The sequence below is a fragment of the Ornithorhynchus anatinus genome, chromosome 3, assembly GCF_004115215.2.
Source record: "Ornithorhynchus anatinus isolate Pmale09 chromosome 3, mOrnAna1.pri.v4, whole genome shotgun sequence".
NCBI classification, from domain to species: Eukaryota; Metazoa; Chordata; class Mammalia; order Monotremata; family Ornithorhynchidae; genus Ornithorhynchus; species Ornithorhynchus anatinus.
In genome coordinates this window covers 3,985,961-4,213,986 of record NC_041730.1, presented here as the reverse complement: position 1 = coordinate 4,213,986, position 228,026 = coordinate 3,985,961, and the positions used below count along the sequence as shown (strand labels likewise).

Genomic DNA, 228,026 nt, shown 5'->3' with positions numbered 1-228,026 from the left:
ACTCACAGTCTTCATCCCCATTTGGCAGATGAGGTCACTGAGGCCCAGAGAAGTGAAATAATAATAGTAACGTTGGTATTTGTTAAGCGCTTACTCTGTGCCGAGCACCGTTCTAAGCGCTGGGGGAGATCCAGGGTGATCGGGTCGTCCCACGGGAGGCTCGCGGTTAATCCCCATTTGACAGATGAGGTCACTGAGGCATAGAGAAGTGAAGTGACTCGCCCACAGTCACACAGCGGACAAGTGGCAGAGCCGGGATTGGAACGCATGACCTCCGACTCCCAAGCCCGGGCTCTTGCCACTGAGCCACGCTGCTTCTCATGACTTGCCCAAAGTCACACAGCTGACAATAATAATAATAATGTAATAATGTTGGTATTTGTTAAGCGCTTACCCTGTCCCGAGCACCGTCCTAAGCGCTGGGGGAGATCCAGGGTCATCGGGTGGTCCCACGTGAGGCTCCCAGTTAATCCCCATTTTCCAGATGAGGGAACTGAGGCCCAGAGAAGTGAAGTGACTCGCCCACAGTCACCCAGCTGCCCAGGGGCAGAGTGGGGATTAGAACCCGTGACCTCTGACTCCCAAGCCCGGGCTCTTGCCACTGAGCCTGCTTCTCGTGGCCTCCAGACCGTTGGCCTCGGCCTTCCTATCCCCCCACAACACACGCCCCCCCCCGCCCTCTTGGCCCCTGGCCCCGGCTCCCCCGGCCCGTGGCCTTCGGCCTTCAGGCCCCAACCTCCCGGCTTCCGGCCTCCCGTCCCCCAGCCTCCTCTATCCCTTCTCCGTGTGCCCCCCGGGGCCCGGCGTCCCCTAGCTCGACGTCTCCTGGCTCCCGTCCTCTGGCCTCGCCCGTGTCTCCCCGCCTCCTGTCCCCTAGGTCCGGGGCCTCGGGCCTCCGGTCCTCGGGCCTCCGGTCCTCGGGCCCCGTCTGCCGTCCTCGGGCCCGAGTGTCCCGTCCTTGTGTCCGCGGGCCCTGCGTCCCCTTGGCCGGTGTCCCCCAGACCCGACCGCGGGTCCCGGCCGGGCTCGGGGGACGGGGAAGGTGGGGTGGGCCCGGAGGCGCCAAGTGGACGGAGGCCCGGAGGCCCCTTCTACCCACCACGAGGGTGGCCCCTGCCGGGCAGGACGCGACCGGACCGGACCGGGGGCGGCCGTGACTGGAGCTCTCCATCCCCCCGACCCCCCTCCTACCTCACCTCCCTTCTCTCATTCATTCAATGGTATTTACTGAGCACTTACTGTGTGCAGAGCACTGGACTAAGCGTTTGGAACGGACAATTGGGCAACAGATAGAGACCATCCCTGCCCGACGACGGGCTCACGGTCTAATCGGGAGAGACAGATGGACAAAAACAAGACAACTCAATCACGATAAATAGAGTCTCCTTCTCCATCCCAACCCACCCGCTCCGCTCCTCTGCCGCCATTAACCTCCTCGCTGGGCCGCGTTCTGGCCCGTCCGGCCGTCGACCCCCGGCCCACGTCCCCCCGCGGTCCCGGAACGCCCTCCCTCCTCACATCCTTCGAACTCCCTCTCTTCCCCTCTTCCAAGCCCTCCTGAGAGCTCCCCTCCTCCGGGAAGCCTTCCCAGACTGAGCCCCCCTTTCCCTCCGCTCCTCCTCCCCTCCTCATTCCCCTTCGCCCACCCTTTGCTCTCCCCCCTTCCCTTCCCCTCAGCACTGTGCATATTTGTATATATTATTTATTACTCTTAGTAATGATGTGTGTATATCCATGCATTCAATAGTATTTATTGAGCGCTTACTATGTGCAGAACACTGGACTAAGCGCTTGGAAGGGACAATTCGGCAACGCATATAGAGACGATCCCTGCCCGATGACGGGCTCGCGGACTAATCGGGGGAGATGATTCTAACTATCTTGACGGTAGCGATGCCTGACGGCTTGTTTTGTTTTGTTATGAGCCCGTCGTCGGGTAGAGATGATAATAATAATAATAATAATAACAACGTCGGTATTCGTTAAGCGCTTACCATGTGCCGAGCACTGTTCTAAGCGCTGGGGGAGACACCAGGGGAATGAGGTTGTCCCGCGTGAGGCTCACAGTCTTCACCCCCATTTTACAGATGAGGGAACCGAGGCACAGAGACGCGATCTGTTGCCGAATCGCACTTTCCAAGCGCTTAGTCCAGTGCTCTGCACACAGTAAGCGCTGAATAAATACGATTGAATGAATGAATGGATATCTACACATCATTACTAAGATAGAGTAATGAATAATATATACGAACTCCCGCCCCAACCCGGCGGAGATCTCTGCTGCTTGCACCGCTGCACTCCCCGCCCCTTCCTCAGCTGGGGCCCTCAGAGGAGCCCGGCCGGCTTGCGGGTGGGGGGGGGGGGTTCATTCAATAGTATCTCATTCAAAAGTATCTATTGAGCGCTTACTCTGTGCAGAGCACTGTACTAAACACTTGGAATGAACAAGTCGGCAACAGATAGAGACGGTCCCTGCCATTTTACGGGCTTACGGTCTAATCGGGGGAGACGGACGGACGAGAACGATGGCGATAGATAGAGTCAAGGGTTGGAGGTGGGCAGTCCCACGGGTGGGACGGAAAGCGTCAGGGAGGACCCCAGTGTCCCCTTGGCCACCCTGAAAAGCGACCATTTGTTGTTTGTACCTATTGAGCGCTTCCCGCGTGCAGAACGTTGGACTGAGCGCTAAGGAGGGGACGACCGAGCGGTAAACGGTCACATTCCCTGCCCGCACGGAGCTTACAGGCTGGAGGGGGAGGCTGTTTGTTTGTCTGCTTTATTTATTTACCTTTTGAATGGTATTTGTGTAGCGCTTACTCTGCGTTAAACACTGTTCTAAGCGCCGGTCACTGTTTCGGGAAATGGACTCGCAGGCCAGGCAGATGGGGCTAGCCGCCGGACCTGAGGACCCCCCACCTCTGCTTCCCTTTTAATAATAATAATGATGTTGGTATTTGTTAAGCGCTTACTATGTGCCGAGCACCGTTCCAAGCGCTGGGGGGAGATCCAGGGTCATCAGGTCGTCCCACGGGGGGCTCACCGTCTTCATCCCCATTTTCCAGATGAGGTCACTGAGGCCCAGAGAAGTGAAGTGACTCGCCCACAGTCGCCCGGCTGACAAGCGGCAGAGCCGGGATTCGAACCCATGACCCCCGACTCCCAAGCCCGGGCTCTTGCCACTGAGCCGCGCTGCTCCTAATAATTATATTCATGGCATTTGTTGAACGCTTACCGTGTGCCGGGCACCGTTCTAAGCGCCGGGGCGGACACAAGCAAAGAAGGTTGGACACAGTCCCCGTCCCGCGTGGGGTTCACAGTCTTCATCCCCATTTTCCAGATGAGGGAACTGAGGCCCAGAGAAGTGAAAGGGACTGGCCCACCACCGTCCCGCCGCAGACAAGTGGCGGAGGCGGGATTAGAACCCGTGACTTCCCTTAACGTCTCTGCGCCTCAGTGACCTCAGCGTGGCTCAGCGGCAAGAGCCCGGGCTGGGGAGTCAGAGGTCGGTCGTGGCTTCTAATCCCGACTCCGCCGCTTGTCGGCTGGGTGACTTTGGGCCAGTCGCTTCGCTTCTCCGGGCCTCGGTGGCCTCATCTGGAAAATGGGAACGAAGCCTGGGAGCCCCACGGGGGCCAACCCGATGACCCCGTATCTCCCCCAGCGCTCAGAAGGGTGCTCGGCACATAGTGAGCGCTCACCAAATACCGTCATCATCATTACTGTTATTATTATGACCTTTTGAGTCCTAGGCCCCGCCTCCGGCCGCTACATCACTTCACTTCTCTGGGCCTCATCTGGAAGAGGGGGATTGAGGCTGTGAGTCCCCTTGTTCATTCATTCATTCATTCATTCATTCATAATAACAGTAATAATAATAACAATGTTGGTATTCGCTAAGCGCTTACTATGTGCAGAGCACCGTTCTAAGCGCTGGGGTAGACACAGGGGAGTCAGGTTGCCCCACGTGGGGCTCCCGGTCTTCATCCCCATTTGACAGACGAGGGAACCGAGGCGCCGAGAAGTGAAGTGACTTGCCCACGGTCACCCAGCTGACCGGTGGCCGAGCCGGGATTCGAACCCATGACCTCGGACTCCCAAGCCCGGGCTCTTTCCACTGAGCCACAATCGTTCATTCAGTAGCATTTACTGAGCGTTTACTCTGTGCAGAGCACTGCACTAAGCGCTCGGAATGGACAAATCGGCAAACAGATAGGGACGGTCCCTGCCCTTCGACGACCTTACGGTCGACTCGGGGGAGACGGACAGGCAAGAACGATGGCAATAAATAGAATCATTCAGTGGTATTTATTGAGCGCCTACCATGCGCAGAGCACTAAGCGCTGGGAAGGTACGACCGGGCAACAGAGAGAGACCATCCCTGCCCGACGACGGGCCGACGGTCTAAGCGACCCTTGCGGGACGGGGCCTGGGATCGGCTTGTTATCGACCCCAGCGCTTAGTACGGCGCCTGGCTCAACAAATACCATCCTCATCAGGAGCCCCGAGAGGCCTTTCCCTGCTTTTCGTCGGGCCGGTCCCTGGGAAGCTGGGCGGGGGGGCAAGCCCGGGCAGGTCTGGGGAGGGGCGGAGGCGGCGGGCGGGCGGAGAAGAGGAGACCAAAGAGCTCCTTCGAGTTCGTCTCTTTGGGAAGAGCCCACGGGCCCCAGCCCGTCTCCGGTGATGACGACGGCTTCGAGAACCCCGGTCTCGCTGGCCGCTTCTGACTCCATCCGTCGGGCCCAATCCCCTCTAGATTGCGAACCCATGGCCGGCAGGGAGAGCGTCTCTCCGTTGTTGTATTCTCCTAAGCGCTTGGCACGGTGCTCGGCACACAGTAAGCGCTCAGTACTCTTAGAACCCAAGACCTTCCGACTCCCAGGCCGGGGCTCTTTCCACTGAGCCACGCCGCTTCTCTTCTTACCCACCGCCGCCGCCCGACCCCACAGCACTTAAACGTGCGGCGTGGGAAGCAGCGTGGCCTAGTCGCTACAGCCCGGGGTTCTAAGCACTGGGGTTGGAATAATAAATAATAATAATAGTGTTGGTATTTGTTAAGCGCTTACTATGTCCCGAGCACCGCTCTAAGCGCCGGGGGAGATACGGGGTCGTCAGGTTGGCCCACGTGAGGCTCACGGGCTTCATCTCCGTTTTCCAGATGAGGTCGCCGAGGCCCAGAGAAGTGAAGCGACTGGCCCGCGGTCACCCAGCTGCCAAGTGGCAGAGCCGGCATTCGAACCCATGACCTCTGACTCCCAAGCCCGGGCCTCGGCGACTGCTTCTCTACGGTCCCCGTTCCATGTGGGGCTCCCGGTGCTTCAAGAGAAGCAGCGTGGCTCGCTCCCTTTGCCCTTCCCCTCAACCCCAGCCCCGCACCACTCGCGTCCTCGTCTGTCGTATTATTAATTTGAATCGAAGTCCGTCTATCCCCCCAGACTGTCAGCTCCTTCTGGGCAGGGAACGTCACGGTTTAATGTTGTGTTATCCTCTCCCAAGCGCTTAGTCCAGTGCTCTGCACACAGTAAGTGCTCAGTAAATACGACCGAATGAATGAAATACGACTGAATGACTAGTCGATCAATCAGTGGCGTTTATCGAGTCCCTTACTATGTGCGGAACCCTGGGCTAAGCGCTGGAGGGAGAGGACAGTTCAACAGAGCTAGCAGAAGTGCCCCCTGCCCGTAACGAAGCAGCGCGGCTCAGTGGAAAGAGCCCGGGCCTGGGAGTCAGAGGTCACGGGTTCTAATCCCGGCTCTGCCAGTCACCAGCTGTGTGACTTGGGGCAAGTCACGTCACTTCTCCGGGCCTCGGTTCCCTCGTCCGTCAAATGGGGATGAAGACTGTGAGCCTCACGGGGGACGACCCGATGACCCTGGATCTCCCAGCGCTTAGAACAGGGCTCGGCACAGAGTGAGCGCTGAACAACTACCAACATTATTATTATAATGGATTATTTTAATCTATCTAACAGTAATAACGACAATGGCATTTATTAAGCACCTACTACGTGTCAAGCCCTGTTCTAAGCGCTGGGGTAGATGCAGGTTGGACACAGTCCCCCGTTCCATATGGGGCTCCCAGTCTCCATCCCCAATCTCCAGATGAGGTCACTGAGGCCCAGGGAAGTGACGTGACTTGCCCAAGGGCACCCAGCAGACAAGGGGTGGAGCGGGGATTAGAACCCAGATCCTTCTGACTCCCAGGCCCGGGCTGTAGCGACTAGGCCACGCTGCTTCCCACGCCGCACATTTAAGTGATGTGGGGGTCGGGCGGCGGGGGTGGGTAAGAAGAGAAGCGGCGTGGCTCAGTGGAAAGAGCCCGGGCCTGGGAGTCAGAAGGCCTTGGGTTCTAATCCCACCTCCGCCCCTTGTCTGCTGGGTGACCTTGGGCAAATCACTTCACTTCTCTGGGCCTCGGTGACCTCATCTGGAAAATGGGGATTAAAAGTGAGAGCCCCACGGGGGACAACCTGATGACCCTGTATCTACCAGCGCTTAGAACAGTGCTCTGCACATAGTAAGCGCTTAACAAATACCAACATCATTATTATTATTATTATTATTAAAATGGGGATCGAGACACCCACCCCACCTGGGACAGGGACTGCGACCAACCTGATTTGCTTCTCTCCACCCCAGCACTTAGTACAGTCCCTGGCACCCGGTAAGCACTTACGGTGTGGCTCAGGGGAAAGAGCCCGGGCTTGGGAGTCAGAGGTCACGGGTTCTAATCCCGGCTCTGCCAGTCACCAGCTGTGTGACTTGGGGCAAGTCACTTCACTTCTCCGGGCCTCGGTTCCCTCGTCCGTCAAATGGGGATGAAGACTGTGCGCCTCACGGGGGACGACCCGATGACCCTGGATCTCCCAGCGCTTAGAACAGGGCTCGGCACAGAGTGAGCGCTTAACGAATACCGACGTTATGATTATTATTCTCCGTGCCTCGGTGACCTCATCTGGAAAATGGGGTTTAAGACTGTGAGCCCCACGTGGGACAACCTGATGACCTTGTATCTTCACATAGTAAGCGCTTAACAATTGCCATCAGTATTAGCAAGTGCCACAATGATTATTATTAGTCTCAAGACGGGGGAAAGGGGTGTCCACAGGTGAGGCGCTTCTCGACGAAGCAGCGCGGCTCAGTGGAAAGAGCCCGGGCTTGGGAGTCAGGGGTCGTGGGTTCGAATCCCGGCTCCGCCACTTGTCGGCTGTGCGACTGTGGGCGAGTCACTTCGCTTCTCTGGGCCCCAGTTCCCTCATCTGTAAAATAGGGATTAAGACCGTGAGCCCCACGTGGGACGACCTGATTCCCTTGTGTCTCCCCCAGCGCTCGGAACAGTGCTCGGCACGTAGTGAGCGCTTAACAAATACCAACATTATTATCATTATTATTGACGAGGGGCTGAAGACCCTCCCCGCCCCTCCCCACTTCCTCGGGTCTGGGTTCGGGACCGTCCCCGCAGAGGCAGGTCGGACGGAGCGTCTTTCCCGGTGACGTTTCCCGCCCGTCCCGGCCGTTGGGGGCCCCCGGGCCCATGTGGGGCTCGGGCCGGGAAAGAGGGCCGGGCCCGGGTTTGCGTTTTCCCCACCACCCCCGGCCTGCTTCCCGTTTCCCTCCGCCGCCTCCATCGCGGCAGGAATTCGCCATGGCAACCCGCCCCTCAGACCGGGAAAACCGGAGCCGCGCTGAGCCGGGAGAGGCCGACCCGTTGCCCTGGCCCGGGCGGAGGCTGCGCCCAGAAGCGGCCCGGCCCTAGCGGGTAGAGGCCGGGCCTGGGAGTCAGAAGGTCCTGGGTTCTACTTCCGCCTCCGCCGCTTCGTAATGATGGCGTTTGTTAAGGGCTCGCTCCCGGGCTTGGGAGTCAGAGGTCATGGGTTCGAATCCCGGCTCCGCCGCTTGTCTGCTGTGGGACTGTGGGCGAGTCACTTCACTTCTCTGGGCCTCAGTGACCTCGTCTGTAAAATGGGGATTGACTGTGAGCCTCACGTGGGACCACCCGCTGACCCTGGATCTACCCCAGTGCTTAGGACAGTGCTCTGCACCTAGGAAGCGCTTAACAATTACCACCATTATTCTTATGACGTGCCAAGCACTGTTCTAAGCGCTAGGGAGGATACAAGGTGATCAGTTGTCCCCCGTGGGGCTCTCAGTCTTCATCCCCATTTGACAGAGGAGGGAACCGAGGCCTGGAGAAGTGAAGTGACTCGCCCAATGTCACCCGGCTGACAAGTGGCGGAACCGGGATTTGAACCCATGACCTCTGACTCCCAAGCCCGGGCTCTTTCCACTGAGCCACGCTGCTTCGCTTCAGTCGTATTTATTGAGCGCTTACGGTGTGCAGAGGACTGTACTAAGTGCTTGGAAGATTCATTCATTCAGTAGTATTTATTGAGCGCTTACTACGCGCAGAGCACCGTACTAAGCGCCTGGAATGGACAATTCGGCAACAGGTAGAGACCGTCCCTGCCCAGCGACGGGCTCGCTGTTTAAACTGCTGCGTGACCTTGGGCAAACCGCGGCACCCCTCTGGGCCTCCGTTCCCTCCCTGTAAAACGGGGATGGAGACCGGGAGCCCCACGTGGGACGGGGGACTGGGTCCAACCCGATTTGCTCGGACCCACCCCAGCGTTTAGCACGGTGCCTGGCAACATAGCAACGCTTAACGAAGACCATGATTATTAGTTATCATTATTGGTGTAGATCCAACCTAATGAGGTTGGACCCAGTCCCCGTCCCACACGGGGCTCACGCTCCTAATTCTCATTTTACGGGTGAGGGAAACTGAGGCCCAGAGAAGTGAAGTGACTTGCCCCAGGTCACGCAGCAGACCGGGCGGGCGGGGGGGGGGGGGGCGGGATTAGAACCCAGGTCCTTCTGACTCCCAGGCCCGGGCTCGAGCCACTCGGCCGGGCTGCCCGGTTCAGTGCTCTGAGGGAAGGGGAAGGAAGGCCCCGCCGCCCCCAAGCCCGTGACCCGTGACCCGGACCCACATCCCGGCCCCGTCACAGCCCGGGGAAGAGGAGGGGTGGGGGAGGGAGGAGATGGCGCGGGGAGGGGGAGAGGGGCACCCCCTTCACCCCGGCCCGGGGCTTCCCGCTGACCCTCAGATTTTCGGCCACTAAATTTATTCCCGGCTACAGAGTTTCGCTGGGGAAACGGTTTTCCCTCGAGTCCGGCGGTCACGGGGTGGCAAAGGAGGGGAATTCTGACTTCTCCCCTCCAGAAAGTCCCTCCGGCCGGGCACGGGACCCTCCGCGCCCCACCCGGGCCGGGCCCGCCGGGGTCCCGTGACTCCGGGTCTTCCCCTGCAGCAGGAGGGACTGAGGCTAGCCCTGAGGAAGGACGTCCTGTCGGGGGACGGAGGAGGAGGGGAGCGGGCAGAGGCCGCGGCGAGCCGTCCGGATCGAGCCGGGGGCCGCCGGTCGGCACCCGAGGCCCGGAGGGGATCAATTCTGACCTTTGGGGGGCTTGGGGCCCACCCCACTAATAGTAATCATAATGATAATGGGATTTGTTAAGCGCTTACTAGGTGCCGAACACTGTTGTAAACGCCGGGGGAGATACAGGGGAATCAGGCTGTCCCACGTGAGGCTCACAGTTAATCCCCATTTTCCAGATGAGGTCACTGAGGCCCAGAGAAGTGAAGCGACTCGCCCACAGTCGCACAGCTGATAAGTGGCAGAGCCGGGATTCGAACTCATGATCTCTGCCTCCCAGGCCCGGGCTCTTTCCACTGAGCCACGCTGCCTTTGGGGTGGGGGACAATCGCTGTCCCGCGCGGGGCTCACGGTCTCAGTCCCCGTTTTACGGACGAGGTCACCGAGGCCAGAGAAGTGAAGTGACTTCCCCAAGGTCCCACAGCAGGCAGAGTGACGGAGCCGGGACCGGAACCCGGGACCTTCTGACTCCCAGGCCCGGGCTCGATCGGCTCCGCCGCGCTCTCTGCCTGAGGTCGGATGAGAGGAGGCTGGGGGCTGAGCGGCCTGGGGGACGGTGGAGGGGAGGGGGCGTTCCCGCCGACCCTCAGGAGTCATGGCCTGGTGGGAAGACCACGGGCTTGGGAGTCCGAGGTCGTGGGTTCGAATCCCAGCGCTGCCCCTTGTCGGCTGTGTGAGCAGCCTGGCTCAGTGGAAAGAGCCCGGGCTTCGGAGTCAGAGGTCGTGAGTTCGAATCCCAGCTCGGCCACTTGTCAGCTGGGTGACTGTGGGCGAGTCACTTCACTTCTCTGGGCCTCAGTGACCTCATCTGGAAAATGAGGGATTAAGACTGGGAGCCCCATGTGGGACAACCTGATTCCCCTTTGTCAACCCCAGCGCTTAGAACAGTGTTCTGCACATAGTAAGCGCTTAACAAATACCAACATTATTATTATTAATTCCACCACTTTTCTTCTGTGCCTCAGTTCCTTCATCCGTCAAATGGGGATGAAGACCGGGAGCCCCACGTGGGACAACCGGCTGAGCTTGTATCTCCCCCAGCGCTTAGAACGGTGCTCGGCACATAGTAAGCGCTTAATAAATGCCAAGATGATCGTTATTATGAGGACCCCACAGGACAGGAGTGTGTGTGTGTGTTTGCTGGTGCCAGCAGCTGTACTGGTGGGAATAGTGATCCCTGTGACATCTTTTAAGCGCTTACTATGTGCCAGGCTCTGTACTAGACGGTGGGCTCGATACAAGCAGCGAGAAGCGGCGTGGCTCAGTGGAAAGAGCCCGGGCTGGGGAGTCGGAGTTCATGGGTTCCAATCCCGACTCTGCCACTTGTCAGCTGTGTGACTGTGGGCGAGTCACTTCACTTCTCTGGGCCTCGGTTCCCTCCTCTGTCAAATGGGGATGAACCGTGAGCCTCACGTGGCACGACCTGATGACCCTGTATCTCCCCGGCGCTTAGAACAGTGCTCTGCACATAGTAAGCGCTTAGCAAATGCCACCATTATTATTATTATTACTATTACAAGGAAATCGGGGCGGACACAGTCCCTGTGGGGGCTCACAGGCTCGATCCCCATTTTCCAGATGAGGGAACTGAGGCTCAGGGAAGTCAAGTGACTTGGCCAAGGCCACCCACCGGACACGTGGCAGAGCCGGGATTTAGAACCCGTGACCTTCTGACTCCGAGGACCGGGCTCTACCCACTACGTCACGCTGCTTCCTAGGCCTAGTAGTCACAGCAGCGGCAGTAGAAGTAATCTTGTTGTACCGGACTCTCCCAAGCGCTTAGAACAGTGCTCTGTACAGAGTAAGTGCTCGGTAAATACGATCGAATGAATGAATGGGCCTCAGTTCCCTCAGCTGTAAAATGGGGATGGAGATGGTGAGTCCCAAGTGGGACGGGGACTGTGTCCAACCTGATTTTCTCGTATCCACCCCAGTGCTTAGTACAGTGCCTGGCACATAGTAAGTGCTTAACCCATACTAAAATCATTATTCATTTCCGTCCTTCCTTCCTTCCCCTTCCCACAGCTTCCTTCCTCCCCTTTCCCGTCTCGTCCCCACTCCCTTCTCTCCCTCTCTCCTCTTCTGACCCGTGGGGCTCACAGTTTCCATCCCCATGTTCCCGATGAGGGAACTGAGGCCCAGAGAAGTGAAGTGACTTGCCCACAGTCACACAGCTGATGCGGCGGAGCCGGGATTAGAACCCACGACCTCTGACTCCCAAGCCGGGGCTCTTTCCACTAAACCACGCTGCTTCTCAATAATAATGGGATGTGTGAAGCACTTACTATGTGCCAAGCACTGTTCTAGACGCCATGGAGGGGGATAGAAGGTGATCAGGTTGTCCCAACTGGGGGGGGGGGGGGGCGGCGTCACAGTCTTCATCCCCATTTTATAGATGAGGTAACTGAGGCCCAGAGAATAATAATAATAATGTTGGTATTTGTTAAGTGCTTACTATGCGCAGGGCACTGTTTTAAGCGCTGGGGTAGATACAGGGTAATCAGGTTGTCCCACAGGGGCCTCACAGTTAATCCCCATTTTACAGATGAGGGAACTGAGGCCCAGAGAATTGAAGTGACTTGCCCACAGTCACACAGATGACGAGTGGCAGAGCCGGGAGTGGAACCCGTGACCTCGGACTCCGAAGCCCAGGCTCTTTCCACTGAGCCTCGTGACTCGCCCAAGGTCACACAGCTGACAAGCGGCGGAGCCGGGATTAGAACCCACGACCTCTGACTCCCAAGCCCGGCCTCTTTCCACCGAGCCACGCGGTCCCTGCCGCAGAGTAAGCGCTTCACAAGTACCAGCATTATTACTATCATCATCATTATGACGAATCGCCGTTTTCCAGATGAGGTCACTGAGGCCCAGAGAAGCGAAGCATCTTGCCCCAGGTCAGCCAGCAGACAAGGGGCGGAGGAGGGATTAGAACCCACGTCCTCCGACCCCCCCAAGCCCGGGCTCTTGCCATTAAGCCGGGCTGCTTCTCGGGGAAGTCTCGGGTGGAGACTCAGATGGAGCCGGATTGGGGGTCCGGGGGTGTGGGGGGGACCTTCACGCCCCTCGATCCTCCCCGGTCCAGGACGCCCCGCTTCCCCCGGAGACCCCCCCCATCCCCTCCAGGTCCTTCCTCCGGCCTCCGGCCAAAGGTCACCGGGAGCAGGGGGTGAAGGCGCTGCCCAGGGAGGTGACCCCTCCCCACAAACACACACACACACACACACGAGCACGGAGTAGGGAGGCGGGCAGGGGGCTCCCGACGGGGAGACCGGGGGTCCCCCTCCGTCGCTCCGGCCGACCCGTCCCCCTCGTCGCTCTCCCGGGGCGGCCGGGGCCGGAGTTTGACCAGTTTGGAGCCCCTCTCCCGCTCCCCCCGCAACCGGGCCCTATAAATAACCGGAACCCGACACGTTTCCAGGCACCCTGACCCAGGCCATAATAATAATGATAAAGTTGGTATTTGTGAAGCGCTTACTAGGTGCAGGGCACCGTTCTAAGCGCTGGGGCGGATACGGGGTCATCGGGTTGTCCCACGGGGGGCTCACGGTCTTCATCCCCATTTTCCAGATGAGGGAACTGAGGCCCAGAGAAGGGAAGCCACTTGCCCAAAGTCACATGGCAGACGGGTGGCAGAGGCAGAATTAGAACTCAGATCCTTCTGACTCCTAGGCCCGTGCTTTATCCACTATATCTGTATATTTCTGTAATTTATGGGTTTATTTAGGTACTTATATTAATGTCTGTACTAAGCCCTTGGGAAAGTACAGCGTGGCTCAGTGGAAAGAGCACGGGCTTTGGAGTCAGCGTTCATGAGTTCGAATCCCGGCTCTGCCACTTGTCTGCTGTGTGACCTTGGGCGAGTCACTTCACTTCTCTGTGCCTCAGTGACCTCATCTGTAAAATGGGGATGAAGACTGCGAGCCCCACGTGGGACAACCTGATTCCCCTGTGTCTACCCCAGCGCTTAGAACAGAGCTCGGCACATAGTAAGCGCTTAACGATTACCAACGTTATTATTATTATTATTAAAGCACGACACAAGAATGATAATAATAATGATGCTGCTATTTGGTAAGTGCCTACTATGTGCCAAGCACTGTTCTAAGCGCTGGGGTAGATACAAGGTCATCAGGTTGTTCCTCATGGAGCTCACGGTCTTCATCCCCATTTTACAGTGGAGGGAACTGAGGCCCAGAGCAGTGGAGTGGCTTGTCCAAAGTCACCCAGCTGACAAGCGGCGGAGCCGGGATTAGAACCCACGACCTCTGACTCCCGAGCCCGGGCTCCTTCCGCTAAGGTACGCAGTGATGTTCCCTGTCCACGATGAGGTTATGGGCTAGAGTCCGGGGAGGCGGGGGAGGCAGACATCAGTAGAAATAATAATAATAATAATAATAATAATAATCTTGGTACTTGTTAAGCGCTTATTATGTGCCGAGCACTGTTCTAAGCTCTGGGGGCGATACAGGGTAATTAGGTGGTCCCACGTGAGGCTCACAGTTTTCATCCCCCTTTTCCGGATGCGGGAACTGAGGCCCAGAGAAGTCAAGTGACCTGCCCACAGTCACACAGCTAAGTGGTAGAGCGGGGATTCGAACCCATGACCTCTGACTCCAAAGCCCGGGCTCTTTCCACTGAGCCGCGCTGCTTCTCGTAAACAAAATGACAGACGAGGGCAGAAGCGGCGCGGGGCTGGGAGACGAGGAAAGAGCAAAGGGAGCGAGTGGGGGCGACGCAGAAGGGAGCGGGGGATGAGGAAAAGGGGGGCGCAGTCTGGGAAGGCCTCTGGGAGGAGGTGGGCCTGCGATAAGCAACATACATAAACAGACACAAACAGACAAAAAGGCAGCCATGTAAACCCCCCCACCCCACCACAAACACACTTTCACACCTCCGGCTCTGCACCGCACCTCCTTCCCTCTTCCCACAGCAAAATAGCAACCCTAACACACACACACACACACACATATGAGAAGCAGCGCGGCTCAGTGGAAAGAGCCCGGGCTTGGGAGTTAGAGGGCATGGGTTCGAATCCCGGCTCCGCCACCCGTCTGATGTGTGGTCTTGGGCGGGCCACTTCTCTGGGCCTCAGTTACCCCATCTGGAGCGTGGGGATGAAGACCGCGAGCCCCACGTGGGCCAACCTGATGACTTTGTATCTCCCCCAGCGCTTAGAACGGTGCTCGGCACATAGTAAGCGCTTAACAAATGCCATCTTTATTATTATTAGTAAAATGGGGATGAAGACCGTGAGCCCCACGTGGGACAACCTAATGACCTTGTATCTCCCCCAGCGCTTAGAACGGTGCTTTGCCCATAGTAAGCGCTTAACAAATACCATCATTAATATTATTATCATTACACTTAAAATTGGGATTAACATTAAAAGCGCTTAACAAGTTAATTAGCGCTTAACAGATGCCAATATCATTATTATTGGGGAAGCAGCGTGGCTCAGTGGAAAAGAGCCTGGGCTTCGGAGTCAGAGGTCATGAGTTCGACTCCCGACTCTGCCACTCGTCGGCTGTGTGACTGTGGGCGAGTCACTTCACTTCTCTGTGCCTCAGTTCCCTCATCTGGAAAATGGGGATGAAGACCGTGAGCCCCACGTGGGACAACCTGATTCCCCTATGTCTACCCCAGCGCTTAGAACAGTGCTCGGCACATAGTAAGCGCTTAACAAATACCAACATTATTATAAATAACATACACACAGATACACACGCACACCCTCCTCCCCACAAGCTGGCAGGCCTTCGAAAGGAGGCAGTGATGCAATTTTTTTAAAAAAGGGAATGTAGGTCAAAGAGGAATGTCAGGGAAATCTGACGTTAAAGGCAAATTGTAGACACACTCCTGCTCCTCCCTCCCCCCACCCTCCGACGGAATGGTTGCGTCCAGTCCGGCCTTAACACCCCCCCCAGCCGGACGGAACCAACTCCGCCTGTCAGTGCGCAGGCGCCAATCGTCCCGAGCCCCACCTGCCACCCCTCCGACGGAATGGTTGGGTCCAACCCTTCCTGCCCGACCTTTCCCCCGAGCCCCCCCCCGGCCGGACGGAACCAACGCCGCCTCTCAGTGCGCAGGCGCCAATCGTCCCGAGCCCCACCTGCCACCCCTCCGACGGAATGGTTGGGTCCAACCCTTCCTGCCCGACCTTTCCCCCGAGCCCCCCCCCGGCCGGCCGGAACCAACGCCGCCTCTCAGTGCGCAGGCGCCAATCGGCCCGAGCCCCACCTGCCACCCCTCCGACGGAATGGTTGGGTCCAACCCTTCCTGCCCGACCTTTCCCCCGAGCCCCCCCCAGCCGGACGGAACCAACTCCGCCTGTCAGTGCGCAGGCGCCAATCGTCCCGAGCCCCACCTGCCACCCCTCCGACGGAATGGTTGGGTCCAACCCTTCCTGCCCGACCTTTCCCCCGAGCCCCCCCCGGCCGGACGGAACCAACGCCGCCTCTCAGTGCGCAGGCGCCAATCGTCCCGAGCCCCACCTGCCACCCCTCCGACGGAATGGTTGGGTCCAACCCTTCCTGCCCGACCTTTCCCCCGAGCCCTCCCCCCGGCCGGCCGGAACCAACGCCGCCTCTCAGTGCGCAGGCGCCAATCGGCCCGAGCCCCACCTGCCACCCCTCCGACGGAATGGTTGGGTCCAACCCTTCCTGCCCGACCTTTCCCCCGAGCCCCCCCCGGCCGGACGGAACCAACGCCGCCTCTCAGTGCGCAGGCGCCAATCGTCCCGAGCCCCACCTGCCACCCCTCCGACGGAATGGTTGGGTCCAACCCTTCCTGCCCGACCTTTCCCCCGAGCCCTCCCCCCGGCCGGCCGGAACCAACGCCGCCTCTCAGTGCGCAGGCGCCAATCGGCCCGAGCCCCACCTGCCACCCCTCCGACGGAATGGTTGGGTCCAACCCTTCCTGCCCGACCTTCCCCCGAGCCCCCCCCCGGCCGGACGGAACCAACGCCTCCTGTCAGTGCGCAGGCGCCAATCGGCCCCTCGTTCGGTTGCAGCCCAGTGTCTTCGAGGGGCAGAGAGGAAGGTAACGACCCTCCCCTAGGGGGCGCTCCGCCCTCTCGCCCTCCGCCGAGGGTTTTTTTTGTCCTAATAATAATCATGATGGTATTTGTTAAACGCTTAATATGTGCCAAGCGCTCTTCTAAGCGCTGGGGGAGATCCAAGCTCATCAGGTGGTCCCACGAGGGGCTCCCAGTCTCCATCCCCATTTTCCAGATGAGGTCACTGAGGCCCAGAGAATAATAATAATAATAATGTTGGTATTTGTTAAGCGCTTACTAGGTGCAGTGCACTGTTCTAAGCACTGGGGGAGATTAACAGGATTATCAGGTTGTCCCACGTGAGGCTCACGGTCTTCATCCCCATTTTACAGACGAGGTCACTGAGGCCCAGAGAAGTGAAGTGACTTGCCCACAGTCCCACAGATGACAAGTGACAGAGCGGGGATTCGAACCCATGACCTCTGACTCCCCAGCCTGTACTCTTTCCACTGAGCGGTGGGATCTGTGAAGGGCTTACTATGTGCAAAGCACTGTTCTGAGCGCTGGGGGAGATAGAAGGTCATCAGGTTGTCCCACGTGGGGCTCCCAGTTTTCAATCCCCATTTTCCAGCTGAGGTCACTAAGGCCCAGAGAGTTAATTAATTAATGTTGGTATTAAGCGCTTACTATGTGCAGAGCACTGTTCTAAGCGCTGGGGGAGATACAGGGTCATCAGGTTGTCCCACGTGAGGCTCGCGGTCTTCATCCCTATTTGACAGATGAGGTCACTGAGGCCCAGAGAATTAAAGGGACTAGCCCACAGTCACCCAGCTGACAAGTGGCACAGTGGGGATTCGAACCCGTGACGTCAGACTCCCAAGCGCAGGCGCTTGCCACTGAGCCACGCTAATTCATTAGGTGCATCCTAATGAATACTGATGGTACTTGGTAGGCGCTTACTATGTACCAGGCACCGTAATAATAATAATGTTGGTATTTGTTAAGCGCTTACTATGCGCAGAGCACTGTTCTAAGCGCTGGGATAGATACAGGGTCATCAGGCGGTCCCCTGTGAGGCTCCCAATTAATCCCCATTTTGCAAATGAGGTCACTGAGGCCCAGAGAAGTGAAGTGACTTACCCACAGTCACACAGCTGACGAGTGGCAGAGCTGGGATTAGAACCCATGACCTGTGACTCCCAAGGCCGGGCTCTTTCCACTGAGCCACGTAAGCGCTGGGTGGATACTATTAAATCGAGTTGGACGCAGTCCAGGTCCCATGTGGAGCTCAAAGTCTCGATCCTCATTTTTCAGATGAGGGAACTGAGGCCCAGAGAAGTGGGCCTTCTGACTGGGTTCTGGGTTCCAATGCCCGCTCGGCCACATGTCCGCTGGATGACCTTGGGCAAGCCACTTACAATATAGCGCCTCAGTGGCAAGAGCCCGGGCTTGGGAGTCACAGGTCGTGGGTTCCAATCCCGGCTCCGCCGCTTGTCTGCTGTGTGACCTTGGGCAAGTCGCTTAACTTCTCTGGGCCTCAGTTCCCTCATCTGGAAAATGGGGATGGAGAGACTGTGAGCCCCGCGCGGGACAGGGACTGTGTCCAGCCTGAATAGCTTGTGTCTACCTCAGTGCTTGAACAGTGCTTGGCACATAGTAAGCGCCTAACAGGTTCCATTATTATTATTAGTACCAGTAGTCCACTGCTTCGTAGGGTGGCTCAGTGGAAAGAGCACGGGCTTGGGAGTCAGGGGTCATGGGTTCGAATTCCGGCTAGACCACTTGTCAGCTGTGTGACTTCGGGCAAGTCACTTCACTTCTCAGTGCCTCAGTGACCTCATCTGTAAAATGGGGATGAAGACTGTGAGCCCCACGTGGGACGACCTGATTCCCCTGTGTCTACCCCAGCGCTTAGAACAGTGCTCGGCACATAGTAAGCGCTTAACGAATACCAACATCATCATCATAGCAAGTGCTTAAGAAATACCACAATTATTATTAATAGTAGTAGTAATAATAGGAATAGTAGTGCAGTGCTAAGCACATAGAAAGCGCTTAAATAACACAATTAGTAGTAGTAGTACAGTGCTAAGCACATAGTAAGCACTTAAATAGCTCAATTATTAGTAGTAGTACAGTGCTAAGCACATAGGAAGCGCTTAAATAACTCTATTATTAGTAGTAGTTTAGTAGTACCGTGCTAAGCACATAGTAAGCGCTTAAATAACACAATGAGTAGTAGTAGTTCAGTGCTAAGCACATAGTTAAGCGCTTAAATAATTATTACTAGTAATTCAGGAGTCGTGCGGTGCTAAGCACATAGTAAGCTCTTAAATAACATAATTATTAGTAGTAGTTCAGTAGTAGTACAGTGCTAAGCACATAGCAAGCGCTTAAATAACACAATTAGTAGTAGTAGTACAGTGCTAAGCACATAGTAAGCGCTTAAATAACACAATTAGTAGTAGTAGTACAGTGCTAAGCACATAGTAAGCGCTTAAATAACACAATTAGTAGTAGTAGTAGTACAGTGCTAAGCACATAATAAGTGCTTAAATAACACAATTATTAGTAGTAGTACAGTGCTAAACACATACTAAACGCTTAAATAACTCGATTTTTAGTAGTAGTTTAGTAGTATAGTGCTAAGCACATAGTAAGCACTTAAATAACACAATTATTAGTAGTAGTTCAGTAGTAGTTCAGTGCTAAGCACATAGTTAAGCCCTTAAATAATTAGTAGTAGTAGTAGTTCAGGAGTAGTGCGGTGCTAAACACATAATAAGCGCTTAAATAACACGATTAGTAGTAGTAGTTCAGTAGTAGTACAGTGCTAAGCACATAGTAAGCGCTTAAATAACTCAATTAGTAGTACAGTGCTAAGCACATAGTAAGCACTTAAATAACACACATTAGTAGTAGTACAGTGCTAAACACATAGTAAGCGCTTAAATAACACAATTATTAGTAGTAGTTCAGTAGTAGTTCAGTGCTAAGCACATAGTAAGCACTTAACACAATTATTATTAGTAGTAATAATAATGATGGCATTTGTTAAGCACTCACTATGTCCAAAGCACTGTTCTAAGCGCTGGGGTAATAATAATAATAATAATGTTGGTATTTGTTAAGCACTTACTATGTGCCGAGCACTGTTCTAAGCGCTAGGGGAGATACAAGATTATCAGGTTGTCCCAGTTGGGGGCTCACAGGCTTCATCCCCGTTTTCCAGAAGAGGTCACTGAGGCCCAGAGAAGTGAAGTGACTTGCCCAAAGCCACCCAGCTGTCGAGGGGCAGAAGCGGCATTGGAACCCGCGACTTCAGACTCCCAGGCCCGGCCTCTTGCCACTGAGCCACACGGCTCCTCGGGGAGAAGTAGAAAGAATAGTAGGAGGAGGAGATTAATAAATGCTATTTTTGATTTTATTATTATTAATAATAATGTTGGTATTTGTGAAGCGCTTACTATGTGCAGAGCGCTGTTCTAAGCGCGGGGGGTAGATACAGGGTCATCAGGTTGTCCCACGTGAGGCTCACAGTCGTCATCCCCATTTTCCATCTGAGGGAACTGAGGCCCGGAGAAGTGAAGCGACTCTCCCAAAGTCACCCAGCTGACAAGTGGCGGAGCGGGGATTCGAACCCATGACCCCTGACTCCCAAGCCCGGGCTCTGGCCGCTGAGCCACACCGCTTCTCTAAGCGGATAATTATTATCATCATCCCAAACCCCAGTGTGGGTTGGGGCACGGGAGCGAGCGCAGACTTGGTGCGGGGGGCTGTGGGGAGGCGGGGGGCTCTTGGGAGTCCCATCGGGGCCTCACGTCGCTGGCCCCAAAGATCCGCAGTCTCCTCGACCGTCTCCGAGCGAGGGGCCGGGGTTGGTGGCCCGTTTCCGGGAAGGCCCGCTGCCCTCCTCAGCCCCAAAGCCCCCGCGTTCCCCTCCGGCCCCCGCCAGCCTTAGCGCTGGGAGAAAAAGACCTTTTCCCCGCTCCGGAAATCCCGTCAAAGTTGGGAAATCTGCAAAGGCTTAAGCAAGGAGCAGGCCGACCGATAGTCCGGCTCGCCAAGCTCGGCCTCCCGTTCCAGAAACGGGATGTGGAGACCGTGGGAGAAGCAGCATGGCTCAGTGGAAAGAGCCCTGGGATAGCAGCGGGGCTCAGTGGCGAGAGCCCGGGCTTGGGAGTCAGAGGTCCTGGGTTCGAATCCCCCCTCTGCCGCTTGTCTGCTGTGTGACTGTGGGCAAGTCACTTCACTGCAGTGTGGCGCGGGGAAAAGAGCGTGGGCTTCGGAATCGGAGGTCATGGGTTCGACTCCCGGCTCTGCCGCTTAGCGGTGTGACCGTGGGCGAGTCACTTCACTTCTCTGTGCCTCAGTTACCTCATCTGTAAAATGGGGATTATCTGTGAGCCTCACGTGGGACAAACTGATGACCCTGTATCTTCCCCAGCGCTTAGAACAGTGCCCTGCACATAGTAAGCGCTTAACGAATACCAATATTATTATTATTCTTCTCTGGGCCTCAGTTCCCTCATCTGGAAAATGGGGATGAAGACTGGGAGCCTCACGTGGGACAACCCGATGACCCTGGATCTCCCCCGGCGCTTAGAACGGCGCTCGGCACTTACTAAGCGCTTAACAAATACCGACATTATCATTATTATCCCTGACTTTCCCTCCGGGGACCCGCCACGGACCATTCATCCGCGGAGCCATCCAAACCCTTCAGGAGGCTGACATATTGAATCTGAACAGCTTCTCGCGGGAGCCGATCTCTACATTTCTTCTTCTGTGAGTGAAGAAGCGTTACCTGGGTTTAAAACAATAGACTGATGAAGATTCAGGCAAAAATGGAGCATTTCTGAGGGAAAAATCTCTCAAAAATCGACAGGCCTGTGCGGATCTAACAAATACGTCTCCTACGCTCAGTCTTTCCCCCTTCTGATATTAACCCGGGTCCTTTCGGGCCAGTTTTCCATCCCTTTCAGCAGCGTGGCTCAGTGGAAAAGAGCCCGGGCTTCGGAGTCAGAGGTCGTGAGTTCGACTCCCGTCTCTGCCCCTTGTCAGCCGGGTGACTGTGGGCGAGTCACTTCACTTCTCTGGGCCTCAGTTCCCTCCTCTGGAAAATGGGGGTGAAGACCGTGAGCCTCACGGGGGACAACCTGATTCCCCTGTATCTCCCCCAGCGCTTAGAACGGTGCTCGGCACATAGTAAGCGCTTAACAAATACCAACATGATTATTATTATCCTCTGTTCTTCTCCGGACCTTTCCCAGTTTGTACTTTGTCTCTTTAGAATTGCAGAGGTTGGAACTCAGTTGACCCTCTGACCAGCATCCAGCCATTCAAAGTACGGGATTCATTCCTTCATTCGATCGTATTTATTGAGCGCTTACTGTGTGCAGAGCACTGGACTACGCGCTTGGGAAGTCCAGTTGGGCAACAGAGACCATCCCTGCCCAACGACGGGTTCACGGTCTAGAAGCGGGGAGACAGACAACAGAACAGGTAGACGGGCATCGCTCCCAGCAAAATAGATCAATAGAACCATAGATCAATAATGCACATCATTAATAAAATAAATAGAATGATAAATATGGACATAAAGACACCCAGGTGCCGCGCGGAGGGGAAAGGGGTAAAGCAGAGGGAGTCGGGGCGATGGGGAGGAGGAGCAGAGGGAAAGGGAGGGCTCGGTCTGGGAAGGCCTCCTGGAGGAGGTGACTTCCTGGCCACTCTGCATTCACTAGTATTTATTGAGCGCTTACTCTGTGCAGAGCCCTGGACTAAGCGCTTGGAATGGACGAATCGGAAATAGAGCCAGTCCCTGCCCTTTGACGGGCTTTAATCATCATAATATTATTAATAATAATAAGGTATTTGTTAAGCGCATACTATGTGCCCGGCACCGCTCTAAGCGCCGGGGGAGATCCAAGGTGATCAGGTGGTCCCACGTGGGGCTCCCAGTCTTCAGCCCCATTTCCAGAGGAGGCCACCGAGGCCCAGAGAAGGGAAGCGACTTGCCCAAAGTCACCCAGCTGACAGGTGGGGGGGGGGGCGGGAATTCGAACCCACCACCTCTGACTCCCAAGCCCGGGCTCTTGCCACTGAGCCACCCAGCCAAAGCCTATCATTTGCAATAATGATAACCATAAGAAGGATAATTGCAGCGAGCAATGATGTGCTTAGTGGGTGCAGTGCGTTACACTAATTGCCGGGCAAGAGGATTCAGGTGCGAATTGGGCCTGTTTGCTCCGTGCTCGGCACTGCCCTAAGCGCTCGGGTGGGGAGCCGCCCGAGGTCACCCGGCGGAGGGGCGGCAGGGGCGGCATTGGAACCCAGAACCTCCGACGCCCGGGCTCTAGCCGGATGGGGAGGCGGGGGTGGGGGCGGGGCAGGCCCTGCCTAGCAACGGTCGCTAAGGCGAGGGCGGGGGGGGGACGGACGCGGGTCTGTGGATGACTCGATGTGTCCCTCGGGCCCCGCCCCCCCGGGCCTCGTCGCCTTGGTGACCGAGGACCCCTCCCCCCCGGGACCAGCAGAGACTTTCCCAACTTCCCACGGCGGCCCAGGTAACACCGACCCCCTCACCTCCGACCCCGGGGACCCCCCGCTGCCCCCAGGCTCCCTCCTCCTGACCTCCGACCCCGGGGACCCCCCCCCCTTCCCCAGACTCCCTCCTCCTGACCTCCGACCCCGGGACCCCCTTCCCCAGACTCCCTCCTCCTGACCTCCGACCCCGGGGACCCCCTTCCCCAGATTCCCTCCTCCTGACCCCTGACCTCTCCCCCCCGACCACGGGGACCCTCGCTCCCAGTCTCCCTCCTCCTGACTTCCGATCCCGGGGACCCCCCCTGCCCCCAGACTCCCTCCTGCTGGCCTCTGACCCCGGGGACCCCCGCCCCCTCACTCCCTCCTCCTGCCCCCTGCCCTCTCCCCCCCCGACCCCGGGGACCCCCACCTCCTCAGTCCCTCCCCCCACACCCCCATGCCTGCTCCCCCCCCACCGGACTGTAAGCTCGCAGTGGGCAGGGAATGGGTCTGTTTCTTGTTGTAGTGTCCTCTCCCAAGCGCTTAGTCCAGTGCTCCGCACACAGTAAGTGCTCAATAATGACAACTGAGCGAATGAATTTTCACTTTTCTGCGAAAACGTTCAGGGCAGGTCACCCGCCCCCTCCTCAAAAATCTCCAGCGGTTTCCCATCCACCTCCGTATCGAGCCAAAACCTCCTCCCTCTCGGCTTCGAAGCCCCCCATCCCCCGGCCCCCTCCTCCCTCCCCTCCCTTCTCTCCTTCTCCATCCCGAGACCGCACGCTCCCGCTCCTCTAGAACTAACCCACCCCCGGGCCTCCGTCTCACCTGTTTCCCCCCCGACCCCCCGGCCCCCGGCCCGCCTCTGTCCCGGAACGCCCTCCTTCCTCAAAGCCCACAGACGATGCCTCTTTTCCCCCCTTTCCGGGCCTTATCGCAGGCCCACCTCCTCCCAGAGGCCTTCCCTGACTAACCCCCCACTTTTCCTCATCTCCCCCTCCCTTCTGTGTCACCGTGACTCGCGCTCCCTTTATTTCATGCCCTCCTCCCAGCCCCACACCACTTATAATAATGATGATGGCATCTGTGAAGCGCTTACTATGTGCCAAACACCGTTCTATGCGCCGGGGTGATGATGATAATGTTGGTGTTTGTGAAGCGCTTACTATGTGCAGAGCACTGTTCATTCATTCATTCATTCAATAGTATTTATTGAGCGCTTACTAGGTGCAGAGCACTGTACTAAGCGCTTGGGATGAACAAGTCGGCAACAGATAGAGACGGTCCCCGCCGTTTGACGGGCTTACGGTCTGATCGGGGGGAGACGGACGGACGAGAACGATGGCACTAAACAGCGTCGAGGGGAAGAACGTCTCGTAAAAACTGATGGCGACTAAATAGAATCGAGGCGATGTACGATTCATTAACAAAATAAATAGGGTAACGAAAATATATACAGTTGAGCGGACGGGTACAGTGCCGTGGGGATGGGAAGGGAGAGGTGGAGGAGCAGAGGGAAAAGGGGAAAATGAGGCTTTAGCCGCGGAGAGGTAAAGGGGGGATGGCAGAGGGAGTAGAGGGGGAAGAGGAGCTCAGTCTGGGAAGGCCTCTTGGAGGAGGTGATTTTTAAGTAAGGTTTTGAAGAGGGAAAGAGAATCAGTTTGGCGGAGGTGAGGAGGGAGGGCGTTCCGGGACCGCGGGAGGACGTGACCCGGGGGTCGACGGCGGGATAGGCGAGACCGAGGGACGGCGAGGAGGTGGGCGGCGGAGGAGCGGAGCGTGCGGGGTGGGCGGTAGAAAGAGAGAAGGGAGGAGAGGTAGGAAGGGGCGAGGTGACGGAGAGCCTCGAAGCCTAGAGTGAGGAGTTTTTGTTTGGAGCGGAGGTCGACGGGCAACCACTGGAGTTGTTTAAGAAGGGGAGTGACATGCCCAGATCGTTTCTGCGGGAAGATGAGCCGGGCGGCGGAGTGAAGGATAGACCGGAGCGGGGCGAGAGAGGAGGAAGGGAGGTCAGAGAGAAGGCTGACACGGTAGTCTAGCCGGGATATAACGAGAGCCCGTGATAGTAAGGTAGCCGTCTGGGTGGAGAGGAGAGGGCGAATCTTGGCGATATCGTAGAGGTGAAACCGGCAGGTCTCGGTAACGGATAGGACGCGTGGGGTGAACGAGAGGGACGAGTCAAGGATGACACCGAGATCGCGGGCCTGCGGGACGGGAAGGACGGTCGTGCCATCCACGGTGATGGAGAAGTCTGGGAGCGGACCGGGCTCGGGAGGGAAGATGAGGAGCTCAGTCTCGCTCACGTTGAGTTTTAGGTGGCGGGCCGACATCCAGGTGGAGACGTCCCGGAGGCGGGAGGAGATGCGAGCCCGAAGGGAGGGGGAGAGGACAGGGGCGGAGATGTAGATCTGCGTGTCATCCGCGTAGAGATGGTAGTCAAAGCCGTGAGAGCGGATGAGTTCACCGAGGGAGTGAGTGTAAATGGAGAACGGAAGAGGGCCAAGAACTGACCCTTGAGGAACTCCGACAGTTAAAGGATGGGAGGGGGAGGAGGCTCCGGCGTAGGAGACCGAGAATGATCGGCCAGAGAGGTGAGAGGAGAACCGGGAGAGGACAGAGTCCGTGAAGCCAAGGTGAGATGAGGTACGGAGGAGGAGGGGACGGTCGACGGTGTCAAAGGCGGCAGAGAGGTCAAGGAGGATCAGAATGGAGCCATCGGATCTGGCGAGAAGGAGGTCACGGGTGACCTTAGAGAGAGCAGTCTCGGTAGAGTGGAGGGGACGGAAGCCAGATCGGAGGGGGTCTAGGAGAGAATGGGAGTTAAGGAATTCTAGGCATCGATCGTAGACGACTCGTTCTAGGATTTTGGAAAGGAAGGGTAGTAGGGAGATAGGACGATAACTGGAGGGGGAAGTGGGGTCAAGAGCGGGTTTTTTTAGGATGGGGGAGACGTGGGCGTGTTTGAAGGCAGAGGGGAAGGAGCCCTTGGAGATCGAGTGGTTAAAAATAGAAGTTAAGGAAGGGAGGAGGGCAGGGGCGACGGTTTTAAGAAGGTGAGAGGGAATGGGGTCCGAGGCGCAGGTGGAGGGGGTGGCGCTTGCGAGGAGGGAGGAGATCTCCTCTGAGGATACTGCAGGGAAGGATGGGAAAGTAGGGGAGGGGGTCGTTGGGGGGGAGGGGAGAGGCGGAGGGGTGACTTTGGGGAGCTCAGACCCGATCGTGTTGATTTTCGTGAGGAAATAGGTGGCCGGATCATTGGGGGTGAGAGATGGGGGAGGGGGAGGAACAGGGGGCCTAAGGAGAGAGTTAAAGGTCCGGAACAATCGGCGGGGGTGACGGGCGTGGGTGTCGACGAGGGAGGAGAAGAAGCTTTGCCTGGCGGAGGAGAGGGCGGAGTTAAGGCAGGAAAGGATAAATCTGAAGCGTGTGAGGTCGGTTCGGTGCTTGGACTTTCGCCAGCGGCGCTCGGCGGCTCGAGCATAGGAGCGTAGGAGGCGGACGGAGGAGGTGATCCGGGGCCGTGGGTTAGTGGAGCGAGAGCGGCGGAGGGAAAGGGGGGCGAGAGAGTCGAGATGAGTAGAGAGGGCGCTGGGGGAGATGCAGGGTCATCGGGTGGTCCCACATGTCACCGTCTTCATCCCCTTTTTACAGACGAAGTCCCTGAGGCCCAGAGAAGGGAAGTCACTTGCCCACGGTCACCCAGCTGACGACTGGCAGAGCCGGGATTCGAACCCATGACCTCAGACTTCCAAGCCCGGGCTCCTTCCACCGAGCCACGCTGGGGTAGATAGAAGGTCATCAGGATGTCCCACGGGGGGCTCGCGGTCTTCGACCCCATTTGACAGATGAGGGAACCGAGGCTCAGAGAAGTGAAGTGGCTTGCCCAGGGTCACAGAGCAGACAAGTGGACAGAGTGTCCACATCTGTCATTTTATTTATTTCTAATTAATGTCCGTCTCCCCCTCTAGACCCGAAGCTCATCTGGGGCGGGGAGTGTCTGCTATATTGTTGTATTATACTTGCCCAAGCACTTAGTACAGTGCTCCGCACACCGTAGAAGAAGCAGCTTGGAGAAGCAGCGTGGCTCAGTGGAAAGAGCACGGGCTTTGGAGTCAGAGGTCATGAGTTCGAATCCCAGCTCTGCCACTTGTCAGCTGTGGGACTGTGGGCGAGTCACTTAACTTCTCGGTGCCTCAGTTACCTCATCTGTAAAATGGGGATTAAGACCGTGAGCCCCACGTGGGACGACCTGATTCCCCTGTGTCTCCCCCAGCGCTTAGAACAGTGCTCTGTACATAGTAAGCGCTTAACAAATACCAACATTATCATTATTATTATTACCGTAAGCGCTCACTGAATATGCCTGATCGATCAATCGATTGCAGGGCGTTGTACCGAGGGCTTCAGAAGATACAGAAGAGAATATTGAGAAGCAGCTTGGTCTAGCTGTGTGACTGTGGGCGAGTCACTTAACTTCTCTGTGCCTCGGTTACCTCAACTGTAAAATGGGGATTAAGACTGTGAGCCCCACATGGGACAACCTGATCCCCCTGTGTCTCCCCCAGCGCTTAGAACAGTGCTGTGCACATAGTAAGCGCTTAACAACTACCAACATTATTATTATTATTATTAGTGGAAAAAGTCCAGGCCTGGGTGTCAGAGGACCTGGGTTCTAATGCCGGCGCTGCCACCGCTGTGTGATTTCGGATAAATCACTCTACCTCTCTGTGCCTCAGTTCGCCAGTCTTCAGGATGTGGATTGAATCCCTGCTCTCCCTCCTAATTCGACCGTTGTCCCGATTTGGGATGTGATGATGCTGGATCTACCCATCATCAGGTACTGTGTTCTACGAATAGTAAGCACCTAACAAATTCCACAGTTATTATTATTACCATAATAGTAAGCAGTTTAAAATTCATTCATTCAGTAGTATTTATTGAGTGCTTACTATTCATTCATTCATTCCATAGTATTTATTGAGCGTTTACTACGTGCAGAGCGCTGGACTAAGCGCTTGGAATGGGCAAATCGGTAACAGAGACGGTCCCTGCCCTCTGACGGGCTCACGGTCCGATCGGGGGGAGACGGACGGACGAGAACGATGGCGATAAATAGAATCGAGGGGAAGAACATCTCATTAAAACAATAGCAAATAAATAGAATCCAGGTAGTGTACATCTCATTAACAAAATAAATAGGGTAATGAAGATATGTACAGTTCGATAGTGTTTCTTGACCGCTTAGTCTTTGCAGAACACAGGACTAAGTACCTGGGAGACTTGAATAGTTGGTAATGATGATGATAATAAAAATAATTATTATGAAATTTAAGTGCTTACTCTGTGTTGAGCACTGTCCTTTTGAGTAGATACCACGTGATCGGTCGGACCTGTCCCACGTGGGGCTCACGCTGTAAGAAAGGAGGAGTAGGATTTAATCTCCATTTTCCAGATGAGGAAACTGAGGCACAGAGAAGCGAAGTGACTTGCCCAAGGCTGCCCGGCCGGTAAGAGGCAGAGTCGAGAAGGAGCCTGACCTAGCGGAGACGGGGAGTCAGAAAGACCTGGCTTCTACACCTGGCTCTTCCGTGGCTCGGTGGAAAGAGCCTGGGCTTCGGAGTCAGGGGTCATGGGTTCGACTCCCGGCTCTGCCGCTCGTCAGCTGGGTGACTGTGGGCGGGTCGCTTCACTTCTCCGGGCCTCAGTGACCTCTTCTGGAAAATGGGGATTAACCGTGAGCCTCACGTGGGACGACCCGATGACCCCGTTTCTGCCCCAGCGCTTAGAACAGTGCTCTGCACAGAGTAAGCGTTTAACAAATACCAACATTATTACCTCGGGCAAATCCCCTCACTTTTCCGGGCTTCAGTTACCTCATTGAAAAATGAGAATTAAGACCGGGTCCCCCATGTGGATCATCGACCGTGTCCACCCGGATCACCTTGTATCCACCCCAGCGCTTAGTACAGTAACTGGCGCATAGTAAATGCTTCCCAGATACCATATGAAAAGGAAAAACCCAGGCCTGGGCCCTCTCCATTAGGTTCCTTCTAGAAGTGAAACTGTAAGTGTCCTCCTAATGTCTCTCTGATATTGCCCTGGTAGCGATTTGGCTCTTCCGCAGCCTGAAATGCTGAAAATCCATTTTTCATCAACTGAATCCGAAATAGTCGCAATCGGTCGCCCGTGTCGATGCTGATGAAGCTCGGTGATAGCGCTTCCGCCAGATCCCGGAATTCTCTTCAAACAGCATTCCTGGCAGACCCCAACCCTTTAGAAGGAGGATAGAGACAAGACGATCAGATTGGACGCGGTCCACAGTCCGGAGCATCCCCGTCTGATAGATGAGGAACTGACGTCCAGAGAGGCGAAGTGACCTGCTCGTGGTCGCACAGCAGGCCGGGGCGAGGGTGGGATCGGAAATTGATTCCTGCGACTCCAAGCCCTGTGCTCTTTCCTGCCCCGTCTCCCTGCTTCATTCATTCATTCAGCGGTATTTATCGAGCGCTTACTATGTGCAGGGCGCTGGACCGAGCGCTCGGAACGGGCAAGTCGGCAACAGATAGAGACGGTCCCCGCCCTCTGACGGGCTGACGGTCCGATCGGGGGGGGGAGACGGGCGGACGAGAACATGGCGATAAATAGAGTCGAGGGGAAGAACATCTCGTAAAAACAGTGGCGGCTAAATAGAATCAGGGTGATGTACATCTCATTAAACAAAATAAATAGGGTGATGAAGATAGATAAAGTCGAGCGGACGAGTACGTCGAGCGGAGGGAGATGGGGGAGAAGGGGGTTTAGCTGCGGAGAGGTGAAGGGGGGGTAGAGGGAGCAGAGGGAGAAAAGGGGGGAGCGCAGTGTGGGAAGGCCTCTCGGAGGAGGTGAGCTCTCAGTAGGGTTTCGGAGAGGGGAGGAGGACGGGTCCGGCGGAGGCGAGGAGGGAGGGCGTCCCGGGACCGCGGGAGGACGCGGGACGGCGAGGAGGCGGGCGGCGGAGGAGCGGAGCGTGCGGGCTGGGCGGGAGAAAGAGGGAAGGGGGGAGAGGTAGGAGGGGGCGAGGGGACGGGCGGCCTCGGAGCCCAGAGTGAGGAGTTTTTGTTTGGAGCTTGCAAGTGACCGGCCCGAGGTCTCGCAGAGCAGATGAGCACCGGTTCATCCCTTCCCTCAGTCGGCCCTTACCGTGTGCGGAGCACTGCACCGAGCGCTTGGAAAGGACGAAACAGCAATAAAGGGAGACGGTCCCCGCCCGCAACGGGCTTACCGTCTAAAGAGGGGGAGCCAGACGTCAATACAAATAAAGGGGCGTTAATACAGATAAATCAATAAGGAATAAAGATAGTTTTATAATAATAGCGTTGGTACCGGTTAAGCGCGTGCTGTGTGCAGAGCGCCGGGGGAGATACAGGTTAATCAGGTTGTCCCACGGGAGGCTCCCAGTCTTCATTCCCGTTTGACAGATTTTACATTTTATCTGTACGTAAGTGGCGCGGGCGGGGAGGTGGAAGAGCAGAGGGAGCCCGTCGAGGTGACGCGGAAGGGGAGAGGGCTGGGGAAAAGGGGGCTCGGTCTGGGAAGGCCTCTGGCAGGAGGTGAGCCTTCGGTAGGGCTTTGAAGGAGGGGGCTCGTGAGACAGGGAGGGTGTGGGTGGCGTCTACGGTGATGGGAAAGGTCGGGGTGGGGGGCGGGGTTTGGAATACAGAGTTCGGTCTGGGACGCGTCTCATTTGAGGATCAGTGTTTAATTTGGCAAGACCTCCGAGGAGACGGGTCTCGAAGGCGGGAGGAAATGCCAAATTGCAGGAAGGAGAGAAGTCGGGCCCGAAGACGCGGGACCGGGAATCCGTACGGCAGACGGGTGGCGGAGGCCGGATTAGAACCCGGGTCCCCCGGCTCCCAGGCCCGGACTCTTTCCGCCGGGCCACGCTGCTTGTGAGAAGAGCACCGTTCTAAGCGCCGGGGGAGATACGGGGTCGTCGGGTCGTCCCGCGTGAGGCTCACGGTCTTCATCCCCACTTGTCAGATGAGGTGACCGAGGCCCAGAGAAGTGGAGCGACTCGCCCACAGTCACCCAGCTGACAAGGGGCGGAGCCCGGGATTCGAACCCGTGACCTCTGACTCCCAAGCCCGGGCTCCTTCCACCGGGAGGCAAAGGGACCTGGGTTCTAGTCCCGGCCCCGCCACGTGTCTGCTGGGTGTCCTGGGGTAGGTCACTTCCCTTCTCTGGGCCTTTGTCCCCTCGTTTGTAAAATGGGGATTGAGGCCGTGAGCCCCGTGTGACACAACCTGATCAATCTGTATCCGCCCCGACGCTTAGAACGGTGCTTGGCACGTAGTCTGTGCTTAACAAGTACCGTGATCATTACGATACTAATATAAACCGGATGTGGGCAATTATAATAAGATAGAACACTGTTGATTATTTAAAATAATAATTATGCTTAAGATCACAGATGATGATACGGTATAATATTTAAAATAATTATTTAGAAAACAAACATCAATGCAATATTATCAATAATTATGATTACAAAGGACTTTAAACTGTAAGCTCTTTCTGGGAAGGAAATGGGGTGGCTTATTGTTATAGTGTATTCTCCCAAGTGCTTGATATAGTGCTTATTTAGTCCCAGTACTAGCCGATACTAATAAATAGTTATTCAGATATCATGATTCTATTTATCTCGAGGCTGTCTCCGCCAGGCTACTCGTTTTGTTCGGTTTCGCTCTGCCGTCCGACTCCCCCGTTGAGAGCGTGAGCCCGTCACCGGGCAGGGAACTGTCTCCATCTCTTACCGAACCGTCCACCGCAAGCGCTTAGGACGGTGCTCTGCACCCAGTGAGCGCTCAGTAAATACGATCGAATGAATGAATGAATTTAGCCCAGAATAAATACCGTTGAATGAATGGAGAAATGAATGGCTTGCCCAAGGACACACAGACAGCGGTGGAGTGAGCAGTTTCTCCCCGCTTCTAGACCGTGAGCCCGGTGTGGGCAGGGATTGTCTCTCTCTACTGCTGGATTGTACTTTCTGAGCACTGTTATTATTATTATTATTATTATGATGATGATATTATCATTGATCATTATTGTGATTATCGTAACGTTGGCATTTGTTAAGCGCTTACTATGTGCAGAGCACCGTTCCAAGCGCTGGGGAGATACAGGATCATCAGGTTGTCCACGTGAGGCTCACGGACTTAATCCCCATTTACCAGATAAGGGGACTGAGGCACCGAGGAAGTAGAGAGCAGCACGGCTAGCGGCGGAGCCCGGGCCTGGGAGTCAGAGGTCGTGGTTCTAATCCCGCCTCCGCCCCTCGTCTGCCGTGTGGCCTTGGGCAAGTCACTCGACTTCTCTGGGCCTCAGTCCCTCGTCTGGAAAACGGGGATTGAGACTGGGAGCCCACGTGGGACACCCCGATGACCTTGTCTCTCCCCCAGCGCTGAGAACAGTGCTTGGCGCATAGTGAGCGCTCATCAAATACCGTCATCATCGTTATTATCGGATAGAGTGCTCTGCACCCAGTTAACGCTCAATAAATTCACTCGTTCATTCAACCAGCTCAAGTGAGACAGCGTGGCTCAGTGGAAAGAGCCCCCGGCTTGGCGAGTCACGGGTCGTGGGTTCCAATCCCGCTCCGCCGCCGTCAACCGTGTGACCTGGGCACGTCACCTAACTTCTCCGTGCCTCAGTGACCTCATCTGGAAAAGGGGGCATTAAAGCTGTGAGCCTCACGGGGGAACAAACCCGATTACCCTGCATCCACCCGGTGCTTAGAACGGTGCCCGGCACACAAGTAAGCGCTTAACGAACACCGTCGTCATTATCGTTCTTAATTGAGCGCTTACCGCGTGCAGAGCACTGTACATAAGCGCTACCGGATGGAACGAAGGAATGATTCGAATCTGACGACTCCAGGAAAGCAGGCCCCCTTCCCCCGACACACCACCCCGGGCCCGTCTTCTCTCCGTCTTCGGGGAAAGCGGCGATCCGGGGCCAAGGGAGAGGGTCGTCGGCTGGTTCGATCGACGAGAATAGCGTTCGGTGAGGTTTCCCGTCGAGGCGATCTCCGCCCGGGCTTTGACGCTGACCCAGACGCCCTTGGGTTAGGGAATCTAAATGGGACTCTGTGGTTTTTAAGTGCTGAGCGTGACGGCGTCGGGCCTGGCGTCTTCTTCCTCCCCAACCCGGCGTCGGCCGCAACGGTCCTCTCATCCCGCCGGCCCCCCTCCCCGGTCCGGGAACGGTCGCCCCGGGGGGGGGGGGGGAGAGGAAAACCCGGTCGTCCCCCGGGACCCGCGGCGTCTCGGGGGGGCTTGTGGGTCACGGGGGATGATTCGCACTTCGCAGGCGCTTATTCCAGTGCTCCGCACCCAGGAAGCGCTCAAAAAAGACGATCGAATGAACGGATGGATGACGAGGATGGTATTTGTCAGGCGCTGACTCTGGGCCCAGCACTGTGCTAAGCGCCGGGGGAGGTACGAGGTCATCGGGTTGTCCCACGTGGGGTTCGCCGGCTTCAGCCCCATTTGACAGATGAGGGAACTGGGGCCCGAGAAGGGAAGTCACCCAGCTGGCGGGGTGGCGGAGCCGGGATTCGAAACTCACGACCCGACTCCCGAGCCCGGCTCTTCCCGCTATAAGAACCGGGTCCTTCTGCCTCCCTTGCCCGGTCCCTAGCCACCGGGCCACGCCGCCTCCCCGTGCGTAACCTCTCAGCGGGTGGAGCCCGGGCCCGGGAGTCAGGAGGACCCGGGTTCCGCTCCCGGCTCCGCCCTCGTCCGCCGTGTGACCCTGGACGAGTCACTCACTTCGCCGGGCCTCAGTTCCCCTCATCCGGACAATAGGGACGATGATGATAATGTCGTATCCGTTAAGCGCTCGCTACGCGCCGAGCGCCGTTCTAAGCGCCGGGGAGATACGGGATCGTCGGGTCGTCCCACGTGAGGCTCCCGGGCCTCGTCCCCATCTGACAGACGAGGGAACCGAGGCCCGGAGAAGCGAAGCGACTCGCCCACGGTCACCCAGCCGCCGAGCGGCAGAGCCGGGATCCGAACCCACGACGTCCGACTCCCGGGCCCGGACTCCTTCCACCGAGCCGTGCCTTGAGCCCCGCCCGGGACGGGGCCCGGGGTCCGACCCGGCTCGGCCGGTATTCAGTCGTACTCCTGGAGCGCTCCCGGGCGCAGGGCGCCGTACCGAGCGCTTGGAGTCCGGGCGCCAGATGGAGACCACCCCCGCCCGACGCCGGGCTTCGCGGTCTAATCGGGGGCGACGGCCAGGGGAACCCGAGACGCCGTCATCACCGTGGATCGGGTCGGTTCACGCCGACCAGCCGTCCGGACACGCGCTCACCGTGTCCGCCGCAGCGCCTGGCCTCGCGCCGGGCCCCCGGGAAAGCGCTCCGCGCACAGCCGCGCCGTCGCACCCATCGTCCTTCCTCGATCAGGCCCCCAGCGATGGACGCGGAGGCGCCCGGGGCCGGCCGGCCCGACCACCGCCGGCGGACGGGTGACCGAGCCCTGCTGGCCGGCCCACCCAACCCCAGCCCGTCGTCGGAGGACACCCCGCCGCTGCTCCGGGACGACTATCTGTCCCCGCCGGCTGGTGAGTGCCCCTCCCCACCGCCCCCGGCCGCCCCACGGCTAACCGGGGTCCCCGGGGGCGGGGGGGGGGGGGAACGGCATTCCCGGAAGCCGGGCCGGGCTCCTTCCCGAAGAGACGGGGAGGGACAGAGGGCGGGTGGGGGAGGAGGGGGGCCTGTTTATCGAGCGCGCGCTGCGTGCGGAGCACTGGGCCGAGCGCCTGGGAGAGGCCGGGAGAGCAGATCCATTCCCTGCCCGCCACGAGCGGACGGTCCGGAGCCCGGGGACGCAGACGTGAACGGAAAGAAAGCAACGAGGGAGAGGGACGGAGGTGCCGTAGGGCCGGGAGCGGGGAAGCGGCGGCGCGGCTCGGGGGCGAGAGGCCGGGCTTGGGAGTCAGAGGCCGTGGGTTCGAACCCCAGCCCTGCCGCTCGGCAGCTGGGTGACCGTGGGCGAGTCCCTTCCCTCCTCTGGGCCTCAGGTGCCCATCTGGAAAATGGGGACGAAGACCGGGAGCCCGCGTGGGCCCACCTGATGACCCTGGATCTCGCCCCGGCGCTTAGAGCGGTGCTTCGCACCTAGTAAGCGCCGAACGGAGACCGACATCCGTTATCATTATTCATCTCCTTCATAATAACAGCGATAGTTACGGCATCTGTTCGGGGCTTACCGGGTTCCAGGCGCCGTTCTAAGCGCTGCGGCGGACACAAGCAATTTCAGCTGGCCGCGGTCCCTGTCCCCTGTGGGGCGCCCGGTCTCGGTCCCCATTCGACAGATGAGGGAACTGAGGCCCGGAGAGGTGACGTGACTTGCCCGGGGTCACCCAGCGGACACGGGGTGCAGCCGGGATCGTATCCACTGAGCACTTACTGCGTGCAGAGCGTTGCACTGAGCTTTAGAGAGGCGGCGTGGCTCGGTGGCAGGAGCCCGGGCTGGGGAGTCAGAGGTCATGGGTTCGAATCCCGGCCCCCGCCACTCGTCAGCTGGGTGACCGTGGGCGAGTCACTTCCCTGGGCCTCGGTGACCTCATCCGGAAAATGGGGACGAAGACTGGGAGCCCCACGTGGACAACCCGATGGCCTTGCATCCCCCCCCCCGGCGCCTAGGACGGGCGCTGTGCACATAGTAAAGCGCTTAACAAATGCCATCGTCGTCATTACGGTGGAGATGGGGAGAGTACCACGTGCTAGGTCTTTTCCTCTCCCAAGCGCTCAGTACAGTCTCTCTGCACACCGGAAGCTGGAAGCTCCTGGACGGGCGGCGAACCCGTCTACTCACGCCGTTTGGCCCTCTTCCAAGCGCTCGGTCGTCTGGACTGTCAGCTCCCCCGGGCAGGGATCGGACGTGTGACCTTGAGCGAGTCACTTCCCTTTCTCCGGGCTCGGTCCCCCCCCCCCCCCCCGTCGAACGGGGATGAAGACGGTGAGCCCCCACGAGGGCCAGGGACGCGATTTGTTCGTCTCCACCCCGGCGCTCGGTACGCGGGCCTGGCACAGAGCAAGGGCTCAACGAACGATAACAACGATGGTCTTCGTTAAGCGCTTACTACGCGCCGAGCGCCCGGGGGAGATCCGGGGGCATCGGGTCGTCCCGCGTGGGGCTCCCGGTCGTCCAGCGCCATTTGAACGGACGAGGCGACGGAGGCCAGAGAAGTGGGGTGACCCGCCCACGGTCACACAGCCGAGGTGGCGGAGCCCGGGATTTCGAACCCACCAACCTCCCACTCCCAAGTCCGGGCTCTTTCCACTGAGGCCACGCTGCGTCTCGACGTATCTAACAGCTCCGTTCCATTGCACTCTCTCCAAGCGCTTAGTACCCTCTGCTCTCTCGCTGTAGGCGCGCGAATAGATACCGACCGATTGATCGATAGAACCGGGAGCTAAACCCTGAAGGGCAAAAAAGGGCGAATCCGAGCCACCTCGGAAGCGGCGTGGCCCCGGGGCAAGAGCCCGGCTCGGGAAGTCAGAGGCCGTGGGTTCTAATGCCGCCACCTGCCCGTGCTGTGACCGCGGGCCAGCCACTTCGGCTTCTCTGGGCCTCAGTGACCTCATCTGTCAAATGGGGAGGAAGACCGTGAGCCCCACGTGGGACCACCCGATCACCCCGTATCTCCCCCGGCGCTTAGAACGGTGCTCGGCACGTAGTGAGCGCTTAACAGATACCGACATCATTATCATTATTATTGTCGGTCGTTCGTTCATAATAATAACAATAGTTACGGCATTTGTTCAAATATGACATTATTATCATTATTATTATTATTCCCTCCGGCCTTTGGACGGGCCTGTTCATTCACTCGTTCCATCGTATTTACTGAGCGCTCACTGCGTGCAGAGCACTGTTCTAAGCGCTTGGAGTGAGCAGTTGGGCAACGAACGGAGAGAGGCCGTCCCTGCCCGACGACGGGCTCACCGTCTAGAAGGGGGAGACAGCCCGCCAAACGAAAGAAGTAGGCGTCGGTTCCATCCAAGTAGATAAATCGAATCATAGGTAGATACGCATCGTTAGTAAAAGAAACAGAATAATAAATAGGACCACACGGACACATATTGAAGCAGCGCGGCTCGGCGGAAAGAGCCCGGGCTTGGGAGTCAGAGGTCACGGGTTCTAATCCCAGCTCTGCCACGTGTCGGCTGTGTGACCGTGGGCGAGTCACTTCACTTCTCCGGGCCTCAGTTCCCTCATCTGGAAAATGGGGATGAAGACCGGGAGCCCCACGTGGGACGACCCGATTACCCTGTCTCTCCCCCCAGCGCTCAGAACGGTGCTCGGCCCATAGTAAGCGCTTAACAAATACCTACATTTTTTTTATTTTTTAATCCCAGCTCTGCCACTTGTCACCCGTGTGACTTTGGGCGAGCCGCTTCACTTCCCTGCGCCCCAGTTCCCTCATCTGGAAAATGGGGATGGAGCCAGCCTCCCGTGGGACAACCCGATGACCCCGTATCTCCCCCAGCGCCTAGAACGGTGCCCTGCACGTAGTAAGCGCTTAACAAATACCGACATTATTATTATTACCCCAGCGTTTAGAACGGTGCTCTGCACATAGTAAGCGCTTAACAAATACCCACATTATTATTATCTGTCCCCCCATTGGACGACCTGATCACCTTGTATCCCCCCAGCGCTTAGAACGGTGCTTTGCGCATAGTAAGCGCTTAACCCGATCAGCCCGCGCGCCCGTCATCGGGCAGGGCCGGTCTCTATCTGTCGCCGCCTTGTCCATTCCAAGCGCTTAGTCCAGTGCTCCGCACATAGTGAGCGCTCAGGAAGTCGGCGTGGCACAGTGGAAAAGAGCCTGGGCTTCGGAGTCCGAGGTCATGAGTTCGACTTCCGGCTCCGCCGCTTTTCAGCTGTGTGACCGTGGGCGAGTCGCTTCGCTTCTCTGGGCCTCGGTTCCCTCATCTGGAAAATGGGGAGTGAAGACCGGGAGCCTCACGTGGGACGACCCGACGACCCCGTATCTCCCCCGGCGCTTAGAACGGTGCTCGGCACATAGTAAGCGCTTAACAGATACCGACATCATTATTATTATTCTTATTAAATACGATGGAAGCCCAAATGGTACTTTCCAAGTGCTCGGTACAGCGTTCTGCGCGCAGCAAGCGCTCAGTAAATACCGTCCGACGAACGACCGTACCCGGATCCGATCCGATTTGACCACATTCCCCATCTAGAGCTAAGTGCGGTGCTCGGCCCACGGTAAGCGCTCCCCGGACGACACGGTCGTTCCCATCATCCCAGGCGTGTGCACGATTCTTTTTATTTCCCGTGACGCGACCGGGGCCCGTTTCCCCCTCTCCGCGTCCGCCTCCAGACCGTGAGCCCGTCGTCGGGCGGGGCCGGTCTCCGTTGCCCAACCGTACGTCCCGAGCGCCTAGGACGGCGCCCCGCGCGCCGTCGGCGCTGTGGGGGCGGGGGAACGGGGTAGAGCAGAGGGAGGGAGTCGAACCCGTCTACTCACGCCGTTGGCCTCTTCCAGGCGCTCGGTCGTCTGGACTGTCAGCTCCCCGCCGGGCAGGGATCGGACGTGTGACCTTGAGCGAGTCACTTCCCTTCTCCGGGCCTCGGTTCCCTCCCCTGTAGAATGGGGACGAAGACGGTGAGCCCCACGAGGGACAGGGACGCGATGGGGAGGGACCCTCCCCGGAGGAAGGGAGGGCGGGAGGAAGCCCCCCGGCGGTCCCGTCCGGGCGCTCCTCCCTCCCCTCGCGGCCCCGGCCCGGGAGGGAGGCCATTCAAATGAATCATCTAAACCCGATCGATCCTCTTTATTTGCCTCGGCGACGGGGCCGCGACCGTGACCCGCCGGCTCCTTCGTCTCGGGCTGTTTTCCTCCATAAAACCATTCGAAGACACGCCGGCGCATACACACCCACGCGTTCGGTCCCGTTTCCCGAGCGCCGACTGCGCGCGGGGCGCCGTCCTAGGCGCTCGGGACGTACGGTTGGGCAACGGAGACCGGCCCCGCCCGACGACGGGCTCACGGTCTGGAGGCGGACGCGGAGAGGGGGAAACGGGCCCCGGTCGCGTCACGGGAAATAAAAAGAATCGTGCACACGCCTGGGATGATGGGAACGACCGTGTCGTCCGGGGAGCGCTTACCGTGGGCCGAGCACCGCACTTAGCTCTAGATGGGGAATGTGGTCAAATCGGATCGGATCCGGGTACGGTCGTTCGTCGGACGGTATTTACTGAGCGCTTGCTGCGCGCAGAACGCTGTACCGAGCACTTGGAAAGTACCATTTGGGCGACAGATAATAATGTCGGCATCTGTTAAGCGCTTACTATGTGCAGAGCACCGTTCTCAGCGCCGGGGGAGATACACGGTCGTCGGGTCGTCCCACGGGAGGCTCACCGTCTTCACCCCCATTGTCCAGATGAGGCAACCGAGGCCCAGAGAAGCGAAGCGACCGGCCCGAGGTCACCCGGCGGTCAAGGGGCGGCGACGGCATTCGAACCCACGACCTTCTGTCTCCCGGGCTCCACCCGCTACGCCGTGTTGCTTCTCTAGCGGGGAGAGCCCAGGCCTGGGAGTCAGAGGTCGTGGGTTCAGATCGCGGCCGTTGCCACTCGTCTGCTGGGTGACCTCGGACAAGTCACTTCGCCTCGATGGGCCTCGCCCCCTCAGAGCCCTGCCGGTCTCCCGTGTGTGCAGCCGTGTACTGAGCGCCCGGGAGAGGATAATCCGGTAGTCGGCAGGAGCCACCCCGGCCCTCGAGTTGCTTCCGGCCTCCCGTGTGCGGAGCGCTTCGTTCACTCGTTCGGTCGTGTTTCTCGAGCGCTTACCGCGTGCGGGGCACTGTGGTAAGCGCTTGGGAGAGGACGACAGAACGGTCAGCCGCCGCGTTCCCCGCCGGCGGGGCGCTCACGACCTAGGGGAGTGTACCGAGTGCCCCGGGGAGGACGGTCCGGCGGGCGCGGCCGGTCTCCCAGGCGTGGAGCGCTGCGCTGAGCGCTCGGGAGAGCGCGCCCCCCCCCGCCCCCCGCCCCAGCCGGCCCCGTCCGCCGCTTGGTCTCGGCAGCTGGAGATGACCCGGGCGGACGACCTGCGGCAGGTGCGGACCCTGCAGATGCGAGTGGACACGCGGGAGAACAGCCTGGGCAACCTGGGTAAGAGCCGCCGGACCCCCGGCGCCGGGAACCACCGTCACGGCCGGGACCCCGCCGGGCGCCCGCTTCGCGCCCGGCACCCGTCCGAGCGCCGGGGCGGGTCGGAGCCCGGCGGCCCACCCGGGGCTCACGGGCCTTCGTCCCCGTTGTCCGGATTGGGGGGCTGAGGCCCCGAGAAGCGAAGCGACGTAACGGTGGCGACGCCGATGGTATTTGTCGGGCACCTGCTACGCGCCAAGCGCCGTTCTGCACCCACGTGGGGCTCACGGGCTTCAGAGAGGCAGCGCGGCTCAGTGGAAGGAGCCCGGGCTCGGGGGTCGGGGGTCATGGGTTCGGATCCCGGCTCCGCCGCTCTGTCAGCTGGGCGACTGTGGGCGAGTCACTTCGCCTCTCTGGGCCTCAGTTCCCTCATCTGGAAAATGGGGATCAAGACCGGGAGCCCCACGTGGGACGACCCGATTCCCCTGTGTCTACCCCGGCGCGTAGAACGGCGCTCTGCGCGTAGTAAGCGCTTAACGGCTGCCAACGTTATTATTATTATCATTATTATTGTTCCCCGGGCCTCGGTTCCCTCAACTGGAAAATGGGGATGAAGACTGTGAGCCTCACGTGGGACGACCTGATTCCCCTGTCTATCCCGGCGCTTAGAACGGTGCTCTGCACGTAGTAAGCGCTTAATAGATACCAACATTATTCATCCCCATTTGTCCAGATGGGGGAACTGAGGCCCCGAGATGTGAAGCGACATAATAATAATGCTGCTGACGGTATTTGTTAATAAGCGCTCGCTACGTGCCAAGCGCCGTTCTAAACCCTCAGAAGATGCGAGCCTATCGGGCTGGACACGGGCCCCGTCCCACGCGGGGCTCGCGGGCTTCATCCCCATTTTCAAGATGGGGGAACTGAGGAACGGAGAAGTCAAGCGACATAAAATGATAATAATGCCGATGATAGTGCCGCTGATGGTATTTGTCAAGCGCTCGCTACGTGCTAAGCGCCGTTCTAAACCCTCGGGAAGATAGGAGCCTAACGGGCTGGACGCGGGCCCCGTCCCACGTGGGGCTCACGGGCTTCTTCCCCGTTTTCCAGATGAAGGAACTGAGGCACAGGAAAGCGAGGTGACCCGCCCAGAGCCACCCAGCCGACAAACGGCGGGGCCGGGATCAGAACCCACGACCTCTGGCTCCCCAGCCCCGGCCTCTTGCCACTGAGCCGCGCTGCTTCTCAATAATAATAATAATAATAATAATAATAGTGGTATTTGTTAAGCGCTTCCTATATGCCGAGCACTGTTCTAAGCCCTTTTTTGAGCGCTTAGCCTGTGCAGAACACGAGAAGCAGCGCGGCTCAGTGGAAGGAGCCCGGGCTCGGGGGTCAGAGGTCAGGGGTTCGAATCCCGGCCCCTCCACTTGTCAGCCGGGGAACTGCGGGCGAGTCGCTTCACTTCTCCGGGCCTCGGTTCCCTCCTCTGGAAAACGGGGACGTAGACCGGGAGCCTCACGTGGGACGACCCGATGACCCTGGATCTCTCCCGGCGCTTCGCACGGTGCTCTGCCCATAGTAAGCGCTTAACAGATACCGACGTTATTGTTATCATCGGTTGCCCAGTTGGACTTTCCGAGCGCTTAGAACCCAGTAAGCGCTCAAACAGACTGAGCGGCTTCCCCAGCGCAGAGCCCAAGGCTCAGCGCAGGGTAAGCGCTCAGCACGGCGGAGCGGAGAGAGCCCCGCTCACGGGTTCTAATCCCGGCCCCGCCGCCGTCTGCCGGGTGGCCTCGGCCAGGCCGGTCGCCTTCTCCGGGCCTCGGTTCCCTCTCTGGAGCGTGTCCAACCCTTTCATTGATTCAGTAGTATTTATCGAGCGCTCGCTAGGTGCAGAGCACCGGACTAAGCGCCTGGCACGAACGAGTCGGCGACGGATCGAGACGGTCCCCGCCGTCTGACGGGCCCGCGGTCCGATCGGGGGAGACGGGCGGACGAGGACGATGGCGACGGGTAGAGTCGAGGGGAAGGACGTCTCGTTAGAAAGCGATGGCGACTCGATAGAATCGACCCGACGCTCTCGCATCCACCCCGGCGCGCGGTACGGGGCCCGGGACGTAGCGAGCGCCTACCGGATACCACGACCACGGTCGGTATCGAACCCCGGGCTCGTCACCGCGACTGATCGCGGCCCCCGCGCCCCACAGGCGCCCTCCTGCCCGGCCTGCATCGACTGAAACTGAACAACAGCCTGCTGGCGTCCGTGAGGTGAGGCGGGCCTGCCGAGCGACCTCGGGCCCGGCGCGCGAGCCGGCGGGGGCTTCCGCGCCCGACGGGTCCCCTCCGCTCTCCGGCCAGGGACCTCGGCACGTCGCTGGCTCGGCTCCGGGTCCTGTGGGTGTCTCGGTGCGGGCTGGAGGACCTGGACGGCATCGGCTCCTTCGCCTCGCTGAAGGTAGGCCGGGGGGGCCCCGGCCGCCGGGCGGGATCTGGGGGGGGCGGCGGCCGGCGGATCCCGGCCGCCGGCGGGGAGTGGGTCACGGTGGCCGCCGGGCGGCGGGTCCCGGTGAGCGGTGGGTCCCGGCTGTCACCGGGCAGTGGATCTCACGCGTCCATTGAATTCGTTCGGTCGTATTTATTGAGCGCTGCCTGGGTGCAGAGCACTGTACTAAGCGCTTGGAGAGTCCAAGCGGGCAACAGAGAGAGACGCTCCCTGCCCGACGCGGGCTCACAGTCTGAACGGGGAGACGGGCAACGGAACAAGTTAGGCAGGCATCGGTGGCCGTGGGCGGTGGATACCGGTGGGCGGCGGCGGCGGCGGATCCCAGCTGTCAGCGGGCGGGGCATCCCGGCGGTCAGGGTGCCGTGGGTCCCGGCCGTCAGGGAGCCGTGGATGCCGGCGGGCAGTGGGCGGCGGATCCGCGCGGTCAGCGGGCGGCGGTGAGCGGCGGGTCCCGGCGGGCGGCGGGTCCCGGCGGGCGGCGGAGCCCGGCGGGAGGCGGATCCCGGCCGTCGGCGGGCGGCGGAGCCCGGCGGCCGGTGGGCGGCGGGTCCCCGCCGTCGGCGGGCGGCGGATCCCGGCGGGCGGCGGGTCCCGGCCGTCGGCGGGCGGCGGATCCCGGCGGTCGGCGGGAGGCGGGTCCCCGCTGTCAGGGGGCAGTGGATCCCGGCGGTCGGTGGTCGGTGGGTCCCGGCGGTCAGCGGGTCCCGGCGGTCGGCGAGCAGCGGATCCCGACGGTCGGCGGTCGGCGGGCCCCGGCTGTCAGGGGGCGGCGGATCCCGGCGGTCGGCGGACCCCGGCGGTGTCGGTGGGCCGGCGGAAGGGGTCGGATCCCTTGGCGGGGGCTCCCGGCCCCCCGTGTCGGCCGGGAGACCCGGTGCCCCGAAGAGACGGTCCCACCCCCGGCCCGAGAGCCCCGGCCCTCCCTCCCCGAGCCGGGCCCGTCTCCGGCCGGGGCCCGGCCCCTCACCGGCCCGACCTCCCAGGAGCTGTACGCCTCCTACAACAACATCTCGGAGCTGAGCCCCCTCTGCCTGCTGGACCAGCTGGAGATCCTGGACCTGGAGGGGAACAGCGTGGAGGAGGTGGCCCAGGTGCAGCTCCTGGGGCTCTGCGCTCAGCTGCACACCCTCACCCTGCAGGGAAACCCCGTCTGCCTCCGCCCTCACCCGCGCTCGCCCGCCGTGAGTGACGTCGACCGGGCGCCGTCGGGCCGGGGCGGCACGTGGCCTCCTCCCCCGCGACTAAATAATGATGACGTTGGTATCTGTTAAGCGCTCACTAGGCGCCGACCACCGTTCTGAGCGCCGGGGGAGATACGGGGTCATCGGGTCGGCCCCCGGGAGGCTCGCAGTTAAGCCCCACTTTCCGGATGGGGGAACTGAGGCGCAGCGAAGCGAAGTGACTCGCCCCCGGTCGCCCGGCTGACAGGTGGCAGGGCCACCGGGGCGCTGGTCAAGTGCTTACTGTAATAATAATAAATGTTGGTATCTGTTCAGCGCCTACTATGTGCAGAGCGCTGTTTTAAGCGCCGGGGGAGATGCAGGGTCATCGGGTGGTCCCACGCGGGGCTCCCGGTCTCCATCCCCATTTTCCAGATGAGGTCGCCGAGGCCCAGAGAAGTGAAGTGACTCGCCCACAGTCACACGGCTGCCAAGGGGCAGAGCTGGGATCCGAACCCGTGACCTCTGACTCTTCCTACTGAGCCGCGCCGCTTCCCATCATCGTCACCGGGGCGTCGGCCAAGCGCTCGCTACGTGCCAGGCGGAGTGACGGGGAAGCAGCGCGGCTCGGCGGAAAGAGCCCGGGCTTGGGAGTCGGAGGTCGTGGGTTCGAATGCGGCTGGGTGACTTTGGGCGAGTCGCTCCCCTTCTCTGGGCCTCAGTTCCCTCATCTGGCAAACGGGGATGAAGACCGGGAGCCCCACGCGGGACCACCCGATCACCTCGGAACCTCCCCGGCGCTTAGAACGGTGCTCGGCACGCAGTAAGCGCCCAACGGATGCCGTGATCGTTAGCGTATAGACAGGCGATATGACAGATGAGGTCACTGAGGCCCAGCGCCCCGATTCTGCATCGACTGCGATGGTGTCGGGAGGAGACGTGTGCGGCGGGGAGGGGACGGCGCACGGAGCGTTCATTCCCTCCTCGTCGTATTTACCGAGCGCTCGCTACGTGCAGAGCACTGGACGATGCGCCTGGAAAGTCCCACTGGGCAACCGATAGTGACCGTCCCTGCCCAACGACGGGCTCGGGGTCCAAAGGGCAAAAGCGCTCTCCTCGTGGGCGTGTCTCTTTTTATGGTATCTGTAAAACGCTTACGCCGCGTCAAGCCCCGTTCGCTCATTCAGTCGTATTGACTGAGCGCTTGCCGTGGGCAAAGCCCCGCGCTAAGCGCTTGGAACGGACGGTTGGGAGGGTACACTGTTCCGAGCCCCGGGATGGCTACGTGGCTCAGTGGAAAGAGCCCGGGCTTGGGGGTCGGAGGCCATGAGTTCGCATCCCGGCTCTGCCCCTTGTCAGCCGGGTGACCGTGGGCGAGTCGCTTCGCTTCTCTGGGCCTCGGTGACCTCCTCTGGAAAGTGGGGATGAAGTTTGTGAGCCTCACGTGGGACGACCCGCTGACCCTGTATCTAGCGCAGCGCTTAGAGCAGTGCTCGGCACCTAGTAAGCGCTTAACAGATACCAACGATATATACGGGTCCATCGGGCCGGAGGCGGCCCCCGGCCCGCGCGGGGCCCCCAGTCTAAGTGGCAGAGAGGACATGGTGTTGACTTCCCGGTTCGGCCGGTGTGGAAACTGAGGCACAGAGCAGTGAGGTGACTCTGCCAAGGTCCTCCAGCAGGCGGGTGGTGGAGCTGGGTTCTAATCTGGCTTCGTCCAGTACGCCACGCTACTTCTTCTCTCCCCCCCCCCACCCTTTTGTTTTGTTTTTTGTGGGGGGCGTTTGTAAAGCGCTTACAACCAACGGGGCGGGGACTGTCCCGAGTGCCGGGGTTGCAGTCTTTCTCCCCGCCTCTAGCTCGCTGCGGGCAGGGAGTGTCTCCGGTATATCGTCACCCTGTCCTCTCCGCAGTGCTCAGTACGGTGCTCTGCGCGCGGGAGGTGCCCAGTAAATGCCGCTGACTGACTAACTCGAAGGGAGGAGGGTTTCATCCCCATTTTACAGATGAGGTAGGGGAGAAGCAAGGCAGGGGATAATAATGTCGGTATCTGTTGAGCGCTTACTACTATGTACAGAGCACTGTTCTAAGCGCCGGGGGAGAGACGGGGGCATCGGGTTGTCCCAGAGAAGTGAAGTGACTCGCCCACAGTCACACAGCTGCCAAGGGGCGGGGCGGGGATTCGAACCCATGACCGCTGACTCCCAAGCCCGGGCTCTTTCCGCGGAGCCACGCTGCTTTTACCGACCCTGTTGGATTAAATCCAACCGATGAGAAGCCTTGGGGATTCATTCAGTAGTATTTATTGAGCGCTCACTATGTGCACAGCACTGGACCCAGCGCTTGGAATGGACGATAATGGCCAGGAGAAGCAGCGTGGCTCAGTGGAAAGAGCCCGGGCTTGGGAGTCGGAGGTCATGAGTTCGAATCCCAGCTCTGCCACTTGTCAGCTGGGTGACTGTGGGCGAGTCACTTCACTTCTCTTGTGCCTCAGTTCCCTCATCTGTAAAATGGGGATGAAGACCGTGAGCCCCACGTGGGACATCCTGATCCCCCTGTGTCTACCCCAGCGCTTAGAACAGTGCTCGGCATATAGTAAGCGCTTAACAGATACCAACATTATTATTATTATTATTATTATTAAGCAGCGCGGCTCAGCGGCAAGAGGCCGGGCTTGGGAGTGAGAGGTCGTGGGTTCCAATCCCAGCTCTGCCACTTGTCCGCTGTGTGACTGTGGGCGAGTCACTTCACTTCTCTGGGCCTCAGTGACCTCATCCGGAAAATGGGGATTAACTGTGAGCCTCACGTGGGACCACCCGATCACCCCGTATCTCCCCCAGCGCCTAGAACAGGGCTCCGCACATAGTACGCGCTTAACCATTAGCATTATTAGTAGTATTATTATTCTTATGATGTCGCCGGCCTCTTTAGCGTCGGCTGGGAGGGGCCAACCTCGTGGCCTCTTGAGTGACAGGAACCCAAGGGGGCGTGGCCCGGGTGGGGGCGGGGAGGCCGGCGCCCGCCCCTAGTGCGCAGGCGCGGAGGCGCGCGGGGCCGGGCGAGGAGCCCCGTTTCTGCCTCTGGTGCGCAGGCGCCTGGGACCGGGCGGGGGAGCCCTTGCGCCTGCCCGTAGTGCGCAGGCGCCTGGGGCCGGGCGGGGGGGGGGAGGCCTTGCGCCTGCCCGTAGTGCGCAGGCGCGCGGGGTCGGGCGGGGAACCCTTGCCCGTAGTGCGCAAGCGTGCGGGACCGGCCCGGGGGGGGGAGGGGGGAAGGGGGGGTCTCTCGTCCCCGGGGAGGAGATGAACTCCTCGGCCGGCTCACTCTTGGCCCGCCATCCCCCCTTCCCCGCCTCGGGCCGGCGGCGCCCGTCTGGAGCCGTCTGCGGCTGCGTGGTCCGAGCGGCGCCGTGAACTCACCGGGGGGAGCGAGAGGGCATGCGCGCGCATGCGCACGGGGACCTCCGCGGCCAAGAGGGCGTGGGCGGTGACGTCACCCGGCTCCTGGGTGCGCCTGTTGGGCCTCGCCCTGAGGCAGAAGTGGCGATAATGATGATAATAATGATGATGATGATGCTTGTTAAGCGCTTACTATGTGCCAAGCACTGTTCTAAGCGCTGGGGGAGCTACGAGGCACTCTGGCTGTCTCACCTGGGGCTCTGAGGCCTCACCCCCATTTTACAGATGAGGTCACTGAGGCCCAGAGAATAATAATAATCATGTTGGTATTTGTTAAGCGCTTCCTATGTGCAGAGCACCGTTCTAAGGGCTGGGGGAGATACAGGGTCATCGGGTTGTCCCACCTGGGGCTCCCAGTCTTCATCCCCATTTGACAGATGAGGTGACTGAGGCCCAGAGAAGTGAAGTGACTGGCCCACAGTCACCCAGCTGACAAGTGGCAGAGCTGGGATTGGAACCCATGACCTCTGACTCCCAAGCCCGGGCTCTTTCCACTGAGCCACGCTGCTTCTCTAGTGTTGGTATTTGTCAAACGCTTACTATGTGCAGAGCACCGTTCTAAGCGCTGGGGGAGATACAGGGTCATCAGGTCGTCCCCCATGAGGCTCAATTAATCCCCATTTTCCAGAGGAGGTCACTGAGGCCCAGAGAAATGAAGGGACTTACCCACAGCCACAAAGCTGATGAGTGGCAGAGCCGGGATCAGAACCCATGACCCCTGACTCCTAAACCCAGGCTCCGAAGTGACTTGTCCAAGGTCACATGGCAGACATGTGGCAGGGTTGGGATTAGAACCCACGACCTCTGACTCCCAAGCCCGGGCTCTAGCCACTAAACCACGAACCCCTCAGGTGGAGCTGCCCCGTCCCCTTGGGCTAAGGGGGGGTGGGCTTTGGGGTGAAGGAATGGGCCCCCTGAAAGCCAGCAATAATAACGTTGGTATTTGTTAAGCGCTTACTATGTGCCCAACACTGTTCTAATCGCTGGGGGAGATACAGGGTCATCAGGTTGTCCTACGTGGGACTCACCGTCTTCATCCCCATTTTACAGAACAGCTAACCTGGGCCCAGAAAGGTTAAGTGACCCGCCCAAAGTCACACGGCCGACGAGCGGCAGATCCGGGATTAGAACCCATGACCTCTGACTCCTAAGCCCGGCCTCTTTCCACTGAGCCACCCCGCTTCTCCCCCCCCCCCCCCCCCCCCGCTCAGTCTGAGCCCCTCAGCCTTCCAGCCTCCATTCGGTCGTATTTATTGAGCGCCTGCCGTGCGCAGAGCCCTGGACTAAGCGCTCGGAAAGTCCAGCCGGGCACCGGATAGGGACCGTCCCTGCCCGACGACGGGCTCGCGGCCTAGAAGGCGACGGAACAAAACAAGCGGCACAGCGTCGATACCATCAGAACAGGTCAAAGGGAGCTTAGATCTATACGCATCATTAAGAAAATAGAGTAATGATATTTACAAATAGGCCCAAGTGCTGTGGGGAGGGGCAGGGGGAAGAGCAGAGGGCAGGAGAAGGGGAAGGAGGGGCGGAGGGAAAGGGGGGCTCGGTCTGGGAAGGCCGCCCGGGGGAGGGGAGCTCTCAGGAGGGCTTGGAAGAGGGGGAGAGAGGGAGTCTGGGGGACGTGAGGAGGGAGGGTCGTCTAGGACAGCGGGAGGACGTGGGCCGGGGGTCGACGGCGGGACGGGCGAGGACGGGAGCCTCCCTCTACCCCCTCTGGTGTAACGTACGCTGTGAGCGCTTAACGGATGGGTACCACCGTCACGATTACTCTCCCCAGCGTCTAGTGCGGTGCCCTGCACCCAGTGAATGCCCGGTAAATGCCACTCCGAGTGGGGATTGAGAAGCGGTGTGGCTTCATGGGTAGCGCCCGGGCTTGGGAGTCAGAAGGCCCTGGGTTCTCATTCCCGCCCCCACCGCTTGCCTGCCGCGGGCAAGTCGCTGAACTCCTCCGGGCCTCGGTTTCCTCATCTGTAAAATGGGGGTGCAACACCTGCCCTCTGCGGACGGGGAACCCCAGGCGGGGCAGGGTCTGTGCCCCGCCCGCTACTCGTGCGTGGCTTAGCGGGTAACGATGATGACGTCGGTATCTGTTGAGCGCTTACTATGTGCAGAGCGCTGGGGTATACAGGGTCATCGGGTGGTCCCACGTGAGGCCCCCGGTTAATCCCCATTTTCCGGAGGAGGTCACTGAGGCCCAGAGAAGTGAAGTGACTCGCCCACAGTCACCCGGCCGACAGGTGGCAGAGCGGGGATTCGAACCCATGACCTCGGACTCCCGAGCCCGGGCTCTTGCCGCTGAGCCGCGCTGCTTCTCTAGCCCGGGCCCGGGAGTCAGGAGGCCCTGGGTCCTAATCCCGACCCTCCCACTTGACGGCTGGGTGTCCTCGGGCAGGTCACTTCACTTCTCTGGGCCTCAGTGACCTCCTCTGGAAAACGGGGATGAAGACCGGGAGCCCCACGGGGGACGGGGACGGGGTCCAACCCCATTAGCTTGTATCCACCCCAGTGCTTTAGTACGTACGGTGCCCGGCGCACTGTAAGCGCTTAACGAGTGCCACCTTTATCATCGGTATTATTATCGACTTGTATCCGGTACGGCGCTTGGCTCGTAGAAAGCGCTGCGCGGGCTTCGGAGTCCGAGGTCATGAGTTCGAATGCCGGCTCTGCCCCTGGTCAGCTGGGCGACCGTGGGCGAGTCACTTCACTTCTCGGGGCCCCAGTGACCTCGTCTATAAAATGGGGACGGAGACCGTGAGCCCCACGTGGGACGACCCGATTCCCCCGTGTCTACCCCGGCGCTTAGAACGGGGCTCGGCACAGAGTGGGCGCTTAACAGATACCGACATTATTGTCACGATTGCGATCACTCTGGGGAGAGAGGGGCGGCCCGCTTACGACCTGCAGAACCTCCCCGTCCCCCATCCCGGAATCAACCTGTCCTCCCCTTCCCGGGGGCTCCCGAACCCCAAAACATGGTGGCCTCGTGCCGATTTGTCCATTCCAAGCGCTTGGTCCAGGGCTCCGCCCACAGGAAGCGCTCAATAAATACTATCGAATGAATGATAGAGCGCAGGCCTGGGAGACGAGCGAGACCTGGGTTCTAGTCCCGGCTCCGCCCCTTGTCCGCTCCGCGACCTTGAGCAAGTCACTTCACTTCTCCCGGCCTCCGTTCCTTCGTCTGTAAAATGGGGCCGAAGCCCGGGAGTCCCGTGTGGGACGTGGACTGTGTCCAACGTGATCAGCTTGTATGGGGAAGCGACGTGGAACAGTGGGTAGAGCCCGGGGCCGGGCGGCAGAAGGGCACGGGTTCAAATCGGAGAAGCAGCGTGGCTCAGTGGAAGGAGGCCGGGCTTGGGAGTCGGAGGTCGTGGGTTCGAATCACGTGGCAGCTGGGCGACCGTGGGCCAGTCACTTCACTTCTCCGGGCCTCAGTTCCCTCATCTGGAAAATGGGGATGAAGACTGGGAGCCCCAGGTGGGACAACCCCATCACCTTGTACCTACCCAGCGCTTAGAACAGTGCTTTGCACATAGTAAGCACTCAACAAATGCCGTTATTATTATGAGTGAGCGCTCGGCAAACACAATTTGAAAAAAAAAAAGACCCAAAGAGAGCAGAGCCGAGCAGTCAGGGCAGATCGGGGGGAATCCACATTCTTCTGCGGTTGTCACGAGAAGCGGCGCGGCTCCGTGGCAAGAGCCCGGGCTTGGGAGTCAGAGGACGCGGGTTCTAATCCCGGCTCCGCCGCCTGTCAGCCGTGTGACTTCGGGCAAGTGGCTTCACTTCTCCGGACCTCAGTTCCCTCCTCCGCAAAATGGGGACGAAGACTGGGAGCCCCTCCCGGGACAACCTGATGGTCTTGTGTCCCTCCCCCAGCGCTGAGAACGGGGCTTGGCACACAGCAAGCGCTCAACACGTGCCACCGTCGCCATCGTTCGTCGAAGGGTATCGACCGAGCGCTCGCCGGGCGCGGGGCACCGTACCGAGCGCTGGGGAGAGCGCGCGACGCGACGGCAAACAGACGTGGCCCCTCGCCCGAGCGCGGGTCCCGGCCGGGGGTCGGGGGACCCCGCCGCCCGCCCGACCCCCGGCCTCTGGTCCGTTCCAGGCCCCCGACTACAACTGCCGAGCCGAGGTGAGACGGCTGATCCCCCACCTGCGGGTCCTGGACGAGGTCCCGGCCGGCCGCACCTCCCCGCGGGCCGCCGGGACCCCCACCCTCGACTGGCTCATGGTCCAGGAGGCCGTCAAGAAGGCCGGCGGGGGCCTGGGCGACGGGGCCGGGCCCGGTACGTCCCGCGACCCCCACCCTGCCCTCCCCGCGCCTCCCTCCGGCTCGGCGGGGACGGGACGCCGACGGTCCTTCGGTCGTAGTCGTATGTACTGGGCGCTTGCCGCCTGCCCGGCACGGGCCCCGGCCCTCGGGAGAAGGCCGGACGCGTCCCCTACCCACAGCGGGCTTACCGTCCGGGACCGCCCCCTCCCCGTCTGGGAGAAGTCGCACGGCGTGGTGGCTTAGAACCCGGGGCCGGGGGTCGGGAGGTCGTGGGTCCTCATCCCGGCTCGGCCCCTTGTCTGCCGGGTGGCCTTCGCTCCCGCGGGCCTCGGTTCCCTCAGCTGGAAGATGGGGGTGGAGACCGTGAGCCCGCTGCGTCCCGCCCCATTTGCTTGGGTCCGCCCCAGCGCTTAGTACAGTGCCCCGCACATAGTAAGCGCTTACCAAATACCGCGTCGATGATTATGATTATCGACCGCCAAAGCCTCAGGCCCCCGTTCCCCTGGGACCCGAACCCCTGCCCGTCCGAGGACCGGACCGGGCACCCGCGGGAGCCCCCGGTCCGACCCCCGCCCGGCCGAGGGACGTTTCCCCCCGGTCCCGCTCTCTCCCCCCGAGGGGCCCCGTGAGCTTCTCTGTCCCCCCGGAGGAGCCCCGTCACCCAACCCGGCGCTTAGCACAGCGCTCCGGCGCTTAACCGATACTACGATTACTAAATTGTGATAGTGTTGGTATTTGTTAAGCGCTTACTGTGTGCAGAGCAGTGTTCTACGCGCCGGGGTAGACACAGGGCAGTCGGGTCGTCAGTCATTCATTCAGTAGTATTTATCGAGCGCTTACTAGGTGCAGAGCACTGTACTAAGCGCTCGGAACGCACGGGTCGGCGACGGATCGAGACGGTCCCCGCCCTCTGACGGGCTCACGGTCCGATCGGGGGAGACGGGCGGACGGGAACGATGGCGACAGATAAGAGTCGAGGGGAAGGACGTCCCGTAAAAACGATGGCGGCTGAATAGAACCGAGGCGATGTACGTTTCATTAACAGAATAAATAGGTTGTCCCACGTGCGGCTCGCAATCTTAATCCCCATTTTACAGATGAGGGAACTGAGGCCCAGAGAAGCGAAGTGGCTGGCCCACAGTCCCGCAGCGGCCGGGGGGCGGGGCCGGGATTCGAACCCGTGACCTCGGACTCCGAAGCCCACGCTCTTTCCACTGAGCCACCCTGCTTCTGTCACCATTAAATCGTACTTCCTGAGCGCTTACTGGGTGCAGAGCACCGTACTAAGCGCCTGGGAGGGGAGAGTGGAACAACAGAACGGACACATTGGCTGCCCACAGCGAGCTGACGGTCTAGACCACAGTCTACAGCCCAGTCGGTCCTTAGTGAGCGCTTACTGTGTGCAGAGCACTGGGTTAATAATAATGTTGGTATTTATTAAGCGCTCACTATGTGCCGAGCACTGTTCTAAGCGCTGGGATGGATACAGGGTCATCAGGCGGTCCCCCGCGGGGCTCCCAGTTAATCCCCATTTTGCAAATGAGGTCACTGAGGCCCAGAGAAGTGAAGTGACTTGCCCACAGTCACACAGGTGGCAGAGCCAAGATTCGAACCCGTGACCTCTGGCTCCCAAACCCGGGCTCCTTCCCCTGAGCCGCGCTGCGCTTGGGAGAGGACGGCGGAACAATGTAACGGCCACAGTCCCCGTCCACAGCGAGCTGACGGCCTAAGGCACAGTCTAGAGCCAAGTCCTTAGTGAGCGCCTACTGTGTGCGGAGCACTGTGTTGAGCGCTTGGGAGAGGATTTAACGGACGCGTTCCCTGCCCACAGCGAGCTGACGGTCAAGAGGGGAGGCCGGACAGTAAAAAATGACGGAGAAGGGAATGGGCCGTGGGGCCGGGGGCTTGGGGGGGGGGGGGGCGCAAGGGGAGTGGGTTGGTGCCCCGGGGTCCGGCGGGGCGTGCCCCCTCTCCCGTCCCCCCTCGGCCGCCGGGCGGTCCCCGGGGGGAGGCCGCCCCGCGGTGCCACCCGCGCCCAGACGGTCACGCTCGCTCCCGCAGCCCCGCGCCCGGACTCGGCGGCGGGCGGGCCCGGGACCGGCCCGGGGCTCCGGCGGCGGCGGGGTCCCCCGGCCGGCCCCGCGGGGATCCCCCGCCGTTCAGGGGGAGCCCACTCCTCGGAGCGCTCTTCGCCGCCGACGCCTCCCCGGACGAAGACGACGCCAGCGACCTCACCCACGGTAAAGGCCCGGGCCCGCGCGCCCCCGCCCCCGCGCCCTCGGCCCTGCGCGTCGAGCGCTCACTGCGCGCACGGCACCGGACGGGGCTCGGGGGAGGCCAGCACGGACACGTTCCCTGCCCACAGCGAGTTCGATGATGATGTTGGTATCCGTTGAGCGCTTCCTCTGTGCGGAGCACCGTTCTAAGCGCCGGGGCAGATACGGGGTCATCGGGTCGTCCCCCGTGAGGCTCCCGGTCTTCATCCCCGTTTTCCGGAGGAGGTCACTGAGGCCCGGAGAAGCGAAGCGACCCGCCCGCGGTCACACGGCTGACACGTGGCGGAGCCGGGATTCGAACCCGTGACCTCCGACTCCCAAGCCCGGGCTCCTGCCCCTGAGCCGCGCTGCTTCTCTAAGTGATATACTTCACAGGTATCATTATTATTAGACGGTGAGCCCGTCAATGGGCAGGGATTGTTCTGTTATCAAGCTGTCCATTCCAAGCGCTTGGTCCGGCGCTCTGCACACAGTAAGCGCTCAATAAATACTATTGGATGGATGGATGGATGGATGAATGAATGATGGTCCCTTCTCTCTCTCCAGGCTTCGGCCACATCCTCTGTGGGAATCCTATCAAGGCCCTTCACGAGCGACGGCAGAAACTGAAGGCACGGTGACCCGCCGGGCCCTCCCCGCCGCCCCTCGGCCCCCTCCCCTTTCGCCCCCTCCGCCCTCCCGGGGGGCGGAGGGCGAACCCCCGAGGGTCCGGGCCCCGCTCCCCCCCGCCTTCCCGCCCCGGCCCCCGCCCGACGACGCGCTGGCGGTCCCCGGCCCCCCCCCCCCGGCTCGGGCCCGTGGGGCGTCGGACCCCTGACCCCTCATTGGTTGTCCCCCCGCCCGAGGCTCGGCGATTCACCGTCCCCTCGGGGGAAACTGAGGCGCCGCCGTACGCCCCGCGCTCCCCGGCTTTCCGCCCGAGGGCCTGCGCGCGCTCTCTCCTCCCCCCCCCCCCCCCACCCCGGGCTGAGACCCGGCCCTCTCGGGGAGCGACGCCCTCGCTCCTCGGCCGAGCCCCGGGTGTGCCCCGGCCGACGGGGCGGCGGGCGTCCGAGGGGGGGGGGCCCGGGGTCCGCTGAGCCTCTCGTCCGCTGCCTCCGCTGGGTGGGCAGCCGCCGCCGCCGTGCCGTCCCTTCTCGGCCGGCCCCGAGAAGCCCCCGGAGCAGGAGGAGGAGGAGGAGGACGCCCCGGAGGACCCCCCGGAGGAGGAGGCCCCGGCGGAGGAGGCCCCGGAGGAGCCGCGCGGCCCCGGGCACGTGGTCGCCCGGCTCCAGGCCCGGCGGCGACGGCGCTGGCGGTGAGGGCGGGGCCGAGCACGTGGCTCGGGGGCGAGAGCCCGGGCCTGCGAGTCGGAGGGCACGGGTTCTAATCCCCACCCCGCCGCCTGTCTGCTGGGTGACCTCGGGCGACCCACTTTGCGTCTCTGGGCCTCGGTTCCCTCATCTGTCAGATGGGGATGAAGACCGGGAGCCCCACGGCGGACAACCTGATCGGCTTGTGTCTACCCCGGGACTTAGAACAGTGTTTGGCACATAGGGAGCGCTTAACACGGGGCTCGGTGGAAAGAGCGTGGGGTTTGGAGTCAGAGGCCATGGGTTCGAATCCCAGCTCTGCCACTTGTCAGCCGGGTGACTGTGGGCGAGTCACTTCGCTTCTCTGGGCCTCGGTGACCTCACCTGGAAAATGGGGATGGAGACCGGGAGCCCCGCGGGGGACGACCCGATTCCCCTGCGTCTCCCCCGGCGCTTAGAACGGCACATAGTAAGCGCTTAACGGATGCCAACGTTATCATTAACAAATGCCGTCATTATTTTTTCGAAAAGCAGCGTGGCTTAGCGGCAAGAGCCCGGTCTTGGGAGTCGGAGGTCGTGGGTTCAAATGCCGGCTCCGCCCCTAGTCTGCTGGGTGACCTTGGGTGAGCCGCTTCATTTCTCTGGGGTTCAGTTAACTCATCGGGAAAATGGGGATTAAAAGCGTGAGCCCCACGTGGGACAACCCGATTCCCCTGTATCTACCCCGGCGTTTAGAACGGTGCTTGGCATGTAGTAAGCTCTTAACAAATACCACTATTATTATTATTATTATTATTATTATTATCATCGTTGATCTCTGGGCCTCAGTTCCCTCATCTATAGAACGGGGACGAAGACCGTGAGCCCCACGTGGGGCAACGTGCTTACCTCGCATCTACCCCAGGGCCTAGAACAGTGCTTAGCACGTAATAAGCGCTTAACAAATACCACAATTCTGATTCTTCTCCGCGCCTCAGTTCCCTCATCGGTCAAATGGGGATGAAGACTGGGAGCCCCTCGGGGAGCAACCTCATTACCTGGCGTCTACTCCAGACGCTTAGAACAGTGCTTGGCACACAGTAAGCGCTGAACAAATGCCATCACAATAATAATAATAATACTGGTCATCATTATTAGGATTGGGCCAGCCCCGGGACAGACAGGCCCGGGGTGATGGACGGCTCTGGGGGCGGGGCCCGTGGTGATGGATGTGTCCGGGGGCGGGGCCCGTGGTGATGGACGTGTCTGGGGGCGGGGTCTGACTTGATGGACGTGTCTAGGGGCGAGGTCTGACTTGATGGACGTGTCTAGGGGCGGGGTCTGACTTGATGGACGTGTCTAGGGGCGGGGGGTCTGACTTGATGGACGTGTCTGGGGGCGGGGCCTGTGGTGATGGACGTGTCCTGGGATGGGGCCTGTGGTGATGGACGTGTCTGGGGGCGGGGTCTGACTTGATGGACGTGTCTAGGGGTGAGGTCTGACTTGATGGACGTGTCTAGGGGCGGGGTCTGACTTGATGGACGTGTCTAGGGGCGAGGTCTGACTTGATGGACGTGTCCAGGGTCGGGGCCTGTGGTGACGGACGTGTTTTGGGGCGGGGCCTGGCTTGATGGACGTGTCCGGGGGGGGGGCCTGTTTTGATGGACGTGTCTCGGGGCGGGGCCTGTTACGAGGGACTCGTCTGGGGGCGGGGCTTGACCCGACGGACGTGCACGGGGGCGGGGCCTCGCCTGGGGGCGTGTCCTGACGTGACGGACTTGTCGGGGGGCGGGGCCCGTTGCCACGGAGCGGCGCCGGAAGCGGGGTCCGCGGTGATTGACGTGGCCCGGGGGCGGGGCGGGTCGAGGGTGGGCGCGCCGCTTCCCCGCGCCCCCTGGTGGCCGTCGCCCGGGCCTCGCCTCCCTGTCGACCACGTGCCGAACGACGGGGGTCTTCGTTGAGCCCCTTCCTCGGGCCGGACCCCCTCCCTGGCCCCCGTGGGGCTCCCGCCCTGCACCCCCGTTTCACCCAGGAGGGAACTGAGGCCCAGAGAAGAAGAAGAAGAACGTTGGTATCTGTTAAGCGCTTGCTATCATAATAACGTCGGGATCCGTTAAGCGCTTCCTAGGTGCCGAGCACCGTTCTCAGCGCCGGGGGAGACCCGGGGGAATCAGGTGGTCCCACGTGAGGCTCCCGGTTAATCCCCATTTTCCAGACGAGGGGACCGAGGACTGACTACTCTCCCAAGCGCTTGGCCCAGTGCTCCGCACTCTGTAAGCGCTCAATAAATAGGACTGACTGACTGACTACTCTCCCAAGTGCTTAGCTCAGTGCTCCGCACTCAGTAAGTGCTCGAAAGATAGGACCGACTACTGTCCCCAGCTCTTACCCCGGTGCTCCGCACACAGTAAGCGCTCGGTAATTAGGATGGACTGATTACTCTCCCGGGGGCTTGGCCCAGTGCTCCGCACAGAGTAAGCGCTCGGTAAATAGCGTGGCTCAGTGGCGAGAGCCCGGGCTCGGGAGTCCGAGGTCATGAGTTCGACTCCCGGCTCTGCCACTCGTCAGCTGGGTGACCGTGGGCGAGTCGCTTCGCTTCTCTGGGCCTCGGTGACCTCATCTGGAAAACGGGGATGGAGACGGCGAGCCCCACGTGGGACGGGGACCCCCGTCCGACCCGATTCGCTCGTTCCCGCCCCGGCGCCGGGTACGGTCCCCGTCGCGCAGTGAGCGCTCGGCAGATGCTACGATTATTGTTCTCCGGGCCTCGGTTCCCTCATCCGTCGAGTGGGGACGAAGACCGGGAGCCCCACGCGGGACAGGGACTGCGCCCAACCCGATTTGCCCCTCTTCTCCCCGGTGCGGGGCCTGGCCCAGAGTAAGCGCTTCACAGACACCGCAGTGATTGTTGTAGGAGGTCAGCTCTTTGGGGTTCTCGTTTCAGGTTCCTGGAAATCATTCAGGGGGAGAAAGAGAAGGAGGAAAAAGAGGAGGAGAAGGAGGAAGAGGATGAAGAAAGCAAGGCCAGTCCCCTGGACAGGAGCGAGGAGAAGCCCCCCGTGACCCCCCGCACCGGCCCGTCTCTCCGCGGCTCTCCGGCCTTCCGGTCCTTGTCACCCCTCTGGCGGCCCTCCCCAGGTACCCCCGCCCCCCAAAACGCACCCCCCCCCCCACCCCGGACCGCCCGGGACCCGGACCCCCGTCTCCCCACCGCCCCGGCCCGGCTGGGAGCCCCGGGCCGCCCTCGCCCCCTGACCCGGCACTGGTTTCTTCTTGCCTTCCAGATGCCCGCTCGGCCCCCGGCCCGCCCGGGGGCCTCCCCTTCAGCCCCTCCCCGCCCGGGCTCCCCTCGCCCCCCGCCCCGCGGGGTCCCGGCCCCCGGCCCCGGAGGAGACAGCTGAGGCCGGCCACCCCGTGGGGGACGCCGGGGCGGAGCCCGGGCCTCGGCCCGGAGGAGGCGGCCCGGCCGGGGAAGGAGGGCAGCCGGGCCGGGACCGGACCCCCGGGGGGCCCCGACGCCTTCGGCTCCGACGGCCCCCGGTACGTCCCCCTCCGGGTCCCCGCGGGCACCGAGCCTGCTCTGCGGGCGTGGGGTCGGGGAGGTGGGGGGGACGGGGCAGGATCGCAGAGGGAAACCGAGGCGTGTCTTCCCCCCTTCCCACCCCCAACCCACCCACCAGGGCACCCAGTGGAGGAACGCAGCGGTGGGCTTCTCTCCCTGCCGCGGGCGTTGGTCTTTCTTGCCCTCGTGGGCAAAGCCCAGAGGAAACCACGAGGGCAAGCGTTCATTCGTTCATTCACCCTTCAGTCGTACTTACTGAGCACCTACTGGGTACACTTCACTTCTCTGCGCCTCAGTTACCTCATCTGTCCAACGGGGATTGATGCGAGCCTCCCGTGGGCCGACCCGAAGGCCCCGTATCTCCCCCGGCGCGTGGAACGGTGCTCCGCACGTAGCAAGCGCTTAACGGATACCGACGTTATTATTAGTATCATCACTAGGCGCTCGGGAGAGTACAAGAGAACGAGAAACAGTCGGCTTCCCTGCCCGCCACGAGCTTATAGTCTAGAGGGGGAGGCAGACGTGAATAGAAAGAAACAAATGAGAGACGCGGACGTAAGCGGGGCGGGGCCGGGACGGGGGCGACGAAGGAAGGGAGCGAGCCGGGGCGACGCGGAAGGGAGGGGGAGAAGGGGAAAGGGGGGGTTGGTCCGGGAAGGCTTCTTGGAGGGGGCGGGCCTTCGGCGAGGCTGTGAAGGGAGGGCGGGAAGGAGGATTCGTCCGTGGGATTTGAGGAGGGAGGGCGTCCCGGGACGGAGGCGGGACGGGGGAGAGAGGTCGGCGGCGAGATGGACGGGCCGGAGGCCCGGGGAGAAGGTTGGCGTCAGAGGAGCGGAGCGTGCCGGCCGGGTCGGAGGAGGAGAGAAGGGAGGCGAGGAAGGAGGGGGCCGGGCGACGGGGGGCTTCGAAGCCAAGAGGGAGGAGGAGTTTCCGTCCGGTGCGGGGACGTAGGTGGGCGACCGCCGGGAGGGTCTTGAGGAACGAGGAGACGTGGCCTGAACGGTTTTGAGGAACGAGGAGACTGAACCCTCACTTCCTCCTCTCCCACTCCCTTCCGCGTCGCCCTCGCAAATCCACGCTTTATTCGTTCGATCGTACTCATCAAGAGCTTGCTGTGTGCGAAGCACTGTTCTGAGCGCTTTATTCGCCTCGGCCTCGGCCCCTCGGCGCTCGCGTCCGTATCTGTCTTTCATTTTAACGTCCGTCTCCCCCTCTAGACTCCCTGTGGGCAGGGGGCTGGTCTGCCGACTCGTTCGTTCCGTGGTGTTCGTCGAGCGCTTGGAAAGTACAGTTCGGCAACAGATAGAGACGGTTCCTACCCAACAACGGGCTTCACCGTCTAGAAGGGGGGGAGACAGACGGCAAGACCGGAAAACAGGCAGCAATCTAAATAAAGTTATCGATATCTGCTTATCAAAACAAGTAAACAGGCATCGATATAAAGAAATCAAACGATAGATTCACGTACACGAGCGCTGTGGGGTGGCGGGGGGCGTTGAGTAAAGGGAGCGAGGCGACGCAGGAGGGGGAGCTGAGCGAAAGGGGGGCTCAGTGCGGGAAGGCCTCCCGGAGGAGGTGAGCTCTCAGGAGGGCTTCGGAGGGGGGAAGAGAGGGAGCTTGGCGGAGGCGAGGAGGGAGGGCGTCCCGGGACGGCGGGAGGACGCGGGCCGGGGGTCGGCGGCGGGACGGGAGAGACGGAGGCCGGAGGAGCGGAACGTGCGGCCTCGGATGGAGAAGGAGGGGAGGGAGGGGAGGGAGGAGGGGGCCGGGGTCGGGGGGCTCGGAAGCCAAGAGGGAGGAGTCTTTGCTCGATACGGAGGTGGAGGGGCAACCGCTGGAGACTTCTGAGGAGGGGGCGGGTGACGTGCCCCGAACGATTCCGTAGAAAGAGAATCCGGGCGGCGGAGTGAAGCGGGGACTGAAGTGGGGCGAGGCGGGAGGTCAGAGAGGAGGCCGACGGGAGAGGAGGGGGCATCGGACTAACGTGGATGGAGAGGAAAAGGCAGATCTTGGCGGCGGCGTGAAGGTGGCAGGTTTTGGTGACGGATCGGATGTGTGGGATGAAGGAGAGAGCGGAGTCAAGGATGACGCCGGGCTTGCGGGCCCGTGAGGGGGGAAAGGATGGTAGTGCCGTCCCCGGTGATGGGAACGTTGTATTGTAAAATGGGGGTGAAGACTGTGAGCCTCACATGGGACCGCCTCGTTCCCTTGTGTCTCCCCCGGCGCTTAGAACGGTGCTCGGCACATAGTAAGCGCTAGACAGATACCAACGTTATCATTATCATCAATAGAGTATCCCGCACGCAGTAAGCGCTCGATAAATGCGATCAGTTGTTTGAATGAGCGGGGCCGGAGACAGAGGAGAAGACCCCGGAGAGAGGACAGCGTCGGCGAAGCCACGGTCGGTTAACCGTTCCGGGAGAAAAGGGGTGGTCCACGGGATCGGAGGCAGCCGAGAGCCGGAGGAGGATGAGGATGGAGTCGAGGCCGTCGGATACGGCGAGGAGGGGGTCGCCGGCGACCCCCCGAGAGGATTCGGTCATTCGGCCGTACCTGCCGAGCGCCGTACCGAGCGCTTGGAAGGGACGACCGGGCAACAGAGAGGTGGCCTCCGTGGAGCGAAGGGGACGGGAGCCGGACCGGAGGAGGGGAAGCGGAGACGGCCGGTGGAGACGACGCGCTCGGGGAGTTGGGGGAGGAACGGGAGGAGGGGGAGGGGGCCGTGAGCGGGGGCGGCGTTTAGGATGGGGCGGACGCGGGCGAGTTGGAGAGCGGCGGGGAAGGAGCGATCGATCGATCGATGGAATTTATTGAGCGCTTACCGTGTGCAGAGCACTGTACCGGATGCTTGGGAGAGGAGGATACGACAGGTAGAGCCACTGGAAAGCGAGCGGTTGAAAATGAAGTTCGGGGAGAGGAAAAGGGAGGGGGGCCAGCGTTTTGAAAAGATAAAAAAGGGATGGGATCAGAGGCACAGGTGGAGGGGGTGGAATTTGAGAGGAGGCGGGAGATCTCCTGACTTACGACTAGGAAATAATAATAATTGCGGTATTTGTTAAGCCCTGGCTATGGGTCAGGCACTGTACTAAGCACTGGGGTGGATAATAGTAATAATAATAATAATAATGTTTTTCGTTAATAATAATAATAATAATAATGTTGGTATTTGTTAAGCGCTTACTATGTGCCGAGCACCGTTCTAAGCGCTGGGGTAGACACAGGGGAATCAGGTCGTCCCACGTGGGGCTCACAGTCTTAATCCCCATTTTACAGATGAGGGAACTGAGGCACAGAGAAGTTAAGTGACTCGCCCACAGTCACACAGCCGACAAGTGGCAGAGCTGGGATTCGAACTCATGAGCCCTGACTCCAAAGCCCGTGCTCTTTCCACTGAGCCACGCTGCTTCTCGTTAAGCACTCGCTCTGTGTCAGGCACTGTACTAAGCACTGGGGTGGATGATAATAATAATAACAATGATAATCATGGTTCTCGTTAAGCACCCGCCCTGTGTCAGGCACTGTACTGAGCACTGGGGTGGATGAGAGTAATAATGATAATTATGGTTCTCGTTAAGCACCCGCTCTGCGTCAGGCACTGTACTGAGCACTGGGGTGGATGAGAGTAATAATGATAATTATGGTTTTCGTTAAGCCCTCGCTCTGCGTCAGGCACTGTACTGAGCACCGGGGGCGGGGATAATAGTAGTAATAATAATAACGATCATTACAGTTCTGGTTAAGCGCTCGCTACGGGCCAGGCGCCGTACGAAGCTCCGGGCTGGCCGTGGACACAATCCCTGTCCCGAGTGGGGCTCGCGGTCTCCATCCCCATTTTACGGACGAGGGGACCGAGGAACGGAGAAGTGCAGTGACTCGCCCGGGGTCACACGGCAGACAAGTGGTGGGGGCGGGTTTAGAACCCGCGACCTCCTGAGTCCCGGTCCCGGGCTCCACCCCCTAGGCCAGGCTGCTCCTAGCACGAATAAAACACGTGGCCTCGTCACTGGGGGCGAGAGATCCGGGGGACGGCAACGTGGCGAACCGGATGGGGCCCTGGCCCGGGAGCCCGACTGGTCGTGGGTTCTGATCCCGGCCCCCGCCGCCTGTCCGCCGCGTGACCTCGGGCGACTCACTTGTCTGGGCCTCGGTTCCCTCCCCTGTCGAACGGGGAGGGAGACGGCGAGCCCCACGTGGGACGGGGACTGCGTCCGACCCGATTGGCCTGGTCCCACCCCGGCGCTCAGTATGGTGCCTGGCGCTTGGCAGATGCTCCGGTGGTTATCATCCTTGATGTTATCGTTATTATTATTAATAAACGTCTGAAACGGCCGTCTCCCACCCTCAGCGCTGCCGCGGAGGACGGGAGCTCGCCCGCGAGGCCGGGGGGCTACCGGCCCGTCGTCCGCTCTCCCGCCGGGACCCCGGAGAAGACGCCCCTCCCGCCCGCCGCCTGCCCGCTGACCGCCGCCGCCGCCTTCCAGAGGCTGCCCAGCCGGCCCACCCTGACCCCCCTCTCCGCCCGGAGCTGCAAGCCCTGACCGCCGCCCCCCACTCTCCGTCCCCGCCCTCGCTCGGAGCGGGGGGGGGGGGCCTTCCCCTCCACCCCCACCTCAGATCACGTCCCTCCCGCCCCCTCGCAACTTCCCGGCGAGTCTTCCTCGACGGCCGCCCTCCCCCGCCAGCTCCCCGTGTAGATCAGTCTGTCTGTCGACGTACTTCTCCGCCTCGACCCACTTTTCTTTCCCCCGGCTGGGGGGCACGTCGGCTGCGTGAGCCCGTTTGATCGGAGACCCCCCCTTCCCTCCCCCGGGTCCCCCCTTCTCCGGTCGGACACGCCGGGTGCCCGGAACGGCGCTTCGCCCGCAGCGGGCGCTCGGTAAAGACCGACGACCAAGAGGGCGGCCGCCCCCCCGGGGGGCCGGGGCGGCCGCAGAACGGAACCGGGGAGATGGCAGGACCAGATGCCGTTGGAGATGGGAGTCCCCAACCCCTGGGAATAATAATAATATCATCTGTCAAGTCCCGACCGTGTGCCGGGCACCGTACCAGGCGCCGGGGTGGATCCAAGCAAATCGGGTTGGACACGGTCCCCCGGGGGGGGGGGGGGCTCACGGCCTCCGTCCCCATTTGACAGAGGAGGTCGCCGGGGCCCAGAGACGTGGGACGACTCGTCCGGGTCACACAGCGGGCAGGTGGCGGGGCCGGGATCAGAACCCGTGATCTTCTGCCCCCCAGGCCCGGGCTCCAGCCGCCACGCCGTGCTGCCTCTTGGGTCCCCGGGGTCCGGGGCGGGGGCGGGGAGAGGCGCCGTCCTGCCCCATCCTCGTCCACCCTGCTCGTTCCGCTCTCCTGGCGGGGGTCGCCGACCCGCGGCCCCGCCGGGCCCGGTCGCCCCGGTCCCGTGGTCGCCCGTGTCCCTCCGGGGCCCGCCCGGGCGTGCCCGCTCCGCGTCCGCGGCCTCCCCGGGCTAGGCCGGGCCGTCAGCCGGCGTGACCGATAATGATAACGTTGGCACTTGTCGAGCGCCCGCTCCGGGCCGAGCACCGTTCTAAGCGCCGGGGGAGATGCGGGGTCATCCGGCCGTCCCCCGTGGGGCTCCCGGTCTTCGGCCCCGTTCTCCAGAGGAGGCCACCGAGGCACCGGGAAGTGAAGTGCCGCCCAGCCGACGGGTGGCGGGGCCGGGATTAGAACCCGTCACCTCCGACTCCCAAGCCCGGGCCCCTTCCGCCGAGCCACGCCGCCATCTCTGCCCGCTGGGCCCGGCCGGGGGCGGAGGAGGGCGACCGGGCCGGGAGGTCGTCGCCCTCGCGGCTCTGTGCGCCGCCGGCGTCCCACCCCCGGGACCGAGTGTGGGCGCCGGAGCCGAGACGCTGGCGGGGGTGGGGAGGGAGGGCGGCCCTGACGTCCAGATAATGATCTAAATGATGATGGTGTTGGTTAGGCGCTTACTAGGTGCAGAGCACCGTTCTGAGTGCTAGGGGAGATCCAGGGTCATCGGGTTGGCCCACGCGGGGCTCCCGGTCTTCATCCCCATTTTCCACATGAGCTCGCTGAGGCGCGAGAAGCGAAGCGACTCGCCCAAGGTCACCCAGCGGAGGAGTGGCGGGGGCGGGATTAGAACCCACGTCCCCTGACCCCCCAGACCCCGCTCTCGCCACCGAGCCGCCCTGCCGCGCTCGGAGGGAGCGGGGGCGTCTGCTGGACGGGTCCCGCCCCGGCTGCCCCTCCCGGGGGGGCGGTGTCGGGGAGCTTTAGGGAGATCTTCGGGGGCGGCGTCGCCCCCGCCCTCCGGCCCGGACCGGGGGAGGGGATGACGATCGTGGCGATCGTCATCCCGGTGGTCGTCAAACGCGTACTAGGTGCCGGGCGCCGTTCTGAGCGCTGGGGGAGTTCAGTTCATCGGGTCGGACCCGGGCCCCGGCCCTCCTGGGGCTCCCGCTCTTCATCCCCGTCTGACAGACGAGGGGAGTGAGAAGCGAGGCGACCCGCCCGCGGTCCCACGGCAGACACGAGGCGGAGCCGGGATTAGAACCCGGGTCCTTCCGACTCCCGGGCCCGGGCTCTGCCCACTGAGCCACCGGGTGGGGGGGGGGGGGAGGTAGAGAGTGGGGGTGGGTGAGCCCTCCCCTCCCCCCGGGGTGACTCGGTGGAAAGAGGCCGGGCTCTGGAGTCAGAGGTCGTGGGTTCTAATCCCGGGCTTGGGAGTCGGAGGTCACGAGTTGGAATCCCGCCCCCGCCGCTTTGCTGCCTGACCGTGGGCAAGTCACGTCGCTTCTCTGTGCCCCGGTCACCTCGTCCGTAAAATGGGGGTCGACCGCGAGCCTCCCGTGGGACGGCCCGACGGCCCCGTGTCCCCCCCCCGGCGCTCGGAACGGTGCTCGGCGCATAGTGGGCGCTTAACGGGTCCCGGCGTCATTGATCCCGGCTCCGGCTCCCCGACCTGTCAGCTGCGTGACTCGGGGCGAGTCGCTTCACTTCTCCGGGCCTCAGTAGTTCCCTCACCTGTCAAATGGGGTCGAAGACCGGGAGCCCCGCGGGGGACGACCCGATGAGCCCGCGTCGACCCCGGCGCTTAGGACGGCGCCGGGCCCGGAGTAGGCGCTCGACAAATCCCGTCGTCGTCCCCCCCGAGGCCCGGCCCGCGCGACGACTCGACCCGACAGCGAGGTGCGGCGGGAGCGGGTCGTGTTGGCCGCGCGGCGGGGCCCGGCGGGGGCGGGGGGCCGGGGGGTCCGGGCCGTCCGTCACACCCTGGCCCGGAGCTCGTTGGTGATGGGCGGGTAGGTGAGCGCCTTGAAGCCGTACTTGCTCTGCGCCGTCTTCTGGGCCGTGAGGGCCACCAGAGGTCCGGACAGGTCCAGCCTCCTCCCGTAGCCCTGCGGGGCAGCGCCCGGCCTCAGCGCCCGGGGCCCGACGCCGGAGTCCCACCCCGGGCACCGACCGCTCCCCGGCCGGCTCGTCCGGGGTGGGCCCCGGCGCCTCGCTCGGAGCGAGCGCTCGACGGGGAGGGTGGCCCGCGGACGGACGGACCGGGGACGGGGCGGCGAGGCCACGTGGAGCGGGGACGGGGTAGTCCGTAGACTTGCCCGTTCACTCGATTCGCTCCGTTCCGTTGTCCCTCTCCCCCCCCTTCTAGGCCGCGAGCCCGTCGCTGGGTGGGGACGGTCTCTATCCGGTGCCCGGTTGGACTTCCCGAGCGCTCGGTACAGCGCTCCGCGCACGGTAAGCGCTCGATAAATCCCACCGGACGAATGAACCGTAAGCTTGTGGTGGGCGGGGGCCCCGTCTGCCGACTCTGGCGTAGCCTCCCAACCGCTCAGTGCGGTGCCCTGCGCGGTAGTGCGGCTCGGTGGAAAGAGCCCGGGCCTGGGAGTCAGAGGTCAAGGGTTCGAATCCCGGCTCCGCCGCCCGTCAGCCGGGCGACCGTGGGCGAGTCACTTCACTTCTCTGGGCCTCAGTTCCCTCATCTGGAACATGGGGATGAAGACCGCGAGCCTCCCGGGGGGACCCACCTGATGATCCTGTATCTCCCCCGGCGCTTAGAACGGTGCTCCGCACCTAGTGAGCGCTCAACAGATACCAACGTTATTATCGTTACAGCAGATGGTCAGTACATGCCACTGATCGATGGATCGATAGAGGCAGAGGTGACGTGGGAAACGGTCCCAGAAGGGCAAGTGAAAGGCTGGTGGATGATGATGATGATGATGATGACGGTGGTGTTTCTTAAGTGCTCACTATGTGCCGAGCACCGGTCTAAGCACTGGGGGAGATACAGGGTGATCGGGTCGTCCCACGTGGGGCTCACCGTCTTCATCCCCGTTTTCCAGATGAGAACTGAGGCGCAGGGAATAATGATGATAATAACGTTGGTATCTGTTAAGCGCTTACTGTGTGCAGAGCACCGTTCTGAGCGCCGGGGGAGATCCGGGGCCATCGGGTCGGCCCACGCGAGGCCCGCGGTCCTCACCCCCATTTTCCAGATGAGGTCGCCGGGTCCCAGAGGAGCGAAGTGACTCGCCCCCAGTCACCCGGCTGCCGGGCGGCGGAGCCGGGACTCGAACCCATGACCTCTGACTCCCGAGCCCGGGCTCCTGCCACCGAGCCAGGCTCTCGAGGGTATCTGTTCAGCGCTTACCCTGTGCCCGGCACTGTACCGACCGCCGGGGTGTCCCGTCCCCCGCGGGGCTCCCGGTCTCCGTCCCCGTTCGCCGGATGAGGGCAGGGAGGCGCGGAGCAGGGAAGCGACCTCCCCGAGGTCACCCGGCGGACGGGCGGCGGAGCGGGATCAGAACCCGGGACCTACCGTCTCCCAGGCCTGGGCCCTAGCCGTCGGGCCGTGCTGCTTCACGCCCACCCGCGCGCGGGCCCCCGTCCCCTCTCGCCGGGCCCGTCGAATCCAGGAGGCTTGGGAGTTTGGGTCCGACGCATAGCCCCCCCGCCCCCGCCCACCCCACTGAATCCAAGATGCCCGGGAATTTGCCCCGTCCTACCCACCTCCCACCCCCCCACCCCCGGACCCTGCCTCCGCCCCCTCCCCTCTCCCCCGGACCCCTGCCCGGACCCCCCCGGGCCAGACCCGGCCCCCCAGACCGCCCCGCCCGGCCCCCCCGGCCCTTACCACGGGAGGTAGCGGGGGGTCGGAGCCCCCGGGCCCGAGGTTTTCTTCGCTCTGCAGGGAGGGCTGACTGGACAGGGTCTCTGCGGGGCGGACCACCCGTCAGACAGAGCAGGCCCCCTCCTCCCGACCCGGGCCGAGGCCCGCTCCCGCCCAAGAGCCCCCTCCCCTTAGCCGAGGCCCACCCTTAGACCGGCGCTTGGAACCTCCTCCCAGAGGCCTTCCCTGCCTGCGCCCTCCTTTCCTCTCTCTCCCTCTCCCTTCCGCGTCGCCCGGACTCGCTCCCTCTTTCGTTCATTCATCCATTCAACGGTATCTATCGAGCGCTCCCTACGTGCGGAGCACCGGACTGAGCGCCTGGAACGAACGAGTCGGCGACGGACAGAGACGGTCCCCGCCGCCTGACGGGCCCGCGGTCCGGTCGGGGGAGGCGGGCGGACGAGAACGACGGCGATGAAGAGGGTCGTCCGTCCCCCCGCCCGGCCCCGCCACCGCTTACCTCCGCGTCTCTCATTTATTAACGATGATAATTACTGTTATTGTATTTGCTAAGCACCCACTACAATAATGCTGGCATTCGTTAAGCGCTTACTATGTGCAGGGCGCCGTTCTAAGCGCTGAGGTAGATACGGGGTCGTCGGCCTGTCCCGCTTGAGGCTCACAGTTAATCCCCGTTTTACGGATGAGGGAACCGAGGCCCCGAGAAGTTAAGGGACTCGCCCACGGTCACGCAGCCGATGAGCGGCAGAGCCGGGACCCGAACCCACGACCTCCGGCTCCCGAGCCCGGGAAGAGGAGCAGCGTGGCTCAGTGGAAAGAGAACGGGCTCTGGAGTCGGAGGTCGTGGGTTCGAATCCCGGCTCGGCCGCCCGTCGGCTGTGCGACCCGGGGCGAGTCGCTTCACTTCTCGGTGCCTCAGCGACCTCATCTGGAAAATGGGCATGGAGACCGGGAGCCCCACGTGGGACGACCCGATTCCCCTGCGTCTACCCCGGCGCTTAGAACGGTGCCGGGCACGTAGTAAGCGCCTAACGAATACCAGCGATATTATTTCCGCCGAGCCACGCTGCTTCCCCAAGTACCGTAAGTGACCGGGCGAGTCACTTCACCTCTCCGGGCCTCAGTTCCCTCATCTGTCCAATGGGGGGTGAAGACCGGGAGCCTCACGTGGGACGACCCGCCGAGCCCGGATCTCCCCCGGCGCTCAGAACGGCGCCCGGCACGTAGGAGGCGCTCAACGACGCCAACGTTATCGTCGCCAGCGTCGTCGCCAGCCCCGGACGGACCTGGGATGACCGGGAGCCCCATGGAGCTCAGCGGGTCGTCGGAGGTGAGGCCGGTGTCGGAGCCGAGGCTGTGCCGCTTCTTGGTCTCGCAGAAGGAGCAGCGCGGGCTCCTCTGGGTGGGCAGGCTGAGCGGGGAGAAGCGCTTCTGGGGCCTGAGCCCGCAGGCGGAGGAGCTGCGGGGGGGGGCAAGGGGTGGCAAGGGGCGGCGAGGGGGCCGGGGGTCGCGGCCCCTCCCGCCCCGCGCGGCCCCGCGCCTACCCGGGAGGCCGGGCCGCCGACCCCGGCGACGGTCCCGGGGCCCTCGGCCCGCCCCTCCTGCCGGCGCCCGCCGCCCGGGCCAGGCTGGCGCTCCCTGACTCCCGGGACCCCCGGGACCCCTGGGAGGCCCAGGACTCCCAGGACTCCCGGGACAGGGGGAAGCGGTCGATGGAGAGGTCGACGTCGTCGCTGAAGGCCCGGGAGGCCTCCGTCTTCCGGTGGGGAGCCCGGTACGAGCTCAGGACCTGGGGCGGGCACAGAGCGGGACCGGCCTCGGAACCGGCCCCTTCCTTCCTCCCCCCCGCCGTCGGGCGCCGCCCCGGGGCCGCCCCGTACGCTGGCGGGCGGGGGGGGGGGGGTCGAGGACCGTGATGATGGGGGTGATTTGTTAAGCGCTCACTACGTGCCACGCGCTGTTCTGACGACGCCGGTATCAGTTAAGCGCCTCCTGTGTGCCGAGCACCGTTCTAAGCGCCGGGGGAGGTGCGGGGTCATCGGGTCGGCCCTCGTGGGGCTCGCGGTCTTCATCCCCGTTTTACGGATGAGGTGACCGAGGCCCGGAGCAGTGCAGTCGATTAGAGGTGAAGTCGATTAGACCGTAAGCCCGCCCGAGGGCGGGGACCGTCTCCGTCTGTCGCCCATTTGTCCATTCCGAGCGCTGGGTACAGCGCTCCGCACGCGGCGAGCGCTCAGTAAATACCATTGAATGAACGAAACGACTTGCCCGCAGTCACACGGCTGACAAGAGGCGGCATTCGGACCCGTGACCTCTGACTCCCGAGCCCGGGCTCTCTCCCCCGACCGCCGGGGCGGACGCGAAATAATCGGGAGCGGGTCCGGGCCGATTCGGCTCGGGGCGGTGGGGTCCGCGGGCCGGGAAGTAACACTCACTGCTGTTTGTCGGGCACTTCTCCGTGCCGGGCGCCGTATCAAGCGCCGGGGCAGAGAAAAGTTCATCGGGTTTTACGCGGTCCTTCCGTGGGGCTCGCGGGCTTAAACCCCGTTTTCCAGATGAGGGAGCCGAGGCCCAAGGAAGTGAAGGGTCCCGCAACGGGCAAGCGGCGGAGGTGGGATTAGGACCCGAGTCCTTCGGACTCCCAGGCCCCGGCTCTAGCCACCGGGCCACGCTCGCCGTGGGCGGGGGACGTGTCTCTGTGCCGTTGCACCGCTCTGTTCCAAGCGCTTCCCGCAGTGCCCCGCACGCGGGAAGCGCTCGGTAGATTCCATCGGGTGAGTACGGTCGTGGGATTAGAACCCGCGACCTCTGACCCCCAAGCCCGGGCTCGAGCCGCCGAGCCGGTACGGCGCCCGGCGTATGGTGAGCGCCAAACACCTAGCACGATTGTCATTTTTCACCACGATTAGTCGGCCCCCGTTTTCCGGACGAGGGGACCCGGGGCGGGGGGGGGGGCCGAGGAGTGGAGCGGGTTCGAGTCCCCGCTCCGCCGCCCGTGTGACCGCGGGCAAGTCCCGTCGCCTCTCGGCGCCTCGGTTCCCTCGTCTGGAAAATGGGGATGAAGACCGGGAGTCTCCCGCGGGACGACCCGATGGCCCCGGATCTCCCCCGGCGTTCGGATCAGCGCCCTGCACGGAGTAAGCGCTTAACAAATACCGACGTCATTATCGCTATCGTTGCCCGGGGTCATCGGGCGGGGCGGGGCAATAATAACCGGCCGAGGGGAGGCCGGGGGCCTCGGCGTGGTTGGGGCAGGAGGAGAAGGGAAGGGGGGGGGGGCGAGGAAAAGCGGGCGGGGGACCCCCGTCCCGGCCCCCCGGGCCCGCTGCCCACCTCTCCGCTGGGGGAGACCAGGGTGGAGGCGTAGCCCGGGCCGCCGCGGAACGTCTGCTGGCCCGAGGTCATCGCGTCCGTCGGGCGCTTGTGGGGGCGGGCCTTGCTCTCCGACCCCCAGACCTGAGCGGGGGGGACCGACGGGTGACCGGCGAGCGCCCGGCGGGGCGCGGGCCCGGCCCCCCGCCCCCGCCCCGCCCGGGGTCCCCCCGGCCGGGCCCGCGCCTCGTGGCGGGAAGGCCGCGGGCCTCGTTTCCCGATTCCCCCTCGCCCCACCGAGGCCGGAGCCCGCGGGTGACCGTCGCGGGGGTCCCCGCCCCCGCCCCCCCACCCCGGGAAACCCCCCGGACCCGCCCCCCCGCCCCCCGGGCCCGCGGCGGGGGGCCGCGGACCTCAGGCGACCGCGGCGGTAGGCCCGGGCCCTCGGGGACCCGCCGAGGCGGGCCCGGGGGCGGAGGTGACGGGGCGTCCCGGCCGTCCCCGGTGCCCCCGGGGGCTCACGGTGATGTGGTGGGCGGGGGGCAGCAGGGTGCGCGGGGGGAAGCGGTAGACGGACACGGGGTAGCCGTGCAGGCGCCGCTGGAGCGTGTGGCCGCCGAGGTCCACGCTCTCGTCGGGCGAGGTGTTCTGCAGCCGGACGAACCTGCCCCTCTCGTCCACCTTCTGGATCTTGAGGCAGGCGGAGGCGGGCGACCGCCGGCGCGGCTTCTTCCTGGGCCGGGGGCGAGGGCAGCGGGCCCGGGCCGTGGAGGCGCCCCCCCCCCCCCCCCCCCCCGGCCGCCCCCTCGGGCCTCCCCTCCCTCCCCCGCCCCCGAGGCCCCGGCCTGCCCGGTCCCCCTCCGCTCACACGCTCACACGCACGCTCACGCACATCCCCCCCCCCCCGCCGCCACTTTCGAGGGGTTTTTTTATGGTTCTCATTAAGCGCCTACTTCGTGCCAAGCACTGTACTCAAGCGCTGGCTGAGATGACAGTGATAGTAACGTCGGTATTCGTTAAGCGCTCACTATGCGCCGCGCAGCGTTCTAAGCGCCGGGGGGAGACACGGGGGAATCGGGTGGTCCCGACGTGGGGCTCGCCGTCTCCATCCCCATTTGACGGATGAGGTGACCGAGGCACCGAGGAGTGACGTGACCCGCCCGGAGTCACACGGCCAGACTTCGAACCCGTGACCTCTGACCTCAGAGCCCGTGCTCTTTCCGCTGAGCCACACAGACACACCCTCGCCCATCTCTCCCCCACCCTACCGCCTGAAGATTTTGATTTTAAATGGTCCCCGTTAGGCACCTGCTATGTGCCGAGCACTGTTCTAACCTCTAGCGTAGATGCACAAAGACACCCCCGCCCCCCCCACGCATCTCTCCCCCCACCCTACGGTTTCAAGATTTTTCTTTTTGAATGGTTCTCGTTAGGCACCCGCTATGTGCCGAGCACCGTTCTGAGCTCTGGCTTAGATGCCCAGAGACACAAACTCTGCCACTTGTCGGCTGTGTGACTGTGGGCGAGTCACTTAACTTCTCTGTGCCTCAGTTCCCTCATCTGTAAAATGGGGATTGAGACCGTGAGCCCCACGTGGGACGACCTGATCCCCCTGTGTTTACCCCAGCGCTTAGAACAGTGCTCGGCACATAGTGAGCGCTTAACAGATACCAACAAACACACACACGCATCTCTCCCCCCACCCTACGGTTTCAAGATTTTTCTTTTTAAATGGTCCGTGTTAGGCATCCACTATGTGCCGAGCACTGTGCCAAGCTCTGGCTTAGCTACACAAAGACACACACACACACACACATCTCTCCCCCCACCCCTCCTGTTCAAGTTTTCTTTTTGTGGTTCTTGCTAAGCACCTACTCTGTGCCAAGCACTGTACTCAAGCACTGGCTCAGATACACAGACACACCCTCGCACACCTCTCCCCCACCCTACAGGTTCAAGATCTTTCTTTTAAATGGTCCGTGTAAGGCACCTACTATGTGCCAAACACTGTTCTAAGCTCTAGTTTAGCTACACAGAGACACGCACGCACAGACACATCTCTCCCCCCTCCCCACCTGTTCAAGGTGGGGTTTTTTCTATGGTCTCGTTAGGCGCTCACCATGTGCCAGGCACTGTAATAATAATAATAATAACGATACCGGCATTTGTTAAGCGCTTACTGGGTGCAGAGCACCGTTCTAAGCCTTGGGGGGAGATACAAGGTGATCAGGCTGCCCCACGTGGGGCTCCCCGTCTTCATCCCCATTTTACAGATGAGGTCCCTGAGGGCCAGAGAAGGGAAGTGACTTGCCCAAAGTCACCCAGCTAACAAGCGGGGGAGCCAGGATTTGAACCCAGGACCTCTGACTCCCAAGCCTGGCCTCTTTCCGGTGAGCCGTGCAAGCACTGGCTTAGGTAATAATAATGTTGGTATTTGTGAAGCGCTTACTCTGCGCCGAGCACTGTTCTAAGCGCTGGGGGAGATACAGGGCCATCGGGGTTGTCCCACATGGGGCTCACAGACCTCACACACACACACACACACACACACACACACACTTTTTTAACTTTTTCTGTGAAACGCTTACTCTGTGCCAAGCACTGTAAGAATAAGAATAATAATGATGGCAGAGACGCACATTCCCCTGGGTCTCCCCCAGCGCTTAGAACAGTGCTCTGCACAGAGTCAGCGCTTAACGAATACCAACATCATCATTATTATTATTGTTAAGCGCTATGTGCCAGGCACTGTACTGAGCGCTGACTTAGATACAAGTTAGTGAGGTTGGCCCCAGTCGCCGTCCCCAGTTTAAGTAGGAGGGAGGAGGATTTCCTCCTCACTTTACAGACGAGGTGAGCGAGGCCCAGAGAAGAAGAAGAAGAAGAAGAATCATGTTGGTATCCGTTAAGCGCTCACTATGTGCCGAGCACCGTTCTAAGCGCTGGGGGAGACCCGGGGGAATCAGGATGTCCCACGTGGGGCTCCCGGTCTTAATCCCCGTTTTACAGATGAGGTCACTGAGGCACGGAGAAGTGAGGTGACTCGCCCAAGGTCATCCGGTAGCCCCGCGGCAGAGCCCAGATTAGAACCGAGCTGGAGAAGCGGTGTGGCTCACTGGAAAGAGCTCGGGCTCGGGAGTCAGAGGTTGTGGGTTCTAATCCCGCCTCCGTCACTTGTCAGCGGGGTGACTTCGGGCGAGTCACCTCTCTGCGTCTCAGTGACCCTCATCTGTCAAATGGGGACGGAGACGGTGAGCCCCGCGTGGGACGACCCGATGACCCCGGATCTCCCCCGGCGCTTAGAGCGGTGCTCGGCACGTGGTAAAGCCCTTAACAAATGCCATCATATAGTCACTCCTCCGGGCCTCAGCGGCGACCTCATCTGGAAAATGGAGATCGAGAGGGCGAGCCCCACGGGACAACCCGATGACCCCGTATCTCCCCCGGCGCTTAGAACGGTGCTCGGCACATAGTGAGCGCTTAACAAATGCCATCGTATATTCATTCGCCTCCCTGGGCCTCAGCGACGTCATCTGGAAAACGGGGATTCAAAGGGGGAGCCCCACGTGGGACGACCCGACGACCCCGTATCTCCCCCAACAGCGCTCGGCCCCGAGTGAGCGCTCAACCGATACCCCGATTATTATTATTGTTAACCCGGGCCGTCTGACCGCCGGGCCCCGCCTCTCTCCACCGGGCCCCGCCGCTCGCGAAGGTTTCCCCCGTTGATTGGGGAGTCCCGGGAGCGGCAGGTTCATCCCGTACCCGTTGCCGGGGCAACCCCCGCCGCCGAAATCATCCCGGGGGGAGGGACGGGGGGGGGGCGGGGAAGGGGCCTCTCCCGGCCGGCGGGAGGGGAGCGGGAGGGCGGTCGGTGCCGGACGGCCTCGGCCTCGTCCCTCACCTGGTCGGGCGCAGGCTGTCCTGGCTGCCCGCTCGTTGGGTGGCTTCGTCCGTCCGGGCTCCGGCTGGCCGGGGGGCGTCTGCCCGCCCCGGGGCGGGCCGGGGGAGAGGTCGGCGGGGAAGGAGAATCATCGCGCCCATCAGGGTGCCCCTTAAGCGCCTACCGCGGGCCGGGCGCGGTTCTAACCTCCCAGCCGGTCACGGGCGGACGGGCCCGGTCCCCGTCGCCCGCGAGGCTCCCGCTCTCCGTCCCCATTCGACGGCCGAGGGAAACCGAGGCCCGGGGAGGCCGCCCGCCCGAGGTCGCCCCCGCAGATACGTGACGGAGCCGGGATGAGGACCCGGGGCCCTTCCCACTCCCGGGCCCGGGCCTCTAGCCGCGTAGCCGCGTGGGAGGTAGCGACGAGACGCCGAGTGGGCGCAGAGCGCTGCCCTAAGCACTGGGAGGGGATGCCCGGGGAGGGTCCGTGCTCCCCTGCCATCCCCCCCCCCCCCGCCCCGGACCCCACCTGGTTCCCCCCCCCGCACCCGCTTCCCACGGGGGACTCACGGGGCTCCTCGGCCTCGGGCCGGGGGTCCAGCCCGACGCTGCCCCGGGGGGAGTAGGGAGGGGTCCTGTGGGTCGAGGGGCAGGGCTTGGGGGCGTCCGGCCAGTCGTCTTCCAGGCTGGACGAACTGGACTCCGACCGCAACTGGACCCGCCACTCCACGCTCCTGGTCCCGACGCTGGCCCTCTTCCTGCTCAGGCGGGGCTTGCTCGGCTCTCGGCTGCTGGGCGGGGGGGGCGTCCGACCCCGTTACCTTCGGCTCTCCCGGCGCGCAGAACGGTGCCCGGCACATAGTCGGCGCTTCGCGAGTCCCATCGCTCTCATCAGCCCCTGGGCCTCGGTCACCGCCTCCGGAAAACGGGGGATGAAGGCCGGCAGCCCCGTGCGGGCCGGGGACCGGGTCCCACCCGATGACCTCGCATTTACCCCGGCGTTCGGGACGGTGCTTGGCACCAAGTAAGTGCTCGACGAGTACCTTTATCATTAACATCGTTATTCCCCGGGCCTCGGTCTCCACGTTCGTAAAACGGGGGATGAAGGCCGGCAGCCCCGTGCGGGCCGGGGACCGGGTCCCACCCGATGACCTCGCATTTACCCCGGCGTTCGGGACGGTGCTTGGCCCCCGGTAAGTGCTCGACGAGTACCTTTTTTATTATTGTTAATATTATTATTCTCTGGGCCTCAGCCCCGGACCCCCGGGACGGAGAGGGGAGGGGGCTCTGGGAGCAGCAAGTTTATCCCGTGATAAGAATGATGACTGATAACGACGGTACTTCTCAAGCGCCCACTCTGGGCCGGGCACCGTACTAAGCGCCGGGACGGATCCAAGCAGAGTGGGTCGGACACGGGCGCTGTCATTCATTCATTCAGTCGTATTTATTGAGTGCTCACTGTGTGCAGAGCACTGGACTAAGCGCTGGGGAGGTAGAACGGTACAGAGAGACGATCCCTGCCCACGGCGGGCTTTCGCCCCGAAGGGGGGAGGGCAGGCGTCAGAACGAGTAAACGGGTCTCGACCCCCATTTTCCAGAGGCGGTAACTGAGGCCCGGAGAAGCGAAGCATAATAAGCGTGAATGCTCGTAACGGTGGTGTGCGTTAAGCGCCCACTATGTGCCGAGCGCCGTTCTAAGCGCCGGGGAGGGGAGAGACGAGGCGATGAGGTTGTCCCACATAGGGTTCACAGTCTCGATCCCCATTTTGCAGATGGGGTCGCCGAGGCCCAGAGAGGTGACTTGCCCAGGGTCACCCTGCTGACAGGCGGCGGGGCCGGGATCGGAACCCGTGACCGCCGACTCATCGCGGGGGCGGTTCAGCGGTAGAGTTCTCGCCTGCCGCGCGGGAGGCCCGGGTTCGATCCCCGGCCAATGCGGACGTCATCTTCCCCGATTCGACCGGGAGCCCGTCGGAGGGCGGGGACCGTCTCTGTCTGCTACCGATCTGTCCGTTCCGAGCGCTCGGTCCGGTGCTGGGCACCTAGGAAGCGCTCGGTAGATACTACTGAATGAACGACTCCCAAGCCACCGAGCCACGCCGCTTCTCTCTAAGTGAAGCGGGCAGGGGAAGCGAGGGAGGCCCCGCTGGGGCGCGGAGCGGGGGGGCGGGGAGGGGGTCGGCTCCCCACCTGGACTCGGAGCTGGACGCTTCGTTTCTGAACATGTGAGGGTAATGCAAGGCCAGTAATCTGTTCAGGTCGTCGGAGTTGAGACCCTGCCGGGGAGGAGGAGAGAGGCGGGCCCGTCGGCGCGGGGCGGGCGGGGGGTCCCGGGGGGGGGCGCCGGGGCCGCGGCCGGGGGGCTTCACCTCCTCCTTGAAGGCCGAGAAGTCCCGCTGCTTGCTGACGCGGCGCAGGGAGATGTCGCTGTCCTCCTCGGCCAGAGCCTCCGCCGTCAGCGTCTGCCGCCGGGGCCGGAGGTCAGAGGTCGGGCCGGGGACCCCCGGGGGTCCCGGCTGCGGGCGTGTAGGTGGGGAGGAGGGGGCCGGGAGTCCCGCCCGTAGCGGGGCCCGGCCCGGAGGCGGCGGCGTGACGGGCACCCCGCTGTCCGTCGAGCGCTCGCCACGTGCCGGGCGCCGTCCGCGGACGGACACGAGGTCGTGGCCCCGGTCCCCGTCCCCCACGGGCCGCCCGCCCGCCACCCTCACCCCGCCCGGGAGGTCGCCGAGGCCCCGGGGGAGCGAAGCCGCTCGCCCGAGGCCGGCCGGCGAGCGGCCGACCCGGGAACGGCGCGTGGGGATTGGACCGTCGGCCCGCCGTCGGGCGGGGACGGTCTCTATCTGTTGCCGGAGCGTCCGTTCCGAGCGCTTCGTACGGTGCTCCGCACCTAGGAAGCGCTCGATAAAGACGACTGAATGCCAGAGGGGGGATGACGGCAACGGGGATGACGACCGCCTTCCTTAATAGCGACCGTGCCGGTGTCCGCTAGGCGCTTACCGTGTGCCGGGCGCTGTACTCAGCGCCGGGGTGGATACAAGCAGACCGGGCCGGACCCGCTCCCCGTCCCACGGTCTCCATCCCCGTTTTACAGACGAGGGAGCCGAGGCCCGGGGAAGGGAAGCGACCCGGCCGGGGTCACGCAGGTGGCGGACCGGGGATTAGAACCCGTGCCCCGCCGAACCGAGGGTTCCGATCCCGGCTCCGCCGCCCGTCTACCGGGTGACCTCGGGCGAGCCGCTGCACTTCCCCGGGCCTCGGTTCCCTCCTCTGAAGACCGTGAGCCCCACGTGGGACAACCCGATGACCCCGTATCTCCCCCCGCGCTCAGAGCCGTGTTTGGCACACAGTAAGCGCCTAACGGACGCCGTCGGTATCATTACGGTGGGCGGGGAACGCGGCAGCGGGGCTCAGTGGAAAGAGCCCCGGCTTGGGAGTCAGGGGTCGTGGGTTCTAATCCCGGCCTGGCCGCTTGCCAGCCGTGTGACTCCGGGCAAGTCACTTGGCTGCCCTGTGCCTCACTGACCTCCTCTGGAAAATGGGGATGAAAACCGTGAGCCCCACGGGGGCCGTCCTGATCAGCTTGGATCCCCCCAGCTGCCGCAGCACATGGCGAGTGCTTAACGGACACCACCACGATCGTCGTCACGAACGCGTGCGTTAACCCGTCGCGTCGGACTGTCCCCAGCGCTCGGCGCGCGGGAAGCGCCGAGGAGACACGGCGGGCCGAACGCGCGGGCGACGATGGGGCGGGTGAGGTGGGAGGGGGCGGGCCGGGGCGGGGGGGGGGGTGGGGGTCCCGCGCGGGCCTCACCTCCACGCTGCCGGTCTGGGAGCGCAGGGTGCGGCCGACCCAGGAGGAGCGGGTCTGCCAGCCTCCGGACAGGCCGCGGGCGAGCTGCAGGAGGCAGGCCACCTCCAGCTGCTGCAGCTCCTCCTCCATCCTCCGCACCACCCGCTCCGAGCAGGCCAGGCGCTCCTGCAGCCGTTCCTTCTCCTGCAGCCGGAGGGGAGGCCGGGGTTCGGGCCTAGGGGGTCCCGGCCGCGGGCCGACTCCCCGCCGTCGCCCGCCCCTACCTCGCCTGGCCCCTCGCCGTCCTCCTCCGCCCCGGCCCGCGCAGCCCGCCCCTCCGGCGCCGACCTCCTCGCCGGGCCTCCGGCGCCCGACGTCCCGCCTCCGGCCTGGAACGCCCTCCCTCCTCACATTCCTCCGTCCGGTCGTACTTACGGGGCGCTCACTGCGCGCGGGGCGCTGGACTGAGCCCTCGGAAAGTACAGTTCGGCTCACGTCCCTCAGACGACGACTCCTCCTCCGGAGCCTCGTCGAAGGCCCGTCGCTTCCGGGAGGCCTCCCCTGACTGCGCCCCCCTCTCCTCTTCTCCCGCTCCCTTCCGCGTCGCCCCGACCGGCTCCCTTTCTTCGTCCTCCCGGCCCCGCTTACGTCCCTCTCTGTCATTTTATTTATTTCCGTTCACGTCTGTCTCCCCCTCTAGACCGTGAGCTCGGGGTGGGCAGGGAACGCGTCAGTTCGTTGCCGTGCCGTCCTCTCCCGAGCGCTTAGTCCGGTCCTCCGGACGCGGTAAGCGCTCAGTAGACGGGACGGGATGACTGAGCGAACGGTCCGGTGCTCTGCACGCAGTAAGTGCCGAGAACAGACGATGGGACGGATGAACGGAAACCCAGGAAGCGCTCACTCGAGACGACCGAATGGACGGGTGACTGGTCCGTTGGTTCATTCAGTCGATGGTATTTATCGAGCCGCCTACTGTGTGCGGAGCCCTGGACTGAGCGCTTGGAACGGACAGGTGGGTAACCGACAGAGACGGTCCCCGCCCTCTGAGACGGTCCCCGCCCTCTGACGGGCTGACGGGCTAATCGGGGGAGACGGACGGACGAGAACGATGGCGAATAGACAGAATCGAGGGGATGAGCGTCTCATTAAAGCGATAGCAGATAAAGGGAATCGAGGCGATGTACATCTCATTAGCGAAATAAATAGGGTAATGAGTCCGAGGGTCCGTTCCGAGTGGACTGTTGGGCCGGTCAGCAGTGTGACTTTGGGCGAGTCGTTTCACTCCTCTGGGCCTCATTTACCTCCTCTGTCAAACGAGGATGAAGACTGGGAGCCCCCAGTGGGACAACCTGATGACCTTCTATCTATCCCAGCGCTTAGAACGGTGCTTGGCACACAGTGAGCGTTTAACGAATGCCATCGTTAATTAATCTGGAAAATGGGGATGAAGACCGGGGGCCCCCAGTGGGACAACCTGATGACCTTCTATCTATCCCGACGCTTAGAACGGTGCTTGGCACATAGTCGGCCCTCAACAGATACCGTCATTATTTAATCTCCAAAAGGGGGCTGAAGTCCGTGATGAGCTCGCATCTATCCCGGCGCCTAGAACGGTGCTTGGTGCACAGTAAGCGCTCCACAAATATTATTATTGTCAGTCCGGTGCTCTTCACACGGTCGGCTCTCGGTAAAGACCCCCGACCGAGGCCGTGAATCCGTTTCCAACCCCTCCAGTGGGCCGGGTCCCGAGTTGGCCGGCGGCCGGTTCCACGCGGATCCCCCCCGCCCCCCCCCGCCCGGCCCCCGGGCCGAGACCCGGCCCCTCTCCCCACCTTGCCGTGCTGCAGCTTCTGCACCTCCAGCTGCGCGCTCAGTTCTTCCACCTGCTTCTGAAGAGCCTCGATGAGCCGCTGCCTGGGGGGTCGCAGACCCGGGCACCCGGGGAGGAAGGAGGGGGCCGGAGGTCAGAGGGCGCCGGGCGGTCGGCCGCGGGCGGGTGGAGGGGCGGCGGGGGGGAGCGCTCACCTCCGCTGGACCCCCTCCTCGCCGTTCCGGTCGGCCAGGGCCCGCAGGACGCTCGAGAGCCGGGCCTCCGGCCTCCTCCGGGCCGCCTGGCGCAAGGCCCGGAGCTCCAGCTCTTTCTGCCGAAGGAGGAGCCACAGGGTCCGGGCGTCCAGAGAGGGTCTGCAACGGCACCGGGCCCCCGCCCCGTCAGCCCCCCATCCCCGGTCGGCCCGTTTCCTGCCGTCTGGGGCCCGACGACCGGAGGCTCGCTGCGGGCAGGGAAAAGTGTCTCGTTATAGCGGACCCTCCCGGGCGCTCAGTACGGGGAAGCAGCTCGGCCTAACGGAGCGAGCCCGGGGCGTCGGAAGGACCTGGGTTCGTCCGTTCGATCGTACTGACTGAGCGCCGTGCGCGTGGAGGGTACCGGGCTAGACGCTCGGGAGCGTACGATGTGACGGAAGGCCGACGCATTCCCTGCCCGCGGCCGGCTTCGGGTCTAGAGGAGGGGACAGGCCGGAGTAGAAATAAAGAAGATGAGAGAGAAGGACATGAGGGGTGCGGGGCCGGGAGGGAGGACGAAGAAAGGGAGCCGGCCGGGGCGACGCGGAAGGGAGCGGGAGGAGAGGAGAGGAGGGGCGCGCTCAGGGAGGGCTTCTTGGCGGAGGTGGGACTTCGATAAGGCTTTGGAGGAAGGAGAGTCATCGTCTTGTCAGATTTGAGGGGAGGCTTGTCTGCCACTTGTCCGCTGTGTGACCCCGGTCAAGTCCCTTCGCTTTTCCCTGGGTCTCGGTTCTCTCATCTGCAAAATGGGGATGAAGACTGCGAGCCCCCCTTGGGACAAGATTAGATTAGACTGTGAACCCGTCGATGGGCAGGGATGGTCTCAATCTGTTGCCAGATCGTCCATTCCAAGCGCTCGGTACAGTGCTCTGCACATAGTAAGCGCTCGATAAATACCGTCGAATGAATGACAAGGACCGTGCAATAAGAAATAATGATAATTTGGGATTTGTCAAGGGTTTACTCTGTGCCAGGCGTTATTCGAAGTGCTGGATAGATACAAGGTCATCAGGTTGTCCCACGTGGGGCTCCCAGTCTTCCTCCCCATCTTCCAGATGAGGGAACCCGAGGCCCAGAGAAGTGAAGTGACTTCCAGAGTCACCCAGCTGACAAGGGGCGGAGTCGGGATTAGAACCCACCACCTCCGACTCCTAAGCCCGGGCTCTTGCCACTGAGCCACGCCGCTTCTCTTGCCACTCCAGCGCTCAGCGCCGTGCCTGGCACGTAGTTAGCGCTTAACAGATACCACAGTTATTATCATAACAGTGCTCTGCGCCCAGCACGTACTCAATCAATACCCCCCGATCGATCGGTCGATCGATCGGGGCCCGGAGGCGGGGGGGACGTCCGGGCCGACCGAAGGGGAACGGGCTCACGTCCTCGAGGTCGCCGTCCCCTCCCGAGCTTTTAGTCCAGTGCTCCGCTCACACGACGCGGGGATTAACCGTGAGCCTCCCGTGGGCCGACCCGATGAGCCCGTATCCCCCCCGGCGCTTAGAACGGTGCCCCGCACATAGTAAGCGCTTCACAGATACCAGCGTCATTATTAACGAATATCACCGATCGATCGGGGCCCGGAGGCGGGGGGACGGCCGGGATGACCTCCGGGAGGAAGCCGGGCCGACCGACGGGGAACGGGGTCACGTCCTGGAGGTCGTCGTCCCCCCCCAAGCTCGTAGGCCGGTGCTCCGCTCACGGTACGCGCTTAATAGACACCGTCGGTCGATCGGTCGACGGGGCCCGGAGGCGGGGGGACGGCCGGGGTGACCTCCGGGAGGAGGCCGGGCGGCCGGGGAACCGGCTCACGTACCGGAGGCCGCCTCTGGGGTGACGGGAGTCCTCTTCGGCCGGGTCCGGGCCGGTGGGCGGGAGGGTCTCGTCCCCGCCGGGATCCCCCCTCAGCTCCACGGCCTGCCAGAGCACGGACTCGTTGTTCCGCCCGGGGTCCGGGGAGGCCCCCCGCCGCCCGCCGCCATCTGCCTCCGCCCGCCCCGGCCCCGCGGGCCGGGGCGAAGGCGGCCGGGCGCCGGCGTCGGGCTCGGCCATCTGCGGGCAGAGGTGGGAGAGGGGCCGGCCGGGACGTCCGGCAGTCGACCCGGCGGATCCGCTGAACCCTCCCGGTGTGCACAGCGCTGGACTAAGCGCTTGGGGGAGGAGCGGGGCTCGGGGCTCGGGGCTCGGGGCTCGTGCGTTCGAACCCTGGCACCGCCGCTTGTCTGCTGGGGCCTTCACGCTTCCCTGGGCCTCGGTTCCCTCCTCCGTCAGATGGGGGTGAAGACCGGGAGCCCCACGTGGGCCAACCCGATGCCCCTGGATCTCCGCCGGCGCTTAGAACAGTGCTCGGCGCGTGGTGAGCGCTTAACGAATACCCACGTTGTTATTATTAAGCTCCTTAGGGGCAGGGACCGCGTCTGCTAATTCTCTTATTTCGTCCTCTCCCAGGCGCTTAGGACAGCGCTCTGCACAGAGTAAGCGCTCAATAAATACCATCGATTGAGCGATACAGAAGACTGTAATCTGGTCTCTGGACTGTCAGCTCGTCATGGGCAGGGACCGTGTCTGCCAGTTCTCTTATGTCGTCCTCTCCCAAGCGCTTAGGACAGTGCCCGGCACGGAGTAAGCGCTCAGTAAATATCATCGATTGACTGAAACAGAAGCCCGTAAGCTCCTCTCTAGACCGTCAGTCTTTACGGGCGGGGAACGCGTCTGCCAGTTCCGTTCTCTTGTGCTCTCCCAAGCGTTTGGTACAGTGCTCTGCACGTAGTAAGCGCTCAATGAATACCATTGATCGATCGATACAGAAGACTGTAATCTAGTCACTAGACTGTCAGCTCTTTACGGGCAGGGACCGTGTCTGCCAATTCCGTTCTCTTGTACCCTCCCAAGCGTTTAGTACAGTGCTCCGTATCTGGTAAGCGCTCCATAAATACCCTTGAGTGATGGACTGATTGATACGGAAGTCCGTAGGCTCATTTCTAGACTGTCAGCTCGCTGTGGGCAGGGGACTTTTCTGCTAATTATGTTGTGTTGTATTCTCCTAAGCGCTTAGTACAGTGCTCTGCCTATAGTAAGAGCTCAGTAAGTACCACTGATTGACTGATTACAGTATAACAGAGTTCGTAGACCTGTTCCCTCCCCACGACGAGCCGGGAATCCCCAGAGGAAGCCCCTAATAACAAATGCCATCATCACTATTATTACTGCTCAGTAATCATCATCATCATCATCATTCATTCATTCGGTCATATTTACTAAGCGCTTACTGTGTGCAGAGCACTATACCGAACACTTGGAAAGTACAGTTCGGCAATAAATGATGGTATCTGTTAAGCATTTACTATGTGCCAAGCACTGTTCTAAGCGCTGGGGTAGATACAAGGTCATCAGGTTGTCCCACGTGGGTCTTACAGTCTTTCCAGGGCTTAGTACAGTGCCTGGCACACAGTAAGCGCTTAACGAATACCATCATTATTTTGATTATCGATCCCCATTTTCCAGATGAGGGGGTGACTGAGGCCCAGAGGAGTGAAGTGACCTGCCCAAAGTCACACAGCTGACGAGTGGCGGAGACGGGATTAGAACCCACGACCTCTGACTCCCAAGCCCGGGCTCTTGCCGCTGAGCCACGCTAGTACTCCAATAATAAACAATAACTGCGGTATTTGTTAAGTGCTTACTATGTGCCAGGCACTGTACTGAGCGTCGGGGTGGATACGGGCAAATCGGGTGGGACACGGTCCCTGTCCCACGTGGGGCTCACGGCCCCAAACCTCATTTTCCAGATGAAGTCACTGAGGCACAGAGAAGTGAAGATAGTTGCCCAAGGTCCACGCAGCAGGCGTGGGGTGGAGCCGGGATGGTGGGGAAGGTGGGGTTAATAATAAGGATAAGGATGGCATTTATTAATTAAGCGCTTACTCGGTGCCGAGCACCGTTCTAAGCGCCGGGGGAGACGCAGGGTCATCGGGTCGTCCCACGTGGGGCTCCCGGTCTTCATCCCCATTTTCCAGATGAGGTCACTGAGGCCCAGGGAAGTGAAGCGACCGGCCCAAGGTCGCCCAGCCGCCGAGGGGCAGAGCCTGGATTCGAACCCATGACCTCGGACTCCCAAGCCCGGGCTCTTTCCACTGAGCCGCGCCGCTTCCCGTAAGCAGTCCTGCCATCTCTGTTGTCCTCTCCCAGGCGCTTAGTATGGCAGCATGGCACAGCGGGTAGAGCCCGGGCCTGGGAATCAGGAGGACCTGGGTTCCAATCCCTGTCTGCTGTGAGACCTTGGGCCGGTCGCTTCACTTCCCTGGGCCTCAGTGACCTCATCTGGAAAAGGTGGCGTGCGATCGATGCCCGTCTACTTGTCTGTTTTGTTGTCCGTCTCCCCCCCTTCTATAATCATAATGATGTTGGTATCCGTTAAGCGCTCACTATGCGCAGAGCACCGTTCTAAGCGCCGGGGGAGATAACGGGGTCGTCAGGTCGTCCCACGTGAGGCTCCCGGTTAATCCCCATTTGACAGATGAGGTCACTGAGGCCCAGAGGAGTGAAGTGACTCGCCCACAGTCACACGGCTGACAAGCGGCAGAGCCGGGCCGTGGGCCCGTCGTTGGGTAGGGATGGTCTCCGTCTGCTGCCCAATTGGACTTTCCAAGCGCTCGGTACAGTCCTCTGCACACAGTAAGCGCTCTGTACGTACTATCGAACGAACGGAGGAATGAATGAGATGGGAATTAAGAGACCGTGCACCGTGGGGGGACAGGGATTGGGTCCAACCCGACTACCCGGCACCTCCCCCGGCGCTTAGAACGGAGCTTGGCACACAGTAAGCGCCTCGCCGATACCGTCGTCGTTAATTATTATTCTAAGTGCTCAGTAGACACCAGCGATTGATTGGTCGGTTGATTCCAGCCTCCCCTTCCCCATCCGCCCCCAGCTCACCCGCTGCAGGGGGGCTGTTGGTCTCTGCTCCTCCGCCCCGGTGTTGGGGGAGGGGGGGGGGTTCCTTGGTTACCATTCCCATGGTAACCGGAGGCAGGGAGGGGCTGAAACTGTCGCCCAATTGTCCGTTCCAAACGCTTAGTTCAGTGCTCTGCACATAGTAAGCGCTCGATAGGTACTATTGAATGAATGAACCCACCCCCACAACCCAGCAGCGATTTGGACCTGGGGCCTCGAGGGCGGGATGGCCGGGAGAGGCTCCAGTCGGTCATATTGATTAATTACCACTAATAGTGGTGATGATGATGAGACGGTATTTGTTAAGCGCCTACTATATGCCAAGCACTGTTCTAAGCACCGGGATAGATAGAAGGGCATCGGGTTGGGTTCACACTTTTAATCCCCATTTTTCCAGATGAGGTCACTGAGGCCCAGAGAGGTGAAGCGACTTGCCCAAGGTCACACAGCTGACAGGTGGCGGGGCCGGGATGAGAACCCACGTCCTCCGACTCCCGGACCCGGGCTCTTTCCGCTAAGCCACGCTGCTTCTCTAAGCGCTCACCGTTCATTCACTGGCTAATATTTATCGAGCGCTTACTATGCGCAGAGCACCGGACTAAGCGCTTGGAATGGACAACCCGGCAAGAGAGAGAGAGAGGGACCATCCCTGCCCAACGACGGGCTCACGGTCTGGTCTGAACGGGGGGGGAGACGGCAGAGCAGAACAGAACGAGAAAACGAGACAACATCATCAAGATAAATAGAATCAAGGGGATGGACACCTCATTAATTAAAATAAATAGGGTAATAAATAATAGATACAGATATGTGCGGAGCACCGGACTGAGCGCCTGGGAGAGGACACTTACAACGATATTAACAGATACGTTCCCCGCCCACAAGGAGCTGACAGTCTGGAGGGGAAGGCAGACGCGAATAGAAACGAAATTAGCGATCGTTCAGTCCCTGTAGGGAGGCACTTCCTTCCCACACCTGGGACCCCCCTCAATCGATCAATCGATCCATCAATCCGTGGTACTTATTGAGTGCCTACTGTGTGCTGAGCACCGTAATGACAATAGTGCGATCGTGTATCTATGCGTGATTTTATTTATAATACTACTACTTAGTATTTAGAACAGCAGAGCACTGTTCTAAGCGCTGGGGGAGAGACAGGGTGATAATGATAATAATGTTGGTATTTGTTAAGCGCTTACTCCGGGCGGAGCGCTGTTCTAAGCGCTGGGGCGGATACGGGGTCATCAGATTGTCCCACGTGGGGCTCACAGTTTTGAATCCCCATTTTTGCGGATGAGGGAACTGAGGCACAGAGACGTCAAGTGACTTGCCCGAGGCCACACGGCAGACAAGTGGCGGAGCCGGGATCAGAACCCCCGACCTCCGACTCCCGAGCCCGGGCTCTTTCCCCTGAGCCACGCCGCTTCTATTTTGATGGCATTGATGCCCGTCTACTTGTTTCGTTTCGTTGTCCGTCTCCCCGCTTCTAGGCCGTGAGCCCGTCGTTGGGCAGGGGCTGTCTCCATCTGCTGCCCCATTGTCCATTCCGAGCGCTCAGTCCAGTGCTCTGCAGCCAGTAAGCGCTCAATAAATACGACTGATTGAAGGAATGGATATTTCGTAAGCGCTTACTGTGTGCCAGGCCCCGTACTAAGCGCCGAGGTGAGTCCGAGCAGATGGGGTTGGACACAGTCCCTGTCCCGCCCGGGGCTCCCGGTCTCCATCCCCGTTTTCCAGATGAGGTCACTGAGGCCCAGAGAAGTGAAGCCGCTTGCCCGAGGTCGCGCGGCAGACAAGTGGCAGAGCCGGGATTAGAACCCACGTCCTCTGACTCCCGGGTCCGGCCCTTGCCACCGACCCGAGCCCCGCCGCTGGTCAGCCGTGTGACTTCGGGCGAGTCGCTTTGCTTCTCCGGGCCTCAGTTCCCTCATCTGGAAAATGGGGATGGAGACCGGGAGCCCCACGTGGGACACCCTGATGACCCGGTATCTCCCCCAGTGCTTAGAACAGTGCTCTGCACCTAGTAAGCGCTTAACGAAATGCCCTCGTTATTATTAAATAGGATCGGATGAATGAATGAATATCATGAACCAGTGACTTAATAAATGAATGGCACGTAGGCAGGCGCGGCCTCTTTCTGCTAGGCGGTGCGCCTCAGTGATCACGTTGGTATCCGTTAAGCGCTTCCTAGGTGCCGAGCACCGTTCTAAGCGCCGGGGGAGATACGGGATCATCGGGTCGTCCCCCGTGAGGGCTCCCGGTCTTCAGCCCCATTTTCCAGAGGAGGTCACTGAGGCCCAGCGAGGTGACTTGCCCAAGGTCACCCAGCAGCCAAGGGGCAGAGCCGGGATTCGAGCCCGTGACCTCTGACTCCCAGGCCCGGGCTCTTGCCACTGAGCCACACGACCGAAAGGGATTAGACCCCCCCCCCCCCGCCCGGGTCCTGCCTCTAACCACTAGGCCACGCTGCTTCTCCCACTCTCCCTGTCACCGTCCCTTTCCCGCACGCGTCGGCAGGCGTGCGGGAGCTTGCAGAGACGTGCGCGGCTAGGCCCTCTCCCCCCGCCAGCCCCTCCACCCAGGAGGGAAGCGGTCCCGGGGTTCGGGGTTCGAGGGGCTGCAAAGAGAGGGGAGAGCAAGAGGGGGAGGCTGGGGGGGCGGGGGGGGGGTCCACGTCCAGTAAAGGGAGCCTGAGGGCAAGCGGCCCCTTCCCCACTCGGGCTGCAGCCTGGGGGCCTGAGCGATCGTAAGCCCGTCGGTGGGCAGGGCCCGTCTCTGTCTGTGGCCGATCTGTCCATTCCAAGCGCTCAGTACGGTGCTCTGCACCTAGTGAGCGCTCAGTAAATACTGTTGAATGAATGACTGTCCAGTTGTCTTGGCCAAGCCTGCCTTATCTCCCCCCACTGTCCCAGCTCTCGGGGCCTGGACCATCCCCCCCTCTGCCCCTGCCCCCGGACCCCCTACTCAGGAAGGAAGCAGCAGCGCGGCTCAGCGGAAAGAGCCCCGGCTTGGGAGTCGGAGGTCGTGGGTTCCAATCCCGACTCCGCCCCTTGTCAGCTGGGTGACTCTGGGCGAGTCACTTCGCTTCTCTGGGCCTCAGTGACCTCCTCCGGAAAATGGGGATGAGGACCGTGAGCCTCCCGTGGGCCAACCCGATGACCCCGTATCTCCCCCAGCGCTTAGAACGGCGCTCGGCACATAGTAAGCGCTCAACGAATACCAACCTTATTATTATTATTATTTATTAAGCACTTAACAAATACCGACGTTATTATTATTATTATTATTAGTGGGTAGAGCCCGGGCCTGGGAGTCAGAAGGCTCTGCTACTCGTCGGCTGTATGGCCTTGGACGAGTCGCTTCACTTCTCTGGCCCTCGGCCCCATCCCCACCTCACCCTCTGCTCTTCCCCCCCTCCCTCGGCACTGTGCTCATTTGCATCTATTATTTATTACTCTATTTATTTTGCTAATGAGGTGCCCATCCCCTTGAGTCTATGTTATCTTGACGATGTCTTGTTTTGTTCTGTTTGGCTCTGCCATCCGTCTCCTCTGTCTAATGATAATCATCATCATAATAATGCTATTTGTTAAGCGCTTACCATGTGCAGAGCACCGTTCTGAGCGCCGGGGTGGATACAGGGTCATCGGGTTGTCCCGCGTAGGGCTCGCAGTTGTAATCCCCATTTTCCGGATTGAGGTCCCCGAGGCCCGGAGAAGGGAAGTGACTCGCCCACAGCTGCCAAGTGGCGGAGCCGGGATGCGAACCCGTGACCTCCGACTCCCCAAGCCCGGCCTCTTTCCAGCGAGCCACGCTTAGACGGCGAGCCCGTCGTCGGGCGGGGATGGTCGCCATCTGTCGCCCCACTGTCCGTTCCCAGCGCTTAGTCCAGTGCCCCGCACAGAGTAAGCGCTCAATAAATACGATTGAATGAGTGAGTGAGTGGAAGTTCCCTCATCTGGAAAATGGGGATGGAGTCCGTGAGCCCCACGGGGGATGGGGACTCTGTCCGACCCCATCGTCTTGCATCCGCCACATAGTGAGTGCTGAACATTCATTCGTTCCGCTGTATTTACTGAGCGCCCACTGCGTGCAGAGCACCGTATTAAGCGCTGGGTAAGTACAGTTTGGACAGTTACCAGTTCGGCTCAGTGGAAAGAGGCCGGGCTCGGGAGTCGGAGGCCACAGGTTAGACCGGAAGCCCGTCTAACGGCGGGGACCGTCTCCGTCTGTTGCCGACTCGTTCGTTCCAAGCGCTTAGTCCAGTGCCCTGCACGTAGGAAGCGCTCGGTAAATACTATTGAATGAATAGGTTCGAATCCCGGCTCCGCCACGCGTCAGCTGGGTGACCGTGGGCGAGCCACTTCGCCTCCTCCGTGCTTCAGTGGCCTCATCTGGAAAATGGGGATGAAGACGACCTGATGCCCCTGGGTCGGCGCTCGGCCCGTAGCAAGCGCTTAAATACCGACATGATTATTATTATTATTATAATGATGATGATCCCTCCAGGCCCCGCCTCCTGGCTCCCTGACCTGCCCAGAAAAGCTGCTGCCCCCCTGCCCGCCCCCTCGGCCCTGGGAGGTAGCGACACAGCCAGGTTGCCTAACTGTCATTCCAAGCGCTTAGTACGGCGCTCTGCACGTAGCGCTCAGTAAATGCTATCGAATGAGGGTCAGAGGGTCAGGGAAAACGAAAGACCGCCCCCCCCCCCCCACCTCTAGCCCGTGAGCCGGTTGTGGGCGGGGATTCTCTCTCTTTATTGTTGCATTGTCCTCTCCCAAATGCTTAGTCCAGTGCTCCACACCCAGTGAGCGCTCAATAAATACAATCGAATGAATGAATGACTGACCTCTGCCCTCTCCCAGCCCCTCCCCTCCCCCCTCTCACTTCCCCGGGGGCAAAGTCCTGCCTTCCCCACCCCGGGGAGTCCCGGCCAGGCAGTCACTCGGTAAATCGTATTTATTGAGCGCTTACCGTAGGCACCGGACTAAGCGCTTGGCAAAGTACACTAGAGCCCGGGCGTGATGACCTTGTTGTATCCTCCCCAGCGCTTAGAACAGCGTTCGGAGAAGCAGCGTGGCTCAGCGGCGAGAGCCCGGGCTTGGCCGGCGGAGGTCACGGGTTCGAATCCCGCCCTTATCAGCTGGGTGAGCGCGGGCAAGTCGCTTCACTTCTCCGGGCCTCAGTCCCCTCGTCTGTCAAATGGGGATGAAGACCGGGAGCCTCGCGTGGGACGACCCGATGACCCCGGATCTCCCCCGGCGCTTAGAACGGGGCTCGGCCACCCAGGAGGCGCTTCCCGGACGCCGACGTTTTTATTCTTATTAAAATGGGGATTGAGACCGTGAGCCCCACCTGGGACAAACTGATGACCTGGCATCTTTCTCCAGCGCTTAGAACAGAGCTTGGCCCGTAGTAAGCGCTTAACGAATACCAACGTTATTATCAATCCCGGATCTGCCGCTGGTCTGCTCACGTCCCGCCTCTGGCCCGGAAGGCCTTCCCTCCTCAAATCCCACGGACGATGACTCTCCCCACCTCCGAAGCCTTATTGAGCGCCCACCTCCTCCAAGAAGCCTTCCCTGACTGCGGCCTCCCCCCCTCCCCCTTTCCTCTTCTCCCGCTCCCTTTCTTCCTCCCCCTCGTCCCAGCCCCGCACCGCTTAGGTCCGGAACTGTCATTTATTTATTGATTTCTAATAATGTGAGTTTATTTGTACTGCTGACTGTCTCCCCCCACCCCTCCGGACTGTAAACTCGTCGTGGGCAGGGATTGTCCCTCTTCATCGCTATATCGTAATAATAATAATGGTGGCGTCTGTTAAGCGCTCCCTCTGTGCCGAGCCCCGTTCTGAGCGCTGGGGGAGATCCAGGGTCATCGGGTTGGCCCCCGGGAGGCTCACAGTCTTCATCCCCATTTGACAGCTAAATAATAATAATTATTATTAATAATAACGTCGGTATCTGTTAAGCGCTTACTCTGTGCCGAGCCCCGTTGTGAGCGCTGGGGGAGATACGGGGTCATCACGTTGGCCCACGCGGGGGCTCCCGGTCTTCGTCCCCATTTGACAGATGAGGTCACTGAGGCCCAGAGAAGTGAAGCCACTCGGCCACGGTCACCCGGCTGCCGAGTGGCGGAGCCGGGGATTCGAACCCAGGACCTCGGACTCCCAAGCCCGGGCTCTTTCCACGGAGCCACGCTGTTTCACTTACTTCCCCACCCGCTCAGCCCAGTGCTCAGCGCACGGTAAGCGCTCGATAAATGATGACGATGACGATGTCGGTATTTGTTAAGCGCTTACTCCGTGCCGAGCGCCGTTCGCAGCGCTGGGGTAGACCCAGGGGAATCGGGTCGTCCCACGTGGGCTCACGGTCTTAATCCCCATTTTACAGATGAGGTCAGCGAGGCCCAGAGAAGTTAAAAGTATGACTGAACTGAACGAACGAATGAATGCGTCCGTTAATTTTATCTATTCCTATTAATGTCGGTTTATTTGTATCGCTGCCTGTCTCCCCCCTCTAGACTGTGAGCTCCTTGTGGGCAGGGAATGTGACTCTCTATCAGCGGACTGGAAGCAGCGCGGCTCGGCGGAAAGAGCCGGGGCTTCGGGGTCAGAGGTCGTGGGTTCTGATCCCCACTACGCCACCCGTCAGCTGTGAGAATTTGGGCCACTCACTTCAAAAACGGCGGTATATCTGTTAAGCGCTTACTACGTGCAAAGCACCGTTCGAAGCGCTGGGGGATACAAGGTGATCAGGCGGTCCCACGTGGGGGAGGGGGGGGGGTCACCGTTTTCATCCCCATTTTACAGATGAGGTCACCGAGGCACAGAGAAGTGAAGCGACCCGCCCAAAGTCACACGGCTGGCAAGCTTCGGAGCCGGGATTAGAACCCACGACCTCTGACTCCCCAGCTCCTTGGCAAGAGCCCGAGCTTGGGAGTCAGAGGTCATGGGTTCGAATCCCCACTCTACCACTTGTCGGCTGGGGGAACTGTGGGCGGGTCACTTCTCTGGGCCTCAGTGCCCGCATCCGTCAAATGGGGATGAAGACCGGGAGCCTCACGGGGGACGACCCGATGACCCCGGATCTGCCCCGGCGCTTAGAACGGTGCTCGGCACCGAGGAAGCGCTTCACAGGTACCAACATGATGAGGAGGAGGAGGAGGAGAAGGAGGAAGAGGAGGAGGAGGAAGAGAAAGAGGAGGAGGAGGAGGAGGGAGGAGGAGGAGGAGGAGGGAGGAGGAGGGAGAAGGAGGGAGAAGGAGGAGGAGGAGGGAGGAGGAGGAGGGAGGAGGAGGAGGAGGGAGGAGGAGGAGGAAGAGAAAGAAGAGGAGGGGGAGGGAGGAGGAGGAAGAGAAAGAGAAGGAGGAGGAGGAGGAGGAAGAGAAGAGGAGGAGGAGGGAGGAGGAGGAGGGAGAAGGAGGAGGAGGAAGAGAAAGAGAAGGAAGAGGAGGAGGGGGAGGGAGGAGGAGGAGCAGCCCCTCCCCCCGCTCCCGCCCGGGCGCCGCCCCGCCCTCACCTGGGGCTCCCCGGCGGGGGGCGGGGCCTCGGCGGCGGCGGCCAATGGCAGGTCTGGGGGGCGGGGCCCCGGCGGCGGCGGCGGCCAATGGGGGCGCGGGGGGGGCGGGGCGGGGCCCGGGGGGGGCGCAGGCCGGCAGCCTCGGCGGCGGCGCGGAGGAGGAGGCGGAGGAGGAGCCGCGGGAGCCGCCCAGGGACCCCCCGACCCCACGCCCGGTGAGGGACGCGAGCCCAGGCCGACGCTACGGCCGGGGGCGTCCGGTACGGCCCGGGGGCGCCCAGTACGGCCCGGGGGCAGCCCGGACCCCCCCCCCCCCCGCCCCCCGCGCACCTGCAGGTTTCCTTCCCGGGGGGAGGGGGAGGGGAGGGGAGGGGGCGGCGCCGGAAAAGTTTCCCCCGGGGGGCGGGGGGCGCGGAGTTGGGGTGGGGGCCCCCCCGGTTGGGCGGGGGCGGAGGTGACCTGGGCCTGGTTTTCCGGGGAGCCCTCCTCCCCCTCCCCACATTTCCCGAGGACCCCCTTCTCCCCCCCCCCATTTTCCGGGGAGCCCTCCTTCCCTCCGCCCCGTCTTCCGGGGAGCCCTCTCCCCCGTTTGCCGGAGACCCCCCTTTCTCCCTCTCCCCCCTCTTTCCGGGGCCCCTCTCCCCCTTCTTTCTGGGGACCCCCCTCTCCCCTTCCCCCGATTTTCCGGGGAGCCTCCTTCCCTTCCCCCCGTTCTCCGGGGAGCCCTCTCCCCCACGTTCCGGGGACCCCCTTCTGCCCCTCCCCCAGTTTTCCGGGGAGCCCTCCTCCCCCTCCCCACATTTCCCGAGGACCCCCTTGTCCCCCTCCCCCCATTTTCCGGGGAGCCCTCCTTCCCTCCGCCCCGTCTTCCGGGGAGCCCTCTCCCCCGTTTGCCGGAGACCCCCCTTTCTCCCTCTCCCCCCTCTTTCCGGGGCCCCTCTCCCCCTTCTTTCTGGGGACCCCCCTCTCCCCTTCCCCCGATTTTCCGGGGAGCCTCCTTCCCTTCCCCCCGTTCTCCGGGGAGCCCTCTCCCCCACGTTCCGGGGACCCCTCCCTCCCCTCCCCCCGTTTTCCGGACCCGACCCCCACCCCCATCAGCATCACCCCATCGGGAGGATTTGCGGAGTGTGTCCGGGGGGAGTTTTGGGGTCTGGGCCGCCGCACCTGCCGTTTGCCCCCCGCCCGCCCGGGCCCTGCTTTGGGGGGCCTCGCGGTGGGTCCCCTCCCACCCCCCTCCCGCCCCCGGGGCCGGTGGGAGCCTCGGATGTGGGTTCCAGGCTCCCCCCCTCCCCCCGCAGCCGGCTTGGTGCGTGGGAGTCCCCCCCCTCCCCCTCCCCTGGACCCACCGCCGGGGAACAGATTGCCAATTGTGCAAGCGTCGTGTGTCCGTCTGGCGGGGGGGGTGTGGATGTGTCTGTGTGCGTGTCCGCCCCCCCCTCCCCCCCCGTGTCCCTTGCCCACGCAGCTTTCCCCCCCCCCCCCTCCCCGCCCCGGTCCCCGTCCCCCCGGAGTCCTCAACCCCTGTTTGGGGGTGGGCGGCAGGTGGCGGGGCCCTCCCCCGCAATTCTCCCAAGCCCCCCCCCCCCAGTAATAATAATGACGATGATGATGATGCTAATCGTGGCCCTCGTCAAGTCCTTCCGCCGTGCCCGGCACCGGGCACCGTATCGGACGCCGGAGCGGCGAGGGGCGAATCGGGGTCCCCGTCCCCCGCGGGGCTGGCCGTCTGAATCCCCCCCCCCCCCCCCGTTCTGCAGGTGAGGTCACCGAGGCCCAGCGATGCGACGCGCCCAAGGCGACGGGGCAGATGGGTGGCGGGATTAGAACCCCGGTCCTTGGGCCTCCCGACCCCGGGCCGGACCCGCGAGGCCCCGCCGCCGAGGTCGGGGGGCGACGGGGGTCGCGTTTGTCGGGGCCCGGCTGCGCCCGGATCTGAGTCCGAATCCCGGTCGTGTAAGAGAAGATCTCGGTTAAGCGCTCGCTCCGTGTCGCGCGCCGTTCGAAGACCCGGGGGAGGGGGCCCGGGCTTGGGGGTCCGAGGCCGCGGGCTCGAATCCTGCCCCCCCGGCAGCCGGGGGACTGGGGGCGGGTCACTTCCCATCTCTGGGCCTCAGCGACCTCGTCGGCAAGACGGGCGTTAAGATGGTGAGCCTCGCGTGGGCCGACCCGCCGACCCTGTATCTCCCCCGGCGTTTCGAACGGGGCCCCGCGCGCTCCGGAGCGAGCGCCGAACGAATGCCGACGTCATCGTTACTACGGCCTCATTTAGGTCGGACGCGTCCCCGTCCCGCCTGGGCCTCGCGGTCTAAATAGAAGGGACAGCGGGTATCCCCACTTTACAGTTGAGGAAACCGAGGCACAGAGAAGTGAAGCGACTTGCCCAAGGTGGCAGAGTAGGGATTGGAACCCAGGTCCTTCGGACTCCCGGACCTGGGCTCTCTCCGCCAACCGAGTCGTGAGGCCCCCCCCCCCCTTCCGAGGGACAGGGTCCGTGTCCGATGCCTACCTGTGTATTCTCTCCCAGCGCTTAACTCGGTGCGCGCTTAATAAATACCATCACCACTCTTCCATCGTATTTATTGAGCGCTTACTGTGTGCGGAGCTCCGTACTGAGCGCCCGGAGGAGGACGGGACGACGGCAGATTCGTTCCCTCGTCTTCATTGAGCGCTTACTGTGTGCGGAGCACCGTGCTGAGCGCCCGGAGGACGACGGGACGGCGGCAGATTCGTTCCCTCGTCTTCATTGAGCGCTTACTGTGTGCGGAGCACCGTGCTGAGCGCCCGGAGGAGGACGGGGCGACGGCAGATTCGTCCGCTAGTCTTCATTGAGCGCTTACTGTGTGCGGAGCACTGTGCTGAGCGCTTGGAGGAGGACAAGACAACAACAAAGAGATTCATTCGTTCAATCGTATTTATTGAGCGCCTACTGTGTGCGGAGCATTGTACTGGGCGCTTGGAAGAGGACAGAACAACAGACAGACAGACATATTCTGGCCTCGCAGTCTAGAGGGGGAGACAGACAATAAGAGAAATAAAGGGAGAAAGAAATACGGCTGCTTCACCTCCTGGCCCTGGCCCGAGCTGCCCCCCCGGCCCCCTCCCCGGGCCTCCGCGAAGCCCAAGACCCTCTGACGGTATTCGTTAAGCGCTTACTATGTGTTAAGCGCTCCGGGCCCTCAGTACAGTGCTCTGCCCATAGTAAGCGCTCGATAAATACTATCGAATGAATGAATCCAGGCTAATCAGGGTGGACCCAGAACTGCCCCCCCACGAGAAGCAGCGCGGCTCCGTGGAAGGAGCATGGGCTCGGGAGTCGGAGGTCATGGGTTCAAATGCCGGCTCTGCCACTCGTCAGCCGGGTGACTGTGGGCCAGTCGCTTCCCTTCTCCGGGCCTCAATGACCTCATCTTGTCAAATGGGGATGAAGACCGGGAGCCTCACGTGGGACGACCCGATGACCGTGGATCTCCCCCGGCGCTCAGAACGGTGCTCTGCACGTAGTAAGCGCTTAACATATACCAACATTATTATTATAACCCGCACCCCCATTTTCCACTCGGAGGGAACGGAGGCTCGGAGAAGCAAAGTGACCGGCCCAAGGTCACGCAGAGCAGACGGGTGGCCGAGGAGGGATTAGAACCCAGGTCCTCCCCCCTACACCGCGCTGCTTCCCGTCCCTTCCCGGCCCGGCACCAGCCTCTTCCCGAGTTCCGGGTGGGAGTGGGTCGGTCCCGGGCCGCCCCCGCCCCCCCTGACTCAGTCTCCGGGAATCCCGAGGCCGCGGGGCCGTGTGCGGGGGTGGGGGCCGCTGGGCTTCCTCGCCCACCCCCTTTTTTCCGGGACCCCCCCCCCCCCGGTTGGCAGGGGTTTTGGGGGGGGGGGGTCGCCTCTCCTTTCGGAGCCACGGAGGGTGGGGAGGGGGGCCCCAGCTCCCCCCGCCCCGGACAGCGGGGGGGTCTTAAACACTACTACTGATACTAGTGAGCGGCGTGGCTCAGTGGAAAGAACCCGGGCTGGGGAGTCACGGGTCACGGGTTCGAATCCCGCCCCCTCCACCTGTCAGCTGTGTGACTTGGGGCAAGCCCCTTCACTTCTCCCGGCCTCATCCGCAAACTGGGGATGAAGATGAGTCCCGCGTGGGGACGATCTGATGACCTTGTATCCCCCCCCCCCCCCCCCGGCGCTTAGAACGGTGCGGGAGCAGGGTGGCTCCGTGGAAAGAGCCCGGGCTCGGGAGTCAGAGGTCACGGGTTCGGATGCCGCCTCTGCCACTTGTCAGCCGTGTGACCGTGGGCGAGTCACTTCTCTGGGCCTCACTTACCTCAGCTGTAAAATGGGGATTAACTTGTGAGCCTCACGTGGGACAACTTGATGACCCTGTATCTCCCCCAGTGCTTAGAACGCTGCCCCGCACATAGTAAGCGCTTAACAAATACCAACACGATTAGTATTACTATTATGTAGTAAGCGCTTGACAGATACCGTCGTCGTTATTGTTATTGTTACGTCTTAAGCCCTTCCTGCGTGCCGAGCGCCGGGATAGCTGCAAGCTCATCAGGTGGGACACAGTCCCCGTCCCCCATGGGGCTCCCGCCCCCCATCCCCCGTTTTCCAGAGCCTTACTCCCCATTTTCCAGATGAGGGAAGTGAAACGACTTGCTCAAGGTCCCCCAGCAGCGGAGAAGTGGGGGATCCGGGATTAGAACCCAGGACCTTAGCACCCCACCCCACCCTTCCTGGGCTTAGATGGAAGGGGCGGGTCCCGGGCCTTCCCCGGCTCCCTCGCTTGCCGCCCCCCCCCCCCCCAGGAGGGAGCCTAGAGGGAGGACGGCGGGTCCTCCTGGCCGGCGAGACTCGCACCCCGCACCCCCCGACCTCTGGGCCCCGCCGGGAAGGGGGGGGGAGGGGGCGGGGGCCTTCCTTCAGCCGTAGCTGAACCTGTTCCTTTGCTGTCTGCCCCCTCCCCCTCCTGCTGTTTGCACGCCAGGGTTTGGTATGTAAACACCGACCCGGTTGAGGATTGGCAGGTGAGTGCCCTCTTCCTTCCCCTCCTCCCACATGCTCCCCCGGTGAGGTCAGAGGTTGGTCCGGTCTTTCCTAATACCTCACCTAAATCCCTCCCGCTGCAGGGAAGAGCTGAGGAAGGATAGGTAAGGGCCTCGCCCCTTCCCCCGCCCCCCCTCCATTCCTCCCCTCGCACCCGGGTCGGGGTTGAAATCGAATCACAATGGATCAGAGGGTTTAGTTGAGCGCTTACTGTGTGCAGAACACTGGACTCAGCGATGGGGATCAGTCGGTGGTCTTTATGGAGCGCTTAATAATAATAATAATAATAACGTCGGTATATAAGCGCTTACTATGTGCAGAGCACCGTTGTAAGCGCTGGGGGAGATTCAGGGTCATCGGGTCGTCCCACGTGAGGCTCACGGTTAATCCCCATTTGACAGTTGGGGTCACTGAGGCCCAGAGAAGGGAAGCGACTTGCCCGCAGTCACCCGGCTGACAAGTGGCGGAGCCAAGATTCGAACGCACGACCTCCGACTCCCAAGCCCGGGCTCTTTCCACTGAGCCGCGCCGCTTACTGTGCGTAGAGCCCCGGACTAAGCGCTCGGGCGGGCACGGTACAACAGAGTTAACAGATATGGGGGAGGCAGACGTTAGTATAAAGGAATAAGTGAGGGATGGGGACATAAGCGGTGTGGGGCGGAGAGGGGGGATGAAGAGAGGGAGCGGGTCCGGGCGACGCGGAAGGGAGCGGGAGAAGGGGAAAGCGGGGCTCGGGCAGGGGAGGCCTCTTGGAGGAGGCGGGCTTTCGATAAGGCTTCGAAGCGGGGGCGGGGAGAGTCGTCCGTCCGTCAGGTACGAGGAAGGAAGGGGAGACGGAGGGACGGGGAGAAGGTCGGCCTCGGAGGAGCGGAGCGTGCGGGCCGGGGCGGAGGAGGAGGGCGGCCCGGCGAGGTAGGAGGGGGCCGGGGGATGGACGGGTTAAAGCCGACGGCGACGAGTCTCCGTCTGACGCCGAGGTGGATGGGCTGGAGGTTTCGGAGGGGGCGGCGGGTGACACGTCCCGCTCGTTTCCGTAGAGAAACCAGCCGGGCAGCAGAGTGAGGTCTGGACCGGAGTGGGGAGAGGCAGGCGGCCGGGGGGTCGGCGGGGAGGCCGACACAGACCGCTTGCGTTAACGTGGCGGCAGTGCGGATGGAGAGAAAAGGGCGGATTTTAGCGATGATGCGATGGGGGAACAGGCGGGACTTGGCGATGGACTGAATAGGCCGAGGTCGCGGGCTGGCGAGACGGGAAGGGTGGCGGGGCCGTCGACGGAGATGGGAAAGTCGACGGGAGGACGGCGGGGTTCGGGTGGGAAGATGAGGAGCTCCGTACTGGGCGAGAGATGGCTCGAAGGCCGGAGGAAATGCGAGACCGCAGAGAGGGAGAGAGGTCGGGGCTGGCGAGGGGCATTTTGGGGTGTCCTCTGCATAGAGGCGATCGTCGGAGCTTTGGGAGCGAATGAGTTCTCCAAGGGAGTGGGTGTAGAAGGGGACCCGGAACTGAACCTCGAGGGGACTCCCACCCTCAGTTAGAGGATGGGAGGCAGAGGAGGAGCCCGCGAGAGAGACGGAGAAGGAACAGCCAGAGAGAGAAGAGGAGGACCGGGAGAGGACAAGGTCAGCGAAGCCGAGGTTGGATAACGTTTCCGAGAGAAGGGGGTGGGCCACACTGTCTGAGCCCAGGCAGCCGAGAGGTGGAGGAGGATGAGGATGGAGTAGAGGCCGGCGGATTTGGCAAGGGGGAGGTCATCGGTGACCTTCGAGGGGGCGGTTTCGGGGGCGTGAAGGGGACGGAAGCCAGCCGTGGGTATGGGCGTGCACCCCCGGCTACACAGAGTTAATAATGTTGGTATCTGTTAAGCGCTTGCTATGTGCAGAGCACTGTTCTAAGCGCTGGGGGAGATCCGGGGGCATCGGGTTGTCCCCCGTGAGGCTCACGGTTAATCCCCATTTTCCAGATGAGGGAACTGAGGCCCAGAGAAGTGAAGCGCCTCGCCCACAGTCACCCAGCTGACAGGCGGCAGAGCCGGGAGTCGAGCCCATGACCCCCGACTCCGAAGCCCGGGCTCTTTCCACTGAGCCACGCAGAGTTCTTCTGATCTTAACCTTTCCTCCGAAAACCCGGCCTGGGGGAGTAGGGCTTGAGAAGCAGCTTGGCCTAGCGGCTAGAGCCGGGGCCTGGGAGTTGGAAGACCGTCCCTGCCATTCTCCGCCGGGTGACCTCGGGCAAGACGCTTCTCTGGGCCTCAGTTCCCTCGTCTCTAAAATGGGGATTCACTCCCTGTTCCCTGTCCCTCCTAGATCGCGAGCCCCAGGAGGGACCTGATGATCTTGGATCTCCCCTAGCGCTCAGTACGGTGCTCGGCACATAATCAGTGCTTAAAAAACACCCGCGCCCCCCCCCCCCCCGCCCCGCCTTTTGAATTGGGGAAGGGGTGACCCTGGGGGTCTGAATCGATATGGCTCCTCTCCCATGCTGCACATTTTTATTTCTTTTTTGTGGTGTTTAAGTGCTTACTATGTGCCGGGCACTGTGGTGAGCGCTGACACAAGTTAATCAGAGTAGACACGGTCCCTGTCCCACGTGGGCTCAAAGTCTTCGTTCCCATTTTCAAGGGAACTGAGGCCCAGAGAAGCGTCTTGCCCAAGGTTACGCAGCAGACCAGTGGCAGAGCCGCCATTATTTTTTAACGACGACGACAATGATCATAACGATGGTGTCCGTTAGGCGCTTACTACGTGCCGGACCCTGGACTAAGCTCTGGGGTGGATGCAAGCGAATCAGGTGGGGCACGGTCCCTGCCCCCCGTGGGGCTCACGGTCTCGATCCCCCTTTTACAGAGGACCTAGCTGAGGCCCGGAGAAGTGAAGCGACTGGCCCAAGGTCACCCAGCAGACAAGTGGTGGACTCAGGATTAGAACCCATGACCTTCTGACTGCCAGGCCCGGGCTCTAGCCACGACACCGTGCTGCTTCTCTAGCAGAATCAGAATCCGGGGCCTCTGACTCCCGGGCTCCACCCACCTCATCCACACTTCTTAATAATAATAACGTTGGTATTTGTTAAGCGCGTACTGGGTGCAGAGCACTGTTCGAAGCGCCGGGGTAGATACAGGGTCGTCAGGTTGCGCCACGTGAGGCTCCCAGTTAATCCCCATTTTACAGCTGAGGTCACTGAGGCCCCGAGAAGCGAAGTGACTTGCCCACAGTCCCCCAGCTGCCAAGTGGCAGAGCCGGGATTCGAACCCATGCCCTCTGACTCCCGAGCCCGGGTTCTTGCCACCGAGCCCCGCTGCCTCTCGCCCGCTGCTGCTTCCTGGCCGTGGGCACTCAGGCCGACACCGATCGGATCATCGCATCTCAAATCGCCCGTAATTCGTCGATTTATATGAATGTCTGCTCCCTTGATTCATCCCCCGTCGCGGCACCCGTGTCCACATTTGCCATTTTATGTCCTTCTGTTCAGGCCTGGCTCCCCCGCCGGGCCGTCAGCTCGGCGTGGGCAGGGAAGGTGACCGTTTATTGTTCTGTTTTCCTCTCCCGAGCCCTCAGTACCGTGCTCCGTACACGGGAAGCGCCCGATAAATACGACGGACTGACTGACGGCTGGTCGAGCCGAGCCCAGACCTCCGGTGGTGCCCTCGGGCAGGGCCGGGCCGGGCCGGGGAAGAGAGAAGCCGGTCGGACTGGCGCGGCCCCGTGACCCGCCTGACTCGCTTGCCCGTGTTCCCGCCTGGGTCAGGGGATGCCCCGGGGCCAGGTGCCATTGCGGTAATAATCGTAGTCACGATAATAACTCTGCTGTTTGTTGAGCGCCTACTATTTGCCGGGCAATATACTGAGCAAATCCAAGCAGATGGGGTGGGACCCGGTCCCTGTCCCACATGGGGCTCGCAGTCTCAATCCTCATTTTCCAAATGAGGTCACTGAGGCACGGAGAAGTGAAGTGATCTGCCTCAGGTCACCCGGCAGACCCGGCAGTGGCGGAGCCGGGATTCGAGAGCCCGGGCTTGGGAGTCAGAGATCATGGGTTCGAATCCCGGCCCCGCCACTCGGCAGCCGGGTGACTGTGGGCGAGTCACTTCACTTCTCTGGGCCTCGGTTCCCTCATCTGGAAAATGGGGATGAAGACCGGGAGCCTCACGGGGGAACGACCCGATGACCCCCCGTATCTCCCCCGGCGCTTAGAACGGCGCTCTGCACATAGTAAGCGCTTAACAAATACCGACATTACTATTATGACCTTCCGACTCCCAGGCCCGGGCTCGATCCACTAGGCCGTGCTACTTTGTGATAATAATGATGGCATCTGTAAGCGTGTTTTTAATGGTGTTTAAATGCTTAACATAGGTCAAGTACTATATTAAGCACTGGGATAAATACAAGATCATCAGGTTGGACACAGTCCTTGGCCCACATGGGGCTCGCAGTCTTAATCCCCATTCTCCAGCTGAGGTAACTGAGGCCCGGAGAAGTCCATCGACTTCCTCAAGGTCACGCTGCAGACAGGTGGCGGAGCCGGGATTAGAACCCAGGTCCTGTGACTCCCGAGCCCATGCTCTTTCCACTGGGCTAGGCTGCTGCTTCCCCAAAATAAATAAATAAAATGGAGCAGGAGGCCTTCCTAAGGCTAACTCAAATCAGTAAATTTTTTTATGGTGTTAAGCGCTTACTAGGTGCCAGGGCACTGGACTTAGTGCCTGGGGGTCGATACGAGCTAATCAGGTTGGACACAGTCCCCGGCCCACAGAGGGCTCGGGGCTTTCATCCCCATTTTACAGGGGAGGGAACTGAGGCTCAGAGAAGTGAAGCGACTTGCCCCGAGCCACGCCGTCGAAGAGTGTGAAGTCCACCAAAGTGGGAGGCAGTGTGGTCTAGCGGATAGAGCGATGGCCTGGGAGTCAGAAGGTCCTGGGTTCTAATCCCGGCTCCGCCGCTTGTCGGCTGTGTGAGCCTGGGCCAGAGACTTCCCTTCTCTGGGCCTCCGTGACCTCACCTGGAAAATGGGAATGAAATCTGCGAGCCCAGTGTGAGGCAAGGACTGGGTCCAACTCATTTACCTTGTATCTACCCCAGCGCTTAGTACGGTGCCCGGTTTATAGTAAGCGCTTGACAGATACCACAGTTGCTATTCTTAAGTGGTGGGGGCGGGATTAGAACCCGGGTCCTTCTGACTTCCAGGCCCCCGCTCTTTCCAGTAGGCCTTGCCGCACTGATTGCGTGTCAAGCGCTGTAGTAAGCACCGGGGGTTGGTTCAAGTTGACCCGGTGGGACGTGGTCTGTGTCCTGCGTGGGGCTCCCAGCCTTAAGTAGGAGGGAGTTGGATGGAATTGTCATTTTACAGATGGGAAACTGAGGCCCGGAGAGCGGCTGGACTCTTGACCGGCGTATGCCGGAGCCGGGATCGGAATCCAGGTCCTCTGACTCCCAGGCCCGGGCTCCGAACCGTGGACGTCCCAAGCGTAGTATTCATATCTATAGAGCACTTCCTGTGAGCGGTGGTATTTATTGAGCGTTTGCCGGGTGCAGAGCGCTGCACTATGTACTCGGGTGAGGACGAGACAACAGGGTTGGCAAACACGGCCCCTGCCCGCGACGACCTTGCAGTACAGAAGGGGTGACGGGCGTGAATGGAAATCAATGACATAAGTGGTGTGGGGCTGAGGGAGGGGTGAATAAAGGGAGCCAACAGGACGACTCAGAAGGAAGTGGGAGAAGAGGAAATGAGGGCTTAGTCGGGGAAGGCCTCTTGGAGGAGGAGGTGGGTCTCCGATAAGGCTTTGAAGGCGGCGGAGAGGTCATCGTCGGGGAGGAGGAGAGAGGGAGTTCCGGGCCAGAGGCGGGACGTGGGAGAGAGGGCCGCGCCGCCGCCGCCGCCGCGCCGGGGATCGGGGTACGGCGAGTCGGTCGGCGTCAGAGGAGCACGGTGTGCGGGCCGGGTCGCGGCGCGAGGGCGTCGAGGTCCCCGAAGCCGCCGGTGAGGAGTTTCCCTCGGACGCGGAGGCGGACGGGCGACCCCGCTGGAGATTTCTGAGGAGGGGGGTCGGCGGGTCCCGAACGTTTTTATAGAAAAATGATCCGGGCGGCTGAGCGGAGAGGGGAGGCGGGGAGGTCGGCCAGGAGGCCGTCATCGAGGACGAATCAACGCGGCGGCCGTTCGGATGGAGCGGAGAGGGCGGGTTTTGACGACCCGGCGAAGGTCGAGCCGACGGGATTCGGCGACAGGTCGGATATGTGGGTCGAGTGAGGGAGAGGAGTCGAGGATGGGGCCGAGGTCACGGGCCCGGGAGACGGGGAGGGTGGCCGTGCCGTCCACAGCGGTGGGAGAGTCGGGGGGAGGGCGGGTTGGGGTGGGAAGATAAGGAGCTCCCTTTTGGACGCGTCGTCGAGCTCGAGGTGACGGGAGGGCGTCCAAGTAGAGATGTTTTGAAGGCGGGAGCACCTGATTCGCTTGTACCCGCCCCGGTGCTGAGTACAGTACCTTGATTCTATTTATTTGCCGTTGTTTTCCTGAGACGTTCTTCCCCTTGATTCTTTTGCCATCGTGTCCCCCGATTAGACCGTCAGCCCGTCGGAGGGCCGGGACTGTCTCTATCTGTTACCGACCTGTCCGTTCCAAGCGCTTAGTCCAGTGCCCTGCACCTAGGAAGCGCTCGATAAATACTATTGAATGAATGAATGAGTACAGTGCCTGGCACATAGTAAGGGCTTAACAAATACCACTGTACTAAGCGCTGGAGAAGATTACAGCGATGGCCTCACAGTCTCATAGTTGGCAGGTGTCTGGGGGGGAGTGGGCGGGGGCGGGCGGGAGGGAGGGGACAAGCTGGGGTCCCTCTGACCCCGCCGGCCCCCAGCCCGGCCGTGACTCGGGTGCCCCTCCCCCGGGGTAAAGGCAGCCCCCCCCCCCCCCCCCGCACTGTGGTGGGTTCGGCTGGGGGAGGGGGCCGGCGCAGGCGTAGCAGGCCCGAGCCCCCTCCCCGGACATCAGGCGCGCCTCTTCCCCGGAGACGGGGGCCGCTGCCGTCTCCCATCCTGCCCCCCGGGGCCGGCCGGGCGGGAGGCGGCGCGGTGCCGGTCCGACCTGCTGGGCAGAAGGGCCTTGCCCGCTGCGGGGAGGGAGGGGCCCGAAGCCAACCCCGGGGATGAGGCAGGAGACCCCCGGGAACCAGGGAACGAACCCACTGTCCCTCCATCTCGCCCACATCCTGCCCGTGGCCTGGAGTGCCCTCTCTCCTCGAATCTGATCACTCTCCCCCCTCTTCAAAGCCTTAGTGAAGGCCCGCCTCCTCCAAGAGGCCTTCCCTGACTAGGCCCTCCTTTCCTCTTCTCCCACTTCCTTCGATGACTCTCCCCCCTTCAAAGCCTTATCGCAGGCCCACCTCCTCCAAGAGGCCTTCCCTGACTAGGCCCTCTGCAGGCCCACCTCCTCCAAGAGGCCTTCCCTGACTAGGCCCTCTTTTCCTCTTCTCCCACTTCCTTCGATGACTCTCCCTCCCTTCAAAGCCTTATGGCAGGCCCGCCTCCTCCAAGAGGCCTTCCCTGACTAGGCCCTCTGCAGGCCCACCTCCTCCAAGAGGCCTTCCCTGACTAGGCCCTCTTTTCCTCTTCTCCCACTTCCTTCGATGACTCTCCCCCCTTCAAAGCCTTATCGCAGGCCCGCCTCCTCCAAGAGGCCTTCCCTGACTGCACCCCCCCCCTTTCCTCTTCTCCCGCTCCCTTCTGCGTCACCCCGACTCGCTCCCTTTCTTCATCCCCCCCGCCCCGCCCCGCTTACTTCCATATCATTTATCGATTTCTATTAATTCACTCATTCATTCAGTCGTATTTATCGAGCGCATACGGTGTGCCGAGCACTGGACTAAGCGCTTGGAAAGGACAATTCGGCAACAGACAGAGACCATCCCTGCCCAAGATGGGCTCACAGTATTCATGTCTGTCTTGCCACCAGAGACTGCAGCTCACTGTGGGCTGGGAGTGGGTCCGTTTGTTGTTGTAGTGGACTCCCCCAAGTGCTCAGCACGGTGCTCTACACACGGTAAGCACTCAATAAATACGACTGAATGAATGAATGGCTGAATGAATGAATCCCCGGGGCCCCCCCCCCCCCCCCCCCCGCCGCAATCTTGCTCTGGTTCTTAAAGGGGCAGGCCCTCCCCGCCTGCAGTCTCCGCGGCGGCCGGCGGGGGGCGCCCGCGCTCCCTCCCCTAATTGTATATTTTTTAAAATGGTCTTTGTTCATTCATTCATTCACCATTCATTCATTCGATGGTATTTATTGAGCGCTTGCTGCGTGCAGAGCACTGGACTGAGCGCTCGGAAAGTACAATTCAGCAACAGAGAGACAACCCCTACCCAACAGCGGGCTCACCGTCCAGAAGCGGGGGAGACAGACAGCAAAACAGATAACCAGGCATCGATAGAAATCAATAGAATTATAGCTATATACGCATCATTGATATCTTCTCTGTGCCTCAGTTACCTCGTGTAAAATGGGCATTTAGATTGTGAGCCTCACGTGGGACGACCAGATTACCCTGCATCTACCCCAGCGCTTAGAGCAGTGCTCTGCACACAGTAAGCGCTTAACAAATACCAACATAATTATTATTATTAGAGTTATGAATATGTACATATATACGTACGAGTGCTGTGGGGCCGGGAGGGGGATAGCAAAGGGAGCGAGTTGGGGCGATGGGGAGGGGGAGAAGCGCTTACTATGTGCCGGGCACTGTTCTGAGCGCTGGGGAAGGTCCCGGCTAATTCATTCGTTCGGTCGTATTTATTGAGCGCTTACTATGTGCGGAGCACTGTACTAAATGCTTGGAACACTTTGGCGACAGGTCGAGACCATCCCTGCCCATCAGTGGGCTCACAGTCTAAGCGATCGGGTTAGACGGAGTCCCTGACCCATGTGGGACTCCCAGTCTTCATCCCCCTTTTCCAGATGAGGTCACTGAGGCCCAGAGCAGTGAAGCGACTTGCCCAGGGTCACTCAGCTGACAAGTGGCGGAGCCGGAATTAGAACGCATGACCTTTTGACTTCCTAGCCCATGCGCATCTGTCAAGCACCCACTATGTGCCAAGCACTGAATTAAGGGCCGCCGGGGCAGGTACAAAAGAGAAGGAGCGTGGCTCGTTGGACAGAGCCCGGGCTTTGGAGTCAGAGGTCATGGGTTCGAATCCCGGCTCTGCCACTTGTCAGCTGGGTGACTGTGGGCGAGTCACTTCACTTCTCTGGGCCTCAGTGACCTCATCTGTAAAATGGGGATGAAGACGGTGAGCCCCACGGGGGACAACCTGATTCCCTTGTGTCTCCCCCAGCGCTTAGAACGGTGCCCTGCACGTAGTGAGCGCTTAACAAATACCAACATTATTATTATCAGGTCCCATGTGGGACTCAGGAGGAGGAGGGGAGGCGGTGGTGCTCCTCCTAGCCTATCTGCTGTGTGACCTCGGGCCAGAGACTTCACTTCTCTGTGCCTTAGTTTCCTCATCTGGAAAATGGGGATGAAGACTGAGCCCCACATGGGACAGGGACTGGGTCCAGACCCCCACGCTTTCCCCCAGTAAGCCTTCTTGAAGGCGCATCTCCTCCACGAGGCCTTCCCGGACTCAGCCCCTCCCTCCTTTTCTCCCACTCCCTTCTGCCTCGCCTGACTAGCTCCCTTGATCTAGAGAAGCAGGGTGGCTCAGTGGAAAGAGCAGAGGAGCCAGAGGTCGTGGGTTCTAATCCCGGCTCCGCCACTTGGCAGCTGGGTGACTTTGGGCCAGTCACTTTAACTTCTCCGTGCCTGTTACCTCATCTGTAAAATGGGGATGAAGACGGTGAGCCCCACGTGGGACAACCGGATTACCCAGTGTCTCCCCCAGCACTTAGAACAGTGCTTGGCACAGAGTAAGCACTTAGCAAATGCCATTATTATTATTCATCCCCACTCCCAGCCCCACAGCACTTATGCCCGTCGTTTATTCATTTCTGTTAACGTCTGTCTCCTCCTCTAGACTGTCAACCCGTCGCGGGCAGGGAATGTGTCCGTTTATTCTTCTTTCGTCCTCTCCCAAGCGCTTAGTCCAGTGCTCCGCACCCGATGAGCGCTCGAGTAACTACAACTGACCGACTAATAGGTGTCCGGGCGGTCCCGGCTGGTTGTCCTCGGGGCAGCATTCATTCGGTGGCATTTATTGAGCATCTACTCAATGCAGAGAAGCGGCGTGGCTCAGTGGCGAGAGCCCGGGCTTGGGAGTCAGAGGTCGCGGGTTCTAATCCCGCCCCCGCCTCTCGTCAGCTGTGTGACTTTGGGCAGTCCCTTCACTTCTCTGGGCCTCAGTTCCCTCCTCTGCAAAATGGGGATGAAGACGGGACAACCTGACGACCTTGTATCCCCCCCCCCCAGCGCTTAGAACGGTGCCTGGCACGGAGAAAGCGCTTAACAGATATCGTCATCATCATCATCATCATTGCTATGTGCAGAGCACTGTACTGAGCGCTTGGGACAGGTGCCGGGGGAAGCCCCGCTCTGTCCAAATGCCTCCAAGAGCCGGCGGTGGTCTTATTCTGCAGGTGAATGGACTCGCTCTAGCCGCGTAGACCCCGGAGTTGAAATCAGCACGGTGGGGGGGAGGAGGAGGAATGGGGGAGAGGGGGAAATCCACCACCCCTCCCCCCTGTGGGAGAGAGGGGCCCCGCAAGTTCGCATTCGGCCTTTTGAAGCATCGAGGAAGGGTCTTTTCTCCCCAGTGAATGAACCCGGCGCTAATCCCCCTTTGTGGGCCCGCGGCCTCTTGGTGGGGGGTTGGTTCCCAGGCGACCCCCTTCCCCCATCCCATAGGAAGGGGAGGGGGAGGGGCTCGGAGGGAATGGGGCAGGGAAGCTTTTCCCAGGAGCTCCCCCCCCCCCGACCCCCCCCCCCAACTCTCCCCCCTCATTCCGGAGCAGGAGAGGCGGGGACCGGCCCGAATCCTGCAACATCCTCTGCGGCCCCCACAGGGTAGGACGAGAGAGCCTTCTCCTCTGCAACACTGGCCTCCTCTCCGGGGGCCCGGAGCCCCTCCCCACCCCCCCATCTGGGGGCCAGTGGGTCGGAGGTCGGGTGGGGAAGGACCGGGCCGGGGTCGACGGGGGCGCCCCGAGACCCTCTGAAGGGTGCCCCGGTGCCCCCCGGGCTTCCCACGACTTTAAGGGAGGGGGCTGGTTCCTTCTGTGGGCACGGTCACCCCCTTCATCTCACCTCCCCTTCCCCTCTCCACCTGGCAGGAAAACGGATTCCTGGCTCCCCCCCCCTCCGCCTCCCGCCATGGAGCTGAAGGTCTGGGTGGACGGCGTCCAGCGGGTGGTGTGCGGCGTCTCGGATAAGACCTCGTGCCAAGAGGTGGTCATCGCGCTGGCCCGCGCCATTGGTGAGGCCCACCCCAACCCCAGGGGAGGAGGGGGAGAGGGGCCGGGGTGATGGGCGAGGTTCCCCTCCGGGAGCATCGGGCCCCAGGCGTCTTCCCCGGGGAGGGATCCTCGGGTACGGGGCGGAAGATCGGCGTGGGTTAGCGGGTAGAGCCCGGACCCGGGCCTCCGAAGGACCGGGGTTCTAATCCCGGCTCCGCCACGTGTCTGCTGCGTGACCCTGGGCGAGTCGCTTCACTTCTCTGGGCCTCAGTTCTCACCTCCATAAAATGGGGATGAAGACTGTGAGCCCCCATGGGACAGGGACGGCGTCCAGCCCCGTCAGCTTGGATCCACCCTAGCGCTTAGAACAGTGCTTGGCACATAGTAAGCACTCAACAAGTACCGTAATAGCCTGGCGTGGTGGATTGAGCAAGGGGCCTGGGAGTCGGAAGGTCACGGGTTCTAATCCCGGCTTGTCTACTGTGGGACTTTGGGCGAGGCCCTTCTCTGTGCCTCGGTTCCCTCATCTGTAAAATGGGGATGGAGGCCGTGAGCCCCACGTGGGACAGGGACTGCGTCCCACCCGATTGGCTCGTATCCGCCCCGGTGCCTAGTACAGAGCCTGGCACATCCGTTCATTGGTTCGATCGTATATTTTGAGCGCTCGCTATGTGCCGAGCCCTGGACTAAGCGCTTGGAAAGTACAGTTCGGCAACAGAGACCATCCCCGCCCGACCGTGGGCTCTCGGTCTAGACGCGTAAGCGCTAACCGTGAGCCTCACGGGGGCCAACCCGATGACCCCGTATCTCCCCCGGCGCTTAGAACGGCGCTCGGCGCATGGGAGGCGCTTAACGGACACCGACACTATCGTGACGGTTATCAGCAGATGCTCTTACGGTTCCGACCCTCACGACGGCGATCGGTTCTTCTCTCCCTCCCCGTCGCGGGGCGCGCAGGCCAGACCGGGCGCTACGTCCTCATCCAGAGGCTGCGGGAGAAGGAGCGCCAGCTGCTGCCCCACGAGTGCCCGGTGGCCACGCAGGCCCAGTGCGGCCAGTCCGCCCACGACGTCCAGTTCGTGCTGCGGCGCACGGGGCCCAGCCTGGCCGAGCGGCCGGCCTCGGACGGCTGCCCGCCGCCGCCGCCCCCGGAGCGCAACTTCGCCCGGGCCAGCCTGCCCGCCAAGGCCCGCCCGGCCCCCGGCAAGGCGCCGACCCTCGGCCCGGGCGCCGAGCGGCTCCGGGAGCCGGGGGTCCGGCCCGACGCCCCGAGCCCGGCCCCCGCGCCGGGCCGGGAGCCCCCCGAGGCCGCCGAGCTGCTGCGGCTGGAGCGGCTGGTGCGGCGGAACGAGGCGGAGCTGGGCGAGGAGGCCTTCTGGCAGGGCGAGCTGCGGCAGGAGCGGGCCCGCCAGCGCCAGGGCCAGGAGACCGTGCGGGGCCTGCGGGCCGCCACCCGGGACTACGTGCGCCAGCTGCGGGACCTGGCCGCCCGCGCCCGGGCCCTGGAGGAGGAGCTCCGCCGGGCGCGGGCCCCCCGGCCCCCGGCCCCGAGACCCCGGCCCCCGGCCCCGGCCCCCGCCCCCGGAGGCCCCGCCCGGGCCCAGCCCCGCTCAGCTGGAGGACGTGGCCTGCAAGATGCGGAGGGACCTGGAGGTCAAGGCCCAGCAGAGCTCGCAGCTGCAGAGCAACCTGGCCGACGTGGGCCGGGCGCTGGAGGCCGCCGAGAGGAGCCTGCAGGTCGGGGGGGGCCGGAGGGGGCGGGCCCGGGGAAACTGAGGCGGGGAGGGGGCGGGCGCCGGCGGAGGCCCCGGCCCCCGGGGGGAGCCTGGCCCACGTGGGCCGGGCGCCGGGGGCCGCCGAGAGGAGCCTGCGGGTCGGGGAGGGAGGCCCGGGGGCCTGGGGAGGGGACGGGACCCTGAGGGTCCGGGGAGACCGAGGCGGGGAGGAGGGAGGTGCCGGCCGAAGCCTCGGCCCCCGAGAGGCGCCCGGCCCGCGTGGGGGCCGCCGAGAGGAGCCTGCGGGCGTCGGGGTGGCCCGGGGAAACCGAGGCGCGGGGGCCGGCTGCGGCCTCAGCCCCCGTAACCGACCTGGTCGACGCGGGTCGGGCGCTGGAGGCCACCCAGCGGAGCCTGCGGGTGGGTGGGGGAGCTCTGGGGAGGGATCCCGGGGAAACTGAGGCAGGGAGGGCCGGGGATGAGGTGTAGGGGAGGAGCCCAAGCCCAGCAAAGACCCGGTTCCTCAGACCATCCCTCTCCCCGGGAGGGTGCGGACTCCACCCTCAGACCCACCCCGAACCGTAAGTGGGATTTACTGAGCGCTTAAGGTGTGCAGGGCACTGTCCTGAGTGCTTGGGACAGGACGGCACAGCAGAGTTGGCGGACGCTTTCCCCGCCCGTATCCGTCAGTCAGCGGTATTTACTGAGCGCCATGGGGCCTGAGCCTAGGAGTCAGAGACCGCCGTACGTCTCCTGGGTGACCTTGGTCAAGTCACTTCACTTCTCTGCGCTTCAGTTCCCTTATCTGTAAAACGGGGATCGATAATACTGATGATAATCTTTGTTAAGCGCTTACTGTGTGCCGAGCACTGTTGTAAGCGCTGGGATAGAGTCGAGGTGATCAGGTTGTCCCCCGTGGGGCTCACAGGCTCCGCGGAAAGGGTACGGGCTTGGGAGTCAGAGGTCATGGGTTCGAACCCCGGCTCCGCCACTTGTCAGCTGTGTGACTGTGGGCGAGTCGCTTAACTTCTCTGTGCCTCACTTACCTCATCTGTAAAATGGGGATGAAGACCGTGAGCCCCACGTGGGACGACCCGATTCCCCTGCGTCTCCCCCAGCGCTTAGAACGGTGCTCTGCACGTAGTAAGCGCTTAACAAATACCACCGTTATCATCCCCGTTTTCCAGATGATGTAGCTGAGGCCCAGACAAGTGAAGCGACTTGCCCAAAGTCACCCAGCTGACAGGTGGCGGAGCCGGGATTAGAACCCACGACCTCTGACTCCTATGCCCGGGCTCTTTCCACTGAGCCGCGCTGCTTGGAGTGTGAGCCCCTTGTGGGACAGGGCCTGTGTCCAACTCGATTAACTTGTTGCTTCCCCAGTACTTAGAACAGTGCTTGGCCCGTAGTAAGCGCTTAACAAGTACCATAATAATAATTATTATTATTATTATCACTAAGTCCCTTCACTTCTCTGAGCCTCAATTCGCTCATCTGTAGAATGGGGATTGAGCCTTTGAGCCCCAGCTGGGACCGGGACTGTGTCCGACCCCACTTGCCGGTCCCCACCCGAGCGCTCAGTACAGTGCCTGGCACATAGTAAGCACTTAACAAATACCACAGTTATTATTATTACAGAGCACTGTGCTAAGCGCACGGGAGAGGACAGTACAACCGAGTTGGGAGACTTCCTTCTTAGAGAAGTAGCGGGGCTCAGTGGCAAGAGCCCGGGCTTGGGGGTCAGAGGTCGCGGGTTCGAATCCCGGCTCTGCCACTTGTCAGCCGGGTGACCGTGGGCGAGTCGCTTCACTTCTCTGGGCCTCAGTTCCCTCATCTGTCAAACGGGGATGAAGACCGTGAGCCTCACGAGGGACGACCCGATGACCCCGGATCTCCCCCGGCGCTTAGAACAGTGCTCTGCACATAGTAAGCGCTTCACAAATACCAACATTATTATCATTATTAAAGAGCTGACAATCTGGAGAACAGTTAGGTCCCGTGTCAGTCATTCAGGGGGCTTCAGGGGTCGTATCTGCTGCCCCCTCATCGGAACGATGCCGTTCGCTGCTCCCCCGAGCCGAATCAGCCAAGGTACCGTCAGTGGGATTTCTCATAATAATAATTCTGGTATTTCTTAAGCGCCTACTAGGTGCCAGCCACTGTACTAAGCGCCGCGGTGGAGACGAGCAAATCGGGTTGGACCCGGTCCCCGTCCCACCTGCGGCTCCCAGGCTCGGGCCCCATTTTCCAGGCGAGGGAACCGAAGGGAAGTGACTTGGCTGAGGTCACACGGCAGGCACGTGGCGGAGTCGGGATTAGAACCCGTGACCTTCTGACTCCCGGGCCCGGGCTCTACCCACTAGGCCACGCTGTGGTCATTGAGCGCTCACCGCGGGCAGAGCTCTGGATTAAGCGCTGGGGAGAGGACGATAGAACAGGGTCGGTAGGCACGCGTTCCCTGCCCTCAGTGGGGAGATGGGCATTCAAAATATAAATATAGATAAATGAAAATAAATGGCAGGGCATCAGGAGGACCTGAGTTCTAATTCTGGTTCCGTTACCCGCCTGCCGTGTGACCTCGGGCAAGTCACTTCCCTTCTCTGGGCCTCGGTTCCCTAGCCTGGAAAATGGGGATGAAGACCGGGAGCCCCACGGGGCACATTGGACTGTGTCCAACCTGATGACCCTGTATCTACCCTAGCGCTTAGTAGAGGAGCAGCGTGGCTCAGCGGAAAGAGGCCGGGCTTGGGAGTCAGAGGTCACGGGTTCGAATTCCGGAGCCGCCGCTTGTCAGCTGGGTGACTGTGGGCGAGTCACGTCACTTCTCTGGGCCTCAGTCACCTCGTCTGTAAAATGGGGATGAAGACTGGGAGCCTCATACGGGACAACCTGATGACCCCGGATCTCCCCCAAGCGCTCAGAACGGTGCTCGGCACATAGTAAGCGCTTAACAAATACCAACATTATTATTATTAGAGTGCTGGGCACACAGTAAGCACTTAACACATATCATTTCTTTTTAAAAAAAAAACACCAACAGGGCTGTGGGGCTGAGGGTTGGGGTGAATAAAGGGGACGGAGCCAAGAGTTGGGGTGAGTCACTTCACTTCCCTGTGCCTCAGTCCCTTCATCTGTAAAATGGGGATTAATAATAATAATAATAATAATTTTGGCATTTGTTAAGCGCTTACTATGTGCCAAGCACTATTCTAAGCACTGGGGGGGGGGATACAAGATCATCGGGTTGGCCCCCGTGGGGCTCCCAGTCTTCATCCCCATTTTCCAGATGAGGTCACTGAGGCCCAGAGAAGCGAAGTGACTCGCCCAAGGTCACACAGCCGATAAGTGGCGGAGGCGGGATGAGAGCCCGTGACCTCCGACTCCCAAGGCCCGGGCCCTTTCCGCTGAGCCGCGCCGCTTCTCTGACTGTGAGACCGTGAGCCCCAGGTGGGACGGGAGCCGGGTCCAACCAGATCAGTTTGTATCAACCCCAGCGCTTGGTACGGTGTCCGGCACGTAGTAAGCGTGCCACGTAGTAAGCGAAAAAATTTCATTTTTAAAAAAGGGGGGCATCGGCTGTGGGGCTGAGGCGGGGGGGGACGGATCCAAGGGGGAGGGAGTGGGGGTCCCGGAGGCGGGAATCTGGGGGTCGTGACCCCTCCCCGTTGCGTCCCGTCCCGCCTCGCCAGGCCCAGACGCGGGAGCTGGAAGACCTGAACAAGGAGCTGCGCCAGTGCAACCTGCAGCAGTTCATCCAGCAGACGGGCGCCACGGTCACCCCCCCGGCCTGCCCCCCGCCCGGACCCGCCCCCTCCCCCCGCGGCAACTCAGGTCGGCCCCCTCCCCCGTCGCGGGCGGCCCCCGGGGCGCGAGGGGTCCGCGGGAGGGGGCGGGGGGCCTCGTGCGGGCGGGGGGGGGGGGCCGCTCCGCCCCGCGCCCCGTCGACCCCGGTGGCGCGTCCCCCTCCTCTCCTCCCAGGACCCCCGGCCCGCCTCCCCGCCGGGCCCGGGCCGGGCAGACCCCGGATCCCGCGGGTCCCGCTGCTGGCGGGCTTGGCCGCGGAGGCCATCTATGTGTGAGACCCCCCCCGGGCCCCCGCCCGTCCGTCCGCCCGCCATCCCGTCCGTCCGCCTGTTCGTCCGTCCCGTCCGTCCGCCTGTTCGTCCGTCCCGTCCGTCCGCCCGTTCGTCCGTCCCGTCCGTCCGCCCGGTCCGTCCGCCCGTCCGTCCCGTCCGTCCGCCCGCCCGTCCTGTCCGGTCTGCCCGTCCTGCAAGTTTGCCCGTCCGCCCGTCTGCCCCGTCACCGTCCCGTCTGTCTGCCCGCTCGGCCTGCGCGCCCGTCCCGCCCGTCCACCCCTCTGTCCTGGCTCCGTCCTCTCCGCCCGTCCCGTCCGTCCTTCGCTTCCTTGCCCGTCCGTCCCGTCCGCCCGCCCGCCCGTCCCGTCTTCCGGCCCTGCCCGCCCGTCCTGCCCGTCCGCCCGCCCGTCCTCGTTCTCCGTCCCGACTGCCCCCCGTCCCGTCCGTCCATCCCGTCTGCCCGCCCGTCCGCTCCCTCCGCCTGTCCGCCCGTCCTGTCCGGAAAGCGGGAGGCAGAGGGCCGCGCGGAGCGTCTAGCGGGGATTTGGTGGGGTCCGGGGCAGGGGGCCGTTCCGGTGCCCATCCCGTCCCTGCCCGGGGTGACCGCCCCGCCGGAGAGGGCCTGCACGGTCCCCCCGGGGACCCCGGCGGGCCACGACCGGACCGCGGGGGCCGGGGGCGGGGGTGGACGGCGAGGCTATTTATTGAGCGCCTCTCGGGTGCGAGAGGGATCGGGTCGATTCAGCACCCGCCGGGTGCAGAGCACCGTAGTAAACATCGGGAGAGGCTACACGGGTGGGAATTAGACGGGATGCCCCGTCCCTCCCCGGGGGCTCACGGGGCGGTGTACTGAACGCTTGGCAGAGGACAACAGAGTTAGTAGACGCGATCCCCGCCCTCGAGGAGCATCCGGTCTATTGCGTGCAGAGCACCGGACCGAGCGATTAGGAGCGCACGGTAAATAGACATCATCCCTGCCCTCGACGGGCTTCCCGTCTAGCGTGTGCGGAGCACTGTGCCGAGCGTTGGGGGAGTCAGAGTTCAGAAGACACAGTCCCTTCCCCCGGGGAGCTGACGGTCCGCTGAGGGGAGAGCACTGTGCCGAGCACTCGGGAGAGGCCAATAAAGCCAGCAGGCCCGGTCCCTACCCTCGGGGGCCTTACAGTTCAGGGGGAGACCAGAACTGGACTAGTCGCCCGGGCCTGCCAGTCAGGGGGTGGTGGGTTCTAATCCCGGCTCCGCCGCTTGTCTGTCGTGTGACCCCGGGCGAGTCGTTTGACTTCTCTGCGCCTCAGTCGCCTCGTCGGGGAAATGGGGATAGAGAGTGTGAGCCCCACGGGGGACAGGGACCGCGTCCAACCCGGGTATCTGCTACGGTGCCCGGCGCGTAGTAAGTGCTTAACGGACGCCACGATTATCGTTATTTTCGGCTGCGTGCCCCCGCCCCTTCCGTCCCCGAGGTCCCGCGCGGTGAAGGGGTCCGGGGCGGGGGCGGCCCTCTGTCCCAGAGCCGCGTCCCTTTCACACGCCCTCGTTTGTGTCTTGCAGCGGTGTCCGCACGGCAGAGCGCCTGGAGGTAGAAGGCAGAGCCCCAGAGGACAGCGACCGTGGCCGCGGAGCCCGCGTCCTCCCGGGCGCCGCCGCCGGGCGAGGCCCGGGGCCGGCGAACGCGGCCGCCGGGGCCGGTCGGGTAACCCCGCCGGCCGGGGCCCCGCGTCCGGCCGGGCGGCCCCCGCGGACTCTGAGCCGGGCCGCCGGCGGCCCGGACCCGTGCCCGTCGGCGCGATCGGAAAGAGGAAGGCGTGGTGGGGGAAGAGAAGGGAGGGCGGGCACCGCCCACCGTCCCTCCTGGCCTCTGGCGGTGGTCCCGAGGTTTCCGCGCCCCCAGACCGTCGGGGCCGGGGGTCCTCGACCCGCCGGCGGGTGGGGGTGGCCGCCGAACCCGTCCCGAGGGTCCGGGGGTGGGGCGGGACGGGGCCGCTCCCCTTGCCCTCCCACCGCTTGCTCCCGGGGGAGACCGAGGCCCAGGCAGAAGGAAGACGCTCGGGTCGCGGGGCGGGGGCCGGAGCTGAGAGGCGGCCACCGACCCCCCCCGCCCCCCGCCGGGCCCAGCTCAGGGATCCCCCCGCTCCCCACGCCCACCGGACCGACCGGTCTCCCCCACGGCCGGGGTGAGCCGGGACGGGTGCGTCCTCCTGGCGTGGGCGGGCTCCGTGTACGTCGCGCGCGTAAGCGTGCGCGTGGGCTTTCACTCTTGGTCTCCGACGGGGAGGGCCGGTGGGCTAATAAATGTCCCGAAGATGGCACCGCGCCGCCTGTCTTGCTTCCGCGGGGCCGGACGGTCGTCGTCGAGCGCTTGCTGCGCGCCGGGCGCTGGACCGGGCGCTGGGGCGGAGGCAAGTCCGAGTCCGACCCGGGGCTCGCGGTCGGCATCCCCACCTGACAGACTCTGCCGGCTCTGCCGCTTGCCTGCTGTGTGACCTCGGGCAAGCCGCTCCGCCTCTCTGGGCCTCAGTCGCCTCGTTGGTTCGGTCGTATTTACCGAGCGCTTACTGCGTGCAGCGCAGCGTGGCGAGCGCTTGGGAGAGTATAATCGTCGCCCGGGGACGGGAATCAGCGCGGCGAGAGAGAGAGACCGGGGACAGAAAGGCTGAGTTTTATCCAATGTTATTGCGCGAGGAGAATTGAAATTACTCGATTATTTGCGACGCGGCAGATTGAACCTCCCTTTCGGGAGGAATGTCATCATTTGATGATATCAGAGCCTCCCTATCGGGAGGAGTATATCTGTGTGTTACCCGTGCGTGGCGAAACCCCCAGGTCCCACCCAGGCGGAATCCACCTACGTTCTGTTGGCACGCGGGGAGGGATCCGCTCACGCGGTAGACGCCCGTGGCGAAGCGCCGGGCTTCCAGCCCCGGGAGCGTTCATTCGGTAGTATCCTTTGAGCGCTTCCCACGTGCAGAGCACCGGACTGAGCGCTTGGAATGGACAGTTCGGCAGCGGGACGGGACGCTCCCCCATCCCACGGCTCCTCACTCGGTGCAGGCCGAGCGGGCGTCTCCCGCTCGGGGCAGGGGCGACCCGCGGCCCGCCGCCACGAGGGTCGGTCCGCGGCCCAGGAGGTATTCATCACCCGGGCCCCCAGGCCATTCCAGCTTCCGGCCTCGGTTTACCCAATCTCTGCCATCCCCCCTCCGTACCTAATCTGATTGACACGGGGGCGAGGGACACCTCCTGGGTTCCCGGCTTGGGCTGTCAGTCGAGCGGTTTGCGTTGTGGGGCGCGGTGTCGTTCATTCATTCATTCACTAGTATCTATTGAGCGCTTACTATGTGCAGAGCACTGGACTAAGCGCTCGGAAGGTACAATTTGGCAACAGATAGAGACCATCCCCGCCCACTGACGGGCTCACAGTCTAATCGGGGGAGACGGACGGACAAAAACAAGACAACTTCATCACGATAAATAGAATCAAGGGGATGGACGCCTCGTTAACCGAATAAATAGGGTCGTAAATAATAGATACAAATGAGCAGAGTGCTGAGGGGAAGGGAGAGGGGCAAGGAGCAGAGGGAAAGGGGGGCAGAGAGGGAGCTGGGGGGTGGTCACGAGATCGCATCTGACCTTGAGATGCTGGGCACCCCGGGGTCACGTTGGGGCAGTCACACCACAATAGACACATTCCCCGCTCAGCAGCGCGGCTCAGTGGAAAGAGCCCGGGCTTGGGAGTCGGAGGTCATGCGTTCGAATCCCGGCTCTGCCGCTTGTCAGCCGTGTGACTGGGGGCGAGTCACTTCACTTCCCTGGGCCTCAGTGACCTCATCTGGAAAATGAGGATGAAGACTGTGAGTCTCACGTGGGCCAACCCGATGACCCTGGATCTCCCCCAGCGCTTAGAACAGTGCTCTCCACATAGTAAGCGCTTAACAGATACCAACATTACTATTAACAAATACCAACCTCATCATTATTATTACAACGAGCTTACAGACTGTGAGCCCCACATGGGACGGGCACTGAGACCAATCCGATTTATTTACATCCACCCCGGCACTTAGTACAGTGCCTGGCACCTAGTAAGCGCTTAGCAAATAATAATAATAATAATGTTGGTATTTAAGCACTTACTACATGCAGAGCACTGGTCTAAGTGCTGGGGGAGATACAGGGTCATCGGGTCGTCCCACGTGAGGCTCCCGGTCTGCACCCCCATTTTCCAGATGAGGGAACTGAGGCCCAGAGAAGTGAAGTGACTCGCCCACAGTCACAAGGCTGCCAAGTGGCAGAGCTGGGATTCGAACCCATGACCTCCGACTCCCAAGCCCGGGCTCTTTCCACTGAGCCGCGCGGCTTAACGAATGCCAACATTCTTATCATCATTACTAAGCACTGGGGTGGATACAAGCAAATGGGGTTGGACACAGTTCCTGTCCCGCGTGGGGTCACAGTCCGAATCCTCGTTTTACATCCCTTTTTTCGTCCCCCGTCCCAGTCCCACACCGCTTAGGTCCGCATCCGTAATATTAATACTAATGATTATGGTGTTTGTTAAGCACTTACTATGTGCCAGGCTCAAGAGAATAATAATAATAATTGTATTTGTTAAGCGCTTATTAAGTGCAAAGCACCGTTCTAAGCGCTGGGGTTTGATACAAGGTGATCGGGTTGTCCCCCGTGGGGCTCACGGTCTCCATCCCCATTTTAAAGATGAGGGAACTGAGGCGCAGAGAAGGCAGGTGATTTGCTCCAGGCCACACAGCAGACAAGTGGCAGAGCCGGGATTAGAACCTGGGACCTTCTGACTTCCAGGCCGGAGCCCGCAAATCCCAACAGACCCTTGGGGTTGGGGGGGTGAAAAATCTTGAAGATTGAGTGGGAAAATCAGACGGGGGGGGGGGGGTAACCCCGAAAGGCTGCGGGACAGAGAGGAAGGGGGGGAAGATTGCATGTGAACACACACGCACCCACACACTCACAGAGACGCAGCGTGGCTCAGTGGCAAGAGCCCGGGCTTGGGAGTCAGAGGTCATGGGTTAATAATAATAATGTTGGTATTTATTAAGCGCTTACTATGTGCCGAGCACTGTTCTAAGCACTGGGGTAGACATAGGGGAATCAGGTTGTCCCACGTGGGGCTCACAGTCTTAATCCCCATTTTACAGATGAGGGAACTGAGGCACAGAGAAGTTAAGTGACTTGCCCACAGTCACACAGCCGACAAGTGGCAGAGCTGGGATTCGAACTCATGAGCCCTGACTCCAAAGCCCGTGCTCTTTCCACTGAGCCACGCTGCTTCTCCTGAGCCACGCTGCTTCTCCATAATAATGTTGGTATTTGTTAAGCGCTTACTATGTGCCGAGCACTGTTCTAAGCGCTGGGGTAGACACAGGGGAATCAGGTTGTCCCACGTGGGGCTCACAGTCTTAATCCTCATTTTACAGATGAGGGAACTGAGGCACAGAGAAGTGAAGTGACTTGCCCACAGTCACACAGCTGCCAAGGGGCAGAGGCGGGGTTCGAACCCATGACCTTTCTAATCCCCGCTCCGCCACTTGCCAGCTGTGTGACTTTGGGCAAGTCGCTTCACTTCTCTGGGCCTCAGTTACCTCATCTGTAAAATGGGGATGAAGATTGTGAGCCCCAGGTGGGACAACCTGATCACCTTGTATCCCCCCCCCCGGCGCTTAGAACGGTACTCTGCACATAGGAAGCGCTTAACAAATACAAATGCCACCATTATTACTTTCTCTGTCTCTCCGTCTGTCTTAATAATAATAATGTTGGTATTTGTTAAGCGCTTACTACGTTCAGAGCACTGTTCTAAGCGCTGGGTAGATAGTTGGGAATGAGGTTGTTCCCACGTGAGGCTCACAGTCTTCATCCCCATTTTACAGATGAGGGAACCGAGGCACAGAGAAGCGAAGCGACCTGCCCACAGTCACACAGCTGACACGGGGTTCTCACCTCCCCCCGGCCTCTGTCCTTCCGATTCCGAGCCCCGCTTCTCTCCCCCGGCCCCCATTTAGAGCCGGAGACCACGGCGCCGGGACGAGGACGGGGGGTCTCGGGGGTCCGGGTGAGCTTCAGGAGGGGTCGCGGGGCTCCAGGCCGGAGCTGGACCCCCGCTCCCCGTTACCCCCCGCATCCCCCCGCTTCTCTACTGGAGTTAGCCGGAGCACTGGGAAGGCCTGGGATCGGGGCGGGGGCCTCTGTGACCCAGTCGGGGGGTCTTCGGGTGACCGGTCGCCGCTACCCCCCGCCCCCGGGGGGCTCCCGCTGGGACGCAGGGGTCCCCGGGGGTGACCGCCCAGGCTCCGTCCTCGAAGCAGAATGGGTGAGGGGGTCCCCTGCGGGTCGGGACGCCTGCGTGCGCACGTGTGTCTCGGCGCGTTCCTTCGCTCCGGCCCGCCCGCGTCGGCCGTGCCGGACGTGTGTTCCTTTGCCTCTCGGCCTGCCCCTCCGCCGTGCTCCGCAGGCAAGCGGCGCGTGCGGGCCTGTGTCCGTGCGGGCCTCGGTGTGCGTGACTCCGCTTCCCGACCTGCTCCGGGCAGTTGTGTGGTGGAAGGGGGGTGGGTGGGTGTGCCTTTGCCCTCGCGGGGGTGTCGGCCGCGCTGGGACGCCGTGGCTTCCCGCCCCCGGTGTCGGCCGGGCCGCGGTCACGTCCGTCGGGCCGGTTCTCTCCTTGCAGCAGAGGCCGTCCCCTGGGCGGGCCTGGAGGCCCCGACCGCGTTTCACCCGTCGCACCGGGCCCGACCGCACTGGGCCGGGCCGGCCGGGACTTGAACGGGCCGCTCTCCTGGGTCGGGGGTGGCCGGGCCGGCGGGGCCTAGAGGACGGAGGGGTTGGGGGGGACGAGGGGAGCAGGAGCGGGGGTGGCCTGGGCCGGGGGACCGGGGAAGGGAGGGAGTCGGGGCCCAAGGAGGAGGTAGCCCCGGCCTGGAAGCCGAGGAAGCCAGAGAAGGTAGCCCTGGCTGGACGGGGGAGCGGGGGAGGTAGCCCGGGCTGAAGGAGAAGCAGCGTGGCTCACTGGAAAGAGCACGGGCTTTGGAGTCGGAGGTCATGGGTTCGAACCCCGGCTCTACCGCTTGTCAGCTGTGTGACTTTGGGCCAGTCACTTCACTTCTCGGTGCCTCAGTGACCTCATCTGGAAAATGGGGATGAAGACCGGGAGCCCCACGGGGGACGACCCGATTCCCCTGTGTCTACCCCAGCGCTTAGAACGGTGCTCGGCCCATAGTGAGCGCTTAACAAATACCAACATTAGTAAGGAGCGAGCAGGGGCGGTAGCCTGGGCTGGGGGAGGAAATGGGAGATGTAGCCTGGGCTAGAAGTTGGAGCGGGGCGGGCGGTAGCCCCAGCTGGAGGGGGTTGGGGTTGAGGAGGCCAGGCTGGGGGGGAGGGGAGCCCAGGCCGCCAGGGGGGTGTGGGGAAGGGAGCCCGGGCTGGGGGAGGGAGCAGGGTCGGTAGCCCGGGGCTGGAGAAGAGAGCCGGGCTAGGGGAGCGGGAGGAGGGCTAGTTGGCGGAATCCCGCTCTTTTAGTGCTGACTCCTTGGTCGCTCACAGCACGTCGGACCCCGGGCTGCCCATGAGGGACCCTGGCTCCGGCTCCCTCCGAAGGAGCCGTGGGGCCTAGGGGCTCCAGCCCCGGCCTGGCGGTCGGAACCCCGGCTTCTCCACCGGTCTGCTGCGTGACGGGGGGGCAAGCCCCTTCACTTCTCTGGGCCAGTTTACCTCATCTGTCAAATGGGGATTGAGAATGTGAACCCCTTGTGGGACAGAGCCTGTGTCCAACCCGATTAACTTGGATCTACCCCAGCGCTTAGTACAGTGCCTGGCACATAACAATGATAATGTCGGTATCCGTTAAGCGCCTACTACGGGCCGAGCACCGTCCTAAGCGCCGGGGGAGATACGGGGGTCATCGGGTCGTCCCACGCGAGGCTCGTAGTCTTAATCCCCATTTTACAGGTGAGGTCACTGAGGCCCAGAGAAGTGAAGTGACTTGCCCACAGTCACACAGCTGACAAGTGGCAGAGCAGGGATTCGAACCCGTGACCTCTGACTCCCCAGCCCGGGCTCCTTCCACTGAGCCACGCTGCTTAGCAGACGGCAGTCACCAGGGCCTCTGACGACCTTATCCACGTCGAGGGTAGCTTCCCCCACCCTCCTCCCGTTGCGGGGAGCGAGGGCAAACTCTGGTGAGTCGGTCGTATTTATTGAGTGATTACTACAGGCAGAATAATAATTGTGGTATCTGTTAAGCGCTTACTATGTGCCGAGCACTGTACTAAGCGCTGGGGTAGATACAGCGTATTAGGTTGGACCCAGTCCCTGTCCCACATGGGGCTCACAGCCTCAATCTCCATTTTCCAGCTGAGGTCGCTGAGGCCCAGAGAAGAGAAGCGACTTGCCCAAGGTCACACAGCGGACCAGTGGCGGGGGCGGGATTAGAACCCACGCCCTCTGACTCCCAAGCCCGGCCTCTTGCCGCTAAGCCGTGCGGTTTCCCGACTGCATTAAGCGCTTGAGAGGACGGTCGAACCACATAACGGACCCGTTCCCTACCCGTGATGAGCTTTGAGTCTAAATTAATTCATTCGGTCGTATTTATTGAGCGCTTACTCTGGGCAGAGCACTGTATGGACGATTCGGCAACAGATAGAGACCATCCCTAGGCGGGGAGACAGACGTGAATGGAAATAAGTAAAATGACGGAGAGGGACGGAAGCGGCGCGGGGCCGGGAGGGGGGCGGCGAAGAAAGGGAGCGCGTCGGGGCGACGCGGAAGGGAGCGGGAGATGAGGAAAGGGGGGGGGGGGGGCGCAGTCGGGGAAGGCCTCTGGGAGGAGGTGGACTGCGAAGATGATAATGTTGGTATTTATTAAGCGCTTACTATGTGCAGAGCACTGTTCTAAGCGCTGGGGTATACAGGGTGATTAGGTTGTCCCACACGAGGCTCACCGTCTTAATCCCCATTTTCCAGATGAGGGAACTGAGGCCCAGAGAAATGAAGTGACTCGCCCACAGTCACCCAGCTGACAAGTGGCAGGGCCGGGATTGGAACCCATGACCTCTGACTCCCAAGCCCGGGCTCTTTCCATTGAGAATGATCATAATAATGAGAAGATAAGGCTTGGAAGCGGGGAGAGCGATGGCGTGCCCCATTTGAGGAGGGAGGGCCTTCCGGGCCGGAGACGGGCCGGGGGCCAGGGGTCGGGGGCGAGACGGAGGCCCGGGGAGAAGGTTGGCGTGAGGGGAGCGGAGCGTGCCGGCCGGGGTGGAGGAGGAGAGCGGCCGGGTGACGGAGGAGGGGCCGAGGGGACGGGAGGCTTTAGAGGAGGGTCTTCGGGGGGGGGCCGGCAGGGTCCGTGGACGGGCCCGCCCCCGTGGGATCCCGGAGGGGCCGCAGAACACGCCGGGACGGGAGGCGCCGAGAACCCCGGCCCCGCTACGACGGATCCCGTTACCACGGCCCCCTCCGTCGATGCGCATCGGTAATACCCGTGATGATAATAATAATGTTAATAATGATAATGTTGGTATTTGTTAAGCGCTTACTACGTGCAGAACCCCGTTCTAAGCGCTGGGGGAGATACAGGGTCATCAGGTTGTCCCACATGAGGCTCCCAGTTAATCCCCATTTTCCAGATGAGGGAACTGAGGCCCAGAGAAGTGAAGTGACTCGCCCACGGTCACACGGCTGACGAGGGGCGGAGCCGGGATTCGAACCCATGATCTCTGACTCCCAAGCCCGGGATCTTTCCACTGAGCCACGCAACTGCGGTGTTGGTTCAGTGCTCGCTAGTGGGCCTGGCACTGTTGATAAGAATATTTATGATGATTATGGTGTTTAAGTGCTTAATATGTGCCAGACGCTGTTATTATTATTATTATGGTATTTGTTAAGCGCCTAACTATGTGCCAGGCACTGTGTTAGGCAATGAGGTGGATATAAGCAGATCGGGCTGGACACAGTCCCCGTCCCACGTGGGGCTCGCCGTCTCCATCCCCATTTTCCAGATGAGGGAACTGAGGCCCAGAGGAAGGGAAATGACTTGCCCACGGTCACACAGCAGAGCCGGCATTAGAACCCGTGACCTTCTGACTCCCAGCCCCGGGCTGTACCCACTACGCCAGGCTGCTGCTTCTAAGCGCTGGGTAGATAAGAGGAGCAGCATGGCCTAGTGGCAAGAGCCCGGGCTTGGGAGTCAGAGGTCGTGGGTTCTAATCCACTTGTCTGCTGTGTGACCTTGGGTAAGTCACGTCACTTCCCTGGGCCTCAGTGACCTCATCTGCAACATGGGGATGAAGACTGCCAGCCCCACGTGGGACAACCTGATGACCTTGTATTTACCCCAGTGCTTAGAACAGTGCTTGGCCCCGAGTAAGCGCTTAAATCCCATCATCGTTATTATTATTGCATTCTCTGGGCCTCAGTGACCTCATCTGTAAAACGGGGATTAAGACTACGAGCCCCATGTGGGACCACCAAGTGCTCAATAAATACGATTGAATGAACGAACCTGATGACCTTGTATTCATTCATTCATTCAACAGTATTTACTGAGCGCTTACTCTGTGCAGAGCACTGGACTAAGCGCTTGGAATGGACGATTCGGCAACAGATAGAGACCATCGCTGCCCAGTGACGGGCTCGCGGTCTAATCGGGGGAGACAGATGGCAGAGCAAAACAGAACGAAACCGAAACAAGACAACATTATCACGATAAATAGAATTACTCTCCCCCAGCGCTTAGAACAGTGCTCGACACATAGTAAGCGCTTAACAAATGCCATCGTCGTCATTATTATTATTACAAGAGTTTGCAGTCTACAGATTAGACCAGGACCCCTGAATACCTCTCAAGGAGTTTTCGAGGGAGTCGAGTTCCTCTTTAGCATTCTCCAGTGGTGTCCCATATAAGGTCTTAGGAGTAATTAACAACAATAACAATAATAATAATAGTGTAAGTATTAAGCGCTTGCTACGTGCCAAGGACTGTACTAAGCATCAATCCAGTTGGACGCAGTCCCTGTCCCCCAAGGGGCTCACGGTCTTCACCCCCATTTTACAGAACCGAGGCCCGGAGAGGTGAAGTGACTTCTCCAAGGTCACACGGCAGACAAGCGGGCAGAGCCGGAATGAGAACCCAGGTCCTCCGGACTCCCGGGCCCGGGCTCGACCCGCCAGGCCCCCATTTTCCTCAAAAAGATCATCGGTTTTCCACGGGGGGGGGGGGGGGGGGGGGGGGGGGGTTCCCCATCCAAGTAGGAGGGAGCACAGGTTTTCAATCCCCATTTTACAGATGAGGAAGCTGGGGCCCAGGGAAGTGAAGTGACTTGTCCAAGGTCACCCGACGGGCACCCGGTGGAGGTGCATTTTTCTCACAGCTGAGCCATCTCCCCGGAGTCTTTTCAGGCCCGGCCCTTAATCCCCGCCTCGACAGTTGTACCGATCTCTTTCCGAAACAGCGACCGGGCAATAAATAGCTTTAAATACCTTTAATCCCTGCAGTTTGGGCAAGTACACATTAATTTAATATGCCTACTCTTTAAGTGGTAATAAAATCGTCTCAATAAAAATGGGAGCCCTTCAGACGGCAAGAAAGAATCGGTGGGGCCCGCTGGAAAGGGCCCGGGGCCTGGGAGTCGGAGGGCCCGAGTTCTAATAATAATAATGTTGGTATTTGTTAAGCGCTCACTACGTGCCGAGCACTAAGCGCTGGGGGAGATCCAGGGTCATCACGTTGTCCCACGTGGATCCCCATTTTACAGATGAAGGAACTGAGGCCCAGAGAAGTGAAGGGACTTGCCCACGGTCCCACAGCTGCCAAGTGGCGGAGCCGGGATTCGAACCCGTGACCTGGGCTCGTTCCACCGAGCCACGCCGCTCATCTAATCCCCCGGCTCTGACCCTGGCCTGCCGTGTGACCTCGGACAAGTCACTCCGCTTCTCGAGGCCTCGGTTCCCTCCATCTGCAAAGCGGGGATTCGATCGATCGATCAATTCCCGGTATTTATGGAGCGCTTACTATGTGCAGAGCGCTCTACTAAGTGCTTGGGGGAGCGCGATACAACGGAATTAGCCGACGCGTTCCCTGCCCGCGATAAACCTCCGCCCCCGTTCTCCCTCCTGCTTAGCCCGCGAGCCCCAAATCGGACTGGATTAACTTGCGTCGACGCCAGGGGTGAGTCCAGTGCTTGGCACGTAGTCAACGCTTGATAAATTATTCATCCCTTCATTCAATCGTATTTACTGAGCGCTCACAATGTGCAGAGCACTGGACTAAGCGCTTGGAATGGACGATTCGGCGACAGAGACGATCCCTGCCCAGTGACGGGCTCACGGTCTAATCGGGGGAGAGAGACGGCAGAGCAAAACTGAACGAAACAAAAACAAGACATTATCGCGATAAATACAATCCAGGGGATAATTATTAGTATTAACATCAAATTATTATTAAATAAAAATTACTAGTATTATTACTGATATTGACGATGGTACCTGTTATGCGCTTACTCTGTGCCGAGCACCGTTCTAAGCGCTGGGGGAGATCCGAGGTCATCGGGGGGGGGTCCCCCGTGGGGCTCCCCGTCTCCATCCCCGTTTTCCAGAGGAGGGAACTGAGGCCCAGAGGAAGGGAAGTGACTTGCCCAAGGTCACCCAGCTGACAAGCGGCGGAGGCGGGATTAGAACCCGCGACCTCGGACCCCCCCTGCCCCTCTGAATTAAGTGAGGCACAGAGGAGACGAAGGGACTCGTCCAAGATCACAGAGCAGACGAGTGGCCGAGGCGGGACCGGAACCCAGCTCCTTCCGACCCCCAGGTCCATCTACTAGGCCACGCCGCTTCCCTTATTTATTGAGCGTCTACTACGTGCAGAGCACCGGACTGAGCGCTTGGAAGGGGAGAACAGAACGGTTCCCTCCGTTCCCTACCGAAAGAAGGGAAGGTTTCAGTTCTTCGGGGAAGCCTGCAAGACAACGTGGTTCCGATCCTAACGCCGCAGATGTTGGTATTTGTTAAGCGCTTACTATGTGCCGAGCACCGTTCTAAGCGCTGGGGGAGACACAGGGGAGTCAGGTGGTCCCACGTGGGGCTCCCCGTCTTCATCCCCATTTTCCAGATGAGGGAACTGAGGCCCAGAGAAGTGAAGTGACTCGCCCACAGTCGCACAGCCAAGTGGCAGAGCTGGGATTCGAACTCATGAGCCCTGACTCCAAAGCCCGTGCTCTTTCCACGGAGCCACGCTGCTTCTCATGTCATTCGTGTCTCCGATCGTACTCACGGAGCGCTCCCTCTGTGCACAGCGCCGTACTAAGCGCTTGGACAGTCCAATTCGGCACCAGATAGGGACCGTCCCTACCCGACGACGGGCCCGCGGTCTAGACGGGGGAGACGGACAACAGAACAAGGAGACGGGCACCCGGAGCATCAAAACAGATCAACAGAAGCATAGATCAGTGCACATCACGAGTAAAATAAATGGCAGATTTCCATCCGCCTCGCGGCCCCCGTCCGGGGATCGATCGATCCATCGGTATCTATCGAGAGACTACCGCCTGCGGAGCACCGGAGGCCCAGAGAAGGGACTTACTGGGCGCCCACGGCGGGCAGAGCAGGTACGAAGCGCTTGGGGGAGCGACCCGCCGGGCCGCGGCATCCGGTCGGATCGGCGGGGCAAAATGATAATAAATAATAACGTTATTATTCATAATATTGTTAGCAATGATTAATCATAATTATAATAATGTTGTTATAATAATGTTATTGGAGGGCCTGCGTTCTAGTAATAAATGACGTTGATATTTGATAAGCACTTACTATGTGCCGAGCACCGTTCTAAGCGCCGGGGGAGATCCGGGGTCATCGGGTTGTCCCGCGTGAGGCTCCCGGTCTTCACCCCCATTTTGCAGATGAGGGAACTGAGGCCCGGAGAAGTGAAGCGACTTGCCCACGGTCCCCCGGCTGCCAAGGGGCAGAGCCGGGATTGGAACCCACGACCTCCGCCTCCCAATTCCTTTCCCCCGAGCCACGCCGCTATGATGTCGGGTTCGGCTAAGCGCTTACTATGTGCCGAGCACCGTTCTGAGCGCTGGGGGAGATACAGAGAAGCAGCGCGGCTCAGTGGCGGGAGCCCGGCCTTGGGAGTCCGAGGGCGCGGGTTCCAATCCCTGCTCTGCCACAGCTGGGGGACCGTGGGCGAGTCACTTCGCTCCTCCGGGCCTCAGTGACCTCAGCTGGCAAATGGGGGGGGGGAGGTGAAGACCGGGAGCCGCACGGGGGACGACCCGATGACCCTGGATCTCCCCCGGGGCTTAGGACGGCTCTCGGCACGTAGTAAGCGCTTAACAAATGCCAACGCGATTACTATCACAGGGGAACGAGGTTGGGCCAACTCACCCGGGGCCGGCGCTGGGTGCGACCCCCTCCGTCTCCCGGGGGGGCGGGCGCTGCTGGTGTCCGAGGGCCAGGTTAGCCGCTGTCACACGCACAGTGGCGTCGCCAACAGCACAATGTGCGTTAGTCAGTGGCTGTCCTGCTCCTGGAGGGGCCGGCCCGGCCGACGGGTGGCCGCCCGCCCGCCCGTCGGCCGCCTTCTTCTCCGCCTCTGCCCGCCGGACCCGCAACCGCCCCCTCACCCCCACGCTCCGCGCGGGCCCACACCCCCAGACGCGCAATCCAGACACTCCCACGGTTCAGTCGCAACCACAAGGCAGACACCCACCTTCACACCCTCATTCGATCAGGATTGCGTGTGGGGGTGTGTGTAGCTGAGTCTGGACTCTGTGTGTGTGTGCGTGTCTGGACTAATAATAATAATGCTGGTATTGGTTAAAGCGCTTACTATGCGCAGAGCACCGTTCTACGCGCTGGGGGGGGATCCAAGGTGACCGGGGGTCCCACGTGGGGCTCCCAGTCTTCATCCCCATTTTCCAGATGAGGTCACTGAGGCCCAGAGAAGTGAAGGGACTCGCCCACCGTCACCCAGCTGACGAGTGGCAGAGCTGGGATTCGAACCCATGACCTCTGACTCCCAAGCCCGGGCTCTTTCCACTGAGCCCGCGCCGCTTCTCCTCGGACTACGGGCGAATGCTTGTGTCCGACTGTGTGTGTGCGTCTGTGCTGCGGGGGTGGGTCTGGACTGACTGTGTGAACTGGGGGAGTGTGACCACATTGTGTGACTGCCGTGTGTCTCGACTGTGGGTGTGTCTAGACTGTGCGTGCGTCTGTGTGAACTGTGGGTGAGTGTCTCTCCGCTGTGTGCAGAGTGTATGTGAATTTGGGTGTCTGACCCGTGTCTGCGCCGTGGGTGTGTCTAGACTCTGTGTGGGAGAACGGCGGGTAGAAGGGTGTGTCTCGACGGTGTGCGCGGTCTGTGTGAACTGTGGGTGTAGCTAGACTGTGCGTGTGTAGAGCGCATGTGAAATTGTGTGTCTGAGCTGTGGGTGTGTGTGAACTGTGGGTAAGTGTGTGTCTAGATTGTGCGTGTGTGTCTGGGTGAACTGATTCTATTTGTCGTGATGAAGTTGTCTTGTTCTTGCCCGTCCTTCTCCCCCGATGTGAGCCCGTCGTCGGGCGGGGGCGGTCTCTCTCCGGCGTCCGACCGTCCCTTCCAAGCGCTCAGTCCAGTGCTCTGCACATAGTAAGCGCTTAATAAATACTATCGAATGAATGAATACATCTCCTCGATTCTTTTTATCGTTGTCTCGTTCTTGTCTGGCTGTCTCCCCCGATTTAAAAGAAAGAAAAAAAAAAAGTTGGTATCTGTTAAGCGCTCACTCTGTGCCGAGCACCGTTCTAAGCGCTGGGGGAGATCCAGGGTCGTCCCACGCGGGGCTCGCAGTTTTCATCCCCATTTCCCAGATGAGGGAACCGAGGCCCAGAGAAGCGAAGCGCCGCGCCCGCGGTCACCCAGCTGCCAAGGGGCAGAGCGGGGACTCGAACCCACGATCTCTGACTCCGAGCCCCGGCCTCTTGCCACCGAGCCCCGCCGCTTCACGTGATTTAGAGCGTGAGCCCGTGGCCGGGCAGGGATGGTCTCCATCTGTTGCCGAATGGTCCATGCCAAGCGCTCAGTCCAGTGCTCTGCACGTAGTAAGCGCTCAATGAACACGATCGAATTGAACAGACGGTAAGGCCGTCGTCGGGCAGGGCCGGTCCCTCTCCGTTGCCCAGTTGGACTTTCCGAGCGCCCAGTCCAGTGCTCTGCACAGCGTAGGCGCTCCATAAATAGCATCGGACGAAGGAATGGACAGTCCACACACACACAGTCGAGACCCAATCATCCACAGTTCACACAGGCTCACCCACAGCTCGGATACACACACACACACACACTCGCATACACAACACACGCACAGTCGAAACACACACTTCCTCACAGTTCACACACACACACACACACACACACACAGTCTGGACCCACACCCACAGCTCAGACTCACACAAATTCACATACACTCTCCCCACACGAGGTCGAGACACACCCACAGTTCACAGACACACCCACACACAGTCGAGACACACACTTTTACCCACAGTTCACACACACACACAGTCTAGACACACACTCACCCATAGCTCAGACCCACACAATTTCACACACACTCAAGACACACCCACAGTTCGCACACACAGAGTCGAGACACACACAGTTTCACACACACTCTACCCCACACACAGTCGAGACACACCCACAGTTCAAACACACAGAGTCGAGACACACACTTTTACCCACAGTTCACACACACACAGTGTAGCCACACACCCATAGCTCAGACACACACCATTTCACACACACTCCACACACACACAGTCGAGACACACCCACAGTTCACACACACAGTCTAGACGCACACTCACCCACATCTCAGACATATACAAATTCACATACACTCTACACACATACACACACAGTCGAGGCACACTCACCCTCAGTTCACACACACAATGTAGACACACACCCACAGTTCACACACACAGTCTGGAAACACACCCACAGCTCAGATACATACACAGGTCAGACACGCAAATTCACATATACTCTATACACACAGTGGAGACACACTCACCCACAGTTCACAGAGACACGCACACCCACAGTTCAGACACAAACACAAGTCAGACACACACATTCACACACACAATCTAGTCACGCTCCCCCAGTTCACACAGACAGTCTAGACCCACCCCCACAGCTCAGACACATACACACAGACACAAGCATTCACACGTAGTCCAGACACACACACACACACACAAGAGTCCAGACTCAATACACCCCCCCACACACACAATCCAGAGTCACAGACGCACATATACACACACAGTTCAGCCAGGCATTTGCACATGGTCCAAAAACACACCCACACGCAGTTCAGACACCCAGACGCACACTTTCATTCATTCTATCGTATTTATTGAGCGCTCACTGTGTGCAGAGCACTGTACTAAGCGCTTGGGAGGTCCAATTCGGCACCAGATAGTGACACACAATCCCTACCCAACAACGGCTCACGGTCTACAAAGGGGAGACAGACACACGGTCCGAGATACAGATACAGACACACACACAGCCACATGCACACACATATTCATACATGGTTTAGACTCACAGTCATACACACACACACTCCGTCAGACACACAATCCTGACTCAGTCGTAGACTCACACGCGGTCATAGACGCACACATTCGCACACAGTCATAGACACACAGAGTTCATCCTCAGACAGGCCGTCACACACCGTTCAGACACGTAGACCCCCACGGTCATATGTACACACGCACACGCACGTTCACAGTCCAGACACACAATCACGGACCCCCACGCTCACACAGTTGAGGCACACAGACACAAACGGTCCAAGATCCACTCACACACAGTTCAGACACACAGACACGCACAGTCAGATTCACACACAGTCCAGACGGGCACAATCGTGTTTATTGAGTGCGCTTACTGTGTGCTGAGCACTGTACTGAGCGCTCACACCCTGTTCGGACAGTAATAGAAACACACACACACAGACACACTCACACATTTCAGACACCAAGGCACAGTCACCGACCCACACGGTTCAGACACACAAACACAGTTCAGACACACACACCATTCTTGCATTTATTCATTCGATCGGATTTGTCGAGCGCTTACTGTGTGCAGAGCACTGTACTAAGCGCTTGGAATGGACAGTCTGGCAACAGAGTCACTCAGTCATAGATGCACACACACACACAAACGCAGTTGAGACACTCAGACACACACTGTTCTGGACACACTCACACTTAAACACAGTTTGGACAGTCCCAGACACACACAAACACAGTTCAGAGACTCAGACACGCAGACACGTTCATTCATTCAATTGTCTTTATTGAGCGCTTACTGTGTGCCGAGCACTGTGCCAAGCGCTTGGAAAGTCCAGTTGGGCAGCAGATAGAGACCATCCCTACCCAACGACGGGCTCACGGTCTAGAAGGGGGGAGACGGACAACAAAACAAAACAAGTAGACACACACACACACACAAATACAGACCCTTCAGCCCAGTTCAGAGAGATGCAGAGTCACAGACGCCCTCCCACACACAGTCCAAACACACAGACGTAGTCTGGACCCACATGTATGACACACACACACACACACACACTCAGCCCCAGACAGACTCCCCCAGCCTCCAGGGTCGGGTTTGGTGGACGCCCCTCACCCCTCCGCCCCGCAAAACTTCGCTCCAAACTTCAAATCCCCGCCCCAGCCGGGAAAGATGCAGAGGGTGACGGGTCACCCCCGCCCACCTCGGTGACCCCGGGGACCCCTCCTCCCCTGCTCCATCCTCCTCTCCAGCCTCCAGTGCCCTCACTCCATCCTCCGCTCCATCCTCTCAACCTGCCACCCGTTCCATCCTCCGCTCCCGTTCCCCACTCCATCCTCCTCTCCGGGCGCCCCCGCTCCATCCTCCTCTCTGTCCTGCCACTCGTTCCATCCTCCTCTCCACCCACCGCCCGTTCCATCCTCCGCTCCATCCTCCTATCCATCCCATCACCCGTTCCATCCTCCTCTCCATCCACCCCGCTCCATCCTCCCCTCCGCCGCTCCAATCTCACCTCCCGTTCCATCCTCCGCTCCATGCGCCCCTGCTCCATCTTCCTCTCCATCCCGCCACCCGTTCCAACCTCCTCCCCACCCACCGCCCTTTCCATCCTCCGCTCCGGGCGCCCCTGCTCCGTCCTCCTCTCCATCCCACCACCCGTTCCATCCTCCTCTCCATCCATCCCGCTCCATCCTCCCCTCCGCCCCTCCTCTCCAATCTCACCTCCCGTTCCATCCTCCTCCCCACCTCCCCGCTCCATCCTCCGCTCCGGGTGCCCCTGCTCCATCCTCCCCTCCTGACCATCCCACCACCGGTTCCATCCTCCTCCCCACCTCCCGGCTCCATCCTCCCCTCCACCTACCTCCAACTCCATCCTCCGCTCCAGGTGCCTGTGCTCCATCCGCCCCACTCCACCCTCCCCTCCTCACCATCCCATCACCCGTCCCATCCTCCTCTCCAACCTTCCCTCTCCATCCTCCACTCCAACCTGCCTGCTCCCTCCCACCACCCATTCCATCCTCCCCTCCGGCTCCTCTCCACCTCCCTGCTCCATCCTCTGCTCCATCCTCCCCTCCTCTCTATCCCACCCCCAACTCCATCCTCCGCTCCAGGTGCCCCTGCTCCATCCCCCCCACTCCACCCTGCCCTCCTCACCATCCCATCCCCCGTGCCATCCTCCTCTCCAACCTTCCCTCTCCATCCCCCGTTCCATCCTCCGCTCCAACTTGCCTGCTCCCTCCCACCAGCCATTCCATCCTCCCCTCCAGCTCCCCCCTCCCTCCCACCCCCGTTCCATCCTCCGCTCCATCCCCCCTGCCCCATCCCCCCCCCCCCCGCTCCATCCTCCCCTGCAGACGCCCCAGCCTCCCGGCTCCATCCTCCGGCGCAGCCGTCCCGGCCGTCCGGCGCGCGCGGCGACCCCCTCCAACTTCTCCCCTCCTCCCCCCGCCCCCCGAGGACACGCCCACTATGCAAATGCAGCCCGCGCGTCCCCACCAATGAGCGGGCGGCCGGGGGGCGGGGCGGTCCCGCGGCGGCCCCTCCCCCTCCCCCGCGCGTTCGCTTCTGCACGTCGACCTTCGGGGAGGAACCACCGCGGGCGGCGGGGACGCCCACCCCCCCCACCCCGGCGCCCCGACCCGGGCCCCTTCGGTTTCCTCCGACGCGGTTGGGCAGGGGGCCCGGGCGGGGTCCCGTCCCTCTCCTCCCCCGCCCCCGGGGCCCCTCCCCTCGGCGCCCCTCGCGTGTGCCCGTCCTCCCCCTCCCCCCGCGGGGAGGGTGGAATGGTACGGCCCCGCCCGCTTTGCCATGAGGACAGTGTCGCGGCGCACGTAGCAGCCGCACGCGCTCCCCGAAGGCCACGCCCCCTCCAGGCGGCCACGCCCCTGAGGCCTCGCCCCTCACGCGGCTGCGCGCGCAGCCGGACACGCCCTCCCTCAACACGGCCCCGCCCCTTAACGCAGCTGCGCGCGCAGCCGAACACGCCCTCCCTCCCTCAACCCGGCCACGCCCCTTAACGCCGCTGCGCGCGCCTCCGACCACGCCCCTCAGCCCGGCCACGCCCCTTAACGCCGCTGCGCGCGCATCCGGCCCCTCTCCCTCCCTCCCGCGGCGGCGCGCGGCCCTGAGGCCCTGCGCATGCGCCGTCCATCATCCTCCCTCCTAATGATGCTACTCCTTAAGCGCTTACCACGTGGCGGGCGCTGTACTGAGCGCTCCGGTGGAGACACCCCTATCATAATAATAGTGGGGGTCTTTGTTGAGCGCTTACTATGCAGCAGCCTCTGTACTGAGCACTGCGGTGGAGACAACCCCATAATACCACTGATGATATTTGTTAAGCGCTTACTACGTAGCAGGCACTGGACTAAGCGCTGGGGGGGGGGGGAATACAAACTGATAATAATAATTCTGGTATTTGTTAATTCCTTACTCTGTGGCAGGCACTGGACTAAGCGCTGCGGTAGCTACAAGCCAATAATGATAATACTAATTTGTGGTATTTGTTAGGCGCTTAGTTTGTGGCAGGGACTATACTAAACGCTGGGGTGGACATAAACATGATAATCATAATTATGGCGTTTGTTAATTTCTTACTATGTGTCAGGCACTGGACTAAGCGCTGGGGTGGATACAAGCCAATAATGCTACTGATTTTGGTATTTGTTGAGCGCTTACTATGTGGCAGGCACTGTACTAAGCGCTGGGGTGGATGCAAACTAATAATAATTCTGGTATTTAATTTCTTGCTATGTGGCAGGCACTGTACTAAGCGCTGGGGTGGATACAAACACAATGATAATTCTGGTATTTGTTAATTTCTTACAATGTGACAGTCACTGTACTAAGCGCTGGGGTGGATACAAGCCAGTGGCAATACTAATTTTAGTATTTAAGCGCTTACTATGTGGCAGGCACCATACTAAGCGCTGGGAGTGATGCAAACTAATAATAATAACGCTAATTTTGGTGTTTGTTAAGCGCTTACTATGTGGCAGGCACTGTACTAAGCGCTGGGGGTGATGCAAACTAATAATAATGACACTAATTCTGATATTTGTTAAGCACTTACTATATGGCAGGCACTGTACTAAGCGCTGGGGTGGATACAAACTAATAATAATAATTCTGGTATTTGTTCATTTCTATGTGGCAGTCACTGTACTAAACGCCGGGGTGGATACAAGCCAATAATGATACTAATTCTGGTATTTGTTAATTGCTTACTATGTGGCAGTCACTGTACTAAGCGCCGGGGTGGATACAAGCCCATAATAATAATAGTACTGGTGGTATTTGTTGAACGCCTACTATGGGGCAGTCACTGTACTAAGCGCTGGGGTGGACACAAAGCAAATAATAATGATGATGATGGTATTTGTTAAGCACTTACTATGTGGCAGGCACTGGACTAAGCGCCAGAGTGGATATAAGCTGATAATCATAACAGTAATGATGGTATTTGTTAAGCGCTTACTATGTGGCAGGCACTGGACTAAGCGCTGGGGTGGATAAAAACTAATAATAATTACGGTATTTGTTAATGTCTTACTATGCGGCAGGCACTGTACTAAGCGCCAGGGTGGATACAAGCCAATAATTGTGGTATTTAAGTGCTTACTAGGTGGCAGGCACTGTAATAATAATGTTGGTATTTGTGAAGCGCTTACTATGTGCAGAGCACTGTTCTAAACGCTGGGGGAGATACGGGGTCATCAGGTTGTCCCACGGGAGGCTCACAGTTAATCCCCCTTTTACTATGTGGCAGGCACTGTACTAAGCACCAGAGTGGATATACGCTGATAATAATAACAGTAATGATGGTATTCGTTAAGCGCTTACTATGTGGCAGGCACTGGACTAAGCACTGGGGTGGACACAAGCAAATAATAATAATAATGATGGTATTTAATTGCTTACTATGTGGCAGGCACTGTACTAAGTGCCAGAGTGGATACAAGCAAATAATAATAATAGTATTTGTTAAGCGCCTACTATGTGGCAGGCACTGGACTAAGCGCCAAGTTGGATGCAAACCAATCTGTTGCCTAATTCTCCATTCCAAGCACTTAGTACAGTGCTCTGCGCATAGTAAGCGCTCAATAAATACTATTGAATGAATAATAATAATAATTGTGGCATTTGTTGAGCGCCTACTATGTGGCACGAACTCTACCAAGCACCGGACTGGATACAAGCAAATAATAATAATTATGGTATCTGTTAATTGCTTACTAAGTGCCAGGCACTGTACTAACTCTCTCACTGTACTGGGAGAAGCAGCGTGGCTCAGTGGAAAGAACACGGTCTTTGGAGTCAGGGCTCATGAGTTCGAATCCCGGCTCTGCCACTTGTCGGCTGTGTGACTGTGGGCAAGTCACTTGACTTCTCTGTGCCTCAGTTCCCTCATCTGTAAAATGGGGATTAAGACTGTGAGCCCCATGTGGGACAACCTGATTCCCCTATGTCTACCCCAGCGCTTAGAACAGTGCTCGGCACATAGTAAGCGCTTAACAAATACCAACATTATTATTATTATTATTACTAAACGCCGGGGTGGGTACTAGCTAATAATCATAATAATAATGGTATTTGTTAAGCGCTTACTCTGTGGCAGGCACTGTATGAAGCGCCAGGGTGGATCCAACTAAATTATTACAATCATGATTTTTTTTTAATGCTTAGCATGTGTCAGGCACTGTACTGAGCGCTTACCTGGCGATACAAGCGCATCGAAGTGGACCTAGGCCCCGTCCCCCGTGGGGCTCATAGTGTCAATCCCCATTTTTGCACGGATGCGGGTAATCGAGGCCCAGAGAAGTGAAGTGACCCGTCCCAGGTAACACAGCAGATGAGTGGCCGAGGCAGGATTAGAACCCAGGGCCTTCTGATTCCCAGGACCGGGTTCTAGCCACCGTGGCCTGATAGCTGTGGTATTCGTTAAGCGCTTACTATGTGCCAGGCACTGTTTTAGGCGCTGGGGGAGATCCAAGCTAGTCAGGGCAGTTCCCCACTTGTCAGCTGTGGGACCGTGGGCAAGTCACTTCACTTCTCTGGGCCTCAGTTCTCTCATCTGTCAAATGGGGATTAACTGTGAGCCTCACTTCATTCATTCATTCAATAGTATTTATTGAGCGCTCCCTATGTGCAGAGCACTGTACTAAGCGCTTGGAATGAACAAGTCGGTAACAGATAGAGACGGTCCCTGCCGTTTGACGGGCGCACGGTCTAATCGGGGGAGACGGACTCACGTGGGACAACCTGATGACCCCGTATCTCCCCCAGCGCTTAGAGAAGCAGCGTGGCTCAGTGGAAAGAGCCCAGACTTGGGAATCAGAAGTCATGGGTTCGAGTCCCGGCTCTGCCACTTGTCGGCTGTGTGACTGTAGCCAAGTCACTTCTCTGTGCCTCAGTGACCTCATCTGGAAAATGGGGATGAAGACGGTGAGCCTCCCGTGGGACCACCCGATGATCCCGTATCTCCCCCAGCGCTTAGAACGGTGCTCGGCACATAGTAAGTGCTTCACAAATACCGACATTATTATTATTATTAGAACTATGCTCTGCACATAGTAAGCGCTTCACAAATACCGACATTATTATTATTATTAGAACTATGCTCTGCACATAGTGAGCGCTTCACAAATACCGAGATTATTATTATTAGAACTATGCTCTGCACATAGTGAGCGCTTCACAAATACCGACATTATTATTATTAGAACTATGCACATAGTGAGCGCTTCACAAATACCGACATTATTATTATTAGAACTATGCTCTGCACATAGTGAGCCCTTCACAAATACCGACGTCATTATTATCATCCCCTGAGCCCAGAGAAGGGAAGTGACCGGCCCCCAGTCACCCAGCTGCCAAGTGGCGGGGCCGGGATTCGAACCCTGACCTCTGACAAGCCCGGGCTCTTTCCACTGAGCCTCGCTGCCGGCTCGGCGGCCGCGGGGTCGGGGCGGGGAGCCGGGGGGCCTGGGTCCGGGGACGGAGCGGTGCGAGGGCGCACGTAGCACCGGGCCCCTCGGCCCCGCCGCGTGCCGAGCGCGGCCTTCCACGTGCCAACAAGGGAGGGCCTGTTCCCTCCTCTCCGGCCCTTCTCCCCCTCCTCCTTCCCCTCCTCCTCCTTCAATTCAATTCAATCGTACTTATCGAGCGCTTCCTACGCGCAGAGCACTGGACTAAGCGCTTGGAGCGAACGAGTCGGCAACGGATAGAGACGGTCCCTGCCCTCTGACGGGCTTACGGTCCGATCGGGGGAGACGGACGAGAACGACGGCGATTAAATAGAGTCGAGGGGAAGGACATCTCGTAAAAACGATGGCGACTAAATAGGATCGAGGCGATGTACATTTCATTAACAAAATAATGTTCCTCCTCCTCCTCCTCTTTCTCCTCTCCCGGGACCCCAGCGTCCCCAGCCCACCCACCCCCCGGCCGAGCGGGCAAACCCTTTCCGGTGCCGCTGGCAGGTCGCCGCAGCTGGAGCCGGGGCCGGGGCCGCCGGGGGAAGGAAAGCCTCTCATTCACCCGTCTATAATCATGTTAATAATGTTGGCATTTCTTCAACGTAAAATATCGTTATGGTATTTAGTATCATCCCCATTTTACAGATGAGGCAACCGAGGCAAGGAGAATAATAATAATAATGTTGTTATTCAGCGCTTACTCTGTGCCGAGCACCGTTCTGAGCGCTGCGGGGAGATCCCAGGTCATCAGGTCGCCCCACGTGGGGCTCGCCGGCTTCGTCCCCATTTTAATTAAAATATCGTTATGGTATTTAGTATCGTCCCCATTTTACAGATGAGGCAACTGAGGCAAGGAGAATAATAATAATAATGTTGTTATTCAGCGCTTACTCTGTGCCGAGCACCGTTCTGAGCGCTGCGGGGAGATCCCAGGTCATCAGGTCGCCCCACGTGGGGCTCGCCGGCTTCGTCCCCATTTTAATTAAAATATCGTTATGGTATTTTGTACCGTCCCCATTTTACAGATGAGGGAACTGAGGCAAGGGGAACAATAATAATGTTATTTCTTAAGTGCTTACTCTGTGCCAAGCACCATTCTAAGCGCTGGGGAGATACAAGGTGATGAGGTTGTCCCACGTAGGGCTCACAGTCTTCATCCCCATTTTACAGATGAGGGAGTTGAGGCAAAGAGAATAGTAATGATGTTATTTCTTAAGCGCTTATTCTGTGCCAAGCACCGTTCTAAGCACTGAGGGGAGATCCAAGGTCACCAGGTTGTCCAACGTGGGGCTCACCAGCTTCGTCCCCATTTTAATTAAAATAACTGTGGTATTTAGTACCATCCCCATTTTACAGATGAGGGAACTGAGGCAAGGAGAATAATAATAATGATAATAATGTTGTTATTTCTTCAACGCTTACTATGTGCCAAGCACCGTACTAAGCGCTGGGGGGAGATCCAGGGTCATCAGGTGGTCCCACGCGGGGCTCACAGGCTTCATCCCCATTTTACAGAGGAGGTAGCTGAGGCCCAGAGAAGTGAAGTGGCTGTCACAGAGCACAGGTGGCGGAGGCGGGATTAGAACCCACGTCCTCTGGCTCCCAGGCCCGGGCTCTTGCCACTAAGGCAGCCTCCTCGCTGACCTCCCTGCCTCCTGTCTCACCCCACTCTATCCTTCACGGCCTAGTGGCGAGAGGCCGGGCTCGGGAGGCGGAGGTCGTGGGTTCTAATCCCGGCTCCGTCCCTTGCCTGCCGGGTGACCTCGGGCAAGCCGCTTCACTTCTCTGGGCCTCAGTGACCCCATCTGGAAAACGGGGAGGGAGACGGCGAGCCCCACGCGGGACAGGGACTGTGTCCAACCCGATTTGCTGGGATCCACCCCGGCGCTTAGTACAGGACCTGTACTAAGCTTATAAAATAGCTTAATAATAATATTAATATAATAATCTATATAAGCTTATGTAAATAGCTTTAAAAAAATGCTATGGACATAGGTGCTGTGGGGCTGGGATATTACAGAGCTTAAGGAGTCGGGACCGGGGAGGACCCGAGTGCAAGTTTAGACCGTGAGTCGGATGGTCTCTGACTGTTGCCCAATTGTACATTTCAAGCGTTTAGTCCATTGCTCTGCGCACAGTAAGCGCTCAATAAATACGACCGGCTGAATGAATGATTATTATTGTATCTCCCCCAGCGCTTAGAACGGTGCTTGGCGCATAGTAAGCGCTTCACGCAGCGTGGCCCAGTAAAAAGAGCACGGGCTTGGGAGTCAGAGGTCATGGGTTCGAATCCCAGCTCTGCCCCTTGTCAGCTGGGGGACTGTGGGCAAGTCACTTCACTTCTCTGGGCCTCAGTTCCCTCATCTGGAAAATGGGGATCAACTGTGAGTCTCACGTGGGACAATCTGATGACCCTCTATCTTCCCCAGCGCGTAGAACAGTGCTCTGCACAGAGTAAGCGCTTAACCAATACCAACATTATTATTATTCTTATCTGGGCCTCAGTGACCTCGTCTGGAAAATGGGGATGAAGACTGGGAGCCTCAGGGGGGACAACCTGATGACCCTGGATCTCCCCCAGCGCTTAGAACGGTGCCCTGCACATGGCAAGCGCTGAACAAATCCCAACATTATTATTATTATAAAATGGTAACATCATTCCAATAATAATCAGTATGAGGGCAGGAGGGTGGAGGGTCGGGTTGCCCAGAGCAATGAGCCTAACGGCCGCTGGGGGGCGGGGCGGGGAGCATGCGCAGAAGGACCGGGCAGCTACCATCTCCCGGCCGCGGAGGGGGGGGCAGGACGGGGGCGGACTGTACCACCCTCCCCGGGGAGGGGAGCCTTCCCCGGCGAGGCGTCGACGGGCCGGCCCTCGGGCGCTACCATTCCGCCCCGCGGGGGAGAGGCGGGTGGCTTTACGAGCCCCTTTCCCGCTCGGTCCTCTAATGGAGGGCGATCGGCGGCCGCTGAAACAACCGTCTTTTGCCGGGCGAGGCCGGGAGGGCGGTGGCGGGGTGGAGGGGGGGGTTTAGGGAGCGCGGCGTCCGTCCCCCCCCCCCCGCGCGGGCGCGTGGGTGAGTCCGGCGGGCTCCCACAACGGGCGTCGGGGAGGCCGGAAGTGAGGTCAGAGCGCTTCCGGCGGGCGGGAAGGGGGGAAGGGGCCCTGAGGCGGCCGCGGAGCAGGAAGAGGAGGCCGAGGCCCGGCGGGGTCGGGGATGCGGCGGCGGCGGCGGCGGCCCTGAGCGGTTCCCGCGGGCGGGAGAGGCGCCTCCGGACGTTTCGGGTGAGCGGGACGCGCCGATGATGGCGGCGGCGGCGGCGGGAGGAGGAGGAGGAAGAGGCCGCCCCTCCCCCCTTCGCCCTTTGTCCCCGGGGGTGGGGGAGGGGACGGGAGGGCCCCCCCCCCCCATCACCATCATCATCCTCATGACGCTTTTGCTTAAGCGCTCACTATGGGCCCGGCGCCGCTCTCCTCCTCCTCATCGTGGTGCTATTTGTTAAGCGCCTACTAGGTGCCCCACACTGCTCTGATCATCCTCCTCGTGGTGCTGTTTGCTGAGCGCCTACGAGGTGCCCAGCGCCGCTCACATCATCATCATCTTCATGGTGGGGTGTGTTGAGCGCTCACTAGGCGCCCAGCGCTGCTCTCATCATCATCATCATCGTGGTGCTGTTTGTTAAGCGCCTACTAGGTGCCCAACACTGCTCTGATCATCGTCATCGTCATGGTGCTATTTGCTAAGCGCCTACGAGGTGCCCAGCGCTGCTCTCATCATCATCATCATCATCGTGGTGCTATTTGCTAAGCGCCTACCATGTGCTCAGCGCTGCTCTCATCATCATCATCATCATGGTGCTATTTGCTAAGCGCCTACTAGGTGCCCAGCGCTGCTCTCATCATCATCATCATCGTGGTGGTATTTAAGCGCTCACTATATGCCCAACACTGCTCTGATCATCATCATCATCATGGTGCTATTTGCTAAGCGCCTACTAGGTGCCCAACACTGCTCTCATCATCATCATCCTCACGGTGGTGTGTGTGGAGCGCTTACTATGTGCCCAACGCTACACTAATAATCATCATCATGGTGCTATTTAAGCGCTCACTAGGTGCCCAGCGCTGCTCTAGTCGTCATCATCATCGGGGTGCTGTATGCTAAGCGCCTACTCTGTGCTCAGCGCTGGTCTGATCATCATCATGATGATCATGGTGCTATTTAAGCGCTCACTATGTTCCCAGCGCTGCTCTAATCATCATCATGGTGGTGTGTGTTGAGCACCTACTAGGTGCCCATCACTCCTCTAATCATCATCATCATGGTGCTATTTGTTAATTCATTCAATAGTATTTATTGAGCGCTTACTATGTGCAGAGCACTGTACTAAGCGCTTGGGATGAACAAGTCGGCAACAGATAAGCGCTCACTATGTGCCCAACACTGCTCTAATCATCGTCATCGTCATGGTTGTGTGTGTTGAGCGCTCACTAGGTGCCCAACGCTGCTCTCATCATCATCATCATCATCATGGTGGTGTGTGTGGAGCGCCTACTAGGTGCCCAGCGCTGCTCTAATCGTCATCATCATCATAGTGGTATTTGCTAAGCGCCTACTAGGTGCCCCACACTGCTCTAATCATCATCATCGTCATGGCGGTGTGTGTTGAGCGCTCACTAGGTGCCCAGCGCTGCTCTCATCATCATCATCATCATGATGGTGCTATTTGTTAAGCGCTCACTAGGTGCCCAACGCTGCTCTCATCATCATCATCATCATGGCGGTGTGCGTTGAGCGCTCACTAAGTGCCCAACGCTGCTCTAATCATCCTCATCACGGTGATCTGTGTTGAGCGCTCGCTAGGTGCCCAGCGCTGCTCTAATCATCATCATGGTGGTATTTGCTAAGCGCCTACTAGGTGCCCGGCGCTGCTCTCATCATCATCACCGTCATGGCGGTGTGTGTTGAGCGCTCACTAGGTGCCCAACGCTGCTCTAATCATCATCATCATGGTGGTGTGTGTTGAGCGCCCACTAGGTGCCCAGCGCTGCCCTAATAATGATCATCACGGTGGTATGTGTTAAGCGCCTACTATGTGCCCAACACTGCTCTAATGGTCGTCATCATCACGGCGGTCTGTGTTGAGCGCTCACCGGGTGCCCAGCGCTGCTCTAACCATCATCATCGTCATGGTGTTTGCTAGGCGCTTACTATGTGCCCAACGCCGCTCTGATAATAATACCGATAATCATCATGGTGGTGTGTGCGTTAGGCACCTACTATGTGCCCAGCGCTGCTCTAATAATGATCATCCTGGTGGTATTTAAGCGCTCACTAGGTGCCCAACGCTGCTCTAATCGTCGTCATCACGGTGGTGTGTGTTAAGCGCTCACTACGCGCCCAGCGCTGCTCTAATAGCGATAATCATCATGAAGGTGTTTAAGCGCCTACCACGTGCCCAACGCTGCTCTAATAATCATCATCATGGTGGTGGTGTGTGGTAAGCGCTCACCGTGTGCCCAGCGCTGCTCTAATCATCATCACTGTGGTATTTGTTAAGCGCCTACTATGTGCCCAACACTGCGCTGATAATCATCGTCATGATGGTGTTTGTTGAGCGCTCACTGTGTGCCCAGCGCTGCTCTAATAATGATCATCGTGGCGGTATTTGTTAAGCGCCTACGATGCGCGCAACACTGCTCTAATAATGATCATCATGGTGGTGGTGAAGCGCTCGCTATGTGCCAGGCACTGCTCTAATAATAATAGTCGTGGTGCTATTAAGTGCTCACTCTGTGCCAGGCACTGGACTGATAATAATAATAATCGTGGTGGTATTTAAGCGCTTACCAGGTGCCAGGCATCAGACTAATAATAATAATAATCGTGATGGTATTTGTTAAGCGCTTGCTGTGTGCCAGGCACCGGCCTAATAATAACGGCAATAATCATCACGGCGGTATTTGTTAAGCGCCTACCCTGGGCCCGGCCCTGCTCTCGTAATAATCATAATAATAATATTAATCACGGTGGTATTTGTTAAGCACCTACTCTGTGCCGAGCACTGCTCCGATAATGATGATGGTGGTGGTGGTGAAGCGCTCGCTATGTGCCGGGCACTGCTCTAATAATAATAATGATAGTCGTGGTGGTATTAAGTGCTCACTCTGTGCCAGGCACTGGACTGATAATAATAATAATCGTGGTGGTATTTGTTAAGCGCTTACTAGGTGCCGGGCATCAGGCTAATAATAATAATAATCATGATGGCATTTGTTAGGCACTTCCTATGTGCCAGGCACTGTACAGCCACTACTAGTCATGGTATTTGTTAAGCGCTTGCTGTGTGCCAGGCACCGGCCTAATAATAATGGCAATAATCATCATGGTGGTATTTGTTAAGCGCCTAGTCTGTGCCGGGCCCTGCTCTCGTAATAATAATAATAATATTATTAATCATGGTGGTGTTTGTTAAGCACCTACCCTGTGCCGAGCACTGCTCTGGTAATAATAATCGTGGTGGTGGTTAAGCGCTTACTGTGTGCCAAGCACCGTTCTAATAACGATAATGGTGGTGGTGGTTAAGCGCTTACTATGTGCCAGGCACTGCTCTAATAATAATAATAATAATAATAATAATCGTGGTGGTATTAAGTGCTCTCTCTGTGCCAGGCACTGGACTGATAAAAATAATAATCACGGTGGTATTTGTTAATAATAATGTTGGCATTCGTTAAGCGCTTACTTTGTGCAGAGCACTGTTCTGAGCGCTGGGGGAGATACAGGGTCATCGGGTTGTCCTTCGTGAGGCTCCCGCTCTTCATCCCCATTTTACAGATGAGGGAACTGAGGCCCAGAGAAGTGAAGTGACTGGCCCGCAGTCACCCAGCTGACAAGTGGCGGGGCTGGGATTCGAACTCATGACCTCTGACTCCAAAGCCCGGGCTCTTTCCACTGAGCCACGGAAGCGCCTACTAGGTGCCAGGCATCAGACTAATAATAATTATGATGGTATTTGTTAGGCACTTACTGTGTGCCAGGCACTGTATAGCCACTACTAATGATGGTATTTGTTAAGCGCTTACCCTGTGCCGAGCACTGTTTTAAGCGCTGGGGTAGACACAGGGGAATCAGATTGTCCCACGTGAGGCTCGCAGTCCTCATCCCCATTTTACAGAGGAGGGAACTGAGGCACAGAGAAGTTGTGACCTGCCCAAAGTCCCAGAGCAGGCAAGTGGCGGAGCCGGGGTTCGAACCCACGACCTCCGAGTCCCAAGCCCGGGCTCTTCCCGCTGAGCCGCGCTGCTTCTCTTATGACATTTAAGCGCTTACTACATAGGCGGAGCTGGGGTAGTCACGAGATGATCAGGTGCCGGGTGGGGCTCAAATCATTTATTCAATCAGTCGTATTTATTGAGCGCTTACCCGGGGGCTCAAATAATAATTATTATGGCATTTAAGCGCTTACCGCGTACACGGAGCTGGGGTAGTTACGAGAAGATCAGGTCCCACATGGGGCTCAAATAGTAATAATAATTAGGGTATTTGTTAAGCACCTACTGTGTGCCAAGGCCTGGGGTAGTTATAAAATCCAGTCCCACATGGCGCTCAAATAATAATCATTATGGCATTTAAGCGCTTACTATGTACGAAGCGCCGGGGCAGTTACAAGATAATCCGGTCCCACAGGGGGCTCAGATAGTAATAATAATTAGGGTATTTGTTAAGCGCCCACTATGTGCCAAGCCCTGGGCTAGTTACAAGGTAATCCGGTCCCACATGGCGCTCAAATAATAATCATTATGGCATTTAAGCGCTTACTATGTACAAAGCGCCGGGGCAGTTTCAGGGTAATCCGGTCCCACATGGGGCTCAAATAATAATCATTATGGCATTTAAGCGCTTACTATGTACGACGCGCCGGGGTAGTTACAAGATAATCCGGTCCCACATGGCGCTCAAATAATAATTATTATGGCATTTAAGCGCTTACTACGTATGAAGCGCTGGGGTAGTTGTAAGAGAATCCGGTGCCACGTGTGACCTTGGGTCAAAGTCACTTCGTGTCTCTGTGCCTCAGTTGCCCCGTCTGTAAAATGGGGTTCAGGCCGGGAGCCCCATGTGGGACAGTGTCCAACCTCTCTCGCCCCTGCCCAGCGCTTAGCACAGTACCTGGCACATAATAACGATTAGCCCGTAAGCCCGTCATAGGGCAGGGACTGTCTCTATCTGTTACCGATTTGGCCATTCCAAGCGCTTAGTACAGTGTTCTGCACCTAGTAAGCGCTCAATAAATACTATTGAATGAATAGTAAGCACTAAACAAATGCCATTTAAAAAAAAAAAAAAAAGGGCGGGAGAAGAGGGGATCGAGTGAGCCCGTCACTGGGCAGGGAAGGTCTCCATCTGTTGCCGAAGTGTCCGTTCCAAGCGCTTAGTACAGCGCTCTGCACCTACTAAGCGCTCAATAAATACGATTGAATGAATGAGCTGTTTGGCAGAAGAGAAAACCGAGACACAGAGGAGTCAAATGACTTGCCTAAGGTCATGCAGCAGACTGGTGGCGGAGCCGGGATTAGAACCCAGGTCTGGGCCCCAGCCCTTCAGCTTTTTGGGCCCCGAATGCCCGTCCCCCCACCCCGGTATTTAGGCACTTACTATATGCCAGGCCCTGTAGTAAACTGCTGAGGTAGATTCAGACTGGGCCCGGTCCACATCCCACACGGGCTCCTCGTTCTGAGGTAAATTGAGGCACGGAAGAGTGAAGGCCTGATCATGAAAACGATGGCATTTCGGCGCTTACCGTGTGCCAGGCACTGTACTAAGCGCCGGGGTAGGTGTAAGATGATCGGGTCGGGCACGGTCCCTGTGTCGCGTGGGGCTCACAGTCCCAATCCCCATTTACAGATGAGGGAACTGAGGCGCAGGGACGGTCGGTGACTCGGTCAAGGTCACCCAGCGGGCGTGCGGCGCGGCTCAGTGGAAGAAGCCTGGGCTGGGGAGTCAGAGGTCACGGGTTCGAATGCCGGCTCCGCCACTTGGCAGCTGTGGGACCGTGGGCGAGCCGCTTCACTTCTCTGGGCCTCAGTTCCCTCATCTGGAAAATGGGGATGAACTGTGAGCCTCCCGTGGGACCACCTGATGACCCTGGATCTCCCCCAGCGCTTAGTACAGTGCTCTGCCCGTAGTAAGCGCTTAACAAATAGCAACATTATCATTACACAGGACGGGGACCGAGTCCAACGCGATTGACTCGTCTCCACCCCAGCGCTTAGTCCAGTTCCACGGCACGTAGTGAGCGCTTAAATGCCATAATTATTATGATTATTACTATTATTATCGAGGGCTTGCTCCGGACCAAGCACCGGGAAGTGTCCGGTGCCACGGAATCAGCAGGCAAGCTCCCCGCCCAGCGTGAGCTTGCAGTCTCGTGGGGGAGACTAATAAAATGATACTAATAAATGATACATAATTCATAATACACAATTTAAAGAGATGTCGAGGGCGAGGCGAAGGGCAAGGGTCCAAAGGTCACAAGCTCGAGGTGCGAGTGGAGGCGGGAGGGAGAGGGCTTGATCTAGGAAGGCCTCTCGGAGGAGACGTGACCTTTGCGAGGCTCTGAAGGCGGAGAGAGGGAGGGGGTTCCGGGCCTCCGATGACGGTATTTGCCAAGCGCGTCCTAATAATAATAACGTCGGTATCTGTGAAGCGCTTACTACGTGCAGAGCACCGTCGTAAGCGCTGGGGGAGATCCAGGGTCGTCGGCTTGTCCCACGGGAGGCTCCAGATGAGGGAAGTGAAGCGACTTGCCCACAGTCGCACCGCTGCCAAGCGGCCGGGCCGGGCTTCGAACCCACGACCTCGGCCTCCCAAGCCCGGCCTCTTGCCCCTGAGCCCAAGGCCACGGCGTCGGTATTATAATAATGTTGGTGTCTGTCAAGCGCTTACTAGGTGCCGAGCACCGTTCTGAGCGCTGGGGTAGACGCAGGGGAATCGGGTCGTCCCCCGTGGGGCTCCCGGTCTTCATCCCCATTTTCCAGATGAGGGAACCGAGGCCCCGAGAGGCGAAGTGACTCGCCCCCAGTCACACAGCTGACGAGCGGCAGAGCCTTAGGATTATTCTGCGATCGGGGCACGGCGAGCAAGCGGATCCCCGGGGCCCCGTCCCATCCCCGGCCCCGAGCGGGCGCTCGGCCCGCGCGCGCTCCCTCCCCCTGCTCTCCCCACCCCGGGCCGCCGGTCCCGGGTGCGGGCGGTGACGGGAGGCCGGTCCGCGGCAGGGCCCACCCCCGATGTCCGGCGATGGCCGAGGACAGTCAGGACGAGCTCATCAACAAGAACGCGGCGCTGGGCCGGACCCGGAGACCCAGCCTGGCCGAGCTGCTCGGCGACGCGGGTGAGTGTCCGCGCCCCCAGAGCCCCGGGGTCTCTTCCCTCCCGCCGGATTCGATCCCGGATCCTCGGCCCGGCCCCCGCCCCCCCCCCCCCCCCGGCGGATTCTGCCGGAGCCGGGCCGACGGCGGTGATGACGAGGGCGCCCGCGGAGCGAGGTAGACGCGGGACGGTGAGCCCGCCGTGGGCGGCCGTCGGCTCCGTTTGGGGCCGAATTGTACTCTCCGGGCGCTTCTCGCAGTGCTCCGCGCGCAGTAGGCGCTCAGTACCGTCAGATCCGACCTCTGTCCTCCCGTGCGGGGAGGGGGATCGGGTGTCGTCTCTCCGCGGGACGGATGAGGAAACCGAGGCCCCGAGGGGTTCAGGGGAAGTGCTTCACCAGCGAGAGGCGGCCCGGCGGGAAGAGCCCGGATCGGCTCCCCGTCTGCTGGGCGGCCTCGGCCGAGTCCCTTCGCCTCTCTGGGCCTCAGTTCCCTCGTCCGTAAAATAATAACGTCGGTGTTGGTTAAGCGCTCGCCGTGTGCCGAGCGCCGTTCTAAGCGCTGGGGTGGACGCGGGGTCATCGGGTCGTCCCCCGTGGGGCTCCCGGTCTTCATCCCCATTTTACACATGAGGGAACCGAGGCCCCGAGAAGCGAAGCGACTCGCCCACAGTCACGCGGCTGCCGAGTGGCGGAGCTGGGACGCGAACTCATGGCCCCCGACTCCAAAGCCCGGGCTCTTTCCACTGAGCCGCGCTGCTTCTCAGAACGGGGATTCAAACGGCGAGCCCCCCCCCCCCCCCCCCCCCCCGACGGGCCTCGTACGGGCCTCGCGACGCGGCGAGCGCTCGGTGCCGTAAAAAACGGGGGACGGGCCCGAGGTCCCCCGGCGGGGCGGGGATTAGAACCCGGGTCTCCTGACCCCGGGCAGGTCGGGGGTCCGTCGGGGCGGAGGAGGGCTGAGCCGAGCCCTCCCGCCCGTCCGCCCCACGCCCGCCGGCTTGTCCGCCCTAACCCGGCCGCTCCCCTTTCCCCACCCCCTCCCCCCGGTCCGCCCAGAAGAGAGCGGCGCCGATTCCGACTCCGGTGCCACCAGCGAGGAGGAGGAGGAGGAGGAGGATGGTACCGACGAGGGCGAAACGGAGGAGGAGGAAGGCGGGGATGAAGACGGCGAAGGCGACTCGGGTAAGGAGGAGCGGGCGATGGGTCCCCGCGGCCGCCGGGTGCCCGGGTCGAGGCGCGTGGGCACATCCCCGCCCTCTCGGCGCCGCCCCGCGTCCGGCTGCCCTGGGGTGAAGCGGGCACCCGGCCCGACCCCGAGGCTTCCCGCCGCCGCCCTCCGGGATCCGGTTTTGGGGGTTCCCTGCGTGGGGCCGCCCCCGCCCCCTAAAAATAACGCGGCACTTCTTAAGCGCTTACTCTGTGCCGAGCCCTGTTCTAAGCTCTCGGGTAGATGGAGAGGAATCAGATTGATCGCCCCCCCCTCCCCGTCCCCCCCCCCCCGGCCCCCATGGGCTCCCGATCTTAATCCCCATTTTCCAGATGAAGGAACTGAGGCCCGGAGAAGTGAAGCGACTTGCCCAGGGGGCGGAGCCGGGATCGGAACCCACGTCCTCCGACTCCCGGCCCCGCGCCGTCCAGTACGGCGCCCGGCACGTTACACGATAGTGTAAATATAATAACGACGGCAATGACGTTGGTGTTTAAGCGCTTACTAAGCGTTCTAAGCGCTGGGGGAGATCCAGGGGCATCGGGTTGTCCCCCGGGAGGCTCCCGGTCTTTATCCCCATTTGACAGATGAGGTCGCTGAGGCCCGGAGAAGTGACTTGCCCACGGTCACCCAGCTGACGAATGGGCCGGGCCGGGATTCGAACCCGTGACCTCGGACTCCCAAGCCCGGCCTCCTTCCACCGAGCCACGCTGCTTTTCTAAAAAGTCACCCTCCAGGCCCCGGCGGGCCCCCCCGGGGCCACGGACCGGACCCTCCGCCCCGGGCGGAACCGGCGCGGCTCCCGGGAGGAGCCTGGGCCCGAGAGTCCGAGGACCCGGGTTCCAATCCCAGCTGCGCCGCCGGCGGGCCGTGGGTCTCTGGGCGCCTCACGGCCCTTCGGTGGGCCGTTTCCTCCTCTGCGACGTGGGGACTCGGTGGCCGTCGCCCGCCTGGATGCGGACCCCCGGGTGGGCCAGGGACTGCGTCCTGTCGGCATTCAGCCGTGTGACTGCGGGCGAGTCACTTCACTTCCCCGGGCCTCAGTTCCCTCATCTGTCAAGCGGGGATTAACCGTGAGCCTCCCGGGGGCCGACCTGATGACCCCGGATCTCCCCCAGCGCTTAGAGCGGTGCTCTGCACAGAGTAAGCGCTTCACAGAGACCAGCGTTACCGTTATTACCGTGATCTCCACGGAGTAAGCGCTCAGTGAGTACGAATGAATGAACGGTGAGCGCTTAACACATTCCGCCGTTCTCACCCCAGTGCCCCGTTCCCTCCTGAACCGCCCGCCAGTCACCACCGGAGCGGCGCCCAGTCTACCGTCCGCCCGTTTGAAAGACCCCCCCCGCACCCCTCGATTCCCCCCACAAGCCGGGGGGCCGCTACCCCAAGGGACTGACTACAGGGCACGTTCCTTCAGTTGTATTTATTGAGCGCCTAGTGCGTGCAGAGCACTGTACTGAACGCCCGCAGGGCCAGCCCACCTTCAGACCCCCGCCGGGCCGCAGCCGGGGAGACCATCGCAGCGGCCCCGCCCAGGCAGGGGCGCAGGCTCGGGAGTCTCGGGTCGTGGGTTCTGATCCCGGCCCCGCCGCCTTCCTGCCGTGGGACTCCGGGCGAGCCGCTCGGCCTCTCTGGGCCTCAGTTCCCCCATCCGTGCGACGGGGATGAAGACCGAGCTCCGCGGGGGCTCGTATCTGTCCCGGCGCTTAGAGCGGCGCCCGGCCCGTAGCGAGCGCCCGACCGATGCCGCCGCGAGCCCCTCGGGGCCGTTAAAGATGCGGTCGGTCCCCGTCCTCCCCGCCGCCCAAGGTTCGGAGGAGGACGACGACGAGGACTACGGCCCGGACGAGGAGGCCCCGAGGGAGGGCGAGGCGGAGCCCCCCAAAGGGCCGCGGGGAGCCGCCGACGGAGACCCGCTCGGCTCCGACGGCGACGAGGCCGAGAGCTGCCCCATCTGCCTCAACGGCTTTCGGGGCCAGGCCGTCGGGACCCCGGAGAGCTGCGCGCACTATTTCTGCCTGGACTGCATCGCCGAGTGGGCCAAGGTGAGGCCGGACGTCCTCCCCGCCGGCCCCGGGGTCGCCGTCCGCCCCTCCCCCGGGGCCCGGTCGGGGAGGGCGAGGACGGGCCGGCGGATCGGGGACCGGCGGGCGGGAAGCCGCCGGGAGGGGCTCCCCCTCCGCCCGCCCGTGACGCCGGCGTCCCCCTTCCAGAACGCCAACTCCTGCCCCGTCGATCGGATCGCCTTTAAATGCATCTGCATCCGCTCCTGCTTCGGCGGGGAGATCCTGAAGAAGGTGAGGGTCCCCCTCCTCCGCCCCCCACGGGAGTCACGCGCCTCCGGGCCGGGCCAGCCAAGCGGGATTCTGTCCGGCCCCACCCGGGGCCCGCCGTGCCGAGGGGGAGGGCGAGCTGGCGTTTTTAATAATAATAATAATAATAATAATAGTAATAACGTCGGTATGTGTTAAGCGCTCACTATGTGCCGAGCACCGTTCTGAGCGCCGGGGGAGATCCGGGGTCATCGGGTCGGCCCACGGGAGGCTCCCGGTCTTCGTCCCCATTTTCCAGACGAGGTCACCGAGGCGCAGGGGAGCAGAGTGACTCGCCCACAGTCACCCAGCTGACGAGTGGCAGAGCCGGGAGTCGAACTCATGACCTCTGGCCCCGAAGGCCAGGCTCTTTTCCACTGGGCCACGCTGCTTTTAGCGCTTTGCACGTCGCAAAGGCTTAATAGAAGCCCCCGTTAGTTATCGTCCTCGTCGATAGCATTATCCCTCTTGGTCCGGATGGGGAAACGGAGGCGCTCGATTCGATTTGTCATTCGTTCATCCGGTAGTATTCATCGGGCGCTTACTACGCGCGGAGCACTGGACTGAGCGCTCGGAATGGGCAGATGGGTGACAGATGGTCGCTGCCCTCTGACCGGCTGACGGGCCGATCGGGGGAGACGGACGGACGAGAGCAGTGGCGGTACATAGGGTCGAGGGGACGATAGCAGATAAATAGAACCGAGGCGACGTACGTCTCGGCGGCGGAACGAACAGGGTGATGAAGATACACACGGTCGAGCGGACGAGTACGGTGCCGAGGGGAGGGGAAGGGAGAGGGGGAGGAGCGGAGGGAGAGGGGGGAGAAGAGGGTTTAGGTGCGGAGAGGCGGAGAGGGAGCAGAGGGAGAAGGGGAGCTCGGTCTGGGAAGGCCTCTCGGAGGAGGTGAGCTCTCAGTAGGGTTTCGGAGAGGGGAGGAGGACGGGTCCGGCGGAGGCGAGGAGGGAGGGCGTCCCGGGACCGCGGGAGGACGCGGGACGGCGAGGAGGCGGGCGGCGGAGGAGCGGAGCGTGCGGGCTGGGCGGGAGAAAGAGGGAAGGGGGGAGAGGTAGGAGGGGGCGAGGGGACGGACGGCCCGGACTGAGAGATTTTCGCAGAGCGCCTCGCTCCCCGCTTGGGAGAGGACGCCGCCGCGGAGGCGGCGGACACGTTCCCCTGCCCGCGGCGAGCTCGGTGATAGACGTAAACCAAAGACCGAGGCGGCCGGCGGCGCCGGGGCCGCCATGGGGAGGGAAGGGGGGGGTCCGCGGGCGTGGGGGCGACGGACGGGCCGCCCGCGGGAGAAGCGGCCCGCCGGGCGGAGGCCGTGTGTGACGGTCTCTCGCCTCGGAGCCCGTCTCGGCCAGGGGACGTGTGCGTCCCTTGCTGTTTCGGACGCTGGGGCCGGCGCGCCGCGCGCGGGGGACGCCGGGTGGATCCCGCCGCCCCGCCGGGGACTGACCCCTCCCCACCCCCGGCCAGGTCCCCGTGGAGAAGGCGGAAGGGCCGGCCGGAGAGGAGGAGGAGGAGGGGGCGGCGGAGGGGGCGGAGGACCCCACCTTCTGCGAGGTGTGCGGGCGCAGCGACCGGGAAGACCGCCTCCTCCTGTGCGACGGCTGCGACGCGGGGTGAGTGCCCTCCGAGGGGCCCGCGGGGGGGAGAACGGGGCGGACGCTGGCTCACCGTCCCCCCGCCCCTCCCCGTGTCCCCCCCGTTCAGCTACCACATGGAGTGCCTGACCCCGGCTCTGAGCGAGGTGCCCGTGGACGAGTGGTTCTGCCCGGAGTGTGCCGCCCCGGCTCCCGGTAACGACGACCGGGGCCGGCGGGGTCGGAGGCGGGCCCGTGGGGGGGGGGGGGGGGGGGGGGCGGCGGGGGCCCCGGGGCCCGGGGGGGGGGCCCCGGGGGCGGCGAGTGAGGGTCGGCCTCTCCCTCCCCCCGAGCCGCCGAGAGCGGGAGCGAAGAGGAGCCGTCCGGCCTCCCGGGGGGGACGGGCCCGGCCGCCGGCCGGCCGCGCCCCCACCCCGGCCGCACCCGGGCCATCGCCAGGACGCGGCAGAGCGAGCGGGTGAGGGCCACCGTCAACCGGAACCGCCTCACCACCGCCCGCGCCGTCCAGGTAACCGCCGCCCCCGTCCCGCCCGCCCGCGGGTCCCCGTTAGAGAAGCGGCGCGGCTCGGCGGGGGGAGCCCGGGCCCTGGGAGTCGGGGGTCAGGGGTTCGAATGCCGGCTCTGCCACCTGGCGGCTGCGTGACCTCGGGCTAGTCACCTGACCTGTCGGGGCCTCGGCTCCCTCATCTGGAGAACGGGGACGAAGACCGCGAGCCCCACGCGGAACGGGGACCGGGTCCGACCCGCTCCGCTCGGATCCGCCCCAGCGCTTAGGACGGTGCCCTCCACCTAGTTAGGCGCTTCGCCGGGGCCGTAGTTATTATTCGTGTCCGTCGTCCCCCCCCCCCTTCCGGGGTTTTTCCACTCTCGGTGCCGGGCACTGTACTGAGCACTGGGGCAGATCGAAGCCGGTGAGGTCGGACCCGGTCCCCGGCCCCGTGCGGGGCTCCCGTCTTCGTCCCCGTTTGCCAGGCGAGGGAACTGAGAGAGAAGCGGCTGGCCCGAGGTCCCCCCGGCCGACGAGAGGCAGAGCCGGGATTCGAAGCCGGATCCCTCTGACTCCCAAGCCCGGGCTCTGCCCGCTGGGCCGTGCCGCTTCTCAAGTCGTCCTCCGCGTCCCACGTGGGATCCGCCGTCTCCGGCCCCGTTTCACCGTTCGGGGAGCGAGGCCCAGAGAAGCCAAGTGGGACACCCGAGCTCACCCAGCAGACGGGTGGCGGAGGTGGGATTAGAACCCGGGTCCCCGGCACTCCCCGGCCCGGGCCCTAGCCACTGGGCCGTACTGCTTCTCCGGCTGCCCGGGCTCCTCCGGGGACCCACCCGGCTGCCCGTGGACGAAGCCCGGTGGCCCAGTGGATAAGATGATGGCGACGGAGGTGTTTGCCGAGCGCTCACCGTGCGCCAAGCGCTGTACTAAGCGCTGGCAGATCTGCCTCGTGGGGCTCCCGCTCTCAAACCCCATTTTCCAGATGAGGGAACTGAGGCCCAGAGAAGCGAAGGGACTCGCCCAGGGTCACCCAGCAGACAAGTGGCAGGGCTGGGATTAGAACCCATGACCTTCTGACTCCCGGACCCAGGCCGTATCCACGACACCGTGCCGTCTCTCTCTTATTATGATTATGACTATCATGATCATTGTTATTAATTATTAGGGATGGCCTGAGGCTCTCTGGGCCACAGCGGCCCCTTGAGGGCAGCGGACGGGGTCCCTTCTTTACTTCCCGAGCGCCCAGTACAGTGCACGTATCGGGTGGCGGCTAGACTCTAATGATTACGCTATTTATTAAGCGGCTACTGTGTGCCAAGCACCGTTCTAAGCGCCGGGGGAGATCCAGGGTCATCGGGTCGTCCCCCGTGGGGCTCCCGGTCTTCGTCCCCATTTTCCAGATGAGGGAACCGAGGCCCGGAGAAGGGAAGCGACTCGCCCGAGGTCACCCAGCTGCCAAGCGGCGGAGTCGGGGTTAGATCCTCTTTCCGCTAAGCCACGCGACACAGATCCACCCGGCTCGAGTTCATTGTGGCTGTGGGGGAAACGAGCCCGGGCTCGGGAGGCAGAGATCGTGGGTTCGAATGCCGGCTCCGCCACTTGGCCGCCGTGTGACTGTGGGCGAGTCACTTCCCTTCTCCGGGCCTCATCCGGAAAATGGGGGCGAAGACCGGGAGGCTCACGTGGACCGGACCCGATGACCCTGTGTCTTCCCCCGGCGCTTAGAACGGTGCTCTGCACATAGTAAGCGCTTAACAAATACCGACATTATTATTATTATTATTACAACCTGATGACCCTGGATCTCCCCCAGCGCTTAGAACGGCGCCCGGCGCATAGTAAGCGCTTAAATACCAACGTCGCATTGTCATCGTCGTAATCGTTATTGCTGAGAGCACTTGACTGAGCGTTTCGGCGCTCCGGAGCCACGGGTGGGACCCCCCCCCCCCCCGGAGGGGAATCGGTCCCAGGAGGGGCAGGGGAAGTGGGTTTGGCCCCGCCAGAACCCGTGTCCTCGGATCTCTCCGTCTCTCTGTCTCTCCCGCCCCGTCTCCCCGTCTCCTCGCTGCGCGTCTCTCCACAGCACGGGCCCAGGTCCCCGCCGCCCTCCCCGCTGGATGAGACCATCGAGGCCGTGGCGGCGGGGCTGAGCACGGCCGTCTATCGGCGGCCCCCCGCGCCCCCAACGCCGGGCGAGCGGAAAAGGAAGAGAGGTGAGTCCCCGGGGGAGACGGGGGCCCCGGCTCGCTTTCCTCCCCCTCCGATCCGCGAGGGGCTCCTGAGGCCGGGGGCGGGGCGGGGGGCGCGCACGTGACTCAGTGGAAAGAGCCCGGGCTGGGGAGTCGCAGGTCGCGGCTTCGAATCCCGGCTCCGCCCCTCGGCCGCTGTGGGCGACTCGCCTCTCTGGGCCTCGGTCCCCTCATCCGGAAAATGGGGATGAACTGGGAGCCTCACGGGGGACGCCCCGGTGACCCCGTGTCTCCCCCGGCGCCGAGGACGGCGCTCCGCACAGAGCAAGCGCTTAACAGATGCCAACGTCCCCGTGAGGAGGGGGGAGCGTAATCGGGGAAGGCTGCTTGGAGGAGACGGGGCCTTCCGTAAGGCTCGGAAGGCGGGGAGGATAATTGTCAGCCCCCCCCCCCCCCCCCCCCGAGCACCGTTCTGAGCGCTGGGGTCTGGTACCAGTTCGGCAGGCTGGACACAGTCCCCGCCTCACGTGAGGCTTGCGCTCTTATCCCCCTGTTACAGATGAGGTAACTGAGGCCCGGAGAACGATGATATAATAATAATGTGGGCCTTAAGCGCCTCCTCTGTGCCGAGCACCGTTCTGAGCGCCGGGGGAGATCCGGGGGCGTCGGGTGGGCCCACGGGAGGCTCCCGGTCTTCTTCATCCCCGTTTTCCAGATGAGGCCACTGAGGCCCAGAGAAGTGAAGCGACTCGCCCACGGTCACCCGGCTGCCGAGGGGGCGGAGCCGGGACTCGAACCCCTGACCTCTGACTCCCAAGCCCGGGCTCTCTCCACTGAGCCACGGTAACGATGGTATTTGGTAAGTGCTCGCCAGGTGCCAGGCACCGGTCTAAGCGCTGGGAAAGCTGAGGTGGTCAGGTTGGCCCACGTGGGGCTCACCATCTTAACCCCCATTTTCCGGGTGAGGTCACTGAGGCCCGGAGAAGTGAAGGGACCTGCCCAGAGTCACACAGCAGACGGGGGGCGGCGCCGGGATTAGAACCCGGCTCCTTCTGACTCCCGGGCCGGGGGCTCTGTCCACTAAGCCCCGCTCTAGACTTACTCTCCGCCGTCCCCCTCCTTCCACGGATTTATGTGTCGTTCTTGGGGGGGCAAGGGGGGGCTTCAGCTCCACGTGAGTCATCGTGGCTCCGTGGCAAGAGCCCGGGCTTGGGAGTCAGAGGTCGCGGGTGCGAACCCCGGCTCCGCCGCCCATCAGCCGTGGGACCGTGGGCGAGTCGCTTCCCTTCTCTGGGCCTCAGTTCCCTCATCTGGAAAATGGGGATGATGAAGACCGGGAGCCTCCCGTGGGACGAGCCGACGACCCCGGATCTCCCCCGGCGCTTAGAACGGGGCTCTGCACATAGAGAAGCAGCGTGGCTCAGTGGAAAGAGCCTGGCTTTGGAGTCCGGGGTCATGAGTTCGAATCCCAGCTCTGCCACGCGTCCGCTGTGGGACTGTGGGCGAGTCACTTCACTTCTCTGGGCCTCAGTGACCTCATCTGGAAAACGGGGATTAAGACTGGGAGCCCCCCGTGGGACAACCCGATTCCCCTGCGTCTACCCCAGCGCTCAGAACGGTGGTCGGCACCGAGGAAGCGCTTAACAGGTACCGACATCGTTATCATTGGGAAGCGCTTAACAGATACCAACATTATTGTTATTATCGAGCGCTTACTGTGTGCAGAGCACCGTACTCAGCGCTTGGCAGAGCGTCGTAGAGCACCAAACAGAACCATGCCCGGCCCGCAGCGAGTTTACCGTCTAGAGGGGACTTGCGGTCTAGAGGTCGGGCCTTTCAGGGGGCGAGGAGTGTGGCCTAGTGGGTAGAGCCCGGGGCCTAGGAGTAGCGGGTGCCTGGGTTCTAATCCCGGCCCCGCCACTCTCCCGCTGCGGGGCCTTGGGCAAGCCACTTCACTTCGCCGGGCCTCGGTTCCCTCACCTGTAAAACGGGGATGAAGACTGTGAAGCCCCACGTGGGACGACCCGATAACCTTGTGTCGACCCCGGCGCTCAGCACAGCGCCCGGCACGTGGCCGGCGCCGCAGCGCGGCTCAGTGGAGAGAGCCCGGGCTTAGGAGTCAGAGGTCACGGGTTCCAGTGCCGGCTCCGCCACCTGTCAGCCGAGTGACTTTGGGCAAGTCATTTGAGACCGTGAGCCCCACGGGGGACAACCTGGTTACTTTGTATCCCCCCCCCATTGCTTAGAACAGTGCTCGGCACATAGTAAGCCCCTAACGAATACCATCATTATTATTATTCTTTTCTGTGCCTCGGTTGCCTCTCATCTGTAAAATGGGGATCAAGAATAATAATAATAATAATAATAATGATGTTGGTGTCTGTTAAGCGCTTACTACGTGCAGAGCACCGTCCTAAGCGCCGGGGGAGATACGGGGGAATGAGGTTGTCCCACGTGGGGCTCCCGGTCTTCGTCCCCATTTTCCAGATGAGGGAACTGAGGCCCAGAGAAGTGAAGAAGACCCGCCCGCGGTCACCCAGCTGACAAGGGGCAGAGGCGGGATTCGAACCCCTGACCTCGGACTCCCAAGCCCGGGCTCTCGCCCCCGAGCCGCGCCGCTTCTCTGCGAGCCCCACGTGGGCCGGGGACCGTGTCCCACCCGAATAGCCCGTATCGACCCCCAGCGCTCAGTACGGCGCCTGGCACGTGGCGAGCGCTGCAGCGCGGCTCGGTGGAAGGAGCCCGGGCTTAGGGGTCAGAGGTCACGGGTTCGAACCCCGGCTCCGCCGCCCGCCGGCTGAGTGACTCGGGGCCCGTCGCTTCGCTTCTCGGCGCCCCGCCTGTAAAACGGGGATGAAGACTGGGAGCCTCGCGTGGGCCGACCTGGTGCCCCCGGATCCCCCCCGGCGCTTGGGCGCGCGGTAAGCACCTAACGGATACGAACGTTCCAATCGCTGTTCTAAGAAAGGAGACGAAGCACCTCCGCCCCCCCCCCCCCTCCCCCGCCGTCCAACCCACCCGTCCGGTTTCAGGCAGGAGGAAGAGAACGTCGGGGAGGAAGAGAACCCCGGCCAAGTCTGCCGCCGGGAGCCAGGGCCCGGGGTCGCGGGTCAAGAGGCGCAAGTCCCGCGTGAAGAAGAGGAAGGGGAGGAAGACGACACGGGTGGGTGTCCGTCCCTCCCTCCCTCCCCCGACCCCTCCCCCGACCCCTCCCGGGCGGCCGGAACGTCCCCACCAACGGTCCCGGGCCGCTCCGGGGTCAAAATCCCCACCCCCGGAGCCGCGCGGGGGGGGGACGGGGACCCCCCGGGCCGGGACCCCTCCGTCCGGATGAGAGGGGGACGGGAGCAGGTCGGCCGTCCCGGTCGGGCGGGAGGCGGCCCCGTGGTTTTGGGTCGAGGCCCGGCCCGGGCCCTTTCTCGGCGGAGCCCCGGACCCCCCGCCCGAGGAACCCGGGGCCCGTCGGGCGGTTCGCCGCCTCTCGAAAGGGGGGTCGTCCTCTCCAAAGAGGAACCCGTCCCCGTCCCCCGAGGACGCTGGGGTCCCGGGCGCGGGTTTCCCGGAGGCCGGGGGGCAAGACGGGGCCGCCCCGAACCGTCCCCTCGGGGCTCTCCGGCGGAGGGGCCGGAGGTCCGAGGGGAGGGGCCGCCCCCGGCCGACCGTCTGGTTTCTCCGGAACCCAGGTGGGGGGCGCGGCGACGACCCGCTCGCGCATCGCCAGGACCCTGGGACTGGGGAGGGTGGGGTCCGGCCTGCCGCTGCCCACCCTGGACAAGCCCGTCCAGCCGTCGCTGGGCCTCATGCGGGCGAACATCGGCGCGGCGTCGCTGTCCGTGTTCGGGGACCCGGACGCGTTGGACTTCTACGACGGGTGAGCCCGGTCGGCCCCGCGGACGGACCGCCCCGCGCCCCTCGCTCTTCTCCCCTCTCCGTCCCCGACTCTCCCCCCCCCCCGGTGACCCAGCACAGATTAGTCTACCCAGAGGCTCGGTGGCAAGAGCCCGGGCTTGGGAGTCAGAGGTCGTGGGTTCCAGTCCCGCCTCTGCCCCTTGGCAGCTGGGTGACTGTGGGCGACTCACTTCTCTGGGCCCCAGTTCCCTCCTCTGGAGAACGGGGATGGAGACCGGGGGCCCACCCGATGACCCTGCATCTGCCCCGGCGCTTAGAACGGTGCTCTAGTAAGCGCTCATCAGATGCCAGCGTTATCGTGAGAACGGTTCCGGGTTGGGGGCGACGCCGGGTGGGTGCCCGGTCGGCGATGGGGACCCCCCCCCCCCGGCCCCGGCTCCGGGGTCGGGGCGGCGTCGCGCGGGAAGGGGGCCCGGCCCCGTTATTTGCGGCCCCGGGCGGGATGGCGGCGGGCGGCTGCCGTGGGGGTGGACGTGGGCGCGCGTTTCCCGCCTCACCCGGCCGCCCCCGTAGCAACGAAGAGCCCCCGGCGGCGTCCCCGGGCTCGCCTCTGAGTGCCAAGCGCAGGCTGCTGTCCCAGTCGGCCCTCCGCTCCCACCAGCCCGTGGCCCGACCCGTCTCCATGGGCGTCTCCAGGTAAGACCCGGCTGGGAGGCCCCGCGTCCGTCTGGCGGCTCCGTCGATGGAGCGCCTACCGCGTGCCGAGCACTCTCCCCGGCGCCTGGGGGAGACCGGTAGCCTTGGAGGACACGGTCCCCGCCCTCGAGGGGCTTCCCGGTCTACCCGGTCTTCTTAGAGAAGCAGCGCGGCTCAGTGGAAAGAGCCCGGGCTTGGGAGTCGAGAGATCGTGGGTTCGAATCCCGGCTCCGCCACCCGTCCGCGGGGTGACTGTGGGCGAGTCGCTTCGCTTCTCTGGGCCTCGGTCACCACATTCCGGAAAATGGGGATGAAGACCGGGAGCCCCGCGTGGGGCGACCCGATTCCCCCGAGTCTACCCCGGCGCTTAGAACAGTGCCCTGCACGTCGTAAGCGCTTAACAGATACCGGCGTTGTTATTATTATTATTGTTGCCCGGTCTCCCCAGCTTCCCAGAGAAGCAGCGCGGCTCGGTGGACGGAGCCCGGGCTCGGGAGTCAGAGGTCGGGGGTTCGAATCCCGGCTCTGCCCCTCGTCAGCTGGGTGACTGTGGGCGAGTCGCTTCTCTGGGCCTCGGTTGCCTCATCTGGAAAATGGGGGTGACGACCGGGCGCCTCACGTGGGACAGCCTCATTCCCCCGTATCTCCCCCGGCGCTTAGAACGGTGCTCTCTGCACGTCGTAAGCGCGTAACAAACGCCGACATTATTATTACTATTATTATGATTATTACTGAGGGCAGAGCACTGTGCCGAGCGCTTGGGAGAGGGCAGTGAGGAGGCCTTAGCAATCAGTCGTATTTAGCGAGTCCTGGATGGGGTGGATTTAAGGTTTGATGGGAGATGGGGATACGGGAGGATTGATTTCCCGCCCGGGATGACAGACAACCACTTCCCGCGGCGTAGTCGATCGACCGCGGGCCCGGGAGTCAGCGGGTCACGGGTTCCGATCCCGACCCCGCCGCGTGTCCGCCTCGGGGCCTCCCTTCCCTGTCCCTCGGTGACCTCGTCTGTAAAATGGGGATTGACTCTAATTCTGTTTCTTGGTATCGATGCCCGTTCATTTGCTTTGATTTCCGACTCCCGCCCGCCCCCGGACTGTCAGCACCTCGACTTCTCTGGGCCTCAGTTCCCTCATCTGGAAAATGGGGGTGAAGACCGTGAGCCTCACGTGGGACAACCTCATCCCCCTGTATCTACCCCGGCGCTTAGAACGGTGCTCTGCACGCAGTGAGCGCTCAATAAATGCGATTGAATGAATGAATGGGGTGCTTGCTGTTTGCGGAGCACTGTACTAAGCACTGGGGTGAGTACAACGTACCCCGACAGGCCCAGTCCCCGCCCACGACGAGCTTACGGTCTAGAAGGGGAGACAGACGTTAATGGAGATAGATAATCGACGGCAAGGGTGAGAAGCAGCGCGGCTCAGCGGAAAGAGCCCGGGCTTGGGAGTCGGAGGTCATGGGTTCCGATCCCGGCTCCGCCCCTTGGCGGCTGGGTGACTGTGGGCCGGTCACTTCCCTTCTCTGGGCCTCAGTGGCCTCATCGGGAAAACGGAGATGAAGACCGTGGGCCGACCCGGTGACCCCGGATCTCCCCCGGCGCTTAGAACGGTGCTCTGCACCAAGTAAGCGCTTAACACATGCCAACATTATTCGTCCAGTAGTATTCATTGAGCGCTTACGACGCGCAGAGCACCGTACTAAGGGCTTGGAATGGACAAACCGGTAACGGGTAGAGACGGTCCCTGCCCTTTGACGGCTCACGGTCCGATCGGGGGAGACGGACGGACGAGAACGATGGCGATAAATAGAATCGAGGGGATGACCGTCTCGTTAAAACCGAGAGCAGATAAATAGAATCGGGGCGACGTACATCTCATTGACAAAATAAATAGGGTGATGAAGATAGATAAAGTCGAGCGGACGAGTACGTCGAGCGGAGGGAGATGGGGGAGAAGGGGGTTTAGCTGCGGAGAGGGGAAGGGGGGGTAGAGGGAGCAGAGGGAGAAAAGGGGGGAGCGCAGTGTGGGAAGGCCTCTCGGAGGAGGTGAGCTCTCAGTAGGGTTTCGGAGAGGGGAGGAGGACGGGTCCGGCGGAGGCGAGGAGGGAGGGCGTCCCGGGACCGCGGGAGGACGCGGGCCGGCGGAGGAGCGGAGCGTGCGGGCTGGGCGGGAGAAAGAGGGAAGGGGGGAGAGGTAGGAGGGGGCGAGGGGACGGACGGCCTCGGGGCCCCGAGTGAGAAGTTTTTATCATCATTATAAGTGATGGGGGCGCTGGCAAGGGGCGGGGGGGGTGAAGAAAGGGAGCAGATCAAGGCGACGCGGAAGGGAGTGGAAGAAGAGGAGAGGAAAGCTCTGGCAGGAAAGGCCTCTTGGAGGAGGCGGGCCCGCAACGAGGCGTAGAGCCCGTCAAACGGCAGGGACCGTCCCCTATCTGTTGCCGACTCGTTCATTCCAAGCGCTCGGTACGGTGCTCTGCACACAGTAAGCGCTCGATAAGTACTACTGAATGAACGAATGAAGGCGGGGAGGGCCATCGCTGGCTACGGAAAGGGAGGGCGTTGCAGGGCCCGGGTTGAGGGGTCGTCGGCGAGGTACGGGAGCTCAAGGTGCAGTGAGAAGGTTGGCGTTGGAGAAGTGAAGCGTGCGGGCCGGGTTGGAGTAGGAGGGGAGCGACGTGATGAGCGATGTGAGGGGTAGGAGGGGGAGAAGGGCTTTAAAGTTGGTTGCAGGGGTGGAGGGGCAAGCGCCGGAGGGTCTTGAGGAGCGGGGAAACGTGGACTGATCGGTTTCGGTAGAAGTAATAATAATGTCGGTATCTGTTAAGCGCTTACTATGTGCAGAGCAGTGTTGTAAGCGCTGGGAATGAGGTCGTCCCCCGTGGGGCTCGCGTCCTCATCCCCGTTTTCCAGATGAGGTCACTGAGGCCCAGAGAAGCGAGGTGACTCGCCCACGGTCCCACCGCTGCCAAGCGGCGGAGCCGGGATCCCAACGGGCGACCTCTGACTCCCCAGCCCGGGCTCTTTCCACGGAGCCACGCCGCTTCCCCGGTGATGCGGAAGGATAGAAAGATGATCCGGGCGGCGGAGTGAAATCCGGACTGGAGCGCCGAGAGAGGGGAGACGGGGAGGTCAGCGAGGAGGCTGACGGCGGGAGGGGAGAAGGGCTCGGATTAACGAGATACCCGTTTGGAGAGGGTTTTAGCGACGTGGCGAAGGTCAGACCGACGGGATTTAGCGACGGATCGGATAGGTGGGTCGGGTGAGAGAGAGGAGTCAAGGATGGGGCCGAGGTCACGGGCCCGCGCGACGGGCAGGGCGGCGGCGACGTCTGCGGCGACGGGAGAGTTCCGGGGAGGACGGGGTTCGGGCGGGAAGACGGGGAGCTCCGTTTTAGACGTGTCGGGGGACGGCGGGACGTCCGACCGGAGGCGGCTCGGGGGTCGGAGGAGATGCGAGGCCGCGGAGAGGTGGGGGCTGGAGACGGAGATTTGGGAGGCGTCGACAGAGAGGTGATGGTTGAAGCCACGGGAGCGAATGGTTTCTCCAAGGGAGAGGGTGTAGACGGAGACTAGGAGGGGACCCGGAACTGAGCCCCACAGCGAGGGGGGGGTGGGAGGCGGAGGAGGAGCGGCCAGGGAGAGGAGGAGAGCCGGCCGGGTTGGAGAACGTGTGCAGAAGCGGGTGGTCCACGGTGTCGGAGGCGGCCGAGAGGCGGAGGAGGACGAGGATGGAGTCGGGGCCGTCGGATACGACCTCCGAGAGGGCGGTTCCTGCGGAGCGGGGGGGACGGAAGCCGGACCGGAGGGCGCCCGGGAGGGAATCGGAGGAGAGGAACCGGAGACGGCGGGTGTGGGCGACCCGATGAAGAAGTTGGGAGAGGAATGGGAGGAGGGAGAGGGGGCGATAACTGGAAGGGGACCGGGGCGGGGGCAAGGAAGGGTTCTTTGTAGGATGGGGAGGGGTGGGCAGGTTCGAAAGCGGCGGGGAAGAAGCCGTCGGAGAGCCAGCGGTTGAAGTTGGCGGTCGGGGAGGGGGCGAGCGCTCCGACGAGGCGCGGAGGCCCGGGGCCAGTTGCTCAGGCGGGGGGGGGGGGGCGGATTGCCAGAGGAGGCAGAGCTCTAGGAATGCAGCTGGGAAGGGCGGGAGAGTTGGAAAAGGGGCAGAAGACGGGAGGAACCGGGGGCGGGGAGGGGAGATTGTCGGGAGCTCACGCCTGACGGTGTCAATTTTCTCAGTAGAGCAGGGGCCGGGTCGTTGGGGGCAGGAGATGGGGGAGGCGAAGCGACGGGGCCCCCTCGCAAGGCGCTGACAGTCTAGCGTGTACGGAGCGCCGTACTGAGCTCTCGGGAGTGTTCCGTGGTGCTCGCCCAAGCAGCGAGGCCAGTGCCCTGCACACGGCGCTCAGCGCACCCCATCGATGACGGCGAGAGGACGGTAATGACGATAACGATTCGTCGTCACCTGTGACTCTTCCAAAGCGCCGGACGCAGTCAGTAGACGCGGTCCTTCCGTAGCTTCCAGGCTGCCGTGTGCCGAGCACTGCGCTGACCGCTCGGGACAGGTAACGGACCCCCTTCCCGCCTTCAGGTTGCCCCCCGTCGGTTGGATGGAGAGATGAGGGTGGAAGGAACCACCGGGCAGCTGCCGGGACCCCGTCCGACAGGGCTCCCCCGGGGAGACGGTCGCGCTCAGGTGGACGGTCGGCGGCTCGTAGCCGGCCGGCTGGGTGCCCTGCCCCTCTGGAGTTTTTTAATCCACTTGTTTTTGGTTTTGGGGGTTTTTTTTTTTAAAAAACCGTTTCGGTGGCATTTCGGTAACCACAGGGGCACGAGGGCGGAAGCACCGGCGGCTGCCACGTTCGGACAGCGCGTGGGATTTTTCCTGGGGGAAAATAATAATAATAATGACGTTGGTATTTGTTAAGCGCTTACTGTGTGCAGAGCGCTGTTCTAAGCGCCGGGGGAGACGGGAGTCAGGTTGTCCCTCGTGGGGCTCCCGGTCTTCACCCCCATTTTCCAGATGAGGTCACGGAGGCCCAGAGAAGTGAAGTGACTCGCCCACAGTCACACGGCTGACAAGGGGCAGAGCCGGGATTCGAACCCGTGACCTCTGACTCCCAAGCCCGGGCCCTTCCCACTGAGCCACGCTGCTTCTCCAGAACCTGCCTCAGTGGAGGGAACGCGGGCCCGGGAGTCGAAAGGACCCGGGTTCTAATGCCGCTCGTCTGCCGGGTGACCCCGGGCCGGTCGCCTCGCTTCCGCGCCTCGGCGATTTCATCTGTAAAACGGCTCAGTGGCAAGAGCCCGGGCTTGGGAGTCAGAGGTCACGGGGTTCGAATCCCAGCCCCGCCACCTGGCAGCCGAGTGACCGGGCAAGTCACGTCTCTGGGCCTCGGTGACCTCATCTGGAAAATGGGGATTAAGCAACCTGCTGACCCCGTATCTCCCCCAGCGCTTAGAAGGGTGCTCTGCGCACAGTGAGCGCTTAACATTATCGTTAAAATGGGGACCGAGTCTGTGAGCCCCGTCTGGTGTAGGGACCGGGTCCGACCTGATTAGCCGGTGTCTTCCCCAGCGCTTAGCGCGGCGCCTGGCACAGAGTAAGCGCTCGACGCACGTCACGGTCGTTAATATCAACACCGAGGCCGCTCCTTGGGGGCGGGGGCCGTGTCTGCCGACTCGGGGGTCTCGGCCTCTCCCAGGCGCTCGGTACAGTGCTGAGGATTTACATCGTCGCCTGGCTCTTCCCTCTGCCCCACGGTACTTTAGGTCCACGTCGGTGGCGTCTAGTAGCATCTGCCTCCCCGCCTGGACCGTAAGCTCCTTGTGGGCCGGGAACGTGTCCACCGACCCGGTCGCCCCTCCCGAACGCTTAGGACAGTGCTCCGCACGCAGTATGGCGGACGACCGACTGATGGATAGGAAGCCCCGGAGGATGTGCCTTGATGGAGGGACTGATGGGGGGGCACCCGCCCGGGCCCGCCCTCGGGGGGACGACGGGGGCCCGGCCTTCTGCCCCCCCGGGCTTAACCCTCCCTCCCGAGCCGGGCGGCCCGGGCGGCCGGCGCGTGGGAGGTGGCGTTGCCGGGGGCGGGGGGGCGATGCCCGCGGCGGGCGAGACGCCGACCGTCCCTCCGGTCTCCCCGCGCCAGGAGGGGCGTCCCGGCCTCGGCCCCCGAGCGGGCGGCGGAGGCCGCCCCCGTGCCCGACCTCCTGGGCAGCATCCTGTCCGGCCAGAGCCTGCTGATGATGAGCGGCGCCGACGTGGTCATCAACCGGGACGGCTCCCTCTCGGCCAAGAAGGCAGGTGAGGTGGCTTCCGCCCTCCGCTCACCCTCGCTACGAGGAGCCCCTTTGTACTGAGGGCATTTTTTGGCTCACCTCTCCCCCCACCCCCGTCTCTTTCTCGTCCTTCTCCCTCCTCCCTCATCCCTCCGCCTCATCCCTCTCTCCGTCCCCCTCATCCCTCCGTGTCCCTCATCCCACCTTCATCCCTCCCTCATCCCTCCGCCTCATCCATCTCTCCGTCTCCCTCATCCCTCCGTCTCCCTCATCCCTCCCCCTCATCCATCTCTCCATCTCCCTCATCCCTCCGTCTCCCTCATCCCTCCCTCATCCCTCCATCGCCCTCATCGCACCTTCATCCCTCCCTCATCCCTCCCCCTCATCCATCTCTCCGTCTCCCTCATCCCTCCGTCTCCCTCATCCCTCCCTCATCCTTCTCCCCTCATCCCTCCATCTCCCTCATCCCGCCTTCATCCCTCCCTCATCCCTCCACCTCCCTCATCCCTCCCCCTCATCCGTGTCTCCGTCTCCCTCATCCCTCCCTCATCCTTCTCCCCTCATCCCTCCATCTCCCTCATCCCGCCTTCATCCCTCCCTCATCCCTCCACCTCCCTCATCCGTGTCTCCGTCTCCCTCATCCCTCCGTCTCCCTCATCCCTCCCTCGTCCCGCCTTGGTCCCTCCCACTCCTCCCTCCCACTCATCCCTCCCTCTCCCTCTCTCCACCGCCCCTCCAGCTCCGATATCCCTGCAGCGGAACTGGACCGGAGACTGGAGAGGGGCGGGCCGGCCCGGCCCGCCGCCCCGAACGGGGAGCTCGGGCCCGGCGGCCCCGAGCGGCCTCGCCCCGGACCCGGCCCATCACCTGGGGTTGAACTCTCACACCAGGCCACCCCCCAGCGTGTTCTCCGCCTCCTCCTCCTCCGCCTCGTCGTCGTCCTCTTCGTCGTCGTCCTCCTCCTCCACCTTCTCCACGGCCGCCTCCGCCGCCCCGTCCTCCTCCTCGTCTTCCTTCGCCTCGGCCGGCTCGGCCGGGGCCGGGGGCGCGGAGAAGGGAGGGGCCCCTCCCCCGCCGTGGCCCTCGAGGCCGGCGGTGAAGCTGGAGTTCTCCGTGACCCCCCGCTCGGCGCAGAGCTCGGCCGGCGCCCCCGGGCCCGGGCCGAGGTCGAAGCCCACGGCCCGGTGGAATGGGGAGGACCGGCTCCCGCCGCCGCCGACCCCCGGGGCCGCCCGGCCGGGGCGGGGCGGGGCGGGCCGGCCGCCGGCCCGCCCTCCGGCCGCCCGGGCGGACGTCTCCGACCTCCCCAGGATACCAAAGATCAAGAGAGAGGGCGGGGACGACGGCGGCAACGGGCGCCCGGGTCCCGAGCCCGCCGCGGGCGGCCGGGGCGCGGACGGCCCCGCCCCCCGCATCAACCGGCTGACCGGCCGCGAGGGCTCCGGCCAGCCGGGCCGGGGCGGCGGGGCCGAGGGCGGGCCCGGCCCGCGGGAGCCCGGGGGGCCCAAGCCGCCGGCGGGCGGGTCGGCCGCCGCCCCCTCCTCCTCCTCCTGCTCCAACTCGTCGTCGTCGTCGTCGTCCTCCTCGTCGTCCTCCGCAGGCCCCGCCCCGCCGGGCACGGCCCGGGGAGGCCGGGGGCCGGGCCCGCCCTTCGAGAGCTTCCGCATCAACATCCCCGGGCACGCGGCCCCCGGCGGCCGGCCGGCCCACCCGGGCTTCTGCAACACCTTCCGGCCCGTGGACCGCCGGGCCCAGGGCAAGGAGCCCGCCTCGGCCCTCTTCGCCCCGGCCAAGAGCAAGCAGCAGGGGAAGAGCGAGATGTACGACCCCTTCGAGCCCACGGGCTCGGACTCCAGCTCCCCGGCCGGCAGCCCCGACCGGCCGGGCCCCGGCCCGCGGCCCTCCGGGATCACCCGCACCATCTCCGTCCAGAGCCCCGACCCGCCCGCCTTCCACACGGTGCGCTGCGTCACCTCCTACACCCTGGGCGGGGAGGCCGACGGGGCCGACGGCCGGGCGGGCCCCGCCCCGCCCCCGGCCGACCCCTTCTTCGACGCGGGCGGGCGCACGGTGACCTGCGTGACGGTGGGGCCGGCCCCGTCCCCGCCGGCCCCGTCCCCGCCGGCCCCGTCCCCGCCGCCCCCCGCCGCCGTCCATCGGATCGTGGAGCTGGGCTCGCCCCCGCCCTCCCGCTCCCGCTCCCGCTCGCGCTCCGACTCCAGCTCCCGGAGCGGGAAGAAGGCCGAGAGGAAGCCGGCGGGCGGGCGGGAGCGGGGGCGCTCCCGCTCCCGCTCCCGGGAGGGCAGCTCCCGGTCCACCTCGCGCTCGGCCGGGGAGGGCCGCCCCCGCAAGGCGCGGGCCCGGCCCCAAGCCCGCCGGTCGTCCAGCGACGGGTCCGGCAGCCGCGAGCGCGGCCCCAGGAAGAAAGCCAAGGACCAGGGCCGCGAGAGGCGGCGGGCCCCCCGGGCGCGGGACCGCAGGCCGCCCCGCTCCCGCTCCCGCTCCGGGAGCCCCGACGGCTCCGCCCACGAGCCGGCCGACGGCCGCAGGAGGAAAAGGCGGCGGCGGTCGGGGTCCCGGGGCCGCGGGCGCGAGGGCTCCCGCTCCAGCAGCCCCGAGCGGGGCCGGCGCCGCGGCTGCCGGAGGGAACGCAGCCGCGAGCGCTACCCGAGGAGGGACGGCGGCGGGGCGCGGGCCCGGGAACGCCGGGCCTCCCGCTCGCGCTCCCGGGAGAAGCGCCGCTGGCGGGCCGCCGAGCCCCGCGGCGGCCGGGGGGCCGGGGGGCCCGGGGCCCGGGAGAAGCGGCCCCGCTCCCGCTCCCGCTCCCGGGACAGGAGGCGCCCGGGGAAGGAGGAGGCCTCCCCCGCCGGCCCCGGACAAGGAGCCCGGGCCCGCCGGCCCGGACGGGGCCCGCCCGCCACCGCCCCGCTGCCCGGACCCCCCGGCGGCCGGGGGCGCCCCGGAGGAGACGGCGGCCGTCCCCGGGGGCGCGGCGGGGGCGGCGGTCCCCGTCGCCGAGGACCTGGACTACGGCGACACGGTGGAGGCCGACCACGTCTTCGAAGCGCTGTCGGGCGAGGCCGGCCTCTTCCAGCTGGACGACATGAGCTCGCCCCCCTCCCCGGACCCCACCGACTCCTCGCCCGAGAGAGACCCCCTCCCGGGACCCCCCTTCCCGGCCGCCCGCCCGGGCCCGCCGACCGGTCCCGGAGAGGCCCCCCCGCCTCGGGCCCCGGCGGCCCCGGGGCCCCCGGAGACGGGCCCCGGCGGGCGGGCCGAGGCCGGGGCGCCCGCCGACCCCGCCCCTCGCGGGAAGACGGCCGGCGGCGGGGCGGAAGAGGAGGGCGGACCCGCCCCGGCCGAGGGGCCGGGCGGGGGCCCGAAGCCCGAGGGGGCGGCCTGTCCTCTGGCCCCCCTGCTGAAGTCCAAGGCTCCGGTCAAGAGGGTCACCTGGAACCTCCAGCGGCAAGAGGACGACGCAGCCGCGCCCAGTGAGTCGCCTCGCGGGCGGGGGGGGTCTCCGGGAGGGCCCGGCCCCCTTCCCCTCCCCTCCGCCGGGCCCGTCGCGCGGGCCGGGAAGCCGGGGCCCGGAGAGGGCGGCCCGCCCCGGGCGCCTGACGTCGGGCTCTCCCGTCGGCCCCCGCCCTTCCCGGGGGCATCACCGCATCCTGCCAGGCCCTCGCGCTCGATCGAGCGCGTCGATCGAGCGCCTGCTGCCGTCGTTGGGTCGTCTGTGTTGAGCCCTTACTGTCGTGCAGAGCACCGAGCTAAGTGCCCGGGAGGGCCCGGGATGACGGGAGTTAAGAATGACCGAGGTATCTGTTAGGCGCCCGCCGCGTGCCGGGCACCGTACCGAGCGCCGGGGAAGATACGAGCTGAGCGGGTCGGACACGGTCCCCGTCCCCCGTGGGGCTCCCCGTCTCCATCCCCGTTTTAAGGTGAGGGGACTGAGGTGCGGAGAAGTGAAGCGACTTGCCCGAGGTCGCCGGGCGGACGGGCGGACGGGATTAGAATCCAGGACCTCCTCTGACTCCCGGGCCCGGGTTTAGCCGCGTGGCCACGCTGCTTTACGGTGGACACGTTCCCTGCCCTCAACGAGCTTAAGGCCCAGAGGGGAGGCGAGTCTCCCGTGGCTCAACGGTTAGGCCCCGGGCCTGGGAGTCAGAAGGACCTGGGTTCTGATCGCGGCTCCGCCGCCCGCCTGCCGTGTGACCTCGGGCCGGTCGCTTCGCTTCTCCGGGCCTCCGTTCTCCCGTCCGCAGCGCGCGGGGCTCAGCGGCAAGAGCCCGGGCTTGGGAGCCGGAGGTCGTGGGTCCTAATCCCGCCTCCGCCGCCGATCGGCGGTGCGACCTCGGGCAAGTCGCTGGGCCTCAGTGACCTCCTCTGTAGAATGGGGATTAAGACGGGGGGCCCCCACCTGGGCCAACCCGACCGCCCCGTACCCTCCCAGCCCTCAGAACGGTGCTCGGCGCGTAGTAAGCGCTTAACGGATGCCGTCGTCGTCATTATCGCCGACGCGGGGATGAGGACTGTGAGCCCCGCGTGGGACAGAGACCGTGTCCGACCCGCCGACCTCGTATCCAGTACGGCGCCCGGCAGGTCGTCAGCGCTTAACGAGTACCGTCGGCGTAACTGGTCACGGAGCGTCACCGGCCCGTGGCCCCCCGGCCTGATCCGCGGGTGTCCCGTTCCCCCCCCCCCCCCCCCTCGCCTTCCAGGACTGCCCTTCTTCAGGCTGCCGAGGCTAAAGGACGGGTTTTGGAAGGCGGAAGATTGCGGCCCGATCCCGTTCGATCAGGTGCCCTCAGCCAGGCCTCCTCCCGCCAATTCCATAGTTCCCGAACCCTTCTTTCCCGACCCGGACTCCTCTCAGGTGGGTGTCCCCTCCGCGGGCCGGGCGGCCGGCCCGGCCGGGACCCCGAGGGCTCCCTCCAGTTGGTTCGCTCGCCTGCCCGGACGCCGGCGGGGTGGTTCGTTCGTCCGGTCAGACTCACCGAGCACTTACCGTGTGCGGAGCGCTGTACCGAGCGCGAGGGAGGGGGGAGGGGACGAGAAGCGGGCACGTCGACCCCGAGCTCCCGGCCTAGCGGGCCGCGGCCCGGTCAGTGGCGTTTATTGAGCCCTTACTGCGTGCGGAGCGCCGTGCTGAGCGCTCGGGGGGAGGGTGATAGGCACGTCCCCCCCGCCCACAGGGAGGTTGTCGTCTAGCGGTTGCGGGGCGGGGGCGAAACGGCCTCCCCTCCGGCCCGGGGCATCTCCGACCCCTGTCGTCCCGCAGGTTTACAACCCCGACGTGCCCCTGCCCCCGACGCTGCCCTCCAACCTGCCGCCCTACGCCCCCGTCAGCCAGCCCACCGTGCAGTTCATCATGCAGGGGAGCCTCCCCCTCGCGGGGGGCTACGGGGCCGGGCCCAGTCTCACCCCGGACCCGGGCACCCTGGAGCCGGGCGCCCTGGCCGCCGCCTCGGAGCCGGGCACCCAGGCCGCCGCCTCGACGGGCGACCGGGCGGCCGGGGACAAGGCCCCGCCGCCCAAGCCCGCCCCGGAGAAGACCAAGAACGAGGAGGTGAGGCGGGGCGGGGGGACTCGGCCCGCTCCGGTCGCCGCCGGGTGGGGGACCCGTCTCCCGGCGCCCCGGGCGCGGGCCGGCGGAGGCGGCGGCGGCCCTGGTCACCCCCGCTCTCCCTCCCCGCTTGGCCTCCCAGTACCTGAAGAAGCTGCACGTGCAGGAGCGAGCGGTGGAGGAGGTGAAGCTCGCCATAAAGCCCTTCTACCAGAAGCGGGAGATCACCAAGGACGAGTACAAGGACATCCTCCGCAAGGCCGTGCAGAAGGTCAGAGGGCGGGCGGGAGGGCGGGCCGGCGGCCACCCCCCGCCCCCCGGGGGTCTCGGGCCCGCCCCGCCGCCCCGGGTGACCCGCCGTCCCGTGTCCCCCCCCCCCGCAGATCTGTCACAGCAAGAGCGGAGAGATCAACCCCATGAAAGTGGCCAACCTGGTCAAGGCCTACGTGGAAAAGTACCAGCACATGAGGCGGCAGAGGAAGTCCGGCCCCGAAGACGAGCCCCCCGAGATGGAGAACTGAGGGAGGGCCGCCCCCCCCGAAACCCGGCCGCGCCCCCCGCCGACCCTCGGGGCGCGGTGGACGGGCGGCGCGGGAGACGGGGCGACAAGCGCCCCGGGGAGGGAGGGAGGAAAGCCGGCCTCGGACGGACGGGGGGGGCGGGCGGACCCTGCGGGGACCCCCGGAAAGTGCTACTGTTTTCAGGGTTTAACTTGGATCACACACTTTTTTTTCTTCCGGGGGCCCCCCCCCCCCCCAATCTCCGAAAGCGCCCCCCGCCCGCTCCGTCCCCGACCGGACGGACCCCCTCGGGGTTTTTCTTTGGTTTTCGTTTTCTAATCTGTATACAGTATATATATATATTATATATACACACCCGCCCTGTTTCTCACGGTGTTGTAATTTATCGAGATACGGATTGTCTTTAGAGAACGTCTAAGTCGATTCAGGACTTGAGACGGGGGAAAGTCGGGGCCGGGGCCGGGGGCGAACGCCGCCGCCCGGCGGAGCTTAACCTTTATAAACGGAGCCTGCCGAAATAACCCCGCTCCGGAGGTGATGTCCCTTGCCGGCGTGCCTCGGGCGGAGACGGGGCGAGGCGAGCGTTTTGGCGGGGGGGTCGGTCTGAAAACGAGTCGCGCCTCTGTAGAGGACGAGTTGATGGTCGGGGGCCCCCGCCTTTAGAGGGAGGGAAGGAAAAGGACCCGCACGTGCGTCCGTCCTAATAACTGTGGTACTCGGTAAGCGCTCACTCTGTGCCAGGCACCGTTCTAAGCGCCGGAGTAGGTTCGGGTTCAGTAGGTGTCCCCCGTGGGGCTCCCGGTCTTCGTCCCCGTCTGGCAGATGAGGGAACGGAGGCCCAGAGAAGTGACTTGACCGAGGTCACGCGGCAGACACGGGGCCGAGTCGAGGTCCTCCACGCCCGTGAGCGCGCGCGCGCGCGCCCCCGTGGCAAGAACCCCGGGCTTGGGAGTCAGAGGTCGTGGGTTCGAATCGCGGCTCCGCCCCTTGCCAGCTGGGTGACTTTGGGCCGGTCGCTTCACTTCTCTGGGCCTCAGGGACCGCATCTGGAAAATGGGGATGAAGACTGGGAGTTTCACATGGGACAGCGTGATCACCTTGTATCCCCCAGCGCTTAGAACAGTGCTTGGCACATAGTAAGCGCTTAAATAGCACCGTTCTATCACCCAGAGCCCGCCAACCCCCCCCGCCCGTCCCCCAAATGCCCCCAGGACAGGGTTGGTGTGGTGGAGCCCAGAGAAGATGCCAATTTGGGGGGGGGGGGGGGTTTCCAACATTGCCGTTCATTTCCCTGGTCTCCGTCCAGAAAGCACGCCGTCCTCTCCCGCCACGTCCTGGAGCCAAGAATTTGGTTTAGGATTTGTTTTGGGGTTTTTGATGGTTCGGTGTGTGTGGTTTTTGTTTTAACTGGACTCCTGTTGCGGCTTTAAAGAGGGAGGACTGTTTAATATGCGGGTAGGGGTATTTATTAAACGCCCGCTCTTTTCAGCGTGGCTCAGCGGAAAGAGCCCGGGCTTGGGAGTCGGAGGTCATGGGTTCAAATGCCGGCTCTGCCACTTGTCAGCCGGGTGACTGTGGGCCAGTCACTTCACTTCTCTGGGCCTCCGTCACCTCATCTGTAAAATGGGGATGAAGACTGGGAGCCCCGCGTGGGCCAACCCGATGACCCTGTGTCTACCCCAGCGCTCAGAACGGCGCCCTGCACATAGTAAGCGCTTAACAGATACCAACGTTAGTAGTATTATTATTCAGCGCTGGAGGAGAGACACGCTAATCAGGTCGGACACAAATTCCCGACCCCCTTCGGGGGCTCCCGCTCAGCAGGAGACGGGGCTTCCCTTGATTCCCTTTATAATAACGTTGGTATTTGTGAAGCGCTTACTAGGCGCCGAGCACCGTTCCAAGCGCCGGGGGAGATCCGGGGTCATCGCGTTGTCCCACGGGAGGCTCGCCGTCTTCATCCCCATTTGACAGATGAGGGAACTGAGGCCCAGAGAAGTGAAGCCACTCGGCCACGGTCACACAGCCGACAAGTGGCGGGGCTTTATCCCCTCCCACTGGGCCCCAAGCCCTCCTTGGGGAGTCTTTGTTCACTCGGCGCCATCGATGGATAGTATTTACTGAGCGCTTACCGTGGGCGGAACACTCTACTGAGCACTTGGGAGAGGACGGTACACCTGAGTTGGTAGACAGTGTCCCCCGCCCACGACGAATTCGTTATTCATTCAATAGTATTTATTGAGCGCCTACTATGTGCAGAGCACTGTACTAAGCGCTTGGAATGGACAGTGAGTTGACAGTCCAGAGTGGGAGATGGTTATTAACTGAAATAAAGGAATGTCAGATACGGACGGAAGTGCCGCGGGGCTGAGGCGGGGGTGAGCAGAGGGGGCAAATCGGGGGGACGGAGAAGGGAGTGGGAGAAGAGTCGGTGGGAGTGATTCCGTTGTGCGGGCCTCTCCCGAGGGTTTAGCACAGCGCTCCGCGCGCACCAAGTGCAGCGTGGCGTAGTGGATAGAGCGCGGACCTGGGAGTGGGAAAGCCGTGGGTTCTGATGCCGGCTCTGCTGCTTGTTAATGAGAAGAAGAGTCGTGGTATTTGGTATGTGGCAGGCTCCGTACTAAGCGCTGGGGTAATAGTAATGTTGGTATTTGTGAAGCGCTTACTCTGTGCAGAGCACCGTTCTAAGCGCTGGGGTAGACCCGGGGGAATCGGGTCGTCCCGCGTGGGGCTCACGGTCTCAATCCCCATTTTCCAGATGAGGGAACTGAGGCCCCAGAGAAGCGAAGGGACCCGCCCGCGGTCACACGGCTGACAAGCGGCAGAGCCGGGAGTCGAACTCATGACCTCTGACTCCGAAGCCCAGGCTCTTTTCCACCGAGCCGCGCTGCTTCAAGGTACAAGGTACACGGTCCCTGTCCCCCGTGGGGCTCGCAGTAATGATAATAATAATATTGTTGGTATCTGTTAAGCGCTCACTAGGTGCCGAGCACCGTTCTAAGCGCTGGGGTAGACCCGGGGGAATCGGGTCGTCCCGCGTGGGGCTCCCGGTCTTCATCCCCATTTGACAGATGAGGGAACTGAGGCACCGAGTAGTGAAGTGACTCGCCCCAAGTCACACAGCCGACGAGTGGCCGAGCCGGGATTCGAACCCATGACCTCCGACTCCGAAGCCCGTGCTCTTTCCACTGAGCCGCGCTGCTTCTCTGTGCCGTTGATGGATTGATCGATTACGGCTAAGTAGGAGAAACCGTAGAATTGGAAAATGTCCCAATAGACACCGAGACCAGGTATAAACCGGTCGACGAGAAACTGACCGATCCGCGAGTGCAGTGTGGGCAAACGGATCAGTCGGGGGTGTTTAATAATAATAACCGATGTGGTATTTGGAAAGCGCTTACCATGGGCCCGGCACTGTACTGAGCGGCGGGGCAGATAGAAGCCGATCGGGTCGGACCCGGTCCCTGTCCCTGCTCGCGGTCTCAACCCCCGTTTTACAGATAGAGTCGCCGAGGCCCAGGTAAGTGAAGCGACTTGCCCGAGGTCACAGAGCAGACGGTTGGCGGAGCCGGGATTAGAACCCGGGTCCTTCTGACTCCCAGGCCCGTGTTACAAGGGCCTAGGATACAGTAAGTGGTAATAATAATAACAACGTTGGTATCCGTTAAGTGCTTACTATGTGCCGAGCACTGTTGTAAGCGCCGGGGGAGACACAGGGGATTCAGGTCGTCCCGCGTGGGGCTCGCGGTCTTAATCCCCATTTTACAGATGGGGGAACTGAGGCACCGAGAAGTTAAGTGACTCGCCCAAAGTCACACAGCCGACGAGTGGCCGAGCCGGGATTCGAACCCATGACCTCTGACTCCGAAGCCCAGGCTCTTTCCACTGAGCCGCCCTGCTTCTCTCAACAAATGCTTAGCAAATGTGACGTTATTATAATGATTGTTAGTAGTAAGTGCTCAATAAATGCCTTTAATTGGAGGAGATATAGGTTTTTAGGGGCTTGATGAACTTTAAGCACTGAACTAAGCGTCTGGGCAGATTCAAGATTCAGCGGTCTCAATCCCCGTTCTCCAGATGAGGTCACTGAGGCCCGGAAAGATAAAGCGACTCGCCCACGGTCACGCAGCGGACAGGTGGCAGAGCGGGGATTCGAACCCTTGCCCTCTGACTCCCAAGCCCGGGCTCTTGCCACCGAGCCGCGCTGCTCCCCGTCTCCGCCGCTTGTCCGCTGTATGGCCTTGGGCAAGTCACTCCATAGGCCTCGGTGACCTCGTCTGGAAAATGGGGATGAAGACCGGGAGCCCCCCGTGGGCCGACCCGATGACCCCGGATCTCCCCCGGCGTTTAGAACGGTGCTCGGCGCGGAGTGAGCACTTAAATGCCAACGTTATTATTATTCTCTGGGTCTGTTACCTCATCTGTAAATTGGGGATTAAGACTGCGAGCTCCAGGTGGGACAGGGACTGCGTCCAAACTGATTAGCTCTAATCTATCCCAGGGCTTAGTACAGTGCCTGTCATGTAGTAAGCACTTACATACCATTAAATAACAAAATGAAAAGTGGGGGAACTGGGATTAGAACCCGGCACTTCTGACCCCCCCCCCCCCCCCCCCGCCGGGGCCCAAGCTCTTCGTCCCCTCCCCCCAGCTCTCATGTCCATATCATTTTATTTCTTTGTATTGCTGCCCGTCTCCCCCCTCCAGACTGTCCGGTCGTCGCGGGCGGGGAATGAGTTGGTTTACTGCCCCGTGTTCCTCTCCCCAGCGTTTAGTCCAGTGCGCTGCACACAGTAGGCGCTCAGTAAATGGCGACTGAATGAGCGAGCGAGTGAATGAATTCCACCCTTCGGACTTGTAGTCTTGTAGCCGTACCCCGTCTCTACCCCGAGCACTTAGAACGGTGCTCTGCACGTCGTAAGCGCTTAACAAATGCCAACGTTATTAATTAGCATTCATGATTAATAACGTTATTAATAACGTTGGTATTTGTTAAGCGCTTACGAGGCGCAGAGCGCCGTTCTAAGCGCCGGGGGAGATCCGGGGTCATCGGGTGGTCCCACGGGAGGCTCCCAGTCTTCATCCCCATTTTCCAGATGAGGTCACTGAGGCCCAGAGAAGTGAAGTGACTTGGGGCCACAGTCACAGCTGCCAAGTGGCAGAGCCGGGATTTGAACCCAAGACCTGTGACTCCCAAGAGTGTACCTCTCTGGAGCCAGGGATCCCAGCTCAGTCAGCAGTCCTATTTATTGAGCACTCACTCTGTGCTGCAGAGCACTGGACTAAGCGTGGGAGAGTCCAAAAGAACAACAATAATGATGATGATGGCATTTGTTAAGCGCTTACTCTATGCCAAGCGTTGTTCTAAGCGCTGGATGGGCGGCTTTAAGGCAGATGATCAGGACAATAGAGCAATAATAATAATAATAATAATGATGGCATTTGTTAAGCGCTTACTCTATGCCAAGCACTGTTCTAAGCGCTGGAGCACTGTTCTAAGAAGATAGGGACACATTCCCTACCCAAGACGAACCTACGGTCTAGAGGGGGAGATGGACATAAATAGAAGTATAAAGGGAGGAGAAGGGGAAGGGCCGTGTAGATGCTCAAGTCTGTCACTTCACTTCTCTGTGCCTCAGTTCCCTCATCTGTCAAATGGGGGTGAAGACTGAGCGCCTCACGTGGGACAACCGATGACCCCGGCTCCCCCCCAGCGCTTGGAACAGTGCTCTGCATATAGTAAGGGCTTAACACGTAGCAGCGTGGCTCAGTGGCAAGGGCCCGGGCTTGGGGCTCAGAGGTCATGGGTTCGAATCCCGGCTCTGCCCCTTGGCAGCTGGGCGCTGGCGAGCAGCCTGTTGTTCCTGTTCCTGCCACTAGGTGGTGATGGCGAGCAGCCGGCTGTCTCCATTGCCGCCAATGGGGGGCGCTGGCGGGCAGCCCGTTCCTATTTCTGCCACTGGGGGGTGATGGCGAGCAGCCGGCTGTCTCCATTGCCGCCACTGGGGGGGCGCTGTCGAGCCGCGGGCCCGGGATCAGTCTGAGCCCCACTGCTCTCTACCCATTCATTCATTCATTCATTCATTCATTCGTATTTATTGAGCGCTTAATAATAATAATAATGTCGGTATTTGTTAAGCGCTTACAATGTGCAGAGCACTGTTCTAAGCGCCATGGGAGATCCAGGGTCATCAGGTTGTCCCACGTGAGGCGCACAGTCTTCATCCCCATTTTACAGATGAGGTCACTGAGGCACAGAGAAGTGACTTGCCCACCGTCACCCAGCTGACAAGGGGCAGAGCCGGGATTCGAACCCATGACCTCTGACCCCCAAGCCCGGGCTCTCTCCACTGAGCCACGCTGCTTCTCTATGTGCAGAGCACTGGACGAAGCGCTTGGAATGCACACTAGGGCAACAGAGAGACAATCCCTGCCCCCCCCAACGGGCTCCCAGACTAAACACTGGCACAGTACCCAGCCAGAGCTCGCCCAACGAGGCCGCGGGGGCCTCACCCAGGGGTTGCCCAATGGCTAGACCCTGGGCCTGGCAGTCCAAAGGATAATAATAATAATAATCATGTTGGTATTTGCTAAGCACTTACTAGGTGCAGAGCACTGTTCTAAGCGCTGGGGGAGATACAGGGTCATCGGGTTGGCCCACGGGAGGCTCACAGTTCATTCATTCATTCAGTAGTATTTATTAAGCGCTTACTAGGTGCAGAGCACTGGACTAAGCGCTTGGAATGGACAAATCGGCAACAGATAGAGACGGTCCCTGCCCTCTGACGGGCTTACGGTCTAATCGGGGCTTACAGGCTAATCGGTTAATCCCCATTTTACAGATGAGGTAACTGAGGCACCGAGAAGTGAAGTGACTCGCCCACAGTCACACAGCTGCCAGGTGGCAGAGCGGGGAGTCGAACCCGTGACCTCTGACTCCGGAGCCCGGGCTCTTCCCACTGAGCCACAATCCCCCTCCACCGCTTGTCTGCTTTGCGACCTCCGTCAAGCCGTTTCGCTTCTTTGGGCCTCGGTTCCCTCATCTGGAAAATGGGGATAATAATCATAGTAATGTTGGTATTTGATACGCGCTTACTATGTGCCGAGCACTGTTCTAAGCGCCGGGGGAGATGCAAGGTCATCGGGTTGTCCCGCGTAGGGCTCCCAGTCTTCATCCCCATTTTCCAGATGAGGTGTCTGAGGCACAGAGAAGTGAAGTGACTCGCCCAAGGTCACACAGCTGACAAGGGGCAGAGCCGGCATTCGAACCCACGACCTCCGACTCCCAAACCCGGGCTCTTGCCACTGAGCCACGTTGCTTCTCGTAGCCAGATGAAGACTGGGAGCCCCATGTGGGGCAGGGACCGCGTCCAACCCCATTACCTCGAATCTACCCCAGCGCTCAAAACAGCGTCTCACCCATAGATAGTGTTTTCCAAGCGCTTAGAACAGCGCTCTGCACACAGTAAGCACTCCATAAATATGAATGAATGAATGGTGTTTAACATACAATTAATAATAATAATAATAATTATTCAGTAGTATTTATTGAGCACTTACTATGTGCAGAGCACTGGACTAAGCGCTTGGAATGTACAAGTCGGCAACAGATAGTCCCTGCCCTTTGACGGGCTTGCAGTCTGATCGTTATCCTTTAAATTATTCTAATTGAATTCATTTAATTAATCTAATTATTCTCAGGGACCCTGAGCCCCGCTTGGAGAGGAGAATGGGAGGGTGAGGGGTGGCCCCTTTGAGGTGAGAGGGAACTGGACAGACTCCAGAATGGCTGCCCTAGCAGCAACAGGAGGGACTGAGGTTAGACAACGGGAAGCAGCGTGGCTCAGTGGAAAGAGCCCGGGCTTGGGAGTCAGAGGTTACGGGTTCGAATGCCGGCTCTGCCGCTCGTCAGCTGTGTGACCGTGGGCAAGTCACAGCTTCTCTGTGCCTCAGTTCCCTCACCTGTCAAACGGGGATTAACTGCGAGCCTCACGTGGGACAACCCGATGACCCTGTATCTCCCCCAGCGCTTAGAACAGTGCTCGGCACGTAGTGAGCGCTTAACAAACACCAACGTTACTATTATTAACAGGCAGAACTTCCAGTCCAGGGCGGGGGATCTTGGAGCCCGAGCACCTGTGGTGTCTGATGTGTGGGCAGGGGAGGGATTCACTCATTCAATAGTATTTATTGAGCGCTTACTAGGTGCAGAGCACTGGACTAGGCGCTTGGAATGGACAATTAGGCAACAGAGAGAGACAATGATTCATTCTTTCATTCAGTCGTATTTATTGAGCGCTTAGTCTGGGCAGAGCACTGTAGTAAGCGCTTGGAATGGACAGTTAGGCAACAGAGACAATGATTCATTCTTTCATTCAGTCGTATTTATTGAGCGCTTACTCTGTGCGGAGCACTGAAGTAAGCGCTTGGAATGGACAGTTAGGCAAAAGAGAGAGACAATGATTCATTCTTTCATTCAGTAGTATTTATTGAGCGCTTACTCTGGGCGGAGCACTGTAGTAAGCGCTTGGAATGGACAGTTAGGCAACGGAGACAGTGATTCATGCTTTCATTCAGTAGTATTTATTGAGCGCTTACTCGGTGCAGAGCACTGTAGTAAGCTCTTGGAATGGACAGTTAGGGAACAGAGAGACAATGATTCATGCTTTCATTCAGTAGTATTTATTGAGCGCTTACTCGGTGCGGAGCACTGTAGTAAGCGCTTGGAATGGACAGTTAGGCAACAGAGAGAGACAATGGTTCATGCTTTCATTCAGTAGTATTTATTGAGCGCTTACTCTGTGCGGAGCACTGTAGTAAACGCTTGGAATGGACAGTTAGGCAGCAGAGAGAGACAATGGTTCATGCTTTCATTCAGTAGTATTTATTGAGCGCTTACTCTGTGCAGAGCACTGTACTCAGCACTTGGAATGGACAACAACTGGACTGCCAGGCCAAACAACGGGGTCCCTCTGGACGCCAAGCCCTCCCCCTCCTACTCTGCATTGGGTCCATCTTCTGATATTTTCTCCACGGTATTTGTTAAGCGCTTACTACGCGTCCAGCACTGTCCTAAACACTGGGGTTGGTACAAGCTAACCGGGCTGGACACGGTCCCTGTCCCACATGGGGCTCACGCTCTTCATCCCCATTTGCCAGATGAGGTGACCGAGGCCCAGAGAAGTGAACTGACTCGGTCAAGGTCACACGGCAGGCCTGCGGCAGCCCGGCTCAGTGGAAAGAGCCCGGGCTGGGGAGTCCGAGGGCATGGGTTCAAATGCCGGCTCCGCCGCTTGTCAGCTGGGTGACTTTGGGCAACTTCTCCGGGCCTCAGTGACCTCATCTGGAAAATGGGCATTAAGACTGTGGTGGGACAACCTGATTACTTTGTATCCTCCCCAGCGCTTACAACGGCGCTTTGCCCATAGTAAGTAATAATAACGTGGGTATCTGTTAAGCGCTTGCTATGTGCCGAGCACGGTTCTAAGCGCTGGGGTAGACGCAGGGGAATCGGGTCGTCCCCCGTGGGGCTCCCGGTCTTCATCCCCATTTTCCAGATGAGGTCACCGAGGCCCCGAGAGGTGAAGTGACTCGCCCACAGTCAGCCGATAAGCGGCAGAGCCGGGATTCAAACCCACGACCTCTGACTCCAAAGCCCGGGCTCTTTCCCCTGAGCCGCGCTGCCTACTCAACAAATGCCATTATTATTATTACGGCACCGGGCCGCTCCGCGTCTCTTCGTACCACCGACCGTCTGACTCGGGACGCCGTTCGGGACAACCCGCTAACCCTGTCTCTACCCCAGTGTTTACCGCAGTGCTTGGCACCCAGTAAGTGCCCGACGCATCCCATCGTTATTACTGCTCGGGCAGTGACAAGCCTGCTTACCCCCCAACCCTCCCGGGCCTAAGGCCCCCCCCCCCCCCCCTTCCATCCCCGGATGGGAGGCGAGGACCCCTCCTCCCCTCCCCGGGGCCGGGGGGAGCCGCCCCGCCGAGGCAGAAACGAAGGACGACGCGTAACGTGTCCCCGGTTTTCTCTTCCGCGCGGGGGACGCCTGCGCATAAATAAGGGGAGGGGAAAGGGAGGAAGTTCCGGTATCGAAAGTACAAATCCGAGCAACGGGGGGAACCCCCCCGGCTGGAGGGGCCCCGGGGAGCCGCCTTCAGCGTCTCGTCGGACGGAGCCGGGGCCGGGGGGGGAGGCGGGGAGGCCCGGCCCTAGCCCTGGGGGTCGAGTTCCATGAGGAGGCTTTCGATGTCCAAGAGGCCGTCGAGGGAGGCGGAGAGGTGGAGGCTGAGGCTGGCGCTGCTCAGGGACGACGCTCCCGCCCGCTGCACCTTCTCCACGTACAGGGCGCACACCCGGGGCACCAGCTGCCGACGGGCCCAGGCGTGAACCCGGGGCTCGCCCCCTCCTCCCGCACCCGGGGCGGGGGCCTCCGTGCGGGCCCGACCTCCCCTCCCACCTCTCCGGACGCCGGGTCGGGTCTCGGTCTCCCCCCCTCCGCGCTCCCCCTCGAGACCCCCGGGTTGGGGCCGGGCGGGGAACGCGTCGGTCCTAGTAGACGGGACTCTTCCGGCGCTCGGTACGGTGCTCTGGATACTCGGTAACGGGACTGACCTTCACCAGGATGAGATTCTTCTCCTTGGGCCTGGCGGTCGACAGCGTCTGGCCGAAGGCCAGGTAGATGGTGTAGTCCGGGGACGAGCTTCTCCGGCCCTCGTGAAAATCCTTCAGCTCTGGGGGAGACGGGAGAGGTGGCGGGGTGGAGGAGGCGGTCCCGTGAGACCGGGGGGCGGCGCGGCCCGGTCGAAGGGGCGCCGGCGGCGAGGACCTCGGTCCCGTGCTCTGGACGCGGTAAGCGCTCGATAAACACCGCTGGTGACGAGGGCGACTCGAACTCTGGGCCCCGGCCTGCTGGGCGACCTCGGACAAGTCACTCAACCTGAAGCCGGACGGCCTCGCGGACAGAGCCCGGGCCTGGGCGTCTGCCGGGTGACCGCGGGGAGACGGCTTCGTTTCTCTGGGCCTCGGTTCCCTCATCTGGAAAATGGGGATTGAGACCGGGAGCCCCACGTGGGACGGGGACTGGGTCCAACCTGATCATGCGCTTACTCCGTGCAGAGCACCGTTCTAAGCGCTGGGGGGAGATACGGGGTCATCGGGTCGGCCCACGGGAGGCTCACGGTCTCCGTCCCCATTTTCCAGATGAGAGAACTGAGGCCCGGAGAAGTGAAGTGACTCGCCCACAGTCACCCAGCTGACGAGCGGCAGATCCGGGATTCGAACCCATGACCTCTGGCTCCCACGCCCGGGCTCTTTGCACCGAGCCATGCTGCTTCTCTAGCCCAACCTGAACAATAATAATAATAGTAATGTTGGTATCTGTTAAGCGCTTACTATGTGCCAAGCACTGTTCTAAGCGCCGGGGTAGACACAGGGGAATCAGGTTGTCCCACGCGGGGCCTCCCGCTTTTAATCCCCATTTTCCAGAGGAGGGAACCGAGGCCCAGAGAAGTAAAGTGACTTGCCCGAGGTCACACAGGAGACAAGTGGATTAGAACCCACGACCTCCGACTCGCAAGCCCGGGCTCTTGCCACTGAGCCGCGCTGCTTCTCTGATTGGCCTGTATCCACCCCAGCAATTAGTACAGTGCCTGGCACATAGTGAGCGCTTAACAGATACCATTAAAAAAAAGACCCAAACCCTCTCTGGTCTTATTAGCTGTAAAAGAGGGGTGAAATCCTCACTCCTGCTCAGCACTTCCTACAGTGCCTGGCACATAGTAAGCGCTTAACAGCTGCCATAAAAAAAACCCAAACCCTCTCAGAGAAGCAGCGCGGCTCAGTGGAAAGAGCCCGGGCTTGGCAGTCCGAGGTCATGGGTTCGAATCCCGGCTCTGCCGCCCGTCAGCTGGGTGACTGTGGGCGAGTCGCTTCACTTCTCTGGGCCTCAGTTCCCTCATCTGCAAACTGGGGATGAAGACTGGGAGCCCCATGGGGGACAACCTGATCGCCTTGTATCTCCCCCAGCGCTTAGAACGGTGCTGGGCACATAGTAAGCGCTTAATAATAATAATAATAATAATAATAATAATTTGTTAAGCGCTTACTATGTGCAGAGCACCGTTCTAAGCGCTGGGGGAGACGCAGGGTCATCAGGTGGTCCCACGTGGGGCTCCCGGTCTTCATCCCCATTTTACAGATGAGGTCACTGAGGCCCAGAGAAGCGAAGTGACTCGCCCACAGTCCCCCAGCTGACGAGCGGCAGAGCCGGGATTCGAACTCGTGACCTCTGACTCCCAAGCCCGGGCTCTTTCCACTGAGCCACGCTGGCTTGCCAACACTATTATTATTTGTTAGCTGTAAAATAGGGGTGAAATCCAGTGCCTGGCACGTAGTAAGCGCCTAACAGATGCCATAAAAAAAAACCCCAAACCCTCTCTGGATTTGATGGCTGTAAAAGAGGGGTGAAATGGCTCAGCACTTAGTACAGTGCCTGGCACATAGTAAGCGCTTAACAGGTGCCGTTAAAAAAAACCCCAAACCCTCTCTGGATTTGTTAGCTGTCAAAGAGGGGTGAAATCCTCACTCCCACTCAGCACAGGGCCGGGCACATAGTAAGCGCTTAACAGATATTGCAAAAAGACAAAAAAAAAAAAAGCTCTCTGGACTGGTTTCCTCCGCCGTGAAATGGGGGCGACGCCCCTGCTCCCCCCCAGCCCACCCCCCGCCCCGGCCCCAGGAGACGGGGGTTCCGGAGGCCGGGAGGCCGAGGGGGCCGGGGGTCACCTACCGCCCAGGAAGTCGTTGAAGTCGAAGATGGGGGTCTCGGCGCCGCGGGGCAGCAGGCGGGGCTCGGGCTGGGGGTCGGGGTGGGGTCCCGGGGGGGTCAGCCTGCCGGCCAGCTCCCAGTACACCTTGCACTTGCCCCAGCGGGTGGCCAGCAGCTTCCGATCCCTCAGCTGGACCCGGAGGCCGGGGCCCACGTGGTCCAGAAGCCTCAGCGTGTATCGCACCTGCTTCAGGTCGGGCAGCTCGGAGGGGCTGGGGAAGGGCACCAGCTGGGGGTCGCAGGGGTGGCCGCCCGCCGGCCCCTGCCAGTAGGTCAGCACGCAGTGGCCCTGGACCACCGTGGCCCAGTGGACCGGCTGCCCCTTGTACAGGATGGTCACCTCCAGCTCGCGGGCACCGAGGTCTGGCGGGGGAAGGGGAGAGACGGTCAGGGGGCCCCTGGACCCCACGAGGCCCCCACGTCCCCACCCGCCGGGGTTGACCGGCCCCTCACCCGGGCCGCAGGTCAGAGGGGCAGGGTCGGCGAGCGGGGGCTGCCGCCGGGGGAGGACGGCCCACGTCCCGCTGTCCTCCGCGGGGGCGGACCGGGGGTACTCCGGCGCCTCGTAGGGGGCGGCACCTGCGGGGAGAGGCAGGAGGGTGAGGGCCTTTCTGAGGTTCCAGGGTAATCGTAAAAATCACAACACTAACGACCACGCTATTCTTTCGGCACTTCCGTGGGTGCCAGGCACCGAACCTCGATGCGCTTGTGACGACGACGTCGGTGTTCGTTAAGCGCTTACTAGGTGGCAGCGCGGCTCAGTGGAAAGAGCGCGGGCTCGGGAGTCAGAGGTCACGGGGCCTGATCCCGGCTCCGCCGCTAGTCAGCTGTGTGACCTTGGGCGAGTCACTTCACTGCTCTGGGCCTCAGTTCCCTCCTCTGTCAAATGGGGATTAAAAAAAAAACCAACAACTGTGAGCCCCACGTGGGACAACCTGATCACCTTGTATCCCCCGGCGCTTAGAACGGTGCTTGGCCCATAGTAAGCGCTTAGCAAATACCACAGTTATTATTACGTGCAGAGCGCCGTTCTAAGCGCCGGGGGAGATACGGGGTGATCAGGTCGTCCCACGTGAGGCTCACAGTTAATCCCCATTTGACAGATGGGGTCACTGAGGCACAGACAAGTTAAGTGACCTGCCCACAGTCACACAGCCGACAAGGAGCGCTTAGTACAGTGTTACGTTGTCTTGTTTTTGTCCGTCTGCCTCCCCCGATTAGACTGTAAGCCCGGCACTGGGCCGGGATCGTCTCTATGTGTTGCCGAAGCGCTTAGTACATAGTAAGCGCTCAATAAATTCTCGTGAATGAATGAGCAAAGGAAGCGCTGACCAAATACCGTCATCATTATCATTATCATCATTACTAAGTCCTGGGGTGGCTACAAGCAAATGGGGTTGGACGCAGTCGTCGGCCCGTACGGGGCTCGCAGACTCCATCCCCATTTTTGCAGATGAGGGAACTGAGGCCCAGAGAATAATAATAATGACGATGGTGTTTGGTAAGCGCTTACCACGCGCCAGGCCCCGTACTAAGCGCTGGGGTGGATCCGAGCAAATCGGGTGGGACGCGGTCCCCGTCCCACGTGGGGCTCACGGTCTCCATCCCCAATTTTACTGGCCCCGGGTCACACAGCAGACAAGTGGCGAGGCCGGGATTAGAACCCATGACTTCTGACTCCCAGGCCCGGGCTCTAGCCACTCCGCCACGCCGCTACCCTTGTGCAAGGGTGACGCCGAGGGAGCGGGAGAAGAGGAAACGAGGGCTTGGTCGGGAAAGATTAGATCGTTGAGACCGCGAGTCCAGCATTGGGCAGGGCTGGTCTCTCTCTGTTGCCCGACTGTCCATTCCAAGCGCTTAGTACAGTGCTCTGCACATAGAAAGCGCTCAATAAAGCGGGCTTGGGAGTCAGAGGTCGTGGGTTCTAATCCCAGCTCCGCCACTCGCCAGCCGGGTGACTTCGGGCGCTTCATTCCTTCGTTAGTATTTATCGAGCGCTTACTGTGTACGCTTGACTTCTCTGTGCCTCAGTCCCCTCATCTGTAAAGTGGGGATTAAAGCTGGGAGCCCCACGTGGGCCAACCTGATCGTCTCGTATCGCCCCAGCGCTTAGAACGGCGCTCGGCACATGGTAAGTGCTTAACAAATACCACCATTATAATTAGTAGTAGTAAACGCTATCGAACGAACGGACGAGAGGCCTCCCTGCAGGAGGGAGTGGGATTGCCTCCCCATGTTCCAGATGAGGGAACCGAGGCCCAGAGAAGTGAAGTGACTAACCCAGGGTCTCCCAGCGGACGTTCAATAGTATTTATCGTGCGCTTACCGTGTGCGGAGCACTGTACTAAGCGCTGGGAAGGGACAAGTCGGCAACGGAAAGAGACGGTCCCTGCCCTTTGACGGGCTTACGGTCTAATCACGGGGCGGAGCGGGGATTAGAACTCAGGTCCTTCTGACTGCCGGGGCCGGACTCCACCCGCTAGGCCGCGCCGCCTCGTCGGCTCGTCCCTCCGGGTGGCTTCCCCTCCCCGCTCCCCCGGTCCCGGGGCGCACTCACCTGTCCGGGCGGGGGTCGCGGGGGCCGTCCACAGCGAGGACGACTCCCCCTCTGGGCCCGGCGGCCCCCAGGGGCCCCCGGCTCCCGGCTCCACCAACGGGGCACCTGCCGGGCGGGATCGGGTCAGTCGGCGTCCACCCTAACCCCCCCCCCCCGCCTCTCGAACCCTTCCCCTTCCTGCCCCCGGCCCCCCCCAAAACGCACACGTGGGCTCCCCAGTCCGCGCCACCCAGAGAGACGTCAACCACAGGACCGTTCTCTCCCGTCGGCCCAGGACTGAGGGACGGTTCCCAGCCTGTGGGCCCGTACTTGACGATGATGTCGGTATTGGTTAAGCGCTTACTCTGCGCAGAGCGCTGTTCTAAGCGCTGGGGGAGATACGAGACGATCCGGTTGGCCCACGTGGGGCTCCCAGCTTTAATGCCCATTTTACAGATGAGGGAAGTGAGGCACGGAGACGTCAAGTGTACGTAGTAAGCGCTCAATGAATACTAACGAAGGAATGAAGGGCCCAAAGTCACACGGCTGGCAAGTGGCGGAGCAGTGGAAAGAGCCCGGGCTTGGGAGTCAGAGGTGGTGGGTTCTAATCCCGGCTCCGCCGCTTGCCAGCTGGGTGACTCTGGGCGAGTCACTTCACCTCTCTGTGACTCAGTGACCTCATCTGTAAAGTGGGAGTTAAGACTGTGAGCCCCACCTGGGACAACCTGATGACCTTGTATCCCCCAGCGCTTTGCACATAGTAAGCGCTTAACAAATACCACCATTTTTTTCTTATTTTTATTTTTTACGGGGTCATCAGGTTGTCCCACGTGGGGCTCCCATTCTTCCCCCCCCCCCCCCCCCCCATTTTCCAGATGAGGTCACTGAGGCCCAGAGAAGTGAAGCGACTCGCCCGCAGTCCCCCAGCCGCCAAGCACAGTGGAAAGAGCCCGGGCTTTGGAGTCAGAGGTCATGAGTTCGAATCCCAGCTCTGCCACTTGTCAGCTGTGTGCGAGTCACTTCACTTCTCTGTGCCTCAGTTACCTCGTCTGTAAACTGGGGATTAAGATTGTGAGCCCCACGTGGGACAACCCGATTCCCCCGTGTCTTCCCCCGGCGCTTAGAACGGTGCTCTGCACCTAGTAAGCGCTTAACAAATACCGACATTATTATTAAGTGGCAGAGCCGGGATTGGAACCCGTGCCCTCTGACTCCCAAGCCCGGGCTCTTTCCGCTGAGCCGCGCCGCTGCCCTCCGTTAATCCGTCGGCCGGCCAGTCCTTTGCGTATGTTGAGCGCCTACTGGGTGTTGAGCACCGAGCTGCTGTTGAGAAGCAAGCGTGGCTCAGTGGCAAGAGCCCGGGCTTCGGAGTCAGAGGTCATGAGTTCGACTCCCGCCTCTGCCCCTTGTCAGCTGGGTGACTGTGGGCCAGTCACTTCACTTCTCTGGGCCTCAGTTGCCTCCCCTGGAAAATGGGGATGGAAAGTGCGTGAGCCCCACGTGGGACAATCTGATCGCCCTGTATCTCCCCCAGCGCTTAGAACAGTGCTCGGCCCGTAGTGAGCGCTTAACAGATACCAACTGAGCGCTTGGGAGAGGACAGTACAACGGTAAGCAGACACGATCCGTGTCCGCAACGGGCCGACAGTCGAGAGGACGGACGTGAGCGGAAATCGCGAAATAACAGGAGGCCCAGACCCTCGCACTCGGCTTTCCCCTTCACCTACCTGGGTGACGGGGGCCGTCCCCCTGTCCCCACACCCCGGCCGGACAGTAGCCGACCTGGGTCAGCTGGCTCTGCTCCAGGGCCAGCTGCAGGAGGTCGGGGGAGGCCACTTGGGCCCCGTAGCCGGGCGCGTAGTCGCTGCTCACGTGGAAGCCCTCGGGGTTGGCCGCCGCGCCTGCGGGGAGATTCCTTCATTCCTCTGGATTTATTAAAGCGCCTACTAGGTGCACAGCACTGCGCGGAGCGCTTGGGAAAGCACAGTGCCGCAATAAGCAGTGACATTCGGGGCTCAGGGGCAAGAGCCCGGGCTTGGGAGTCAGGAGGTCATGCGTTCGACTCCCGGCTCTGCCACTTGTCGGCTGGGGGGGGGGGGGCTGGGGGCGAGGCACTTCACTTCTCTGGGCCTCGGTGACCTCATCTGGAAAATGGGGATCAACTGGGAGTCGCACGTGGGACCGCCTGATGACCCCGGATCCCCCCCCAGCGCTTAGAACGGTGCTCGGCACATAGTAAGCGCTTAACAAATACCAACATTATTATTCCCTGCCCACAACGAGCTCGCAGGCGAGAGAAGCAGCGTGGCTCAGTGGCAAGAGGCCGGGCTTCGGAGTCAGGGGTCGTGGGTTCTAATGATGATAATGTTGGTATTTGTTAAGCGCTTACTATGTGCAGGGCACCCGTTCTAAGCGCTGGGGTGGATACGGGGTCATCAGGTTGGCCCACGTGAGGCTCAGAGTCTTAATCCCCATTTTCCAGATGAGGGAACTGAGGCCCGGAGAAGTGAAGCGACTTGCCCACAGTCACCCAGCTGACAAAGGGCAGAGCCGGGATTCGAACCCATGACCTCTGACTCCCAAGCCCGGGGCCTTTCCACTGAGCCACGCGGCTTCTCAGCTGGGTGACTCTGGGCAAGTCGCTTCACTTCTCTGGGCCTCAGTCACCTCGTCTGGAAAATGGGATTAAGTCTGTGAGCCCCACGTGGGACGGCCTGATTTCCATCTATTCCCCCCCCCTCCACCCGGCGCTTAGAACAGTGCTTGGCACATAGTGAGCGCTTAATAAATACCGTAATTATTATTATTATTATTATTATTATTCGAGATCCTGAGTCAAGGGTTGGGATCCGCCCACCCTCCCCAGGGTGACCCTCCTGACCCGAATTTTTTTTTTAAATGTGGCATTTGTTATGCGCCTACTAGGTGCCAGGCACTGTACTGAGCGCCGGGCTGGATACGACCAAATCGGGTTGGACCCGGTCCCCGTCCCACGTGGGGCTCCCAGTCTTCATCCCCATTTGGCAGATGAGGGCAGTGAGGTACGGAGAAGTGAAGCGACTTGCCCAAGGTCACACAGCAGCCAAGTGGTTAGATTAGAACCCATGCCCTTCTGTCTGCCCGGCCGTGCTCTCTTGTCTGCCACTGTTCTTGTCCGGCCGTCTCCCCCGATTAGACCGTGAGCCCGTCAGCGGGCAGGGACTGTGTCTGTCGCCGGTTTGTCCATTCCAAGCGCTTAGTCCAGTGCTCTGCACATAGTAAGCGCTCAATAAATACTATTCAATTGAATGAATGAATGGCTACACCCCGAGGCCGTGGAATCCAGGAGGTTGTGCCCCACGCACGCTCTTTCCTCGGGGTCTCCTGTCCCGCACCCGCTCCTCCTCCTCTCCTAGGGCCTCTGCCCCTGGGCCACCCCGTGCCAGCCGCCCCCGACCCCCGGCCCCCCCCCCCCAGGGGAGCTCACCACAGCTCTGCTCGTCCAGCGACAGGATCTGAAGAATATCTTCCAGCTGGAACGCAAAACCCAATAATAATGTTGGTATTTGTTAAGCGCTTCCCGTGTGCCGAGCACCGTTCTAAGCGCTGGGGGAGATCCGGGGTCATCGGGTCGTCCCACGTGAGGCTCCCGGTCTTCATCCCCATTTGACAGACGCGGTCACTGAGGCCCAGAGAAGTGAAGTGACTCGCCCACGGTCACCCAGCTGACAAGGGGCAGAGCCGGGAGTCGAACCCAAGACCTCTGACTCCGAAGCCCGGGCTCTTTCCACCGAGCCACGCTGCTTCTCTAATTCAATAAGTGATATTTACTGAGCACCTACGCTGGGCCGAGGACTGTACTGAGTGCTTGGGAGAGAAGATTAGAACCGGTAGGCCCCGATCCCCGCCCCTGAGGAGCTTCTAATCTACTGTGTGCAGGGGACTGTACTGAGCGCTTGGGAGAGAAAATTAGAACTGATAGACGTGATGCCCGCTGTCTAAGAGCTTGCAGCCTACTGTGTGCAGGGCACTGTACTGAGCGCTTGGGAGAGAAGACTAGTATGGACCCGATCACTATTATTACTATTATTATTTTTTATTACGAGATGTTCTTCCCCTCGACTCTATTTATCGCCATCGTTCTCGTCCGTCCGTCTCCCCCGATCGGACCGTGAGCCCGTCAGACGGCAGGGACCGTCTCTATCTGTTGCCGACTTGTTCATCCCAAGCGCTTAGTACAGTGCTCTGCACATAGTAAGCGCTCAATAAATACTATTGAATGAATGAATGAATATTATTATTAATGTAGTATTTGTTAAGCGCTTACTATATGCCAGGCACTATTCTAAGCGCTGGAGTACATACAAGTTAATCATGGTGGACCCAGTCCCTGTCCCACATGGGGCTCACACTCTTATTCCCATTTTCCAGATGAGGTCACTGAGGCTCAGAGAAGCGAAGCAGCGTGGCTTAGCGGCCAGAGCCCGGGTTTGGGAGTCAGAGGTCGTGGGTTCTAATCCCGGCTCTGCCGCTTGTCAGCTGGGTGACTTTGGGCAGTCACTTCACTTCTCTGGGCCTCAGTGACCTCATCTGGAAAATAGGGATGAGTCAGAAGGACCTGGGTTCTAATCCCGTCTCCGTCCTGCGTCCGCTGCGTGATGTCGAGCAAGCCACTTCACCTCTCTGGGCTTCAGTTCCCTCATCTGGAAAATGGCGGTAATAATAGTAATAATAATGATGGTATTTGTTAAGCGCTTACAATGTGCCAAGCGCTGTTCTAAGCGCTGGGGGAGATACAAGGTAATTAGGTTGTCCCACCTGGGGCTCACAGTCTTCATCCCTATTTTCCAGATGAGCGAACTGAGGCCCAGAGAAGTGAAGTGACTTGCCCAAAGTCACCCAGCTGACAAGCGGCAGAGCCGGGATTAGAACCCACGACCTCTGACTCCCAAACCCGGGCTCTGGCCGCTAAGCCACGCTGCTTCGCTTCTCTGAGCCTCAGTTACCTCATGTGGAAAATGGGGATAATAACAGTAATAATAATGATGGTATTTGTTAAGCGCTTACAATGTGCCAAGCGCCGTTCTAAGCGCTGGAGAGGATACAAGGTGATCAGGTTGTCCCACGTGGGGCTCCCGGTCTTCAGCCCCGTTTTCCAGATGAGGTCACTGAGGCCCAGAGAAGTGAAGCGACTTGCCCAAGCTGACAAGCGGCTGAGCCGGCATTTGAACCCACGGCCTCCGGCTCCCGAGCCCGGCCCCTTTCCCCCGAGCCCCGCCGCTTCTCCCCGATTAGACCGTGAGCCCGTTATTGGGCAGGGATCGCCTCTATCTGTTGCCTCTATCCCAGGCGCTTAGTCCAGTGCTCTGCACCTAGTAAGCGCTCAATAAATACTATTGAATGAACGAATGATTGGAATAACGCGGGAGCAGTTGGGATGGAGAGGAAAGGGTGGATCTAACGATGTTGTGAAAGTGGGACCGACGGGATTTAGCCATGGATCCATTCGATCGTATTTATTGAGCGCTTACTGGGCGCGGAGCACTGTGCTTTGGGGAGAGTGCAGACGCCTCCCCTGCCCACAACGAGCTGCCAGTCGAGAGGATTGAGTAGCTGGGTCGAATGAGAGAGAGGAGTCAAGGACAAGGCCAAGGTCACGGGCTTGCGGGACGGGAAGGGTGGTGGCGTCGTCTACAGCGATGGGAAAGTCAAGGGGGAGGGCGGGGTTTGGGCGGGAAGATAAGGAGCTCTGTACTGGACGTGTTCAGTCAGAGGTGACGGGAGGACGTCCGAGGAGAGATGTCCCGAAGGCCGGAGGAGACGCGAGACTGCGGAGAGGGAGAGAGATCGGGACTGGAGAGGGAGATTTGGGAATCGCCCGCAGAGAGGTGGGAATTGAAGCCGTGGGAGCGAACGGGTTCGAGGGAGAGGGTGGAGATGGAGAAGAGAAGGGGACCCTCAGTGGAACCTTTGAGGGACCCCCAACGTTCAGGGCAAGGCGAGGGGGCGGAAGGGACGGGAGAAGAGGATCCTACCCCACCGGACTCCCCCCCCCGACACGCGGCCCCCTCCCAGCTCCGGCACAAGTCTGCTGTGCGCCCTTGGCCAAGCCACTCTGCTTCTCTGGGCCTCAGTTCTCTCATCTGTCAAATGGGATTAAGCGTATGAATCCCAAGTGGGACAGGGAATGTGTCCAACCTGACTACCTTGTATCTACCCCGGCGTTTAGAAGTCCTTAAACAAGGGCCATCAGTATCATTATTGGACAGAAGGGGCCCTCAGACCTGCATCCCCGACTTCACCCCTTCCCCGCCCCCCCCCCCCCCCGACCCCTTCTCGGGGGTCTCCCCTCTGAACCGCTTGTCTCGTCTTGGTCCGTCCGTCTCCCCCGATTAGACCGTGAGCCCGTCGTCGGGCAGGGACTGTTTATCTGTTGCCGAATCGTCCCATTCCAAGCGCTCGGGCCAGTGCTCTGCACATAGTAAGCGCTCAATAAATACGACCGAATGAATGAATGAGTGAAATTCCTCCCCGACTCTGGTCTGGGACTCCAGGCCTCCCCCCGCCACCCCTTATCCGTGACTGCCATACCTGGATTGAAGGGGCACAGTCCGGGATGCTTTCGGGATTGATCCCAGACCCTTCTTCCTCCTCCTGCTCCTCCTCCTCGTCCTCATTCACGTGCAGGTCTAAGAGGGGGAAAACGGTCCCGGGGCTGAGGCCCCGTTTCCGGCCGAGACACCCCCTCACCCCCAGCCTTCTCCCCATCCCCTTCCACTACTCTGCCCCCAGTCAAAAATACCAACGTTATTATTATTATTGTATTTAATGAGCACTTCCTGTGTGCAGAGCACCGTATTACGGGCTTGGGAGAGGATGACGTGACAGAGAACAGAGAAGCGAAAGAGGCCGGGCCCGGGAGTCGGAGGACGTGGTTTCTAATCCCGGCTCTGCCGCGTGTCTGCTGTGTGACTTGGGGCAAGTCCCTTCACTTCTCTGTGCCTCAGTGACCTCAACTGGAAAATGGGGCTGTGAGCCCCACGTGGGCCAGGGAAGGTGTCCAACCTGATGATTACCTCGTAAGGATAATAATGGTGTTCGTTAACGGGCCAAGCGCTGTAATGAGCGCTGGGGTAGATGCGAGGTTATCGGGTTGTCCCACTTGGGGCTCACAATCTTGATCCCCCGATTAGACTGTGCGCCCGTCAGTGGGCAGGGACTGGCTCTGTCTGGAACCGATTTGTTCATTCCAAGCGCTTAGTCCAGGGCTCTGCACCTAGTAAGCGCTCAATGAATACTACTGAATGAACGAATGAATCCCCATTTTACCGAGGAGGACACTGAGGCACAGAGAAGTGAAGCGCCTTGCTCAAAGTCACACAGCTGACACGTGGAGGAGTGGGGATTAGAACCCACAACCTCTGACTCCCAAGCCCGGCCTCTTTCCACTAAGCCTCGCTGCTTCTCTTGTATCTACACCTGTGCTTAGAACAGTGCTTGACACATAGTAAGCACTTAACAAATACCACAATTATTATTATTATTAGCGAGAAGCAATGTTGCATAATGGATAAAGCACAGGCCAAGGAGTCAGAAGGACCTGAGTTCTAATCCCAGCTCTGCCGCGTGACCTTGGGCGTGTCACTTCACTTCCCTGAACCTCAGTTCTCTCATCTGGAAAGTGGGGATGAAGACTGTGAGCCCGGGGGGGGGGGGGGGGGGGGGGACAGGGACTGGGTCCAACCGGAGTAGCCTGTATCTACCCCAGCGCTTAGCCCAGTGCCTGGCACCTAGTCAGCGCTTAACAAATAAACGGGGATTACGTCTGTGAGCCCCATGTGGGACAGGGGCCGTGACCGATATGAGTAGTTTGTATCCAGTCGAGCGTTTAGCACAGTGCCCGGAGCATAGTATGCGCTTAACAAATACCATAAGAAGCAGGGAAGCTCCTTGCCTACGGTGAGCTTACAGTCTAGAAGAAAGGTACTGTCTTCTCCAAAGTGCTCAGGACCATAATAATAATTCTGGTATTTGTTAAGCATCTACTATATGCCAGGCACTGTACTACTAATAATAACGTTGGTATTCGTTAAGCGCTTACTATGTGCAGAGCACCGTTCTGAGCGCTGGGGGAGATCCAGGGTCATCAGGTTGTCCCACGTGGGGCTCACAGTCTTAATCCCCATTTTACAGATGAGGTCACTGAGGCCCAGAGAAGTGCCTTGCCCACAGTCACCCAGCTGATAAGTGGCAGAGCCGGGATTCGAACCCATGACCTCTGACTCCAAAGCCCGAGCTCTTTCCACTGAGCCACGTGTACTACACGCGGGGATGGACATAAGGGGTTGGGGCACAGCCCCCCGTCCCACGTGGGGCTCGCCGTCTCCATCCCCATTTTCCAGATAACAATAATAACAATGTTGGTATTTGTTAAGCGCTTACTCTGTGCAGAGCACTGTTCTAAGCGCTGGGGGAGATACAGGGTCATCCGGTCGTCCCACGTGAGGCTCACGGTTAATCCCCATTTTCCAGATGAGGGAACTGAGGCCCAGAGAAGCGAAGTGACTCGCCCACGGTCCCACAGCTGACGAGTGGCAGAGCCGGGAGTCGGACCCGTGACCCCCGGCTCCGAAGCCCAGGCTCTTCCCACTGAGCCGCGCCGCTTCCCCAGCGCTGAAGGAACTGAGACCCAGGGAAGTGAAGTGACCTGCCCGAGGTGGCACAAGCGGCGGAGCTGGGATTAGAACCCACGACCCTCTGCCTCCCGGGCCCAGGGTCTATCCAGGACGCCACAGAGTGGGCTCGATAGATACGAATGAACGAGTGATGCCTCTCCTGTGGTCCCCACCCCAGCCTCCCCTGCCCTGGCCCGTCCCGGGGGGGGGTTGGGGGGCCTACCAGGAGCCCCCGGCTGGGGGTGGCGGAGGGCGAACACCTTGTGGGGGTCCAGCGGGTGGTGGGAGTTGTCTTCCCACAGCATGAACTGCCGGGTGCTGACCAGGGCACAGCGGAAGTTGGTTTTCAGCTTGGTCCAGTCCATGGCCTTCGTAGCCCCCTGGCAGCGGCCCCGGGCGACGGCCCAAGCCTGTCGGAAGAGAGGCCGTTGATCGATTCGTTCAGTCGTATTTACTGAGCGCTTACTGTGGGCAGAGCACTGGACTAAGCGCTTGGGAGAGGGCGACAGATCAACAGACACCGTCCCTGCCCACAGCGAGCTCACAGTCTAGCGGGGGAAACAGACATTAGTAGAAATAAGATAAAATACAGATAGGGACGGAAGAGCCGGGGGGCCGGGTAAAGGGAGCGAAAATCGGGGCGACGCGGAAAGGGGCGGGAGGAGTGGAGGGCGCAGTCAGGGAAGGCCTCCAGGAGGAGGTGGGCCTCGGCTCGGAAGGGGGGGAGAGGCGTCGACTGTGCGATGGGAGGAGGGAGGGCCTTCCGGGCCAGAGGCAGGGTGCGGGCGAGAGGTCAGGGGTGAGACGGAGGGACAGTGAGAAGGTTGGCAGCTGCGTCGGAGGAGGGTAGCGAGGTGAGGTAGGAGGGGGCGAAGGGACGGAAGGCTCTGAAGCCGCGGGGCAGGAGCTTCGCTTTGACGCGGAGGCGGAGGGGCGACCGCTGGAGGGTCTTGAGGGAGTGGGGAAACACGTCCCGGATGTTTCTGTAGAAAGACGATCCAGGTGGCAGAGTGAAGTGTGGGCTGGAGTCGGGGGAGACCGGAGGCAGGGAGGTCAGAGAGGAGGCCGATACAGTCATCGAGGCCGGAGAGGAGCAGAGCACCGTCAGGGCGGGCGGGGGAATAAGGAAGGGGGAGGCCCGAGAGGCCCGCTGCCCACCTGGAAGATTTGGGAATCCTGCTGGGAGATGTCCTTCCGGGAAAAGTGTTTCCAGGGAACCCGGAAGCGAGTGTGGGCGGCGTCCACCCAGCACAGCCCCTGGTAGAGGCCGCTGCCCACCGCGCTGACCAGCCACTCCGCAAACAGCACGCGCTGGCCATTCCTGCGGAGACGGACCGTGAGACCCCCCCGCCCACCCGACTCCTCCCCCTGCCTCTCGGGAGTCCCTCTCCATTTCTGGCCCCGGCTACGGACAAGGGGGGGGCCTGGGAGCTTGGAGGGGGGTTTCTCGGGGATATCATCCCCCCTTTCCGGGATCTGGATTTCGGGGGGTGGGTCCCCGAGTTCCCCCGCCTGGGTCGCCCCATCCCCCCCCCCCCCAACTCTGAGAACTGGTGGGACCTCACCTCTCGGGGTTTAAGGGCATCGTGCAACAGGTTGGGCCCTGGCGGGGGGTCTGCTTCCTCTGACGGTCCTGGCTGCGGGGGGCTCCAGGGCACAGGGGACGGAGGTGACGGGGCGGAGCGGGGGGACCCGGCGATGTCACGGGTGGTGGAGACGACAGCTACTCGCGTGAGGTCGCAAGGCGCCGGCGAGGTCACAGGCGAGACAGGTGGAGGGGACGGGAGCCCTCGGCGACGTCCGCGGGGGTGGTGACGGGTATCCGGGTGACCTTCCCGGGGGAGGACGCAGGTGGTGAAGAGGACGGCGGGCGGGGAACACAGGTGCCACACGTGGCTCGGGTGCCGTGGGCGTCGCGGGTGAGAAGGTGGCTTTGTCTTGGACCTGTAGACGGAGGAGGGAGAGTCGCCCCAGTCCCACGGTCCCAGGGACCCGGGGGCGGAAAGTCAGAAGGACCTGGTGTGGCTTAGCGGCAAGAGCCCGGGCTTGAGAGCTAGAGGACCTGGGTTCTAATCCCAGCTCCACCGCTTGTCTGCCGTGTGACCTCGGGCAAGTCACTTCACTTTTCTCCTCCTCCGTTCCCTCATCTGTGAAATGGGGATGAAGACTGTGAGCCCCACCTGGGCCAACCTCATGACCTTGCCTCTCCCCCGGAGCTTAGAATAGTATAGAGAAGCGGCGTGGCTCAGGGGAAAGAGGCCGGGCTTTGGAGTCAGAGGTCATGGGTTCGAATCCCGGCTCGGCCACTTGTCAGCCGGGGGGCTTTGGGCGAGTCACTTAACTTCTCGGTGCCCCAGTTCCGTCATCTGTAAAATGGAGATTAAGAGTGTGAGCCCCACGTGGGGCAACCTGATTCCCCTGTGTCTACCCCGGCGCTTAGAACAGTGCTCGGCACGTAGTAAGCGCTTAACAAATACCAACATTATTACTTCAGAGCTTAAAACAGTGGCTGGCACCTAGTAAGCGCTTAGCGGAAGCAGCGTGGCGCAGTGGAAAGAGCGCGGGCTTGGGAGTCAGAGGTCGTGGGTTCTAATCCCGGCTCTGCCACTTATCAGCTGTGTGACTTTGGGCAAGTCACTTCACTTCTCTGGGCCTCAGTGACCTCATCTGGAAAAGGGGGATGAAGACCGTGAGCCCCCACATGGGACAACCTGATGACCTTGTATCTACCCCAGCGCTTAGAACAGTGCTTGGCACAGAGTAAGCACTTAACAAATACCATCATCATCATCACTGTTATTATTATTATTATTATTATCCCAGCTGCACCACAAGACTGCTGTGTGGTCTCAGGCAAGTCCCTTCACTGCTCTGCACCTCAGTGGCGCTCGCCAAATACCATCATTATTAGAGTTGTTATTATTATTATCCCAGCTCCGCCACGTCTGCTGTGTGGCCTCAGGCAAGTCCCTTCACTTCTCTGAACCTCAGTGACCTCATCTGTCAAATGGGGATGAAGACCGTGACCCCCATAAGGGACACGGCCTGTGTCCGACCCGATGCCCTTGTATCCGGCCCAGCGCTTCGAACAGTGCTTGACACCCGGTAAGCGCTAAACAAATGCCATCATCCTCATTAGTGGCTCAGTGGAAAGAGCCCGGGCTTAGGAGTCAGAGGCCGTGAGTTCTAATCCCGGCCCCGCCACGTGTCAGCTGGGGACTTTGGGCAAGTCACTTCGCTTCTCTTAGAGAAGCAGCGTGGCTCAGTGGCAAGAGCCCGGGCTTGGGAGTCAGAGGTCGTGGGTTCGAATCCCAGCTCTCTCACTTAGCTGTGTGACTGTGGGCAAGTCACTTCACTTCTCTGGGCCTCAGTGACCTCATCTGGAAAATGGGGATTAAGACTGTGAGCCTCCCGGATGACCCTGGATCTCCCCCAGCGCTTAGAACAGTGCTCTGCACACAGTAAGCGCTTCACGAATACCAACCCGATTATTATTATTATTATTATTCTCTGGGCCTCGGTGGCCTCATCTGCAAAAGGGGGATGAAGCCCGGGAGCCCCACGGGGGGCAACCTGACCTCGTAACCGCCCCCCCCCGAGCTCGGAACAGTAGTAAGCGCTTAACGAATACCATCATCATTATCATTATCATTATGATGGTGATGATTTTATAAAGGACTGGCTGTCAGGTGGCTGCGGGACCGGGGGCGGGCCTGGGGGTGGGTCTTCTTCATGGGGGCGGGTCTGGGGGTGGGGGGAGGGCCCAGATTTCTGGCTCTGCCCCCCGGCTGGAAGTACGGGTACCCCCGCCCCCCGCCCAGCGGCCCCCCGTCTCTCAGAGTCCAGGGGAGAGGGGGGATGGAGAGGATGGGGGGCAGGAGGAATGGAGATAATAATAATGATGGAATTTCCTAAGCGCTTACTGGGTGCCGAGCACCGATCCAAACGCCGACGAGGGGGGGACGGGGATGATTTTGGGGGTGGGGGAAGGGGCCCGTCCGACAGGGGTCGTAGGCCCTAAGGAGACAGAGACACAGAGGCAGGAGAGACAGAGAGAGGTGGAGAGACAGAGAGATAGAGAGAGAGAAATGGTGTGTGTGTGCAGGAAGAGGGTTCGGCTCCCGGGCAGCGCGGTGTCTCCCCTCCCTCCGGACCCCCCCCCAGAAGTAGCTAGATGGGGTGGACGCCCCAAAGGGGGCTCAGGACGGGCCTGAAGGGGGGGGTCGCCCACCCCCTGCCGCCCAGCTGGTCGTTGCCCCCCCTCCGGTCCCGGTGATGTGGAGGAGGGGGGGGAGGGGGAAGGGGGGGGGGCCCGGTTACCTGCTGGTGGTGGGGTCGGCACGAGGTGGTGGGGGGCGTCCGGCCTCACGGTCCCTCTTATAGCGCCGGCCGGGCCCTCCCCGCCCGCCTGGCACCGCCTCCCTCCGCCCACCGGCCGCCCCAAATTGGGGCTTCCGCTCCGAGAAATCACGGGGGGCCCCGCGGGGGAGGCGCCTGCACCGCCCTGCCCCCCCCCACCGTCGTCCCTTCCATCCTATTTCTGGGGCGCTCGCTGTGTGCGGAGCACTGGACGGACCGCCGGGAAAGTCCAACTGGGCGGCGGAGAGACACCGTCCCTGCCCAAATTATAATGACGGTAACGTTGGTATTTGTTAAGCGCTTCCTAGGTGCAGGGTCGTCAGGTGGTCCCTCGCGAGGCTCCCGGTCTTCATCCCCGTTTTCCACATGAGGGAACTTGAGGCCCAGAGAGGTAAAGTGCCCTGCCACTCGTCAGCTGTGTGATTGTGGGCCAGTCCCTTCACTTCTCTGGGCCTCGGTGACCTCCTCTGTCGAATGGGGCTGAAGACTGGGAGCCTCACGGGGGACGACCTGGTTACCCTGTATCTCCCCCAGTGCTTAGAACAGTGCTCTGCCCATCGTAAGCGCTTAACAAATACCACCCTTAAAGTGACTCGCCCACAGTCCCGCAGCTGCCGGGTGGCGGAGCCGGGAGTCGAACCCGTGCCCTCTGACCCCGAAGCCCGGGCTCTTCCCACTGAGCCACAATCCCCCTCCACCGCTTGTCTGCTTTGCGACCTCCGTCAAGCCGTTTCGCTTCTTTGGGCCTCGGTTCCCTCATCTGGAAAATGGGGATAATAATCACGATGATGTGGGTATTTGTTACGCGCTTCCTATGTGCCGAGCCCTGGTCTAAGCGCCGGGGGCGATACGAGGTCATCAGATTGTCCCGCGTGGGGCTCCCAGTCTTCATCCCCATTTTCCAGATGAGGTGACTGAGGCACAGAGAGGTGAAGTGACTCGCCCAAGGTCACACAGCTGACAAGGGGCAGAGCCGGCATTCGAACCCATGACCTCGGACTCCCAAGCCCGGGCTCTTGCCACTGAGCCACACTGACCGGCTAGATGGGGGGAGACGGGCAAAAACGGAACAAGTAGACAAGCTCTGATAGCATCAGGATCAATAGAATCATAGATAGAGACACATCATTAAGAAAATAGAGTGATGATAGATACAAACATACGGCGGTGCTATGGGAAGGGGAAGGGGGAAGAGCAGAGGGAGGGAGAAGGGGGATTGGGGAGAGGAGGAGGGGCGGAGGGATCAGTCTGGGAAGGCCTCCCGGAGGAGGGGACCTCTCAGGAGGGCTTGGAAGAGGGGAAGAGAGGGAGTTTGGGGGACGTGAGGAGGGAGGGCGTTCCAGGTCAGCGGCAGGACGTGGGCCGGGGGTCGACGGCGGGACGGGCGAGCCGGAGGCCCGGTGAGGAGGTGAGCAGCCGCAGAGGAGCGGAGCGTGCGGGGTGGGCTGGAGAAGGAGAGAAGGGAGGTGAGGAAGGAGGGAGCGAGGGGATGGACAGCTTCGAAGACAGAGTGAAGAATTTTTGTTTGATACGGAGTTGGGTGGGCCACCCCTGGAGGTTTTTGAGGAGGGGTGACAGGCCCAGAGCGTCTCTCTAGAAAGATAACATCTTGCCTCACCTTGCATCACCATCAACAGCATCATTCAGTCATTGTCCTCTCCCCAGCGCTTAGTCCAGCGCTCTGCCCGCAGGAAGCGCTCAATAACTACGATTGAAATACGCAGTCACAGAGCCAGAATTAGAACCCATGACCTTCCGACTCCTAAGCCCGTGTTCTTGCAACTAAGCCACCGTGCGTATCGTTATTATCATTATTTAATTAGTTAAGCCCTTCTTGTCGTATTCGTTAAGCACTTGCTGTGGGTCAAGCACTGTCCTAAGCACCGGGGTAGATACAAGTTCAACAGGCTAGACCCAGTCCCTGACCCACGTGGGATTCACAGTCAAGTACGAGGGAGAACAGGAAATAAATCCCTCTTTTTTGCAGTCGAGGAAACTGCGGGTCCAGAGAAGTTGAGTGACTTGTCCAAGGTCTCAATCGATTGAAATAACTACTATTAGTGAGCGCTTCCCGCCTGCAGAGCGCTGGACTAAATGCTGGGGAGAGGACCACACCACAGTGAGCAGTGACATTCTCTGCCCACAACAAGCTGACAGTCTTGGGGCGGGGAGGGGAAGAAGGACATCAATACAAATAGACATCAATAGAAATAGATAACATTACAAATGTGTTCGTTCGTTCTATCGTATTTATTGAGCCCTTACTGCGTGCAGCGCACTGGATCAGTGCTCGGGAGAGAGCAGTACTGCTGTGGATTCTGGGATTGCCTCTCTTTATTGCTATTTTGTACTTTCCAAGCGCTTAGTACAGTGGTCTGCACACAGTAAACGCTCAATAAATGTAATTCAATGAACAACAAACAGACGCATTCCCTGCCCACCACGAGCTGACAGTCCAGAGCGGGGGAGACAGACATCAGTACAAATAAACAGCCAACAATAGATAAAATTACAGACGTATTGGTTCATTCATTTATTCTTTCATTCAGTCGTATTTATTGACCACTTACCGTGTGCTGAGCACCGGACTAAGCGCTCGGGAAACTACAATACAGGAATAAAGGGAGACAGTTTCTGCCCATAACGATCTCGCAGTCTAGGGGGACGGGGAGAAAGACGTCAGTAGAAGTAAACAGGCATCAGTATAAATAAATGCAATGACAGATGATGATAAGTGGTGTGGGGCTCGGAGAGGGGGGAAGAGCAAAGGGAGCGAGTCAGGGTGATGCAGAAGGGAGGGGGAGATGAGGAAAAGGGGGGGGTAGTCAGGGAAGGCCTCTTGGAGGAGACGGGCCTTTAATAAAGCTTTGAAGAGGGGGGAGAGTCATTGTCGGTGGGATTTGAGGAGGCAGGACGTGGGCCGGGGGTCGGCAGCGAGACAGGAGAGACGGAGGCCCGGGGAGAAGGTGAGCGGCGGCAGAGGAGCGGAGCGCGCGGCCTCGGATGGAGAAGGAGAGAAGGGAGGTGAGGTAGGAGGGGGGCCGGGGGATGGACGGCTTGGAAGCCAAGAGTGAGGAGTTTTCGTTTGACGCGGAGGTGGATGGGCAACCGCTGGAGATTTTTGAGGAGGGGGGTGACATGTCCAGAGCGTTTCTGTAGACCGATGATCCGGGCAGCGGAGTGAAGTATGGACTGGAGAGGGGAGAGGCAGGAGGTCAGCGTGGAGGCTGATGTTTATTGGGATGGTACTTGTTAAGCACTTACTATGTTCCAAGAACTGTTCTAAATGCTGGGGGAGATGCAAGGTCACCAGGTTGGACACAGTCCTTATTCCACATGGGGCTCACAGTCTTATCCCCATTTTAGAGATGGGGGAACTGAGGCCCAGAGAATGATAATAATAATAATCGTTGTTATTAATTATTATTATGGTATTTGTTAAGCGCTTATTGTGTGCCGGGGACTGTAGTAAAGCGCCGGGGTGGATACAAGCCAATCGGGTTGGATGCAGCTGTTGTTGTTGTTATTGTTATGGTATTTGTTGGTGCTTACTGTGGGCCAAGCACTGTTCTAAGCGCTATGGTAGATACAAAGTAAACAGGTCGGACACGGTCCCCGTCCCACGAGGAGCTCACACTCTTCATCCCCATTTTCCAGATGAGGGAACCGAGGCCCAGAGAAGTGAAGTGATCTGCCCAAGGTCACGCAGCAGACGAGGGGCAGAGCCGGGATTAGAACCCAGGTCCTTCTGACTCCCAGGCCCGAGCTCTACCCACTAGGCCACTTTGCTTCTCTTCCATATTTCCCAGAGGGCAGCTTCACTGCCGAGGTCTCAGCTTGCTGTATTCATTCATTCAATTGAATTTACTGAGCGCTTATTGTGTGCAGAGCACTGTGCTAAGCGCTTGTGAGAGGACAGTGCAATAATAGACACATTCCCCGCCCGCTATAACCTTACAGTCTAGTGTGTCCTCCAGGGTGCATCTGCACACAGATGGGGTGTGCATGTGTGTATGTGTCTGTAATTTGTATTTATTTTTCATGTGATTCTAATACTACATAATTTATATTTATTTATTTAGCCCGTGACCCACTCTCGACAACGATACTCTCCCAGGTGCTTAGTACGGTGCTAAGGTAAGCGCTCAAAAAATATGATCGATTTATTTTGTGTTTGCACAATAAGAATGATGGTATTTGTTAAGTGCTTACTAGGTGCCGAGCACCGTTCTAAGCGCTGGGGGAGATACGAGGTGCTCAGGTTGTCCCACGTGGGGCTCACCGTCTTCATCTCCATTTTACAGGTGAGGGAACTGAGGCACAGAGAAGTGAAGTGACTGACCCAAAGTCACAGAGCCAGAATTAGAACCCATGGCCTTCTGACTCCTAAACCCGTGTTCTTAATAATAATAATAATAATGTTGGTATTTGTTAAGCGCTTACTATGTGCCGAGCACTGTTCTTGCAACTAAGCTTATCATTATTATCATTATTTAATTAGTTAAGCCCTTCTTGTCGAATTCGTTAAGCACTTGCTGTGGGTCAAGCACTGTCCTAAGCACCGGGGTAGATACAAGTTCAACAGGCTAGACCCAGTCCCTGACCCACGTGGGATTCACAGTCAAGTACGAGGGAGAACAGGAAATAAATCCCTCTTTTTTGCAGTCGAGGAAACTGCGGGTCCAGAGAAGTTGAGTGACTTGTCCAAGGTCTCACAACAGGCAAGTGGAGGAGCTGGGATAAGAACCCAGGTCCTCTGGCTCCCAGGCCTGAGCTCTTTCCACTCGGGCCACACTGCTTTCCAAGCAACAACTCTGGGCCTTACACCGTTCTGAGTGCTGGGCTCATGATGATAATCATTATGATATCTTTAAGTGCTTACTATGTGCCAAGCACTCTACCAAGTGTTGGGGTGGAAATGGGGTTGGACACAGTCCCCGTCCCCTGTGGTGCTCACGGTTTCAATCCCCATTTTCCTGGTGAGGCAACTGAGGCCCAGAGAATAATAAGAATAATATTAATAATGATAGCATTTGTTAAGCGCTTACTACGTGCCAAGTACTGTTCTCAGCTCTGGGGTAGTTACAAGGTCGTCAGGTTGTCCCACGTGGGGCTCGCAGTCTTAATCCCCATTTTCCAGATGAGGCCCAGAGAAGTGATGTGACTCGCCCAAGGTCGCACAGCAGACAAGTGGCGGAGCGGGGATTAGAACCCACGACCTTCTGACTCCCAAGTTCATTAGGCCGGGATCCGGTCCCTGTCCCTCAAGGGGCTCCGAGTCTAAATATCCAGGTCGGTCGCAGTCTTTGTCCCACACCGAGCTTCAAGATTAAGAGGGAGGGAAGTTAACAATCATACCCCCATTTTACAGATGAGGAAATTACAGCCCAGAGAGGTTCAGTGACCTGCCCGAGGCCTCGCAGCAGGCCAGCAGCACAGCTGGGAGTAGAACCCGGGTACAATTGTTCTATTGTGCTCTCCCAACCTCTAAGTACGGCGCTCTGCACTTGGGACGCGCTCAGTAAATACGACTGACTGACTCCCAAATGCTTAGTCCAGAGCTGGGCACACAGTACACGCTCAGGAAGTACGAATCCCATTGTCTGGGGAGAGATCCTCGGGCTGCAGTGGCACGGACCGGGGCTGGGCGGTGTTTGGGCCTTGGGCTCCAGCCTGGCTGGACCGTCCTCTCCCTCTCCCCCTCCGACTGAACCCTGTCCGCCCACAATCCCCGCTGCTGCCCGGGGCCGGGGCTAAGGCCCCGCTGTTCTCGGGGGCCGAACTGGAGACCATGTCAGAGGGGATCCTGGAGTCCCCTCCTCACCCAGGTCCCGGAGGGACTCCCCCGGTCCCAGAGACGGATTTCCGGCTCCCCCTCCAAGCCAGTTCCCTTTGAGAGCTCCGGCTGGGAAATCGAAACCGTGGCAGGGTGTTGGCATGAAAGGGGAAGCGGACCCTGGGAACAAAACTGGACTGGCTGCTTTCTTAGAACTGGGTCTTGGCCCTCGACAGCGTTTAACCCCCGCGGGGCCTACAGGCCGGCTCCTTCGGGACCTCTCCACTTCCCACTTCAGAGGCCGGCGGTTGGCTAATAATAATATTCATAGTATCTGTTAAGCGCTTATTACGTGCCGAGCACTGTTCTAAGCGCCGGGGTGGATACAAGGTAATCAGGTGGTCCCACATGAGGCTTACACTCTTAAGCCCCATTTTCCAGATGAGGGAACTGAGGCCCAGAGAAGTGACTTGCCCGAGGTCACACAGCAGACACGTGGCGAAGCCGGGATTAGAACCCATCACCTCTGACTCCCATGCCTGGGCTCTCGTTCGATCAGTCAAGCAGTCAATGATCTTTATTGAGCACTTACTGGACTAAGCGCTTGAGTGAGTGTGATGCAACTGAGTGAGTAGACATGCTCCCTGTCCACCACGAGCTTACTGTCTAGATGCCCTCTGGAGACTTACACCACAGTGCAGGGCTGGAATACTGACTGGTTCATAATCATTACAATAATAATAATTATGGCATTTGTTAAGGGCTTACTATGTGCCAAGCGCTGTTCAAAAAACTGGAGTAGATACAGAGTAGTCCAGTAGTCACCATCTTAAGTCCCATTTTCCAGATGAGGTCACTGAGGCACAGAGAAGTTAAGTGACTTGCCCAAGGTCACACAGCAGACAAGTGGCAGAGCCGGGATTAGAACTCAATAATAATAATAATGTTGGTATTTGTTAAGCACTTACTATGTGCCGAGCACTGTTCTAAGCGCTGGGATAGACAGAGGGGAATCAGCTTGTCCCACGTGGGGCTCACAGTCTTAATCCCCATTTTACAGATGAGGGAACTGAGGCACAGAGAAGTTAAGTGACTTGCCCACAGTCACACAGCTGACAAGTGGCAGAGCTGGGATTCGAACTCATGAGCCCTGACTCCAAAGCCCATGCTCTTTCCACCGAGCCACGCTGCTTCTCTGTCTTCTGACTCCCAAGCCAGTGCTCTTTCCACTAGGCCACGCTGCTTACACACACACACACCCCCTCACCCTCCCATGCTCTGTACACAGTAGACTGTAAGTTTCTCGAGTCTAATTCCGGCTCCGCCACCTGTCTGCTGTCCTTTCTGACCTCCTGTCTCTCCCCACTTCAGTTCGATAGTATTTATTGAGCGCTTATTATGTGCAGAGCACTGTACTAAGAAGCAGCGTGGCTCAGTGGAAAGAGCACGGGCTTTGGAGTCAGGGCTCATGAGTTCGAATCCCAGCTCCGCCACTTGTCGGCTGGGTGACCGTGGGCGAGTCACTTAACTTCTCTGTGCCTCAGTTCCCTCATCTGTAAAATGGGGATTAAGACTGTGAGCCCCACGTGGGACCACCTGATTCCCCTATGTCTACCCCAGCGCTTGGAACAGTGCTCGGCACATAGTAAGCGCTTAACAAATACCAACATTATTATTATTATTATTATTATTACTAAGCGCTTGGAATGAACAAGTCGGCAACAGATAGAGACGGTCCCTGCCGTTTGACGGGCTTACGGTCTAATCGGGGGAGACGGACGGACGAGAACGATGGCAGTAAATAGAGTCGAGGAGAAGAACATCTCGTAAAAACAGTGGCAACTAAACAGAATCGAGGCGATGTACATTTCATTAACAAAATAAATAGGGTATACTTCACTCCGCTGCCCGGCTCATCTTCCTACAGAAAGGCTCTGGGCCTGTCATTCCCCTCCTCAAAATCCTCCAGTGGTTGCCCATCGACCTCCGCACCAAACAAAAACTTTTCACTCTGGGCTTCGAGGCCGTCCGTCCCCTCGCCCCCTCCTACCTCTCCTCCCTTCTCTCTTCCTCCTGCCCACCCCGCACGCTCCGCTCCTCTGCCGCCTCTAACCTCCTCACTGTCCCTCCATCTCGCCTGTCTTACCACTGACCCCCGGCCCCCCGTCCTACCTCTGTCCTGGAACTCCCCCCCTCCTCAAATCTGCCCCGCAGTGACTCTTCCCGCTTTCAAAGCCCTACTGAAGGTGCTCTTCCTCCAGGAGGCCTTCCCAGACTAATAATAATGTTGGTATTTGTTAAGCACTTACTATGTGCCGAGCACTGTTCTAAGCGCTGGGGGAGATACGGGATAATCAGGTTGTCCCACGTGAGGCTCACAGTTAATCCCTATTTTCCAGATGAGGGAACTGAGGCCCAGAGAAGTGAAGTGACTCGCCCACAGTCACACAGCTGACAAGTGGCGGAGCCGGGATTCGAACCCATGACCTCTGACTCCCAAGCCCGGGTTCTTTCCACTGAGCCACGCTGCCTCTCTAAGACTAAACCCCGCTTTTCCTCAGCTCTCTCTTCCTTCCGTGTCACCTCAACTCCCTCCCTTTGCTCTCTCTCCCCCACCCACAGCACTTACATATATATATGTATATAAATATATATGTTGTGTATCTATAATTCTATTTATTTATATTGATGCCCGTTTACTCATTTTGACGTCTGTGTCCCCCCCTTCTAACCTGTAAGCCCGATGTGGGCAGGGATGGTCTCTCTTTATTGCTGAATTGTACTTTCCGAGGGCTTAGTCCAGTGCTCCGCACAGAGTAAGTGCTCAGTAAATACGATTGAATGAAAGTGAAGTAGACCAGTGCTCTGCACAGAGTAAGCACTCCATAATAATAATAATTTGGGTATTTGTTAAGCGCTTACTATCTACCAGGCACTGTACTAAATGCTGGGGTGGATATACGCAAATCACGTAGGACCCAGTCCATATTCCACGTGGGGCTCAGAGTCTCAATCCCCATTTTTACAAATGAGGTAACTGAGGCCCAGAGAAGTGAAGTGACTTGCCCAAGGCCACACAGCAGACAGGTGGCAGAGCCAAGATTAGAACCCATGACCTTCTGACTCTGATGCTCTATTCATTAGGCCACGCTACTTCTTGATTGATTGATTTCCCCCTGCCCCACCAGAAGCTCACAGTCTCTGAAGGCGACGGCAGACATAATTTAGTGAAAAATGATAGGAGCATGAGAGAGGGTACAGAGTAGTAGCTTCCTGTCGACTCCACGCTGGAGGACGTGGCTTGCGGATAATGCAAAACGGCAGATAATCCAAAGTACGGGGCCTGGGCCCTAGTTGGCTCAAGGAGGGGGCCTACAGTCCTTTCTGGGGAATTGGGAGAGGCAGGGAAGCGGAGCGAGGGCGTACTGATTGGTGAGGGTCCCGAAGCTGGATGGAAGAGGTTTGGCCGGAATTCGCCTCACGATAGAAAAATCCACCCGGGCCTGACCCACTAGCGTGGCTCAGTGGAAAGAGCCCGGGCTTGGGAGTCAGAGGTCATGGGTTCGAATCCCTGCTCTGCCACTTGGCAACTGTGTGACTGTGGGCGAGTCACTTCACGTCTCTGGGCCTCAGTGACCTCATCTGCAAAATGGGGATTAAGATTGTGAGCCTCACCTGGGACAACCCGATGACCCTCTATCTCCCCCAGCGCTTAGAACAGAGCTCTGCACAAAGTAAGCGCTTAACAAATACCAACATTATTATTATTATAATAGGGAGTTGAGCGGGCAGCCTTACCCAACGGCGCGGTCGTCCCCAAGGGGGCTGCTTCCGGACGAGAAGCAACCAATCGATCAATTATATTTATTGAGTGCTTACTGTGTGCAGAGCACTTTACTAAGCCTTTGGGAGAGGACAATATTTGCAGAGTTGGTAGACGTGAAGCAGTGTGGCCTAGTGGAAAGAGCACAGGCCCTGGGAGACAAAGGATCTGGGTTCCAATCCCACCTCCACCCCCTTTTCTATGGTATAGGTTTAGCGTGTACTATGTGTCAAACGTTTTTCTCAGCGCTGGGGTAGAAAGCGATTAATTAGGTCGGACACAGTCCCTCTCCCGCGTGGAGCTCAAGGCTAAGAAGGAGGGCAGACGGGAGGACTCGGGCACAGAGAAGTTAAGCAACTTGCCCAAGGTCCCACAGCAAGCAAAGGGCAGAGTTAGAACCCAGGTTCTCTGACTCCCAGGCCTCTTTCCGCTAGGTCCGGCCATTTCCGACAGTTCCCTGCCGCGTGATCTCCGGCAAGTCACTTCAGATTTCTGTGCCTCACTTACCTCATCTGTAAAATGGGGGTCGAGATCTTGGCTCTCCCTCCTGCTTGGACTGTGAACCTTACATGGGGCAGAGACTGTGTCCGACCTGATTAGTTTGTTGAGAAGCAGCGTGGCTCAGTGGGAAGAGCCCGGTCTTAGGAGTCAGAGGTGATGGGTTCTAATCCCGGCTCCGCCACTTGTCAGCTGTGTGACTTTGGGCAAGTCACTTAACTTCTCTGGATCTCAGTTAGCTCCTCTGTAAAATGGGGATGAAGACTGTGAGCCCCATGAGGGACAACCTGATGACCTTGTATCTCCCCCAGCCCTTAGAACAGTGCTTTGCACATAGTAAGCGCTTAACAAATACCAACATTATTATTATTATTATTATTATCTTGATGATATTGACACCCGACTACTTGTTTAGTTTTATTTTGTTTTGTTTCGTTGTCCGTCTCCCCCGTTTAGGCTGTGAGCCCGTCGTTGGGCAGGGATGGTCTCCATCTGTTGCCCAATTGTCCATTCCAAGCGCTTAGTCCGGTGCTCTGCACATAGGAAGCGCTCAATGAATACTATTGAATGAATGAACTATTATTATTAAGTGGCAGAGCTAGGATTAGAACTCATGACCTTCTGCCACCCGGGCCCGTGCTCTATCCACTACGTCATGCTGCTTCTCAGCATGGCTACTGCTATTATTATTACTTCTAATAATAATAATAATCGATAACCAAAAGATGAATCCGCGAGGGCCTGGGAGGCTGAGATGGCCCCCAGTGGTGCTAATCAGGGAGGTCCCCTAGAGGAGGTGATGTTAATAATGTTGGTATTTGTCAAGCGCTTACTATGTGCAGAGCACTGTTCTAAGCGCTGAGATAGATACAGGGTCATCAGGTTGTCCCACGTGGGGCTCACAGTTAATCCCCATTTTACAGATGAGGGAACTGAGGCCCAGAGAAGTGAAGTGACTTGCCCACAGTCACACAGCTGCCAAGTGGCGGAGCCGGGATTCGAACCCATGAACTCTGACTCCCAAGCCCGGGCTCTTTCCACTGAGCCGCCCTGCTTCTCTTCCGGGGGGCTCAGGGGAGGAGAGGGATGAGGTTTGGGGAAATTGGGGGCTGGTGGGGGGAATCGATCCAGGCCGTCTCCCTCCCCCATTCCCCACTGCTCCCCTCAGGGCCGGCTCCAATCGAGGGGGGCTGGCGGGGGATACAGAGGGGGGTTCACCCCGACCTACTGGGTCTCCAGACCCCCTCCGCCCACCTCTCCCACCTGGGGTGGGGACTGGCTGCGAGGTGGTGGAGCAGCCCAGACGATAGTAAGAATAATAATCCTACTAATTATGGAATCTATTAAGCGCTTACTATGTTGCCGAATTGTACGTTCCAAGCGCTTAGTCCAGGGCTCTGCACTTAGTAAGCGCTCAATAAATACGATTGAATGAATGAATATGTGCCAGGCACTGGATGAAGCGGCATGGCCTAGTGGCAAGAGCCCGGCCTTGGGAGTCAGAGGTCGTGGGTTCTAATCCCGGCTCCGCCGCTTGTCAGCTGGGTGACTTTGGGTAAGTCACTTCACTTCTCTGGGCCTCAGTTCCCTCATCTGGAAAATGGGGAGGAAGACTGTGAGCCCCACGTGGGACAACCTGATTACCTTGCTTAGAACGGTGCTGGACATATAGTAAGCGCTTAACAAATGCCATCATTATTAATAGTAATAATAATCATAATAATTATGGTATTCATTAAGTGCTTACTATATTCCAGGCACTGGACGAATCAGCATGGCCTAGTGGCAAGGGCCCGGGCTTGGGAGTCAGAGGTCGTGGGTTTTAATCCCGGCCCCCCCACTCGTCTGCTCTGTGACCCTGGGCAAGTCACTTTACTTCTCGGTGCCTCAGTTACCTCCTCTGGCAAATGGGGATTAAGACCGTGAGCCCCACGTGGGGCAACCCGATTACCTTAAATCCACCCCAGCGCTTAGAGCAGTGCTTGGCATATAGTAAATGCTTAACAAATACCTTAATTATTATTAGTAGGAGTATTTATCGAGCGCTTTGTATGTGCAGAGCACTGGACAATGACTCTCCCCCTGCTTCAAAGCCTTACTGAAGGTCCACCTCTTCCGAGAAGCTTTCTCTGATTAAACCCCTCCATTCCTCTTCTCCCATTCCCTTCTAGGTCACCCTGACTCGCTCCCATTATTCATCACCCCCTCCCAGCCCCACACCGCTTACGTCCGTGTCTTGTCTTATGCTGTCGAGTCATCTCCGACCCACAGCGACTTCATGGACACATCTCTCCCTGTTATTTATTTCTATTGATGTCCGCTTTCCCCCTCGGGATGTCAGCTCGCAGTGGGGAGGGAATGTGACTGCTTATTGTCCGATTGCCCTCTCCCAAGCGCTTAATGCAGTATTAGCGCTCAATAAATACCAGTGAATGAATAATAATAGTGGTATTTGTTAAGCACTTATCATGTGCCAGGCACTGTACTAAGTGCCGAGTACAAGCAAATCAGGTTGAGTACAGTCCCACGTGGGGCTCACAGTCTCGATCCCCATTTGACAGATGAGGGAACTGAGGTCCAGAGAAGCGATTTACCCAAGCGCTCGGGAGAGTATGATACGACTGTACAACAGACACATTCCCTGCCCACAGTGAGCTTCCCGTCTAGAGGGCCTGGGTGGGATTGGCACAACCTCCCCTTCCGGCAGCCGTTTCGGGGGGACAGCGGGGTGGCTTTAGGGAGGGCCAGGGGGTGTCAACATACACCCTTTCCTGCCCCCTCACCCAGGGGCAGGCCTGCCGGTAAGGGTGAGGTGGGGGTGAGGCTTAGGGCACTGTACCATGGCACCCACCTGACCCCCGGCCCCTCCCAGCCCAGTCTATTGAGGGGGCAGGGAGACATCGGGGAGAGTCCAATGGAAACAGGCCCCAACCCCCGCCCCCAGCTCCTCCCTCCCCACCCAGCTGGACGTCAGTTCATCTAAACAGCTCAGACTTCTGCTGACCGCCACGGGCATCCTCCGGCCCTCGTCGGGCCTCGTCCGGCCCTCGTCGGGCCTCGTCCGGCCCACGGTGAGAGAGAACCTTCTCGGGGGAGGGGAGGGCGGGGGGCTCTCCTTTGATGACCCTGTTGACCCCGGGGAGTGGGGGGGCCCTCCTCAAATCCAACAGAGGATTACTCTCTTCCCTCCGCTTCAAAGTCTTTAAAGATTGTGAGTCCCATGTAGGCCGGGGGCTGCGTCCACCCTGATTTGCTTGAACCTACCCCAGCGTTTAGTACAGTGCCTGGTACCTAGTAAACGCTTAACAAACACCACAGGTATTATTATAAATTATTAATAGTATTGAAGGCCCATCTCCTCCCAGATCGCCCTGACTCGCTCCCTTTCTTCATCTCCCCCTCCCAGCCCCACAGCACTTATGCCCAGATCTGTCATTTATTTCTTTATATTCGTGTCCGTCTCCACCTCTAGACTGGAAGCTCAGTGTGGGCAGGGCGTGTGTCTGTTCTATTGGACTCTCCCCAGGGTTTAGTACAGTGCTCTGCACACAGTAAGGGCTCAATTAAATACGACTGACTCCTCTGATTGAGACTAGGCCTGGATCCACATTCTCCGTCTCTTCTCTTCGTCCGCGTCTCTGCACCCCAAGTCTCTCTGCCTTTCTGCCTCTCGGAGGTTTGGCTTTTGTGTTGTTGCATCATCTCTCTCTAGTCCTTTCTCCCCCACTCGATTAGCGTATCGAGCACTCTGGAGCACTGGACTGAGCGCTAGAGAGAGTCCAAACCGTTAATCAGCGGTATTTTTGGAGCGCTTCTTGTGGGCAGAGCACCGGACGGTTCTAGTGAGAGTACGGTGAAACAGAGTCGGTAGTAAAACCTGTGAGGAGTTTACAGTCTACAGGGACAGACTTCTATTTTTAATGGCATTCGTTAAGCGCTTACTATGTGCCAGGCACTGTTCTAAACGCTGGGGTTAATTCAAGGTAATCACGTTGAGCACATTTCGTTCTTAGATGGTGAGCCCCATGACGGACAGGAACTATGTCCGATTCCTCACCTCTGTATACTTTCCCAGCGCTCAGTACGGTTTTCAGCCCACAGTAAGCACTTATCATTTTTATTAGCTACTTATCGTTAGCTATTTGTTAACCCATCAGTGGTATTTGAGTGCTTTGCCCCTGTGCCGAGCCCTGGGGCAAACACAAGATAATAGGGTCAGACAGACCTTAATAAACACTGCGACTCTCCCTACTTCTCCTTTTTTATGGTATTTGCTAAGCGCTTGCTAGGTACCAGGCCCCGTGCTAAGCGCTGGGGTAGGTCCAGGCTAATCAGGTTGGGGCTCACCTGCATGGGGCTCACAGCCTCAATCCCCATTTTCCGGAGGAGGGAACTGAGGCCCAGAGAAGCGAAGCTCCTACTCAAGGCCGCACAGCAGACAAGTTGGGGAATGGGGATTAGAACCCAGGACCTTCTGACTCCCAGGCCTGGGCTCTACCCACTTGGGTCACACCGCTTCTCTATTTCAGCACTTCTATGATTGCTACTGCTGCTATTCATTCGATAGTATTTATTGAGCGCTTACTATGTGCAGAGCACCGGACTACTACTACTACTACTAATAATAATATTGGTATTTGTTAAGCGCCTATTCTGTGCAGAGCACTGTTCTAAGCACTGGGGGAGATACAGGGTCATCAGGTTGTCCCACGTGAGGCTCACAGTTAATCCTCATTTTACAGATGAGGTAACTGAGGCACAGAGAAGTTAAGCGGCTCGCCCTCAGTCACGCAGCTGACAAGTGGCAGAGCCGGGAGTCGAAGCAGAGCCGGGAGACTAAGCGCTTACTACTATTATACTCCTCTCTGTCATTCTTTAGCCGTCTCTGCCCATCTCCGGCCTTCTCTACCACCGTCTCCGTGCCCGGTGGTGGGTCTCCGTTCTTTCCTCTCCTTCCTGTGTCCCCGGGTCTCTCCGTCCCTCTCCGGCGCGGGGTGAAGTGACGGGGTTACCGGGGCCCGGCCGAGACTCCCCGACCCTCTCCGTCCTGGCTCCTCGGGGAGGGAGATGCCCTCCTGGCAGAGATTGCCCGGGGAATAACTCAGCGGGTGCCCGGGGCCCAAGGCCTGCAGATTTTCAGGTCCCCGGTGAGTCCCGGGCACCCGGTCAGGACGTTGGACGTCGGTTGGGTGGACGGGAGGCCCGGGTGCCAAGCCGGGGAGGGGGGTCCTGCCTGCCCCGGCCTCCCCGGGGACCCCTGGAGTAGGGGTGGTCCGAAGCTGGGGGAGCCGGGGGGAGGGGGCGGCCTAGGCAGCTTGGCTTTCCAGTCCAGGAGGTCAGGGAGAGAGGAGCCCTGAGAGGGGAAGGGTCGGGGCGAAGGGGGGCTTGGACTCTGGCTGTCCCCACCACCCCCTACCCCTCACCCCCCGGGGGGCTGGGCCGGAGGGGGGTGGTCCTCAGCTGGACTTGATTGCCAGGGGATGGGGGATACTGCCTGCACGACCCCCACCTGGGGGCTCTGCGTCGGCCGGGTCCCGGGGCGGGTGAGGGTCCGTCTGTCTCCCCCACTGGGGGAGGGGATGGGGGGATGGGCCTGGCCGGCGTCCCTGGGTTCCCCCGCTTGCTCCTTGGGGGCCGGCGGGCCGGCCGTCCCCTCGGCTGTCCTCCAGTCCGTCCGTCCGGTCCTTCCGACCATCCGTCCGTCCTTCTGTCCACCCACCCGTCCGTCCGTCCAGTCCGTCAGTCCGGCCTTCTGTCCGTCCGCCCATAGAGAAGCAGCTTGGCTCAGTGGAAAGAGCACGGGCTTGGGAGTCAGAGGTCATAAATTTGAATCCCAGCTCTGCCACTTGTCAGCTGGGTGACTGTGGGCAAGTCACTTCACTTCTCTGGGCCTCAGTTCCCTCATCTGTAAAATGAGGATTAAGACTGGTGAACCCCATGTGGGACAACCTGATTCCCCTGTGTCTCCCCCAGCGCTTAGAACAGTGCTCTGCACATAGTAAGCGCTTAACAAATACCAACATTATTATCCGTCCAGTCCGTCAGTCCGGCCTTCTGTCCGCCCACCCGCCCGTCCAGTCCTTCTGTCCGTCCGCCTGTCCATCCATCCGTCCAGTCCTCCCGTCCGTCCTCCCGTCCGCCCATCCGTCCAGTCCGTCCGGCCTTCTGTCCGATCCACCCGTCCGTCCGTCCAGTCCTTCTGTCCGTCCGCCCGCCCGTCCGTCCAGTCTGCTGGTCCGGCCTTCTGTCCGCGCACCCGTCCGGCCAGTCCTTCGGTCCCCCCCGTCCGTCGCCTCCCCCGGGCAGCCCCCCTGGGCCCCAGGCGGGTGGAGGCGGGTCCCGGGCGGGATTCCCCGGGCCGGGGCGGGGCCGGGGGGTGTCCCGGGCCTGCGGGCCCCACGTGGAAAGGCAGAAATAGAAACCGAATGTCGGCGGGGCGGAGGAGGGGCAGGGGGCGGCCCCCCATCCCGGCCAGCCGCTCCATCCCCTCCATCCCCTTCGCTGAGCGCTTTTCCTCCGCCTCCGTCCATTCCCGCCGCGTGCGGAGCCCTGGGCCAAACGCTGGGGAGAGGACGGTCAGGGACGGTCCCTGCCCACGACGACCTCGCAGTCTCGGGGGGCGATACAAACGGGCAGACATCAGTAGAAAGAGATAAAAAAGACACATCTGGGCCCCCCTCTAATAATAATAATATATATTATATAATATATGATAAATAAAATTACTTATAAACAATAAAAATATTATAAGAATATATTATATAAAATAATAATAATGTTGGTATTTGCTAAGCGCTTACTATGGGCAGAGCACCGTTCTAAGCGCTGGGGGAGATACAGGGTCATCGGGTGGTCCCACGTGAGGCTCACGATTAATCCCCATTTGACAGATGAGGGAACTGAGGCCCAGAAAAGCGAAGTGACTCGCCCACAGTCCCACAGCTGACAAGGGGCAGAGCCGGGAGTCGAACTCATGACCTCTGACTCTGAAGCCCGGCTCTTTCCACTGAGCCACGCTGCTAGCCCCCCTTCACTTCCCCTCAGCTAAGCCCTCTCTTTCCCCCTTTCCCTCCGCTCCTCCCCCTCTCCCTTCCCCTCCCCTCAGCACTGTGCTCGTCCGCCCAACTGTGTATATTTTCATCACCCTATTTATTTTGTTCACGAGATGTACATCGCCTTGATTCGATTATTTTGTTAATGAGATATGCAGCACCTTGATTCTACTTATTTGCTACTGTTTTAATGAAATGCTCTCACCTTGAGAGGAGCAGCGTGGCCCAGTGGAAAGAGCACGGGCTTTGGAGTCAGAGGTCATTCATTCATTCATTCATTCATTCATTCAATAGCATTTATTGAGCGCTTACTATGTGCAGAGCACTGTACTAAGCGCTTGGGATGAACAAGTCGGCAACAGATAGAGACAGTCCCTGCCGTTTGACGGGCTTACAGTCTAATCGGGGGAGATGGACAGACAAGAACAATGGCAATAAATAGAGTCGAGGGGAAGAACCATGGGTTCGAATCCCGGCTCGGCCACTTGTCAGGTGTGTGACTTTGGGTAAGTCTCTTCACTTCTCGGTGCTTCAGTTACCTCATCTGTAAAATGGGGATGAAGACTGTGAGCCCCACGTGGGACAACCTGATTCCCCTGTGTCTACCCCAGCTCTTAGAGCAGTGCTTGGCACATAGTAAGCACTTAACAAATACCAACATTATTATTATTATTATTATTTGCTACTGTTTTAATGAGATGTTCATCTCCTTGATTCTATTTATTGTCACTGTTCTTGTCTGTCTCCCCCGATTAGACTGTAAGCCCGTCAAAGGGCAGGGACTGTCTCTGTTACTGATTTGTCCATTCCAAGCACTTAGTACAGTGCTCTGCACATAGTAAGTGCTCAATAAATACTGTTGAATGAATGAATGAATGAATAATAACAATGATGATGGTGTTGGTTAAGCGCTTACTATGAGCCAAGCACTGTTCTAAGCGCTGGGGGGGATACAAGGTCATCAGGTTGTCTCACGTGGGGCTGACGGTCTTCACGCCCATTTTTCAGATGAAGGAACTGAGGCCCAGAGAGGTGAGGCGACTTGCCCGGAGTCACACGGCCGCCAAGCGGCGGAGCCGGGATTTGAACCCACGTTCTCCGACTCCCCAGCCCGGGCTCTTTCCACTGAGCCACGCTGCTTCTCAGTGGTGTGGGCCCCGGGGAGGGAAAGGGAGCGAGTCGGGGAGACGCAGAAGGGAGGGGGAGCTGAGGAAAAGGGGGGGCTAAGTCTGGGAAGGCCTCTTGGAGGAGATGGGCCTTCAGTAGGGCTTCGAAGAGGTGCCGAGCACTGGACTAAGCGCTTGGGAGAGGGCGGCGCAATAATGACCGGACACATTCCCTGCCTACAACGAGCTGACCTTCTAGAGGGGGAGACTGACTTGAATAGAAATAAAGACATGACAGAGAGAGCTCCGGCCTGGAAATCGGAAGGACCTGGGTTCTAGTTCATTCATTCATTCAATCGTATTTATTGAGCGCTTACTGTGTGTAGAGCACTGTACTGAGCGCTTGAAGAGTCCAATTGGGCAACAGATAGGGGCGATCCCTACCCAACAGCGGGGTCTCAGTCTAGAAGGGGGTAGACAGACAACAAAACAAAGCAGAACAAGTAGACCGGTATCAATAATATCCTGACTCGATCACTTGGAATTACAACTGCTACTGATAATGAGGGTATTTGTTAAGCGCTTATTCATTTAGTAGTATTTGTTGAGCACTTACTATGTGCAGCAGACTGTACTAAGCGCTTGGAATGTACAAATTGGTAAGATAGAGACAGTCCTGCCCTTTGACGGGCTTACAGTCTAATCACTATGTATCGCTTACTCTGTGCAGGCACTGTTCTAATCATTGGGGTTGGATTCTCCCCCGATTAGACCGTGAGCCCGTCACTGGGCAGGGATTGTCTCTATCTGTTGCCGAATCGTCCATTCCAAGCGCTTAGTACAGTGCTCTGCACATAGTAAGCGCTCAATAAATACTATTGAATGAATGAATACAAGCAAATCGGGGTGGACACAGTCCCTCGTGGGGCTCCCGGTCTTCATCCCCATTTTACAGAAGAGGTAACTGAGGCCCAGAGAAGTGAAGTAACTTGCCCAAGGTCACACAGCATTCATTAATAATAATAAAAAATGTTGGCATTCGTTAAGCGCTTACTATGTGCAGAGCACTATTCTAAGCGCTAGGGTAGACACAGGGGAATCAGGTTGCCTCACGGGGGGCTCACAGTCTTAATCCCCATTTTACAGATGAGGTAACGGAGGCCCAGTGAAGTGACTTGCCCACAGTCACACAGCTGACAAGTGGCAGAGCCGGGATTCGAAACCACGACCTCTGACTCCAAAGCCCGTGCTCTTTCCACTGAGCCACGCTGCATTCGTTCAATAGTATTTATCGAGCGCTTACTATGTGCAGAGCACTGTACTAAGCGCTTGGAATGGACAATTCGGCAACAGAGAGAGACCATCACTGCCCACGGACGGGTTTACAGTCTAATTGGGGGAGACAGACAAAAACAATAGCAATAAACAGAATCAAGGGGATGCAGCAGACAAGTGGCGGTGCCGGGATTCGGACCCATGGCCTTCTGACTTCCAGGCCTGGGCTTTACCCACTACACCAGACTGCTTCTTCTAGTCACTTCTCTTCTCTGGGCCTCAGTTTCTTCAGCTGCAAGATGGGGATTTAATCCCTGTTCCCCTACTTAGACTGCCAGCCCCACGTGGGACAGGGACTGTGTCCAACCCGATTTGCTAGTATCCTCCCCAGAGCTTAGTACAGTGCCTGGCACATAGTAAGTGCTTAACGAATACCATTATCATTATTATTAGTAGCATTCGGGGATATAAAAAGTGGCTGGTCCAGCAAGATGGCCATTTGGATGGAAAAGGGAAATGTCGTGGAGGAAAGGAGGGACAAGATTTGGTGACAAAATGGAATATTGGGGTTAAATGAGAGGTCAGAGTCAAGGCAGTTTTTAATCGTACTTAATAATAATAATAATAATAACGGTGGTATTGTTAAGCGCTTACTATGTGCAAAGCACTGTTCTAAGCGCTGGGGGGATACAAGGTGATCAGGTTGTCCCAGGTGGGGCTCAGAGTCTTCATCCCCATTTTACAGATGAGGTAACTGAGGCCCAGAGAAGGGAAGTGACTTACCCAAAGTCACACAGCTGGCAAGCGGCAGAGCCGGGATTCGAACCCATGACCTCTGACTCCCAAGCCCGGGCTCTTTATCTGTTAAGCATTTACTATGTGCCAGGCATTGTACTAAGTACTGGAATAGATCCAAGATAATCAGGTTGGACACAGTCCCCTGTCCCACATGGGGCTCACAGTCTCCATCCCCATTTTACGGATGAGGTCACTGAGGCCCAGAGAGGCAAACTGACTTGCCCAAGCTCACACAGCAGTCAAGTGGCAGATCCCAGATTAGAACCCAGGTCCTCTGACTCCCAAGCCCCGGGCTCTGTCCACTAGGCCATGCTACTTTCCATTAATGAGAAGTGGCGAGAGGCCGGGCTTGGGAGTCAGAGGTCATGGGTTCGAATTCCCGCTCTGCCACTTGGCAGCTGGGGGACTGAGGGCACTTTACTTCTCTGTGCCTCCGTTTCCTCATCTGTAAAATGGGGATTAACGGTGAGCCTCACGTGGGACGACCTGATGACCCCGTATCTCCCCCGGCGCTTAGAACAGTGCCCTGCACAGAGGAAGCGCTTAACAAATACCAACGCTATTATTATCAATCCCAATCCTCTAGACTGTAAACATGTCATGGGGAGAGATTGTGTGCCCATTCGGAGCCCAACCTGCAGAGAACCTGGATGCCCATCCTGCGGACAAGCTAAGGGCAGGGCGGGTGAGATCCGGTCCCTCTGCGGCAGCAGGTGGACATTCATTCGGTCGTATTTATTGAGTGCTTACCGTGTGCGGAACACCGTCCTAGTCATGTCCCAAGCCCTAAGATGCTCCTCTCTCCGGCAGGGCCCTGCCCGCAAGGCTTAATCAGGCCCAGCCAGTTGTCCAAAAGAAACCCCCAGCGGACCCCCTGCCCTCCCCTCTCCCCACCCCTTCCCTTCTGCGGGCAGCACCCGAAATTTCCTTCTTTCTCTACTTCCCTTTGACGGGCGCGGGGTGGCTGTTCTTCCTCTCGAATTGCATGACCTCCTGGGCTTTTCCTAGAAGCCACCTCCCTCTTTGACCATAGCCCTGGGTCTGTTTATTGTTCGTTCATTCATTCAATGGGATTTATTGAGCGCTTACTATGTGCAGAGCACCGGACTAAGCACCTCGGAATGGACAATTCGGCAACAGATGGAGACAATATCTGCCCGTTGACGGGCTCACAGTCGAATCGGGGGAGACAGGTGGACAAAAACAAGACAATTGCAATAAATAGAATCAAGGGGATGGACACCTCATTAACTGAATAAATAGGGTCAGAAAATGTATACAAATGAGCAGAGTGCTGAGGGGAGGGAGGGTGGGAGCCGACGGAAAGGGGGCTTAGCTGAGGGGAGGTGAAGGAGGGGCAGAGAGGGAGCAGAGGGAAAAGGGGAAGTTCAGTGTGGGAAGGCCTCTCGGAGGAGGTGAGCTCTCGGTAGGGCTTTGAAGAGGGGAAGAGAGTGAGTTTGGCGGAGGCGAGGAGGGACGGCGTTCCGGGACCGCGGGAGGACGTGGCCCGGGGGTCGACGGCGGGACGGGCGAGAACGGGGGACGGCGAGGAGGCGGGCGACGGAGGAGCGGAGCGTGCGGGGTGGGCGGGAGAAAGAGAGAAGGGAGGTGAGGTAGGAGGGGGCGAGGGGATGGAGAACCTCGAAGCCCAGAGTGAGAAGTTTTTGTTTGGAGCGGAGGTCGATAGGCAGCCACTGGAGGTGTTTAAGGAGGGGAGTGACAGGCCCAGAGCGTTTCTGCAAGAAGATGAGCCGGGCAGCGGAGTGAAGAATAGACCGGAGCAGGGAGGGAGAGGAGGAAGGGAGATCGGAGAGAAGGCTGACACGATTATCCAGCCGGGATATTACGAGAGCCCATAACAGTAAGATAGCCGGTTGGGTGGAGAGGAAAGGGCGGATCTTGGCGATATTGTAAAGGTCAGACCGGCGGGCCTCGGTGACGGATCGGATGCGTGGGGCGAAGGAGAGAGCCGAGTCAAGGATGACACCGAGGTCGCGGGCCTGAGAGACGGGAAGGATGGACGTACCGTCCACGGTGACGGGAAAGTCAGGAAGAGGACAGGGCTTGGGAGGGAAGATAAGGAGCTCAGTTGTTCTATTGTCCTCTCCCCAGTGCTTAGTCCAGTGCTCCGCACCCAGTAAGCACTCAATAACTGTGATCGACTGCCTGACTGCCTGGGCTCCAGACTGTCCTCTAGACCGTAAGCTCTTTGTGGGCAGGGAACGTGTCTGTTTATTTTTGTTTATTTTCCATTCGGCAACAGATAGAGACACTAATAATGATGTTGGTATTTGTAAGCGCTTACTATGTGCCATGCACTGTTCTAAGCGTGGGGGGAGATACAGGGTCATCAGGTTGTCCCACGTAGGGCTCACAGTCTCCACCCCCATTTTACAGATGAGGTAACTGAGGCACAGAGAAGTTAAGTGACTTGCCCGGAGTCACACAGCTGACCAAGCGGTGGAACCGGGATTAGAACCCACAACCTCCGACTCCCAAACCCGGGCTCTTTCCCACTAAGCAACAACGGGCTCACAGCCTATGATGTATCTACTTGGGGGTGTACAATGCACTGATGGATTGATACAGTACAGTTCATCATCAGGATCCCTGCCTTCAAGGAGTTGGCAGCTTACTCTGTGCAGGGCACTGTACTGAACGCTTGGGAGAGGCCAATGGAGTTAGAGGACCTGGTCTCTGTCTTCAATCAACCGATCGGTGGTTTGTTTATAATAATAATGTTGGTATTTGTTAAGCGCTTACTAGGTGCCGGGCACTGTTCTAAGCGTTGGGGAAGATACAGGGGAATCAGGTTGTCCCACGTGGGGCTCACACACTTTTAATCCCCATTTTACAGATGAGGTAACTGAGGCACAGAGAAGTGAAGTGACTCGCCCACAGTCACCCAGCTGACAAGTGGCAGAGCCGGGAGTCGAACTCATGACCTCTGACTCCGAAGCCCAGGCTCTTTATGGAGCGCAGAACACTGTACTAGTAGGTCGGGGGAATAAAAGAGGGGCGGAAGAGACAGTCTGAGACGGAGAACGAGCGGCCAGAGAGATAAGGGGAGAATCAGGAGAGGACGGTGTCAGCGAAACTGAGGTTGGATAACGTTTCCAGGTGCAGAGAGTGGGCCACAGTGTCGGGGGCAGCTGAGAGGTGGAGGAGGATGAGGATGGAGTAGGAGCCGTTGGTTTTGGCGCGAAAGGGATCCCTGGGGGCCTTTGAGAGGGCGGTTTCTGTTGTCGGAAGCCAGATTGGAGGGGGTCAGAGACGGAACTGGAGGAGAGGAAGTGGTCACAGCAGCTGTTCTTTCTTCACAACATCTCTAATAATAATAGGGTTGGTATTTGTTAAGCGCTTACTATGTGCAGAGCACTGTTCTAAGCGCTGGAGGAGATACAGGGTCGTCAGGTTGTCCCACGTGAGGCTCCCAGTCTTCAGCCCCATTTTATAGATGCGGTGACTGAGGCACAGAGAAGTGATTTGCCCACAGTCACACAGCTGCCAAGTGGCAGAGCCGGGATTCGAACGCATGACCTCTGACTCCCAAGCCCGGGCTCTTGCCGCCGAGCCACGCCGCTTCCCTGGAATCCGCCCTTTCCCCTCCATCCAAACTGTCAGTCAGCCCGTCACGTCAATCGTATTTATTGAGTGCTTCTGGTGCGCAGAGCACTGTACTAAGCGCTTGGGAGAATACAACGATTTAACGGACACAGTCCCTGCCCACGACGAGCTGACAGTCTAGAGGGGGAGACAGACATGAATAGAAAGAAATAAAATGACAGATCCTGGACATGAGTGATGGGGGGCTGGGAAGGGGAATGAATAATAAATACGGCTGAATTGAACAATAATAATAATAATGTTGGTATTTGTTAAGTGCTTACTATGTGCCGAGCACTGTTCTGAGCGCTGGGGGAGATACAGGGTGATCAGGTTGTCCTACGTGAGGCTCACGGTTAATCCCCATTTTCCAGATGAGGTCACTGAGACCCAGAGGAAGTGAAATGACTTGCCCACAGTAACACAGCTGCCAAGTGGCAGAGCCGGGATTCGCACCCAAGACCTCTGACTCCACAGCCCGGACTCTTTCCACTGAGCCAGGGAGCAAGTCAGGGTGACGCAGAAGGGAGTGGGGGAAG

At 60.5% G+C, this 228,026-nt stretch overlaps 5 protein-coding genes and 1 long non-coding RNA gene across 6 annotated transcripts; 4 read left to right on the top strand and 2 right to left on the bottom strand.

Annotated features, from left to right (window-relative positions):
- The first annotated feature begins 34,414 nt into the window (after nucleotides 1-34,414).
- Nucleotides 34,415-54,452, top strand: LRRC56 (leucine rich repeat containing 56). The gene is made up of 8 exons (XM_039911655.1): nucleotides 34,415-34,558; nucleotides 40,066-40,153; nucleotides 42,343-42,403; nucleotides 42,494-42,590; nucleotides 43,622-43,819; nucleotides 51,365-51,545; nucleotides 53,656-53,772; nucleotides 54,355-54,452. The coding sequence occupies exons 1-8, from the start codon at nucleotides 34,415-34,417 to the stop codon at nucleotides 54,426-54,428; spliced, it is 960 nt and encodes a 319-aa protein (XP_039767589.1). The 3' UTR covers nucleotides 54,429-54,452.
- A 4,100-nt stretch (nucleotides 54,453-58,552) lies between these two features.
- On the top strand, nucleotides 58,553-63,356 carry LOC114810302. The gene is made up of 2 exons (XR_005659804.1): nucleotides 58,553-58,619; nucleotides 62,987-63,356. It is a non-coding gene; the product is annotated as an uncharacterized LOC114810302 (long non-coding RNA).
- A 2,475-nt stretch (nucleotides 63,357-65,831) lies between these two features.
- LMNTD2 (lamin tail domain containing 2) lies at nucleotides 65,832-102,090 on the bottom strand. Its single transcript, XM_029061573.2, has 16 exons — nucleotides 101,924-102,090; nucleotides 85,738-85,801; nucleotides 82,619-82,719; nucleotides 80,770-80,928; nucleotides 80,577-80,658; nucleotides 78,766-78,948; nucleotides 77,324-77,416; nucleotides 77,145-77,230; nucleotides 75,525-75,745; nucleotides 74,976-75,054; nucleotides 71,594-71,804; nucleotides 71,093-71,215; nucleotides 69,304-69,548; nucleotides 69,046-69,218; nucleotides 67,763-67,842; nucleotides 65,832-66,017 (listed from the first exon to the last, which is right to left on the bottom strand). The coding sequence occupies exons 1-16, from the start codon at nucleotides 102,088-102,090 to the stop codon at nucleotides 65,886-65,888; spliced, it is 2,199 nt and encodes a 732-aa protein (XP_028917406.1). The 3' UTR covers nucleotides 65,832-65,885.
- RASSF7 (Ras association domain family member 7) lies at nucleotides 93,411-117,158 on the top strand. The gene is made up of 6 exons (XM_039911346.1): nucleotides 93,411-93,490; nucleotides 109,581-109,723; nucleotides 110,661-111,274; nucleotides 111,339-111,440; nucleotides 115,108-115,249; nucleotides 117,043-117,158. The coding sequence occupies exons 2-6, from the start codon at nucleotides 109,621-109,623 to the stop codon at nucleotides 117,072-117,074; spliced, it is 993 nt and encodes a 330-aa protein (XP_039767280.1). The 5' UTR covers nucleotides 93,411-93,490; nucleotides 109,581-109,620; the 3' UTR covers nucleotides 117,075-117,158.
- Nucleotides 117,159-143,270: 26,112 nt separating this feature from the next.
- PHRF1 (PHD and ring finger domains 1) lies at nucleotides 143,271-175,525 on the top strand. Its single transcript, XM_039911654.1, has 21 exons — nucleotides 143,271-143,359; nucleotides 150,356-150,471; nucleotides 151,507-151,632; nucleotides 153,470-153,705; nucleotides 153,874-153,957; nucleotides 155,452-155,597; nucleotides 155,689-155,774; nucleotides 155,912-156,087; nucleotides 158,150-158,279; nucleotides 161,288-161,418; nucleotides 161,939-162,126; nucleotides 162,678-162,800; nucleotides 168,953-169,107; nucleotides 169,822-170,303; nucleotides 170,346-171,865; nucleotides 171,972-172,296; nucleotides 172,363-172,573; nucleotides 173,801-173,955; nucleotides 174,361-174,648; nucleotides 174,788-174,916; nucleotides 175,029-175,525. Exons 2-21 carry the CDS (start codon nucleotides 150,378-150,380, stop codon nucleotides 175,164-175,166), a joined length of 4,923 nt encoding a protein of 1,640 aa, XP_039767588.1. The 5' UTR covers nucleotides 143,271-143,359; nucleotides 150,356-150,377; the 3' UTR covers nucleotides 175,167-175,525.
- A 9,660-nt stretch (nucleotides 175,526-185,185) lies between these two features.
- Nucleotides 185,186-203,612, bottom strand: IRF7 (interferon regulatory factor 7). Its single transcript, XM_039911653.1, has 12 exons — nucleotides 203,515-203,612; nucleotides 200,760-201,138; nucleotides 200,353-200,515; nucleotides 199,418-199,604; nucleotides 197,111-197,208; nucleotides 194,007-194,052; nucleotides 192,268-192,441; nucleotides 190,562-190,666; nucleotides 188,458-188,634; nucleotides 187,962-188,367; nucleotides 185,790-186,129; nucleotides 185,186-185,542 (listed from the first exon to the last, which is right to left on the bottom strand). Exons 2-12 carry the CDS (start codon nucleotides 200,777-200,779, stop codon nucleotides 185,387-185,389), a joined length of 1,872 nt encoding a protein of 623 aa, XP_039767587.1. The 5' UTR covers nucleotides 200,780-201,138; nucleotides 203,515-203,612; the 3' UTR covers nucleotides 185,186-185,386.
- Between the last annotated feature and the right edge of the window lie 24,414 nt (nucleotides 203,613-228,026).

Coding starts and splice junctions, on each gene's coding strand:
- LRRC56 (XM_039911655.1), top strand. CDS start 34,415: ATGGACGCGGAGGCGCCCGGGGCCGGCCGGCCCGACCACCGCCGGCGG. Junction 40,154..42,342: donor GAACAGCCTGGGCAACCTGG/GTAAGAGCCGCC, acceptor CGCGCCCCACAG/GCGCCCTCCTGCCCGGCCTG. Junction 42,591..43,621: donor GCTCCTTCGCCTCGCTGAAG/GTAGGCCGGGGG, acceptor CCGACCTCCCAG/GAGCTGTACGCCTCCTACAA.
- LMNTD2 (XM_029061573.2), bottom strand. CDS start 102,090: ATGGCACCTGGCCCCGGGGCATCCCCTGACCCAGGCGGGAACACGGGC. Junction 77,417..78,765: donor CCCAGACCGGCAGCGTGGAG/GTGAGGCCCGCG, acceptor CCCCGGCGGCAG/ACGCTGACGGCGGAGGCTCT. Junction 75,055..75,524: donor GCCCGAGGCCGAGGAGCCCC/GTGAGTCCCCCG, acceptor CGGGGCGGGCAG/ACGCCCCCCGGCCAGCCGGA.
- RASSF7 (XM_039911346.1), top strand. CDS start 109,621: ATGGAGCTGAAGGTCTGGGTGGACGGCGTCCAGCGGGTGGTGTGCGGC. Junction 111,441..115,107: donor CCGCCGAGAGGAGCCTGCAG/GTCGGGGGGGGC, acceptor CCGCCTCGCCAG/GCCCAGACGCGGGAGCTGGA. Junction 115,250..117,042: donor CTCCCCCCGCGGCAACTCAG/GTCGGCCCCCTC, acceptor TGTGTCTTGCAG/CGGTGTCCGCACGGCAGAGC.
- PHRF1 (XM_039911654.1), top strand. CDS start 150,378: ATGGCCGAGGACAGTCAGGACGAGCTCATCAACAAGAACGCGGCGCTG. Junction 155,598..155,688: donor TGCGACGGCTGCGACGCGGG/GTGAGTGCCCTC, acceptor CCCCCCGTTCAG/CTACCACATGGAGTGCCTGA. Junction 162,127..162,677: donor GCGTTGGACTTCTACGACGG/GTGAGCCCGGTC, acceptor CCGCCCCCGTAG/CAACGAAGAGCCCCCGGCGG.
- IRF7 (XM_039911653.1), bottom strand. CDS start 200,779: ATGCCCTTAAACCCCGAGAG. Junction 200,516..200,759: donor ATGCCCTTAAACCCCGAGAG/GTGAGGTCCCAC, acceptor CCGTCTCCGCAG/GAATGGCCAGCGCGTGCTGT. Junction 194,053..197,110: donor ACTGTGCCCCTTCAATCCAG/GTATGGCAGTCA, acceptor TTTGCGTTCCAG/CTGGAAGATATTCTTCAGAT.